The 288,358-nt window shown below is 38.9% G+C and overlaps 14 protein-coding genes across 25 annotated transcripts; 7 read left to right on the forward strand and 7 right to left on the reverse strand.

Annotated features, from left to right (window-relative positions):
* Nucleotides 1-3,154: 3,154 nt before the first annotated feature.
* lpar2a (lysophosphatidic acid receptor 2a) lies at nucleotides 3,155-12,677 on the reverse strand. Its single transcript, XM_081366708.1, has 3 exons — nucleotides 12,334-12,677; nucleotides 10,951-11,882; nucleotides 3,155-3,973 (listed from the first exon to the last, which is right to left on the reverse strand). Exons 2-3 carry the CDS (start codon nucleotides 11,711-11,713, stop codon nucleotides 3,642-3,644), a joined length of 1,095 nt encoding a protein of 364 aa, XP_081222834.1. The 5' UTR covers nucleotides 11,714-11,882; nucleotides 12,334-12,677; the 3' UTR covers nucleotides 3,155-3,641.
* Nucleotides 12,678-14,000: 1,323 nt separating this feature from the next.
* Nucleotides 14,001-19,327, reverse strand: LOC308688496 (epoxide hydrolase 4). Its single transcript, XM_081361597.1, has 7 exons — nucleotides 18,966-19,327; nucleotides 18,502-18,587; nucleotides 16,756-16,913; nucleotides 16,542-16,670; nucleotides 16,346-16,449; nucleotides 15,170-15,318; nucleotides 14,001-15,077 (listed from the first exon to the last, which is right to left on the reverse strand). Exons 1-7 carry the CDS (start codon nucleotides 19,206-19,208, stop codon nucleotides 14,840-14,842), a joined length of 1,107 nt encoding a protein of 368 aa, XP_081217723.1. The 5' UTR covers nucleotides 19,209-19,327; the 3' UTR covers nucleotides 14,001-14,839.
* Nucleotides 19,328-20,918: 1,591 nt separating this feature from the next.
* brd4 (bromodomain containing 4) lies at nucleotides 20,919-76,484 on the forward strand. Of its 2 annotated transcripts, XM_081370734.1 has the most exons (20): nucleotides 20,919-21,098; nucleotides 34,270-34,415; nucleotides 62,778-63,147; nucleotides 63,626-63,763; nucleotides 63,855-63,990; nucleotides 64,401-64,774; nucleotides 64,871-65,236; nucleotides 65,326-65,454; nucleotides 66,326-66,547; nucleotides 66,719-66,939; nucleotides 67,051-67,430; nucleotides 68,265-68,375; nucleotides 68,487-68,873; nucleotides 69,860-70,567; nucleotides 71,587-71,681; nucleotides 71,780-71,936; nucleotides 72,263-72,399; nucleotides 72,502-72,707; nucleotides 72,790-73,048; nucleotides 74,079-76,484. In XM_081370734.1, the coding sequence occupies exons 3-20, from the start codon at nucleotides 62,908-62,910 to the stop codon at nucleotides 74,145-74,147; spliced, it is 4,335 nt and encodes a 1,444-aa protein (XP_081226860.1). In that variant the 5' UTR covers nucleotides 20,919-21,098; nucleotides 34,270-34,415; nucleotides 62,778-62,907; the 3' UTR covers nucleotides 74,148-76,484. The 2 variants fall into 2 exon arrangements, with proteins under 2 accessions (XP_081226860.1, XP_081226859.1); XM_081370733.1 differs by lacking the exons at nucleotides 20,919-21,098; nucleotides 34,270-34,415 and adding an exon at nucleotides 46,015-46,782.
* A 1,765-nt stretch (nucleotides 76,485-78,249) lies between these two features.
* Nucleotides 78,250-80,860, forward strand: pet100 (PET100 cytochrome c oxidase chaperone). Its single transcript, XM_081378835.1, has 4 exons — nucleotides 78,250-78,478; nucleotides 78,717-78,803; nucleotides 79,025-79,057; nucleotides 80,445-80,860. Exons 1-4 carry the CDS (start codon nucleotides 78,452-78,454, stop codon nucleotides 80,532-80,534), a joined length of 237 nt encoding a protein of 78 aa, XP_081234961.1. The 5' UTR covers nucleotides 78,250-78,451; the 3' UTR covers nucleotides 80,535-80,860.
* Nucleotides 80,861-84,411: 3,551 nt separating this feature from the next.
* Nucleotides 84,412-97,543, forward strand: stxbp2 (syntaxin binding protein 2). 2 transcript variants are annotated; one of them, XM_081378850.1, is made up of 19 exons: nucleotides 84,412-84,498; nucleotides 85,392-85,441; nucleotides 85,546-85,627; nucleotides 85,871-85,947; nucleotides 86,086-86,161; nucleotides 86,275-86,378; nucleotides 87,086-87,240; nucleotides 87,319-87,403; nucleotides 89,513-89,643; nucleotides 89,752-89,859; nucleotides 89,935-89,992; nucleotides 91,250-91,315; nucleotides 91,418-91,498; nucleotides 92,811-92,952; nucleotides 93,046-93,152; nucleotides 94,541-94,639; nucleotides 94,722-94,810; nucleotides 95,690-95,850; nucleotides 96,112-97,543. In XM_081378850.1, the coding sequence occupies exons 1-19, from the start codon at nucleotides 84,462-84,464 to the stop codon at nucleotides 96,183-96,185; spliced, it is 1,782 nt and encodes a 593-aa protein (XP_081234976.1). In that variant the 5' UTR covers nucleotides 84,412-84,461; the 3' UTR covers nucleotides 96,186-97,543. The 2 variants fall into 2 exon arrangements, with proteins under 2 accessions (XP_081234976.1, XP_081234975.1); XM_081378849.1 differs by having other exon boundaries at nucleotides 95,693-95,850.
* A 24-nt stretch (nucleotides 97,544-97,567) lies between these two features.
* On the forward strand, nucleotides 97,568-109,923 carry LOC308692664 (uncharacterized protein). Its single transcript, XM_081368883.1, has 11 exons — nucleotides 97,568-98,089; nucleotides 98,247-98,370; nucleotides 100,520-100,695; nucleotides 101,202-101,378; nucleotides 101,475-101,595; nucleotides 101,712-101,872; nucleotides 102,750-102,902; nucleotides 104,798-104,939; nucleotides 105,034-105,335; nucleotides 105,445-105,483; nucleotides 109,142-109,923. Exons 1-11 carry the CDS (start codon nucleotides 98,084-98,086, stop codon nucleotides 109,547-109,549), a joined length of 1,809 nt encoding a protein of 602 aa, XP_081225009.1. The 5' UTR covers nucleotides 97,568-98,083; the 3' UTR covers nucleotides 109,550-109,923.
* Nucleotides 109,924-110,635: 712 nt separating this feature from the next.
* xab2 (XPA binding protein 2) lies at nucleotides 110,636-120,679 on the forward strand. The gene is made up of 19 exons (XM_081363996.1): nucleotides 110,636-110,810; nucleotides 111,183-111,331; nucleotides 111,429-111,552; nucleotides 111,669-111,866; nucleotides 112,033-112,167; nucleotides 113,396-113,560; nucleotides 113,860-114,004; nucleotides 114,086-114,237; nucleotides 115,144-115,263; nucleotides 115,340-115,471; nucleotides 116,528-116,659; nucleotides 116,743-116,856; nucleotides 117,013-117,175; nucleotides 117,333-117,523; nucleotides 117,608-117,730; nucleotides 117,820-117,991; nucleotides 119,313-119,439; nucleotides 119,589-119,701; nucleotides 119,827-120,679. Exons 1-19 carry the CDS (start codon nucleotides 110,769-110,771, stop codon nucleotides 119,886-119,888), a joined length of 2,559 nt encoding a protein of 852 aa, XP_081220122.1. The 5' UTR covers nucleotides 110,636-110,768; the 3' UTR covers nucleotides 119,889-120,679.
* A 332-nt stretch (nucleotides 120,680-121,011) lies between these two features.
* Nucleotides 121,012-162,370, forward strand: camsap3 (calmodulin regulated spectrin-associated protein family, member 3). Of its 2 annotated transcripts, none has more exons than XM_081387649.1 (17): nucleotides 121,012-121,553; nucleotides 141,271-141,536; nucleotides 150,738-150,878; nucleotides 151,602-151,688; nucleotides 152,836-152,974; nucleotides 153,056-153,195; nucleotides 154,122-154,215; nucleotides 154,341-154,386; nucleotides 154,623-154,687; nucleotides 154,867-154,939; nucleotides 155,027-157,070; nucleotides 157,159-157,283; nucleotides 158,010-158,293; nucleotides 158,383-158,476; nucleotides 158,563-158,675; nucleotides 159,834-159,952; nucleotides 160,104-162,370. In XM_081387649.1, the coding sequence occupies exons 1-17, from the start codon at nucleotides 121,421-121,423 to the stop codon at nucleotides 160,404-160,406; spliced, it is 4,266 nt and encodes a 1,421-aa protein (XP_081243775.1). In that variant the 5' UTR covers nucleotides 121,012-121,420; the 3' UTR covers nucleotides 160,407-162,370. The 2 variants fall into 2 exon arrangements, with proteins under 2 accessions (XP_081243775.1, XP_081243776.1); XM_081387650.1 differs by having other exon boundaries at nucleotides 158,013-158,293.
* A 1,902-nt stretch (nucleotides 162,371-164,272) lies between these two features.
* nr5a5 (nuclear receptor subfamily 5, group A, member 5) lies at nucleotides 164,273-170,109 on the reverse strand. The gene is made up of 7 exons (XM_081375371.1): nucleotides 169,884-170,109; nucleotides 169,194-169,309; nucleotides 168,953-169,094; nucleotides 166,579-167,330; nucleotides 165,499-165,618; nucleotides 165,074-165,221; nucleotides 164,273-164,995 (listed from the first exon to the last, which is right to left on the reverse strand). Exons 1-7 carry the CDS (start codon nucleotides 169,975-169,977, stop codon nucleotides 164,748-164,750), a joined length of 1,620 nt encoding a protein of 539 aa, XP_081231497.1. The 5' UTR covers nucleotides 169,978-170,109; the 3' UTR covers nucleotides 164,273-164,747.
* On the forward strand, nucleotides 165,408-190,258 carry LOC308696629 (retinol dehydrogenase 8). 9 transcript variants are annotated; one of them, XM_081375497.1, is made up of 9 exons: nucleotides 165,408-165,632; nucleotides 170,485-170,534; nucleotides 184,076-184,190; nucleotides 185,234-185,357; nucleotides 185,675-185,848; nucleotides 188,517-188,696; nucleotides 188,801-188,894; nucleotides 189,424-189,607; nucleotides 189,692-190,003. In XM_081375497.1, exons 4-9 carry the CDS (start codon nucleotides 185,261-185,263, stop codon nucleotides 189,905-189,907), a joined length of 945 nt encoding a protein of 314 aa, XP_081231623.1. In that variant the 5' UTR covers nucleotides 165,408-165,632; nucleotides 170,485-170,534; nucleotides 184,076-184,190; nucleotides 185,234-185,260; the 3' UTR covers nucleotides 189,908-190,003. The 9 variants fall into 9 exon arrangements, with proteins under 9 accessions (XP_081231623.1, XP_081231622.1, XP_081231626.1 ...); XM_081375496.1 differs by having other exon boundaries at nucleotides 165,411-165,632; nucleotides 184,018-184,190; XM_081375500.1 differs by having other exon boundaries at nucleotides 165,411-165,632; nucleotides 184,018-184,190; nucleotides 185,675-185,836.
* soul5 (heme-binding protein soul5) lies at nucleotides 171,611-175,187 on the reverse strand. Its single transcript, XM_081363632.1, has 8 exons — nucleotides 174,698-175,187; nucleotides 174,545-174,604; nucleotides 174,362-174,443; nucleotides 174,116-174,236; nucleotides 172,405-172,544; nucleotides 172,161-172,324; nucleotides 171,952-172,056; nucleotides 171,611-171,854 (listed from the first exon to the last, which is right to left on the reverse strand). Coding segments are annotated over exons 1-7 (648 nt in total). The 5' UTR covers nucleotides 174,700-175,187; the 3' UTR covers nucleotides 171,611-171,854; nucleotides 171,952-171,977.
* shfl (shiftless antiviral inhibitor of ribosomal frameshifting) lies at nucleotides 174,897-182,968 on the reverse strand. The gene is made up of 11 exons (XM_081363618.1): nucleotides 182,831-182,968; nucleotides 182,439-182,580; nucleotides 182,220-182,269; nucleotides 180,921-180,959; nucleotides 180,736-180,789; nucleotides 180,588-180,638; nucleotides 180,310-180,465; nucleotides 180,048-180,151; nucleotides 179,738-179,895; nucleotides 177,061-178,598; nucleotides 174,897-175,266 (listed from the first exon to the last, which is right to left on the reverse strand). The coding sequence occupies exons 1-10, from the start codon at nucleotides 182,855-182,857 to the stop codon at nucleotides 178,387-178,389; spliced, it is 993 nt and encodes a 330-aa protein (XP_081219744.1). The 5' UTR covers nucleotides 182,858-182,968; the 3' UTR covers nucleotides 174,897-175,266; nucleotides 177,061-178,386.
* Nucleotides 190,259-192,165: 1,907 nt separating the features above from the next.
* notch3 (notch receptor 3) lies at nucleotides 192,166-221,476 on the reverse strand. Its single transcript, XM_081371544.1, has 33 exons — nucleotides 221,157-221,476; nucleotides 219,560-219,626; nucleotides 209,232-209,374; nucleotides 208,809-209,144; nucleotides 208,075-208,197; nucleotides 207,753-207,986; nucleotides 207,509-207,664; nucleotides 207,210-207,395; nucleotides 206,138-206,251; nucleotides 204,803-204,916; nucleotides 203,298-203,531; nucleotides 203,099-203,209; nucleotides 202,593-202,785; nucleotides 202,356-202,501; nucleotides 201,887-202,120; nucleotides 201,646-201,798; nucleotides 201,313-201,541; nucleotides 201,023-201,224; nucleotides 200,696-200,852; nucleotides 200,420-200,604; nucleotides 200,154-200,286; nucleotides 199,411-199,665; nucleotides 199,220-199,332; nucleotides 198,564-199,093; nucleotides 198,157-198,483; nucleotides 197,742-197,890; nucleotides 197,429-197,645; nucleotides 197,244-197,334; nucleotides 196,967-197,135; nucleotides 196,538-196,842; nucleotides 196,301-196,448; nucleotides 196,110-196,207; nucleotides 192,166-196,026 (listed from the first exon to the last, which is right to left on the reverse strand). Exons 1-33 carry the CDS (start codon nucleotides 221,215-221,217, stop codon nucleotides 194,536-194,538), a joined length of 7,404 nt encoding a protein of 2,467 aa, XP_081227670.1. The 5' UTR covers nucleotides 221,218-221,476; the 3' UTR covers nucleotides 192,166-194,535.
* Nucleotides 221,477-271,822: 50,346 nt separating this feature from the next.
* rdh8a (retinol dehydrogenase 8a) lies at nucleotides 271,823-282,658 on the reverse strand. Its single transcript, XM_081370752.1, has 6 exons — nucleotides 282,380-282,658; nucleotides 278,178-278,339; nucleotides 276,787-276,966; nucleotides 276,489-276,582; nucleotides 272,726-272,909; nucleotides 271,823-272,582 (listed from the first exon to the last, which is right to left on the reverse strand). The coding sequence occupies exons 1-6, from the start codon at nucleotides 282,489-282,491 to the stop codon at nucleotides 272,355-272,357; spliced, it is 960 nt and encodes a 319-aa protein (XP_081226878.1). The 5' UTR covers nucleotides 282,492-282,658; the 3' UTR covers nucleotides 271,823-272,354.
* Between the last annotated feature and the right edge of the window lie 5,700 nt (nucleotides 282,659-288,358).

A 288,358-nucleotide genomic window follows, 5' to 3' on the forward strand; every position in this document is an offset into this window, starting at 1 on the left:
GTGCAATTGAAAGCACCTGTTCCTTGGTAAAGCATGCTGTCTTTTTTTCTTTCTTTTTTTTGTTGTTGTTGCCTACAATTTCACTAAACAAAGGAACTCTGTTTTTTGTTTTAATTTTGTTTGTTTTTTGTAATCAGTTAACATAGCCAAGCAACAAGGGCTTTTCTCCATTCAAATTTAACCAAAAATAAGCACTGGATGTGTTGTGATTTGAAACAGATGGACTAAAAGCTAGTAGAGGAACATCAAATGAATTTCTATTTACTTTTTCCAGACAAGACAGACAAGTTGTTTTTGTATCCCCGGGATTTGTTGGGGTTTTTTTTCTCCCCCCCCCCCCCCCCCCCCCCCCCCCCACCTACCTTTAGTCACGGAAGCACCAGGGCGTTTTGATAAATGAATGGAAATTCTATATATTACACAAAGGACTTAATAACATTGAAATGTAAATTGGGGTTTTGTTTATATGTACACATGGAAAAACAAACTCTGAGGAGCTTTTCAAGCTATTATTCAGATCATTGTGTCCTCTATAGATTACTGTTAGTTAAACATTTCACGAGGATATCTCCAACTAATGCTATTACTACACCAAATTTCTTTGTTTTCTTTTCTATCAGTCATCTATGGATGTCACTGTACAGATTGTGGAATGTTTCAGTGTATTTTCTCTTTTTGTATGCTTTTAATTTTTCTTGTTTTTTTTTTTTTTTATCGCTGGGGGTTTTGGATTCGCTCATGAGCAAGAGTAATATTTGTTAGTCTTTGTAATATTCATTTTAGCGTTTCAGTTACATTTCATTTGGATCGGGAGTCTGGAGTTATTTTCTTTTTTTGTGTGTGGTTTTGTCAGAGCTGGTTGCATTTGTTTGAGGTGCTATGAAAATTCCCTCACACTACTTTCAGACAACTACGAAACTGACAGAATAAGATGTTTTATTGGAGTACATGCATAAGCTATGTAACAGAATAACGAGTTTTAACACTACATATCTGGTAGATCTGGCTGTTGACATTCCTAAATGTCTTTTTTCCCCCTAAAGCGCAACCCATAACCTGTTTTAGTTGAGTTCAGTATCAGTTCACTGAACCGACAAACTGTTTGGATTGCCAATTTTGGGATTATGATCTGAGGTGGATTCCACAGCACCAAATCAAATGCCATCAGTGTTTTTTTTTTTCTCCTCTATTTTTATCATTATTTTACTAGAATTGTAGTACACTCTTCCTTCTGTATTTACCATTCTCTCCCTCCTCTCTACCTCTCCTCTCTCCATTTCACTTGTATATAAACCCCACCATTTTCAGACTTGGTAGTCTGTATAAACTCCTTTTATACCTCAACTTTAGAACTGTTCTAGTGAGAGAGAAAAAAAGAAATATGAGAAAATTGTAGTGTTCCTTATTAGAAAAACAAAAACTAATAAAATAATCTAGTGTGCTTTTGAGCCTGTAGTTTTTCCTTGTTGCTGTTCATTAAGGGTCTATTTGCATGTTACGATCGGTAAAATGATCTCGTTACGGCGGTTATGAATGAGTCTGCCATTTTCCAGCGTGCCAGCCGGTTTTCTCGCCGCCATGTCTGAATATTTATACGACACGAGGACAATAATATGAGGATCACAATAAATCAGACCTTTTCTCCTCATTTCAAATTGATTATGTGCTCTGTAAATGGGGAAATGAAACAAAGCCTACATTCTGCATAAAGTAAAATTAGAAACACTGCTAAACAAAACGGCATGAAATCAAGGTCATTGTTTTATTTGGCGGCCTTCTATATCAAAGCATCAGCGAGTCAGTAATTCATGGTCATTAGAACCGCGGTTTACTATCAATTACATTTTACGTTTCGTCTTGAAAAACATGTGCTGGTCTGTGCAAAAGTCACTTCCAAATGTGGTTGCTATTAAGATTGTTGTCGAAAGGTTGCTTGGTTTCTACACATTTGCATAATGCTTGCCTACTGGCTGCTTTGGCTCATCCACAAAGAACAGTTGGGTAAGTGATTTTGCAATGTCGACGAGACGCTCGCTGCATCTGAAATTGAAGACTTCCCTACACCAAAAGAGTAGTATTGGTGCGTTCAAGTCGCCCTGGGAAGTTTGCTTTTACGAGTTGGGAAGTCGTGTTTATGACGGCTGGTGCGTTGAAGTCTCTTTCATCGTAGCAATTGTGGCCGTGTATGTACCTTCTCTTAATACTACATAAAAATACAGCAAGGTTTTTAAACTGTACTTCTTGAAAATGAAGAACAGCAAATGTGCTTCAGGTGTGTTTTGCTTTTTTTTAATGAATTCATAAAGCCACTGTAAACTTTCTCATTATGTTATTTATTTCAATGCTATTATTATTATTTTGTGCAGGGAATTAGCTTATTTTATTGTAAATAAAAAAGCCTTAATCACTGCAAAATAGCTATAAATATTGTGGTCCGCCACGTTTCTGACGCCCCAACTCATAAACGGGGCTAAAAGAAAATTCCGAGCTTCTCACTCGTATTTACGACTTTGTGTTGGGATTCATGTGCGCTCAACTCGTAAATACGATCTTTTCAACATGACTTGCTTGAACACACCACATGTCCGATCCTTCGGAGGTCAGACCGAGCGACAGAGGACTGTTCTTGTCGCCTAGCAACTGTGACGGCTGCCGTTGACGAGCGGTTATAAACTGTCAGAAAACAATAGGGGGTTCACAAACTGTCTAAATATGTTCACCATGGTCCATTACTGTATATTATAAAGAGTATAAAATATATTCACATCTTAGTAAGATATGTCAACATTTGAACCGCCTTAAAGTTTTTTTTTTTAGTTCTTTTTTAAAACATTTGTATCATATTTGAGTAAGCTGAAACCCAATGCTTATTTTTTAAAAGTGTAATTCAGCAAGTTCTCAGAAAAAAACATCCTGTCATCACTGGTGCGTAATGAATTCTGGGGTAGGAAAGGCTGCGAAGGATCCATCTGTTGTTTCCTTCTTTGCATGATGAAAAACATTGTATGGACTTCCAATACCGTTGACCATAGATATAGCTGCTCATGAAGCCAATCACACGCTATAAGTGGTTGACCAATCACAACGGACTGGGCCGACCAACCAATCAGAGCAGACTGGGCTTTTCGGAAAGGCGGATTTAAAGAGACAGGATCTAAAAACAGCGTTTCAGGCAGAGGGAGAAAAGAGGTGCTGCAGCAATGTAGAGTATGAGAAAACTTTTTTTTTTTTTTTACTATTTCATGTAAATGTGAATTACGAACTTGTTAATGAGCATAATAAGGGCACTTTAAAATGAAAGTCTGATTTGTTAGAAACAATAATTGCACCACGCTGTCAGTTTTAGATCTGGTATTTTTCCTGATCCGTCAGATCTCATTCCCAACAAAACAAAATGGTCCGAAAAGGGCCTTTTATGAATATTAATGCTTCTGCTTTGGGAAAAGAAAAACTTCCTGTGGGCAGCAGAGCAACTAACTGACACAAAAGACCACTAATACATCTATTGTCAAAGAGAGACAAAAACACGCACCAAAACAAGCTTATCAAAAATGAAGTATTATTTACTCTTTGTACACGCTGTGATCATTTCACTAAGCAAATACAAAGTCATTTATTTACAAAGAGAAATTATTTTTCTATCATTTCAATAGGCTTTGTTCAGAAATGGGCTCTAAACTGGTGGAGTTATAGTTGTTTTTCTCAGGGGGAGCCCCTGTTTTCACAGACTCAAAGCGGATGCCAGAAGGCCCCTCATGCTGGCGCATTCTTCTCCAAGGGAAGCAGAGAATGCGTTTGTAAGTGTTCCTCATGTCCTCGTCCCGAAACGAGTAGATGATAGGGTTCACCAAAGAGTTACACTCAGCCAGAACCAGGCAGTACTTCTCATATTTAAGAACCTCACATTTACTGCAACTGAGACCATCCAGTAAGAGAATCACTAGACCCGGCGTCCAACAGATCACAAAGGCTCCTGTAGAGAGAGAGAGAGAGAGAGAGAGAGAGAGAGAGAAAGTGTTGATGCACTGGTAGTTAGGTGATAACCACTGCAGCATGCAAACGAAGTCTTGCATTATCTGGTGAAACGCTGTTTCATGTAAAAAAATATTAAACTACTGAACAGTTGTTTAAAAATGTTATAATATTTAATAATAATGCTGTTTTACTATCAAATAACTACAGCCTTGGTGAGCAGCAAAAAGAGACTTCTTTCAAAAACATACACACACACACCTCTATATATCTATATCTATATACACATACACACACACCTCTATATATCTATATCTATATACACATACACACACACACCTCTATATATCTATATCTATATATACACATACACACGTTTACAGTATATACATACACACACACATATAATTTATGCAGCAAAATGTTACAAAATTATGTAGTTATGAACATTAACCAAGATCAATAAATGCTGTAAAAGTTCGTTGTTAGTTTATACAACTGATGCATTAAATAATGTTAACAAATAACTCTTATTGTAACAAGAGTAGTAACATATTTTCCTTTACACTTTGAATGTGCACTGTAAAAAAATATAACCAACTTATTATCCCCAAACAAAAAGATGCATTGTGGTAATTTTAGTCTGAAGGTAAAATAAAAAATAAAAAAATTCACTTAACATATTAAATTGTGTTCAGCCAATCCATCAAGTATAAGTGAAAAATATGTGTTTGCCGAACAAGCGTTGAAAAAAAAAATATATATATATATATACCTGAGAGAAACCGTTGGTGGATTCAAATGTATACATATATGCGCGTGAGAGTGAGGAGTCGAAGCTCATGCTGAAGGACGACGACAGAACATCATTTCCAGACAGATTTTTCATCATTTAAGTTATGGTGAGTACTGAACTCTGTATTTTAGGGGTGTGTGGTTGATTATGATTTCACTTTTTTAACTTTAGTTGGTGTGTAATGTTGCTGTTTGAGCATAAACAATATCTGCAAAGTCACAACGCTCAAAGTTCAAAGCAAAGGGGGATATTTGCTTTTAAAGAAATTGCTTTTTAAGGACAACAAACACATTCCTCCAGGGTTAGTGACATCACCAACCCTAGAATTTACATAAACCCGCCCCCTGAACACGATTTATAGATTATCAAGACAGAATATGCTAATCAATGACTAGAAGATACACATAAGCAACATAAATTCACCAACTAACCATTCAGAAATGTCCTGTTGCTTCTACATGTTGTCACTTCTTCTTGAGTCTCGCCATCATTGTCTGAATCCATTTGAACATAAAAGGCTAAAAGTTTTAGAAATTTTCAGTGCATGTGTGTGTGAGTGCAAGCTCTTGAAGCTCCGCCCCCTGTGCCGGGAGCAGCAGCTCATTTGCTTTTAAAAGGGACAGACACAAAAACGGTGCGTTTTTGCTCACCCTCAAAAAGTGACAATTTGAACATGCTATTTAAAAATATCTGTGGGGTATTTTGAGCTAAAGCTTCACATACACACTCTGGGGACATCAGAGACTTATTTTACATCTTGTCATTATACCACCCCTTTAAGTCTTGTGTATGTTAATTTGAGTGCAGGCCTCAATTTCAACATAAACCTGAAAAACATGGGTATACATTACCGCGCCCGATAAGCATTCGGTAAACGAATTAGAACGATTCTCTGAATGTTTTACTTTAGGACACAGTATATTTTACATACCATAACATTGTATTTAGCAGAATTACAGTGAATTCACGCCTTTGCTGGTTTCATGATAGCATTTTATAGCCTAATTTAGCCCATACTAATCTCTCAGTTACTATTTATTTAACTAAATCATTTTATCAAACTTTATTACGATTACATTAAATGTATGAGACACTAGGTAGCCTATACCTTTCTGTTATAACTTTTTTTTTTCCTCAATGTAACCCAGCATTGTTAGGTCTGACTCACCAGGTATCAGTGAAGAAAACTGAACCACTACGACATTAAGTGAGTATTTAACAAGAATTGTTATTGCATATTTGTTCATTCAGCCATGAAACCGCTAAAACATGTGACAGAACAAACCATTTTTGTTATTAATACAGAACTATAAACCAAAATTTTCAAAATATTTTTAATTTATTGAATAAATGTTGTTATGTCAGGCCAAATACAATAAGAATATCAATACAAATAAAAGTGGTGTTTGGGTTAATGCTAATGTTACTTCAAAACCTAGTATTATGTAAGGGATAATCCACGGCTAGGTAATAGAGGCTTCGTAGAGGCAACCACCATCCGCTTCGCGTCGGGTGGTTCTTCGCCTCTACGTCGTGCATTAAAATCCTTTAATGCATGGCTAGCCGTGGATTATCCCGCTTATACCTTGGTTATTTGCCAAGTTAAAAATAAGTTAAAGCTGTAACTGATGTTTACAGTGTAATTTTTTTAACAGACGTGTAAAAATTACGGTTATTTCTTAAGTTAAGGCTCGTCAGTTCTTGCACTCCGTCCGCTTTAAATAAAGTAGAGCCATCAGATTGCTTTTATTTGAATGAATTCACATTTATTTAAATTCATTATTAAAAGAGAGAGACAGAGAACTGAAGGAGAAGGAACAGAGAGAGAGAGAGATGCGTGCGCGAGTTAACGTTAGCCTACCTGTGTGCGTCGATCTCTTATTTAAAGTCTAGCAGCTACTGCAGTCCCCTCGTTGCTTAAGCATATAGCTAACTTAATGATTCTTTAATTGGATTTATTACAATTATTTATGAATGACAGGCAACACTGATACAAATTAAACGATATTCAAAAATCATCCATTTAGCCTACCTAAACGTTTTCATATGCGTCTCTCACTCTGCTTGCAAGTGTATCTGTGTTACTATGGTTAACAATGTAGCGGATTAATTTCGAACTGTAATCAAACTGACTGGAACTACCTGTGCATTAAACGGTTTTACTGCACACCTTCCAGCCAATCAGAATCGAGTATTTAAACAGCCCATGGTATAATTGATGATATTACATTGACATTATTAATCAATTGACTAATTTAATGAATTTAGAGTTAGCAACTTTGTCAGTGTATGAATTTCATGGATGTCACTTTGTTGTAAAAAGGACAGCAGTAAATCTTAGACTCATTCAGTTGCTCAAATGAACTTGTGAAATATTTCATTTCATAACCTTATCGTCCATCTTTGCCAACCATATTGTTATATTCTGTAGGTCAGTGGATAAATACATAATTAACTGATGACGTGTAACCAGATCTAGTGGTAAGTTTTGATTTTAAGTACTTGTCCCTCATATACCTTTTATTTTATTTATTTGTTTGCTGTAATCCAATAATGCATCCACCTTATTATCAATGCAGAAGTAAGCTATTTTACGTTAATATGCAAGACTTCCAATTCATTTGCTGCCCAGTGTTACAGCTAGGATCCGCCACTAGACATCCTCATGAATTCAAAATTAATTAAGATGTTTTAAGGTTAAAAATATTGCTGCGTGTGATTTAAAGACATACATTTATCAAATTTGGCAGAGTTATGTAAAATAACTTCTGTTCTGTCACTTGTCGTCAGCTATTTGATGCAAAAAGGCTTTGTCATTTATTTATTTTGCAAGTTTCCATCACCTGACCAAGACATCCTTTTCAAGCACTACAGAACTTGCCATTGGTCAGTTAATGCAACTTCTTTTCCCTGTTTACACGCAGAATGTGTTTGTATTTTCAAAAGAATTGGGGCTTTAAAAACACATCTGTGGGGGGTACATCCAAACTGGCATTAAGGAGAATGCCACATTTTCTTGTGACAACTGTGATTTTAAGGACATCTGCTCTCAATCAACATTTCTTCACCATTTAAGAGGACATCATGAGTTCCAAGTACCTCCTCACAGGAATTTTAATACTAAAATTCAGATGAAATTACACTAAACACTGAGTGAAGAAACCCTGAAGTACTTCCCGTTTTTCCTTTTTTTTTTTTTTTTTTCTCCAGTCTTTCAAATATTTGTTAAAGTTTTAGATGTTAAGGCTAAACTGTTAAGATGCAGTTTCATGAGTACCTCTTGTGAGAATGCAAAAATTCAAGTGAAGTTACACTGAACATTTGAAGTAACCCTCTCCAGTTACTCGCATTTTATGGTGTTTTTGATGTTTTTGCACTTTAGCAAATATTTTTAGATGTTTAAACTGTTAAGCTGCAGTTTCATGAACTCAAGTACCTAAATACTAAAATGTAAGTGACATTTCTCTGAACACTGGGTGAAGATTTTGTTAATGTAAGGTAGCCTGGAAATCCAGACCTAAATCTGAAAGATTAATGGTCTGGCATCGACTAATGAAAATCGGCCAGCTCGAGGGGCGGCACCAAGCATGCATTTAAAAATCTCCCTGCACGCAAAGGATAACACTACGACCAATCACAACAATAAGCCTCGTACGCTTAGCTACCAGCGGAGCTAACTGGTAGATTATACTCTTACCGTCAAGGGCGGTTCTAGAGGTGGGGCCACAGGGGCCCTGGCCCCTGCTGAAATCTAATTGGCCCCTGATAGGCGTGGGGGAAAAAATCGATTCTTAGATGCATCGCGATGCGGACGATTCTGAATTGATTCACAAATGTCAAAAATCGATTTTCTAAAAAATACTTTTTTTTTTCCTAATAACGTAATATTGACGGAATGCATAAGGCGGAACTCTAAAGCGGACGTGCAGTGCGCGGACTATCTGTGGCGCGCACATAACAGACGCATGATGGCTGAGCGCCAAATTCGAACGGCACCCTCTTCATTACAAGCTAACGTATAGAAAATTGGCAATTTCATTGTGACCCATTTAGTATTTTTTGTATGAGAGCTGCTTTCTGTATTTAGTTTTCACATCAATATGCTGTAAACCGATCTGTTATACGTACGTTATACTGCCCTGCAACATGTGCAATGGCAGTCACAAAAAGTTACATTTTGACTGTGCTCTCTGCAGATGTTCATTCACTTTTTTTGTATAAGCTGTTTTTGATTGTGGTATACAGCAAACATTTCAAGTCATAACTCTTTATTATTTAGTTGTGAATAAGAGCGGCTGTGTATGTTACTAATTATTCAGAATATGCGTGAGTCCACAAGCATTATGTTTGTATGAGAGCTGATGGTACATCATTCTATATTTTTGAACGAAAACTGTTTGTGAATTTGCTCCAGCAAAATGTTTTTTTGTCTGAAGGATTATATTGCTCATTGGAAATAACAAGAGGATGTTGGTTAGAATAGAAGTCTATTATTATTAAATGCTAGAGATTCAGAATATGCTGAAGTTTGTATTCATTTACTACAAGTATGCTGCTAGTACAGGCACACATTTATTTTCCTGTTGGTTCTTTGCAATGTTGGGACATATGCTGGCAAATGTAACCTTACAGTTGACTTGCCAAATCACTTCCATTTGTTTTATTAATAAAATTAATATAGGAAGTATTGGAAGTAAGTTCGTTATGGGTCATCATAAATACTTAGCTTTAAAAGTACCAAGTAGTAAAAAAAAAAAAAAAATCGTTAATAATCAATAATCGTTACCCTCTGAATCGTAATCGAATCGAATCGTGAGGTGCCTAGAGTTTCCCACCCCTCCGTTCCATCAATCGTCGACGAGAAGAGCAACCGGAGAATTCTTCACAACGATCACAGATGCAATTCCACCCCCAAACAATTAACAATAATTTACTGTTTATAAGCGACATGACATGACGACATGATTATGAAACTTAAAAGGTGGAATTCAGAAAGAAGTGCATTGTGTCCTTTATGCACAGTATAAGTAAATTAAAAAAAAAATCATTAAGAACTTTACTGGCTCATAATTTTTTATAAGAGCGTTTGAAAAAGGAATGACTGCCGAAATGTATTTGCACCGTACTGAATAAATTATTTTGTGTGCTTGAATGGACCCTGTACTTGGCCCCTGAATGTGACGTGGCCCGTTACAGAAAAATCCTAGCAAAACAACTGGTGTTCATCCATAGCCATCTTGCAATGTTTACTAATTTGATGATAATGATGTAATACATATTTTTTTTTATTTTGGGGCAATGGGGAATAAACAACACAGTAAAGTTGCTTTACTAATAAAAATTTACCAGTATATATTTTTAGTTAGGCTAACGTATTAGGCTATTTCTCGTTGAGCAAATGTTATCAGACTATTGCAACAATTGATAAAATTAAATTTACAGAATTTCACTTGGGCCAATTGAAAAATGTAGAAAATTTTGAGTTGGGTAGGTTAGAAATGTTTTACAGTGTGAGCTCATGTCATACACTTCTTAAGAAAAATATTGAACAAAATGTTAATATTTATTAAGTGATTAGTGTTTTCTTTACAAATATCATTAATTATATTATTATAATTAATGATGTTTTACAACCTGAACTAATCTTTCCTTGTCAAAGTTCAATTATTTCATATTTTAAGAGATTTATTATAGACCATTTTCCCTGCATCATATAGTTTTTTTATATAACTTCAACTTCAACGACTCCCATTTCAAGATACTCTTTAGAATATTTTATACATATTTAATTATTCTTCAGAATAAATGTGTAAATCATTCACTACTATAATATATAATGTATAAATTGCATTTGATTTTATGGACACTTCCTCACAATAACACCATGTGCTCACACCACTTCAGTTAAATCCACAAGCAGAAGTCTCAGCCTACAGCCTCAGGGGCAACTTAAATAACTGATTCCTGTTCGAGGTACTCAAACAAGCGAGTGCTTGACAAGCAAATCTGTGCCAAACCGGTTTGGTTAACTTGTTTTGGGGTTGACAGACTTGTTTACCCTAAAACAAGTTAACAGTACTTCTCCATACAGTTAGAGATACAAAAAAAGGTTTCAGAAGAGTTTCACTCAGACGGAGTAATCTCCCAAACGCCCGAAGTCTACATAAGAGTCAAGGCCTTACCCAGAATCATGGACATGGTCTTCATGAGGCTGATAACGGTCTGATTGTGCGTGGGCTGATCCGTGTGAGGAGACATCAGTCGATTCCGGCGGCGGACGTAGATGAAGATGCGTGTGTAGACGGCCACCATGATGAAGAAGGCCAGGAGGTTGAGGACGGCCCAGAACACCAGGAAGCTGCGGGAATATAGTGGCGCTACCGTTGAGCAGGTTGACAGGTCACAAACGCAGTTCCAGCCCATGGTGGGCACCAGACCCATGATGACCGCCACCAACCAGATAAAAACTATCAGCATCACCACACGCCACTTGGTCATGGTGCTGTGCAGCTGCATGGTGAAGATGGTCTGGTGACGCTCCACTGCCACGGCCAGAAGGTTGACGACAGAGGCGGTCAGGCTCATGTTGATCAAAGCCCCACGGACGAACCACTCTTTGATGGTCAATTTGATGGTCCACGGCCCCGTGTGGAACACAAGGTAGAGATACGAGACGCCGGCGAAGAGGTCAGCGGCAGCCATGTTCCCAAGTAAGTAATAAATGGGAAAGTGGAACTGTCGATTGATGATTATGGCCGCTACGACCAACATATTTGCCAGAATGATAAAGATGCAGATCGGGAGCCCGAGGCCGACCACCACATAGTCATGCGCGCGCCACTCAGCGCTGATGTTCTTGCCAGTCTTGTTGTAGAAATAGTACACTGAATTGTCATTCACTGAATTGTACTGGCAGGTATCATTTAATGACATTATTAGAGACATTCATTCATGTAAATCCCTTGAGCTGTTCAGTTGTTGCCAGTTTGGCCAGTTCTCCCTGATGCTGTAGTCCTAATGATGCGATTGGCCACCATTTGAAATTTTCCTTTTACATATCAAAAGTGTGCCAATGTTGCTGCTTACAAGGCGTGTCTTTTATTGTTTTCCAACCCTAAAACACAGGAAGCATGAGGACAGCAACGTTATTTGTCCGTACAAGTCCAAGACAAGTGAAAAAGTTAATCTTTAACGAGGCAATAGCGGAAATGATAACTATTCTTCATTGGACACGCAACGCGCACACATTGCTTTTAACAAATTTACACATTAAAAATTAACCGCAAAGTAAACGGGAGAGTGACGTTTTGCACCAATACAATCCCAACTCCTCACTGTATTACTCAACATCAGTTTTAGAGGTAGCATTAAGAGAACGGGAAATAAAACTAGTTTCGGGTATTGAAATGTTTAAGTGAAACCTGGAGGCAACTAATCTACTGCAGAAACACGCGGAATTTATTGGCCCCTGCAGTGTTACACACTGTACAGTTTGGCTCGGTTGTCACTCAGTACAAAAACAACAGCTACTTTCTTCTAAAACAACACTAGAGAAACACACTTACCGTTGCCAGAGTGTCAGAGCAAACAAAGAAAAGACACATAACCGCAGCTGTGTCGATGTTCTGGCACTCGCCGTCGGAAACGCTCATCTGGCGGAGGAGCTCGATAAGAAATCTTGATGTTCGAGTGAAGATCCGCAGATCACACCTCCCTCAAACCTGATTTGACGGAATCGCCGCCCGAAGATCCAATGAACACGAGACGATTGTTCAAAACCTTCGACGACAGGTTTAGAAAATAAATATTGGAATTGGATTCATTTCCCAGAATCTGGCACACAGGGCGTATGGCAAGCCGTTTGTATAATTATTCCATAATCCAATAATGGCTTATCACTAGATCCCATGTCAGTTCCATTAGATAGTAGCCTACTTATTTAGTTACTCATAATAACTATTCCAATTATTAGGCTACACCTTAAGAAAAATGTGCTTTTTATTACTCCCACAGTAAATGATTGTTGAAAAAATATTGATGTTTTCACTGAACATTGAAGGTGAAAATAAATCATAAAAGTGGCTTGTTTGTTTGTTTAAAACACTTATAAATGTATGAGGTGGCAATGTGCGCCTTTCACCCCACATACAGGGGTAAGACTAAGGCGCAAAGTATTTACACAAACACTTAAGCTAAAATATGTTTTTAATCATGTCTAAGTTAATACTTGTTCAAAACAATTACTTTAGCGAAGTTTGTACTATTTTCTGTTTATTTTGATAAATAAAATAATTCATTTTTGTTCAATATACTGATACTAAAATACGTTCATTTGAAAAGAAAAGAAACAAACACAATTATTTTAAAAAGTTAAGATTCTGAAAGCAATCTTAAGGAGATCCCATAAGTTAATACAGATTTTACCATGTATGTCAACAAATGGGAAAGTCATTCAGCTGTTATTATCATGTTAATTATTGTGCCTTTTCGCCCCAACAGCAGGGGCGCTTTTTACACCAAATACCATACTTATACATATTCTTGAAAAACTGTTGATTTAATAAGCTTGAACCAAATTGAAAATCATCAAGATATTTGTCTCAAAATATATATTTAATCATTTTAGCGATTTTCATTTGCTACTTAAACCTACAACATAAAAAAAAACATACAATTTTCGATCAAATTAGCACAGAATCAACTTTGCACTGCTGTCTGCGATCGCGTCAAGGATCAGCCAAATTTCTATGTGCATCATGAAAAGCGTCTAGTGGTTTAGAGGAAGATAAAATCAAAGGCGCCCTTTACCCCGGTGCGCCTCTAGTCCCGCTGTACCCTACAAATTGACTAGTCACTGGACAGTATTACATATTTACTAGGCACTAAAATGTTAGTTATATTTTAATTAAAATATAAAGTAGACATTCTGACATATGACACGTAAAATGGCAATTAAAAAAAAATGTTACTAGCAACAACATGGAAAGATGGTGTCTCCAAATAAAAAGTTACTAGCACAAATAGGATCATCAATTGGAATATGTAGTCATAAGTGAATAGTCTTGCTACCAGTAAAAACTGAATGTTACTTAACTTATAACTATTTGGATAGTGACTCCTTGAATAGATAGGCTACTTTTATACTGTTATATAGCTTGCCACATGAGGTGAGCACATAACGAAAGTCACAGAGAAATTGATTTTAAAATGATGACTGTGACTAGGACTTGTTAAAGAGTTCACAACAAAATAAATTTATTTAGAATTATTTTCTACACTAAACACAACAGAAAGCGAAATAACATAAAAAGATAAATTTATCAGAATGATCTGCTCAGACGGTCTGGCTCCAAATCATCATAAAACCATCATATAAGTACCATAAAAGTATTTCAAAATTAGTCTGTATGACACATGCACTATATATTCAACGTCTTCCAAAGCAATATTTTATGTGTGAAACAGACTTAAAGTTTATTTCATTTATTGATTAAAATAAATGTTAGCAATGACAGACTAAAATGGCCTTGAAAGAATGTTAATTGCAGTGTGCAACAAAGGTTTTTGTTTTTAACTGTGACGTATCATAATCATATGTTCAGTATGTATGTACCATCCTCAAGAATTTGGGTTTTTCTCTATGAGAATATGTTTATTGTTAATTCAACACATTGACAGTGAACATGCCGTCCAATACTCACAGGAATACTAAGCCATGCATAGAACAAGCATTTCAGGCATTTTGATGTGGTTATAAAGTATTTAGTCACACTAAATTTAAATTGGTTAAAATTTTTGATAACTATGTTGGATTTTCAGTTAAACAGCTCGCAGGAAAGACGCTATAGCAAAGTTGAAATTCTTGAAATCCTTATTTGTCCAAGTGTCTTGAACTGAAGATCTCATGCAATATTATATACAAGGAACCAATATGTAAAAGCTGAACTTAAACTTAAAACTTTGCATAGTTTCAAATATTTACTGAGATAACAAATTGTACAACATACATTTTCTCTGAAATCTGAAACCTTGAAATAATATTCTTCATTGCGCCAAGTGAAACAAAGGCAATCAATGATTGTGTTTTATGATGTCTTTATCCAGAACAAAGTCCCATATGAGTTTGTTGACTATCTCAGGTTGATCCTGCTGAACCCAGTGACTGCATTCCGGTATAGTGTGAATGACGACGGGACCCCTTACGTAAGGCCTCGTTCCACCGGACATGCCCTCCACCAGTATATTGTCTGCCTCACCCCAAATTAGCATGCAGGACACACCAACATCCTGATGCTTGTACAGAGTGTTACTGTAGAAAGAGAGGTACACAGTAACCACTTTAAGCAATGTACTGCAGTTTAGGCCCATGATATAGAAATGGGAGTTTGATGTGTTTTAAACCTGAGGAGAGAGCGGAAGTAGTTCAGAGGGGCTGTGAGCCCTCCAGGCTGGGACAGCCGGTACAGGTAACCCTCCAGCTGGGACTCAGTCAGTCTTCTGGCTTTATTCTTGATGCCCACGTTCGTGCCACAAAATAGACCTCGAACCAGCTATGCACATGACCAGTGTTGGAGAAAGTTACTTTTAAAAGTAATGCATTATATTGCGTTGCTCCCGTAAAAAGTAACTAATTGTAACAGTTACTTTTTATGGAAAGTAATGTGTTACAGTACTTTCGCATTACATTTTCTCACATGGGCTGGGTTTGCTTGTTCATTTTTATTTATAAAAGCAAATGTAAAGGCCCAAAAGTTACCAAAAGTTTAAAAAAAAGCCTCAGGCTGAAGGAAATAAAAATGTAGGCCTGTACAGTAGAGGGCGGAGCTCAAACAAACCTTTCAGCTGTGCTGCCATTGTGAGTCACAGAAGAAAGTTCAACACTCATACTTCAGCAATAAAAACAAACAGATGAAACCCAAATGTCATGTAAATCTGAAGTCGTTTTAGCTTATTCGTATGGTTGAACTGGATCATCGAAGGTCAGCAGCAAAGACTTGGTTAATAAAGTGAGATTAAATACATTAAGTATATTTGCATTATTTAACATCTTTAACATAATAGTAATATTCTGACTTTTCATTCATTTTGAGGGATACTGAATCTGTTTTTGTGCGAGTGAGATGAGTAAATGCTCACATTTAGTCTAGAACTATAAGCATCATGTTCAAACACAGCGCACACAACGCCTCTGCACTTATGATTTCTCTCAACACTGTCACTCAATAATGGGAAAACAAAGTAACTTGCGTTACTTATGTGAAAATGTAACAGATATTTAGTTGAAAATTCAAAAGCAATGCGTTACTTTACTGGTTACTTGACAAAAGTAATCTGATGATTATGTAACTCGCATTACTTATATTGAGTTACCCGCAACACTGCTCATGACAGAAACGAGCTGGAACTAAATGAGACTGAGGACAGTTAGTGACCTAGAACTGGTATTTAGTGTTTCCTGTTACAGTAAAAAAAGTTTAAGTGTCTAGACATAAAATAAGCAGAAACTATTAACCAGTAACCACAGTGTCAAACAGTTTGGGCATTAAGATTAAAACGTTAAAAGTGTTCACACACTACCTTAAAATCTTCAAGCGACAAAACAAATTCAGGCAGCAGAGGTAACTGAAAGAAACATGCATGTCCTGACCGCAACAGCTGAGAGGGTCTTCTCAAAACTGCATCTGGGTTTTACAGAAATGTGCCCACATTTCAGTTTCAGTCCAGAATCAGACCAGCGTTTAGAAACACTAGTGAAACGATCTGGCACTCTTACCCAGCCACGAGGCAGGGTGAGGGGCGTTCATGACGATGAGAAGTTGCACCATGTCGGGCCGCTCCAGTGCAAAATGCCATGCCAGCATCCCACCCCAGTCATGGCCCACCAATATACAACTCGTGTGACCTGTGAGTAAACACATCTCGTTCCAGTGCATTTAGTGTCTAAGGCAGTTTATTTCTCACACTGTGATTTTAGTCAGCAGGCCTACCCAATTCATCGATGGTGTCTCTGATGTCATATAAGAGTGTCTCCAGTGAGTATTCCTCCAGCCGGACGGGTGCGTCCGAATCTCCACAGCCACGCAGATCTAGCGCCACCGTGTGGTAATGACTGCTGAATTCATGTAATTGGTAACGCCAGGAGTACCTGCAGATCATACCGATACCTTAGAACACACAAACTCTGACTTTACAGTGGTGGTCAAAAGAAACTATTTCTGTTTTTAATGTTTTTGAAAGAAGTCTCTTATGCGCATTAAGCCTGCATTTATTTGAACAGTAAAACTGTCATATTGTGAAATATAATAACAAGTAAAAATAGTGGTTTTCTATTTTTAATATACTTTAAAGTATAATTTATTCCTGTGATCAATTACTCCAGTCATTACTCCAGTCTTCAGTGTCACATGATCCTTCAGAAATCACTCTAAGATGATCTGATTTATTAGCAATGTTGGAAACAGTTGTGCTGCTTAATATATATTTTTTATAACCTGTGATATTTCTTTCAGGATTCTTTGATGAATAAAAAGTTGAAAAAGAACAGCATTTATATATAATAGAAATATTTTGTAACAATTTACACTACCGTTCAAATGTTTGGGGTCAGTCATTTTTTCTTTTTTTCTTTTTTTTGTTGTTGAAAGAAATTAGTACTTTTATTCAGCAAGGATGTGTGAAATTGATAAAAAGTGGTAATAAAGATTTGTAGAAAAAATCTATTTTGAATAAATGTTGTTCTTTATAACTTTTCATTAATCTATGAATCCTGAAAAAAAGTTTTACAGGTTCCCAAAAAAAATATTAAGCAGCACAACTGTTTCCAACATTGATAACAAATCAGATCATATTAGAATGATTTCTGAAGGATCATGTGACACTGAAGACTGGAGTAATGATGCTGAAAACACAGCTTTATTCACAGGAATAAATTACATTTTAAAGTATATTAAAATAGAAAACCATTATTTTAAACTCTAATAATATTTCACAATATTACTGTTTTTTTTTATAAATAAATGAAGGCTTGAGCACATGTGACTTCTTTCAAAAATATTAAAAATATGAATGTTTCCAAACTTTTGACCGGTACTGTAAATGCTAAATGTGCTTTATGAGTAAATATTATTGTTGTTGATATTTAATAATATACAAATATATTGATGAATCAGAAAAAAAAATTTCTTGCTTAATATGTTTTATCATCAATCATTTATATAATTTGAAATGTATGTTTAATGCTTTTCTTTTATTAATCTTTAAAGCTGGTTGACTTAGGGTGAACTTTTACACCTCAGAGTGTGAAATCATGAAAACTAGATATGTTTGTGTCTTGTGTGTCTCCTTCGATGCAATATACTATGAAAAGAAGAACTTAGCTCTGTTCCGATAAGCAACTATATAAAAGGGAGATCAATTTCTGTACAGGTCAGTCTACCTTGGACTCTTAGGCTAAGAATATTATACTCAGAGTGTTTTAATTATATTTTACTTAGAAATATTAGAAGTGATTTTAACTGTTCATTTTATGTTTCTTTTATTAAACTTTTAATTATGGATGAATTAATTTGACTTTTCATTTATTATTTGATTGTCTGGTGTTAAGATATAAAATTTGACTTAATCATCTGACTGGATCTCCTCCCTGCATCAAATATGATATAATAAAAGAATAAAGGGCAGCATATGTCAAATTTGAAATAAGCAGACAGAGAAAATGAAGCAAAGGAAGTCACCAGTTCTCTGGGAATCCATGAAGAAACAGCATTAGAGGCTTTCTGTGGTCTCCTTTAGTTACATAATGGAACCTCAAGCCTGAGCTCTGAAACGTGAAGAATGAAGTCACAAAACAGAGTCATATTATTTGATAGTAAAGAAAGAAAGAAAGACCTAGCCATTATTTTCAATAACTAGCAATCCTAGATCAATATCAAATTTGGTGAAAGATATATATATAATATTCCATTTGACATTGACTGTAATATCACAGGGCTAGTGTGTCCCCCATTAAAACAAAGGAATGTGAAATCTATTGTGAACGCCGTGTTCTATTTTTAAACACAGGTGGCGCAAGAACACAAGATATGGGCAATCGTTCATTCACCTTTCATTAACGACCTCGTACAGATTACGTTGTTTAATGTTTTTAAAGACATCAGATTAATTCTTGTTCATATTTGTTCATTATAAATCCTCTCACCCTGCCCTTCAGATATGCATGGTGGCCAAGTGCAGGGTCTTGGAGGCAGTCTGGGGGTTTCTTTCGGATGGTCCATTGAAAAGTTCTATATGGATCCCTAAATCCAGTCCAGGCAATTCGGATCAAAACCAAACAGGCAGTGATTCCAGCGGTGCCATACACAACAATATAATATACCAAAGAGAGAATCCATAAACTTATCCGAGTTGGTAGTAAAAGCAAGTGCATCAAAGAATGACTCATGATGATTATAGCCTAGCTAGTAATTTTAATAATCAGAGACATATGTCAAAGCACAGGCTCGGTGTAGCAACTGTCCCTCTTCTTTGGTTCAGCTTTTAAAATACACCCCATGTGACTGTGTGGAAACAACTGTCGCTGAGCTATTTTTGTACCACAAATAAATTGTCTGGGAGCTTGGCTTGATTCACAGTGCGTGAACCGGAAGTTACGACCGACTATACTTCAGTATTATGATGTATCTTCCCCGTGAAAATGAATATAATGAGCATATAGAGACCGTTGCTTGTTCCCCCCCCCCGCTGGGAATTGACTGAAAAGTTCTAAAAGTTCCATTCCGTTCCATTCAGCTTCTGTCAGTGATCGCTGCAGACTTGACTGACAGCTGGAGGAACGTTCTACACGAGCCATCGAACCGACGTCATCAGCGAAGGAAGGCCCGTCTAGAGGGGAAGTACCCCACATTTTCAGATTTTGTTCAAAGATTACAAATGTGTGTGTGTGTGTGTGTGTGTGTGTGTGTGTGTGTGTGTGAATCAACTTCACCACAAGACTATAGTAATGTGCATCAACGAAGTAAAAGTGACATTTAAACGTAAATTCATTGCAATTAAAGTGCCGGCTTTAATTGCAAGACATTATATTATAAATGTAGCCTTCATTAACCAACATAATGACGGCACATACTTTTGTACCAATAGCCTAATTGTTGGCTATTAAAACATAAGCTCAACTTCTCCTTATAGAAATGATCGTAGTAGGTGTTATTTTCTATAATAGTTAATCTATAAATATACTTCATATTATAATTACCTTAATATAATTACTACCACAGAATAAACTCTGACAGTGCAAACAACCCTAAACGAACTTTTCTTCACTGAGTATTAAAAAAGTATTCTTATTTGTTCTCTTTCTCTGGCTCGTGGTGTGTTCACTTGTGATTGAAGTCTCAGTGCCTTTTACTTATTCCATTGTGGAATAAGATATATATATATATATATATATATATATATATATATATATATATATATATATATATATATATATATATATATATATATATATATATATATATATATATATATGTATATGTTATAAACGCTATAATGTTCTTGCTTGCTCCGCACGTTCAATTAATGCACGTCCTTAAAGTGACAGCTCACCCAAAAATGGAAAATTCTGTCATTATTTTCGCACCCTCAAGTTTTTCGAAACCTGTATGAATTTATTTCTTCAGTTGAACACAAAATAAGATATTTTGAAGAATAAGAATTTTGGGTAAGCAAAATATGACGGTAGACATTGACCTGGAAAAATACGATGGAAGTCAATGGGGTCCATCAACTGTTTGTGTTCAACAAACAAAAGAAAGACATTCATACAGGTTTCGAAAAAATTGAGGGTGCGAAAATAATGACAGAATTTTAATTTTTGGGTGAACTGTCACTTTAAATGGGTTTTCTATGTTATGAACCATTATAGGGGTGGCCAAAATTACAATTTAAATTTCACAATTTCTTCATTTTTACAGGTAAAGCTTCATATTTTTAATAGGTCAGACCTCCTTCACACCTTGGATTTTGAGACTTTATTTCATGAAATGAATAATATAGAGCGGATGTGTTCTTCATTTAAATATCTCAGCATATATTATATTGTTATTGTTACTTCAGAGAGTGTTTAAATGACACCGATCAAAGGGCAAACGGAAGAGATCAGAGTCGAGACGGGTTTTAGGTGATCTTCCACACGTGTGACAGACAGGAGCGCTCGCTGTCCTCCCACGTCCTGTGCGTCCTCCGCGCGCATGACGTCACCGACGTCTCGATCTGTTTGTTCTGGATTGTGGGAGAGAAAGAGCCCGCGCGCCCTCACAACAAAATAAAGAAGGTAAATAAACAAGCAGCCTTTACACTTATGCAAAGCGATTATTTCTTATTAACGGTCCCGGCATGTGCTGCGTCGTTTCGTGTAACGGTCAAGCGCGCTAATCAGCGCTGAAATGATTGTCTGGTGCGCGCGCGGTGAAAGCGGCCTGTGTGTCGCCGAGTGCTAACGCTAGCTGCTAGGAAAGACAAACTGATTCATGACAACGGGTCAGTCTGGATATCATTTTGCTCTTGGGCTCGTTGCGTTTGTGTTTTATTGCTGAATTACGACACCTACATCGCGTGTGCGTCAAAGAAAGCGAGTAATGCAGGGCCCTGAGGTTGTTTATTAGCATTAGGCCGTTTGCTGGTTAAAGCTAGCACAGCATCGCATCCCTGCTCTGCTCTGCGCAGCTTCGCACAAATCTCACGTTTCCCTGTGCGGGAATGCTTGTGGATTTGACGTAGAATTGTACGAGAATGTGCGTACATTAACGCACGGTCAGATTAATTAACTCGGGTTCATTTGATCTGCGCTCGTTTCGAGCGTCTGACATTGACAGATGTGTAATAATGTGGACCGTGGTTGTTTCACGCTTTTGGTCTGGGGTGAGAGTGTGTGTTTTGATCGTGCACACACACACACACACACACACACACACATTGAGATACGTGCACGACGCCGGACGAGTCCGTGTCACACACCGCTAGCATTGATAGCGGGTCGGAGGAAATATGTGGCTTATTTTCATGCTCTTAAGGCCTATTACAGTGCCTCGACCTCATTGAACCCTCCTAGTAAATGTTTTAATTCGACATGAACTCGTTTAACGTTAATATAACGGCATGGCCTTGGTGTTTAGCGACTTTGCGTGTTAAGGACTCATCCGAGCTGCCCGCAGTCGCCATTTTGTATTGCTTCTCCGTGTAACGGAGAAACACACAACCTTTATGTTTACATGAAAATGTGAGAGAGTCAATAGGCATATTTAAATTCTATCTTTCCGTGGTTAGTAGCATTATTATTCTTTTTATTAAAGTGTGTTTTGTTCAAAACGGCGTCAGTTTCGATAGAGCTCTTGTCATGTCAGTAACGCTATTAGCCGCGCAGCGCTTTCGGTTTGCGCTCTGAGTCAGTGAGTGAGTCTAAAGATCTTGTTGCCGAAATATCAGACAAACGATTATTGCGCGGTTTAGATATTCGGAATATTAAATGTAGCCAGTAAACACTTTGTTATACACGTAAACTTGTGTGAGGAGCATATATTTGTGGTGTGTTTGTTATCTGACATTATAGCTCTGTGATTGACAGCTGCTGGGTGACTGACAGGTTTCCTTGCGTGATTTGCTTATTAAAGGGACAATGAAATCAAAAATGACTTTTTTTATGGAATATTCCAAATAAAAATAATTGATCCGTGCATATCGATATACATATTTTTTATGTACCCTGGTAATCTATAATCGAAATAACTTGCAACGATATATTTTCTCTGATGACTTTGTTTACTGGCACTAGGCAAGCTGTCACTCACACAAGATCACAGCAATAGCAAACCAGAATGATCCAATCAATTCCTGGGGCCGGTTTCACAAAGCTATTTTAGACCGGTCTATAGTGTTAGACAAGTCTAAAATGTGCTCATAGACTAGTCTAATGCAAGTTAGACTGTTTCACAAAAATAAAGACTGACTTAATTTAGACCAAAAAAAAATCAGACACCTTACCCCCAGGCTAACTTAGGTCTAAGACTCTGTTACCTTGGCAACCAGCAGTAACAATCAGTTACATTACAAACAGCCAAAAGACAAGGGAAAATGACTCATAATTTAAACATTTCTTCTTGTTACTACATTCTCCGCTAAATTTCCAAAGTAAAATGTCCTTGTAACTGTTATATTCCTCCATCAAACACATATTTTCCGCTGGGGTAAACTGCACTGAGCAGTTGAATGTGCTTACTCGATCCGCCATGTTTTTTGTTTTGAAAAGTGTCTTATTTTACCCAGAATGCATTGCAGTGTAGTCCTACTTAAGATAGTCAGAGTCTTAAGCGCTTTGTGCAACCAGAGCCGGATTAACGCAAAGGCAAACTAGGCACGTGCCTAGGGCCCGATTGGCGGGATGGGGCCCAGACAGAGGGACAAAAAAAAAAAAAATAATATAATGTAAAAATATCCTATCTACAATTTATTTCAATATTTATTAATTAACTAAAAATAGTGACGATGTTTATCTTCACCATAGACTGTTACATTACTGCAGTTAAACCAATTAATGTGTCCGTTACAAAGCGGGTGCCGGCTTCTGAAAGTATGTGTAACGAACGCATCCATCAGGTGCTGCGAGGCAAAAGCCTAAGCACACAAAGAAGCACAGCTCAAAATGCAGGTGTGTGAGTTGTCGTCATCTATTTTGGAGTGATTGCAATGTATTCTAAATATAAACTTGTCCTGTAGATCAGCGTCATTTCTGTAAAAATCATTCACCGCTTTATTACGAGTTTAAAAGAGCGCGAGCGTCATTAACGTGCCCAGACGCGACGCTTTGAATTTGCGCGTACAATGAATGAATAACATCGCGTCGGGAGCTGACTAGTAAAAAAGCTACAAAATTAAAAGACAAGGCGTCTGTATTCTAAGTTAAAAAGCCAACACACTACAACATTTTTAAATGTTTCAAATAAAGGATCTCATGGGTCTATCTTCTAAATTCTGCTGATGATTAGATTATACCCTGACATTACGCCAATAATATCAGTTTATACATTTTCTTCTGCTCAGTAGCGATCGTGTCTTTCTCTTCCACTTGATTTGTGTATAGCATATTTAAAGTAGCAATGCGATATAAAAGCACTTATGCTCATTTACTGAAGTGGGATTCTGGAACTGTGAATAAATTGAATAAAACAGCAAAATAACAACAACAACAATAACATCTTCATTAAACAAAAAAGAGATTACCTTAGATAAAGTTTGATTAATATGTACATACAGTAGGCTACCGGTAAAAGTCTGGACCCATTACTATTTTTAATGTTTTTTGAAAGAAGTTTATTATAATGCTCTACAAGCCTGCATTTATTTGATCAAAAATACAGAAAAAAAACAGGAATATTCAGCAAGGATGTGTTAAATATATAAAAAATGATAGTGAAGACTTTTTTAAAACAACTTTTTAATAATCAAAAATCCTGAAAAAAAGTATCACAGATTATAAAATAAATATTAAGCACCCTTTCTAACATTTGATAATAAATCAGAATGATCACTTGACACTAAATTCAGCTTTGCATCACAGAAATATAAAGTATAGTAAAATAGAAAACCATTATTTAAAATTTTAATAATATTTCACTATATTATTTTTCTGTATTTTTGATCAAATAAATCCAGGCTTGATGAGCATAAGAGACTTCTTTCAAAAACATTAAAAATAGTAATGTGTCCAAACTTATGTACTGTGTAAGTAAAAATATACTGCTTTTAAAATTAAATGTTGTATAAATAAAAAGGTTAGGAATCATATTTGTTTCAAGTGTTTTTTTTATTGGGGGTGGGGGGCCTCCAACATGAATTTTGCCTAGGGCCTCCTAATGTCTAGAACCGGCTCTGTGTGCAACGGTCTGATTTAGATGTCTATCTGAAGTCTGACTATCTACTATATCTAAGCCATAGTCAAAGTCTATCTTTGTGAAACCGGCCCCTGATGGGCAATATCAAGTACTGCTTTTTTTAAAGTTTGTTCAGGGAGCCGTTTCACTCGGATATGCGTCACAGACAGTGGGGAAGAAAATACTATTGCAACTTCAATTTCATGCTGATTTAAAGTGATTTGTGTGTGTGTGTGTGTTTGGAAGTAATTCTTGTCACTTAGCAATTTTGCTCACTGGCCTTAATTTATGTTCAGACTGCAGGCAAAGTGGCTCAAATAGGCCTGTCATGATAACTTATACAATAACATGTGTAACACGATATATTGTCTCAGAAATAGTAAAAACATTTTTTTAAAAATAATTATTTAGATACTGGTAATGCTGTCAAAAAATAAATATCCTAAATTAAATGTGTAGGAAAAAACAATTCAGTTCTCTTTCGCATCTTTTTGCACTTGAATATTTAGCCTAAACTGGCAAGGCGTAAAAACATGTGCAAATGATAAACTTTCGTAATGGTACAGCACTGGCCGGATCGGGCGAGTGACCGCTCCATCAGGTGTCCCGACTCCCGAGCGTAGTTCATACGGCCAGGGCCGTCGGGCAGTCCTTACTGTCGAGTCCTGCATCCCATGCCATTTCTCCATCATGTATGTTTCTTTCTCACACTAACGTTGTCAATGAAGTTTAGGCTAGTATTGCGTTTTTTGCAATCATTTTGCTGTGGGAAATGATGCAGAATTGCAAAAATGTGACTTTTCCACTGTAATCACTAATCATGAAAAGGAGGGACTATTTAAGTAATTTAAGTACTACTTAAATATCTACTTATCTCAAACTCAGCTCCTTGAAGGGCCATTGTCCTGCAGAGTTTAGCTCCAACTCACCTCTAGTAATCTTGAAGACCTTGATTAGCTGGATCAGGTGTGTGTTTATTAGGGTTGGAGCTTGGCCTGTTACAATTACTTCTTTTTGTTGGGTGATTATATTATATTGTTCCTGAAATAATTGCGCTAAACTGTATTGTCATTTTAAGACCACTTTATGCCTCTTAGGCTAATATATAATCATAATAAAACAACAATGCAAGTGGGTCTACACACGTTCAAATGACAATAAAAAAAAAAAATATTACGAATATTTAAATACTGGAATCAGTATCAAAAATAAAATATCCTTCTTGCGCATGTTTACATAGAAAAACAATGGGAAAACGCGTTCTCTATGAAGCTGTGAAAGATCTCCATTTCGCGCTGTCAGGTTCATATTTGCTCCGGAACAGTGGATTGCTGCTTTTAAAAACTGAGTGCATTTAGGCTTTTACTTCCAAACTGTCTGTAGATGTCAGAAAAACACAGTAATTTTTCAAATGACACCGCCTTTTCACCTGTCAACGTCCTCTCTGTGTAATATGAAGGAGCGGCCTGAGCCCTGCTTTCGCCTCCAACACGGAGAGCTGATAAGATGACAGAGGCAGCGCGGTCGACAAAATGTTGGTGACGTTCATTTTTATGTAAACAATGGGCAATATATTGCCAATTTGCGTCACCAAAAATGAGCGAGGTCCACAGAATCGGGCATCAAGTTAAATAACACACAAACAAACTCTCCATTTAAATATTCAAAACATCGAGGGGAAAATGACAAGTGAAAGCAGCTTTGCAGTGTTATGGATTGCTTTTTGTGATCAGCCAAATGTGAGACCTCCTATGAATGAACAGTGTCTACCAGCCCCCTGACAAACCCCCCTATCGTGAACCTCTTTCGCACTGGATATTTCTAGGAACTAGCCGCCAGGGTGGTTCCCCGAGAACTAAATGTTCCCCGAGGGCCATTTTTCCGGTTGCATTCGCACCGCAGGAATTCTGATGTGACATAAGCCGCGCTTGTTATGACTTATATTTTGACGCCGCTGTGCTCCCATTCTCTGTCTTCATTAGTTTACGGTCTGTTTAACAGTCCTGTCCAAAACTTTATTAGAACTGTTATGCCAAGAAAGTAGACAGTATATGAGAAAGCATTAGCGTTTGCCTTGTGGTTGATGTACAGTGTCGCTAGCTGAGCAGAAATACATAAGTGCTTCGTTTGGATTTTCTCCTCATTGTAAAGGTTGAGAGGTCCATCTATCAGTTTTCCATGTTCGTAGAGTTAGTTTGTGGTAGGGCTGCACAATATATCGAAATTGTCGCAATATCGCGATATGCATATCGCAACAGCTTGCAGTAACTGGGGTCATGAATAAAAGACAGAGAAAATCACTCACAATTCATATAGTGAAAACTAAGCAGTGTTATATTTTTACATTTGATTATTCAGTTTCTGTTGTTAAATAAACTCTAATGTAGGCCTTCCTGAATCCCCCAAACCCTGTGGTTTACACTAGGGTTGTGCCGATAGACGATAGTATCGCGTATCGACGATAGTCATAGTTATCGCTGATGGCAGATGCCTTTGACGATATCAATACGATAATTGGCTCGTTTTCTATGTATTAAATTATTATTATTATAAAGCTAGTATTGTTATTAAATTGATATTAGGAACTGCAATTCACTTGACTTGCCTAAATTCAGAGCGACATCACCGACATGCGCGTATGAGGACTCCTCTAAGAAATGGTTGTAAAACAGACTAAAAAACTACATCCCACATCAAACTTTAATTGCAAGGTGATCCATTCACAAATTGTCTAGAGTGCTTGTTTTAACAGACGCATCATTCCCTAGTTTGTGGAGTAAATGTATAGGCTATAATCTGTGTGTTTACAGAGCTTTTTAAATATGGCGGGTGCAGGTGTTTTGCGTGCGTTCGGCCAATCAGCGTATACTAACATCACTGGTAGTTCCTATAGTGCTGGTTTAGACCCTACTCTGAAGTTGGAGCTAGATTAGTACCCCCAAAAGGCGTTGCTAGGAATAAAATCCTTCTCATTTCCTGCGGTGCGAACACGCCATTAGTTTTAGGAACTATGAAAAGGTTCCTCCGGTGCTAAAGCCCCTATAGACTGACTTTCTTTCCCTCTGCATGGCATCCGCTGTGAACATGCAACACATCCGTATAGAGAACGTCTCATTTCTTAGGAGAGTTTAGTGATGTAATGGGTTTAATTGACTGACTTTAGTACAACTAACACACAGGGATGGTAACCTCTGTACCTTTCATACTCATAAGCCCTATTCGGATGGGATTAACTTTACAAGGGTAGATGGAGTAATGTAATTTTACCACAGGATGTTTGTAATATCAATGGCAAATTCGCACGGGATAAGAGATCTCAGCAAAACTAGCAGAAGTGGGAGGGGTAACTCGATTTGCGCATCGCCGTCACCCCCATGTTGTCATGTGCGTATTATGTTGCTTCCTGATATCACGTGCGCAAACACACCGATGTATTAAGTGACTTCTTATTGGATTGTGTTGGTAATAGGCAATTACCTAACGCTAAAAGATGTTTCATGCCTCTAACAAGTGCTTTCGATCTTGATCTGAATTGTATGTGGAAAACACTTGAGTTTTGCAACAGACTCGTCCCAGCGTCTAGAGCGCAACTGAATGCTTTTTCAAGCGTCTCCATACTTGAAAAAACGCGGAAAACTACTTTTAAACACAAAATGACTAAATATTTACGTACAGCGGGTCTATTCGCACGGGATTAGTATCACCTGAGGTAATTTTGGCCAGACCTTTTTACTGAAGGTAAAAGTCGCCGTAATCTTTACTGACATTGTCCGTAATTATTACTGAGATGGCACATTCGGACGGAACTAAAACCACAGAGAAGCTCTGGTAATGATTACTTTACCCCACCTCTCCATGTTAAACTAGTCTCATCCGAATAGGGCCATAGGCTGTGTGACTGTACGTCGCCCTCAGGCAGCATAAAGTGCACAGAGATAGCAGGACAGAGGTCAGGCTAGGGGAGAAAGACAAACAGCATTAGATGTGTATTAATGTACAGATGACTGTAGGCCAGTGTTTTCTGCTTGGTTGTAACTTTACAGTGATCTTGTAGAGTGTATTTGAGTGCTCTTGTTGGCTGGAACTCCTCTGTGTGTGTGTGTGCAGGTCTGGTTGTTTTCCCTCCTTGCAGTTTTTGTTGCCATAGCAACTCCATCATTGGCCTCATTTAGGATGTGACCTCTGCTCTGAATGAGGGGTGCAGGAGTGAATGGATGGGAGAAGAGAAACAGAAATTTCCTTGTATCTTTCTTTCTTTCTTTCTTTGCATTGTACATCAGAAATGCCAAGTTATCCCGTATTTGATGATGGTTACAAATCTGTGTGTGGGAGGTTGTGGTTGTAAGTGTTTTTTTAGTGTCACTGAGATACTATTACAGTTTTTGTTTTATTTCTAATATTTATTTATTTTTTTGGTAATTGTGTGTTTGTCATTTTTACCAGTTATTGATTTTTTTTTTTTAAATCTAGTTTTTGTTAGTGCTAAGCATATTGGAAAACAACGATACGTATTCTGATATAAATGTTCAGGAATTTTCACCAGATGACAATCTATATTTGGAAAGAATGAATTTTTCTAGTGTGGGGGGGTGATTTTCTTGAGGAGTGCATCTGCATGGAAAAGAACAAAGCTGAAACATTACTTTTTTTACTCTGAAGACGTTTTAAACAGCAAAATCCTTTTAGGGTTGAATTATTTAGGAAAAGCTCCACTGATAAAAATATTTCTTTAAGTTATAAATAAAACAATGATAATTGGAGAGTGCCGTATAAGAAAATACTATAGGCCTATCAGTCTTTAGGGATGCACTGATGTGAAAATAATTAGATATAAGTAGGCCTGTCGCGATAGTCGATAAGTCGATTAATCGCACGATAAAAAAAAACGAGCTCGATAATTTTTCCGGCCGCGATAATTCCATTTGCATGCTTGTTTGTTTTCCTCGTCTCTCTCTCTCTACCAAAGAGACTGGATGACCACTCTCGCTCGGTTCTTTAGCGTATAGGAGGAGTGAACCCTCTTGTTGTCAGTTGCATGGTCTTTGTGTGAGAAGGCGGCGCCGCGGCGCTCAGTCACATGGTCTTTGTATGGGAAAGCGCCGGCGGGAGTGTTTGCGGCTACTGCCGGGAGAGAGAGAAGACGCTAGTTGTGAGTTGCGACAGCGAGCCCGATCACATGAAAATGCGTATCTATACCACGAATGTTATTTCTCGTGCCATTTATACGCCAAAAATAGTTTTTGCGTGCATATGATACGCTCTTTATGGCGTGTAATACGCACGCACTCCTCACCCCTAATCCTAACCAAGTATTTTCAGTGCGTAGCATGCCTTCCCGACAGTACACAATCACTTGACAAAGTAACAGGAGGACAAAGTAACAGGAGTAACAGTGCAAAATTGTGCGATATGGCTTGTTGAGGCTTTTTTTTATTTGTTTACAAAGGTCCTAACTGTCAGTTTTGCCTGTTATGGAATGTATCACTATTTAATAATGTCTAAAGCCTAATGTTTAATATTTTTTGAAGTGCAATTTTGTTTCATTTTATTTATTAACAGACATTTATTTTGTTAACAGACACTAAGAGTCCATTGCTTTCATTGTTTTTGGTTGTTTTGTTCATTTTTTGGGATATTTAAAATGTTTTCCGTTTTCAATGTTTAATATTCTTTAGAAATAAAAGTTTATAGATCGTTGAAAAGGTGTACCTGCATTATTATGCCATTATAATTATATGAAATGAAAATGGTCTCAGAACGACAATATTATCGTTTATCGCGATAATTTCTTGGACAATTTATCGTCCAGCAAAATTTGTTATCGTGACAGGCCTAGATATAAGATACTTAACAAAACCTATATGAGATTAATCAGATATTTCTATAGCATTGATATAATATTACAACTTACATCTGCGCAAAAGGATGCGAATGCACAAGTGATCTTGAACTAGGCCTAAGTTATGTGCTAGTCAGAATGTGTAACTCCTGGTGTGGATGTGCTCTTCCTGTAACAACGCGCTGAAACACTGCAACTAAACCCAAAGAATTCACAATTTTTTTTACAGTACTATTCTCTTTACAATGTTATGTAATATTACAGTCCCAATCATAGTTATTAACGTTGTGCATTACTTTATGAGCCGCATGCACTGAGGATGATCACTGGTAAACTGAAGTGCTTTGCTACAGCGTTAATTTACTTAACCTAATGCAATTCTATATGACACATCAGACATATAAATAAATATTTATATATATATATATATATATATATAATATTAGGGATGGGTATATTTAAAATATATTGCATTCGAATATTCAGGCTCATAAAAATCGAATTTTCAGGCTCATAAAAATCGAATATTCGTTTATTTAAATGACGTTTAATGAAAAATGCGTTATTTTTTAAGTTCATTTTTTTTTTTTTAGTTTTTGTCACCATTTTTGAACAAGCTTACGATTAGGCAATATAGCCTACACAACAAGCTTACAATAAGTTTTCTTTTAGTTGAAAACATTAAACAGTTGGCCTATGTGTAAACAAAAAATAAAAAGAACAAAAGCATTTAAGCTCAAGCAGCGCGAACGGAAAAAAACGCCTAATAAAGCAGACTGTGCTAGTTATCGTACAGAACGTACACATACACTCGAATCAGCGTATGATTATCGTGTTTATATTGTTTCATGTGTATGTTGAGAAAAACAATAATATCCACATGCAGGGGCGCTGCCAGACAGTTTTACGTGCTGACAGACGTTTCAGAGACACAAAGATAACGGTGTTCTAAGTTTCTAACAGCACTTTTGCGTTTTCCGTTTTTACAAAACAAAATACTGCAAATGCACAAACAAACTTGACTGTGCTCATGATGGTGTAACTCCTTTGTGGATGCGCTCTTCCCGTAAAAACATGCTAAAATACGGGAGCCAAAGAACTCACAACATTCTTTTACAGTTGTTCTCATTATAATTTTATGTAGCCTATATGACAGATTTGTGGTGCACATGTTGCACATAACTGTATTTTCCTTTTCAACGTGATTCCAATCATATTTCAAGCAATTTAAAACAATTATGGCGAACAGTGGCATCTGAACTGTCTCAGCTGAAGGAAATAATCCATTATTTATCAGCTTTAATATATCAACCACATTTTTGTATTGGGTCGATAACATTAAATTGAACATACAGTATCTCACAAAAGTGAGTACAACCCTCACATTTTAGCAAACATTTTATATATCTTCACAATCACAATATATCTTGGGACAATACTATAGAAATGAAACTTGGATATATTTTAGAGTAGTCAATGTGCTGCTTGTACAGCAGTATGTATTTACTGTCCTCTGAAAATAACTCAACATACAGCCATTATTGTCAAAATAGCTGGCATCAAATTTGTGTATCTTGTATTAGAGCAGTTAAAATTCGTGCTTTGAGTACAATTCTCTCATACTGATCACTGGATGTTCAACATGGCACCTCATGGCAAAGAACTCTCTAAGGATTTGAGAATTAGAATTGTTGCTCTCCACAAAGATAGCCTAGGCTATAAGAAGATCGGTAACACGCTGAAACTGAGTTACAGTGCAGGCCAGGGTCATACAGAGGTTTTCCAAGATGGGTTCCACTCGGTGCTGTGCGTCAGGTGCAGAAGCTGGCTTCAGAAAACAGATGCATGTGTGCTGCCAGCATTGCTTTAGAGGTTGCAGAAGCGGAAGGTCAGCTTTTCAGTGCTCAGACCATATGCCACACACTGCAACAAGTCGGTTTGCATGGCCGTCGTCCCAGTAGGAAGCCTCTTCTGAAGCTGGCTCACAAGACAGCCCGCAAACAATTTGCTGAAAACAACCTGTCCAAGAGCATGAATTACTGGAACCAAGTCCTGTGGTCTGCTGAGACTAAGATAAACTTGTTTGGCTCAAATGGTGTCCAGCATGTGTGGCGACGCCCTGGTGAGGAGTACCAAGAACACTGTGTCTTGCCTACAGTCAAGCATGCTGGTGGTTGCATCATGGTTTGAGGTACTGCATGAGTGCTGCTGGTACTGGGGAGCTGCGCTGCATTGAGGGAAACATGGATTCCAACATGTACTGTGACATTCTGAAGCAGAACATGATGCCCTCCCTTCAGAAACTGGGCCAAACGTTATGCCGATAACGACCCCAAACACACCGCCAAGATGACGACTGCCTTGCTGAGGAAGCTGAAGGTGATGGAGTGGCCAAGTATTTCTCCAGACCTTAACCCTATTGAGCAACTGTGGTGATCCTCAAGCGGAAGGTGGAGAACCGCCATGAGTCTAACATTCATCAGCTCCGAGATGTCATTATGGAGGAGTAGAAGAGGGTCCCAGCAACAACCTGTGCAGCTCTGGTGAACTCCATGCCAGGAGGATTAAGGCAGTGCTAGATAACAATGGTGCTCACACAAAATATTGACACTTTGGACACAGTTTTGACATGTCCACTTAGGGTGAACTCACTTTTATTGCCAGCTATTTTGACAATAATAGCTGTATGTTGAGTTATTTTCAGAGGACGGTAAATCTATACTGCTATACAAGTAGCACATTGACTACTCTAAAATATATCCAAGTTTCATTTCTATAGTATTGTCCCTTGAGAAGATGTACTAAAATGTTTGCTGAAATGTGAGGGGTGTACTCACTTCCATGAGATACTGTATATCGGCCGATACCAATATGGTGACTGATATATTGTGCATCCCTATTTTTTTGTTGTTGTTTTGATGTTTTAAGTGCCGTGGAGATGGCATGATTTGGTTAAAGTCTCTAAGAAAAATTGCGTATTTAAATTGAATCTCATCTAGTTCACCACTGCTACAGCCACACATGTTCAGACGGACTCCTTTGGCCATTGCGTTTCCACCTTAAGTGTTGCACTTTCAAAATGACTTCTCAAGGTAAAATAGTCCAATTTTTAAGAATTTATCTTCAATCTGTTCCGTTCCAGTCATTTGAACACAAGAACGCTGTTAGAAGAACGCCCCGTAATGTGTATAGGGGGTCAGGTGAACCCAAAATCATCCTAATAATACAGGCCTTATGCTTAAAAGGGTTTAAAAAATAAATAATTTACTCCCCATTTTGAAAAATGTTTTTGCAATGAAAGTCACTGTTTTTTTGTACCCCACTGACTTTCATTGCATGTACAAAAACAAAACGTTCTTCAAAATATCTCCTTTTGTGTTTCATTTGAAAAAAGAACTGCATGAGAACGAAGACAAACCATCCCTTTTAAGACCAATTAGTTGAGTAGGCATTCAGGTGACCCACCAACTAGTACATTTTTGAAAAGCTAGTTTTGCACACCCCCTTGTGATGTGTACGCAACATCTTTGAATGTATCAGAGCAAAAGGTGCCTTTCGTAATGAGTGATTTAAATTTAATTTCTAAAAGGCATCAGGGAAGCTGCAGCCCGTTTGATCGTGCGTACCAGTGAATGAGAGTTTGAGGTGCAGAAAGAGTGCTTTGTGAGTGTGCTGCTGTTAAATGTGTGAAGACTTCAAACAAGTCACTCATCTGTCTGTCTCTCTCTGTTTATCTACAGTAGTGGCCCTCGTACCGTGTGATCAGCGTAGCCTGCGTCTGAGCTGGTGACTTCTCTGGACCGCGTGAAGGCAGCTCTTCTGCTGAGTGCTCTTGGAGAAGATGCGTGCGCACAGATAAGAGACTCTTCACACGAGAGACAAAAATGTGAGTCAATAACCTGACAGCTTCTTCCATTCAGTCTCGTCATAATTCCTGCCGGGTAATAAAAGCTTAATCTCTAAATAACGTCTGCCAAATAGGCTAACGGCTTTATAAGATGTGGGGTTTGTGTACGTTAGATCATGATCATGTCTCTGTAGTCTGAATGCTTTTATTACATTTTCACAGCAAACATATTTACTTTGAGAGGCAGTCCTTCAAAACATGGTGATTTGGTGTCTCACAGGGTTAAAGGGGTGGTTGATTATGATTTCATTTTTTTAACTTTAGTTAGTGTGTAATGTTGCTGTTTGAGCATAAACAACATCTGCAAAGTTACGACGCTCAAAGTTCAAAGCAAAGGGAGAAATTTTCTTTTAAAGAAATTAAGGACTACAACAAATGGCTGGTAGGGACTACACAAGCTTCCTCCTGGGTTAGTGACATCACCAACCCTAAAATTGACATAAACCCCACCCCCGGGAACTCATTTATAGATTATCATTATAGAATATGCTAATCAATGACTAGAAGATAGTTAACTCCACATCAGCAACATAAACTCATCAACTAACCATTCAGAAATGCTCTGTTGCGTTCTACATGTTGTCACTTCTTGAGTCTCTCTATCTTTGTCTGACTCCGATTTGAACATAAAATGCTAAAAGTTTTTGAACTTTTCAGTGCATGTCCGTTAAAAGGTAAAAGGACACAAGCTGTTGTAGCTCCGCCCTCTGTACGGGGAGCAGCAGCTCATTTGCATTTAAAGGAACAGACACAAAAACGGTGTGTTTTTGCTCACCCTCAAAAAGTGACAATTTTAACATGCTATATGAAAATATCTGTGGGCTCTTTTGAGCTAAAACTTCACACATACACTCTGGGGACATCAAAGACTTATGTTACATCATTATACCACCCCTTTAACACCATGCCACAACAAAAATGTAATGTATTAAAACAGTGGCAGTAATATAAAGTAAAATGCACAAGAAATAATACAAAATAAAACTATACATAAATTATTGTATTATATTTTACGTTGTTATATTTTGTGCATGCATTTATTTGGCTGTCATCACATCAAATTTTGTTTGTGACTGCTACTGAATCAACATTCAAGTCATTTCTGCCGAAAGGTGAAGATCCAACTCTATGTATGTTCTGCAATTTCCCCCTGTCTATATTTTATTGGACTGTCCTGCTTTTGAAGTAAGACAACATTTTTTTTTTTAGTAAGCTCACTTTAGTCAGATTTTACCAGAAAGTTTTTTATTTTAAAACACTTAAGCAAAACATGGTCAGGTCAAAGTGTCTGAATCATTTTTGGTCCCAAATTTTTATAGGTTTTACTGGTAGTCCACTGTATGAATAATTTTTGGGTATAATATGTCAGAGTTTACTTTATTTTATCCTGACTTACATAAATTAATTATAGTGTCCTGCACCCACTAGTTAAAAAAATATAAGAAATGATAACTGGTGTCTGAATAATTTGGGGTATATAATAATTATTAATTTATTTTTGGTATTTATGTAAGTCTTGTATGTGTTGAAGCTGTTGACGTACCAAACTACGGGAAGTTCTACATCCCCACTGTATTTTTAGAACAATACATTTTCTTATATAAAATCAAGGAACTTTTCCTAAAACTTTCGTGTTCCTGGCTGTCTCGCTCCTGCCCCGCTGCGCATCTTTCTGAGGAATCCCAACTTTAGAAACAAGTAGCAGAAGTTTATTTTTAACCGTGCCCCTGATCTTTTCAGACTGATCTTAATCATTTGTGTTGCGCAGCATGGATCTTTTTTGATGAGTCTTCTTACAATTACTTTAAAAATAGGCTATTTTAGAAGTTTAAAACTGTACTTTAAATGACAGTGAATTTGCAGGTTGGAGAAAATGCTCATCACTGACAGTTTAAATCTTAAGGATCAGAGAGAGGGTGCAAAATGCTTGTAAAAATCGGAAAAAAATACTTGGAAGAAAGGAAGAATAATGAATTTTAAAAGCTACAGCGTGTTAGGACCAACATTTAAATATCAATCTTTAAAACATCACAATTTGTGCTCGTCAGACTCTTAATTTAGGACGGTAGAGAATAAATCTCTTTGTCAGTGTCTCAGTGTATAATATGGATCAGTGGTATGTTTGTTTAATGCACAGCAGCTCTTCAGTTTCAGGACCTTTACTGCTGAACTGTTTCCATCTTTGCTAAAAATCCTTTGATCCCCCTCTTGTTTGGGAGGCTTTAGTCTGTTTGCTTTATGTATCCTCAGTTAACTAAAGTGCACTTTTAGATTGTATAGCAAATAAAAACGGTGTAGTTCCCAGTACAATATAGTAATCATGCTTGAACGGACGCTCGTTCTGTTGTTATCTTAGGCTAATGATCTCTAGGTTAATGCCCAGTGAAAGTGCATCGAAAAACTATTGCATCTGTTGTGTGAACGTTGATGTAATGGGAGCTTGTGCTCTGGATGTGCGTGTCATAAAACATACACTACCTTTCAAAAGTTTGAGGTCAGGAAGATAAAAAATAAATAAAAAAATAATATATATATATATATATATATATATATATATATATATATATGAACTGATACTTTTCAGCAAGGATGTGTTAAATTGATCAAATGGCATTAACAACATTTATAATGATCATGTGACACTGAAGATTGGAGTAATGATGCTGAAAATAAATTACATTTTAAAGTTAAAATACAATACAAAACCCTTTTTGACTGGTAGTGTATTTCAAATCATAAATAAAATCTTACAGTAGTGCGGTCAGAAATGGTTTAAGATAAAATCACACTAAAACAGTCTTTTTCAGGCTGCTCAAGTTAAGTGCTTTAGTGTAAACAAAAAAGGAAATTGGCCATTTAAAGGAAGGCGGGACTTTTATGTTGAGTGTTATGATTGATCTTATTCATAAATGTACAAAACTGCTCCAGGCAGCAAACATTTTCAGCTAGTCTTTAGGCCCGTGTGCATGAGTGTTTGTATCTGTGTCAGAAAATAGTTGACTTGTTTCTGCTTGTGCCCTTTTGAAGAAGATCTGTGTCCTCCAGAGGACATGTGTGCTGCTGTGAGCGTGTACGAGTTGCGACGGGTGTGTGCAGCGCAGCGGCTGTTTGACAGGAGACAGAGAAGGGTCAAGGTGTCTGTTGCCGCTCTTGTGTGCCAGTGTATGGCTACTGTGTCAGCGCAGGGCACACCGCCGCAAACGACAGATGTCTCTTGTGTGCCACAGGAGGCTTACGTTAGGAGCAGATGGGGAAGAGAGGAGAGCTCTTTTTGAGCGTTTCACTCAATGGGCCACATGAAAGCCTTTCATTGTCTTGTTTTTTGGGTATCCTGTACTTGCCTCTTTTCTTCATGAGCTCACTCTCAACTGCTTTACCGTTTATACTCCTCCCTGATGCAGACACACACACACACACACACACACACACACACACACACACACACACACACACACACACACACACACATGCAGGCAGAGCAGATTACTTGTCCCTGTTCTCTCCAGCCAGGTCCCTGTTGGCTTGGGCTTCTCAAACGTTCTGATGATTAATGGGCTCAGAAATCTGAAGGCGCTCTCTGCTGCCGCCACCGTCTTCTCATCCATTCCTCCCATCCCCCTTGTTCTCCTCACTCCCCTACCCTCCCCAATCCCATCTATGTTTGAATGCAGGAATACACACACACACACACAGAAACAGCCACCAAATGCTGGTAAAGGGTCGTCCCAGCCTCTCAGAGTTGTGCTTTGTCACTCGGGCAGCTGCTGTATTGTCTCAGGCGGTGTTGGGGAAGGCACGTGCTCTGGGTGGAGGGATTGCCGCTGGTTGGCCAGGCTGTGGCTGCAGAGGGTTTTCTGACAGAATGTGAAATTGGAGGACGTCTCTTCCTCCCCCCAGCAATATACACAGCCTAAAGACATGGAAAACCTACAGATTTACCATACTCACACACACCCCCCCACACACTTAAAGGAGTGGTTGAGTCATGGGATGGGGCAATAAAAGTGAGTGCAGATGGTCGGGCTGGATAGGTTTACCTGGAATGTGAGCAATTAAGGTCAAAGGTTAGGGTTCCTGTCCCCTCTGGTGGGTCAGGAAGCACTGTGTGTGTGTGTGTGTGTGTGTGTGTGTGTGTGTGTGTGTGTGTGCGCAGGTTTTGCTATACTTGAGGGCCAAATGTCCTCCCTAATTGAGAGAGATACCTTGATAATCAGTTTGTGAAGACGTTTTGTCTCTTCACTAGTTAAAAATGTTCAGAAATCAGCCAAATCTTATTGATGTAGACTACAGGTATTTGTGACGGTTAACTTTTAGGGGTTGGTTCGGTAATTTAAATAGAGATCTCTTCTCCCACAATTCTGAATAGACAACTACAAAACGATGTCATTTACTAGAGATTTTGACAAAATGTTAATTGCTGTGGTCTATTTACATTTTTTTTAAATTAGGATTCTTTTTTAAAATTTGGGTTTGATGAATGATTCAATGACTCATTCATAGAGACTTAACTTGTTTCATTGCTGGATAAATCAGCAATTTTTGAACAAATCTTTTTGAATGAATGAATGATTCAATGAAAAATAAAAATGTATTCACTTGTCGCCACCTACTGGTGTAATGTAATTTAATACAAACTTTAATTTAATTATGAAGTTACTTTCAAAAGGTGATTTACTCTATTTTGGACACTACCTTTGGCATTAGTGTTTAAATCTAAACTGCAAGTTTTTATCCCAGTACTTCTGTGATAATTTGAATGATTGTTAAACAGAAATAATTCACACCTTCTTTCTCTGGGTCAGTGGCAGCGTCAACGACAAAGCAGATCTTAATGTTCGCTGTAATCATACTTGTCAAATGTTTAATAGACGACCAGATCGTTGTTTAGGAATAAGATTGTGTGGGTGTTCGAATCGAGATCGCAATCTTTTAACAATTCAGCGTGCAGCTCTAAAATGTTCAGCATGTTTCAGAGTTAAGAGCAACACTGTGTTTATTTACACGTGAGCAGCTGATTATCCACCAATGTTTGCAGCGTCTGAGAGCGGCTTGGTTCACTTAAACACTGTCTCTGCATCTGTTCTGAGTTTAGGTCAATTTAACGTTCCCAATTTGGGAACGCAACATGCGCCAACCATCTTCCCATGCTTGTAATAAGTGCTTATAAACCGGCTGCTGTTAATTTGATTAGTTTTCTGTCATCATCTAAGTTTGATGGTTTAACATTAAAAAATTGAAGAAATTAAGACAACCATAAATATATTTGTTTTAAAATTGTAGTTTTAAGTTAAAATAAAATTATATTATTTTTCTCATTTATTTTACAGAGAAATATTACAAATATTGAGAGTAATACCTTATTTTGTTTGTCATTTTTATATTTTTAGTATTAATATTATGAATTATTATAATAATAATAATAATAATAATTATTATTATTATTCTCGATTTATTTTACACTGAATTACAAATATTAAGAGTAATGTCTTATTTTATTCTTTTATTTTATTCAGTATTATAATTAGTAGCATAGGATGACGACATTTTAATACACAAGTTAGGATTTAAACCCCTTAACTGCATGTATGAATAATGTTTGCTTTAGCAAGCACTGGCAATTAGCCTTTAGAAGACTAATATGGCATAATTGTTAAACATAATGTTGAGCTGTGCTCATTTCGTGTGAGTTTGAGCTCGACTTTCGCCCTCTGTACCGCAACTGCGAATGAAAGTATCAAACAACGTAAAAGTCAAGTGACTCTTTTTTTTGTCTTCGCAGAAGGCGAGTTTTGGTTTAGAAAGAAGCTTACACAGGATTGTCCCCGCTACATCGTTAACCAGTTCATCGACATTGCTGTTGTGACTTTATCTGTTTAGAGATCTGTCACTTTCACAACACCCAACACAACACCCCACTTTTATTCTCACTGGCATTCAATACGTGATAATTGCTTGTTAGCTTCTAATGTAAATCCATCTCCCTTTTGGGTTAGAATGATTGTTTACAAGTGTCCTTTAATGAGACAGAATCAAATCTACATGGACCTTAGAGTAGACACTGGGTTTAATGTGACATGAATTAATGCGAGGCTTTGAGGGATAGAAGTACAGCCTGTTCATGGGGTCCTTTTTTGGGGGGCCTCTGGAATCTCTTAATAGATTTGGGAACAATTTGCATGCATAAATGTTAGTAAAAAAAGTATGTAGGTAAATATTGCTCTTATGTATTCTTGCGACATATAAATGCATTTTTAATTACTCCAATTACATTTACTTAAAGCATTTTCAATCATCTTGGGTACAAGGTTTGAAATATTGAAATTTTCCTCTGGACTCAGATAAGCCTAAAAATAATTTTTGGCGAATACATACATTTTAAAATGTATGTTTTGATCAAAAAAAGGCTTATAAATATTGACAAATGTCGATCTATAAACATTGGTTGTAAATGATCAGCTGCTGACTTGAGAGTATTCAGCTTCGACAGTCACTGTCATTTCATTTCATTTTTTTTTCCCTCTGTGACCTTCTACCAGTTACAGGAGCTCACAAACCTCCACTCTTCCGTTCCACTGTTTTTCTCTCTCTCTACCAGTATTTTCCCCTCCACCGTGTGTGTTTGACAGTGTGTGACTGTAACCACTGTGTAACTGGGTGGTCCTGAACTGAAAGTGAGGTAAAGGTGGCAGAGAGGGGAGAAGGTGGGTGGAAGGAAATTAGCCTGAGTCATGATGATGATGATGATGATGATGAGGTGTGTGTCTGTGTGTGTGTGTGTGTGTGTGTGTGGACAGATGGTGGGATGATGCCATCAGGGGAGGAGACAGTTGATGTAGTCTTTAGGGGAATGAGAGGCTGTCCCACTCTGTCACACAAACATTGTGTTGTTCTGTGCCTAAAGGAATAGTTCAAGCAAAAATGAAAATGGTCATATTTACTCGCGCTCCTGTCATTTCAAACTCCTAATTTTCCATACAGTGGAAGTAACTCCATAGCATCGTACACTAATTTAAAAAAAAATAATTTCCAAGTCAACTTGTTTATTTGAATTAATGAATGTAAACTTGTAATGTTTTCTTGATATAGGCTACCTCAAAGGATGTGGGTTTATTGAAAAAGGTGTTTTGCTCTAGTTAGCATTAAAACAAGGTTATGAAATAAAGCTATAACTGCAGGCTTGAAGTTTTGTTCTAACTTTTAATAGAAACCTGCAGCAAAAACCCCTTTTTACGGAGTTTTTATATGGAAATGGGAATATGAACAATGTCAAACACCACAACCATACTTCTTAACTATAAAATTAATTAAAACAGTATAAAAAAAGCTTGAAGTACTCAAGGCAAAGAGAAGGCCAAACTGGTAAAAAACTGCAGATTACAGGTCTGAAGCATTTTTGAAAACCTCTTCCTCCAACAAAATAGCAAAATTTGTGACATTAGGCAGTGTGGGACGTCATTATCTTCAGTTACAATAAGAATCCACGCTTTCATTCCTGTCTGTCTGTCATCAAGTGTCCTAAAGAAACAAAGAATAAATAAATATCACCTTACATCAACCCATAGATTTTTTGTTTTTTAAGGAATAGATTGATCTTTTTTTTCATTAGATGCATGAATAAGACATTCTAAACATTATTTGTAACATGCCTCCCATCCAATAAATTGCAGTAAGCTTTGTTACTTTTTGATATGAAACGAGCTGATTTGAAATTCTGTCACTTATCATGAATTCCAAGCAATATAGTTCTGGCGCTCTTTAATGTGGCACGACACACACATGAACTGATCATCTCTTCCTCTTTACTACTAGTTATAGCACATTCGTGTTCATATACAGTACAAAGTAGGGGTGGGCGATATCTCTATTTAAAATATATCAAGATAACTTTTAAACACGATATGGATTTTGACATCATATATATCGATATATTGTTTATATTTATAAAAATGTTGTTATTTCAAATGTAGGCGTGTTGCTCGTGGCAAGCGCGCTCATAATATAAGAGACGCCGGCGCGACCACAACATTGCCCAACATCAAATGGCAAACGTAATGCAAGCGGAACGAAACTGCTCGTTATTGTGTGGTTGAGGGACCGTTTATCAGTTTGGACCAAAGCAGCGCGAGCCGATCGTGATCATGCGACACTGTTACTACACGGCGCTAATAAGAGATCCAGTAAAGAAAGCATTTGAATTCGCCACAGAAGTAATAACATCACTGCGAGATCTAGAGAGAAACATTCACATTTCTCCGTTATTAACAGATCAAACAGCTCTGACGTGGAAACCAGGAGAAACATTGTGCCATGAATGAACTATAGTGTCCACAGATCAGCAACCATGGATTTACTGTAGTAACACTTACTGCAACCATGGAGGTTTGGCAGGAATAGTGGCTATAATGCCTTCAAGTAACATTACGTAGGTTTTATTTTGACATTATGAATACAATTGCCTCAAATGTTAGTCTGAACTAAAATAAACCTTTATTTATAACTACTACAATATCACATTAAATTTTTTCCAAGGAGCTGTTTTGTTTTATATGCTCCTAGAGTCAATTATAGCTTCAGAATTGCTCAAAGTAAAAAAAATATCATACTTGATGATGTTAGTTTTAATTATAAAAAAAAAAGAATCAAAAAATATATTGTTTAAAAATGTTGCAGAAGCACTTGTTCCTATGTGAACTGCCTACCTCTTTACACTTCAATAAAAAAGACTTTGTGGTATTTGGCATATTTGTTTTTGCAGTAGTTTTTGGGGGGTTCTTTTTCCTGTAAAGATATCGAGATATATATCGTATATCGAGATATAGCAAAATATATCGAGATATATTTTTTGCTCCATATCGCCCAGCCCTAGTACAAAGTACTGAAATTGATCATTTATTATCATGTAATCATGTTTCAACCATGTAAAGACATGTAGAAAACAGTTTGAGAACAACTTCCCATTTGAAAGACCTAAAGATTTTAAGAATGCAATCATACATTTGTTTCTTTACTGTTTTTATGATTTAATTTGATAATTTATAATCATTAGTCACTTGTGTAGTTGACATTTGATTTATCATTTATCCATATTATTATTATTATTATTATTCATTGTTTTATATTTTATATTACTTATTTTACTTATTTCCTTGCTCTTGCAATGCTTATCGTTTAATCTTGTGATTGTGTGGTTTGCAAGAATGTTTGTCTTCACGAGTTGGAGATAAAATAATGTCCCCGTTTCAAGGTTTTTAACGTCACAGGGCGATGTTTTGAAGCAGTAATTTTCCATTGTTTCTCACTTCTTCTGCTCTTCCTTGGCACTCGCAGTCAAACTCTTAGGCTGATAGAAGACTTATATCTTCTGGCAGGGATTCGGCACCCCTTGGTTGAATCTAATATATTTAATATTTCTGACATGGGGATCCATCCGATCTAACATTTTGGCACAATCTAACACATTTTTACTAAATCAGTTTTGAATTGATAACCAAAAATAAATAAATAAATTCGCTGTCATGAAGATTTGCATCCCTTTTAGTCACTCATGGTTATGTGGCAAGATGTTGTCAAGGCTTTCAGCAGAAGAATTAATAAATCATACTCACCAGACATGTTTTAAGCAGTGAAGATAAATCTTCATGGCGAAACAAGGGAAGATATTTTAGGACTGTCTGCTTTCTGAGATTCCCAGTATTTAAGACAAGAGTGGAAAGAAAAGACATGATAAATGGACTTGAAATGTAGTGTTCTTTTGTATTGTGTAGTGATGTGGTAAGTTGTTCTTCCTAAAAACAGTCTAGTCAGCCCGTGTACACTTGAGGAATATACTGCCTTCAGCTTCCTGCAAATAAAAATGCCAAAGGGCTCTGATACCTCTATATTTTAGAGGTAACTTTGCCTCATGATTGTGATTGACAGTTTACCTGCTTATAAAGCTTAAGAAGATCTTCCGTCAATTGTCAAAAAAAAAATGCTATTCTTGCTCTAGAATTTGAGTTGGTGTGCTGATGAAGTTGCTGAATATTTTCAAGCTTTTTTTAGGGGCTTTCGCACTGGGTAGTTCTAGGAACTTGGTTATAGGAACTAGCCACTAGAATAGTTCCCCGAGAACTAATTCCCCCAACGCTGCAGACAACAGGCAAATTCCATTATCGCTGTTTTCCATGTTTGTGGAGTAAATGTTTACACATTTTAAGAATGTTAGGTGCCGGTGTTTGACATGCGTGTGGCAAATCAATGTACACTTACATCTCTGGTATTTCCTATAGTGCTGGTTTAGACCCTAATCTGAAGTAGGATCTAATTTAGTTCCCCCAAAAGGAGTTCCTAGAACTAAGATCGTTCCTAGTTCCTGCAGTGCGAACACACCAAAAATACTTTTAAAAGCGTATTAGTAAATGTTGAAATTTACATGACATCAGATTAATAAATGCTGTGGAAGTATTGTTCATTCTTAGTTCATGAAGTTAACTAATGTGAACGGATGAAACCTTATTGTAAAGTGTTATCTACAAAAGCTTTGTGTGGTAAATAGACCTGAATTAAATTGCAACTTTCTGAAAATCTTCTCAAATGTCATATGCACTTGCACATGTTCAAACATCAATGTTTAACTTCAGTGAGATCAACAGCTTTTAGTTCTCACGGGTCTCTTGTTTGAATATGCAAACCAGTTGCAAGGAATGACAAATGAGAGTTGTGAAAAAAGGGAAAGATTTTTAGTGAATATTGACTTCAGTCTTTTACTTTCACAAATCTACAGCATTGCTTCAGGCGACTTCTAATATAGCACATGAGTCATATGAATGAATTATGATGCTTTACTATGTTCCATGGAGTACATCGTCATTCAGACATGAGGACAAACATGTTTAGAAACACACAAGGAACAGCGATGACACGGTTTTCATTTTGGGTGAAACTAAACCTTTAAAAAGCCATCATGGCTGAAACCGGTCGGCTCCAGACTCGACACCAAGAACCCAGATGCGAAATAAACGCTCATAATATTCACACCAAACTTGAGGTGTCTGTATCAGAGTTTGAGAATCATGCACCAGTACAGGAAAGTGACAACGTTACCTCAGAGAACACATGAAAAATCCTCCCCTCAGTTTGACACTACCAGAATCAACATCCTCTCGCATTAAGCGAGTGGTGTCCAAGGAGTATTTTCGTGTGTTTTATGGAGGTGTATCCCTGTGTTGTCCTCTAATTCATCCTCCCCTGGGTCCACTCACTCACCGTTTCCATCTACTCCTTGTAAACCCTCCCATCTGAGCTTCAGCGTCTCGGGCATCCGTGTAGTTTGGCACGGAGGACAGTTTCTGTGCGCCGGTTGGACCGCCCCAGTGTGGCTTGTTTTTTGTGCCGGTGCAGTCTAGACGTGTGAATGTGTGTGGCGTGTGGAGAGGCAGCAGATAAGACGGCCCTCGGTGTAGTGGGGGAGGCACGCAGTGGAGATCGTCTGAAAAGAATGAGTGGGGGAGGGCGAAATGGAGGGAGGAAGGGGGTGGGGAGCTAAAGGTGTGTGTGTGTGTGTGTGTGTGCTGAGGAGAGAGAAAGAGGCAGGAAGAGAGAGAGAGAGAGCGCGAGAGAGAGAGGGAGGGTGGAGAGTGCTCAAGCTATTGATGGTGAAAGAAGGGAGGGGTTAGAGAATGAGCAAGCGCCTGAGAGAGCCGAGGGAGGGGTGTGTGGGTAGAGCCTCTTCTCAATGAGGAAGCACCAGAGCCATTTTCACTGTTGAGTAAGAGCACGCTGTTCTCGGCGAACGAGTGAGAGAAAGAAAGTGCGCATTCTGGGTTTTACTTCGCTCGCTCTCGCTCTCCCCCGCTTTCTGGCGCCCCGCTGGAGGTGGTTTGTGTGAGAGGCCTCGGGTGAACACACAATGGGGCGAAGTGCCTGTGGCAACTGGGCCGTTGTGCTGCTGACGGGGGGAGGGTGTCGAGAGCCGACCGGCGCACAGAGCTAACAGATCCAGCCGGCCTCAGGCCTCTGCGCCTCTCTATCACACACACTTGCCCGCCCGCGAGACTGCGATCAGAGGCTTCTCAGGAACCCCGAAACCTTTCTCTCAGGACTATGGTGGACTAACTATGGATTAACATGTATTTGGCGCAGTGGATTTTGGGACACATACGTCAGAACTGGAGATTTGAGAGCGAGAGGTTACTGTGTTTTGGGATCGAGTGACGAACTTTTCTTGCCTTTAGTTCCCTTTCTGTTTTGCTTTTGATTCCACATAAATGGATTACAAAATGCATTCCAAGTCCAATGATTTGCTGGATTTTCAGACGCTGGATGCCCTTTTGGAAAAAATTGCACATTGCTCTGTCCCTGTTAAAAGGTAAAACTGATCAGCTTTTTGTGATTTTGGCTTTTCTGAACATTACACAACTAATCACCAGCGGTGTTTGCTTGTGCAGTATCTCTTTTTGTTGCTTTCTAGCTTGTTGTTTACTCCTGATGAAGTTAATATTCATAGACTTTAAGTTTTTGTTGTAGTCTTTTGGTTTGTATTACTCGTTTTTGCATTATTTTATAGTCGTCACTTTGTCGGGTCAGTAATATTTTTTAATATTGTCCTTCACTGGGAGTTTTCCCCAGAATGGCCTCAAAATAGTGTTTTAAAGGGTGGCATTGTTGGTAAGAAAGCTAAAAGCCCCGAACAGGCAGCCTCCCGGAGGGACGGAGGGGGTGTGTGAGTAAGCAGGGGGAGGGGGTGGGTTTTTCAGAGGAAGAAGGGGGTGGTGTATTTGTTGTGGCAGAAGGAGAGGGTTCACCCGACTATGATTTAGCAATTTTAGTCAGTATTCATCTCAGACTCACTGCAACTAAGCATATTTAAACGATTATTTATTTATTTATATTAATATACGACATTATTTGGTTCACTGCAGATATTTCAAATCTTTTTTTAGACACTGAAACACATCTGGGAGAGAAAAGTTTGTAGATGTTTCCTAATGCTGAAAATATCTGTTTTTAGTTGGCAACCTTCAAATGCTTCACAAGGTCTGCATTTAATAGAGGGCCACTTTTTTCTTAGGAAGTTTGTCCTTGTTTTTTTTTATATCTATTTCTGTGCTGGTCTTAGAACGGACCGATTAAGTAACATCCTAACATCGTTTGCTTATTTAACCAGACAATATTCCTCAGGTGTCCTTGGTAAAGCAACTCAACTCGCTTTGTATCTTTTTTAAATGGATGTTCTAGCTCGGTTTTGCTGTACTAATGTTGCATTTTAGTAAATGAAAGCGACTAAACACTCCCATGAAACTGTACCTACTGAATATTCTGAATATTCTTCTACTAAACCTCTTAGCATAACAAACGGCCTTGAGACTTGTGAAGGTGTCACATGCGAGCTGGACATTCCCACCCTGAAGTTTGAGTCGTGAGAGGCATGTGGAACAGTTGCATTGGGGGAAAAAAGTTCTCCAGTCACATTGCGCACATGCCTAGCGTGTGCTGCGCTGCCAGTTCGCTCCTGGCTCCGTTCTCCAATAGACATTTGTTAGACCCTGTTCGGAGTCGTTTTAGGTCACTGATCAAAGCGCTAGAACAAACAAGACACGGCACAGCAAATGTTCAAGTAAGGAAAAAAACACCTCTGTTTTGTTTGTCAGAGGTGCCCATGCTGATGTTTGCACAGATTAGTTCCCTCCATGGCGAGAGCAGTTTGTAACACACAAACACAACAAGTTAGACGGTTGTTGTACTTTCTCCTGGCAGTTGAGGCTGCTATGAAGCCTGAGATGTAGGGAAGAACAGCTCCCAGGAGTGCTGGCGAGACAAAAGTGTGAAAGAAGAGAGGGGAGATGGATGAGGGAGGTGGGACTATTGGCCTGAGCAACTGACTCTGTACAGTTTCATTTATTATTTATGCAAATGCTTTCAAGCAAACAAACCTGCTGCCCCTGTCCTGTACCTAGAACTCCACTGGGAGCCTGGAGCTTTCTGTCCTGAGAAACTCCCAGTAAGCATTAATGATTAATTGTTTACTTTCGTTAGGGATGCAGTCATTTTGTTTGCCGTCGGTTTTTACACCCTCCCTTTGATGCGTCACGCTTGGGCTTGGCCTGCCCGTCGAACCAGATTTCCTGGTGAGTGCGCTCAGGTTCACAGTAACCAGAGCTACTTCCTCCCTCACACACATTCCATAGTGGTATGTAATGATCTGTGTCCAGTTCAGAGGTCAACTTTTATTCCACAGGGTGTTTGGGGCAGGAAGTTTAACGGCCCAGGACAGACACTGCTGCAGTTTTTTCGGCATGTTTGACTTGAAGCGACGCTGCACAGGCCGTGTGTATGACGGTGAAAGTGCAGCGAGTGCGATTCGAAAGCATATGAAAGCCGTCTTGTCATCGGACTTGTTGTGGATTTTAACCAAGCCTGCGCTGGAAACATTTTCACAAAAGTTTCATGTGAACAAGTTCAGGCTTTTGATAATGGTGGACTTAACAGACCAGCCACTTCTTTCTGGAGGTTGGTAGTAGATAGCTATACCATTTACTATTCTGAATGGTGGTTTCAAAAGCCATTGAACACAAAGTTTGCATAAACATAAGTTAAACTTATGCGATGATAGCTAGACTCTTGACGCTTCTCATTTAGAATAGCAATTAAGGGGTCAAGGATGTCAAGGCTAATGGAATAAAGTTCAATAACATCAAATTATTTTGTTTAATATTATAATATTTGATGATGATTTTGTTTATTTATAATAATTTTGACACTATCAGACAATTTAAGAACAACTGAAACCACAAAAAACGTGTCAAGTTGAAATTTTCTGCATGGAAATTTTCTCTTCAATGTATTTCATCATAAAGAGTATGAAAATGTTCAATTATAGCTCAAGCTGTGAGGTTTCACTTATACACAGCTGGATAAAGGTTGTGTGGAAACCCTTAAGATGGTTTAGGCTTGTTTTATGGAGATGGCTATCCTGCATGCTGTCGCTAATTTAGAATACTCCAAAGTCATTAACATCAAAACGAGGTTAAGAACAAATTCATGTGCGTACACACGTGTTGTGTACTAGGTGAACATTTTTCGTGAAGTTCTCCTGTGCGTTTAAGTATGAATAATTCACACTATTATTAGTGAAGGATATTAGTACATTTCTTTCCTTCACCTCTGGGCTCTCTCGTTCCTCCCCATAAACCTAAATTTAACATCCAAACCAGCTAGATTACTGCAAATTCACTTTGTATGCACCTCCAAAAGAATGAGGATGTGAAGAGTCAGTGGTTAAATTTACCACAGCGAGACAACAGCAGTATAAACCTTTTTTTATGTTCATTTTACTGACGATTGCTTCTCAAATCTTGGCGAGGTCAACATTTGCAAAATGCTTATCCATTAAAGATGGGACAGTAACCACGTTATTTGGACCAACTTGCTCCTGAGTCACAACCTGCAAGTATGATTAATTAGTGATGTATGTATTTTTTTTTACCGGATGTTCAAAATACGTAGCTTTGTGTCTTATATTGTGTAGGTGTCCGGCTAACTCCCGTTATTACTGTCTTACTGAAATAGTTCTGCTAATCAGCTGTAGGCCACTATTACCTAAAACTGTCAATTAATGCAGTTTGTCTGTCGTTCTTACTACTTTGAGTCAAGATAAAGTATGGAGCAAGGTTTGTTTTACAAACTTTGTTTCATCAGTGATTCACGTTAGTGCTGGGCTAACGTTTGCACTGTTATCGATGCAGTTCCCGCATGTTCACTGCAATAAATTAAAAATGTTCACATCGGTGGACATACTCTTGTTAATGCTGATGGTGAGGATTTACAGTTGCAACATCTAGGCTATTAATAAACCTAGTGTATTACTGAGAAACGTCCTGCTCAAGTCGTCCTTGTGATGGAGGTTCGGGTTGAACAATTAGGTCTTGCAATATTTCGGACTTGTGCTCAATTTGATATGGTAAAATCGACACCATCGTTACTCTTTACAAGTGTGTACAATTGGTGAAGACTGAAGCTGAAGCTAAAGTTCAGTTATGGCAATGGGCGTTTCGTTTTCGACACGCTGTAAGCAGTAGACCATTCACAACAGACTGGGCCATCTGACCAATCAGAGCAGAGCAGGCTCACTGAAAGGAGGCCTTTGAACCTTGATGCATGTAAACCTGTTGTAGGAGACGTCCAAAACTAAATTATGAACCTTTAAAATGGCACAGTAGGGGCACTTTCAAACTTTCAAACCCAAGTCAGACTACACGTTGCTTTCCGGCCAATTATCGCTTGCTGTCTTTAACAGTGTGTGATATCGTTGAGAAGGTGGAAGTATCGACTGACAGCTGTTGTGAGTGTAAACAAACAATGGCTACTGATGCGGTGTGTTTTGCACTGCATGCCTTGTCGTCAGAAAAGCCCCCAAAAGAAAGAACCTGACAGTGGGACATGTTCCTAGATTGCACGAAGAGGACCGCATGGAATCCTCCAAAGAGAACTCGAGGTAAAATATTGTTCATTTTTAGCCAGTAGCAAAAATAGATGTACTCAATGGGTTTCTGAAGCGCCTCCGCTATCTTTTGCCAGCATTCATCTTTTTTTCACTCTGTCGTGGTTGTCCCTCGAGGAAACATCATGAAGGCAGAAGTACTGCCATAGCTCCACGAATCTTCAGTGCACCAATACTAATTGTCTCTTTCGTTTTGGCATGTTTGAAAGCTGTGAACGGAAGAGCTTCTGTGCTCCCATTGGTTAATGTCACAGATGTGACACAACCCGTTGTGGAAGACCGAAAAAAATTAAACATGCTATTCTTTCTGTCTTGATTGTCAGTTGTCGTCCACTATGACACACTATACTACATAAAACAATCGTTTCTTGCATCCCGATGGCCATTTTGACATTTTAATTTGATAAATTGTGCATCTGTAATGAAATTTGTTTAGCTGTTAAGTGATTTAAAAGGCATTTGTAAGACTTGCATTTCCCTTTTCAACATTGTATTCAGACAGGTCTAATCACAATGCTAATGCCGTCACATTACAATCTTCATCCTCCTTGTGTCTCGTGAGGCTGTTCAGTTACAAGCTTTTCTTATAGCTTGATTATTATTATTTTTTTTTCATGGTAATATTAACAATTTAAGGGATTTGCCCAACTGTCAAAATGCTAAATAAAAAACGTTGAAATTAAGTCCATATTTCACTCTATTGAAATGCTAAAATGGATTTAAATGCATTGCATTGGTTATCCACCACATATGAGGTGTGGACCAAAAATAAAGCTTTTAAAAGCTTTCAAATTAAGATATTCTGCCAGCCATATTTCATGTAACCACAACATTTTAAGTGACCTGCCACATCTTAGTGACCTTACCGACAAGGTGACAGTGTCCTGTGGTCAGTGGCACTACCTTTTATTCATACGTCTGGACTCTACCTGCAGGGGGTTTTGATATAGGCTACTAGTTTACAGGAATTGTGTAGTTGTACTTTTTAACTTTTAATTGTGTAATGGTTCACTTACATCTACAAATGCTACTCCAATTGACTCTTAAGTGGTCAGAAGAGCTGGACTCTTTACTACTACTCCGATTTTGACCAACATTTTCCCAGATACTGTATTGCTCATTGCAGTTTACGACCAAGATTTGTTCCTGGTCTTAGTTCTCAGAATATGACTCATGGTCATTGTCTATTATGATAGCAAGTTTTCTTGGGTTATCAGTAGATCTGCGTTTCATTAAAGATCATTGTGACGTTTAATCCTGTCTGAATCAAACACGTCTGTTTCTATCATACAACTGGTGTATAGCAACTTGCTTTTTACACAATGCTTCTCAATTAAAGCTGAAGTCCTCAATCAGCTTGACAACCAGTGACATACATTTGGACCTGTGATGTGTAACATTTACTATTTTTATTTTTAGATTTTTGTTTTTTAAATTCCTCAGTACATGTTAAAACTGAAATGCACACATACTAGTATTTTCCATCAGCTGTGTCCGTACAGTTTGACAGTCGCTTGCTTTCTATTCCTGATGCTCCTTATGTATGCTGTATGTTAACACATCCCTCAAGCTCCACGATAAGTACCATAAAAATGTTGTCAGGTGAAGCATTAGAACTCAAGGTATGCGTTTTACACTGTGCAGTGCATAATGAGCGAGTAAACCGTGAACTTCTGCACTCACTGTTCTGATTGGCTGTGATTGTAACATTGCACTGCGTTTCCGTGTTTAGTGTTCAGGAATCTTGTTGTGTCCGACCTGGTTAGAACACTTTGTAATGAATGTAATTAAGGATGCAGCAATTACGTGAACTAGCATTGCGTCAAAGTTTCAGTTTATGCCACAGTTCATTGTTCTGTCACAGATGTCTGTTGTGTTCATCACCTAGTCTGTATAAACTAGATTTAAGCAGTCTAAGATGAGTTTTTGTTGTTGTGTGTGTGTGTGTGTGTGTGTGTGTGTGTGTGTGTGTGTGTGTGTGTGTGTGTGCGCACATAATGTGAGACAAATTAAGTTTTTTAATCCATTAATGTAATAATGTTTATTTCAATATCATTAGAAAGTCAACAATTATGATTTTAGATTTAGTTTAGTTTTATAGTTTCACTTTATATTATAATCAATGTCAATGTAATTTACCAAAATTTTCGAAAATATTCACAGGGTTTTTAGGTTTTTGGAAAGTTCGGTTCTTCTTTGGCTGCCACCTGAAAATGAGTCTGATTGTTCATGCCACTCACAGTGATGTTTGTCGCTTGACTTTGGTGTATCTGTTCAATACTACAACAAAATAAGTTTAAGCTAGTACTTTTAATTAGGGCTGGGCGATATGGAGCAAAAAATATATCTCGATATATTTTGCTATATCTCGATATACGATATATATCTCGATATCTTTACAGGAAAAATAACCCCCCGAAAACTACTGCAAAAACAAATATGCCAAATACCACAAAGTCTTTTTTTATTGAAGTGCAAATAGGTAGGCAGTTCATGTAGGAACAAAGTGCTTCTGCGACATTTAAAAAAAAAAAAAAATCCCTGTATACAAAAATAATAATTTAACTGTAAAATAAAGGAAGAAATAATACATATTGCACTATTTTTAATAAACCTGTATAGAAATATCATTACTAATTTTGGCAAAAAAAAAAAAAAAAATGCCACATATCCCCCCAAAACTGCACAACTGTAGAGTAAAACATTAATTTAAAAAAAAGTGATAAAAATGCATCTAAAAATTGACATGATTGTTACAAAATCACACTGTCTGGGGCCTCTGGGGAACTCAGAACAACTGCTAGCATAAAGTTTAAGGTAAAAATAACTGCCATTAAATTACAGTATCTTACTACTATGCACTTAGATAAACTGTTCATTCATTACATCACTTTACCTCTGTCTTTATCCACCTTTATCCTCTTCTCTTCTTTTTGACACTGTATATAGCAGAATAGGTAACTTAGGCTAATGCTAATTTATAATGTGTCATGTAAATTCGGCCATCCGTCACAATCAGGAAACTTTCACCGTGTCTAGACCTGGCGCGAGCTGCCAGGCCCGTTTCTACAGGGGAGCATGTTAAGTGTGAGTGTTTTAAGCGCCCTCAAACAAAAGCAATGCGGCGAGAGGCGACGCTACACAAAAAATTACCAACAACAACTGATCGCGCGCGCGCTGTTTCTGACGCACTTCAAGCACTCGCTGGGCGGGGAAAGATTGATGTGCCTGACCGAACTCGGGGGACTTGGTTGAATGAGACAACACGCGAGGGGAGGGGGAACAAAAGCAAGGAGGCGGAGGAGGGCGAGGGCGAGCGCGAGCACAACACAGAGAAGGCAAACAAGCAAATTGGCGAAATCAGAATTAAATATAAACAATATATCGATATATACGATATGTCAAAATCCATATCGAGTTTAAAAAATATCTCGATATATCGTAAATATCGAGATATCGCCCACCCCTACTTTTAATGACTTTGTGTAATATTAGATAATGGTTTAATCTATGTTTGGAATTGTGTGGAATTGCATTTGAGAGATCCTGATTGTTTTACCCAGATTTGCAAATTCAGTTTTGCTTGGTAAAAACATGTTTTCTTTTACTTTCGTGAAATTTTCTTGTGAAATACATCACATCAACACAACACAAAAACGTTAGAAGACTTAGACCCACATCTGTTTTTTCTTTTTGTCTGTTTCAGTGAAGAATTTTAGAAAAATAATCTTGCTATTGATGTCAAAAGTCACAATATATAACTCGTAATTGTTTCAGCACTATAGAGTAGAGAAATTAGGTAATCAAGATGACAAAACACGAGTGTAACAAAAGAGACTGAAACTAGCACTACTGAGGGGACTTTACACAAGAGGAAGTTTTCCCTTGTTTATTAATATGGGAAAATTCAGAGCCTGACTTGAATGTGTCTAGTTTTTTCATCAACACTTTACACAGACAGAGTTGTCAATTGATGATAACCAAATAGTCTGTTGACTGTTATTCTAAACCTCTTTTAATTAAAAGAGTTAATTTAAAATCTGCTCTGAACAGCTGGATAACAACTCTTGAGTTGTTAACGAAGCAACTTGTTTATGGAAAAAAATCCCCATTGTGTTTGAATGAATTATTTGGCTGTTGAACTTTATAAGCGTATTGAATGAGGTTACGGCACCACACAGATTTGCCGGTTATTGGCCATCTGTGTGCGTGTTCATGCTACACCAGCTGGACTAAACTCATGGCGGGGTCATGTAGTGCTTCCAGCTCCAGTCTGTCACTTAAGTGTGATCTCTTCCTGTATTTCTGATGTGTTTTCCAAACATCCCGTGTGTGTGTGTGTGATCACTCCACTTTCACTGCTGTCACAACAGCTCATTTGCATGTTGCTGGTACAAGACAGTTGGCGTGTGTTTTGTCTCACATTGGCTTGTGAATTTCTGATGTGTTTGTTCAGTTTGGGAGCTCTTCCGTGTCAAACCATTTGACGTGGTGAATTACTAGGTGAATTCAAGAGGCCTCTTGGGCTTTAAAGGAAAGTTCTGGGCAAATACTAGTTGAGCTCTATCAACATGCATGACATCATTTTGGAAGCGTCTACCACATTTAATTGCAGTAATGTGCGGAAACCCAGTGTTTGACATGGTGATAATCTCTGTACTGTAAACACACTGGTGCAAACAGCCTATGCTTTTTGAAGAAAGAGATTTTAGCAACTGTAGGCACTAGGGCTGTGTATTGGCAAGAATCTGACGATGCGTATCACGATACATGGGCCACGATTCAGTATTTTGCAATATATTTCGATACTGTGCATAAGGCGATATATTGGGATTTTTTTTAAAGTAGGACTATAATTTTAGAAAAAGTAATATTAAAAAAAAAGACATGATGTGCATAAAAGTCAAAGAAGTTTACTTTAGGTAAACAATTCAGTACACAGAAAATCAAACTGCCAGTTTGGGTGGTTCACATGTTCTTAGGTCAGCAACACACTGCTGCATGAGGTTTTCTCTGTCTTTGCACACCAGAAACGTGTCTGACGCGGCGCTGCTGCTGCTAGGTGACATGATAAGCCTCATTGGTGATATATTTGACATATGGGGAGAGTTGTGGAAGGCTTATACTTCATGTTAAACATAAATATATAGCAGCAAAGACAACGTCGGCAGTGTTGACGGCAAAATAGTCTATTGAATATTTCGTTCTGTATTGACAGGACAATATATTTTTTTAATTACATTTATATTTGCATTTAGGTTAAAACCTAGAGACTTTCAAACATCAAAATGACATTTATTAATATGTATTCGTGTCAAAATGGCATATAAACATCTTTTCCTATTCTATTTTACCTGGAAACGCTTCCAACACGCTTGCGTGTCGCGTGAAAAATAGGCGTTGGTTCTATTTCTAGCATGCACGCGTTTTCCGCGCGGCTCAAGCCGCACGTGTCACACAGGCAAGCTCTAACCTGTTAACATGGGAGCCAAAATAAAAACGGACACGCCACGCAGCCAGTGTGTCGCCGGCCTTAGTGAGCAAATTTTTATATGCTCAAGTAGGCCATAATAAAAGAAAATACATATAGCCCCTGTCACAATACATAACACATTATGTGCAATCAAATTCGTGGTATTGCCAGAGTACTTGATTTTCCCCAGACACAATTTACAAACTTCATGGTTCCTGTCGATATCGGTAGTGCCCTTTATTCTGGAACATAGCTACATTTGTTAGCATCTTGCAAAAAGTTAGACACTGTTAGGCGAGGACACTAGTGGTGCATCTCAGCATAGCCATCTAGTGGTAGGGGTTTAAACACAACATAAACGTGAACCACTGTCTTACCATGAATATTTTTGCACATAAACTAAAAAAAAAAAAGAATCGATATTGCGTTTTTGAAAATTGATAGTTTTGCAAAATAAAATATCGCGATTCTCAAGTGTATCTTTTTTTTTTTCTTACATCCCTAGTAGGCACATTAACGACTACCATTGACAGTTGTGTGCATCAAAGATATACAAAGTGAAGCTAAATACTGTTTTTTTTTTTTTTTTTTTATGCATCTGTTTGTAATCAAACAGAAATGGCATATATATATATTAATTAGGGCTGGGTTAAAAATGATCAATTTCTCGTTTTTAATCGATTCTCATTTTGAAGAACCGGTATCTTTCAGCCTATGCTACTTTCAGTTGATGAATATACAAAACTTTGTAGCGCACCCCCCATCTAATATATCTCAATAAGCTACTTCTGATAGGAAAATGTCTCTGCTTTCAAATTCTGTACAGTTTATTATGAAATTCAAACAGTAAATACCATTTTGGCGCTGTTTAATGTGGTGTAACAGATCGTGCAGCTCCTTTAGTTCAAGCGAGGCGGCACCACGGAGCACACATGAACTGATCATCTCTTCTGCTTTACTAGTTACAACATGAAATAAACATGAATGAACATCAGAAGTTATGTTGAAAGATACAGTACAATTTACTCGGAATCCGTATCATGTCTCATGTCATCGCTCACTGTTTAGCCGTGGAAATGTCAGAAAAAGCTTGTAAACAATGTTACATTTAATACCTCAGAAAAGTCAGCAAGAAAAATTAGCTCTTGAGAAGACCATTTTGCTAAATATGGGCTATGCATTATAGCATAATTCATATAGTTACTTAACCCGTTCTTCAATATTTAATGTATGAATAAATCCAACGTTTTTATGACAGTCGCCATTTTAAATGTTTATACTGTACCTGATAGGCCCCAATTAATCCATATCAAATCGTAAATCTAATTGAATCGTAAGCTTGTGAATCAAATCGTAAACTTTGTCAATGCCCAGCCCTAATATTAATGCATTTGCAATCCAAGTGCAATATCGTGCTGTATTGACTTGGAAAAGTGTTAAAATACTGCTTTGAAAGCATTTCTAGAAGCCGTAAACATTTATAGATGTTAACATTAGATTATTAAAATAATCACTTACTGGTTGAAGTCATATAATCTGTTGTCATGTCCATGTTTAGTTACTCTGGTACCACTTTTACCAGAACAAGGATACCAGAAGTGGATTTTAATACCTTTTTGAATGCGAAGCTTCATTGGTTTCCATTATTTATCCTGACAGACTGAGGGACTGGTCAAAATCATTGTCTGTGGAAATGGACAGCATGCTACAGAACGCACTGGAGTTGTTGAACTTGAAATATTCAAACACTACAGTTCAAAAGTTTAGGGATACGTTTTTTTTAATGATTTTGAAAAGTCTCTTATGCTCACCAAGTCTGAATTTATTTGATTACAAATACAACAAAAACAGTAATATTGTGAAATATTACAATTTAAAATTTTCAAAAAAAAAAGTGTATGCTGATTTGCTGCTCAATTTTATTTTTTTATCAGTGTTGAAAACAGTTGCGCTGCTTCATTTGTGATTTTTTTTTACATTTTTTCACTTAATTTTTTCAGGATTCTTGAAATAGAAAGTTAAAAGAACAGCATTTATTTCATAAATCTTTTCTAATGTTATAAATGTCTACTGTCACTTTTCATTTTAATGCATCCTTACTGAATAAAGGTATTCAGTTCTTAAAAAAAAAAAAAAAACCTTACTGACATCGAACTTGTGACCGATAGTGTAATTAGCTCAGCTTTGTGTGACATGTCTTCATCTGTATGAGTTCTAACTGGATTTTTAGGGAGGCTCTGAAAATGTTTCCCTGCAGCGGCTTATGAGTGAGCATTTACTGGTAACAGACAGTTTGGCATTCTTTCCTGAGTAGTCACGCTGGCAGATCGTCAGCTCCCTCTTTCTGAGTCTGAGCTCTAGGGTTGATATAGTGGTCATGTGATCTCAACTGTTTCTCTCGTCACTATGTGAGTCATCAAGAATGCGGTTAGTCAGACATAAACAAGTGCTTTGTGTGTATACAGATACTTTTAGACTCGGAAAAGAATCGAAATGTATGGCAACCTGACTATGTCGTGTCCGAGGACCTGCAGGACATTTCAGCTCAGCCCCAGCCCACCCCGTTTTGGTTGCATTTCCTCCATAGTTCGGGGTATTTTTAGCTGTGTGTGTGTGTGTGTGTGTGCTCATGGCCTTGGGCTGAAGATTAGTCTCATGCTTTTTTGTGTACTGACTTGGACATGATGTCCCCCATTACGGAGCTGAAAGGAACAGTGAAGTGAACTCAGAGCTGAACTCCCACGTCCTGAGCCCTCCAGAGACCCGCACCAGGAAGGGGAGTGGATGCTGGTGAACCCGCAGACCCTCGCAGCTGCTACAGGCACTGCCAGATGTAAAATAAATATATTTACCCTCAAGCACTCGCACTTGAAGAACACTTTCTCTCACACATCCTGTTCTGGAGTTATACAGTCACAGACTGTTGCCCAATCCCGGGGATCTTCACTGCAAATAGGACTATTAGCATCTAGTAAACGATTAGTCTCGTGGCGTGCTTCACGCTGACTGTCCTTCACGAGTTTTGACAGCTCTACTTTAGAGAATAGACCCAGTGTCCACAAAATGGACCATTCTGACATTGAGTTAGGCCATTCATGTGGTGCGTGCAAATTTGTGAGGCTTTAAAGAGGTGTGTGGAGGGGGGGGTATATGAATGTTTATCTGAAGGGAACTGAAAAAATTTCTTCACGCAATTTATTGCACTTCATACTCCAAACATCATTTACAAATTTCTATGAATTAATTTCGATGAATCATTCCAAACAACAATGTTAGTGGTTTAATTTTTTCCATCACTCAAAAATCTTCATTTAAGTCCCTGTTTGACAGGAGTTAAAGTTTTAGTGCATGTAGGCATATGGGTGGGTGTGTGTGTGAGAGAGAGAGAGAGAAATTGCTTGTTTTTGGCTTTTGTGAGATGCTGCTTTTCATTTAATGTTTTTATCCCAGACATCATTCTTTCTTTTTCATTAGTTTGTGAGTTCCCTGGGAATTGAACCCATGATCTTGTCTACTAGGAGTTTTTCTCTGCCACACCACTGAGAAATTAAGCCCATTTCATACTCCGTTAATGGTGTGTGCTTCAGGAAACACCAGCATGATGAATTTTGTATAAATATTTTTTAAGCCGTTCTTGTGTAAACTGTTGCATGGAGTTTGGTGCGGCAGTTTATATGAGGATGGTTTTATGAAACACTTACCGGTTTTTTGTTTTGCTCAGGTTTCACGATTGAGAGCCGATGAATGGCATAATATCATGATTTAATGTTCTAACAAAAACTAAAGACGACATGAAATGAAGTGTCTCAACTTGAGAGAACACTTGGCAGCTGCTGTGCTGTAAAATCATTACAACACTGTTGTTTTTATTACAGCCAAAGCTTTCGACATTTAATGACAGAACACAAGTCTACTACCTTTTTATTGTCGACCTGCAGCGGTTAATACCCCTAATCTGACCGCAGAAAAGTACACTGGAGGGCACTTTAAGACTGGATCCCTTTTGCTTCATCCTGTTGTAGTAAATTCTGAATATTTTTGCTATGTCTCAGTCATTTTGAATGATTCAGGAATGGAAGTCACCGTGGACTCATCCCGACTGAATACATTCTGGTGTATCATGTTTTATGAAGACTTGACAGGAGACAGAGCAACTGTGCCAACGAGTCACTACAACTCTTGTGTGACTGATACATGCTGCAGGGGAATAGCAGTCTGTCCGCACACTTCATCAGATGTCATAACACGTTCCTCTGATCCCGTTTTCTCATTTCTTTAAGCACGGAGACATCCAGTTTTGCTCTGAGTGTTCCCATTCTGATTATTTACGGCTGTCTAAACCTGAAGCCTTTTTCAGTTGACTCACCCGAGTCATGCTTTCAGTAGTAGTGCTGCAGTTGTGATGTTTATAGGTTCCTCTTGAAAGCCGTGAGCCTGTAGAGAGATTAAATCTAAGGCTCTTGAGAGCAGCATGAGGTCACGTGAGGTTTCATTAGCAGGAAGTGTAGTTGTGGGGATTGCCAGATTACAGAGGCAGTGGTTGGGAGTGTGATTACTAGAGAGGCAAAGACATTTAGGCGCTCTTTTGGTATCAATTACCAGGCTGACCTTTAACACGCTTCAATCGAAAAACAACTGGCTGAGGAGCAAGAATTGATTGTGGAGGTGCGGGATGGTCTGTGGGAATGAATACGGTTTGTCTGCTGAGCTCGACATGAGCTGTCCTCTGCCACATTACTCTGAAGCTTCATCTGGTCGTGGGGTCACCTGGGCACGTCGTGTTGATGAGCTCACACATTGCTCTTCATCTCTCTCTTTCCCCTACTCAAACACAATTATCTGATCATCTTACATAAGCAAAACACTAGTCATTGCCTAGCCCAGGGGTGCCCAATCCTGCTCCTGCCGATCGACTGTCCTGCACAGTTCATCTCCAACCCTAATCAAACTGAACTGTGCAGGACAGTCGATCGGCAGGAGCAGGATTGGGCACCCCTGGCCTAGCCCATAGTACGCTGTATGGTGTGTTGTTTAATTTTTTAATTTAAAGCATAATTTTAGTAAAGAAAGTCATCATCTCATGCAAATTTGCAAGCTGTAAGGTTTTAAATTGTAAAGCAAGATGTGATTTTCTTTGTAAATTTCAGTAGTTGATACCAGTGCCGACTTTTGCTGTCATCACTACAGATTTTCAAAACAAAACTGCTGTTGAAAATATAGACTTAATTTATTAATATTCAAAGTAACCAGTTACTAATATAATTATTAATGTAATAATTTCACTAAGAAATTGAATAAGAAGAAAGAAAGAAATATTTTAAACAAACACAGTAGATGTTTTTAGGTATCAGAAGAATTAAGTATTCAGGTTTAAACGTTAAAGTCAGCATGAAATTAACATTCTAAATGCATGTTATCGATCTTTTTGTGAACGTCTCGTCCATGTGTTTATTTTTGTTTTTGATCTCGACATTTTCAATCAAATTCATAGCTCAGTCTTTCTGTGAAATGACACTACTCTCTGGTGACGTATGGCGAAGTTCTGCAATCATTTCCTCCACTTAACCTCTGCCCCTTTCTTACAATCGACTGCAAGCTCACATTCAGATCTGCCTCCATCCAGTCAATAACCCATGCAAAGAAGCAAGTCCTCAACCTATGTTTTTTCTTTCTCTCCAATAATCCATTTCACTAGGATACACGTGACAATTTGGAAGAGTAGACTACTTCTGTTTTATTGTGACTTTAATAAACTGGATAAAAATGCCGGTAATTAAGTGTAAAAAATCCATAACAGTGCAAACAAAGCAAAACTCAAAACATTGACATGTGCCTAAATAAGGCTGTCATCACTTTGTGTATTCTTCATTTATGCCAATTGAAAAGCTTGATGATGAAAGTTGTATGTGACTTATTCAAGCTCCTATTGGTTTCATGCTGCTAAAAGCATTACTGAAAGGCTAAAATAAATTATTTCATTGTACAGATTATATAGACTAGTCTATAAGACTCACTGGTCAACTAAAAGGTGACATGTTTCTGTTATTCCTGCAGATTACTGTAAATTTTATAATATTATACACTAATACCTGTGCCACGTTTGGCTAGAAAGCACCTACTTGAAGCAGTCGGGTCCTTCTTTAAAACTCAGTACGAGTCCTTTGGAAGATGTTAATGATTCAGATCACATCAGGGGATAATTCGAGAATCCACAGGCAATTACTTAAGCAAACATGAACCATTTGAATAATGCTGTTGGGGGGGGCAGAGAGGATGTGTGCGGATAGTTAAGTATAATTGAGATGATAGTGTTGATTACAGTGATGGATCTGATGCAGATGGCATAGATGTAAATCAAAGAGCTAATGACTATGATTTGCTTCCTTCACAGAGAGTCCAGCGAGGAGTGCAATGGAATTAGCGGTGCTCTCCCTGTGGAGCCCGCGCCTGGCTCGAGACTGAACGAGTGGTGTCCTGCCCCACCCCCTCCTGTCCCTCTGCCCCCGCTCCACCCCATCATTATGGGAGACGGCCTGGACGCAGTGCAGATGTCGGGGAGCAGCAGCAGTCAGGGGCAGCCCTCGTCCCAGGCCCCTTCCCTCTTAAACCCCAATCCCCCAGAAATCGCCAACCCTACTCGGCCCAAGCGTCAGACCAACCAGCTGCAGTACCTGCTTAAGGTGGTGCTGAAGTCTCTTTGGAAGCATCAGTTCGCTTGGCCTTTCCACTCTCCTGTTGACGCCATTAAGCTAAATCTGCCTGTGAGTGATATACATCCATTTACAGTCCTGTCATGTGTGTGATGAGCAGGTCCTGTCAGACAGTGTAGTTGCACTGATGTTTACTGCAATTCTTTTGCCACTGAAATGGTGCCAGTTGTCATGCTGGAACAGGTCCTCTGTCTGATGATGTGCGATTTATTCTGTGTACTGCCCTGCATTTCCACTCAGCATGTTGCTACATAACCTTCTCACAAATAAAACGCATCAATTTACATCAAGTAGTTATAATCAAGCTATTGTGGGTTTTAGGATTGTCGGGCTACAGTCTTAACCCTGTAATTCTTGACATGAAATAATTGTCAGAAAATGCGTTAAGTACATTTACACGCATTTTAAAAGTTCGAATTCAAATGGACCACTGTCAAAAATGTTGCTTGCTGTTATTATAACATCATAAGGCCATTATGTTATGAATTGTGATGAGTCATGCTGACTTTTTGTAACCACCTCTCCCTAGGACTATTACAAGATAATCAAAAATCCTATGGACATGGGAACAATCAAGAAACGCCTAGAGAACAGTTTCTACGTCAATGCCCAAGAATGTATTCAAGACTTCAACACCATGTTTACTAACTGCTACATTTACAATAAGGTACTGGTTCACATCTCTGCTGCCATCATTCACAGTGGACTGAAGTGGTGTGATTGGGCATGTGGTTAATGGTATGTGTCGCCCCCTGCAGCCTGGGGATGACATAGTCTTAATGGCAGAAGCGCTGGAGAAGGTGTTCCTCACCAAGATTTCAGAGATGCCCCAGCAGGAGATCGAGATGTCGACCTCATCCGGCAAGGGTCGTGGCCGGGGCAGGAGGGATCCAGGTATAAATCTCATACTCTCTCTTACTTGATGGCCACTCACACTGCTGCCCTTTTACGTGTCCTACTTGACTGCTGTATCGGCCAGAAGATCATCTGGGCTTCACTGTCTTAATGTCTCTGCATCTTTGCATTAACTTTGTATCTCTGATGGTGTACATCACCTCAAATCTCCAGCCTTTATTTGAATGATGTTGCTTTGTTGCTATGAACTGCTGTCAGTGCCCTTTTATTCTGAATGGTGTAGCATCAGATTTTGATAACTACAGATCTCAGATTATCAGATGACAAAACTGCAGTGTGCACTTAGAATAAACAATGTTGTTGTCAGCTGGTGTGTACACTAATATAGTTATCGTTATCTGTGTAAACGGGCCTTAATTCTTTTGTATTCTCTTTCTCTACATTATTAGACATAAACCTGAAGATTGGGCCTGTCCTTGAGTCTTCGCCCACAATCCCTCAAACACGTGGCCTTTCCGGTCTTGCCCCTGGGCCACAAACGAGAGGACCACCACTGGGTCCGCCTACTTTACCTCCCCAAACTGCCATGCAAGCCTTGCCCTCTCGAGTGCCCCCTTCGCTCCCTTCACTACCTTCACTCCCTTCACTCCCTACCCTCGCGCCTCAATTAGGGCCACCTTTTTCTTTGGGCCCCACTGACTGCAACCCACCGGCCCCCATCTTGACGGCTGTGCCTCCTCCCACTCAAACTGCCCTGCCGCCCGTGCACATGCAGCAGAGCACTGCTCCTATTCTACAAAGCCCCATCCCAATGCCTCCCAAAGTAAGTTGGCCCATAACATTCAACCATAGTCAATCTTTGTTTTTAAGTTGCGTCTTTCTCTCCTCACTCGCTTAAATAAAACTTTTTCATCTGCAGCAGAGAAAAAGTCAGAAAAGGAAAGCAGACACCACGACACCTACGGCAAATGACCAGCTGAGCGAGTCTTCGCCCGCCGAGTCAAAGTCAGGGAAGACTCTGCCACGCCGGGATAGTACACGACCAAGCAAACTACCCAAAAAGGAGGCACCAGACTCCCAGCACCATGGGACAGTTGCCACTGGGACCCACAGCCCTAAGCAACAAGAACAGTTACGCTACTGCTTGGGCATCGTAAAGGACATGTACGCTAAGAAGCATGCAGCATACGCTTGGCCCTTCTACAAGCCAGTGGATGTGGATGCTTTAGGGCTGCACGATTACCATGACATCATTAAACATCCCATGGACCTCAGCACTATTAAGGTGAAAATGCAGTTGCTGGATCTAAATCGAAGGATGAGCCTTGTTTGCTCTCCATGCTTATTTGTTCAGTTTTCTCTTTGGTTGTGCAGGACAAGTTGGAAACCAGACAGTACAGAGATGCTCAGGAGTTTGCAGCAGATGTACGGTTAATGTTCTCCAACTGCTACAAGTACAACCCTCCAGACCATGAAGTGGTGGCTATGGCACGCAAACTGCAGGTACGTGGACACCTGCAAAAGACTGGGCTTGCATGACGCGTAATTTTTTTAGTCAGACGTCTAGTCTGCTAGTCACTGTGTACTTTATGTAAGTGACTCGCAATAGACCATGCCAAAGTCATCATTACACTGCGAAGGTGGCACGGGAGCTGAATCTGACATGGCATGTTTATTTACACACTGTTTAATGCTGCTCAAAGGTAATGTAAATAGCCCTCATTTATAAATTATAAAACAAAAACAGGAGCTCATTAAAGGGTAGGGCTATATTAGGACAAAAAGCATTGTCAAATTATTGCTCTTGGTATTTTAATAATGATTATTTATGTCAATTTAAGAAAATAAAATGTTTGTGTTTGCTGAAACGGCACGTCATATACTGGCTACACAAAAAAAAAACAAGCTAAGGACTATTAATGAATTAGTTTATTGCTTATCATGCATTTGAAATTCAAGACTTCACATTGGTTATTTTTGTAGCATGAAAGACAAAATGGTTATTCAAACTCAAAATAAACTAAATACAGAAAGCAAGCCAAGAACGTTCCCCATCACTGAAGCAGTCCAGCACTTTAGTCTAGCGCGAGTAATGCTCAACTTTGCAAAATAATGCATAAAAACAAATGCAACGTGAGCAAATTTATTCTAAATGTAATGACACAATCAACACTTTTCACACACTTTCACATTTCACTTTAATCGGAGCAGTCGTAATAGATTTTGTTTAATGGTGTAGGTTAATTTCCCAATTGACAGTGAAGTGTGAAAGCGGTTTAGAAATGTTCCACTTATAGGAAAATTGTTAGAATGTCATTGCTGAACTCTGAAAGAAGGATGAAAATAGTATTCAAAAGGTTCTCTCTTTCTGTAGGATGTGTTTGAGATGCGTTTTGCTAAAATGCCCGATGAGCCAGAGGAAATGCTGGCACCCGCTCCTGCGCCAGTGCTCCACCCGGCTCCTGTAAAGACACAGCCGCCCATGGGCCCTGCCTCGTCCTCAGACACCTCCAGTGATTCCTCATCGGAATCCGACTCCTCCACGGATGACTCTGAAGAAGAGAGAGCCCAGAGGTTAGCAGAGCTTCAGGAGCAGGTGAGTTAGATCTTCTTTACGACTTGGCTTTTGCCAGCACGTCCCTGAAGACCTGGCCAAGAGATCGGTCACGATAGATGTTGTGGATGTGTAAAAAGATGTGTATCATAGATGTGATGCTTTCTACTAAGAGACTGTAATCTCCCAATTTCTTGTTTCTTTGTTGCTCAGCTGAAAGCGGTTCATGAGCAGCTGGCTGCCTTGTCCCAGCCTCCGGCCAGCAAACCAAAGAAGAAAGAGAAGGAAAAGAAGGAGAAGAAGAAAGACAAGCACAAAAGAAAAGCAGCAGTCATGCCTGCACTGGAGGAGATCCTGGAGCCGCCTCCTGCCCTCAAGGTTCAAGGAAAGCCTAAGAACAAGGATCCTCTTCCTAAGAAGTCCAAGAAGCTGAGGTAGGCTGAGACATTTGATTATGCAAACCCATTTCCTTAGAATTTTGCGGTCAACCCTGTAACCGTGTAGTCATGGAAAATGAGATGTTCTTGTCGTCTTATGCTCTATAGCAAGAAGGAGGGAGGTGGTAAGGGCAGTCGCTCCATGGCTCCCCCAGGCGCCGCCCCACCAATCCTGCAGCCTGTGGTGGGCCTGGATACTGAGGAGGATCTGGGTCTGACTGGTGGAGCTGCAATGGCAGGCATGGCTGCTGGAGAGAAGTGTAAGCCCATGTCCTATGAAGAGAAGAGACAACTGAGTCTGGATATTAACAAGCTCCCTGGAGACAAGCTGGGCCGTGTGGTCCACATCATCCAGTCCCGTGAGCCCTCGCTCAAGAACTCCAATCCAGACGAGATTGAGATCGACTTTGAGACGTTGAAGCCTTCTACGCTGCGGGAGCTGGAGAGATACGTGTCATCTTGTCTTCGCAAGAAGAAGAAGCCTGTCGGTGAGTGATCAAGAGCATCGCTTTCTTTAACACTGAGGCCCTGTTAATACCCATTAATATCGGCCTCTCATGTCAACCACAAGTACACAGTTGGATCATATGATTGGCTGTACCTACCTAGAAAAAACTCTTGTTTGGCCTAATTGCATTTTGCATGAGTAAGTGGCCCTAGAACAGGGGTTTCCAATCCTGCTCTTTAGTTTGAGCTCACACTCAAACAACTCGACTGAGGTGTTTGAGTAAAGGCTTTTCAAAACGATTGAACAATTAATGCGATTATATGGGTGCATGTAAACGTAGCTTGTGTTTTGCAATTACTCAAAACTATCTTCTTGAGAGCTTGATCTGAATGAAATCTCGATCAGATTGGAAGGGCTGGTGTAATAATCTGATCAGTAGGAACAAATTAAGCATGTAAACGCTTGAATCCGAATCTGATTAAAAAAATAACTTGTGCAGTGCCATGATTTTATGTGTTTACATATAATCTTACGAATATGCACGTTTATTTACATCTCACGTCTTGTGAGCTGGTCAGTGGAGGAGACTGAATAGTTAATAAATATTTGTCAAAAGAGTTCAGAATACATATAATGCACATGTAAACGAATATGTAAATCAGGGTTCATACAAACTGAACTTTCAGAATCTGAAATCATGGTTTCAATCTGAATTATGAAAATTAGTGAATGCAAACATAGTGTGTTTCACACACAACACATCCTTTTTACACTTGGTATTAATGTCCATCACAGGTGATGCAACATGGACAGCATTAAATACAACTGTCTACAAATTCGAATTGGTTGTTATTTATTGTTTAACATCCTTTAGTTCCAGAGAAGACCATGGAGGCAATGAGTGTTGCAAAGACAAAAGGCTCATCATCCGAGTCGGGCAGCAGCAGTGAGTCCAGCTCCTCAGAAAGTGAAGACTCAGAGACAGGTGAGCCCTGCAGCTTGATAACGTCTGACCAACTGATTTTCTAATGCTTTTTCCATATTAAATGATCCAAGAAGCTACATTGCATAAAGAATCTCCTCTTCACAAACTCAGGGGTGGCGTCTAAGCCGAAGAAGAGAGGGAGGGGTGAAGGAAAGAAGGCTCATCACCAGGCGGTGTCTCTGGGCATGCATCAGCCGCAGGTTCCCCATCAACCCCTGACCTCTGCGCTGCAGCCCAGCGCTCAGCTGAAACCACAACAGCATCCCTCTCCCGCCGCTTACATGCCTCCTCCCGTCACGGCTCTGGAGCCCTCGCAGCTCCTGGAAAACCCCTTTGACCCTCTGGCCCACTTTGGCCAGCCCATCATGCACCTTCCCCACCACGCCAATGACTCGTCCTCCCCTGCGCCGCCTCACCTCAACGCTCACCCTCCAGGAGGCCAAGTGTCACCTGAGACGCACCCGTTCCTGAACCAGCACCCCATCCTCCCATCCCCAGGTGAGTGGAAACTACCGTTTATTACATCAAGTTATTGTCCTAACCTGGTTTGATGTAGCGTATTTTTTTCCAAATGTACCAGGTCAAAATTGCATTGTTGAGAGAAAAGAAAACTGATAAGTTGCATCTGTGTGTAGAAGTGTGGTGGAAATTCAACTATAAGATTAAAGTTAAGCCCACTCAATAGTAAAATTATCAAACCAAATTTATTTCTGAAAATCGAAATTCAGGGTAGTCTTTCTTAAACCAAAACATACCTTAGAGAGCTACAAAGTGAGCTCCAAGCAAACCAGTCAAATCATACATATTTATTTTTTTAGCAAATAAAGACTTTCAGAAATGGTTTGATAAACAAAAGAGCAGATTATCATAAGGCCTCCTACTTCTTTTTATCTTATAAGTACGATTTCCGGCGTCGACATCCCATAATATGCATGCCCACCTGACCTTTGTGAATAACATCTTATCTGACTTCCTAAACTCTCCCCGGCATAACTGACCTTGACAGCAGAAAGAATCATTATTCCCAAATCTCTTCTCACAGCATTTGTAGATTAACTTGTACGGCATAACCTCCGTTGGGCAGCGACATGCTTGAAACCTTCGATCCGTCCTCTAACGTTCTTCAACAGTTAATACTCTTTTTAAACCATTACTCCTTTACTACTCCCTCTGTCAGAAACAATATATCTTTAAAAAAAACAATAACGTTAGAAAATCTGTTTTCAAGTCCATCTGTTCTATGGAAATCATTTCAAGCAGTTGTACTATTGGTTAGACACCTATTGCCAGGCTACCATGTCACGTTGTCAAACTGCCCACATCTCATTGGTTCAAAATGGTGCTCTGCAGGCTGCATGTTAAACGTTCTGATTAGCTACATTCTTCTTTTAATACAGCATTTTGTTTTATTTGTAAGTATTATAAAAAAAATTGCCGGTGATCTATATTGACCCCTTCCTTTTTCTATATTCATTGGTTTACAGCCCTGCACAACGCAATGCCCCAGCAGCCTTCACGACCCAGTAATAGGGCAGCCCCACTACCTCCTAAACCTCCTCAACAAAGCACGCCCCAGCAGCAGCAGCAGCAACCGCAGCAGACCCTGCCCCAGCAGCTCCAGCCCCAGCAACCCCCTCCGCCCCAGCACCACCTCCCTCCTCACCTCCTGCACCCTCCACAGCAACTGCGCCAGCGGCCGCTCTCCCCTCCCACACTCACTCCCCAGGGCCTGCTCTCCTCCCAGCCCCCACAGATGCTGCTAGAGGACGACGAGGAGCCCGTCCCCTCCATGCCCTTACCCATGTACCTGCAGCACCTGCAGCCGAACCGCCTGCAGCAGCAGCAGCCGCAGCCGCCGACGTCACTAATGCAGTCTCTGCAGAGCAGGTCGCAGCAGCCGGGCCAGCCGTCTCTGCTGCAGTCGGTGCAGGTTCAATCTCAGCTGGGACCCCCGCCACAGCTCCCCGTTCAGACTCAAGCCCAGCCCTCCCCGCAGCTCTCGCAGCACCAGGCCAGACACATGCAGCACTCGCAGCAGCTGAGCTTCTCTCAAGGCCCAGTGCAGACCACGCAAACGCAGTCTAGTCAACACAAGGTCTCCATGCCCTCCTCGAAAGCACAGCAGATCATCCAGCAACAGCCACAGCAGCATCACTCTCCACGTCAACACAAGTCCGACCCCTATAACTCAGGTAAAACAGCAGCATTACAAACAATAGCTGTTAAATAAAAAAAATTGTTATAATTTTCGCAAATTTTTTTAATGGTGCAACTCTTCCAGCAACTATTTACCATATTGTTCAGAATATAAGACCTTTTTTCTTTTCTTAGAAATACATTTGAAAAACCGGGTTCTTCTTATATTCAGGGTCTAGAGTTCTAGACTTTTACATGTCAATAATACACCCGCAACAATAGGTGGCGGCAAATACGTGTAAAACGAGTGTGCCAAGAAATACGATGTCAGAGTGTAATGTTAGAAGATCGCGAGCGCAAAAAGACAGCCTTAAAAATACAAGCCGTCAAAGAAAAGCTTACCGTCTAAGATCCGCGTGACTGTCATGTTTACGTGCCTCGCTGACGGGACAAAACTTACCCTGTACATGATTTTAAAACGTAAGACGGGACCCAGATTTCAAACCTACAATACGATTTCACTTCTACTGTTAATGAAATTTTGGTAGGCTACATGGTTTTCACTATGAGATGGATAGCCTAATTGTTATATAATTCAGATGGGCTACAGGTTATTTTATACAGGTTATTTACAGGTTATGGTATGCCAAAGTGTTATTTTTTAAATGTGATCGTTGGTACTTTTTACCAGTATTTGGCATACTTGCAATACAAAAATTAAAATATGCAGTATGATTTTTTTTTTTTTTTTTGAAAATGTATTTTCTTCTTCCAAAAGGTGCATCTTGAAAAGAGGGAGGGGGGGTCGTCTTATAATTAGGGTCGTCTTATATTCGGAACAATACCGTATTTGTTTATTATTGTCTATTAAACTGATGATTATCAGTTTGTGGTGTTTTTTGTTTGTTTGTTTTTTAAAGTTGAATTTGCCCAAACATACTAATTTAAAAAAGCTGCATAGTATAAACACTATATATAAAAGCTTCCCTGACACATCTCCAAAGTCCAGACAGGTCGTTTGTTATATGTATTGGACACCATTGCAAGTGTTTTAATTGTGTCTATATTTTAACAGCACACATGCGAGATAACCCCTCTCCGCTCATGATGCATTCCCCTCAAATCCCTCAGTATGCTTTAGTCCACCAGTCCCCTCCTCAGGCCAAAAAGGTCAGTACCATTTCCATGTTCTTTTTGCATGATGAATAGTTTGTGGTTTTCTAGATGTGTGTTCGGTTTGGTGTAACTGAAGCTTTGGTTTGCTACAGGAACCGCAGCGAGGTCCTTCAGCTTTGGCTGGCATTAAAGAAGAGAAGCTGCCCCCGTCACCTGTGATGCGTGGTGAGCCCTTCAGTCCAGCCTTGAGACCAGAGCCTCACAAACACCCTGAGAGCAAACCTACAATGCAAGGTCACAGCCAACAGAGTGAGTTTCAAAGCATGCAATTGTATGTGCTGATATTCAAAATTGCATCAATCTTGCATGTTATATTGCTTTTATTTTATAAACAATTATTATGTAGTTTTTTTTTTTTACATTTAATAAAATAGTTTAGAAGCATTTCACAAACAGAAAGCTGGTCTAGAACAGATTATGTAAAGGAGTTGTGCCAAAAAAAAACCGCTCTGCACCCCATGCAACTACGCACTGCTCACATGTTCCACAAACCGTGAATACTAAATATTACTCTTGGTTCCGCTCTGTCAATCAAATAAAAGGAGCATAACTAACTGTTTATCAACTCGTTTTAGGAGCAGATATGAAATCACATGAAAGTTCCCGTCCTGTCATCCGCTCCTCTGAGCAAAGCGGTCCACCTCCTTCCATGCAGGACAAAGAGAAATTCAAACAGGAGCCCAAAACACCTGTGGCACCTAAAAAGGTACAGGTGGGTGGAAGGGACAACTTTGTTTTACTTTTCCATGAATACAACCGTTAACATTTCTAGAATGTTATGTTGTTTACACGCCTCGTATCGTTTTGTGCCCAGGATGTGAAACTAAAGAACATGGGTTCCTGGGCGAGCCTGGCACAGAAATCCACCTCCACTCCCTCGTCTGCTCTGAGGTCCTCCAGCGACAGCTTCGAACAGTTTCGACGTGCGGCCCGAGAGAAGGAAGAGCGAGAGAAGGCCCTGAAAGCCCAGGCTGAGCAAGCCGAGAAAGACCGTCAGCGCAGAGAACAAGAGAAACTTCGGTAAGAGAGCTGAACTTTTCTGTTTTAATCAAAGGTCACCTTTAGCAGTTTCAAGACATTTTCTTGGTCTTGCTCTCTGAAGGGGACGTGATGAGGAGGACTCCATTGAGACGTCTCGAAGGCCCCAGGAGGAGCCCCGCAGGCGGCCGGAGCAGCAGCAGGTTCAGGCACCACCGCAGCAGCACCAAACTCAAACTCAGCCCCAAGCCCAGAACCCGGCCCAGCCGCCCTCGGCCCCGCAACCTTCCCAAGCCCCGCCCCACTCGCCCGCCGCCTCCCAGAGTGCACTTGACAGAGAGCTCGCACGTCGCCGGGAGCAGGAGAGGAGGAGGAGAGAGGCGGTGAGTTACAGCTGCAGCTAGGGCTGTCCTGATTCCTCGATTAAAGTCGAGGACTCGATTTTAAAAAAAAATCATCGATTGCAATTTTCCCGTGTCGAGTAACCGGCAAAATACCGGAAATGGCCTGTTCCACAGATGAGAATCCGTGAACTGCATTATTACACCGTTTTCTAAGGCTACACGATATATTAAAACTATTTAAAATGTGCTGTTGTGAAATCACAAAGGCTGCGATTCAGAGAAGCACAACACTTTCATTATTTACATGCGTGCAGATTACGTGTTAAAAGTATTAAAGATTAAGTGAACATTTGAATTAAATGTTGTTTGCCCAGTATTAAACAAGGATTTGATCATGCCGTAGTGTAACAGCAACTATCACCAGGCCGTTGGCGCCTCCGCAGGCATTATAATACGTAATGTACATTAGTTGTTTTTATTAGTTTACATGGTGTATTTTAACAGTGTTGTTTGATAAAACCCATATGATTGCTTGCTTTGATACTTTATTTGAGCCAATTATTATTGCTTGTTATTATAAATTTGTATTTTAAGTCATTTTAAAGACTTTTGTTGACTTGGATCTATTTTTAATACCACAATTTTTTTATATACGATTAATCGATGGAATAATTGGTAGAATACTCGATTACTAAAATAATCGACAGCTGCAGCCACTACCATTCAAAACTTTAGGATCTGTAAGATGTTTTAAAAGAAGTCCCAAACCAGTAATATTGTGACACATTATAGTGATTTTAAAGAATTGTTTTCTATTTGAATATATTTCAAAATGTCAAAGCTGAATTTTCAGCATCATTACTAACCCCAAACATTTGAGTGGTACTGTCACTCAGTATAGCACTGGGCAGTTGAACTCGAGCAACAAACGTGTGTCTTTACAGTAACTCTTGAATCACTTTTCCATAAAAATGTGGATATAATTTGAGATTCAAAATGTTATTATTGAATAAATTTGCTACATGTGCCAGTGTTTAATTTATTTATGTTTTTTTCTCCACGTCTACAGATGGCAGCTACTATTGACATGAATTTCCAAAGCGATTTGATGGCTATCTTTGAGGAGAACTTGTTCTGAAGTGCGAGAGGAAGAGATAAACTGCGAAAACAGAAGCTCATGGATTCCTCTAGAATGAACTCAAAAAAGCAGTAAGGGAAAAAGACCCCATCTGACCACAAGAAACACTGAAGAGGCTGAACTAGCGATGGATAAGCTGAGGCCCAGAGAGAGAGAGGGAGGGAGGCTGTAGCTCTCCTTTTGCCTTAGCAGAAAGAGGGACCCTCACACTGGGACGGCTCCGCCTCTCCGGCATTCCTCCTGGATTTGCCATTGTGACCATGGCGGGAAAGAGAGGACTTGTTGTGTGACTCTTTAATTCAGAATATGGGAGCAATGGACAATGCGATCGCCGGAGGAATATTTGAACGACAACAATAACATGTACTGATTCTCTAGTCACGGCATCCATCGACTGCCAGACGTCTGTGGGGGAATAGAAAACGTCTTTGTTTCCCGTTTGATTTGGTTTCCTTCCCATCGTTTCGTTTTCGCTATATCCTCCCCCCTCCTCCCCTTTTTCGCGAAAACACGCAGGCAAATGGCAGGATGGGATCTGGGGCACTTAGATGATCTTCCTCGGGAGAGGAAGTACAGCTCGCCTTACACCTCTGACAACACAAACAATATTCACCAGGGGCTGTGACAAATGACTAAACATGGTGTGTTTCACACTGTTATCATGTGCAGATTTTTCATTATGTAGGATCTACTGTAAAAAGGTATTTTCTTAATTACTGTTTTTGGTTGATTGGTTGGTTGTATTTTTGTTTATCTTCTCCTTTTTTTTTTCTTCTTCTTTTTTTTTTTTCGTTGTTGTTTTTCTTTTTTTAAATATTTTTTAACTCTCTTACCAACACCTTTACCCTCTGATGTCTATGCCAAACACCCATATCCTTTTATGCTGATAGCCGAGACCCGAAACGCTTCACTTAACATGTCTTTCTAAATATATAAATATATTTTCTTGTTCTCCCCACTCGTCATTAAAAGTTTTAGGTAGCCTTGTAGAAAATAAACCCTAATATATGCATTATTCTGAAAAGTGTTAATTGAGGACAGAATCATGGAAGATATACTTTCATTGCTCATGGTTTTCATGTTAGCCTGGTGGGGAGTCTCGCCACGGGCCGGACGGGGCGTTGACCCATGCGGGGCGGTTTCTGAGTATCGTTTAGTTTGGAGTATAATTTAAAGAATACTATTTTAAGTGTATTATACATACAGAAGGAAAAACATGCGACTCTGTGCAACTGGTGGAAGCGCCACGCGGACACCAGGCCAACGCGACGGAGCTCTCAGCTGGTTACTGCATGACTCCTCTTTTTCTGTTCACAGATCATTTTATTACAGCGGCACAGAGAGAACTCCGTATGCTGTGCTAGATATAATTGCGAAAAGTTTGAAAGAAAAAAAAAGTTAAAAAAAAAAGCAAACCGTTCTGATTTATCATTGTTCTTGTTCGATTATAGTGGATATGTGTTCTAATTCTGTTATTTGACTCGGCGAGGGGGGCGGGGGGGGCACAATTCGAGACCTTGGCAGGTCCTCTGAGTTTTCTCTTATAGTGTTTTCTCCAGTGCCTGTATTGTATTGCGATTCTAGTTGGCATATATTACGTTCTGGGAGGGGCGAGGGAGGGGGCGCGGTTGGACCGGGGAGGGGAAAATTGGGGATTTAGGTGCGAGAGCTTGTGTTTAAAAGACAAAAAAGGAACGTAAACATTTTATATTTTACCCATTTACAATATTCAGGTTTAAATCTAGTTTTAGCTGGACTTCTTAAGTATACACCGAACAACTAGTTTTCATTTTCTCGAAACTGCTAAGAGGACATGTCCCATCGTCATCGTGTGAGTGTGTGTGTGTCTGGATGTTTGGATGTGTACGTGATGTGGCTGGGGAGGGTGTTCTTACCCTGAGGTTTAAATCGCAACACTTCATTTAAACTATATTGCTTTGCAAACTTGTTTTTTTTTTCTTCCTCATGAAGTCCACTTATATAAATATCTATTTTTTTCTTTTTCTTTGGTTAATTTGGTCTGTACAAGTTAAAAGAAGAGCAACACTTCATTCCTTCAAGCCTTTAAATGTATTTTCTTTTCCATGGTAACAGTTGGACATTATGTGCCATAGTTTCGGATTCTCCGGAGAATGTGCTGACCTGCAGCTCAGCAGAGAGTTTGCTTTATTCAGGTATTTTGTTATTTTCTTTTTTTTTTTTGTTCTCTTTTTTTTTTTTTTTTTTTTTTTTGGTTTGTTTAACATTTTCCTCGATTACTGTTTGGTATGTGCGTGGGCTATCGAGGTCAATGGTTCAATCTGTTATGATCATGAAATAAACTCATCTCTTTTATAGAAAATTAAAATTAAACAAAAATGAGTCTGTCTCCTTTTTTTTATAATTCATCACAGTTCAGTTCTACACATTATGCATATGCTATGTTTTCCATTGTGTTGCTGCCTATCAGTTTTCACTCTTCAGCTCGAGTTGAGAAGTTGACTTTGTTTGAATGAAAATGGTGCAAAGAAACCTGTGTCTTCAGATGCAACATTTGTTGTCCTGCTCAGCATCTTATTAAAGCACACAAGAAAATGCAGGGTCATATTTCACCCCTAAAATCAAATAAGGGACATTAAAGGGATAGTTCCTTTGGTGTTCAAAGTCATCATTTCTTTACTGTTTTCAAATGGTTATTATTATTTTTTTTTTATAATAATAATTTGAGATCATGGATCACGATGTTACAGGCCGTAACATATTTTCTGTCTTATATAGGTGAAAATCATGATTTCTTGTTAGTCTAATTAGTCGAGTGTATTTTTTCCATCATTTATCATTGTGTAATCAAAATATTATATTTAACTTTAATATGAACTTTTTGTGGGGGTAATATTTCTTTTATTCTATCTATAAAAGCCCTAAATAGTCATTTTCCCAATTCTACAACGTTAAATTGTTTAAAATAACATTTAACTTAGAAAAAAAATGTCCATAAATCTTGTCAATTTTGTTACTGTACTATACTTAGCCTTTAAATTGGTGTAATTCTCTCCCACAGCTATGTGAGATACAGGTAATTACGTCACTTGACCTCACTAATAAGATCTGAAGCAGTGAAAGGTACGTATTTAAAGTATTTTAATCTAAAAAGTTCTTACACCAACTGTCAAAACTGTTACCACAATATCAAAAGGAAAACAGAATTTATCACTGATCACACAGTGGGTTGTTAAAGTATTTTAATCATGATTTCATTAGTGCCATGAGCTCTTGTCATTTATGCTAGCAAGTGGAGTTTTTAACTAAAGATTAAAATGGTCAATTCTGTTACAGTCAAACTCTGTTTCCAGGCTAACAATGTTGACAATATGTGACATAAACAATTCTATGAAGAAATCTGGGGTTTGTTTTGTTTTGTTTTTTCATTTAAAGTAAAAAAGAAAAAAGGAAGTAAATTGTGTTTGGCAAGCACTGAATTATTAAAATATAATGTTTTCTATAAGATTACTGGAAAGAATTTCTGTAAGTGAACAGTTTTTTTGAACGTTTTGAAATGCAAAATGTAACTCCAATTATACAATCTCTCAACTGTCTGGTTACCAACATTCTTCAAAATATCTTCTTTTGTGGTCAACAGAAGAAAGAAACTGGTACAGGTTTGGAACAGCATGGAAATGACAACATTTTCATTTTTGAGTGAACTGTCCCTAAGATTTCAATACAGCAGATTTAATGTACTTTTCACCCTTTGATTTGGGGTGAAATATGACCCGGACATTTCTTGGCAGTTTCTGTGATTCACCCAAAAAAAAAAATTTAATTCTGTCATTTACTCACTTTCTTTACAACATGAGAATACACTTGCTTTGCAAAAATAATAATAATAATAATAATTATATAAAATTAAAGTGGATGATGTCTGAAAAACGTGTCATTCTCCCTAAAATTATCAACTTAGGCTATGCCCACATTAGAAAGGCATACAGCTTTGAAATAACATGAGGGTGAGTAAATGATGACATAATTTTTAGACGAACTAACCATTTAATTGTCTTCAAATGTCTTAAGATGTGGTTGAACAGAGGCGAATATTGGTCTTACAGTTTGATATCGTGTATCTGATGTAAAGTTACTGCATGCTTACATCATCATGTTGATGTACCAGCTTCCGGTCAACGATTGCACGCTGTTTCATAAGCCTCAAGCTGGCTTACGTAAGAATGAAACTAGCTAGCTGTGACTGCGCGTGTTTAGAGCGGACTTTTATTTTGGCATTTTAAAAACAGGAAGTGCCTGCATGCGTGACTGTCAAGCTGTAGGACATGGGGGTTAAAATAGAGGTTTTTAGGGTGAGTTTGATTACGTTTAGACTTGTTAGCACCCCGGTCTGTCTATATAAACATAGAGACACAAACTAAACCAACTTTGGGGAGATACATAATAAAATAATAAAAAAAACGTGCAGACGCTTTAAGCGTCCCACTTTGCTAAACACTGTATTGCTCCTCACTGCCTGTCTATGTGAATAACCGATAAAAAAGTGAATGTATATAATAATATGCTGTGTTTATTTATTTATTTACACAGATGATGGTGTATCTGTCGTTTCCAGTGGCGATGTTTTGGATATCAAACCAAGCCGAGTATTTCGAGGAATACATCGTGAAGCGAAAGGTTTATAATTGCCCTAATAGTATTATTCGTTTAATACGTAAATATCGTATAATACAATATCAGCATTTGTTTAAAGTTATGACGATACTTACATTGGGGATCTCTCTTTGTTTTAAAATTATATTCTGGTTTCACTAGGGAGTTTCTCTTGTGTGTGTTATTTAGCATTTCCTATATGCAGTTGCTGTTGTATGATCACAATATATCATCACATTTTTCAGAGGGAGATTTTCCCACCTGATGAGAAAATGCATGTAAGTATTTCCTCTTTAATTTGATGCACATAACAGATATTTGGGTAGATAATAGATATTATATATATTTTATACACACACACACACATATGCACACTGCCTGGCCAAAAAAAAAAAGTTGCTGTTTGGATTTAAATAGGAAAATGCTTGAGAGTCTATGACTGAATCATTATTGCAGTGATTATTATGTTTCTATCATGTTATATGTTTGGCATCAGTTCGTCTAACCCTAATTGATGACGTGTGTAGCTTTTCGTTTCAACCATGTAGGAAGACACATCACAACATTTATTTATATCAAGAGGTGCATACATTTTTGGTGAAGATCTTGTATTGTCAATGCAAGAGTCCAGCACTCTGTAAAGTCTCCTCCAGCACATCCCAAAGACTTTCAGTGAATTTAAGGTCTGAACTCAGAGGTGCCGATTCATGGGTGAAAATGATTCTTCAAGCTCCTCCCAACCATTCCAATTATATACTCTTAAAGGGTTAGTTCACCCAAAAATGAAAATTCTGTCAGTAATTACTCACCCTCATGTTGTTCCAACCATGTAAGTCTTTCGTTCATCTTCGGAACACAAATTAAGATATTTTTGATGAAATCTGACAGAATTTTGACTCCTCCATAGGCTTCCAGTGTGACCGAAACTCACCGGCCCAGAATAGTTATTAAAACATCGTTAAAATAGTCCAAGTAACTACAGTGGCACTACATTAAGTTTATCATGCGACGAGAATACTTTTTGTGCGCAAAAACAAACAAAAATAACGACTTTATTCCACTTTTCATTTCCTTCTCTCTGGGCCTCGTAGTGTTTTTGCGCTGCGCGTCTGTGTTGCACGTCATCACGCAACACACACATGACCGGCGTCGGCCAATAGTGAGCCTACGTGGTGACGTGTAACACAGACGCGCTACGCAAAAACACTACGCGAACCAACTAGACATCCGGAGAGAAGGAAATGAATAGTGGAATAAAGTCGTTATTTTTGTTTGTTTTTGCGCACAAAAAGTAATCTCGTCGCTTGATATACTTAAGATTGAGCCACTGGAGTCACTTGGACTATATTAACGATCTCTTTAATAACTTTTCTGGGCCAGCAAGTTTCGGTCACACTGGAAGCCTATGGAGGAGTGAAACATGGCTCAGATTTCATCAAAAATATCTTAATTTGTGTTCCGAAGATGAACGAAGGTCTTACGCGGTTGGAACAACATGAGGGTGAGTAATTACTGACAGAATTTTAATTTTTGGGTGAACTAACCCTTTAAGCATTTGCCTATTTAAATCCAAACATGGCCGGGAAGTGAATATAATATATATGAGAAGCGAGATGCGATGCCACATGCTCTCTTTTACTTGTGCCGTTTCTCATTCTGGAACAGAGGCAAGAACTGGAGGATTTCAAACAGCGCATGAGAAACCGGAAAGAGCAGAAGATGCTGAAACAGATGGCCATGGAGTCTGAGGAATGACTATAAAACAACATCACATGCTACTGTGTCATATCACAACCTTGAGATCAAGCCTTCATGTGTGACATGGAAAAAACACTGTAATGCTTCTCTCAAAGTGTCAGACCACATAGTTAAATCTTTGTTTCTGGACATAAATTAATAAACGGGTGGGAAAATGTATATATTTTTTGTAAATATATGTCTTTAAACAGTTACAATTGAGTGGTTGGACTTCAGTGTGTGTGTAACTACTTTCTTAGTGAATAAATAAGAACACTGCTTTTTGTTTTTGCTGTTGATTTGTTTTTCCAATTTGAAAATAAAAAAAATAATTTCTTTTTTAATCTTGTCTGCTGTCATAATTCTTTATTCATTTTTAATTCTATTATACGTTTGGTCATAATATATTTTCATGTTGTAAAAGAGTATTATTTAAACTACATAACAGATGTTTGCTTAATGGAATAATTTAGGTTCAATGCAAGTTCATCTCAGTCGACAGCATTTGTGGCATAATGCTGATTACCAGAAAAAAAATTATTCAGACTCGTGTTTTCCTTGTATGTTAAAAAAAGCAAAAATGTATGTTTTTGAGATTCTTACAATGGGAGCGAATAGATACGAAACTACTATATGTATCAAATGATTTAGATCCATTCTTATGTTAAAACAAGTATTTAAGATGTAAAACTGTTTAAAGCATAATTTCTAAAGTCATTTTAGTGTTTTTGGCGTTAATGCATTGTCATGCCAATGAAGTTGTAAAACTAGATAGGCCTATTACACAGAAACTGTTAGCAAGCGAGTTTGGTTCACACTAAAATCATAATACATATAGGCCCGGTTTCACAGACAGGGCTTAGATTAAGCCAAGGTTTAGTTCAGTTAGGACATTTAAGTAGCTTTTATAAACGTGCCTTAGAATAAAACATTAGGCTACTGGTGTTCACCTTGAGACAAAACAATGACACAGACATATTTGAAGACATGCCAATGCAAGTTGCTTTCAGTTAGAACAGCTCAAACGTTTAATTTTGGTCTGGGACTAGCTCAAGCCTTGTCTGTGAAACCGGGGATAGTGTACTCTTTGTCTTGTTGCTTTACTAGTATTGAAACATTAAAATAGAGCATTATCTATTTAGATTTTTACCGCTAGGCTTCTGTTTCATGTAGGATCTGGAAACACGGTGCAACGCTGCCTCCTGGAGGAATATAATTACATTGACAACAAATTAGACAACAAATATCTAAAGGTCAGTTGCTGTTCATTCAATTAGTTCTGATAAACGAGGTCTCGATGTTCTTTCCCCAAGGAGAAATGTCTCTCTCTCTGAGAAAGTACATCAAGCGCATTGTTTAGCCTAGTCTAAACAAAACGTTCATGCACAACCAGTATCAATACATGATGAAAATAAATCAACCGATAAATAGTTTGAATAGTTTATAAACTGTTCAAAATTGCTCCCAAATTCCTTTTCACAAAGGCACAGATGTCAGACTTGTACCATTACAGTCCTATGTTGATCAGCATTACGTGCCTGATGTGCCTAACGGTCACGGAGAAAGAAAATGCTCAACTTCTGGGTCATGTTTTCTTGAATTTAAATCTTCACATTGTGTTTTAGAGTAGGCTATCTTTAACCAGTAGGCTACTCCCGGCAGGCAGATCAACAAAATATGTAGCATTTATCACGGAGAAATTAGCCTCAAATTAGTCATCTGGATTAGAAAACAAAACTTGATTAATAAAGCAATAACCTCACTCACAATGCACTTCGGCTTTAAACTTGCCAGTTACTTCAATTGTAAACAAACTATCAAGATTGAATACTAAGGACTTATGCAATCAGACAGATATTATTTTCCCAGCCAAAAATGAATATAAAGGCCATAAAACAATAATAATAATAATAATAAAAATCCTGTATATCAACCCATATTTGTGTGTTGGTGCAGGAGCAACAGATAATGTTATGTCGCACTAAATGCACATCGCACTAAATGCTGATTTTTTTCAGAGCTCATAGGCAAAGTGAGGTGTATCCTGTTAGGCTAATTGGATTCTGCGTTGAGAAAAAGTGGAATTGGTAATATAATTATTAAGGGCCTAGCAAATGACATTGTTTGTACAAAACTTTTTTGTGTTTTGGGGAAATCCTGTCAAACAGAGTTGTGCGTGAAAACTAACAGCGAACCTAAAGGCTATGCTTTCGTCTATTACACAACAGTCGAGGCTGCAGAATTAGAAATTCCATGCTATATGTATGCTGTTAAATAAACATCTAGTGTCTGTATGCCATTTTAAGCAATACAAGTGTAACGGAGGCCAGATAGTGAGAGCTGTGCAGGTAAACCTCACTCCCCTGATCTCAAGAGACGCACTAGCGACTGACGCTACAGACTGCGGTCTTTAACGTCCTTGTTAGCGCACCCACCTCTTATGTCGGAGATGCATCCCGCTTGGAGTGGGGAGAGTAGGGGTTACATTGGTGCCGTGACCCAGATGGGAGTGAGGTTTAGGGGGGTGAGTGTTACAGAGGCCAGATAGTAAGAGCTCTGCAGATAAACTTCAGTCTCTAACCACCAATCTCTCATCTCTCTCTAATCTCTCAGTTTCTCCTCCTAATCTCCTCCATATCGCTCTAAAATATAGAATTCTGTGCAGAAATCAAAATGGGTTGATATGTTTTCTGGCCTGTGCCAACTCGCACATTAGACCTGCTTAGCTTCAGTCTCTATTCATAATATAGGGGGCAGGACACTAGATTCTAGAGAGCATTTGATTGGACAGAAAATCTGATGAGAAGCTGAAGTGCAGAGTGGTAGTGATGGGGACGAGACCGCCTATGCCGAGTACGAGTTATGACCGAGTCTTTGAAGGGCTGAGTCCGAGTCGAGACCGAGTCCGTTGGTTTTCAAATTCAGTCGAGTCCGAGTCAAGACCGAGTCTTTGAGGAAGCAAGTCCGAGTCGAGACCGAGTCTTGAGGAGTCGAGACCAAGACCATAAAAACATGTCAGTTTTCATATTCATGATAATATCACCCCAGTTAATAATCAACAGTTAGGCCTACAGACTAAGCTAGATTGGGAATTGTTTACTTTAGAGGAGCAGTCTTAACGTCTTAATATGGACTATGCTTTTACTACCATTAAAAAAATCCCTACCACATGCATCATCTTCTGCCTATTTTTCTAAACTGCTTCAACAGTGCTGCTCTGTCATCAACATGTTAAGCCCACCCTGACTTTTTTAATCATAGTTAGGACATGCAGAGCAAATTAAAATTTTCTAGTGGTATGTATTCTAGTTGACTAGTGATGGGGACGAGACCGCCTATGCCGAGTCCGAGTCAAGACCGAGTCTTTGAAGGGTCGAGTCCGAATCAAGACCGAGTCTTTGAAGGAACAAGTCCGAGAAAGCAGAAATCGGTCTCGAGACCGGACTACTACATCACTACAGAGTGGTCATCAAAATCGTTGAGCCATATTGATGGAAGTGAGAGACTGTAAGTTTTGAACGCTTATCTTCTAAATGTGAATTTTGTCATTGTTTTGGAGCACACTAGCTTATTGATAACAGTAAGGCTAACATATTCATAAAGAAAAAGAAAAAAATACATTTTGATTTCATGAGGACTTTAAACGTAACTTTTCCCAACACTGACTGTGTTTATGCAACTACTAGCCCCAGTATAAAACGAGATGGAGCCTAGTTTATGTTAAAGTTGCTTAGTTTATGTTATGTTGCTGTTGCTTTTAGTTTTTAATTCGTTTAAAAGAAACCATAGTTTCTATAAATATTGGTCAAGTCATCGTAACAAGAAGAAATTAATCTTCGAGGACTTTTATTTTGAATTGTATCTTCCGGGTGTTCTCGTCCATCAGGGTGTGGGAGAGTCTGCCTTCACAGCCCTGCTGGAGTCTGTCAACAGGGAAGTGTCAAGATGGCCCCGAGTGGACTAAAAGCGCTCGCAAACGAGAGTAAGTTTGATTTAATCTCACAATACGGCCTTTAAAACATCTACTGACATTATATATAATAAGTAAGTGCTTAAATATTCATATATTGCCCTGTCATGTGATATGTAATCATAGCAACAGGTGTACAGTGAGCGCTCAGTACGTCATAATGGACCAAACTTCCGTATGAAGTTTTTACAGAAACTTGAACTTTCATTTAGTACAAATTCAGGAAAGTTTAATGACTTTACCCAACACGTTTACTCCTCGGAAATGTCATTTATGTTAATGGAGGGGATAATAAACTTGTTTGTGCTGCACGATTTAGAAAGCTATTGTGGTCTTGTGATCAACATCACGCCGGACATTATAAAAAACACTGCAGGAAATGTAAATTTTTCATTTAACTCTTGAGAAAATGCACAACACCCTACACAGTATTAATATATTACTATTGCATTTCACCAGAGTTATGTTTTATTTACATTTATCTTACGCCATGTTTCCTTCTTGCCATATTTGACAAAATAACACTTACTATATTTGGATAAGAAACAAGTCTGCATTTTTTGCAGGCTCCTCTGTATGAAATAATAAACACATTTCTGAATGTATTTATATTTACTCACTTACACAAAATAAACTTGTATTAACCAGGCAGGTAATTTAAAAACCAAATCTTAAAGGGATAGTTCACCCAAAATTTCAGTTTTTAATAACTCACCCTCACGTCGTTCCGAACCCGTAAGAACACAAATTAAGGACCGTCAGTTATTTATTTCTTATTTCTGGTAGTCCAGAAAGACATTTAACCTGCTTCAGCAAACGAAAATCATTGTAAATGCCATAAATATCCTGATTTTCCATATATCTGTCCTGTATTAAACTCTATACATGATTGTATTTGTCTGTAGAAATCCTCAGTGGCGTCATCAAGAGTGTGAAGAAAGATGGAGAATGGAAGGTAATAATATTAGTGTAATATTAGTACAGTAGACTGAAGTTATGTAATTGTTAATCTGTTTGCAAATGACTTTGACTCTGTGTATCTTTGTTGTGTTCATTTAGGTTCTTATTGTGGATCACATCAGTATGCGGATTCTGTCCTCTTGCTGTAAGATGTCTGACATCATGGCGGAGGGCGTTACAAGTGAGTGTATCTAATTTATTTACGCTAATTATTTTCTTTCACAAATCAGTTCACTGTTTCACTATGAAACACTTTCCAGTGTGTCACCAGTGTCAGATACTAAAGTGTGAATGATGATTTTTTATTAGCATGTTTTTATTGCATAATGTGTGTCTGTTACACTTCACTGGTTATCCTATGAAGCACTCGGTGCAATCTTGACCTAAGAACACAAGATGTGAGCTTTCCTGATTTTCTTCACAGTTGTAGAGGACATTAACAAGCGGAGGGAGCCGATCCCCAGTCTGGAGGCCATTTACCTCATCTCCCCTGTGCCAAAGGTGAGCCATCTTTACTATCACACACCGTACAGTGGAAGTGTTAATATGTTGCCTAGTGTTGTTAACCTTTCTTTGATCATTTTTGTCAACACTCAAGGTCTTAAGCATGTTGAAATGATCTCATATTTGTTCTTCCAGTCAATTCAATCTCTAATCGGTGATTTTCAAAGAGACAGCCTTACATACAAAGCAGCACACATCTTCTTTACAGACAGTAAGGCTATTCATTTCACTATTCGCTTTGCTTCAGCTCGAATACAGTCTGTTTTGGTTGCCTACTCTTGTGTGATCTGGATTTGTGTATTAATTGTGTTGTAAATTGTACAGCTTGTCCTGATGGGCTTTTTGCTGAGATCGGGAGGTCGAAGGTTGCCAAGGTCATCAAAACCCTGAAGGAAATCAATGTGGCTTTCATACCGTACGAGTCTCAGGTGCGTGTCAGAATAACAAACACATACACTAACACTACCATACAAAAAATGATTCTAATATGCTGATTTGCATTTTCTTGTTATTATCAGTGTTGAAAACTGCTTAATAGATTTGTGGAAATGTGATGCAATTTTTCCATTATTCTTTGATTAATAGACATTTTAAAAGAATGCCATTTATTTGAAATAGAAATTTTGTAACATTTATAAATGTTCTTCCAAAGCATGCTTTTTTTCTTACCCTGATTCCCTATGGCCTATTATAGGTGTTTATATTTTAGACCTTACTGGAAGGTTTTTGTGGGAAACTGCGTTCATCTGCACAGCCGAAGCACAACCAAAACAATGTTTGGTAACACTTTAATTTAAGGGGACGTAGTTACACGTTACTACATGTACTTGCTATAGTAATAACAGTAAATGATGCATAATTACAAGTAATTAACCCTAAACCTAACCTTTACTGTAACTCTATGGTAAGTACATGTAGTTAATACTTATTTGAGTAAGTACAATGTAACTACGTCACCTTAAAATAAAGTGTTTTTACGCAGAATGCATGCAGTTTTGTTTTTTAACCGCTAGAGGGATAAACGTTGCGTGGTGTGTCTTTTATGCATCCTTGCTAAATAAAAGGATTAATTTCTTGTTTTAAAAAATAAGTAAAATTCTTACTGAGCCCAAACTTTTGAATGGTTTTGTTGCAGGTGTTTTCTCTGGACAACCCTAGTTCCTTCCACACTTTCTACAGCCCAACTCAGACGAATCTAGATGACAGGACCAGGATGATGGAGGCCATGGCCGAGCAGATCGCCACACTCTGTGACACACTGAAGGAATACCCTGCCATTCGCTACCGCCAGTACGTGTCAAGACTTTGTTTTCTGGTGTAACATGATTGGTTTGAAGTGTAAGTGTAAACCAACTCTATTTCTCTAAGGGGCCCAAAGGAGAATTTCACCCTGGCTGAGATGGTGATGGACCGTCTGAATGCACATAAAGCAGACAATCCCAGCATGGGAGAGGTGAGATGTTGGCATATATATATATATATATATATATATATATATATATATATATATATATATATATATATATATATATATATATATATATATATATATAATATATTATAAACGCCTTCTAATATTATAAACGCCTTCTAATATGTTGTCACACAAATACTTTCTTCCGTTTCTTCAATTCAAAGTGACATTTCCTGATTGTTGTATCATTTCTTACTCTGCTTTCTGGACTATTTTCTCTTCTCTCTGTTTATTTTCTTCCTGTTCTCCAATGCCAGCTGGTATTTTCTCGAGGTTCAGGTGGGTGTCAATGCAAGTCTTGCTTTTGCTATCTCCTTGTTTTCTGTTACATCTGTGTTCTTGTCGTATTTTTTTTCTTTTTTTTTCTTCTAACCCTTCATCTGTTTTCTCTCTGATCCTGCATTTCATTTGATGAAATTTCACATTATTATTAAATTCAATTCCATTCACCAGTGCTTGTTCCAAAGCAGCTTTACAGACAATAGAAAGATAAAGTAGAGAAAAGGTGAAAAAAAATGTCCCTTAAGTTAAAATCCTCCAGTGAACAAGCCAAAGGTGAACTCCCTAGGATGTTGTTTAAATAGATGAGGAAGGAACCAAGACTCCCCTGGCTGACAACACCAGATATTGCGTAAATTGAAACATTTCCAATTTGTTACTGAACAGATTTTTTTAGGTATTGCAACATATTCCCCCAGTTTCTTGAAACTTGCACTGATATATATTAAAAATGTCAAGATTGCCATTGTTTTGTCTCAAGATAAACACCAGTTATGTTTTTTTTCTAAGGCATGTTTCTTAAATAATATTTTATAATAATAATATAGTAATATAATAATAATAATAATAATAATAATATTATAATTTTTGAGGCATGTATATTACTTACATATCCTAATTGAACTAAGGCCTAATCCTGGCTTAATCTAAGCTCTGTTTGTGAAACCAGGCCTGTGTGTTTTAAATTGCAATTTAACAACTTAAACTTATCACCCAACCTTTTTTGATGTAAAAACGCTGTTGATAAATATACAAGGAATAAACAACTAAGTAATAAATTTGTTACATGATTTTAACACATTTCTAATAAAAATTTGTTAACACATTTTTAATGAAATCCAACAGAATCTGACCATGGCGGATAAGTTTATTTTGGAGCCTGATTATACTGTACCATTCAAAAGCTTGGAGTCAGTAAGATTTTTTATTATTTAAAGAAAGAAATTGATAGTTTTATTCATCAAGGATTTATTAAATTAATCAAAAGTGACAGTAAATAAATGTATAATGAATGTTATAAAAATTTTCTGTTTCCAATAAATGCAATAAATCCAATAAATTTCCAATAAAAAAATCTTTCTAATAATCAAAGAATTCTATCACGATTTCCACAGAAATAATGAGCAGCTCAACTGTTTTCAGCATTGATAATAATAATAATAAATGTTTCTTGAGCATCAAATCATCATTTTAGAATGATTTCTGAAGGATAATGTGACACTGAACTGGAGGTTTTCAGTTTTGACATCACAGGAATAAATTACATTTTAGAAAGTATTTAAATAGAAAACAGTTATTTTACATTGTAATAATATTTCACAATATTACTGTTGATCAAATAATGCTTACTCGTAATAACTCGTTTTCTTGATATACTGCGAGTACCATGTTTTACCATACCTAACATCGATCTAGCTCACTGCAGTGTGTAACAAAATGTTTCATATAGTGGCCGCATAGTAGCGAACACACAGAGTAGCATTATAACATAACTTTCAACACACTCAAATGTATCTAAACTGTTACCCCACATATATGACTGGAAGAAGTGGAAGAGGTCGTCTGCGGCATAATAATTCCTCCACTGCTCTTGAGCCGAAATCATGGCGTCATCAAGCTACGCTTTTGCTTTGAATAGGCGACCTCCAGCGACAAAAAATGACATAGTGTGCCTTTAAGCAGATGTCTGATTAAGTCTGACCTTGGAACCTGTCTAATATACTGATACACAACCCTGGTTTGGATGTTCTTTAAATGCTCACTGTAAGGAAGTGCAGTTTAACAGCCTGTGTGTTGTTTGACTGACAGGGCACAGATAAAGCTCGCTCCCAGCTGCTTATAGTGGACCGTGGATATGATCCCATCTCTCCAATCCTGCATGAGCTCACCTTTCAGGCCATGGCTTACGATCTGCTGGACATCGAGCAAGACATTTACAAGTGTGTGATTGTCTACCGGTTCCCAATATAACTTTTGAGCAGTTAATCTGACCAGCGATGTATGAAATGATTACTGTTAGTCAGTGAACTGTGGCATGTTGCTGGCAGGTATCAGACGGCAGGGATCGGCGAGGCTCGAGAGAAGGAAGTGCTGCTGGACGAGGACGACGAGTTGTGGGTGCAGCTGCGGCACATGCACATAGCAGACGTCACCAAGTAAGAGCAGATCAACCACTACCTTTCCTGCTTGTCTGATGGGCTTTTGTGCTCACACCTTCTGCTTTGTTTCAGGAAAGTGACGGAGCTGCTGCGCACCTTCTGTGAGAGCAAGAGGATGAACACAGACAAGGTAAACACACATTCTTTGTCCACCAGTGATGACGCCACACCGCACTTGATCCAACGTGTTAGTGTTATCTAGAAGTTCAGATGTATTTGCATTGACAATTAAACTTCTTATGATGGTTTAAAGTAATAAAATATGGCAACACTTCACACAATAAGGTTCTGTTGGTTAACATTAGTAAATGCATTATGAATAACACAATAACTAACACTTATTACATATCTTGGTTAAAGGTGCAATAGGTGATTCTCTACAGAAATATTTTTTGTTATGCAGGTTGAAAGCAATCACAATGTTAAGCAACCTGACTCTCTGTGGTGTTTTTTATATGCTTTAAGTCAAATCATGTGCAAATTCATCAGTCAACACCATTGCTGAGTATTTTCTCCTTAAAACTGCTGTGAAAAAAGACAGTCTCAAAAACCCGGTTTGATCCCGCCCCTGTTTCCTACCATCACAAACACGTAACCAATCCTGAACTTTTCTCCACTGACTTTCTATGATGTTCAAAGCGTTTCTAAGGATGCATATTTTTAAAGACGGCTGTCAGACTCTGAGATGGTGAACAGGAACATGGGTTGTGTAACATTAGCAACACATTATTAGCTGTTTGGTAACGTAGTCAAGCAAAAGGCTAATCATATCAATTACCGTTATGTGTCCGACATTGTGGAGAGCGATACATAAAACACATTATCATTCTGATACATCGACTTGAGTACGAGCCTGTATAATTTCCTCTTCCTCTTCTTATACTTCTTCAACATATATGGCTGAATTAAACCAGTATTTCCACTTGCCATTGTGCAGCGCTTATTACAGTAAAGTTGAGCGAGTGGATCAGGTAATCTGAGCTGGTGTGAGTGAGTGGATGTGTGGGCGAATTTGCATATTCATGAGACTGCGTATACTAAATGAAGCAAGGGTGTAGAGTTACATTCAAGCTATTTTAAGTCATGTAGGAAAAAACATTTAAATATGTCATTTTGGTGATCAAAGATGAATCTTTAAGGAATCTTTAATGAATCTTGAATCTATTATTGACTACAGGGGGACTTTAATATTTGAAGTAAACGACAAGTGCGCATTCAATACAATTAATCGTACTTCTTTTTCACGAGGGTGGTTAACAAACCACATTTTCTAAATAGCAACATTTTTTGAAATCTTGATGAAAAAGAACAAACATATTGACTTTTAACAAACGCTCTCTTTTGTACCTGATTCATGCTAAAGTGTCATTGTTACGTCTTCCCTCAGGCCAACATCAAAGATCTATCTCAGATGCTGAAGAAGATGCCACAGTACCAGAAAGAACTAAGCCTGGTACGACTTCTCTCTCACACATAACACAGCTTCCCTTTTCCCCCTGACGCTTGTATATTAGTCACGATGACTTTAACGTGTTGTTGTTTGTGATGTCGACAGTACTCCACTCATCTGAACCTCGCTGATGCCTGCATGAAGAAGTTCAAGAACACATTAGACAAGCTCTGTGCGGTGGAGCAGGTCAGTGCCGTCTGCTTTTGTCAGATTCCATCACTGTATTTAGCAGTTTTATTTCATTTTATAGTTTAATATCTAATGTTAGTGAAATGTTTTGTGTAGTATATCTTGTGAGGCTACATTTAACCATATGTTCTGATGAAATGCAGTTTATACTGTTTATGTTTATGTTGATTTCAGAGGGTCTGTTACTATCTTTCACTACTATTTCTAAGCTTCTTATTGTCAATTTATGCAACAGCTTGTGCACTGAACTTTGATCTGTTGCAATCAAATAATGTACAGGAAGCCATCTCCCCGTTTTATGTATAGCAGATGGGCGATTTTTCCTAAGTGCACCGTTCTGTGTGTGGAGGTATTATAAGCAGCTGGTTAATGTCTGGACATGACTGCAGCATATGCCGTTCTTTATGTGCCGTGTTTATATCACTTGGTGCCTTCTGATGGATAATCTCAACTTCCTCTTGTTTTGATGAACTCGCAACTTATATTATTTTATGTAATTGTTATGTACATATCTAGCTCAACATCTGGGGGTGAAGTCCTGGATATTTTAGCAAAATTTTGTAGATAAATAAGCACAAAAATGACAAACAAAAAATGTTCTCACAAGTGTGGATTTGTTTTACCGCGGCAGTAAAATATTAAATGCATAATCTCGCTTCCTTGTTTTCTTTAAATTAACACCGTGAACATCTTATTCTGCTGTTTTATTACTAAAAAGCATTGGAAATAGTTAGTTTCTCTCATTTGTATGATTTTTATGATTCAAAGATGTTTAAATGAGTTTAACAAGCAAATGGGGCCATCAAAACATTCAATATTTTCACTTTAAATGCGCTTCCATTGCTTTCAGAAGTAATGCAACAAACTGTAAACATACACGACTATTCAAAAGTTTAGGGTCAGTAAGATTTTTTTTGAAGAAGAAACTCATAATTTTATTCAGCAAGGATGCGTTACATTGATCAAAAGTGACAGTTAAGACGCATACAATGTTAAAAAATGTTTCTGATTCAAATAAATGTTGTTCCTTTGAAAAAGCAGCAGAACTGTTTTCAACATTGATAATAATAAGAAATGTTTATGATCATATTAGAATGATTTCTCAAGGATCATGTGACTGGAGTAAGGATGCTGAAAATTCAGCTCTGCATTACAGGAATAAATTACATTTGAAAATATAGTCAAATAAAAAACGCTTATTTTAAATTATAAAAATATTTCACAATTATCATTCAATGTCTGTAAAAAAAAAATATTTACATTTCAGTCTTTCCTGTTCTCAGAAGTGTTTTTGTGTTTCCCTCCTCAGGACTTGGCCATGGGTTCAGATGCTGAGGGGGAACCGCTCAAAGATGCCATGAAGAGTATCGTCCCCGTTCTGCTCAACACCGAGATCGAACCCTACGACAAAATCCGCATCATACTGCTTTACATTTTCCATAAGAAGAAGGGTATGAACACTCGCATTTGCGTATAACTTTATTGAAAGCTGACAGCTTAAGCTCTGAATGAATTAAGCAGAAGTGACTCATCCTTACACACAGGCATTGGTGAAGAGAACCTCACAAAACTAATCCAGCACGCAAACGTGCAGAAGGACAGTCACATTATCACCAACCTGCAGCTCCTGGGCTGCCCCATCATCGCTGGGGTAAGATGAGACGCTCTAATGTTTGAAAACAGGCCCATGTGCAATGTGTTGTGCTGAATTTATGGGGAAATCTGCAAAATGGATTTAACTGTGATAAAATGTTTAAAGCGGAGTCAGACACTGATCACAAAGTAGAAATGGCTGTTAAGAGGCAGTCACCTTGTTAGATTTGTTTACTTTTAATGTGCACTAACTTGACCAGACTGAAAAAGTAAGATTTAGGATACCATTGCTTCTTTGAAATGTTATTGTAACTAATACTTTTGTTAAGAAACTTGTACTTTTATTCAGTAAGGATGAGAATCACGATTTTTTTGTTTCAAATAGAGATCTCGATTCTCCCATGATTCCGAACAGACAAATAAACAAAATAACATGTCATTTACTAAAAGTTCTCAAGTCAAGTCAAAATTTATTTCTATAGCACATTTAAAAGTTGCACCAAAGTGCTGTGCAATAAAACATTGAGCATATAAAAAGAAACCATAAAAAAGAAACCATGGAGCATACAAAATATAAACAATTGAAACAAAATACCAAAAAAACAACAACTTTAATCTAATCTAAAGTCAAAAGTTCTGACAGAATGTTAATTGCTGCAGTCTATTTTAAAAATGTTTAATTAACTTTAACAATAAAAAAAAAAAAATCTGTTTGAATGAATGATTCAATTACTCACTCGTAAACACTTGTTTCATTACTGGGCGAATCAGAATTTTTGAAAGAATCTCTTGATTGAATGATTCATTGACAAATACATTTTTAGAAGTGACTTGTCGCCACCTACTGGTGTAACGATGGAATTGATACAATCGTTATTTTGAAACGGCTCTCTGGCTCAGCTGCAGCGCAAACACAAATTTGAATGTTCCGGTGTGGTTTTGTCAAAGGTTTAATAGACACAGGTGAATCATTGAGGAATAAGAACTTGGATTTTTGAATCGAGATCGCCATCTTATTACGATTAATCGTGCAACTCAAAAAAAATACTGAAAAATGCTTCACGGTTTCCATAAAAATGTTAAGCGGCACAACTGTATGCAACATTAATAACAATAAGAAATGTTTCTTGAGCATCAAATCATCATATTAGAATGATTCTGAAGGATCATGTGACACTGGAGACTGGAGTAATGATGCTGAAAATCCAGATTTGATCACAGGAATAAGTTACATTTCACAGTATTCAATTAGAAAACAGTTATTTTAAATAATAATATTTCACAATTATCATTCATGTCTGTAAAATGCTGATGTTTCATTCATTTAAATTTCAGTCTTTCCTTGTTCAGGAACATAGGAGCTGTACTGATTTTCTTCATAGGAAACAGCTGCTGAAGATCAGTAAGATAACACATTACCAAACTGTTCTCTGTCATGTCTTTTAGGGCACTAATTCTGGAAAGACTATGCCCGACAGGAAAGAACGCACAGAATCCACGTATCAGCTCTCCCGGTGGACGCCCATCCTGAAAGATGTGATGGAGGTCAGGAAACGCTGTGTCCGTAAGATTTTTATAATCGTATAGGAATGTAATGGTTCTTATTTAAATTCGGCTTGCTCTGCAGAACATCATTGATGACAAGTGTGACAGGAAGCTGTGGCCGTTCCTGTCTGATCCCGCCCCCATCACCACCACCACATCAACTACAGTCAGGTACCAGCACTTCTCACAGCCAATAGATAAGTTGCACACTTGTGGTGCGGGTCAGGAATCAATAGGCACGGGCTGGTCCAATACCCAAACTAACGTGGTTCCCACTGATAGGCAACTGCTTTCAAACGGTCCCGTGCTTATTTGTGTTCACGCTCTGCAGTGAACGTCAAAGGTTTCCAATTACAACGCGATTTGCAGCGACTGAAGTGATTGACAGTTTCAGCCATTAAGGGAGTGCTCTTTGCTCGCTTTATGTATATAATCTATTTGCAATTTTAATAAAAGTTTTATCTTTCATGCTGCTAAGAGGATCAACGGCCACGTATACTGCGGTTTCAGGAGAGATGACCGCATTTAAATGCAGAGTGAATCCGCTGAAATGCCCCTGATATTATATGACAGTGAAGGCTCATATTTGCTTAAATGTTCTATTCATTTATAGAGACCTCTAAGTGTCTGTATAGCCGTATAGTGGGATTTGAAAAAACTGCATAATTGTGCACATTTCAAAATCCTGTATGGACAGATTGTTCATGTGTTGTAGGCAAAAGTTTTGTATTGTTCATTCATACCATGTTGGCCTGCGTGTCTATTTTCTGGGATTAAATTAGCTTTGCTGGTTAAACGACATGGGTATGCGATCAATCATTTTTTTAAGCAATCAATCAGTCATTTAAACGAGTAATCGTGAAAGGCCTATCTTGTAACGAATGTCACTTCAGTTCTACTGTCTGAGTATGAGACGAAACAACATAATGCAAGCACTGTGAAAGGTTTTGCCACAAACTCAAATCCTCCATGCTGATATTGCGAGACATCTATCTCCTCGACTTCAGATATCGTCGTGTGGTCTGACATTTCTCTTGAACCCTACTCCAGCAGCGCACGGTTTGGACACTGGCACAAGAACAAGTCTGCCACAGAGTACCGCAGCGGCCCTCGCCTCATCATCTTTGTGATTGGCGGCGTGACCCATTCTGAGATGCGCTGTGCTTATGAAGTGACCCGGGCCACCGAGGGCAAGTGGGAGGTTCTGATTGGTAAGAGGAGATGACTTCTGCATATGACCGAGGACTTCAACCCTCCTCCTCTAGACCCACTGTCCTGCAAATTTTATATCCAACCTGAATTTCACACCATTGTCATGTGATCCAGAAGAGTCTGATTCACTGGTTCGAGTGTGTTTGATGAGGGGTTGGAGCTAAACTCTCTGGGACAGTGGGTCTCCAAGAGCAGAGTTGAAGATAGCATTAATTGTCTTCAGTGTTGTTTAAAATGCCTAATTTGGTTTTCTTCTGCAGGATCATCTCACATTGTCACTCCAACCAGCTTTCTGAATGACCTGAAGGATTTGGACAAGCCTGCAGCCGTTTAGCAGTACATCCCTGAAGAGATTCATCCCACTGAACTCCTGTGAAACCAGATACTCTGAAGTTAGGATTCTCTCAAATGACCAGTGAAAAGACCTTTAGATCTAGCTTACTGATTGTTTGCTTTTAAAGTAGTCATTTTAATTACCCAAGCTAAACTGGTGGTATATGTATGTGTGTGTATATATTCATGCTGTTGATGACTGATGCTTAATTTAAAAGAAAAATTATATATATATGAGACGATGATATATGTGAAATTGTTTGAGAACCTGTTGCCGGAGGCTTAAAAATGTGCGGATATATGGATTAAATCTTGCCTTACACCCTTTGAATATCAGTCGTATCAAGTTCTGATGTGATTTGAAGACTTCTTTGGACCAAATGATCACCCTGGATTCTGAGACGCACTGTACCACCTGCCTTTACTTACTGTCTTACAGCAGAATTTGCCAGATAAGCCTGCTTATGATACAGTTGTCCATTTCTGTTTTCCAGTCAGGTTTTGTGATATTTTCTGAAGGCATGAAATGTTTTATCTCAGTATAGGTGTCATTTTGATTTTCATGCTCTGAACTTGTGCACTTTTTTCTTTTACTGTTACGTTATCACATATCGGTGGATGTGGTTCACTGGCTCTTAGTGTCTGTTGTCTATTTGTTAACAATTCTAAATAAATTTTGCTTATACCTCATTCCAGAAAGAGATGTTTGAGCAGTGTTGGGGTAACGCATAACAAGTAACTCAAATAGATTACTGCATTACTTTTAAATTTACAACGAAATATCGCAGTTACTTTTTCAAAAAAGTAACATAAGTTACTTTGTTTTCCCATTTATTGACTGAGCTGTCCTGTCCCCATGTTGAGAGAAATCAGTGCAGAGGTGTTGTGTGGGCTGTGTGTGAACATGATGATTATTGTAGATCTAGATTAATGTGAGCATTTACTCATCTCACTCGCACAAAAACAGATTCAGTATTCCTCAAAATGAACGAAAACAGTGAAATGCAAACTCAGAATATTACACAAACATGCAATAGTTAAATAACACAAACAGACTATGTATTTAATCTCACTTTTTTTAACCAATGTCTTTGATGCTGACGTTCAATGATCTGATTCAACCACACCAATAAGCGAAAATGACTTCAGATTTACATCACATTTGAGTTTCTTTATTTCTTTTATTGCTGAAGTAAGAGTGTTGAACTTTCTTTTACTGCGTCCTATTCTTCTACAATCCAGAATTTGATAGCATGGTAAAAATAAAAATAAGATGCAAACAGCTAATAGTTTGACTTCCTGGAGATGCAATGTGTATTTTCATTGAAAGTTAAGTAGGCCTACTTTATTTCACTGACCAAAAAAAAAAAAAAAAAGACTTTTGGGGGGGGGGGGGGGTAGTTTCACATTCTATATTTGTACAGTTGTTTAAACCTACTGTCTGCGGGTTTTTAGAAATCCATTATTCATTTCCGTAGAGTTAACCTAAACCTAAACCAACCTAAACACAGACTGATGGTGTCAGGAGTATCTCTGTTGATACTGATACTGATGTCACTGCTCCAATAATTGTCTCCCATGATAAAAGATCATCGCTGCATGATAGAGAGGATTAACTGTTTTTATCTGGGATTAAAGACTGCCCCCGTCTAGGTTTCCTAATGGGTGTGGGTTTATATTCAAAGCTTAAGACCCTCTAAAAGCACTCCATCCATCCGTCCTGGTAGAGCTTTACTTCAGTCTGGAGAGAGAAGCGTGCTCGCAAGTTTGTACACAAGTACTAGATTGCACTATGACTGAAATTTTAATACTTGTTCTAAAGAAGATTTTGATATTTGTATCTTAATAATTAGAATATACACATGAAGATTGTAGGAGATAACATCTGTGGCGGACAACATGGAGGTATTTCATATATTTGTTTACATTTCTAAACTTTTTACCCTAAACTTTTCTGCTATATTTGATTATTACTTCATTGATATGAATCATTATTAACAGTGTATGTTTACTAAAACCTGTTAAGAATGTTCAAATTGATTGAAATTTTCGGTTTTCGCAGCAAGTTTCAGGGAAAGAGGATCAGTTGTTTTCCCTCGTTAGTAACGCTCAGCGTGGAAGATTAGATGAACAGCGCTGCACATTGGGTCCAACAAAACCTCAACAACTTCATGCCAACAGCCCAGGTCAGATGTCTTTGTAATTTTGCTAATGGTAATAGGCATCACCCTATTTACACAGTTGATTAATCACAGCACATTAAGACAAATGCTTTTGTATTTCCAGTTTTCTAAAATGCTGTCAAATCGATTAATCGCGATTAATCAATTCTAACATTTGTTTATATCATATGTGTGTGTGTGTGCGTGTGTGTGTGTGTGTGTGTGTATGTATATATATTTACACACACACACACACACACACACACACACACACACACACACACACACACACACACACATGTATACACACACACACACACACACACACACACACACACACACACACACACACACACACACACACATAAACAAAAACTTTCATGTTAGATGTAATTAATCGCGATTAAGCGATTTGACAGCACTAGATGCAAATAAGGCAATTTTGAATAAATATGAACTAATTCACATACATTTCCATATCAGAAATATGAACTTTGGATAAACCCAGGTTCAAATGTCTTTTTGTTGACATATTAGAGTCATTGGTTTTTACAGAGGGGATTATGATATCTCTTTTTTACAGAGCCTCTTACAGAGCCCTTAAAGGGACATGGTGGAGGGAAAATTATGGGATTGGGGGAAAAAGATTTCAATGCTTTTGCTTTCTCTCGCAAAACTTTTGCGTTCCACCGAGAAACTTTGTGTCCGTTCACAAAAAAAATTGTTGCGAGAGAACGGAAACGTTTGCAAACAAATGCAATTATCTTTTCAGAGAGAACGCAAAGGTTTTGCATGCGAACGGAAGGTTTCTCGTGGAACACAAAGTTTCTCGGGGGAACAAACATTTTGTGATCGAATGCAAATAACATTAAGAGAAAATGCAAAAGTTTATGAGTGAGCGGAAAAGTTTGTGAACAAACGCAAATATTTTTGCAAGAGAATGGAAAAGTTTGCGAGTGAATCGAAAAGTTTGCGAACAAACGCAAATATCTTTGCGAGAGAAAGCAAAAGTTTGTGTGAACGGAAAAGTTTGCAAACAAATACAAATATCTTTACGAGAGAATGTAAAAGTTTGCAAGCAAGCACAAATATGTTTCAGAGAGAAAGCAAAGGTTTTGCGAGCGAATGCAAAGTTTCTCGGGGGGAATGTAAAAGTTTGCGAGCGAACGCAAATATCTTTGGGAGAGAATGCAAAAGTTTGCAAGTGAATGGAAAAGTTTGCGAACGAATGCGAATACCTTTGCGAGTGAGCGAAAAAATTTACGAATGAACGCAAATATCATTGCGAGAGAATGCAAAAGTTTTCAATGAGCGCAAAAGTTTAGGAACGAACGCAAATATCTTTGGGAGAGAATGCAAAAGTTTGCGAACGAATGCGAATACCTTTGCGAGTGAGCGAAAAAGTTTACGAATGAACGCAAATATCTTTGCGAGAGAATGCAAAAGTTTTCAATGAGCGCAAAAGTTTAGGAACGAACGCAAATATCTTTGCGAGTGAATGCAAATACCTTTGCGAGTGAGCGCAAAGTTTACGAACTAATGCAAATATCTTTGCGAGAGAATGCAAAAGTTTGCAAGTGAGCGGAAAAGTTTGCGAACAAATGCAAATATCTTTGCGAGCGAATACAAAAATTTGCGAGCGAATGGAAAGTTTCTCGGCGAAACGCAAAACATTCATGAGAGAACGCAAAAGCATTGACAAATAATTTTTCATCACGTCTAATATTTGTTTCCTTCACCATGTCCCTTTAGGTTCTCCATAGAACTGAACCACTGCCAGCGATAAATTAATCAGAAAGTATTTGTCCAAACTCACAACAGGTTTTGCCCAAAAGTTTGCGAATGGATGCAAATATCTTTGCGAGCGAACGCAAAATTTCTCAGGGGAACGCAAAAGTTTTGTGAGAGAATGCAAAAGCTTTGAAAAAATGTTTCCCTCCCATCCCATATTTCCACCACGTGTCCCCGGGCTCTGTATTGACAGTAATAAAACTTAAAATTTTGGTGTATGTAAGTGCTGCTGAAGTGCAGGTATCTGACTGTTGTGGAAGCAAAAATAGCCCAAAATACTCAAAATTGACCAGTGCACGAAAAAGCACAGGTTTTGTATGTAGTGTCCTGCCTTAAAAGTAACATTTACATGTTCATGTTTCTTTGGGCGACACTGCGGCAGATGGCGATGACTTTTTACAGTTCCTGGTCAAGAGTCAGAGCCAACGATTAGATGACCAAAGAGTGACGCTTAGTTCATTGCCAGGGATGGAGGCATTCACCATCAGAGATCCGAAAGACGGAAATGTACTGAAGACAAACTTTGATCAGTTTTGCAACATGGTCAGCAGAGCTCATGTGAGTTTTCCAGTGAACTTTGGAGGACATTTTGTAAAACAAAGTTTATTGGAGCATGTTTTACAAGAAAATACTGTTTTAGTCTTTCTATTTCAAAATGTCACATTTAATTCCCTGTGTTACTTGCCATTTCATTGTAATTATTTGTGAAATTTACTAGCAATTTCTGAATTATTTGTATGTATATTTGAAATTTAGTAGCATTTTATTTTACAGCCCTGTTCTGCATATACATACTATGTACTTATTGTAGTACATAACAACTACTTACTTAACAAGTACTAACCCTGAATCTACCCATAAACCAAACCTTAACCCATGTAGTTATATTACCCAGTAATTTTTAAGTATGCTGTAAGTACACATGTTGTAAAATTAAGTGCAACCGAAAATTGTTTCCTAGCCTTTTTTTTCAAGTAAATCCTGTAATTTATTTTTGATTGTATATACAGGAAAGAATTGAAAAGAATGTTTTTTATCTTCAAATTTCTTAACCTGCAATGTAGAGTTTCAGGAAACAGACCCATCCAAAAAACACCCTGACCCCTGAGGCCCCGGACTCTGTGAGAAGAGTGAGCTACAGTCCTCAACCTCCTGCCGATTCAGACACTTATAACACGCTCAGAACCAGATCAGCCTCATTCAACCCCACATCAGACAAGGACAGAATGGAAAGTTTTCAAGTGAGTTTGAATGCATATATTTACAGTGGCCTTCTCTCAAAACTTCCTACTTACTTAAAGTACAAAAGCCTGTTATTCTTGTTCTTAATTCATCAGGATGAGCAGGACCAGCTGTTGAGTCTAGTTAGTCAGACACAACGTGGACGTATGGATGAACAGCGCTGCTCCATTAACCCCTTATCGCCTTCACCCAGACATATGGAAAACAGCCAGTCAGGTTAGTCTGTAATAATAAAGTTTTATCAAGTTAATAATTCAACAAATGCATTAAAAAGCAAACCAATCAGAGAAGGTTCTTTACTAAGTGCATGTTTGTATACACCCTCTAAACAGATCAAGATGTAGAGAATTTTTTTAATCTCATTTCTAACACCCAAAATCGACGGTTCGATGACCAGCGGGTGACGCTAAAGCCGTTGCCAGGAAAACAAGCACCTCCTGGGATGACAGCTCAGGAATCAGATCAGCTCTTCAACATGGTCTCCAGAATACAGGTGTGTAATGCTTCCGACATTTCAAACGGTTATACAATACGGTTCCAAAGTCCGAAAGAAATTAATGCTTTTATTCAGCAGGCATGCATTAATTGATCAAAAGTGTCAGTAAAGACATTTATAATGTTACAAAAGATTTCTATTTCAATAAATGTTGTTCTTTTGAACTTTCTATTCATCAAAGAATCCTGAAAAGAAGTATTATGGTTTTCACAAAAATATAAAGCAGCACAACATTGATAATCAGAAATGTTTCTTGAGCATCAAATCACTATATCAGAATAATTTCTGAAGGATCATGTGACACTGAAGACTGGAGTAATGATGCTGAAAATACAGAATATTTCAAATTTCAAATATTTTTTCAAATAGAAAACCGTTATTTTGTTCCTGTATATTTGATCAAATAAATGTAGCCTTGGTGAGCAGAAGAAACTTTTTTCAGAAACATTAAAAAATCTTACCGACCCAAACCTTTTGAAAGGTAGTCCATGTTAATGTCATTATTTATGCAGCTTAATTTCAATACATACTCCTACATGCATACATACATACATATTTATTTAATTATGTGGAGAAAGTTTTAAAAAGTTATAGTATATTTTCTTATTTTATTTGCATTAAAAATCATGGAAAATGTGATGAAACGACCCCTTTGAGATACATTTGTGAGACTATGCACAGCTCTAATAAGGGCAAGAGCTCAAATATTGGCCAGCAAAAAAGGGCTTATTTTAAGATCTTAATCAACATTTACTAACGCTCTCCTGTTTCCATAACTGGTACGTGCACAGAAATAGAAACCTGGACAGAATATCATTAATTTAAAAGCACTCCCTGATAACAAGGCACGCTTGTATTATGTTCTCTTTGGCAGGGCTCTCGGATGGATGATCAGTCCTGCTCTGCTCCCAAAATCCAGCTGGGGTCTCCTGCCCCCCCAAGGAAGACTTTTTCCCAACCTGTATCCCCGAGTAACCCTCCATCTGAATCAACCAGGAGATCAGGATCATTCAGTCCTTCCTCTGAGGTGTTTTATATATATATATATAGAGGCCTATATTTAATAATATTTATTTTTCTGTATATTTCAAATGTTATATGTTTTATATATTTCATATTTTATATATTTTGTTGTCGTTAGTAGCATAAAAAAGTTTACTTGCCTTAACTTAATGACTTAACGTTGTGCGTTTAAACGACAACGATGTACTAAAAACGGTAATGTTTTTCCTTTTGGTTTTTGAAAAGTTTTGCATACAGACGACAACATTGTCAAAACGATCCCCGTTCACATGAATCCACGGAAAGGACTATAAATGCTGTATTATTCATGCCAGGCCAGTAGTTGGCGATGTCACTTTGTAAAGAAACACTACTCGCCTATAGACTGAACACGTGATACGCATGCACATGATGTCACCGTTTTCACAAACTCGTGCTTTTGTAGTTTATACAGAGACAATGGTGTCATTTTCAAAAACTTGCACTTTGAAACCCGTTTTCAGAGGTTTGCATTTTCAGGCCCCCAAAACACCGCTGTCGTGTAAATAAACGGCCAAAATGCATGAAAAGTTTTCACTTTTTAGTTGAAAACGGTGTCGTGTAAACGGCCCCTTTGTGTGAACATTGCAAAAGTGTAGCAAACCTTAGGGGCCGTTTACACGACACCGTTTCCAACTAAAAACTGAAAACTTTTCATGCATTTTGGTCGTTCATTTACATGACAACGGCATTTTGAGGGCCTGAAAATGCAAACTTTTAAAAACTATACCGTTATCGTCTCTGTGTACACTACAAAAATGTGAATTTGTGAAAACAGTGACATCATGTGCATGCGTATCACGTGTTCAGTCTATAGGCGTGTAGTGTTTCTTTACAAAGTGACATCGCCAACTACTGGCCTGGCATGAATAATACAGCGTTTTAATCGTTTTTGTAGATCCGTGTGAACGGGGATCGTTTTGACAATATCTGTACGTTTGTACACAAAGTAAATACGTTTCCATTTTTAGTACACTGTTGTCATGTAAACGTACCCTTATATACAATATATTTTGACTCTGTGGTCATTTTTTTATTTTTTTAACACGCAGTTAACGCAGAATAAATTTAATCAAAGAACAAAGGTAACAGAGAAAATTACTCACTGCTCGTGACTAAATTTTTTTATAGCTTTAATAAGGATTAATCTATATTTAATTTATAATTTATGCAGTGACTGTTTGATAACTTTATTCAATTCCTCGTTAGACAGGTAGGAAGGACATAGGTAAACATTTATTATGGGTTTATGTGAAAATTCTTTTAAGTTCACCTAAGTTAAAAGTTGTTATATTTTTGAAGTCTAATAAATGTTAAAAAAAAGAAGAAGATAGATTTCAATTACCACTGTAATGTTAAAAGGCTATAATTAAAGTTTAAAACTGGGGGTAAAAGTCATTTTCATTGAGACATTAGTTGCTGTATTAGTATCAGTGATATAAGTGACAAATATTTTAAATATACTGCCTTTATGTTGTTTATACATTAATTTGGAGATTAACTGTGAAATTATTACATTATAAAATATATATATTTTTAAAAACGTCTAAAAACTTAAATGTTTTTAAATGTGATTAATCGTAATTAATCACAGAAAAAATGTGTGATTAATCGAGTTACATTTTTTAATCGATTGACTGCACTAATATATATATATATATATATATATATATATATATATATATATATATATATATATATATATATATATATATATATATATATATATATATAATGTTGTGGGTTCAAAATAATTCTGTGGTATGCTGTCAGTTACTATAGTTTTTCTTAGGATAGTAAAATATGTCTGGTAAAGGTAGAATGCCCCTGAAAATCATAAATTCACATTGATTCATATAGTGTTTTCTTTCTCTGAATCAGGTACAGAATTGTATTGATCAGGACCAGTTTTTTTCCCTGGTGCATCATTCACAGCATCGGCGAATGGACGACCAGCGGTGCTCATTTGATCCATTTAGAAAACCTTCCCCCTCTCCAAATAGCCCGAACGCTAATCCCACAGGTAACTGAAGTCTGCTCGGATAATGATGATTATTAATGACCGAATCAATGCAATTCAGACTTTTCACACTGTACTTCTGGCTTGTTGCATACAGCGGAAGATTCTGAGGACCTTTTCAATCTACTGGCCAACTTTCAAAGAGGACGACTGGATGATCAACGTGTGACACTTGGCGCATTGCCAATAGAGACAAAGAGAGAGACAATTAAAGCAGCCCCCCAAATCATGCTGACCCCCGCGTCACCTGCTGCACCAAAGAAAGCTAGTCCCAGTCCGTCCTCTCCCTCTCTGACCGTCTGTGACTCAGACACACCTGGCAGGCCTCCCCCCAGATCGCCCTCATTTTACCCAGCGTCAGATAGAGAGGGATTACCGTATGATGACATGTCTGCACAGGTGAGGGACTTTTTTTTTTTTGTGTGTGTGTACTGCATCTATTTTTGACTTTGAGTCCTGAAAATTGAGCTGAAGTGGTTGATATTAATAGCACATTCTTGTTTTACAGATATCATTTCAAATTTCCATGCGCTTCCCTCCACATCAGGTACGTGCGGTAAATGACCACGAAACGTGTTTGTCAGAATGAAAGAATATTAAGTGAAAAGTTCTCATTAAAAGTGTGAAACAAGGGAATGTCTGCAAATTACACAGTCAGCATAAAATAAAAATCTACAGTATATTCTAAATGCATTAATTGATCTCATTGTGAACGATTCCTCGATGTAAGTTTATTTTTTATAGTTCATAATGTTTAATCAAAATGTCATAAGTCAATCTTCTGGTGAAATCGACAGACTTCTCTCTGGTGATGTATGCAGGACTTATCCAATTATTTAAAGGTGCTCTAAGCGATGCGGGAGTCGTAACTTCTTGTTGACATTCGAATTGTTGTCAAACAAAACGGAGGCTAGCTAGACCCTCCCTCCTCCTCATCCTGTCTCCTCCCTCCTCCCTCCAAAGTAGTCACAAACAAAGTTAAGTTTTACTGATACTTCATTCAATGTCGCCAAGTTAGATAAAGGGTTTATATATTGCAGAACAGAATGCAGAAAAAGAGAAACATTATCTTAAAATCATTTCGCCACCTGAGGTTATAAATAGCTCCCATACAAGGACGCAATAATAATAGCAAGATAACGTTAGCTTCGCGTTTCCCAGTGAGCATAAACAACGGCGGCGTCGTAAACAAATTTAGTCAAAGTTGTCAATAGCCTATAAATGAACATTTAAATTCATAACAAACAGTGGATGAAAACAATCATTCACACAAATTGTCGCCCTACTGTTCATTTACAATAGAGATTGATCGCTAGCTGCTAGAAACATAACGTTATATGTTGTATTCACCAGAGTTAACGCTGACTGCATAGTTCTAGCTAATTACATCCTGGTGTTGGTTTGGCGAACATGAACGTCAGTTTTAGAAAGAAATATGGATTTAACTGTTCTGCAGAGCAACTGAATGTCGGATTGGAAGCCCTTCTGCCGGCGGAGTTCTCGCCACCTTTAAAAGTTTTTTCAGATGTAAATTCGGTATTTCGTGCGTTCCTTATCCTTGTCCCTCTTCTTTGCAATTTGTTCATCGGAACGTCGTCTCTTTGGTCGTGTGTCGGCCATAATTCAAACTTCCCTCTTCATGCTTCTCTCTCCTCCACACACCCCCTTCACGTGCACACGCACTAACCCCCCAAACCCCACCCTCAAATACTTCTTACCAGTGATTGGCTGGAGCACTGTTTGTTGTGTTTCGTGGTGCGGGTGAGCCCAGTTTTGTTTTTGTTGCCGTTTGTGGAGCCTGTGGTGTCCAGAGAGACCGCGTTTTTTTACAGTGTGTTCAGGGGACAGGCAGCTAGCGGATAGTGAGGAGATGTTTGCTGTATGTGACAAAAAATATTTTGGCCTAAAAAACGCGTGGCATCGCTTAGAGCACCTTTAATCCGCTTAAACCCCGCCTCTTTTAACGCCCACATCTCAAAATTCAATCAACAATAGAACCAAGTCCCGCCTTACATCTTATTATTTTTCGATAATCCTAAATAAATTTCACTCAAATGTATGTCGCAACATGGAAGACAAATCTGTCTCTACTTATGTTTCATCACAACTTTAATTCCTAATACGATATGTAAAATGAAAACTCTGTCAGTATTTAGTAGCCTATAACCTTTATGTAGTTATAAACCCACAGCCATAAAAGCACTATAAAAGTAGTCCATACAATACAACCCTTCTGAAGTCATATGATAGATTTGTGTGAGGAACAGACCGAAATATGTCACAATGCGTCAGCTGTTTTTTGTCAGTATTATGACAGTGGGACCCAAAACTTTCAAGCTCCAAAAAAGGAAACAGAAAAAAGAAAATCATCTGAGTTTTGAATAACATGATGGGGAGGAATTTTCCTTTTTGGGTGAACTATCCTGATGAGTTCAACTAACTTAATGATCTGGTTGCAACATTGTGCCTTAATTAAAGGGATAGTTTAGCCACAATTAAAAATTCTGTCATTATTTACTCTCCCTCAAGTTGTTCCGAACCTGTATGAGTTTCTTTCTTCTGTTGAACACAAAAGAAGTTATTTTGAAGAATGTTTGGAACCAAACAGTTGATGAGTCCCATTGACTTCCATAGCATGGGAAAAACAAGTCAAATGGTGCCCAACAACTGTTTGGTTACTGTATATCTTATTTACTGTTTATCTTGGTTACAAAATATCTTCCTTTGTGTTCAGGAGAAGAAAGATATTCATTCAGGTTTAGAACAACTTGAGGGTGAGTACAGCTCACTATAAATAATGCATTAATATCGACATAAATTTGGGTCTGTTCTTCAAACAAAGCTATCATTTGGCATCAGAAGACAATATGATATAGAGCAATATAGCACAAGAAATGACTATAGACCACTTTTATGAGGCTTTTTTTGTAATGTTCATCTATAAATATCACCATAGTGATATTAGTGATAAATATCACCATCACTGTATTAACTGCTGTTGTATGGAAAAGACTTTTTATATAAAATAAAATAGCTTTCTATAGGCCACTGTAATAGGTGGAGTCTTCATGGTAACATTATTTGCCAAAAGTGCTGTTCATTTCGTTAAGCAAAACTTAAAGTCCCACTATGGTGAAAATCAAGGTTTTAATGTTGTTTATAGTGGTGTTTTTAATATGCTTTAAGACAAACAATGTGTAAATTCATAAGTCAACACCATTGCTAAGTATTTATTCAATCTAAATATTATTTGTGAGAGCCGGGTTACAAAAACAAGTGTCTCACCATTAAAAGCCATGTCCCAAGCACACAATATAATGATCTATTATTCTATGTTAATTTTATGTAGCCTAAAAGATTTGTGCAGCTGTTGCACTTAACCGTATTTTCCTTTTTGAAGTGATTGCAATCATATTTCAAGCAATTCAAAGCCATCATGTTGAACAGTGCGCATCTGAAGTGTCTCAGCTGAAGCAAGAAATCCATTATTTATCGGCTTTAAGATATTAGCCAAATTTTCTCATCGGGCTGATAACGATAACATTAAAGCTGCAGTGAACCAAAGACAGTCTCAAACATGCGGTTTGAAATCGCTGGTGTTTCTGACGTCACAAACTACCTTGTAACCAATCAGGTCAATGTGTGATCCTCGAGTGGATCTCTGAGCTGGTGTGAGTGAGTGGAGGCGGGGCTAATTTACATATTCAAAGAACCGCATATACTAAATCAAGCAAAGGTGTAGAGTTACATTCAAGCTATTTTAAGGCATAAAGATTTTTTTTTTTAAGGAAAAAACTTTTAAATATGTCATTTTGGTGATGAAAGATGAGTTTTAAGGGATAAAATGATTGACTACAGGGTAAGTACACTTAAGTAAAACTTAGTGCACCTTCAAGGAAGTGCTAGACATGAGCTGATCTTGTAGCTCAAAGTAAACTTAGGACTTAGAAATATTGTTTTCCATGTTCTATGGTACTTATTCATGACTGAACATTAATGTCTAAATGCAGGGGTTCTCAACTCTGGCCCTCGAGGTCCACTTTTCTGCAGAGTTTTGCTCCAACCCTGATCAAGCTCACCTGCCTACAACTTTCTAGTAATCCTGAAAACACCCCGTTTAGCATTTTAAAGTCGTGTTTGATTAGGCCTGGAAGTCCAAAGTTGAGAACCCCTAGGTCTAAAGTCTATTTTTGTGTCTCCTTCAGACTCATGGAGTAAACAATCAGCCGTGTACATTCCCTGAAGTCTTCCTCACAGTCGGACAACCAGGGGAGACTATAGTGCTTCCTCTCAGCGCTAGGCCTGGCAGACCAATCTCTCTCAATGTGAACCCACCCAGAAACCATCGCTCCAGGTCTCCATCCCCTCGCCGGTCTCCTGCCAAACAGAAACACTCGAGACCCTCGACTCCACACCCAGGGGACACGGCCAGTCCAATCTGCCCACATGAGGACTACTTCTCGCTCATCCAAAGAGTCCACAGCGCTCAGCTGCAGCAGATTAATGGACCCAGCAGAGAAGAGCCCAGCAAAGAGGCTAAGAAGGAGAAGGGAAAGAGCAGTGGAAAGAAAGAGAAAAAAGAGGGAAACAAAGAAAAAGAAAAGAGAAAATAAGACGCTTGTTTAATGTACGTGTTTCACATCATCTGGATGAATGGCAGAGTTACAAATAAGCGAAACATGTTTTTATTTGTGTGTCTGTATTAAGTGAAGGTGTAAATGTGCCGTATTCAGATAAATCTGCTGTGATGGATGATTAAATATGCTTGAGCTGCTTCTGTTGTGTTTGACATAAATAAATATACATTTGTGTGTTGCTTTATACCTGTTTTTCAAATTACATACCGTTACTACCAGCATTTGTGTATACACTTTAGTATACTTCTAACTTATTACGGAAATTATATGTTTTAAATAATTTACTTAAACGCTTTTCTGTACACTTAATTCTATGTTAACTTCAATGAAATAAAAATGTATTATAGTTTAAATTGATGTTAAATGCAATCAGCTGAACTTAAGTGAAGTGTTTTTTGGCATAGACTACTTTGGAAGGACTTAAGTACATCTTATATGTAAATTGATAATTACTTCTATGGTCTTATGAAATATGTTTGAAGTGCATTGCCGAATGTACAGACAAGCATTTTTGATCAACTAAAATATAGTTTAATGGCATTTCAATTGAAACTTGTCACATATTTAAATATATTTGTAATTACATAAAAGTACATTTTAAATACATTAACTTTAAATGTGATTTCAAACAAACACACTCCAGTTAAAATTATAATCAAGTGCTTTACATGTGCTTTAGTATGTTAGTCAGCACATCAAAATTGTCATGCACTTAATATTTCTCTAATATTATAAATCTGCAAGCAAGTAAAGATTCGAATTGCACAGCACACATTTTTCTCAAGGGTGAAAATCCTCATCGACTCTACTACTACACTGATGATAATAGCCTATAAATGAGTGGTTTACCACAACTGTAATAAAAAAAAAATATATTTCTAAACTCCAAATTTAGCGCACTGCAGAATAATGGAAAAGACTTTGAAGATTCAATTATTTTAACAAGGTTATTCAGGGTACTGAAGCCTCTCGTCCATTGACTTCCATTCAAAAACGCACTAAGGCTCCCCCTAGAGGAGAAGCCCCGACACAACCTGCCTGTCCAGCGCACTGTCCACCTCAGCCAATAGGAAGCGACTTCACGCGGAAAGGGCGGGGCGTTTGTATTCAACGATCTCAGCACGTTGGGAAAGTGTTTGTTTTGTCAAGAATTTCACAGAGTTTTTAGCACTATTAGACGGATTTTCTCTTACTAATGAAAATGCCGACTCTTAACGGAAAGGCAGACGTTATATTCGTAAGTATTTGAGTGTCTTAAATCAGTTTCGTGACATTTAACCGAGCCTGTTCTCAGCTAGCTGTGATTAGCTTGCTAACTACGAGAGTATAAGATAATAACTTTATGCCAAAATAAAGTTTGAAGATTTTTATTAGAAACAGCTGTGATTTGTTACCTGTCAAACATCAACTGGAGTGTTGTTGACGTCATATTTAACGTCATATTTAATAACAGGATCAGTAGTTAGCATATATGTTTGGTATTGTTTAGATTAGAACTATTATGATTATGATACAAATGTTTCTTGTTCCCTTATATAACTTGTAACCATTACTCAAACTTGATCTTTTTGAGCATCTGTGTTTCATAAAGCTCTTGTGTATTTTGCAGGAAGATGATGATTTGCCTTATGAAGAAGAAATCATCAGGAATCCATATTCAGTAAAGTGTTGGATGCGTTATATTGAGCACAAGCAAAATGCTCAGAAATCAGTGCTCAATATGATCTATGAAAGAGCTTTGAAAGAGCTGCCTGGCAGGTATGTACGTGTCATCTTGTTCTCTCTTACAATCAACCTGTGTGCTTGATACACATAAATGATGTTTGTTTCTTTTCTTATGTTTTTTTTCTGTCAGTTACAAGTTGTGGTACAACTACCTGAGAGAGAGGCGGAAACAGGTGAAAGGCAAGTGTGTCACAGATCCAACATACGAGGAGGTGAACAACTGTCATGAGAGAGCACTTGTGTTTATGCACAAGGTAAAGTTGACATTTCATGCATTTTCATGTTTATTTGGCGGCAGCACTGTGTGACACAGTTACTTGTGTGATTTGATGGTTGCACATTCATTTTCTTTTGTTCTCTGTCTCCTCAGATGCCGAGGATATGGATCGACTACTGTCAGTTCATGGTGTCTCAATGCAAAATTACACGGAGCAGACGGACGTTCGATCGGGCGTTACGAGCGCTGCCCGTTACCCAGCATCCTCGCATCTGGCCCTTGTATCTTCGCTTTGGCCGTAACTTGCCTCTCCCAGAAACAGCTATTCGTGTTTTCCGTCGTTACCTAAAGGTAAGGGACGGACGTTATGCTGAATACCAAATACACACTTGATTGTCTGTATAAGTTGACATTTCAAGTCTTGTGCTTCGAGGTGCTGTAAGATTTCTTTCTGCTTGCTGTGTTGCCTTGTTTAAGAGATGTCCATAGACTTGCTTTTCCTCTGTCCTGTCTGTAGTTGTCTCCTGAGAATGCAGAGGAATACATTGATTACCTGCGTTCAGTTGGACGTCTGGATGAAGCTGCACTCCGACTGGCAGCTGTGGTCAATGATGAAAACTTTGTTTCTAAAGAGGGAAAGTCCAATTATCAGGTCAGCAAATGACATGTTTTACATTTTGAGTTTGTCCACCTAAACATGTGCGGTGTAGATAAACTACTGTTGTTCAAAAATTTAAATAACTGTTTTCTATTTGAATATAAAACAAATTGAATATAAATGTATTCCTGTCATGGTAAAGCTGAATTTTCAGCATCATTACTCCAGTCTTCAGTGTCACATGATCCTTCAGAAATCATTCTAATATGATGATTTGATGCAGAAACATTTGTTATTATTATCAAAGATGAAGACGGTCAAGCTGCTTTATATTTTTTTAATCGTGATTCTTTTTTCTTTTTTTTAGCATTCTTAGTTGAATAGAAAGTTCAAAAGAACAACATTTATTTGAAATGGAAATATTTTGTAACATTATTAATGTCTTTATTGTCGATTTAATGCATCATTAATCAATGCGATCAATTTAATGCATCCTTGCTGAATAAAGCTATTAATTAAAAACATATTATTAACCCCAAACCGTATTTTATTAGACTGTCCTGGGTTTAATACAAGTAGAATGCTCTTTTATGAAGTTATTTCACTTAAGGATTATTTAGTTAGATTATGCCTGAGAAGTTTTTTTTTATTATATGTTAATTTAAAATAAATAAATAAATAAATATATATATATATATATATATATATATATATATATATATATATATATATATATATATATAGTTTGTTGTGTTTGTTTGCTTGGTTTTACTGTATTTATATGATATTTGTATTTTTGTAATTTAATTTTTGCCATGAAAATAGCCTTAGATGCTGACATGGCATTAAATAAAACTATCTTATGTAACCCCAAACTTTTGAACATTAATGTATTTGACAAAGATTAATTTTAATAATGGTTCCTTACTAAATTATGTATGATGAAATCTGAAATTGGTCACCATTTGATTAGATTATTTTGGCATGATTCATGCTGGAAGACAAAAATGCTGAAGACACAAATGTAGGTTGTGGATCTGAATTTGGTGGCTTAAAATAGGTAAAAAATTAACATTTAATATACTGGTCATTATTATAGGAATTTTAATTATTAAAGTTCCTAATCAATACATTCAATTTTCAGTCTCAGATATGCATTTTGATGCATCAAAAACATTTGCATCTATCTTTATGTCCATATTAATTCAGGTTTGTGAATTATGCACCATGCAAATTCTCCATATTTTTACATGAAAAATAAAACCTTGAAATTCAATTACAGCTTTGGCACGAGCTCTGTGACCTCATCTCACAAAACCCGGACAAGGTGACCTCACTAAACGTGGGAGCGATTATCCGAGGAGGTCTCACTCGCTTTACTGACCAGCTTGGCAGACTCTGGTGTTCTCTGGCGGATTACTACATCCGCAGTGGACACTTTGAGAAGGTAAATCTGTGAAATCTGAGGGCTTGTTTACAAGACACCGTTTCCAATTAAAAACTGAAAACTTTTTATGCATTTTGGCCGTTCGTTTACACGTCGACGTATAATACATTTTACATGATCTGTGTGAACAGGGATCATTTCGACCACCTTGTTCTCTGTAGGCGAAACACACAAAGGAGAAACTTTCCTGTTTTTAGTACATCGTTGTCTTGTAAACGTACTCTTAGACTCCTGAATATACTAACTCTGTTCACACACAGGTTGGCACCATTAACTCTCTTGTTTTTGTTTTTTTCAAGGCTCGAGATGTATACGAGGAAGCCATCCTAACCGTAGTCACTGTGCGAGACTTCACCCAGGTTTTCGACAGCTATGCGCAGTTTGAAGAGAGTATGATCGCTGCCAAGATGGAGACCACGTCTGAACTGGGACAAGACGAAGATGGTGAGAGATTCTTCTTACAGACCTTTGCAGCAAATAAGCCTTGATGTTGGTCTTACATAAATGCTGATTTCCCCATTGTAGAAGACATCGACTTGGAGTTGCGATTGGCCCGTTTTGAGTTGCTGATAACTCGACGGCCGCTCTTATTAAACAGTGTGCTGCTCCGTCAGAACCCTCACAACGTTCACGAGTGGCACAAGAGAGTCAAACTCTACGACGGCCAACCTCGACAGGTCGGAAACATCATTTACGTTTTAAGGACAAATCAAGTGAAAAATGAACCTGGGGTTAATTAACACATGGTTACCGAGTCGACCGTTCCCTGCGATGCGTTTTCATGAAAATCGAATGTAAAGAGTTTTATCTTTAAAAACAGATTAGCTCATAACAGTAGTATATTGGGCACAGAGTAAGTAAAAATAAATCGCTAGTTAATACCACTAACAAGGCTCAAAATAGCCTCACACTAACACGGTAACATAATGAGGGTCCTTACATACAAACCGAAGCATTGAGAACTTTGTAAGTGTACAGACAGTTTAATAAGAAGATACTTTATAAAGACAGTACATTACGTGTTTACAGGCAGGAGCCATCTTGGAAAACAGTCTCGACTAATAGAGCCACGAACGCCGTGCTACGTTAGATTTCACAAACGTAATTCCTATCGACCAGCTATCCTATCGACGGCGTTCGTGGCTCGATTAGTCGAGACTGTTTTCCAAGATGGCTCCTGCCTGTAAACACGTAATGTACTGTCTTTAAAAAGTATCTTCTTATTAAACTGTCTGTACACTTACAAAGTTCTCAATGCTTCGGTTTGTATGTAAGGACCCTCATTATGTTACCGTGTTAGTGTGAGGCTATTTTGAGCCTTGTTAGTGGTATTAACTAGCGATTTATTTTTACTTACTCTGTGCCCAATATACTACTGTTATGAGCTAATCTGTTTTTAAAGATAAAACTCTTTACATTCGATTTTCATGAAAACGCATCGCAGGGAACGATCGACTCGGTAACCATGTGTTAATTAACCCCAGGTTCATTTTTCACTTGATTTGTCCTTTAAATCAGTCGATATGTGTCTCGATGTAACTGTCGTGCGTGATTTACACATCCTATGTTGCTTTGTCCTGTAGATCATCAACACATACACAGAGGCTGTGCAAACAGTAGATCCCGTGAAAGCCACAGGAAAGCCTCACAATCTCTGGGTGTCCTTCGCCAGATTCTATGAGGATAACGAACAGCTAGATGATGTAAGAAACTTCCCATCGATAATTACTTGGCACACTACTGTAAACTGATGGCTAACTATTTGACTTGAACTTCAAGGCTCGGACTATCTTCGAGAAGGCCACAAAGGTCAACTACAAACAGGTGGATGATCTTGCTGCAGTGTGGTGCGAGTATGGAGAGATGGAGCTGAGACATGAGAACTATGACCAGGCTTTGCGTATACTAAGGGTAAGGGACCGTGTCACACATTACCACTAGAGCTTTAGTGCAGCGGTTCCCAACCATATTTCCACTGGTACTTCTGGTGTAATGATGACAAAGCTGTAAAACCTGTTATTATAACATAAACTAGGAGTGTCATTAGATTCAAATAATGAACTAAAATTGATTTCATGATTCTAGAAGTTTCAAAAACGCTATGTTCCTCAATAAAGGCAAGATTTCTTGAGGGGGAAAATTAAAGTAGAAAATTGACATCACCCTTTATTCAAAATTATTACAAATTTGTTAGCATATTGCGTAGTTGTGCTTGGAGTCATTTGTTGCATTTGTAGTAATGCAGTGAGACGTGTTAGATTCTGCCAACATCATTTTTGGCCAGGCTATGAAGGTAAAAGAATAGCAAAACTCGAGGGCATGTAGATGTGAATTTGACAACTTGTACAATAAATGTTCATACACTTTAATACCAATTTACACTCACAGCTCCAATGTGAATACCTGTAAAATACGAAGAAATCTGAATTTGAATGATGAGATATGCGTCTCAAACCTGTATTCTGAATTTGAAGTTGCAGGCAAGTAGTCACAAATGTGTTTAAAATGCCATTCACAGAAAAACAATGACGGATACAAACTTTTAGTACATATTTGCTCTTATTCTTACATTCTCATTCGCAGTACAACCTCAATCAGGCACTTGCAACTTGTCCAATCTGTCAAGATTTATTAAATATGAATTCAACCCGTATCTGTAGTTGTGCTAATTTTGTCTGATGAATACCTTAACCAAGTTTAGTGTTATGTCCTTCCCTCATATTTAAACCATTTAAAAAATATAACACATTTTCCTCATATTTTGATAATTTAATTGGAAAATTGACCACTATGTATATATCGATTTTTAACGGCTTTCAGCATTGCTATTATTAATTATTTTATATTATAATATTTGAAGTCATTTTGCAGCCCATTTTCTTAGCAATAAGTGATAAAGTTGGAGATCAGTGCGAATTTGTATGTCATCAAACTTTTTCCAGATGTTGACAATCTTTTTCTTCTCAGAAAGCAACAGCGATTCCCTCAAGAAAAGCAGAGTATTTTGACGCATCAGAACCGGTGCAGAATCGAGTATATAAATCCCTGAAAGTTTGGTCCATGCTTGCAGATTTGGAGGAGAGTCTTGGCACATTCCAGGTATGCGACTACATTTAACAAGCTAGATTTAGCAGTAAGACTCTTGCAATGTTGTGTGTTAATGGAACTGTTGCTTTTGTCAGTCCACAAAGGCGGTGTATGATCGAATCATTGACCTCCGCATCGCCACACCTCAGATCATCATTAACTATGCCATGTTTCTTGAAGAACACAACTACTTTGAAGAAAGCTTCAAGGTAATGGAATTGAATCAGTCTGTCACATGGACATGACCTTCTGTTTAATTCATTATTCTTTTGGGAATTTATATATTTTTGCTTTAACAAACATGTTTATTTATTCATCAAATCATATTTGTTTATAAATAAATCTGGATTTCATTTTGATCGTAGGCATATGAGCGTGGCATTGCCCTCTTTAGGTGGCCTAATGTCCATGACATCTGGAACACGTACCTCACTAAGTTCATCGACCGATATGGAGGCAAGAAGCTGGAGAGAGCACGAGATCTGTTTGAGCAAGCGCTGGATAGGTGTCCTCCTAAATATGCCAAAAGTAATAATACAGAAAACACAAAATTATATGATTAACTGCATTCATTTAAAATGTTTATCATAAAATCTAGAATCCATTTGATCAGCTCTAACCGTTGGAAATACATAGCCAACTCTGTTAGATATAAAATCCTGATTTAATTTGTGTTGTTTAACAGCGATCTACCTGCTGTACGCTAAGCTGGAAGAGGAGTACGGTTTGGCGCGACATGCCATGGCTGTGTATGAGAGAGCCACTTCGGCTGTAGAGCCACAGGAACGCCATCAGATGTTCAACATCTACATCAAACGCGCAGCAGAGATTTATGGAGTCACTCACACAAGAGCCATCTATCAGAAAGCCATTGAGGTGAAACACTCGAAACCACCACGAAAATATATCAGGATTTATAACATGTTTTGTGCTGTAATGAGTTAACTTGGTCTGGTGCAGGTCCTGCCAGATGAACACGCCAGAGACATGTGCCTGCGCTTCGCTGACATGGAGAGCAAACTTGGAGAGATTGACAGAGCGAGAGCCATCTACTCTTACTGCTCTCAGATCTGTGATCCCAGGGTAAATCTTACCTCACCGTTCCACATTGCTTTGGTCATGTTGTCTGTGATGCTGGATTTTGAAAGCCTCCCGTACCATTTCTTGAACAGTTGACCGCTCATTTCTGGCAAAGCTGGAAGGAGTTTGAGATTCGCCACGGTAACGAGGACACCATCCGTGAGATGCTGCGGATCAAGCGCAGTGTGCAGGCCACATACAATACACAAGTCAACTTCATGTCCTCTCAGATGCTCAAGGCAACCACTAATGCTACTGGAACAGGCAAGTTTCATTCATCATAACATGAGAAATCAAATTGAGATTTTGACGTGTTAGAGGTAGCATTAAAACAGTTTCATAGCTTAACGTCGTCCTTGTGTAGAAAAAAAGCATTTGTGGAATCAAGCTTCAAAAAATGGTTTGTTTGGGTATAGTGGGATCTGTGACGTCACATAGGAAAATAGATTTGCATATGACTGCCTCTAGAGCAAGATGTCGACGAATCATTGTACACCATCACACAATTAGCCCCGCCTACTGGTGTTCAGTCGGTTAACACTTGTCAAAATCAAATAAAACCCATTATAATCACTGACGCTGTCTACACCGGATACCGCATCCACCTTAGTGTTTAACATAAGAGCAGACGTGGCCATTTTTAGCTTAAATAATGCTTCATCATTGAATTTCACAACACTTGCTCTTCTGCAATAGAGAGTGGGCGTTGATACTGTTTCCAATGCAATGACGTTATAATCATAACAGTGGCTGTTTACTGACAAGCCTTAAAGGATCCGCCCCTTAAAAACATGTCAATTCAGACAGAGGGTCAGAATGAGGGTTGAAAATAATCATTTTCTGCATATATATATATTTGGGTTTTTTTTGTGCAAAAACCTTTTTTTAGGGTATATGAACCTCAAGGAACATATTAAAATGAAAAATACATGTTAGACCCCTTTAAAGCCAACAGGAAATCAAAATGTATTGTTTTTAATATGTTCTTTAGGCTTGAACATTAGTCAAAGTTGATTTGGGCTGCTGTTGTTTCATGTTCACTTTGCAGGAAAAATGTGTCTTGAAAGTTGATTCTTCCACACTAATAACTGGATTGTTAACTAAATTTGAAAACAAATAAAAATTGGTTTTGTTGATTGAATTAAGGCTGAAATAAAATGAAATATAAATATTAAACAAAACTTAAAAAAAAAAAACTATTTAAGTTGAAGTGCTCAAGCTTATAACTATATGTTTAGTTGAAGTTTTAAAAATTAAAACTGAAAAGTAAATTAAAGCTACTATTTATATATATATGACATGGAAAACAATTACTAAAACTTTCAAATGAAATATGTATATATATATAACAATTAAAGCTATATAAAGCTTAATAAATACTATAATAGAATATATATTATACTAAAATAACTTGAGAATGGTGCAGAATCTGTTATTTTCTAGAATGACAATCTATATTTGCATGTGAAATTTATGTGGTAAGCAAATGGGTGTTGGAGTAATCCACAAACTGTGGTTATGTAACAGCATATTATCATTATCCAGTGTGTGGGTATTGGGTAAACGTTTGTGCTGTGTGTTTCAGTGTCAGATCTTGCTCCGGGGCAGAGCGGAGTGGATGACATGAGGCTGCTGGAGCAGAAGGCTCAGCAACTGGCTGTGGAGGCCGAACAGGACAAACCCAAACCTAAAGACAAGATCCTTTTCGTCAGGTGTGTACTGCTGTGCCCTAGTCTGAGGCGGGCCACACAAACCAATCAGAGCACAAGCCCGGCTCAATGGCTTATTTAAACGATTCTGCCCTCTTTGGCAATGAAGTTTCTATTGTGCTGTTTACATCACTTGACATTTGTTTGTACAGAAGTGACACCTCTCGCAGTGAACTCGCCGAACTGGCCAAACAAGCTAATCCTGATGAGATTGACATTGATGATGATGATGATGATGATGATGCAGAGGATGGGGAACCGGATGGTTAGTTCAGATGAGACATGATTGTTTTGTTTTTTTCCTAGATACTCGAACACTTCATCAGCATTTTGAGTTTGAGTGTTCTGTCTTTGAACAGTTGCTGATCATTTGCATGTGTGTCATTTCAGAAGTCCAGTTGGAGCAGAAGTCTGTCCCTACTGCTGTCTTCGGGGGACTAAAGGAGGACTAATTTTGTTGCAGTTCAGTAACCAAGAAACAGTGAAAATTATTAGCAACATGAATTATGTAAATGGTTTGCTACACTTTAGCAATACCAATTCAGACCACATGGTGTCACTCTTTGCAGCATTTGTATGCTTTCATTTTTTTTTCATGATGACATTGGGTAGATAAAATGTCAAAGCGCTAGAATTGCATTGTTTTCCCTCTGTCTATGTACATTAAAAGATCAATCCCCATGCATGACATCTACAAATTATTTGTTATCAGATTGCAATACTGCAAAGTCTCAGAAGGCTCTGCCCATCGTTGCACAGACACATGGGTGGAGCAGTTGAATCTGAATGCTGTGGTTTCACTAATATGTCAGTTTGGCACATCTGGTTATTGATCACTTTGTCTCTAAACTTTCTTTTTGTTCAAGTTTCTTATTCTGTTTGTAATGGGATGTACATTTATTCTTTTAAAGATGTTCGAGGCTGTTTATATCAATAAGCATAATTGTATTTGTTCATGAGCAGTACACATTAAGTGCTGGATCTACTACAAAGAAAAATGGAAAACCAAAGAATGAGAAAAAAACAAATTCCCTGTTCCTCCATAATTAGATTAAAATAGTTCTGTGAGTTAATCTTCTTACAAAGTTCCAGCAGTGGTCTCTCTAACATCATGTGACCTGGACCTTCAGTGAATTCTGTCCTGAGTTAGTGTTGTTCACAGATGTACTTCTGAACGATTCTCTGTGAAAGTGCTTACATTGTTTTGGTGATTTAAGAGGGTTTGATAAAGTCTGCACTAGTTTACGACATGCTGTGGCCTAAATACAGGTTTATCGAAGTATGCCATTTTATTAAATATCGTGCTCGCTGGTGTGAAGCAAAATTACAGGCCATAAGTTAACTTTGCAACAAAATAGGTCTTGAAATAAGAAACAATGAAACTCTTGCTGTTAACACTGCACTCAGTTTAGCTTTGTAATGCCGTGCCAATTATATGTACAACGCCGTTCATAATGACTAATATTTCCTCTTCGCACTCTTCTGGGCAAGTTCTACCTGTCCTGCACCTGTTTCCATGAGTTAAAGCGCCTTCCGACCTGCTGCTTGAGTTCACAAGCTTAGTCCCGCCCCCTCAGCGCTGTCTCGCGCACTCTTGACACCTGATTGGACGCCCGGCAGGATGATTGACAGGAGTATGGAGTACCTGGAAATCAGTCCGGAGCGTATCAGCTAGAGCGATGTGGACTCTGAAGCGGGGTCGAAAATAGTGAAACATCCCCTGGAATATCACTGAATTTCTCGCTCCGATAGACTGAAACAGCCATATACACCCACCAGCTACACTGGATGTATTAAAAGAAGACCTAAAGAGGAATAAATTGTGAATTACTTTATTATTATTTTTCGCCGGAACGCTAAGTTACCAGAATCATCGGCCGTGCTGTGGTCGCGTGAAAGAAAAGGATGAGCGTTTGATTTTTGTTTCATTCCTCACCGCATCGCCTTCCTCTGTTTTTCCCGGCCCGTCTGTTTTGGACCTGCTATGGTGGACTCGAATGCAATGAGGAAGACTTTTGTGGTCCCGGACATAAAGCCGTTGGATCAGTATGACTCGAGCAGAGCCAGAATCTGCGCCAGTGTCGGGTGGCTGCTGGCGAAATCCTACGGCAATGCAGGTATGAAGTGGCCGTGTGTCAAACCCTAGTGTGCTACCTTTCTAGAGTGCTATTTCTTCTTCCGAGTCAGCTGAACATGTGTAGGCAGCACGAGAGCCCCAAAACTGCGCAAAAACGCCAAAAGCCAGTCTAGCTGCTGCTATGTCTTTGAGACGCAGCCCATTGAGGCTGACACATTTTTGTTTCCTTCTTGAATCTTCTGTTCCCTCTCACCTGTCTGTTTTGAGAGCAGCGTTTGCTCATTGTTCAGTGACTGCGGAGGAAAGCATGTGTGAAGGTGAACGGTGTGTAAACTCAGCGTTTTTCACAACACAAAGACCATATGAGAGGTGGAAAGCTGTTGGTTGTGGCCCAGCAATGTCTTACTATACGATACGCGTTCAGTCTGGCTCTCTTAATCAATAATAGTCTGCAAAAATGTCTAAAAGTGTGCTTTCTTCCACCCATTGGGCACCGAGAACATGAATAATCTCATGGGATGTTTATAATACTAACAGTAACTACAATAAAAAATTGTATCAAATAAAGGAGTGAATTCAGGTTGATGGGGTCCCTTTTTGCCATTGAGATGACTGGGAACAAGTGTCCCAATCATCCTGAATTCACCCCTAAGTAAAATACATATATAAAAACTAACTATGCCTTAATATGAGACGGGATAAAATTTGCCCGTGATCGTTTTCCATGAGGACTTTAATCGCACGTGCTTAATCCTTTCAGCAGACATGGTGTTGTCTGGGAATTATGATGTTATGATGTGAAGAAATGTAGTAGTTTTGACCTGAATATGAATATGTTATCATGTGAGCGCGTGCTCTGAACGCACCCTATGTGTCATATTCGCCCACTATCACGAACCCCTTTGTTAATACACCCACAGAGATGATGGAGGTCTTGAGCAGACGGCTGATAATTACACTGAAGTGCTCGGTATGAGTAATTTTTAACTTAAGAAATAATAAAAAAGGAAACTGTATAAACTGATCGATGCTTGGATAGGTGGCTTGATGACGTCAATCAGTGACAGCAGTGTCCTGCAGTGACATCATTTTATCTATCTATCTATCTATCTATCTATCTATCTATCTATCTATCTATCTATCTATCTATCTATCTATCTATCTATCTATCTATCTATCTATCTATCTATCTATCTCATCTATGTATCTCATCTATCTATCCCATCTCTCTCTCTCTCTCTCTCTCTCTCTCTCTCTCTCTCTCTCTCTCTCTCAAAAGGCTGGGTAGGTGATTTGTTCCCGAATTAATATTTATTTTTTTGTTATGCTGGTTAAAAGTCTCTTCCCATCCTGATAGCAATCACTAAGTTAAATGGTCTAAATGTATTTGTATATAATCTGTAGAAGGCGTGGGACCATAAAATGTTCGTCCTGTGAGTGTATGTATTTCCACACCTCCGTGCACCTGCTCGCACATACATCACTTTCCATCAGCACGTTTCATGCTATGAGTTAGACAGACGTCAGTCAAGAGCACCACGACCGAAACAGCAGCCGTCTTTTACAGTTCCTCCTGAACCAAAACAACCGGCTTATGCTGCGTTCACGCCATAACCTCTTGGAAGAGATGGCAACCCGTGACATTAAACTCAGTATCAGATAATGTCAGCTGTATCAAGGCGAATGTGCTTTGAGGTAGTTTAACTCAATCTTTCGTCTTGTGACGCTTTGCAGACTTTGTTGTGTGTGTTCATGTGTTTTGAAGGAGGCGTGGCTTTAGAGACGCTCTGAAGGGAGGGTGGGATCTTATGCTTTCAAAGCTAGCTCGCTATTGCTAGCCGCTCTGAAAATTGCCTACCCTACCTTTAAGGCAAGACCACCATACTTCCCTAGTTGGCCAATCACAGTACATTAAGACATACTGTGTATTACAGGTTTTCTGAGATGTTATGTTTAAAATGCAGTTAAATATGCAACTCATTTGCATGAATTCCCTGTACAGAAGTCTGAACATTTAGATAAAGCCAGGTTCAATTTTCTTGTTTCATTTTGATGGCATGTTAGAAAGGATTTTACTGAAGGGGATTTTGGATATCCCTTTATATCACTCCATAAGTCAGGGACAAACTCCTCTTTAAAAACCTTCAGAATAACTGTAAAGTCTAGTGTGTAAGTGTAACCGAAGTGGAGATTTCTGGTTCATTTATGGAGAAACAACTCAGTTTGAGACGGTTTAAAGTGTAGGCTAATAATTAAATTAACACTTAAATGTGTATTTTTGGATGTTTTCTTTATACTAGTCTGAATGAAGATGTGGAAGTAAAATAGCCCAAAATCTTAAAATTGACCAGTGCATGAATAACAACAACAATAGTTTTACCTGTAGCTTCTTGCCTTAAAAGAAATGGTATGCAGTTTCACTTTATATATTCATATAAAGGAAGATTCGTCCATGTAATTTGTCAACTTAATTTATTTCCCTCTGTAACCATGCACCAATGCAGCCTTACATAATCTGTTGCTGTTTTCCCCTGTTGCGCTTGTACAGTGACATCAATATTGGTTATCGGGTTTAAAAAAAGGCCTAGATGATGCATAACTCTTTTTGTTTCTAGGCCTTTTTTCAGTGTGTAACCTCTATGTTCCTCATAGGCAGAAGAGGATGGTCTCTCTGGCAGATCCTGGCCTGAGAATTGAAACGCACAAGATTTGTTTTTCTTTTTGGGTGCTGCGGACGGGGTAGTGTGAGTGTGTTTGTGGATTGTTTTTAAAAGCCTTATTGTGTCCACCTAATGAACCACCGTTAATTCAGATTGTAAGTCTGCATTCCTGTACTTGCTTTAGTACTTGCTCATTTTTAGAAAGACATAGATTTAATGGTTCACCTTACTCATAACATTTAACTCTGAAACGGGTGGATAATTAGAAGATAATTAAAGATGTTTTGTGTTGGCATGAGTAATGTAATATGCAATCTGCAGTCTGTCATTTTCAACTACAAACTGGTTTCGATGGAGTTTCAATTGTGTGACCTCTGTGTTATTTAGGTTCTTCTATCTAGAGCATTACATTTATGGCATCAGGGAAGTCAAAAATAACATAAAATACCATAAATAACCTTACATAAGCTATAGAGCTATGCTGTTTTGTTTCTGATAAGATATTTCTGCTCAAGATTTCATTGCTTAGTTAAAGCTGCAGTCCGTAGTTTTTTCCTCTTTGTCGCCATCTCTGTTCGGAATCTGCAATTGCAGTTATTTAAGGAATTATCAACTTTATGTGGGTTGTGCCTTGGCACGGCACTGCGCCGATGAATCCATTGTTTTGAGGTGTGTGTGCCGGTGTGGATACTGTCATTCGCAATCACAGATTCTACTTTTTGGAAGTATGACCAACATAATAATTTTCACTGGAAAAGCGGCATGATAACATCAACATAAAGCTCTGCAGCAGTTGGGTTCCAGGAGTAAAAATCCCATTATTTTTCTACATAGGGAGACTTATTTTTTTAATGATAACTTCTAAACCTTTAAAGACAGACCAGCTGTGAGCCACGAGGCTGTTAATCAATGTTATATGCTTTTGTTGAAGATATCAGCCTGCATTAATTTAACTTATCTTTTTTGAAATATTTGTGTTTGACAGTGGTATTCCTGGGGGCGTATTACAGAAACTTTCTATCTTAAGTCGTAAGTTAAGATCTGACAAGTTAATTTAGGATTTTTCACAAATTTGTATTACAGAAGCAAATCTTAAGTTGATTTAGGATTCTTATCCTATCTTACAAAATCTCATCTTATCTGTAGATAGGAAATCTTAAACCCCTCCATCGAGTTCGGTAATCAACTCTCAGGTCTGTTACCATTTACCAAGCAACCTACGACGCACAAACAGCTGCTGTTTGAAGTAAAACAGAAAAACTCTAGAGATTAGAATGAAGAAATAAAATAAGTGGTTGTAACGAAGGTATGTTGTTGTGGGAAGGAGGAGGCGGGAACTGGCGAGCATTTAACAACTTTAATAGTCATAAAATAAATAAACACAAAACGAAAGTAAAGGCAACAGCCCTTCACAGCCAACTGCCGCACACACATAAACTAAACAACACATTAAATAACATTTAGTCCAGGCCTGATCCTCTCTCGTCACTCCTCCTTTTATGGTTCCGCTCCTCCGTGACCGGTGCAGGAACACTTATGTCCACAGGTGGCGCTCATCAGTAATCACGCCACTGGCCTCGCGCCGTTTTCTCATGGCCCTCGACCACGATGGTGGTGCTTTTCATTAGCCTAAATGAAGTTTTGATAAGCTTGGTAGAAAAGGCAAAGCCCAATCCTTTTATTTCATAGGAGTCTGTAGTTTTGTCGTCAAAGTGCATCATTTGGGTGTTCACAAAGTCATTCCACCATCAAACATTGCTGTTCTTCATCTTGTATCATTATTAAATGTGACGCCATTCTCAGACAGGGCTATTGTTATGAGATTTTTATAGTTGGCTTTCAAATACTTTTGAAGTTAGGACACCATTGGGGTTGTCCTAAAGTTAAGACTGTTTTTAGGATTTTTTTGTGGAGTTAGGATGCTTCTGTAATACCCTTTTCCTATCCGTAGTTAAGATAAGATGATGCACTTAAGAAATGTCATTCTGTAATAGCGTTTGTCCTAAATGAGGTCCTAACTGAAATTGCCATGGTTACCAAACAGATAAGATAGGATTCTAAAGTTAGGATCTTTCTGTAATGCGCCTTCAAAAACTACTGGTGAAAAACTACGTTACCAACAATTCTGCAAACAAATCTCCAACAATTAGAGAATCAAAACAAACAAATCGTCTAAAAGATTTCTTTAGAGGCCACCCACTGCCATGAAGCACTGCACATGACGTGATAGTCAGTCTCTTCTGCGCTCTTAAGGGCCGTACACACCGGGACGAATATCGGCGCGCGTTATTCGCCAGCGTTTTTCAACGCGTTTTTTGTGTTCACACCCAAGCGATTTTCGCTGACGATGAGCCGAGTGAACATGCAAATTCATTCCCTGACATTAGATGGCGCTTAATGTAAAACAGAAATACCCCGGTACACAAGGTGGCTCTGCGCAACTTTACGCTTCTGACACTCGCTTGTCACTCAAAAGAAGAGAGCAAGTATTTACGCGCTTGTCAAAATCATACCAGCAGCTCTACATTCATCTTGCCTTGCATCTTCCTCGTCTTATTTTTTCCCGGCAGTGTAGACGCTACTTGGCGTATATCTTCTTCACCATTACGTATGTGTGCTCGGCAAGACCGTTTTGTGCTTGAGCGCCCCCAAGTTGTGTTTTACTGTAACTTTAGAAGCTCCAGACACGTGAGCAAAAGCGCAAATCTCATTGGTCGCGGCGCGTCAAACCAAAAAAATGAACCTGAGGCGTTTTTTAAAAAATTACGCTTTTACGCGTGCCGTTTTTTGCGTCAGTGTGCACACTCACATTGGCGCCCTTTGTTTAGTCACGAGGCGTTAAACGTCGGTGAATATCGCGTGCGAAATTTGTCCCGGTGTGAACAGGCCTTTAGACTGCATAAATATTTGTTTGTAAATTTTGCAATAAATGTAAAATATATAGTTTCTATATTAAATATTCATCTTTTAAATCATTAGTATTGTATTTATTCCATTGATTTTGGTTTCATTGTCATTCGCAGTGCCTAATGGGATTGTAGTTCTTTGCCTCATTAAAGCTGTTAAAGGGATAGTTCACCCAAAAATGAAAATTCTGTCATTAATTAGTCACCCTCAAGTCGTTCCAAACCCGTAAGACCTTCAGAACACAGAGAAATATCTTTTTGATGAAATCTGAGAGCTTTCTGTCCCTCCATTGACAGTCTACACAACTACCACTTTCAAGCCCTAGAAAGGTAGTAAAGACGTCATAAAAGTGACTCCAGTGGTTTAACCTCAATTTTATGAAGCAACTTGAGTGCTTTGTTTACAAAAAATTACCACTGTATTTTCAAAATATTAATCTCCAAACTCAGTCGTGTTCGTTTGTCTTTTTGTACAATTTTCAAATACTTTTTTGCTTCAAATCAAAGTTTGTATTGTTGTGATTCACCTCATAGCTGGTTCGTTCGGCTGATGGCTTATAACGCTTTAGCAATGACTTTTTTCAAATCCTTATGGGAAACACGAATGGGAAAAGACAGTGAGACAGCTCTCTAGTTTTTGAGCATGGCTAATGTTTCAGTCACAATATGATCACAATTATTTAAATGCAATATAGAAATGCCTTAAACTCATACATTAAAGGGGACCTATTATACCCCTTACAAGTTGTAATACAAGTCTCTGGTGTCCCCAGAATGTGTCTGAAGTTTCAGATCAAAATGCCCCACAGATCATTTTATTATAGCTTGTCAAGTTTGACCCTATTTGGGTGTGAGCAAAAACATGCTGTTTTTGTGTGTGCCCCTTTAAATGCAAATGAGCTGCTGCTCTCTGCCCCCTTTCCAGAAGAGGGCGGAGCCTTTACAGCTCATGCTTTGGATACTCTGGCAACAACAAAACTGGAGAATGTCACGCAGCCAAAATGTCTTAGAATGCAACTGGATGTTTCTGATTGGTTAGTTGATAAATTTAAGTTGATTCTACTCATTAACTAACATGTACCGTCATGTTAATCAAAAAGGCTTTCAGAAACAATGTTTGTGCAAATCCAGCATTGAACTGACCCTCGTTTGTAAAGCAGTCTGGCATAAAATGACTTGCGCAAATGTATAACTCTTCAACGACTTTCTTCAGCTCATTTCCTTCATAAATTAAAGATGCCGGGAATCTGTGGAGACTCTAATGTTTGTTGGTACATCCAATAACAGAATATTTGTAATGTTGTTTGGCGTAGAGAATGTATATCTCCAGCCACTACAGCGAGGAAACAGAAATGGTGGACCACTGCGGCTCACTCAGGGCGGGATCTACGCTGCTAATAGGGAAAATCGTAACCGCTTGTTTGGAGAGACTGTTTATGATTTATAGAGATTATAAAAAAGGGAGTGGCTGTATCTGTTACCAATATAGGCTGGTTGTTTACATACACTGTGGACACACATCTGTGTTCAAACACAGATGAATTTTGCATAATAGGTCCTCTTTAAAACCTCCAGGTTTTCTCACAAAATGTCCCAAAATGATTAACTGCCACACATGGTTAGGATCTTTCCTGAGTGTGAGAAACTGAAATCTCCCTAATTCACCTGGTTGATGTATAATTACTAGGTTGTGAGCTCTAGTGTGTGGCTCCAGTGTTTGTCTTCACTCCCTGCATCAATAGCAGACCTGCACGACCACACCCGCTGGTCAAAGTCACACACAGCAGAGCCAGAGAGAAATCAGACCTGATTAAAGAGGCTTGGCTGCAGCAGAGCAGCGATGGCTGGATTTCAGCGTTGAGACATGACTCTGTGTGTGTGTGTGTGTGTGTGTGTGTGTGTGTGTGTGTGTGTGTGTGTGTGTGTGTGTGCACGACCTCAGACCTCTGATCCAGCGCTGCACTCGTTTTCCTGCTTGAACCCGATGACATCATCACTCTCACTGCGAGTCTGTGATGTAGCCCTCGTATTCATATCAGAGCCCTGGTCCTGCGCTGAGCTGTATCTCTGCAGTGAACCCATGCTTTTAAGGCACGCTGTGCTGCTAATTGCTACCTGTGTTATCAGCAAGGTTTTTTTTTTTTTTGTTTAATGTGTTTTTTGGCCAAAGCTTCACTCTGGATGAACTCGGCTCAATAAAGATCTACCCTTGGAGTGCTGTCCTAGATGCAAGAGCTTTGAGTTCAAGTACAGCCTGAATGCAGATGATTGAGCCAGCCAAGGCAAGCATGACTGCTATTGTTTTGTTGCATGTGTTTGTGCTGAGGACGTAAATGATCCCTCAAATCACGCAGCTTGTTAAAGGGAGAGTGCGTTGCTTTTCTAAAGGCTGGAATCACTACACAACTTTTCAAATCTGAACAGATTTTAAGGTGGCTTTCACATCGGCTTCCCCACATCGGTCTCCCCACAGCGCTGGTCTGGTTTCACACTCAACTTGATTCTATCGAACCCTGGTGCATCATAAAAATGCACGGCGTATGATAGAAAACAGAACGCAGGTGAATATACTGTGTTTTTAAAATTAATGTTACAATTAACTGTACAAAATTTGTGTATTGTATTCCAGCCTTTAGTATTTATAGGATTTCTGCTATAAGCATCAAGCATGATATTGGAGGTAAAACATTGGCCATACTGTCAAAATGAAGAGGATCTTGCGCATTTTTTAATCCACATATAACATGATTCCAATATATTTAAATCCCTCTAAAAAGAGTAAAGAACTCAATACTTGAAATGTATTTGCTGCGTATCCATAAAAAGATTACATGCAGAGATATTCTTTTAACATTTCATGTGCAAAAAATTAGGGATGCACCGATCCGATACTCAGTATCGGTATCGGCTCCGATACTGCCATTTTTGGCGGATCGGGTATCGGTCAGACAAGGCCGATCCAAATCCGTTATTGTGCGTATACTATTCAGTGTTATTGTTAAGCCCCACAAAAGGCACAGACACAAACATTATAAAGCACCATAAGTTTGCTTGCACAATATTATAAGTGTTCTGAAGCCATTATATAGTATAATGTGAGATATAAATTAATATTTAAGTCGTTAAATTCAAGCTCACGTAAACGTTTCCCTCAGCTGCGTCTGTCAATCATTCTTCATTCAGCATTCAAAACAGCGCGTCGCGTTCGGTCACGACAGTTAACACGATGAAACTCTCTCCAAGATGATTCAATGTTACTATTATTATACTTGATCTGTAGATAAAGGTCTATGGTTTCGCATAAAACAACTTTATCTTGCTGGACCTTATTGTTGTACCTTAATCATGTTACTTTGAACCGGGTGTCTGTTAGATCACAACACTGCAGTAAAGTCAGAGCACTATTTGTTCTTCACGCGCACAGTTACTGAAATTTAAAACTGTTAAAAGAAAATGCTGAATAGACTATTGCATAGATAGATACTGTATAATACACTACGCATCAATATGTATTTTCTTTGTGCTTTAAACTTTTCAATGCGGACTCGACGCGCTGCGCGCTGTGACTCATGTTGCTTCAAGCGCGTCATTCTGCGCTCAGGATGCGCATAAGCGCTTTGTGCCGCACTGTATTGGAGCCTTTCATATCATAATAGCCACTACAGTGACGAAATGAAATATTATTAATTGGCGCCGTTCTTGTTCTGTCCTATTCCTATCTATCATATTTTGCTACCTCATTAAACAGCTGTGCTATACATTTAAAAATGTCTAAATTTTATAGTAGCCTAGGCTATATATATATATATATATATAAGTAATTGCTATTTTGGATTTTTATCTTGTTTTTCATAAATGTATTTTACAACAATACAAAGAGCAATGTGTAAAGTTTTACCAGATTTAGTGTTACACTTATTGTCTCTAATTCGTTCCCCACTAAACTTTTTTTTTTTTTTTCACAAAATGTTCAGATTTTATACAATTATTGTGCACTCGTGATTTTTCTAGATTAAATTTTTCTGGTGAATTATCCTCTAACCTAGTTTATAAAAGCATTTGTCAGATTATGATCATATTTTTTTTGTTGTTTTTCTTTTTTTCAGTTCTTATTATCAGTTCAACACAGAGTTATAGAAATTCTACTTGATTAAAAAAAAAAACTGCGCTGGTATCGGTATGGATCGGTATCGGCCGATACTCAGAATTTTTGGTATCGGATCGGATCGATTCTGAAAAAATGGTATCGTTGCATCCCTACAAAAAATATTTCAAGTGCTCAGTGCATTTAATTTTTTGATTTAGTAGTGTAGATAGATTTTTTATTTTTTTTAATAACTATGTGAACTGATGGTACAAATGAATTTTCCTGCTATTGGTATCAACTGCTAAAATCTACTTATGTAAACTATTCAGAACACTTTAGCAACCATATATCAGTGCCCATATCAACCATCCTAGCATACTGGTAGTCAGTTTCACATGGCTACTCATATTGTCTACAGACAATGTAAAAATCGACTTTCATTCTGTGAGCCTGGATGAATTTGGTGGCAGTCCTTGGAGCTCTGTCCTAGTTGTAAGAGATTTCAGTTCAAGTATAGCTTGAACACAAATGATAAAATAATCTGATACTGGCTTCAAGCAAGGCTGTTAGGGTAAGCGAAGCGTACATTGATACTGGTACATCTAGCCCCTTAAAAAGGTTTTATGCACATCAGCAAGGAAGAATGATACAGTTTCACTGATAACGTGTTCTTCATCCTCAAATGTTTAAGGATGGCCAGTGTTGTTATGACCCAGTAGGCTCGTTCCTCTAATGGTCTTGTGAGTGTTTTGCCTGTATTAGTCATGCTGGAATCATCAGTGTGTCACTGCGGTGACTCAACAGGTGATGTGGCGCAGAGCGACTGTGGCCTTTTTATCATGTTGTCTAGGTAATCACTCAATGAACACGCCCTTACATTCTGAAGTCATGAAAGCTAAGGTTATAATGAGACTCCAGTGTCGTCGTCTTGTCGTTTTCTCAGTGAAGGCTAGACACAAAGTGGCCACTTGCATTTTCTTTTTGGTTTGCTGACTCAGCTTGCTGTGCTGGTGTTTGTTAGAGATACGAAGAACGCTTTGTTTGTGGGCATACCTATGTACATATGCTGGTCAAACATTACCACAGCCTTCAAGTTAATTAGGGAAGATTTGGAAAAGAAAGCCTTTTGTTCAGAAACATTAACTTAAAAGAGAGCTTGTCTGGTAAAAGATTATCCACAGAAAAATTCACCCCTTTAACATCATTCATGTTTGTGAGACCAAACATTGCTAAAAATAAATTCATTTATTTTATCAAAAATACAGTAAAATTGTGCAACATTTTTACAGTTTAAAATGGGTGTTTTCTATTTCGCTATACTTCAAAATATAATTTATTCCTGTGATGTTAAAAGCTGAATTTTCAGCATTTCTCCAGTCTTCAGTGTCACATGATCCTTCAGAAATCAGTCTAATATGACGATTTTTGTGGGAACTGAACTGATGATAATTTCTTGCTGAGAAGTATTAATTTTCTTTTCTTTAAAAAAACCTTTCTAACTCCAGACTTGTTAACAGTAATGTAGTGCACATACATATAAGTACACGTTTCAGTCCAGCTTATCCTTTTGTGAAATGTAAAGAATGTAGATTCCACAGTAATATGTTAATCTAAAAAGACTTCTGTGAATTTTAGGGTAAGTATTGTTTGTGTGTGTGTACAGGTTTGGCTGTTGAGGGCCAAATGTCCTCACTTAAATGAAATATTATGACAACCGACTAGGTTATTGCTTAATATCAGTGTATCTGAATTGTTTTTATCAAGCACATACTAACATTTTGTTGATGAAGTGGTCTCGTCATATTAAATGGATTATTCCTAACCCGAGAGGCCAGTAGACCAGAGCATGATGGTCATAAAAGGTCTGTGTGGTCCTCTGATTGTGCCCGCTGGCCTTTAATTAAAAAAAAAAAGGACTTTAATGCTCAATGTTCCCATGACAACCCTCTTCAAATCTGAGGTTGACCCTTCTCTGTAGTGTAAAGAAGCTTATTAGAAACTTGAAACAGTGGTCTTATGATAGAGATCATAAAGGTGTAATGCTCTTTTGTTGGCTTTAGCTGTCCGTGTTTGGAGACGTACTGAGATGTGACAGTCGTGTAAAGCTCAGCTGACCCGTCAAGTCGCGTCACGGCATGAACTGTGGGTGTGGAGACGCTACATCCTATTTGCTGATGTCTCTCTCTGCAGACTTCTATGTAAAATGTCTGTTTGCTTTTGGAGTCCTGCTCAGCTGACTTAAAGGGATAGTTCACCCAAAAATGAAAATTCTGTCAGTAATTACTCACCCTCATGTTGTTCCAACCCCGTAAGACCTTCGTTCATCTTCGGAACACAAATTAAGATATTTTTGATGAAATCTGAGAGCTGGATCACTCCTCCATAGGCTTCTATGGCATTATAACTTGCTGGCCCAGAAAAGTTATTAAAGACATCGTTAATATAGTCCAAGTGACTCCAGTGGCTCAATCTTAAGTTTATAAAGCGACGAGAATACTTTTTGTGCGCAAAAACAAACAAAAATAACGACTTTATTCCACTTTTCATTTCCTTCTCTCTGGGCCTCGAGTCTTTTCACATAGTGTTTAAGCGTAGCGCGTCTGTGTTTCACGTCACCACGTAGGCTCACTATTGGGCGACTCTGGTCATGTGTGATACGTGGTGACGTGCAACACAGACACGCTACGTATTCTCGTCGCTTTATAAACTTAAGATTGAGCCACTGGAGTCACTTGGACAATATTAACAATGTCTTTAATAACTTTTCTGGGCCAGCAAGTTATAATGCCATAGAAGCCTATGGAGGAGTGAGACAGCACTCAGATTTCATCAAAAATATCTTAATTTGTGTTCAGAAGATGAACGAAGGTCTTACGGGGTTGGAACAACATGAGGGTGAGTAATTACTGACAGAATTTTCATTTTTGGGTGAACTAACCCTTTAAGTCAAACTATTTTAATGAGCGATCGTCTCCTTTCGTTTATTGATTCCACGCTTCTGTCCACTGCCACCATTGAGCCAGACCTCCTGAATCTCTTGACCTTTCACCTCTTCATTGACTTAATTTGGTGTGCGTGTGTGTGTGTGTGTGTGACAGAGAGAGAGAGACAGCAAAAGCACATCAGATAGAGTGTACGTCGAGGAAGAATAGGCTGATATGGGTAATGTTTACACATTTAGAGCTGATGTTTGCTGTCATAATAGTGTCTAGGACATTGGTGGTGGTTGTCATCTGACCTCTCTTTCCTTGCTGATTCCCTTTCTTCCACTTGTGATGTTCCTTATCTAAACCATAGCCTCATTTACATGAACACCTTTTGTATCCAAACAGTGTAGACATGAACGCTAAATAAAGCTTCAAGCGCAGTACTTTCAGTTTCAGTTCTCAATCCCATCAAGAGTTTACAGATCCTAACGAACAGATTAGAAGAGGTTTATACAATCCGAATGAAATTTAAATTGGCTTTGGTCAATTCATTCCGATTGACGTGATTACATGGGACTTTTTTTTTATTCCGACTGTCCTACTAGTCCGATTGCTAAAGGGCCCATGTAAATGCAGCTAGTGTGCTTTACTAACTGAACTGAACTAAGTTTTGCTTGGCCATTCATTCAAAATAGTGTTGCTTTTTCCAGTTAGAAGCTTTTACATGTTAGGATTTTTTTACTGACCAAGTTTGTCCACATTGAATGTGAAAATGCTGCATGACAGAACACCATTACAGCCAGACAGAACATATAACAAATAAGTTTGTCTGTACTATAGTGGTATTTTTGACCAATGAGATTTCACTGCGCGGAACTAGCTTGCATGATGCAGCAAAAATGAAACGATCACCAAAACATCTTGACACTGAACATGAGTCACAGCCCATGTCAGGTCGTGCCTTGTTTTGACACAGAGGAATGGTGTGGTGAAACAAAACACATTTTTACACTTTGGGGACAGTAAGATTTTTCATCAAATGTTTCTTGAGCAGCAAATCAGCATATTAGAATTATTTCTGAAGGATCATGTGACACTGAAGACTAGAGTAATGATGCTGAAAATGTGAAGATGCTGCTTTACCATCACAGGGATATATTACATCTTAATATAGATTTAAAATAATTAAATATAGATAAATCTAGAAATATATATTTTAAATAAATGCAGCCTTGGTGAGCATAGTAGATGACTTTTAAAATCATTCAAAAATCTTACCGACCCCTAACTTTTGAACGGTAATGTACATCATATTTAAGTTAATTTGGGATGGTTTTGATTTAACCAGTTCAGAAAAATACTATTGAGCTAACTGCTTTTTAGGACTACTTTAAATCGTGAGTAGCTTGTAATTTGATGAGCTACAGTTCCAAACTAGCTTCCCCAGCACTGCTGTCTGTCTGTGTGTGTGTGTGTGTGTGTGTATCCAGCGCTTGTCCCATTAAATTCTGTCCTAGTTTAGCGTCGCCCTCTCTGTTTTCAGGTATTGCTCTCCCATCTTTTCTCTGAAGGTGCAGTACAGACCAGTCATTCATTGACTGCCAGTCCTACAGGGAAATGAAGCCTCTATCAGCCACCCTTATCTCGCATCACTGCGGCTTTTGCATCCTGCTTTGCATTCTGGGTTTGAGTTTTATGTGTCACCCAGTCGGTGGGCAATGTATTGCTGCCCCCTTTATTTGACAAATTCTCATTCTCATTTATTTATTTATTTTTGGCTTAGTTGGTTGTAGTGCTGGGCGGTTTACCGGTTCATACCGAATACCGGTGTTTATTTTTGTTACGATATGAATTTTTAATAAACCGCAATACCGGTGTATGTCGCTTTAATCGGAACGCGGCGCTGCGCGACACAGTCTCACCCCTCATTTACAACACACGTCTGCGGCGCATTACGGCTGCGACAAGGTTTTATTCCGTCCTCCACGCGGTGCATCAAAATAGACTAGGCGCCTATATTTAGCGAAGCGGCGCGGAGAGCCGCTTCTGGGAAGCTTCGATCTGAAACACAAGCATTGACTAGAATGGGCACGAGACGTGTGGGGGTGAGAGTCTTTTTTTCTCGCGGCGCGCGTGTTTTTATACTGTATTAACGTATCTGAAGTGAACTGACGGTCTTTAGAAAAGTTTCTTTGGTATTACGATTGAATCTTTCTTTATCTTTCCTGATAAAGCAGTGTTTATGAGCGTTGCTGCTTTGTGTACAGCCGTTACCGGGGAAACCACTGTTTCTGCCGCTCCTAAAGCGCGTCCTGCTGACACCTCTTTGTAAACAGCCTTGCAAACCTGTATTATTAATATTAGTGTGGATTTTTTCTATAATATTCACTCATGACAATAAAATAGGGCATTATAAGTAAATCTACTGCAGTATTTCCTCTCTCACTCAGTAGAAAATGTGGTTAACACCCATCATGCTTGAAAAAAAAAAAACCGGTAAAAACCGTGAAACCGGTATAATTTAGAAAAAAACCGTGATGTTGATTTTTGGTCAAACCGCCCAGCACTAGTTGGTTGCCGATGTCACATTGCATAATGTTATCTGTTAGTTAGTTTAGAGACTGTTTACACACCCACTTTTCATGATCCAATCAATTAGTTTTGGATAAAATGAAGTACTTCTTTATTTTTTCTCATCCCCATTGAATCCAGAGCTTGGTATGTTTAAAAAAAATTTTTTTGTTATGTTTATGGCGGACCTCGAGGGTCTGGGGCATTCCCCATGAATATTTTATAAGTATATAAATAAATATTGTACAGTAGGGGTGTGTGATTATATCGTCTATGATAATATCATGATTATTGTTTTAACGATGTGCAATCTGACATTGAGTATGTCTCCCTTCACAAAAACACATCTAGAGTGCACGCATTCTCTACGTGATGTAGTCTAGTAGGTTATTAGACTAGTGATCTGACAGCACACGCAGAGATTGAGTTCCCTGCATCGCTTTACTGTGAATTGAGCCATTCTCAAAAACTCGGAAAGTGCCGCTTCACGATCTGCTTTCATGCCGCACTTCTCTTTGAAAAAAACAGCAGCAGCAGACTATAAACTTAATTAAACTGTAGCCTCTTACTATTTCATAAGTGCACAAAGCCATATCGCAATTTGGATTTTAGTTTGATTGATACTTTACCAAAGCAATGTCACAAAACACAACAACTTTATCATGAGGTGTATTTTCGGTTCATTATGAAACTGTGGCGAGACAGATTATAGTTAGTGGGGAACTATATAAATATTATCGCAATTGAAATTAACTACTTTCTTTTTTTAATATATTTTAAATGTAATTTATTCCTGTGATCAAAGCTGAATTTTCAGCATCATTACTCCAGTCTTCAGTGTCACATGATCCTTCAGAAATCAGTCTAATATGATGATTTGATGCTCAAGAAACATATCTGATTATTATCAATGAAAACAGTTGTACAACATTTTTTTCAGAATTCTCTGAATAGAGAGAAGAAAAAAATAAAATAAAAATACTGACAACACAGGTTTGAATAGTAGTGTACTCCCATAATAGAAGTAAAATGTTTCATGTTGACTTCAAGAACACAATGAATTGGTGTTCCTGCTGGCATGAAGCTCTGTTTACAATTACATGATTCATAGTGTAACTGTGTATTGAGAGTGATCGGCATCTTCAGGATGGGTGGGATTTACTGATCGTACGCATTGATTGCAATATAAGGTCAAATCCAAACTTTATGTACACGGGTATCGCCTATTTTAGCTGCTCCTATCATAGGGTTTCTGTCCTCTAATGTGTCCTGGAACTGGTCCCACGACTTCTGGCTGCTGGTTAAACATGGATGTGGTGGAGAGGTGCCATTCTTATTGTGGATTCACGATTGGCCCTGAATGCGGCAGAACCAGTTCACAGTGGGCGTGTGAGGTGTACATTTCAAGTTTGCGTTTCTCAAGGTTTTGTGTGTGTTTAGTCTCACACCAGCCCAGGAGCTGTCTCCCTTTTCTGTCCTTTCACAGGTGTTGACATTTAAATTCAAACTCTCTGCTTGACAAAGCATGAGTGTGTAAAATAATCATTTATTGTTTGTAGCACGTATGTGGATCGTTGTTCTCCAGTCGACGTGCTTCGGATTACACCGCACTTGGTCTGTCTGTAGAGCCCTGAAATATTTTTTTCCCAAATTCCATTTGAATTTTTTCCATAAACTTCTGTATTTGGTTGTATGGTTAAATACAATTTTAGTAAAAAAAAAGAAAAAAAAAAAGCATGTCTAATAATTTGAAATCTAATGTACAACACTTTATTGAAAGTATATATAAAAAAAGACATTTAGAGCCCTTCATAATCCATTTTTAATTTCCTTTTTTTATAAGAAATGTTGCGTTTTCCATTTTAATTAAATTTTAAGCCCCATTCTTACAGATCATTAACTAAAAAAAGTTGGTTTAGGGTTTAGTTACCCTTTAATCAAAAACATCAAACATAAAAAAATTCATGAAAAATATAATTTACAACAATTTTATTAAGAGTAAAAAAATCTATCTTTGTTTGTTTTGTTTTTTAAATTAAATTCTGTGTTTTCTGTTTACATTTTTCTGAATTCCGTTTTAATGGTTTAATAACATTAATAATCAAAAGCAGTTTTTATCAGTTGAATTCATTAGACTTTAACAATTCAATAATTTATAAATTTTTACAATAATAGGGCCCTATGAAATGTTTTGTGCTGGTTTTTTTTAAATACTTTTTATGGGTTTATGATGTAATTATTGTAATACGAGTTTATTATCAAAAACGGTGGTAATCAAATCAAGGCATGGGACACTAATCTAATTAATCTTTTAAAATGTAATCAAATGAAAATTTAATTACAATTCCTTTAATTTGTTTGCCAACAAAGTGCTGGTTTACTGTTAAAATTAAAAGATAGAAGAAAAATAGTGTGATCTTTAAAAAATAAATAGTTTATGATCATTATTATTATTATTATTATTATTATTATTATTATTATTATTACAATAGTAATATATTTGTGCCACATCACTGAAATCATTGGGCCGTATGTCTGTGTGTTTGTGTGAGGGAAAAGAGAGCCAGACAGGTCGGATGTCTCCTATTGTACGGCACATCAAACGCTCTGCAGACGATACACACCTGCCTCTTATTGGCTCCACAGACCTCAGCCCTGAACTGAGCTTTTGAAGCCATCCCGGTATGTGTGGCTTTCTAAAACTGGGCTCTGTGTGCCTGTGTGTGTGTGCGCTCAGCTGTGGTGCACCCTGGGGAAAGTGATGTCACTGTTGCCCATAGAGCCGATTATTGGAGAGGCAGCGAGTGGAAGCAAACGACCAATTAGCAGAATTGGGACCAGGAGTGTCTTCACCATCACATCTACTGCTTCAACTCCTGAGTGTCTGTAGGTTTCTGGCGACATGCGTGTTCGCGTGTGTGTGCGGTTTGTTGAACTCTTGCTCTGCTCACTCGATCAGATGATTTGGGCTGTAGGGCATTTCCTCATCACTACACTTAACGTGTTTTCTTCTGTTAGATTTATCTTTCTCTTATATTTTCCCAGGTTGTTCTAATGTTGTTAATGAGTGTTTATGTACAGTACGCTGCCGTTCAAACGTTTGGATCAATAAGATTTGAATACTATTCTTTGAACTTTATATTTTTTCAAAGAATCCATTACAAACATGCGTTGCTGTTTCCAACATTGATGATTCCTGAGTATCAAATCAGCATATGAATCTGATTTCTGAAGAATCATGTGACACTGAAGACTGGAGTAATGATGCTGAAAATTCAGCTTTGAACACAGGAATAAATTACATTTTAAATATATTTAAATAGAAAACAATAATGTTACTGATCAATTTTACTGATTTTACTTTATTTTTGATCAAATAAATCTAGTCTGATGTGCATAAGATCTCACTTATATCTTGCTGACCCCATACATAGGCTACAATAAAATGCTGACAGCTATTCAGTTCATCATAAAATCACTTCATTATAAAAGCACAAAAGTCATGTTTAGACTCATTATACTATTTAAAAGCCCCCAGGTCATGTAAATGCCTTAAACGCTGCTAAAGTTGCATGCAAAGGTATACCATGATAGTAGCTGAAAATTTACATCTGTTGATGAGGCTTGCCATCAGGACACAATCTATTTTTTGGGCTTATTATTAAGCATAAAGTTTGCACATGTAAATTCTCTGGTCTGTTGTTTTATTTTTTCATGACACTCAGATCTACTGTATCTAATCACATTAATAGGGCTGATTGCTACATACACTCCCGGTTGACCTACTTTATTTGCCAAAGTGTGCAGCATGTGACAAGGGCACACCGTCCTGTATACTCTATCCCACAATTTTACATTTTCATTCTCAATAAATGGGATCAGGACAAAATTTGAATTTTTTTTTTTTTAAAGATAAAACCAGTAAAACTTTTATCATACTTTTTTTTTTTTTTTTTTTTTTTTTTTTAAAAGCACAATTAAAGAATCTCTTACAGAGTTATGTATATATTTTTGTGTATTGTAAGGTTACATTTTTATTTATTTATTATTGTTTGTAATTTTTAATGTGGAATCTGCCGTGAAATAGTCTGTGAAGCTGATACAATAAATGACAGATAGTTGCAAAATAACTTGAAGCAAAACAATTATCAACAATAATCATGTTTTGATAATATTTTTTTTGTTAAAGTCCCTAGAAAAGTTACATTTGATTCCATGGTGAAAACTAGATGCCTTTCGCAGATGTAGAACACTTACAAGTACAAACTCAAGTGCTTTATCGCTTTATTATTGGCTAATTATAAAAATTTATTGTTTTGTTATTTTAGTAAGCAAATTTAAATGTCATTCTTCCACTTTAAGATATGGTCTTTGACATGTAAACTTGAGGTGCTGCGCAGTGATGGAAACAAGTAGCTCGGCAAACGTTCCTTTGTGAAATAACATGGCACATGTGAGCGCTATACTCACCAATCAGCACTTCTATGATAGAGTTTAACATGGTTTGTTGCATATTGTACCACATAGGCTACTGTTTTAATAAATTGTATACAGAATTATGTAGTATGCACTCTGAACACGTCCTGTTTCTCTCTCTTGCTTGCAGAGAATGTTCCAGTGGAGCTGCGAGAGCCGTTCTACTGTGATCAGTATGAGCAGGAACACCTGAAGCCTCCCGTCACACGCCTGCTGCTGTCCCCTGAGCTCTACTGTCGCGCTTACGGCCTACTGCTGGGGGGAAGCCCTGGGGCCGAGGGGCCCCCCAAAGACATTCCAGCGCTCCTACAGGTCCTGGCCAGGAAGGGCTTGGCACCCAAAGACCAGAATGCCCCTGTGACGGAGGCCGAGCTCCAACAGAAGCCCATCAAAATGGTAAGACGTATGAGCGGAGTCAGCACATTCCTGTCTGAATTATGTGCAGAGCTGAGTTTCATTAAACAGACATGTGGAGTTGATACTGTAGCTTTTGTATCTCAAAACCCAGAACTGACTTGCTGTCTGCTGTCGAATCGAATTTCAGCCTCAAGTGCTCTCATGTGCACCACATTAATATCCTTCCGCTTATGAACCACATGGGAGACTCAACTATCAATCACGATTGATTCTGATGGTAGCTAAGGTAAAGAGTTCATAGGCCAGTCACATTTATGCAGTGTTTTAGACAGTACAGATTGTTTCTAACAGGAAAATAACAGTGTCAGTTTAGTTCAATGTTGATTCAATTCAGTTCAATAACTGTCAATGTTGCAAAGTTACATCAATTATGAAATGAGTTCAGTTCAGCCATAAGCAGCTGTAAGCGATAAGGCCATAAGGCGAAAGTATCATCATTAGTTCAATGTTGATTTAGTTCAATAAGTGTCCTTATCCAGCTCCATTTGTCCAATTTTGTTCTCTTCTGATAGTGTCAGCGCAGTTAAATCAATAATATTACTAAATATAAATTTTATTTTAAATCCTGATTCTCTAAACACTATTCGTAGTGCACTTACGTATTGAATGAAATGGATTTTAACTATTTATTAAAGGGCCTTTACAACCTGGTCACTGCATGTTTTTTTCCTGATCGGACAGCTACCCAATTTGTTAAAACTGTTCCATTTACACTTGACCATATGAATGTATCTCTCCGAAATTAAAGGTCCCGTTGCATGCGATTCCATGTTTCAAACTTTAGTTAGTGTGTAATGTTGCTGTTAGAGCATAAATAATATCTGTAAAATTATAAAGCTCAAAGTTCAATGCCAAGCGAGATATTTTATTTAACAGAAGTTGACTACAAAAAACGGCTCGATTGGACTACACCCCTCTACATCCTGCTTTAGTGATGTCACCAGAACCGTTTCTTGACTAACCTCCGCCCACAGGAATGCTCCCTCAACTCTACTGGCAACTTGCGCACTTCTTATAACTTAGCCTACTGTGTTTACTCAGCTCTTACGGTGATTTTCTGAAGTAAAACTGACGCTTCATCTTTTGTGTGATGGACAATAAACTTTATTAAACTCATCAGTATATGTTTGATCATCATTCAGACAGCAGACTTGTAGGCTATTAATAAATAATGGATACATAGCCTACAAGCAGATGACAAATACGTTATAATAACTTAATTAAACTACTAAACCATACCTGTTTCATCTCTATACAGCACTCTGACTCTGTAGGCATTATTGTCCGACTCGAAATGAACGCCGTTACTGAGAGTTTCTGATATTATCATCATTCCGTGAGATGAATTTTTCCTGACAGTCTGAGCGCGAGCTCATGAAGCTCCGCCCCCTGTGTCGTCCAGCAGCAGCTCATTTGCATTTAAAGGGGACACACTGAAACGGCTCGTTTTTCTGAGCCCCAAAAAATGTCAATTTAAACATGCTGTAAAAAATGATCTGTTGGGTATTTTGAGCTCAAACTTCACATACACACTCTGGGGACATCAGAGACTTATTTTACATCTTGTGAAAAGGGGCATAGAACGGGACCTTTAATATAAATCTGATCTTCAATTTGCACGCTATATACAAATCTAACAGAGTTCACGTCAACAAAAGCAACAGATATGTGCTACATTTCATTTATCATCTGCTAATTTCAGGATTAAAGACTGCAAAAGGAGACAGAGTGGCATTAGCACTGGTAAGGTAATTTAGTAATTAGAAATTTAGAAATCACATGTGTGTATTAGATCAGTGTATTAAAGTGAAAGCAGCGTAATATACTGTGCCTACTGCTATATATGCTGTTAATATGGAAAACCAGAAAATCACTCACTGCTCTTGAGTGAATAACTTTAGTAGCTTTAATAAGAATACATTTCTTTCTTGAATGCTGCTGTTAAATGCTCTGGCGAGGAGATAAACATGGCAGACTGTGTACAGCTCACTCAGGGCGGGTCTATACTAATAGGGCGGAGTCTGTCAGCAGTTGTGGGCGGGGCCTGTACAATGTGACACATATGCTAGAATCTGCAAAAGGCTTGTTCTGAGACACTGATTCCGATTTATGGGGATTAATAAAAGAGCAGTGGGTGGATTGGTGGTTTACATGCACTGCCGACACACATTTGTTCAAACACCATGGAAAGGTGAATTTTTCATAATAGGTCACCTTTAATGTACTGAAATTGGAGGTACCAAATTCAATAATAAGATTTTAACTGATGACCCATGGTGTTGTACTGCATCCTCGCGTGTAATCCTAGAATCTTAGATTCCATTTACACCTGGTCACCATAAATGTGTTTTTGCAAAACGGATATAAGTCCGATCTTCAATTCCCGCGCTATATAGAGATTTAATGGAGTGCACGTCACCGAAAGCAACAGATATGAGCTGCATTTTATTGATCATCAGCTAAAATTTGAAAATCAAAGAGCGCAATAAGATAGAGCGGCAACAGCCCTGGTAAGATCATTTTGTTTCTTTACTTTTAATGATGATGATTGTGTGTTAAGCGTCTGTGACTTACTTTCACTTTGATTTGCGATAGTTTGTGCGTTGGCTTGATGATCAGATGCTCATTTGCTCATCTGCGGCGATGCGTGTTGCAGTAGCGTCGTCATATCTGGCTATAACATGACATATAGTCTATAACAAGCTCTCACATGTTTATTTTTTAGCATTTTTGGGAGAAATAAAATTTACATATGTGGTTTCAACAACCAGATGCATTTACACTTGTCCAGTTTCGTCAGGAATGCGGCCCAGACCTCCTCCTGAAGTGAAAGTTGGAACGATTTGATTCAAATCCATCTCGAATGCCTTTCGGAGGGCATTTACACCTGGTAACATCATGATCGGATAGCTATCCGATCGCAGAAAGCCCATGAAGTGGCAAGGTGTAAACAGCCCCTTAGAAGGCCATATTAAGAATCTAAGATATGCTTTGTATCAGGAGCTGCCTATGATGGCAAAAAATGTTTTCTAGGTAGGAACCTCAGTAGGTTTTGAGACACGGCGTAAGCATCTGTGATTTATTGAGCATGGGTGACTCATTACAGTCCACCAGTTCAGATCAATGGGAAATCAATGCTGATTTGGCCTGCAAAAAGTCACAACCAATTCACCTTCTTGGATCAGGACACAGGGGGATGGTTTCATTGCAGCACTGGGGGATGTTTTCTGGAGGTGAAGCGGCTTCTGGGGAGGGGCGACTCCTGTTTATGCTTGATTTCTAGGGATTATAACATCTCCCCCTCTCCTGCAATTCCACTGAGTGGATCCAGCTGTAAGGGACAGGACAGTTATTGAAAGACCGCATGCTAACCCCAGGCTCACTGGACTGGGGTGGGCGGCGAGACACAAAGGAGGGGCTGACAAATAATGGCAGGGTCGAGGGATCAGGCCTTAAAACAATAGACAAAAGACAGCAGACCCTGTACTGATGTAGCACTTTCCTCCCTGTCAGAGTCAGAGAGGGTCCCTCTCACAGCTGGACAGGCTTTAATGGACATCAATGGAGTGTTTGATTCTCCTTGAGCTTTTAACATTTAACTGTAGAGTTCTTCTTACCAAGATTTAACCAAAACAAACTAGGTGAGAGACGTCAGTGTTGTTGTCAAATATAAATGTCATGATTAGTGATTGCAGGGTACTACAAATTTTTTCAAATAGTTTCAATAAGTTGTGAGAATTTTGGGCTACTATTTTGTCACAATTGCAATCATTATTATTATTATTATTATTATTATTATTATTATTAAATTTATTTTTTTTGTCCCACAAATTGCTGGTAGATGCATTGATTATTATGACAATGTTCATATTGAAGACTTTGCAAGAGCTTAGAAAGCCTGCATCTTTTGGCAAATTTAGCAAGAGAGACCCTGATTACAGCCCTACAAGTCATACAACTTCATTTTGTTTTGTACCATTCTCCGCAGTGACCCAATTCTTGCTTTCTCTCGCCCCCGTTATACCCATTTTCAATTCTGTGTATTTGTTCCAGCCTCAGTTCTCCAACAGAGCCATCTCTGAGTGCTGACTCTGCTGAGAGAGCCTGACATCGTGTGGTGCTGGAGGCAGGTGATCGTTCAGCGCTCCGCTGCTTCTGTCTGGGGCTCCCGGCTGCGGGTGTCCTGCTGGTGTCATGATGCGCTCGCTGAGCGCTGCCGATGCTCTGGGCTCATCTGGTGCTGTCTGGCTGCTTGTGGTGCGCTTCCCAGGCCTGGCTGTGGGGGCGGCTGGCTGGATGCTGTAGCAGCGTGATGAAAGTGGGTCATGATGTTGTATTAGGATTGAGGCGCAGCAGTGTGAGTGAGCCAAGCCCAGTAAATGGCTTTGGAGCAGCTAAAGTCTGTTTTAGCAATGACTGTATCAAAATTCAACATATCAGCATACTTCCTGCATAGAAAGTAGTGATAAATAAAGCTTGATGCTCATATGCTAATGTTGCATTCTATAGGACATGGGTAAAGCCACACTTGCATGGTATTAAATTATTTTTTTTGGACATGCACCTTGTGAACACAATGGTATTTGTATATGGTAGTTGTTCTGGTCTCTTGTATAAATTAAAGTCCAATGGTGTTGGCATCTTTGCGTAATTGATGAACTTTGCAACAATGAATCAACTTTGAACTAAACTGAGCTGAATAATCACACTATTGTCTTCTGTAGAGCTGCTTTAATGCTGAAATTGACATCATTTCAAAATTGATGAATATTGCAAAACTTATTTTCCTGTTTATTTATGTGAAGCTTCTTTGACAATCTGTATTTTATGAAGCACTATACAACTAAATGTGACTTGACTTGATGCAAAAGCAGTTTTTTTGTAGGGTCCCCACTCTATGTGGAACAGGGAAGACATAATCTCTTTCGAATGAAGGAACATCTGGAGACACATTGCTCTGACCTCCTGGTTAGCTGTTCACCTCTCTGCAGGTTTGACATTTTCCGCTCGGATGCGGTGCAGAGCCCAGCCCCCATAGAGGATAAAGATCTGTGAAGATTAGTGATAATCTGTGATCCAGACTCGCCGTCATCATCCAGCTGAATATTAACAAACAGACATGTCACCTCTCAGTTATGTTGAACTGAATTAAGAGGTGACATTTTTATTATTTTTTTATTTAATCTTATTGAATTACTTTTTATTTTAAATTATTTAATTTTCTTTTATATTTATCTTTTTTTTTCCTTTTACAAGGAAACAAGGAGCCCCACACATTGCTCACAGATGCATTGATTATAATCTGCAAGGCTGTTTTTCTGTTGTTACCCACATGCTCCATATGTGTAGATCCAGGAAAGCCTCAGGTTGCTGCTGCTGCTGCTGTTTTGTTTTGTTTGAAGTTTTCGAGGGGAAATCATGTAATAAATGCTGGAGTTTATGTAACCTGAACTGATCAGGGGAATTTGGAAGTCAGATTATTGCCATCTACTTCCTGACGTTCCTGTACAGCTGTGAGACTCAAGGAACTGCAGTAATTCAGTGTTTTAGCAATGCTTTGTGTTCTACTCCTCATCTTGTTTTATACATTTATAAATGTTTTCAGTATACAGCGCGTGTTTACATAGAGAATGAGTTTACACCATCCAAGGCTGCCAGGTCTCCCTGTAAATCCCCCCTGCTGTGCCCCTGGCTCTTTTATCCTGCAGTTTGTGGGACACCGAGGGCCGGGGGTTAGAATAAGAGTCCATTTTCCCCCACAGTTACAATAACCACAGTGAACTTTGTTTTGCTTTTGTCCTTCCAGTGGAGTATTTTGGCAGTTGTCACAGGACTGCCCCGGTTTGTGGTGACAGCAGAATGTCATTAAGAGTAGCTGGTGTGTTACCTCAGGATTTCCAGCCTCAGGGCTCGAAGCTGTGGTGAGGTGCATTATGGGTCACACTGGTTGTTATGGTGATTTGGCAGGCTGGTCTTGCTCTGTCTTCCAATGTTGGGCCCGCTCCCCTCTCATTAGGGAAACTTGTGATTCGGCTTTGCGAGTCCTGGAGTGTCGGGACGGGAAATCCAAGCCCCCCCTCCCATCTCCTCTCGCTTTCATTCCTCTCTTTTGTCGTGAACTGCTCTCCACTCCCTCCTCGGTATAATTACTATACCGCATAACAGAGCAGAGCTTGTGACCTCTGCAGTACGGTCTGTAGTTTCTTACTGATCTAACAGAAACTGCATTAAATCTTTCTGTTTTTTCACTTATTTTGGGCAGAATTCTGTGGAATGTTTTTAACATTGTAATAGGGCTGTGGTGCACTCTGATTTCCAGCTATAAGAATTGTAAAATTAGCCAAAATATGCAATAAATGTATGCACTACTGCTCAAAAGTTTGAGGTTAGTGAGGTTTTTTTAATGTTTTTAAAAGAAGTCGCAACAAGGCTGTGTTTATTTAATCAAAAATATTATATTATGAAATTATTATTGTTAATATGTTTATTATTATTATTATTATTATTACTGTTAATATTTATATTACTATTACGAAAAAATTCTTATTAATGTTGAAATATATTTTTATGGAAACTGCAATTTATTTTTTGACGAATAGGTTATTTTGATGAATAGAAAGTTCAAAAGAACAGCATTTATTTGAAATTGAAATATTTTGTAACATTATAAATGTCTTACTGTCATTATTTTTTAACAATTTATACTTTTCCCAGACTTTTAAAACTGCAGTGTAAATATAATTTTTTTCCCCTTTTTGTTTAAGTTTCTTTCCCTGTTGCTTCCATCTTACCAAACAGCGTGTAACAGCTGCCCATGAGCTTTTGTTGTGTCCTCGGCCACACTGTTGCTGATTTATGTGTTTCACAATGATCTTTGGCACTTTTATCGCCACTGAAAATGACACTTCCGTTATCGTCCTGATTCAGTGTGCACCAGAACATGTGTTCTTAAACCGGCCCAGAGATCGACTGAAGCCCTCCCACTGTGGCTTATCCTCAAACATGGGCCCCCTGGCTGAGCCAGTCACTGGAAGCCGAGGTATAAATGCCCTCCGACAGGGCTGCTCCTCCCTCAACACTGCAGAGGTCAGCACTTCAGTTCACGCTCGGAAACACACCACCGTTTGTCACTGTACTGGACAGGATAAACGCGTTCATGGGTGGTTGCGAAGGATGAAATCTGCCTGTATTGCGTGTAAGGGGAAGACACTGGTCGGGACAGATTAGCATTAGCCGTGTATGGTAGAGAGGTGGCCCGCATCAGGGAATGTGTTCCTCTGACCTCTGACTGTTTGAGAGTTAATGATTATAGCAGACTAAGCGTGGCCAATACGGAAAAAAGCCAGTGAAGATATTCAGGTGAGGGCATTTACTGTATGTTCACGAAACCGCAATGGATAACACAACTGTCGAAGGCAACTTGCATTCTGTTGATTTTTGTCCAAGTCTTTTGTTTTCAAATGGGACTCTGAAAACGTCTGGCGTTGCTCCAGATGATAGTGAATGATTCGGTTTGGCCTTGTTTGTCTCAATAAACTAAGAGGAAATCTGTTAGTTTTGTCCTTGAAAAAATGTCCCGTCTTTACTGTAAAAACTCACCCTCTGGCTAATTTTGACTATGGAAAGAGTGTTCTCTCATATTGATTCAAATGTCCACTAGTCTTAACAGAATCGTCCTAGTGACATTGTGTGCCCACTGTGACGCTATATGGATGAATGTCACAGTCCTATTTTTATCCAAAAACAAATAAATTGTATGATTATAATATGTAGACTTACTGTCTATCTGTCTGTCTATCTGTCAAAATGAAGCTTTAGGACATTACGTTTTTTACTGTAGTGTGAAGAAAAACTACTGTAATTTTTTGTTTATTAAATTCAGCATAAATGTAATTATTCATACTTTGTATTATTATAATGCAAAATATGACTCTGTCTAATTTTGTGCAATTCACCTGTACATTTCGTATTGACCAGACTGGCACTCTTAGTGGTTTGGGCCGTGGGTAGTAAACGTCCCCTGGTTGAAGTGCAGAAGAGTGGTTAATGGCTTAACCTTCTTATCGCAGCTAAGGTGCTCTCCCTGACTGAGCTGATAATGTGGTTGGGTTGTTTTTAATGGGCTTGGGCGCGAGCGGCCTCACTGTAATGGGCTGGGAGGATGAAGAACAGCACTCATCATCTTTGTCCGCTGTAGGTTATCCTTTCTTTTACAGCGTCTGGGATGATGTTGTTATCGGACTCTGTCAGTGTAAGGAAGATGGGTTTGTGAGACGATACCAAAATATTAGTAGATGATATCAGTAACAGTGTCACGATTATTGATAGAAATTTCAATGTCCCCGGAAATGATATATAATGCGATGTGATAAATCACCAACATGGCCAGTTTAACCAAGAACAGACAAACAGGCATTCTTCATTGAGCATGTGCACAAATTCACTCAAATTCTTCATTTAGCATTTGCAAGCAGCCGCCTACTAGTCAGACATCACTCTGATCATTTTTTTTTGGTGTAATTACAAATGACTTGGTAAAACTTAGTACCAAAGTACCAGCATTGTTGAAAAGTTCCCTTTGCACCCTCACATTGCGAAACCAACACACACACACACACACACTGCAACATAAATGTGGAATGCCGGAGTTTGAATTTGCAATCCCTATCGAGCTGTTCTGCAGAACTGCCCTGTCTCCTTGAGTCTGTCATACATGAGTCACACTGCAATATATCAACGAGAGAGGGCGAGAAGAGGAGGGAGGGGAACAATACGGCTGCAACACTTAAGAGAAAAGAAACAACAGGAAGTCAGTCCTGAATATTGATCCTTTTCTTGCTGCTTACTTGCACAGTGCTTCAACATTGCGTTATGCAGCAACACACAATGCACATGCATATAAATCATGGCACGTTATTTTCTTTTGCTCCGAGTCATTCACTTGGTGTACTGTATCTCTCTCCTGAGTGTCACCCACACTTGTGAAGTAACAAACAATCATCTTATCTCTTCAATAGAGACTCTGGTGCTGCACCATTAGTAAAGGCCTTGCTTTCGTAGGCTGTTCTGAATGTTACTAGATTGCACTATTACATTAAGCGCATTAGACCAGTGTTCATAATGACAGCTGTGTTTTCTCCGTGTTCTAACACTCCTGTTTGTTTCCTCTGATTCGTTCAGAGTGCCCACTTGGAGTTGATAGATGCCTTAATGGCAGTGGGTGCCATGGAGACGGTGAGCACAGTCTTGGCGAGTGGCGGATCAGAGCTGCTGGGTGCAGATGCGACCTGGGACAGAGCCCTGCTTTACTGGGTGAACGCGGTGAGTCTTGGAAAGAACCACAGCCACACAATTTCTTGTAGCTCAAACAACTCTCATAAACCCACAGAAGCCCATAGACTAATCTGAAAACTGTCTTTCACAACGTTTAAAAGAATAGTAAAAACAAAAAGGTGTACCATCATCACTTACTCACTCACACTCATGTTTTTCCAAACCTCTATGACTGACTTGTGTGGACCACAAAATAGGCTTACCATAATATGCAATATTCCAAATTTCTATATCCGTGAATAACACTCTAAGTCTCTAAGAAATAAATCTCACACTAAGCGATCGCATTGATTCAGAAAACTTGGAATATAGTCATATGAATTACCTTTATAATACTTTTATAGTGCTTTTTTTGTTGTCTTTTTGGAGATTAAGATCTTCATCTCCATTCACTTTAATTGTGTGGAAAAGCACCTTGAATATTCTGTTCTATAGAGGAAAGAAAGTCAAACAGGTTTGGAGCAACATGCAGAATTTTCATTTTGGAGTGAACTATACCTGTAACATTTAAACTTGATTGTTTGCATACATGCTAACCCATAATACAGTACACAATATTATTGGTCCTAAAATAGAGCACCTTGTGGAACACCTTCACAAAAGACTCTGTGGGTGTGGTCTTCAGAAAGTAAAGTCACATGGACTACCTTGATGTTTACTTTTGATTTCATTTCATTGTCATAAGATGTTTTTTGTTTTTCTTTTGTGTAGCTGAACCAAAAATTGAAGGAACAAACAGAAGGTACACAAAATGACACCTCTCAGCCTAGTACCGAACCACAGCCTGTTCAGCCTTCGGTAAGAAACGCTCATAAACAAACATTCAGACTTGCTCACAAAAAGCTCAAAGGCCACATGTGTACAACAACTTGACCCCTACACCTCTACAAAACAGTCACTCATTTCCTTAGCAGCACTGTCTTTTTCCTCAAGGTCTACTTTGCTGTCAAAATACCTGTCCTGTCCTCTTGCTGCTTCTCACTTCTCCTCCTGCCTCTTTCTCTTCTCATGTTCCTTCACTTCTTTCTGACAGTGTCCCACCCGCTGGTACTGGAAACTTGTTCCTGTAAGTCTCTCTCGTCTTCCATTCCACCCTACTTTCCTCCATTTTCCTGTTCTAAATCCATATAATACTGTCCTACTTCGCCCCCTGCTGACTGCAAAGGTTACGTAGATGGAATTTGATTCCTTAGACCTTTTTGGGCAATTACTTTAAATCAGGATCCCCCATATTATAACATGGACAAAAAATACGTATGATAATATTGTCAAATACTGGATGAAGCGCAAAGTCGTCAGATTATTACCAGAATTAAAAGAGTTGTATCAGTTGTCTCAACATCCTTCATCATCATTTGCATTACAAAAAATAAACCAGATATAAACATGGCATGACATGTGAATTGTAGGTTAGGATACCATAGTATTTGGTGGTTAAGTGAATATAGTGTGTCTTTGTGATATTAGTGCACTTATCTGCTAGTGTATGCTGTGTGTATCAAGTGGAAAAGGTCTTGATGTATCAGGTGTTGGCTGTTCACACAGCTGCCTCTGTTCTTTGCTTTGACCTGTTGAAGACTAAGTCTCTTGAGTATTTGCTGTCCCACTTCCCATTAACAACGTCCTTGCTGTTCGCTTTTACTACATTTAGTCTTCATGGATGGATTGTCTGCATGGATTCTTTCAGCTTTTTTCTGTTAAACATTTATTGTCTCTGATTGTATGCATTTTTCATTTAGTGTTTGTATCTTGGGTATGGACATGTTTTCATCTCTGTTTTTGCAGTTACATAAAATGGATAACAGTTTTGTAATAGGCCTAGTGTTGTTGTTTTTTTGTCTGCTGTCAATGAAAACCGAACAATTTCACAATAACAATTTTGAACAACAAGCAGCATAGCACTTTCTCCATTATTGCAGTTCAACTATATTTTTATCTTGTTCAGATCCGGTACAGGAAGGACAGGATGCAGTCTAAGCTTAAACCTTGTTTTCCTGTGGTGAATGAAGTGAAGGATCTCTCAAACGGATGTGCCATTGCTGCTGTTATTCACCATTACTGTCCTGGTCTACTGAGATTAGAGGGTACGGTCACATCTCAAATCTGCGTCTGTCACTGAATAGATGAGTAAGAAATTTATTTCAGTTCCTTCCTTGTCTTTTCAGATGTATGTATGAAGGACTCCATGTCTGTGGCTGACAGCCTGTACAACCTACAGCTGATTCGAGAGTTCTGTGACAGCTGTTTGAAGAGCTGCTGCCCCCTAGTGTTGGAAGATTTACTCTACAGCCCAGCAAAATTAAAGGTATAAAGAAAACTAAATTAAAACATGAAGAGGAGAGGGAACCTGGATAGTGTAGTTCAGTTAGTAAAGTAAGGATAAAGTGTACTGTGCTGACTATGTTTTATAGTATGTGCTTTTAAGTATGCAGTTGGCTAGTACACCAAAAAAAAAAAAAAAAAAATGCAATGGTAAATCTGACACCTTTAGATTAGTCTTTAGACCGAGCAGTAACAATGACCAGTCCTAATGAGTGAGGTTTAAGCAGTTAAATCCACAAATGTTATTTTTCTTATTAGGTACATTAAAATAACTGCTGAAGAAACATCACCCGTGGATTCGCTAGATGGGATTTATAATGGGAAGGGATAATTAAAATAATTTAAAATACTAACAGAAATAGTGCACCGTTTAAGCACCTGTCAAGTGCAGTTACAGAGTAGGCACAACGCTGAGGAAAATCACAGAAATCTTTTATTAACACTCAAACTAAGAATACTCAGGAGATCACAGAGAAACACTGGAGAAAACAACCTCTACACTTAAACAAGACCGAACAAGGAACTGAGGGAACTAACAGCTAAATACATGGGGAGTGATCATTAACTGGAACAGAAACCGATGCAGGATTAATTAATAACCAAGGAGATTAACGAAGGAACAGAACTCAGGCCAAGCAGAACAGGGAACAGTGAAAATGAAACCAAAACACAACATGCATGTTACAGCACCTTTTACCTACGCTTTTGAACTTGTGATTTTGAAGCTCTAAAGCCACTTTATATAGGACAGAGGGTATGCGAATTGGGTTCACTCAAGAAAATTAGGTTCATTCCCCCTTTAATGTTCAAAGACAATGCAGATGGACTAGATGAGACTCTTTATGCTAATTTAAAAGTCTGCATTCCTGATGTATTTTATATACAGGTTTTTTTTTTCTCTCTCTCTAGACAAACATACTGAGCTTTCTGGCAGAGCTCTTGTATTGGTTTGAAATCTCAAAGCCAGAGTTTGTTCAGCCCTTGCAGGACACAGAGCTGACTGGTAAGTCTTGAATCTTGAATTTTTATTTTTTATTTTCCTTTTCCTATAGCTTTTAGATTTTTATTATCCCGTAACAGTCTGTTAAAAAAGGATGTGCAAGATAAAGTACTGTTCTATTCTTGTAGAAACATCAGGAAGGAACAATAATGGCAACAGTGATTCCGGCAACAGGTATAACAACGTTTTTTTGTTTTGTTTTGTTTTTTGCCGTTTTGTTGTATAAAAGCCATGTTTATAATTTGACATCATAAACTGTCAGAGTTGTTTTTAAGAATACCCAAAATTATACCCGATCCGGTTTTATAATGATCTGAATCGTTAATGTTTTTAAAAATGATCACCTAAATGAACCTTTATTAAATCAAAGCTGAAACTTAACAGCAGGTTATTTGTCCTTTATGTGCCAGTGGTTCCCCCTCTATCTTCAAAAAGCCTTTTCTGCCCATCTCTTCCTCTGTGACTGCAGCAACAGGTGAGGAAAACACACTGTCTCTGTGTCCCAGGTCATCAGCCAATATGTGTCTGTTCCATTCTTTGTGTTGTATACGTGTACACGCTGTGTTTATTCTTGTTCGGCAATCACATGGTCTGTGTTTGCATGTTGTATGTGTCACATGGTCATGTGTGTGTTTGTGTTGTCTCTATGATCAGGATCTCTGACTCAGTCTACCTCAATGTCTCATGTAGAGGCAGCAGGACGAACATGGAATAAGAAACCTCTTAGGTAAGGTTCCTCAATGTCGTTTTATGCATTTTACTTTTCTTAATACTTTCTGAAGGCATTCATCTTTTTTTCATGACTGCTCTTCAGCCGTCCACTCTCCTCTGCGGTGTCCTTCAGTATCCCTTTTGGTCTAGACAGTGATGTTGACATTGTGATGGGGAACCCTGTTATAACCCGATCTGTCAGCTCAGACAATCTCAACCCTACTGGTCAATCCATGACACGTGTCCCCTACACACCTCCAGAGGACCTCAGCCACTTCCTAAGTAAGCCCTCTGGGCCCAATGGCCCTCAAAGAGCTTCCTGGGCCACTCGGACTCGTCCTATGCTGGCAGAGGAGAACGGCATTGATGAGAGTGAGACAGGAGAGCTACCAACAATTGAAGAGGCACTGCAGATCATCCACAATGAAGAGAAGATGGAACCTCGTCTTCACCCTGACGGGGCACCCGATGGTTTCTTCCTGCATTCACCAGATGATCCAGCAAATGCTAGACGCAATGGCAGCCCAGTGACTCTCAGCTCTTCAGCCCCATCCCGCTCAGGAATGCTCTACCATCGATCCTCAGGAGTCCCACCAGAGACCAGTCGCACCAGACACCCCTCAGAAGGATCCAGAGATGACGACTCCGTGTTAAGAGATGGAAGCGTCGATTCGGATGCCTCTGAAGATCTTCCAAAAACCCATTCCACCCCTGCCACACCCGCTTCGGGCCCTCGCATAACTCGATCGCGCGGTGAAGAGACACCGGATAGTGGCGTGAAGATGACCAATTTTGCTGAACGGAAGAAGAAAATGGTTCCAGAGCAGGTACGAACCAATGAGCCACAACCCTCACAAATGACTACATGGGCCAAGAAATCAGAGGAGAGTCCCAGTAAGAGTCCTGCTCTCAGCACTGAAATGTCAGAGCTGGGGGCGAGGCTGGAGGAGAAACGGAAGGCCATTGAAGCTCAGAAGAAGCGTATAGAAGCCATCTTTGCCAAACACCGGCAGCGGCTGGGAAAAAGTGCCTTCCTACAGTTAAAGAAGGAGCAGGAGGATGGGGATGGCGAGGAAGGACGTCAAGGGGAGGCTGGCACCTCCTCCATAGAAGATGACCTCAGCCGTTTGGCACTGGAGGAGAAACTGGCACACTTGGAGAGTGAGGAGGAGCAACAGGAGGAACAGTTGAAAAAGAGGTCCTCAGTAGAAGAAGAGGGAAATATCAAGCCCACTGTCCAACAGGACAATCCAATAGAGAAAGACAAATCTGGAGTAGGAATTCCTGGAGGAAAAGGCACGGCCCCACTGGGTGATTACAACAACGCTGTCTCTAAACTAAGCGCTGCTCTCAATTCTCTCCAAAGTGATATGCAGCGCCTCTCGGAGCAGCAGAACCAGCTGATGAAGAAGAAAGCAGCTCCTAACAACCAAGCTTGGGTTATCCCACCCAGCTCCAAACCCTCAACAACTGCACCTTCTCGTTTGTCAAGGGAGTCCAATCGTGACTTGCCCTCTACCTCCTCCTCTCCTTCCCCATCTCGCAAGATTTCGAGTCACACTGCTCCGCCAAAATCACCTGCATCCCAACGTAGGGCACAGTCTGCACCTCCGAAGAGCCCCAAAATGCCTCACCACCCTAGATCTGCAGAGCTCAAAACGCCAGTTTCCACACGATTCATAACTCCCCCTCAAAGTGTGGAAAACATTCCTCACTTAAAAAGAGTGTCTCCATGGCAATACAGGGATCAGAACTCGTCCACTTTCAGCATAGGTACACCCAGTCAGAGTGAGTCCCGCTCCGCTTCATCCCTGTCCAGACCAGAGGACAACTTCTCAGACACCGGTTCCAGTGAGGACCATACAATCTTCAGTATGGATCTAGAGGGTGGATTGTCACAGGTTCTGTCCCAAAAGGAGCGTCGGGGTGTGGGCAGCAGCTCAGGAGCTCCTTCCGAGTGCTCTTTTGAGAGTGACGTTCCTGCAGAGGCTTTCAACGGCAAGCGCAGTAGCCTTATCGAGATCTCACTGTCCTCTCTCAAAGCATTAGAGGGTGAAGAAGCAGATCCGAGCCAGGATATCTTCTCGGACTCAATGAGTGACCAAACAGAGCCAGAAATGAGGGGTGGAGTTGGATTCTTCTTTAAGGTTAGGGGAGAATCAAATGTAAACTTTGTTTAGATGTTTAGCCTAAAAGGTGTAGCATTTATTTAACTATCTAAAATGGTCTCTGTAGCAGGATGAAGCTCGACCTGAGGATGAGATGGAGAAGAGGAGAGCTGCATTACTTGAGAAACAACAAAAGAGAGCAGAGGAGATAAAGAAACGAAGACAGGAGCAAGAAAGAGAGAGGGAGGCAAGGTGAGGCTTAAAAACAAAGCTTTGAAAAGTGACCGCGATTTGTGGTATAAATTAAACCACAAATCATTACACTTATTGAGGAGGTGTATGCTTTTACTTTCTAAGAGATTAGCTTTGTTGGGTGATAAAACCATATATTTAAAGGAGGGGTCTGGGCCATATGTGGAGACAATGCCAAGCTGAAACAAACACCTTAAGAAAATCCTTAGTTATAACAGTGTTATAACCTTAGTTATAATGGCATAAAGAGTATTTTTTGCAACTGGAAGCAGCATATCATAGAGACTCGGGGTGCTTTCTTTTTACTTTGGTTAGTAATTTCCTAGCAACAACCAAGAATAACCTACCGCATTAGCAGCGGATGGAAAATCACTCAGAGTACCTTAGCAACTGCATAGAAATTTCCTGGCCACCACCCACTAAGTTTTGTTTGGGCAACAAAATAACAATTATGCATTCCATCTCAAACAAGCACACTTAATGGCCCAGTTTCACAGACAAGGCTTAGACTAAGCCAGGATTAGGCCTTAGTTCAATTAGGGCATTTAAGTAGCTTTTATAAACATGCCTTTGGAAAAAAATATTACTGGTGTGCATCATGAGACAAAACAGCGGCACTGACATATTTTAATTATGAGATTTAAGCCTTCTCTGTGAAACCGGGGAATATGTGCTAATCCCTTTGCAACATTGTACCTTTATCAGTGCTGTCTTCATATGTAACAGCAGGCCTTCTTCGGAGCATGAGCAAGGTAGAGGAGAGGAGAGACCTAAAACTCCTTCTACCCCTCCGCCTCCCCGCACCCCTCCGCCAGATGGCACTCCTCAGCGGCGTGGAGACTTTACCCGCCAGGAATATGAACGGCGGCATCAGCTGAAAATAATGGAGGATCTGGATAAAGTCCTCCGTCAGAAACCCACTACTGTCAGAGGTGTCAAGAAGCAGAGGCCCAAAACGGTGTTCAGAGACGACTCTGATCTCTCCCGCAGCCCTGCTAAAGGGTTTATGGGCAAGTTATTGGTCATCTGGAAACTTATTTCCTTTCCATTTGATATTGTAGTAAAGCCAATGTCATGTATCAACTATTTTCTCTTTCAGGTTCTAGATTAAATAAAGTTTACTCCCATTCAACAATGAATCTGTCCTCTATGGCTAATGACAGTGGGACGCTTACTGTCAGAAAATCTCCAAGGTAAATCTGATCTGTATGTTTTCTGTTGAGAAAACACCTGCTCCTCCTTTGTGACTTCACCTCTGAACATATATTCCTTTCCATAGTCGTTCTCATTCACCATCCAGACTGCTATCTCCAGGCCGTTTTGCTGCACAGAATGGGGACTGGGAAAATGCATCTACTATATCGTCTCCAGCCTCCATTCCAGAATACACTGGTAAACTGTAAAAATGATATGATTTGCAGTATTATTAGTGGTGCTTCTAAGGCCGTTGCTCTTTCTCATACTTGGAGTTAGGTATTTGAAGAACCTCAAGAATTAATTTTAGTGAGCTACCTGTGGCACACAGTTTGAAGATAAATGATACCTCAAATCCTGCAATAGGCCTATGTCACAAAAAAATTGAAGACCGGAAGTACGTCTTTTAGTAGGGATACGGCTCTTCCGGTTAGCTTTTTACAATGGCGGAGTCTGATAGATACCGCTGGACCAAATCTCTCCGCAACCTGCCTAGGTACGGTCAAAAACTGACCAACGACTGGGCTGATTATCCCCCAGTTATTCCAGGGAAACCGGGTTGGTATAGTATTGGCTTTAAGTCTATTCCGACCACTTTCCAAGGCGTAGATGCTCTCCTTTTCAAAATGCAAACTGCAAACGAAAGTGCTGCCCCGGAGAATATTAAAAGGAGTCCCCTCATCCCTCCTTATTAACCTAAACCAAGACTTGCGGAGTGTTTCGTCCTTCGGGAAAGCGTGAAAGCTGAGGTATGGCTGTCTACGTCCTGATGCAGAACAACCCGGTACGCTACAACAACAGCTGCTGGTGTAGCCTGCCATTGTTGTTATAGCTCTAGCCGTTCACCAGTTAGGTAAACGTTTCTATGGTCACAGCGAGTTGGACCAATCAGCAGATGTTGCTGCTAGGCTTAGGATTGTGGGTAGTGTAGTTTTTTTTTCATAAGATTGCGGATAAAACATGTTTTTCTTAAAACAAGGTTGATTTCATACGAACTTCTAGCTTCTACAGGAGCAAAAACCTTTGTTTCACAATCTCATAGCTCGTGGTCAGTCTACCTCGGATGGTTTAGACATTATGGCTGATAATCTAAATCCTTATCGAGAAATACTGTTGACCATAAGTTCTGAATCCCTACTCCGCGTTCCGGAAGCAGGAAGTGTGACATAGGCCTATATTGTGGTCTGCAAGTTTTGCATGGGCAAGCACCATTCACAGAAAATTAAGCTATTTTGAGTTTTACGGTTATTTAGATTAGGTCATGTGATTGAGAACTTGCTTTCTCTTGTTAAAGCATCAGTTTGTCAGGATCACAAATCAAGCATTTGTATCTTAGCAATGAAAATTCTGTTTCAGGACCTAAACTCTACAAGGAGCCAAGCTTCAAGTCCAATAAGTTCATCATCCATAATGCCATCTCACGCTGTTGTTTGGCAGGAAAGGTCAACGAACCACAGAAAAACAAGATTGTAGAGGTGAATAACCTATCAGTCAACATCTTTAGTTCACTCTGGGCTCTCATGACTCGTTGTGGACAGCCAACACATATTTGCATGGTGCATTTGAATGCATGATGTAATGGTCTCACCATCTGTTAATTTGTGTTTTTTTTCTTGTCTGTAAAAGGAATTAGAGAAAAGCTCTGCAAACCATTTTCTCATCCTCTTTCGGGATGCTAGCTGTCAGTTCCGAGCGGTTTATACCATGAACCCTGAGACGGAGGAGATGGTTCGGCTTACAGGTATTGGCCCACGGATAATCGGTCCCAATATGGTGGAGTCGATCTACAAGTACAGCTCTGACCGCAAGCAGTTCACGGCCCTCCCGTCCAAGACCATGTCCATGAGTGTGGATGCCTTCACCATTCCAGGCCACCTATGGGAGCGCAAGCGCCCAGGAACCCCAAAGAAGCTCGGGACCCCAAAATAAAGCCTGCTGGAAATGCAGCTATACCTGAGCTGGCCATGTAACCCTGGGTTTCTGTCCCGACTCCGGCAGTGCAGAGAGGCGCATTGGAGTGCATGCCAGAAAAAAAGAGTTGGATAACAAAAAAGAGGCCCAAAATCCTAAAATAAAGTGCCCTCAGAGGTGTATAGCTGGTGACTGTGTAACTACAGGTCAAGTTACAAATCAGAAATCTCCATTGCCATTTTCTTCGGGTAACTCAAGTGAACTCAAAAGTCTTATTTCGAAGAAAGGGGCCTGATTGATTTTCTAAGATTGTAGGAAAATTATTCTTGGCATTTTAATGTTAAAACGTTAGATGAATCTTCCAGTCTCATCATTCAAGTAAAATGAATGTCCCCCACAATAGAGAGGAAAAAGATCCTCAGAAACATAACTGTCCTCCAGCTCCTACCCTTCTTTACTCAATGAACTAGATCCTTTGGTGTGTAAAAGGATTCCCCAGATGAAATCGGATCTTTGCTCTTTGATGAATGCAGGGCACAAACCAACACAAGCCTTCTTATCGTCTGTTTTGTCGTCATCAGCCTCTCAGTTTTATGGGACTGAATGTAGAACTGTATTACAAAGGGGCACAGCCACTCACCTTTACGTCACATCATAAAAAGTCCCATGCTGCTGTCTGTTTCGAGTCTGTCTTGCTCTCTAATAAAATCTGCCTTGTCCTTTCGCCTTCCTGAAGTCAGCCGTAGACACCTGGATGTTTGTTTTCTTACTGCTTCGAACCTTATCTAACTGGATTACTCAAGCTTTAGGAACTCAGGAGAGCATGTTAAAGACTCAAAAATCTTTCCTTCCCATTTGCTTTAATTAAGAACGAATGAAAAAGCAAAAAGATGCCAGAATGTGCTGTTGATTTCCATTAATGAGACTTTTTACTCTGTTTAGCTGTAACTGGAAAAATAATGTAAGTAAAAGATCAAGGCTGGTTTAATATACTGTATATTTGAATGCTGATTCTTTCATTTTTGACAATGATTTGTATATTGTGGAGATTTGTAAGCAATGAATAAGCTACCCTGCTGCTTCCCTACTAGAGCTGGATGTGTTGGTGTGAATGAGTGTGTGAGCGGGACGGGGATAGAAAGAGACAGATGGCGAGAAACAATAAACACAAATCTGATGTCAACTCTCACTTATGTACCCAGAGCTGAGTGATCAAGTGCTATTGTTTGGCTGACATGTAGCAGCAAATAGTGATATACCGCTCGTGAACACCAACAGATAGTGATATAAAACAAACACTAACAAAAGTGATAAAAGGCAGAAAAGCAGCCCAGGTGTCTGCAGCTTTAAACGGTTACGTTGTTTCTATGAATATGATTGTCTCCAAACTGTCTAACTTGGCCTTATTTGTTTCATGAACGGCTTGAGTTGTCTTTTTGTATGAAAGGGGCATTTAGTCTGTTTCTCTTCATCAAAGCACTAACTGATTCAATCAGGCCACTCTCTCCTGTCTTTGGAGAATCAGATGAAGTACTTTACAGATTTGCCGTAAAGATGTACATATTTTTGTAAAGAGCAAAAAAAAAATCATTTTTGAAACGGTTGATTTACATGTTTCTGTGTCAAATGAATGGGAGATGTGTATTTGTGTGTAGGTTGCATGTGTTTGACTGTTGGGAGAAACATGATGGTTAATGTAACTGGATTCTGTGCAATTCTGTAGAATGTTAGGTCACCTAAGGTGTATTTATTGGGTAAGGATGAGCTAGAGTTTTCTGTTTAGTTTCAGATTTTATTATTTATGTTCTGGCAAATGTGGTGATTCACTTGTTCATTTCAGAAAGCACATTGATGTTTTGTTTTTTCCTTTTACTGTTTCCATGTTCATGTTAGTAGATTTTGTTTTTCTCCCAAATGCTTTGATTATGGATCGGTCCCAAGTGACAGGATTAGAAAAATAAAATCATTTTTAAGTACTCTCAATTATTTCTCATCATCACTGAATTTACTTTAGTTCTATCAATTATATACAGTTGTAATCAAAATAATTCAACCCCATCGCAAAATTTTGACTTTCAGCTGTTTCCAATGAACAAATCAAACAAAAGTAATTGAAATGGCTCAACACAACAAATGCAAAATGCAACTTTTAATGCGGTCTCAAAATTATTCAACCCCTTCATGGCAAGCATCTTTAGTAGTTGGTAGAACACCCATTTGCAGTTATGGCCTGCTGCAAACGAGATGTATAAAAGACCGCCGCTTCTGGCTGGCATCTTAGCCCGTTCCTCATGAGCAATGGCCTCCAGTTCAGTAATATTGTTGGGTCTGTGTGCTGCAACCGCTGCCTTCAAATCCCACCAGAGATTTTCTATGTGGTTCAAGTCAGATGACTGTGATGGCCACTGTAGAATCTTCCAGTACTTCTTCTGAAACCAAGCCTTGGTGGAATTTGAGGTATGCTTGGTATTACTGTCCTGTTGGAAGGTCCAATGACACCCAAGCTTCAGCTTCCTCACTGACGGCATGACGTTTTCTCCTAGGATTTCCTGATACTTCAATGAATCCATTTTGTCTTCCACACGCTGCATGTTTCCAGTGCCAGAGGATGCAAAGCAGCCCCAGAGCATAACGGAACCCCACAATGCTTAACTGTAGACAGAGTGTTCTTTTGAGCATATGCTTCATTCTTCCTCCAGACATGCCGTTGATCCATAGGGCCGAAAAGTTCCAGTGTTGTTTAATCACTCCACAGAACAGAATCCAGAATCACCTCTGTGGCTTTTATTTATATGACTTTTCTTTTGCATTTATGTCAGTAGTGGTGTACATCTTGGAGTTCTGGCATGCGTTTAGTACACGCATTACGCCTGTCGCCATCAAGTCTTGCTGCAGGTCTTTTGCAGTCACTCGAGGGTTTTTCTGATCTTGCCTTATCAGAAATCTGGTTGCAGCCGTTGATAGCTTCTTTATAGCTTCAGGTAGCGTAATCTCTGTTTCTTTAACTTTGAACTTGCGAACTATGCTTCCAACAGTGTCTCTAGGGACATTTAGTGCCTTCGCTATCTTTTTGTATCCTGTTCCTTGTTTGAAGGTGAAGATGATATCTTCTCTTAAATTTTTGGACCATTCTTTTGACTTTTTAACATATTTCTAACATGCAGTCAAACGTGACACTCAAAAAACCTCACCAGTTCAGATATTTCATCTGTTCTAGCTCAAGCACACCTGGTACTACTAATGAAGCCCTTGATTAGTTGCATCAGCTTTGCTTGAGACAACACCTGTTTTGCAGATTAGTGCTGTTTTGAGGGAGTATATTCAGGGGGGTTGAATTTGATTTTGATTTTGAGACCGCAGAAGTTATTAAAAGTTGCATTTTCAGTTGAATTTGGGGAAACCACTTGAACTATTTGTTGTGTTGAGCTATTTCAATGATTTGTTCATTGCCAACAGCTGAAAGTCTACATTTTGTCAATAAACCCGATTTGCAACGGGAGTTGAATAATTTTGATTACAACTGTACATTGTATCAGCTTTTGTTGCCATTTTTTTATATTAATTTTATTTTTTACTTTTAAATTTAGAATGAAATTTAGAATTGCAGTCTATATCCATGATTTCTTGCACAGTTCACACTGTTCCCATTCAAAAAGTGCATCTTTGAAAATGTGGGAGAAGGTTACAAACAGTCCCCGTCATATTTCACCACTACATAAAAAGTAAAAGGAAAAAAGAACGATTGCAATTTTCAGTATTCTTGTTAATTGCTCAATTCTTATTAAAGTAATTCAGCATTCTTAATTGTCATGAAAAATGTTAGTTTTCTATAGGCAGAAATATATATATATATATATTTTTTTTTTTTTTTTTTTTTTTTTTTTAGTAGAATATGACCCGGACATGTTCTTGATGGGCTTTATGAGCTTCATCCTTCTATAGCTACATTGTAGAAACAGGACACATGATATCAGACCATACAGACTTTAATTTGAAACTCAATCTTGTAAACAATTAGGAGAATTTAACACAATATATGATGAGCCTCTGTGTCTCTATAGAGAAGTTAGACAGTCATGGTTTTATATTTATAAGTGGCAGTGTTTGAACGCTGGCAAACTTTTTTTTTTTTTTTTTTTAATGGAAGTGATCCATAACTGTAAAGTGAGTTGTTAAGAGTATGCATCTTGTACACCCATAATACCTGAAGCTATTTATTGTTCCTGTTGTTAGATATGTAGCGCCAGCCAGAGATGAAATAAACCAGCATCTGCACTTGTTCAAAGCTCAAAATGATTAGACACCACAGGTCAAATTTATGAAAGCATGTCCACTAACAAGCTTTGTTTTCATTGTGTCTTATGTGTGCTTGGCATGAAGCATTTCAGTCAGCAGGGAGTTGCAGGGCAGATCTCCCAGCAGGTGGCGCTGATACAGATATTCCTCGACCTGCAGGCTGATGCTGCGCACCTCTGGCAGCCGGAGCAGCAGCTGTCCAAACTTGTCCGAGTGACCTGGGTGGGTTTGCATAGTGTGGTCCATTAACGCCCTGTTTACACGCTCTTGAGTTTGTTCTACCTGCCTTCGATCCAGTACTGATTTAACATCTGCAAAACACATGACCCTTACAACTGGTCCAACAGGAATGGTTTAGATTAAACATTTGGGAATGAAAAGAAACCCACCTGGATTGAAGAGAACCAGATATTTGAGACACACAAACTCCTCTCTGTCCAGCTGCAGTGACCTAAGCTTGGAGACAAGGTCCTGGGCTCTGGATACTAAACTACTGAGAGTTACTCCAGCCTGACTGAGGATGGTCGATACCTCAATCTGGTACATTAAAAACAAGTTGAAAGACTCCTAAACAGTCAATAAACTGGGTAACTATGGTGTAGTCGTGTTTCCCAACCCTGTTCATGTAGGCATACTAACAGTACACATTTAACAAATCTTCCTAATTCATATCACCTGATTCAACTAATCAGTATGTTAGAAGAGACTCCAAGGCCTGAAATAGTCAGATAAGAGAGACATCCAAAATGTGAACTGTTGGTGTGCTTCCAGTATCAGGGTTGAGAAACACTGGTACTGTAAAAGGTGTTCTTACCTGTTGTCCAGTAATCAGACAGATGCTGCCATCTCTTCCATAAGCCACCTGCCTGCATAAGTGATCCAGGATAAGAAGCTCACTCCAGCAGCTTTGCAGTAGTCCCATTTGATCCTCCACCTGCAAGAGATCAGGTACTCTAGTTATGCAGCAGTAGCCATATGTAAACAACTGGCGGACATTGCCTTGTGAAAGAGTTACAAAGGTTAACTCCATCCATTCTGAAAATACAAGCATGTACGTTGTTCTGGACCCCAGTCCCAAGCATGGGATTCTAATAGACAATTTTCACCAGCAAGTTTTGCTGGTGGACAGCAGGGCCATGCTGCTCCACTAGTTAGACCAGCATCTGACCAGCACTAACCATCTTAAACCAGGTTGGAGCAGTGACTAAGATTTTTACCAAGTTGGACAAGTTTCTTTTCTTTGGCCCTGTTTACATCTGGTATTAAGATGCGTTTTGGTCAATCGGATCACAAGTAGATGAGGCAGACACATTCCCGTTGATACCGGTCTCTTTTGTCCACTTTCAACCACTTCTGTCCTGATTTCTTCGAGAGGAGGGTCTATGGGTGATCTTTTGATCTAATGGACGAAATAAGCGCGGAGAAGACTGAAAAACATACGGAGAACATCAGCTTTCGTTTCTGCTCTGACATCCACAAGACGCCACCAAACACTGTGAGTGTGTTAGAAATCAGGAATGGTGAGAGAACATTGTGCTTATGTTTTTCGTCTTTAAACCAAACTCGGGTCTTCAGCCGACAAAGTTTAAATCCCGTCTGGCTGGTGCACATCCCATAATGTTTACGCGTTAGGTCAATAGGCATAGAGTAGGTGGTCTTTTGTGGCTGTTCATGAGTGTTTAGACTACGAAAGTAATCCGGTCAAATGTGTTTTTGACTACCTCTGGAAGTGTTCGAAAGTGGACAAGCTCAAAACGTTTTAGACCCAGTTTACACCTGTTACCTGTTACTTGTGATCTGATCGAAAACGCATCTTAATACCAGGTGTAAAGAGGGCCTTTAAAAAGTTTATGTTCAAGGAAAAGTGTGTGTGATCATATACAAACTCTTCTACCTTAAGCTCCTTGAACAGTGTGCTGTTTCTTGCCCACTCCACCAGTCCAAACAAAGTCTGGTCAGCCATTTTGCACATGATGCTGAAGGTGTTGAGACGGTCATGTTTTCCTCGGCAGGCTTGTTCTCTTTGGAGGCTTGCTAACACCCGCATGCAGAGCTGCTTCTCATCTGGCTCGGCTTGCAGGAGCTGATTTAGGAAGCAAGAACTAGGGGTTGGGGTTGTAGTAGGCGTCAAGCTCTGTGCTGGAGTTGGGGTCGAACTTGGAGTTGAGGTTGGTGTGAGTGTCGCAGTGGGTGTAGGTGCAAGTGTTGAGAGAACTGTTGAAGAGATTGGATCAGGGGGCGTCACAGAAGCAGGACTGTAGATGAATGGGAGCTCTCTTTTCTCAGGAGGGTATGCATGGAAGCCTGTATAGCACATTGTGTGAAAAGGTATGGATGGATCAGACAGAGTCCGGTCTCTGGGCATGGTGCAGTCCAACAGCATGGGGAACTCGGACTGGCTCATACTGGGATGAAAGGACTGAGGTGGGTGGTAATGATCAGAGCCGAGAGAAGTAGGGGAGGGGTTGAGGACATGAAAATCATGAGACACAGATGGTACCAATGCTTGTGGTCCCTCGATTTTGATCCTGTAGGGGGCAATGTTTGCCTGGTGATTGGTCCCTCTTTGCTGTTTCAGTTGCCTGTCCCGTCGGTATAGAGGTCCAAACTTGTTTCGCCCACCTCTCATTCTGTCCACACGTACAGCTGAGACAAGTGATTTCACATATAAATAAATCATCATGATTTTCACAGCTACTCGCATCATAAATTCTCAGAGTAGTTGCTGTGTCTCATTACGAAGGCTGTGCCCTCCAGAGGTCGCATTTGTCGACTGTGTACGTCATTGAGGATGTCTAATTTTTATTTCTTACTTTAGGATGTTATGGTTACTTTTCTGAAATGACATATGTAGGGACAAATTCAACCTCTGAAGGGCACACCCTTTGAAATGAGACACAGTAAATGTTTCCCATCCCTGTTTCTGAAGGCACACTGAGGGTATGTTTACACACGACAACGATGCAGTGGCGGCAAGTGGATTTTAAAAATTTTAGCAGTTGGATTTTTTAACTGCTTTGAGATGGCTTTTTTGTTAGCTTATAGACAGAATATTTATAGAAAATGACACATACATCGAGACAATATAAATTTAAGTTAACTCACGTAGGCCTGGCCTATCACTTGAAGCAAAAATCCATCCTTCTGTCTTTTTAAATGTCCGTGTTAAAAGAGCACGTTCGGCCGTTTAGTGAAGCTGACTGCTGTAGCCTATATCCAACGTAGGCATGGGGTCTTCCTTCATTTTTAATTTGTAGCTGTTGTTTGAATGTTAGTTTAGTAAATTTGTTTGCGATCAAATATTCAATATCTCTACTCTCCATAGTTACATCAACAAAATTTTGGGTAGGCTGTGCCTCCCCTGACAAGCCGCCACTGCAACTATGTATGTACTACAAACGGAAAAGTTTTCCCATTGTGTTTTTCGCGTACAGACGACAACGTTGTCAAAACAATCTCCGTTTACATGGATCTACGAAGACGACTAAACATGCTGTAGTATTCATGCCAGGCCAGTAGTTGGCGATATCACTGTGTAAAGAAACACTACGCGCCTGTAGACTGAACATGTAATTTGCATGCGCATGACGTTACTGTTTTCACAAATTTGCGCTTTTGTACGGAGACGATAATGGTATCGCTTTCAAAAACGTGCACTTTGAAACCTGTTTTCAGGCCCCCAAAACACCATTGACGTGTAAATGAACTGCCAAAACACACGTTTTCAGTTGAAAATAGTGTCATGTAAACGCCCCCTAACAGTACACTTTTTCCAACTCATCCTAATCAAACACACTTGATTCAACTCCTCAGCTAATTAGTAGACTCCAAAACCAGAAATGAATGGGTCAGATAAGAGAGACATCCAAACTGTGTACTGTTGTTGTGCCTCCGGGAAGAGGGTAGGGAAAAACTTGCTCTATTGATGAAACTGACACTTAAAATAAAATGTAAAGAAATATTGACATTACATAAAGATACTGACCTATTAAAGTTACATAAACTTTTTTTTTTTTTTTGGCTTGTGTGCACATTACATTTTCACTTTTACTGGGTCATCAAAATTGCAATTGCAGTGATTTATGGTTTTACAGATAAGTGGAATCAGGATCAGAGCTGTCTTTGATAGCTAGCCATGAATATCTTTCCATATCTCAGAGACAATAACTGCATTTTCCTTTACGCATCTAAGGACTTTGTTGAAAGAAATCAGTTGTATACAGAACTTAAAGATCATGCACTATCATTGTGCGGTTTTGCAGCCGTACCTTCCTTCTTCATGCCAACAGCTAGACATTTCTGAAAGCGGCAGGAAGGACACCGTTTCCTCTGTGCCGGGTCCATGGGGCAGCTCTGTGCCTCTGCACACGTATACCGCTTGTTGTTCTGTACAGAGCGCTTAAAAAAGCCCTGGAGAGAATGTTTGTCTTTACTACTTAAGAATGATAAGGGTGTGGAGGTTATGATCTGAAAGCTGCATACTTGTCTCAGTCTTGCTGTAGCACTTACCTTACAGCTCTCGCAAGTGAGTAGACCATAGTGATATCCTGACACCCTGTCACCACACACAGGACAGCCCTCTTCTTGAGTTGCCCTATTGTCTGGGTCTGGCTTTAACTCCTGAACTATAGGATATCACATTAATTGTGAATGCCAATGGAAGTGGCACTTCCACTTAAAACAAACGTAAGTCTTACTTGTCTCCTTCTGGAAACAGCAACTGGAAATCAAGTGGCCTACCATAAGATGATTGTCTACGAGTGGGGTGTAAGGTTGAACAGCTTTATGACCGGTCTATCTGATAAATCTGTTAGGCAGTCTATTATATCTCAAACAGGCCTAGTCTGTTATCACGCGATTGATTAAACGCTGAGATATAGGGCTTACAAAATCCTTATACTTTGATATTTTCAGCAGTCAAAAGAAATAAACTGACTTCTGAAAAGTACTTTATTTAGATTTGATTAAGAAATGATCCATTGAATGAAAGCATTACAATTCTTTACTGAATGATACTTCAATATGCGTACTAAACATGACTAAACTGTACAACCTGATCAAATCATATGTCATGATTTTCTATACCTAAACATTCGGATAGATTTAAAAGGAGTTAGTCAGTGACTTTAAATGTTTACTACACCCATTTAAGCAATTGCTAAAACCATTAAAGTGTCTCCGATCCGAAGCTCTACTTACATGTTGACGGTCCCTCTTGTGACGCAAGGTCCTGTGTGTAATCGGCAGAGTGGAGGGCCGTGGGGTGATCCAGGGGATAGTTTGAGATGTTCATGGTCCATAGGAGAGGGGCGGCATGGGTCACCGTAAGCAGTCATTCATAACTGTACGGGCCTCCGGGACAGGGAGGAAAGCAGGCACAGACACGGGCTGTCTCAGAGATGGTGCTGTGTAAAGGCCCTCGATCGGACTTTGCTCCATGTTGAGGGTAATAAACCGGAGTCTGTCACACCTTCCCAATAAGCCAGACCTCATTCACGCTGGAGGGTGCATGAGCATTACAGGAGCAGCGAATGTGGAGGGACACGCTCATCATAAGAAAATAAACACAAGCAGACCTGATGCTAAAATACTATGGCCATCGATTCATGAAATAAGATTTTTTATAATTTGTTTATCAGACCAGTGCAACTACAGAACCCATGTGATTCCCGAGTGTTTTGTCAACTGAAAGGCTTTACAGTCCTCTTCCATATTTCTATTCAGTGGGGATGGATGTATTTAGATTAGATTACTCTAATGCTTACATTTTTTTAACTAATGTATCTCTTCTTGTTTAAAGATATTCCATCACCTTTGGAATCAAGGAGCCTAATATGACGAAGAGAGCTGGTAAGTTCAGTGATGTGGGTCTGATGTCTAAAGGCTATATAAAACAATTCAAGGGTAACGAAGACAAATGCTGTCAAATTAAACGAGGTATTGTCTCGACTGTTAATGAAACCAAAAATTTGTGCAACGGCAAATGCCATTCTTTTTAATGCAAATAGCTGGTTTGTTCCACATATTTCACCATTATTTATCATAATATCTGCAGCATACACACTGTGAAAAATGATATGACAAATAAGTTACATTGCTTTATCTCATCACAATTTTTCATAACTTTTTTAAAAGTTATACAAGATTCAACTCATTTTTTTGTAAAGTCCGTTTAATGTAATTTAAGTTGAAATGACTTACATTTTTAAGTATAATCAACTTGGAAGTTTAAGTGGCTCCGTTTTTTTATAGTGCAGTAGCATATTTACATTTGCCTTGAAAATGGAATCTTTTTGCTTATTTTATTGAGAAAAAATACTCATTTAAAACTTAAAATGTGGAAAAACTATCATTACTAAGGATCAAAGCAAGCTGCTTGGTTATTTGTTTTTTTCTTTCTGTTTGGGAAATTGTGAATCATATATAAATATGATGCAAACATGTCACTAGGTGGCACTATAATACACAATTTTTTAGTTTTTTTATAAAACTTTGAGATCTTTAAAATCAATTGAGCACTTTTTTGATGTCTGAGAAAATAGGAAATCTAGAAATGCCTGTATCAAATAATGATGTATGTCCAAAAACTAGCATACATATTAGAACTATGCTTTATAGTTTTATTATATAATATATTTAAGCAAATTGGGACTGACCCCAGGACAATGCAACCAGCATTTGAATTTCATGGTCACTTGATAAAACAATTGGTGCAGCAGTAAATGTTTCTGGCTCCACAGCCTATAGGGTTTGCATTTTTTCTGTGCAAAATTTAGTTTTTTAGTTGTTTTTTTTTACCACTGGACATCAACTGTCTGCATCCACAGCATCTAGTCTGTCAAATTGAGCAATTGTGGCCATTTTTCAACCTGCACTTGCTATACATTAATATACAATATCCATTAATTCCAATAATACAATCCACAAGATGTTTACAATGATATTTTTATTTTATTTTTTAAAACATATAAAATGCTTATAGAAAAAATACCATTCTTTCGAGTTGCATTTTGACATTTTCTTACGCAAATGGCATCATTTTTTTTACTGTTCTCCATCTAAAATATGTGTTTATGGTACAAAACCCTACAGTACAAAGAACTTATATAAAAAAATGAAGGTGGTTTAACTTGTTAGGACTGTACTCATGAGTAATACAGATCTGTTGCTCTGAAACAGAGATTGCAAATAAATATATGGTTAGACATTAAACAGTCCTAGAAATGATTATTAATGGTAAGGCTTTTTATTTAGATGAGTTATTTACCTTGTTAGAGAGGAGCCTCAGAGAAGTTATTCACTCTTAGGACACACAGGCTCACCCTTAGGAATAAACCAGACTTCATTGTGTCTGTTCATAATCTTCATTGGGCTGCAAAACACACACACATACAGACACAAGAATAAACATCAGAAATGAAGACATTACAGAATGTAATTGGCAGAATGGAGGTATCATTTGGAAGCCAAGCGCACCTGTTAAAGCCGACATTATAATAATACTGCGTCTCATATGTAGCCTGTACATTGTCCAGAGATGTCTTTAGACTCTGTGCCTGCAATTTGGACACGACTGACATCATCCAGCCCCCGTAGCTTCTGACGTACACTTTCATATCCGGAGTGTCTGTGAAGTATATCTGCAAATAAATTGAATTCAAGATCATTAATAAAGGGGCTGGGGATCCTTTCAGTCCATTAGAATATCCCAGAGACTCACAGATGGATCAGTAGGCCTGGGTGGGTTGGCCTGGTAGTCGGAGGGCAGGAGGAAGCTGAGAACATAGACTGATGACTGCCACATGCTCGCACTCGCATTGACTTTAATGATGACTGGTGCAGTCATGTCAATCTTAGCACCTAGAAAATGAGGCATATTATTTGATTATACGGGCAAATCTCACAAAACTTGTCAAGAACTCACCCTAGCCATAAAACCCCTAAAATCGAAATGAATGCACAAAATTATGCACATCTACCGCCTCCAATTTGCATTATCATAATGCAAATAAACAAACAAAAACACTGTTAAAAAAAAAAATCAAAAAGTTATGACGTTTTTACAACTCATCAAAATAAATGAAGTAATTTTCAACTTTATAAGTTATAGATTAAACTCCTTTTTTAAAAAACAGTTTAATGTAATTTAAGTTGAAATGACTTAAATTTTTAAGTATAACCAACTTGGATGTTTAAGGCAGCATCTTTTTTAGGCCTACAGGGTAAATAAAAATAAAATGATTTCCATTTATATAATGTGAAAAAGTAATGCTATATTGTAATGGTAGCTATTTGTAGGCTACATCACTGTATTTGTAGTAGTTTAATTTACGTGTATTTACACAAAACACACTTACAGTAATGAGAAATATAATTTAATATAATGGGAATTAAAATGTCTGTAAGCATTATAGTCATGTTTTTATACAAAATATCAGTGTGTTGAAATCCCTGACCCGCTGTGTTTCACTAAACGTCGGAGAGAATTATATAGGTACGCTAACGCTATAGTAGCGTTGTGTTATTTAGTGATTCGAAGAGAGCAAGTTAGAGATAACGGGAGAATTATGCTGCCGTCACCTGCTATCTGTGGCAAAAAAAAAAAAAGTAAAGTAGGAAACTGAATGCATATTAAAGGGATAGTTCACTCAAAAATGTTGTTCCAACATTTGTTCCACGTTTCTTTCTCCTGTTGAACACAAAAGAAGATATTTTGAAGAATGTCGGTAATCAGACAGTTGATGGATCCATTGACTTCCATTGTATTTTTTTCCTGCCATGGAAGTCAATGGATCCATCAACTGTCTGGTTACAAACTCATACAGGTTTGGAACAACTTGAGGGTCAATAAGTAATTATTATTTCATTTTTGGGTGAACTATCCCTTTAATTAAAGCGATACTCCCTCCCCAAAAAAATATACTCCACCCTGAAAATTCATTCATCATTTACTCAACCTTAGTCCCAGGTGTACATATATGGCTATATTTCTTCAGATGAACCAAAGTGAACACAAATTATAGCTGACCTGAAGATATGGTTTACAGTTTTATTTATTTTTTTTTGTTTAAAATATTACATTTATTTATTTATTTATTTATTTATTTATTTATTTATTTATTTATTTTTGCACACACAACGTTTTACTTCAGATTCATCAATCCGGATAATATTGATTCCTGTCTGTTTTTTTTAAAGTGACAACCTTGGGGTCCCATACACTTGCATTATATGGACTCACATATATTGATTACTTTTCTAAAACCCTTTCTTTGTGTTCATCTGAAGAAAGAAAGTCACATACATCTGGGAAGGCATGATGGTAAATGAGGGAATTTTCATCTTTTTGGTCCCTACAATATAGTGATGTCAGGTTTTAAAGACATTTGCTCCCCCACGACGTATATAAAATCTGACCAGCACAAACTCACCAGCCTCATTTTCTCCGGTGATGTATTTAAAAAGTTTCCTGAACGCTTTTGGAATCGCAATATCCATGAAATAGGATTCAGCTTCAGCGGTCACCCACTTAACAGCACCATAGTGACGCACCTGTAGGAGAAGATTACTTCATCTCATTACCATGACCCGGTTGATGCGTTTGAGCTTGCCATTTCATTTCTAGCCATATACTCAATCTCTTCATGCTCTAATTGTCATTCTATCTTGTATCTCACCTCGTAGTCCTTTCCGGCACAAACCAAGTCATACAGCAAGCACTCTTTCGTCTCAGTGCAGAAACTATCACTAGTGGATTCACTGCGACGTGGAAACAAAATACATTAAATATATGACACTATAGTGCACATACAGTAGTGTTTTTGGTGTAGACTGCAAAAGGGATTAAACATGAATCTCACCCAACTCTTGCATCTACAGTCAATGCAAAGAGCAGCACGGTCACCCCTGTCAGGCAAATCCTTTAAACATTCAAAAACAGACAGAATTAGGTTTCATTTAGGGTACTCTAGTAGTCAGACAATAAGTTAAGCTGTGTAAGTGTCAGTACTTACATGTTTTCGAGTCTTGTAACTTCAGGCTGTGAAGAGAGGAAGCATGTGCACGTGAGCCTGCAGGCTCTTATTTATACATGTAATGTTATGAAATCTGTTCCCTCCTACAGGACACACCCCGACCCTGCAGTGATATAAGCATGTTAAGTAAGAGAGTATCATCCACTAGGGACAGTATTTCATCTTTTTTTTCTTTTTTCTATCCTTGTTGTGGTTGAAAGTTCTTTTGAATTGATTACATGATATTTAGAATATTTAGAAATGTCACGTTTTCAGTTTATCCATACAGTACTGTAGATTGATTGACGTACTTTCACATACATCTGATGACGTTGGTCGCATTTATATGTAATGGATAATTTGTGATTATGTACTCAGAAAACAGTTTTTTTTGTTTGTTTGTTTAGGGAATAGATGAAATAAGCAAACATAACCTTTGACCGCAGACTGACCACAGCTCTGTTCATGATTTTGAAAGTCATCCAGATGTTTAAGTAGGGTAAATGTCAATATTGCTTAACTTCTTGGAGTAGAAGAGGAATATTTTTTTTTCAGGTGACAAACTGCAACTTTATATGGGGGGCCGTTTGTAAAGCGGCTCACGCTGAAAATAACAGCAACATTTTGTCACATTTAGCTTCAAACAATGTTTAAAAAACTGGTATGAATTTTTGACGGTCACTTTTTACCACATTTACAACAATATTTGTAAACTTAGAGATATTTTAAATAGTTAAATCTAAATATTAAATGTTACACCTAAATGTTAAATGTTAAATCTAAATGCTAAATCTAAATCTTAAATCTAAATCTAAATGTTAAATATAAATATAAATCTAAATGTTAAATCTAAATATTAAATCTAAATCTAAATGTTAAATCTAAATGTTAAATGTTAAATCTAAATCTAAATGTTAAATCTAAATGTTAAATGTTAAATCTAAATCTAAATGTTAAATCTAAATATTAAATCTAAATCTAAATGTTAAATCTAAATGTTAAATCTAAATCTAAATGTTAAATCTAAATGTTAAATCTAAATCTAAATCTAAATGTTGAATCTAAATCTAAATGTTAAATCTAAATGTTAAATCTAAATCTAAATGTTGAATCTAAATCTAAGATGGTTTTTATTCGTTATTTGACACTATAAACCATGCTATAAACACACACTGACCACCTCAAGCTTTTATTTTGGCACTTCCGGCATTTTGAATTCGCATATTAGTTAAATATTTAGTTTCACCCAAAACATTTAGATTCAACATTTAGATTTAGATTCAACATTTAGATTTAGATTTAACATTTAGATTTAACATTTAGATTTAGATTTAACATTTAGATTCAACATTTAGATTTAGATTTAACATTTAGATTTAACATTTAGATTTAGATTTAACATTTAGATTTAACATTTAGATTTAACATTTAGATTTAACATTTAGATTTAGATTTAACATTTAGATTCAACATTTAGATTTAGATTTAACATTTAGATTTAACATTTAGATTTAGATTTAACATTTAGATTTAACATTTAGATTTAGATTTAACATTTAGATTTAACATTTAGATTTAACATTTAGATTTAACATTTAGATTTAGATTTAACATTTAGATTCAACATTTAGATTTAGATTTAACATTTAGATTTAACATTTAGATTTAGATTTAACATTTAGATTTAGGTTTAACATTTAGATTCAACATTTAGATTTAGATTTAACATTTAGATTTAGATTTAATATTTAGATTTAACATTTAGATTTGACATTTAGATTTAGATTTAACATTTAGATTTAACATTTAGATTTAGATTTAACATTTAGATTCAACATTTAGATTTAGATTTAACATTTAGATTTAACATTTAGATTTAGATTTAACATTTAGATTTAACATTTAGATTTAACATTTAGATTTAACATTTAGATTTAACATTTAGATTTAGATTTAACATTTAGATTCAACATTTAGATTTAGATTTAACATTTAGATTTAACATTTAGATTTAGATTTAACATTTAGATTTAGGTTTAACATTTAGATTCAACATTTAGATTTAGATTTAACATTTAGATTTAGATTTAATATTTAGATTTAACATTTAGATTTGACATTTAGATTTAGATTTAACATTTAGATTTAGCATTTAGATTTAATATTTAACATTTAGGTGTAACATTTAATATTTAGATTTAACTATTTAAAATATCTCTAAGTTGACAAATATTGTTGTAAATGTGGTAAAAAGTGACCGTCAAAAATTCATACCAGTTTTTTAAACATTGTTTGAAGTTAAATGTGACAAAATGTTGCTGTTATTTTCAGCGTGAGCCGCTTTACAAACGGCGCCCCATAACTTTATGCCTTTAATAAATGCTTGTTAGCCCATATAGACAGTTCTATAAATGCAAATATATTTGCTTTAATGTCTCTTTAAGGACATCACATTTCATGTGCTTGATGTTATAACTTGGCCAAGTAACTATAGTGTACACAAAACTTTAGACCTTGTTTGATGGTCACATAGAGATCTCTAGGGAAAAAAGTTCAGTGTGCATTCAAAGGTTTAGCTGTTAGGAAACTATTGTTTGCCTCCTGTTGTTTAGTCTTGATGCTATCGGATATCTTTTGTTTAGGGTTTATTATGGCTTTGGGTGTAGCTGGGTGTCTTGTTTCATGAATTGTTCAGGTCATCATACAGTTCATTCCACATCTGTTATGGTTATTTGCCAATGTAATCATGCAAAGACAACATTATCCAAAGTTAAGATGTAATACTAAAGACAAAACTATTCTCATTCTAGATATTTTTATTTTATTTTGACACATTAATGGTTTAAACACATTAACCCCCAAAAATGAGTTTGCCATGAAACGCTTATGTATAACAGCTTGTTTCATAAGGCTTACATAACAGCAAACCTGTTTTATTAATCACGAGCGGACTGCTTTTTTCTTTGAATGCCTCTCTTTTGATAGTTGTGTGAAGAGTGTAATCTCTGAAAAAACAGGTTTTGAGAGAATTGTAGACTTAGGAAAAACAAATGGAAATTGACTATTGGATAGCTGGAATACTCTGTTCTTTGGTGTCATATCATGTAATTTTAAGATTATTCTCAGGTGTGGCTTATGAATCCTTTGATATGAACCTAACAATGGCAGAACCAAACGATCACTAGTCATGTGAGAGGGAAATATACTGATTTAAACATGGTGGAAGTCAAAGGAGAAGTTGTAATTAGTGAATGAGTGACGTTAAAGCACAAAATCTGGATTTGTCTGTTCAAATCAGCTATGCGATAAACATTATATCAGTGCTGTTGAATGCTTGATTCCTATTGGTCATTCCAACTGTTGTTTGTTGATTACGGTTAGGGTTAGTTTCATCTGTATGGCTGAGAGAACCTAATGCTCACACTCTCTCTCTCTCTCACACACACAGCTTCATGTTTTGGCAAAATTACTACCTTAAGTTCCATAATTTAACAGTCCATCGTCAATCATTCCTTATTTTGATTGTTTTACCTGAATTGTTTGGTGTGTGTTCATACAGCCTGCATTGCATGACATATGTCAATATTCAGGCTGCTTACACCTTTGAGTGAATCATTTGAAAGAGCATGTTTCGTTCAAAGCAACAAGCGAAGCGACGTCAGTCCTTTACACTGATTTCCGCTGCTGTCTCAGCTGCTGCTGTCAGAGTCTTCGTCAGACTCTTCCTCAATGTCATCTAGAATGAGCTGGTCGATGCTTTCTATCAGACTGCCCTGACTCAGACAGGTGTTGACAGTGGATCCGCTGCTGATGTGAGCGGGGCTGGGGAACACCACGCGTGGCTTTCTGTTCTTCTGTCTGCTGTGCGGGTGAACGCATTCGGTACCAGGCACATGGGGCTCTAGATAGGACAAACATGTAGCTGGTCATACACATGCAGTTCTGCTTAAAAAAAACCTTAATATTTAAAATCAACATGAAATGGCATTCAAAACCCATTTCACTTCCATAACGAGGTCTAAAAGTCTGATAACTTTAATGTAAACCTGTAAATAAATATTTTTTTTAGGATTCAGAACCATTTTAAACTAAGAAATATTATAATATGAAATAGATTAGATTCTATTTCACAAATATTGTGGCCACCAATAGTATTTCGTTCCCATGTTTTTGTAAATCGTGGCTCGGTTGTACTAATTTTGATTTAACTAAATCAAGGGAACAAATTATTAGAATGTGGTAATGAGTTACTACAACGAGAGAACAAGTCAATAAAACGAGGGAATGATTTCTTAATTAATGGCCACAATATATATACTTTTTCCGCCTGCATGCCATGTGTGTATATTTGTGATGTTCATCATGTGAGTTCTTTGTACAGAAGAAAATAAGTTCTTGCTTTCATTGAAGCTCAAGGGTTATTCTCAAATCATGCTGGAGAACATGATCATCATGTTTGACACAAACTTGTGAAGTTCAACAAGTTCAAACTTGTGACGGTCTTCATTGGCTGCCCACGAACAGCGTCTACTTTGCCCCGCTCCCTCAAACCCTGTGGTTGTAGCTGAGGTCTGGAAGAGTTTGGTTCGTGTTGTCGAGAAGACACTGACTGTTTTCTGTGCTGCCAAAACAAATACACTTTGCTGCACTTCCAAAGGATGAGGACTCGAATTGATAAGGTTAAACCGACTCCATCGTTACTGTTCGTATCACTGTGTATCAAGTGCTGAGGAAGATATGCAGCTGAAATTCAGATATGCTAATGAATCACAACAGACTGGGCCGTCTGACCAATCAGAGCAGAGGAAGCTCTCGGAAAGGAGTGGTTTAGAGAGACTGAATTCGAGCAGCTTCAGACACTCTGAGAAAAGAGGTGATGTGCCATGTACATTGAGAAAAATAAAGTGTTTTTTTGACCTAGGATGCATGTAAACTTATTGAAGCAGACCTTCAAAACAAAATTAGGAATATTTAAAATAGCATAAAAGGGACACTGTGCAAGACCTCTAGTGATCATTGTGTCAAACAGCATCTTATTACCCATTCGATTATAACAGTCTTCAGCAAGGCAGCTGTGCTGATTTCTTTGTCTAGGCCCAGGTATCATGCCCCTCCTCCTTGGTGGAAGAATCTTAGAGGGGAAAATGGCTGAGCGACAGCCGTAACAAGGGGAACGTCCGTCCATCCGACCAAAACCCCTAACAGAAACATTAAATGTTAATACAATACTGATCATGCAGGGAAAAAAAAGCATCGTCACGTTTAAAATCGATGTTTAAAACTGAAAAAAAAACCACACACACACACACACTTACTCAACATTATACTATACATAAAGTTAAAGTCTTACTTGAAGGCCCGAGCGCAGTTTGGACAGTTAAACTCTGCTATACCCCACATTTTGTCGGCTGGGACAGGGTCATACTTCTTCTTGCATCGATGACAGCGCGACACCTATAACAAGCCAAGTGCACACCGATAAATGCTAAACATTTTCAATTTTTATTCCAATTTAGTTTAGACCATGACATGTCTGAGCTGTGACTGGGAACAGCTGAGGCTGATTTAACTAAATGTGATTTGAGCTTTTAAGATGCGTTCAGACGTCATACCCTTTTCCTCTGAGGCACACGTCGCCACCAGTCCCTGTCACATGACTCGCAGGCAAACTGATGTAAGACAGAAGGGATCTGGTTTGCTTGCGCCAGGTCAAACATTCGTTTGTTCTCTTCTGTTAATGGCAGAACCCTTAGACGTTCCCCAAGCTCCTGCAAGCATGTCTGTGCATGTTAGTTCACACTGCTTAAGGTACACCAAAACTTTTTTTAGTATTCAATTTGGTTTAATTCGTACAATTTATTATTTAAGTAAACAATGCACAGAAACTAACCGTTATATCCTTATCATCATCATCGGGTTTTTCCTTTTCCTTTCCCTGAGCCTAAAGTGGAACAGGAGTGATGCGGTAAGACTACAGTGTAACATGATGTTTCATTTGTCCTGTAAATCCACATCCAAATAGGGAAACGCCTTCTTACTTGTGCTGATGGTCTTGCACCAGAGGATCCAGATGACTTGGCAGGTTTTTCTTTCTATAAATTTTTGATCATCACATCTTGACTATCACCATTATACGATTAAAAACTGTAAGCAGCCATTTTCAGAAATCATGTAACACAACATTGAGATTGTTTACAGGGCGTTCAGAGATGGTTGGGATTACCTTTTGTTTTTCATCAGCTTTGAGTTTCATAATCACATTCTATATGAGAGCAGAAAATGTGTTAATGAGTAACAGGATTATAAAGGTAACAGTAACCCCAGTAAGTATATGAACACTTAAAGGTAGGGTAGGCAATTTTCGGAGAGGCTAGCAATAGCGAGTTAGCTTTGAAAGCAAGATCCAACTCTCCCTTCAGAGCGTCTCCAAAGCCACGCCTTCTTCAAAACACATGAACACACACTACCTCATGTCTCAAAGCGCGTAACATTTCAATAATAATGAACATAAAGAGCTCTGACCTGTACCACCTGACTGCTGAAGATTCATTTCGTCGTTGATAGTGTTGCCATTGAAACGCATAAATTTGAGTCACAAACCGCTCCTCCGAGTATAACGTCACGGGTTTCCAAATTACAGTAGTTATGGCATGAACGCAGCATAAGCTGGTTGTTTTGGTTCAGGAGGAACTGTAAGGCCGTGTATCCACCAAAGCGTTTTTAGCCAGCTGAAAACACTGGGCGCTCTGCTGAAAACGCCTAGCTGTGGGCGCTTGAGAGCATTTTGGCAGTGCAGCATTTTTTTCAGTTGAGACACTTTGCTTGTTATGATACGGAATATCCGCGAAAGTGTTACTAGTATCTCAATTCACACATATTTTGTTTCTGTGTTGATTCTATATTAAAATGTCGATCCAATGTAAACTAGGCGATTTCCTAGGCAGATATTGACTTATATATTAAGGACTATATTAGGGGGAAGCACAGGCGAAGCACTGCTACTTGGGCGTGATATCTCTGCGCCCAAGTAGCAGTGCTTCGCCTGTGCTTCCCCCTAATATAGTCCCAAGTCAATATCTGCCTAGGAAATCGCCTAGTGTTAATCTGCATCGCTATTTGTACCTGTTGTGAATATGCAGGCCACAAGAAGTAATTAGGTGGGTTTTTTATTATTTTTTATATCACTTTTACTCAGGACATGCTAGCTGGCAACAAAGGATTCCATTCATTATGCTAAGCTAAGCTAGCGCCGACCCTGTCAATCTAAAACAATGCATGCACTGAGACAAAAATGCATTTGCCCACCTATCTAAATGTAGGAAAGAAGGTGAATAAGCCCTATTTCAAAAAACGGTGGAGTGTTCCTTTAAGTCACATTTAAAATGAATGAATTTCTTTGCATTACAAAAACAATCACATTCATGTATTTTAAGCAATGTCCAAATACTTTTTTGCTTCAAAATACACCTACAAACTCTTTCCATAAATTTCCATAATGTTCCTAATGTCATATGCAACATACCTTAGCTACAGGGTCATTATTCAAAGCTGACTTGTCTTCCTCGTCCAGCTCTACACATAAAAATGCATGAAATAAATGAGGTGTGGAGTCGACACAAACTTAAAACACAGAACTAGACTATTGCATGAATAGAACTTTCATAAAGGTAGAGTGAGTGCGGGCAAATGCAGTGAGACACTTATGAGACATGGTTCTCAAGAGAAAAGGTTTGCACTTTACCCCTGTCATTATCTGCCATTAGGGCGACACACATTGCAACCATACGATGGTTGTTCCCATAGCGTCGCATGAGTAATACAGCCTTGTCAATTTCAACAAGACCATGAAACTTCTCCCTCAGTCGCCTCGTACTTTTTTCCAACTGCATAAGGAGAGAAAACGTATGGAATTACTTCTTTATTTGAGTCAGTTGCCCTATTAATACAAAGGCGATTTTATGCAGGAAAAACATGAAAACGTTTTATATTAAACGTAATAACCTATATTGTATGCAATATGCACAGTGATTAAGGAAGTTGCACTGCACCGTACTTCCTTTAATAGCATTATGTATTGTCTCAAATAAAATAGCATACGCTTTGCCTTTATTGTCAGAATAATGAATACTATACCTCTACTTCTTCACGCATTTGACTCATCTCGTTCAGTGTTCGGTTTTCGAATCAATAACAGCGCTAGACCTCTTTTAGTGTTGCACCGTTTCCCTCAGCGCTTTCAGTCTGTTAGGTAGTCTGATCACTTTCGGTTTGGTCAGAAATACCACAACACGACCACTAGAGGCCGCCACAGTACAGCTGTAAACCGAGCACAAATAAGAGCACTTTGACTGGCAAAGTGTAATACTGAATACAGAACCTTATACTAGTACTCGTACTACTTTTACCTTATCTTTCTATGGCAAAAACAGTAAGAGTAGTATGCTATTAGCTTGCGGTTCTGAATTCAGCGCAAGATTTTGATTCAAAGACAACATCCTCAGAGTCCTATATCATGCCTGTTTAGTAGCCTAATCGTGGCAGATTCATTAAAGACATAGTACATTTTTAAATCTTAAGTCAGGTAATTTCAGTAATACAGCCACTGGGTTACTAAAAAGAATCATTCTGATTTGCTTAACGATTCACTAAATACATTAGCCTAGCTGCATCCCAATTCAGAGGCTACATTATTCAGATGGATCCTTCGCTGCCTTGCCTACCCCAGAATTCATTGCATGCCAGAGATCTTCAATGCTCTAATTAAACTCTACTAATAAGCAAAAACGACTTTAGATAAACATCATTTTTTCATCATTTAAAAAAAACAACAACTTTATTTCTACTACATTATTGCATAATTTAAACTTTTGTTTCCTATATTATTGTTATTTCTATTGTAAGTCCTATGTCTGCACTATCATGTTTCTTCTGCACTGGAAGCTCCTGTCACCACATACTTGACAGGACAGCTGAAAGGTTTGCTTGAGCTGCGCCCTCTACTGTACAGGAGTAACTTTGCATTTCCTTCAGCCTGAGGCTTATTCATTTCACTTTTGGTGTGAGTGGGCTATTACATTCACATTTATTATTATTAAGAACAAAAACGCAAACCCAGCCCATGTAAAAAAAAAAAAAATGTATGCAAAAGTATGGATTACTTTAACATAAAAAGTAACAAACTAACGCAATTAGTTACTTTTTTAGGCAGTTTGTATCGTATTACTTTTAAAATGAACTTCCCGCAACACTGAATATTATTGGTGTTATTATTATTATTATTATGTTGCTGTACAGTCAATGAGTTCTGCTTCAAATCCCAGGGTTCTCTGAACACAAACGCGATCTCTGCAAAATGACTGATCACAGACTCTCAAGCAGAACTCACGCGCTCCGGGTGAAAGGAGAGTTTGTGGATGAGAAGAGTCGGACTGTCAGCAGGACACAGGTCTCTTACTGTACATACTGCAAACAACGCTCGGTTTAGTTGCATTCAGTAAGTACACGTCCCAGAACACAAACAGGTTTAGTCTGAATCTTGTGTAGCTCATGTTTCTCATGTTTTGTTTTTCACGCACTGCAAATAACTGTCACGGTCATTTCTGAATGCTTCATATTAAAACGTGACGAGTTTTATAAAACACATAACTTGTCGTGCGGTTTTAGATGTGAAATCGCATCACAGCGCTAGTGCATTGTAAATGACCAGTTAAAACGAGCGCATGAGACGCGCGCGCTCCAAGTGCTGAGAAAATCCGATTAAGATTAAATCTGTAGAGCAGAAACCCTTCAGCGTGCTCTACAGTTAGTAAGCATATGTGACACTTGGCTATATTTTACAGTTACAGTGTTACTCACTTAAACTAAGCGTTGCATCATTTTGTGGAGTTGCTTGTAGGGTAAGTTTTTTTTAATTATTATTAAATTTATCTATTTTTACTTTGGTCATTTCATCTGAATAACAACATTTGTGAGATTTAGTCACCTGAAAGAGTTTTTAGGTTAATTGATCTAATTTTGTGTCTCTGGAAAATAGTGATTTATGACATTGCATTGTTGAATTGGCCCATCAAAGTTTTTGTCTATTTGTTAATGAGGGATTTGTGGACACTTAAAGAAAACTTACAAGTATACTTGCAGTATAAAACTACTAAACTAGTTTACTGAGAGAACACTTCAAAGTGTACTTTCATAAAAAAAAAAAAAAAATGCACTACAAGTATTAAAATGATAAACTACTAATATACTTATAAATTCGCATGTAATATACAGATGAAGTGCAAATGAGAAACTTAGTTTACTACCGTTACACTTATAGTACACTTAAACGTATACTTTCATGCACTAAAAAGTGGGCCAGTTTAGTCCAAAGCCTTATTGAAATAGTACACTTACAAGTTTACTACTTCTAGTACATTGATAATAGTATACATACTACATAAAGTATACTTAAACATAACTTAAGTATACTTCATAAAATTAACTTCGATTATACTTATTTTTCGTAAAGGAAGTTTATTGCATTTATTATGATTTTAGACTAGAGATCAGCGTTGAGAGAAAGGAATGGGGACACGGAGAGTTTTGGTGACAGGATGCTCCTCTGGAATTGGTTTGGCGGTGGCTGTCCGTCTCGCAAAAGATAAGTTAAGGCGCTTCAAAGGTAAGAAGACTGCATATGAATGTTAAATATACCCCCTAAAATGTTAATATGTCTAAGACTTATTATGATGCCAGTGCATCAGGAAGGAGAATTATAAATATAAATATTTGAATCAAAGTTTCATAAAATGACATATTTGTACGTATAAACCCTCTGTCAGTCGCTAGTGCGCCTCTTGAGGCCAGTGGTTTACTCGCACAGCTCTTTACTAGCTGACCTCCGTTACATATGTACTGTACATTAACTAATGATCAGATAAGTGTTCTGTTATGTAATAATGTCTCTTAAAGTGCTACTATTGATTCTGCTTGAATTAGTTGTGGCCACCATGAGGGACCTGGATAAGAGAGAAGCTCTGGAGACAGCAGCCGGAAAGACACTGAACAGATCCCTGGAGATCCGACAGCTGGATGCCACCTGTGAGGACTCCATCAGAGAGTGTGTCAACGGCTTGTCAGATCGACGAGTGGATGTGTTAGGTGAAATCCACAGTTTCCTTTTCAACAAATATTTCTGAGCAATGCAGCTTTATAAACAGTAGCTCAGTGTCTTTTGACTTGACTGTAAGTATATGGTCTTTTCCGTTTACATGATGTAAGATTTACAACAAAAATAGTTGATCTCCTCATAGCTTATTTTAAAACTAATATTTTATGAATTATACCATAACATCAGGAATATTCCTCTTTGATTTGAGTCACATGTATCACTTGTATCAGCAAGGGTCCTATGATGATTTTGACAGTTTATGTGATAATTTTTTTAACTTGCCAAAGCCTATTTTTTTGGGGGTGTAACAATACCCTCATGTCACGATACGATACTATCGCGAGCCAAAATAAAGAAGAGGGTTATATTATAATTATTACTTCTAAGACATATGGGAACAAGTTAACAAAGAATGTTCTGAAATACAGAAAAAAATATAATACAGAATTATGTTAGACACATTTACTTTGCTCTCGGTCACCGACTATAATGGACATTTGGCATTATCAGGACTCACAAATGCATTATTATACAGTATATTCAACATTAAATATAGTAGTTTAATATAGCACTGTTACTGAAATGTCATATTTCTTATTTTTTCCAGTTCTAAACGTAAAGTGATCAAAAATGACTATTCCCAAACTAAAATTTAAATTCTCTCTTCATTTACTCACCCACGTCATTTACGCCTCCATTTAAACGTCCGTGTTTACTACAGTATCCATCCATCCATCCATCCATCTTCTTCTGCTTATCCGGGGCCGGGTCGCGGGGGCAGCCCTGCCGGAGTCCAACATGCACCGGGAACAAGTCTGACTTACTGCCGGCAATGCGAACCAAGCTCCTGCTCCGGTCGTACAGGGACCGTATAGCCCTTAGCAAAGGGCCCCGAACCCCATACTCCCAGAGCACCCTCCACAGGACGCCGCGAGGGACACGGTCGAATGCCTTCTCCAAATCCACAAAGCACATGTGGATTGGTTGGGCAAACTCCCATGAACCCTCCAGCACCCTGTAGAGGGTATAGAGCTGGTCCAGTGTTCCACGACCGGGATGAAAACCGCACTGTTCCTCCTGAATCCGAGGTTCTACTGTCGGCCGTATTCTCCTCTCCAGTACCTTGGAATAGACTTTCCCGGGGAGGCTGAGAAGTGTGATCCCCATATAGTTGGAGCACACCCTCCGGTCCCCCTTCTTAAAAAGAGGGACCACCACCCCGGTCTGCCAGTCCAAAGGTACTGTCCCCGACCGCCACGCGATGTTGCAAGACAGCCCCACAACATCCAGAGACTTGAGGTACTCGGTGCCTTGCCACCGAGGAGTTTCTTGACTACCTTGGTGACTTCAGCTTGGGTGATGGACGAGTCCACTTCCCAGCCCTCAGCCTCTGCTTCCTCAATGGAAGACGTGTCGGTGGGATTGAGGAGATCCTCGAAGTATTCCTTCTTCTGTCCGATGACATCCCCAGTTGAGGTCAACTGTAAACAGCGTTGGTAGGGCACTGCTTCCCTCTCCTGAGGCGCCGGACGGTTTGCCAGAATCTCTTCAAGGCCGACCGGTAGTCCTTCTCCATGGCCTCACCGAACTCCTCCCAAGCCGATTTTTTGCCTCAACAACCACCTGGGCTGCAGTCCGCTTGGCCTGCCGGTACCCGTCAGCTGCCTCAAGAGTCCCACAAGCCAGCCAGGCCCGATAGGACTCCTTCTTCAGCTTTACGGCATCCCTTACTTCCGGTGTCCACCACCGGGTTCGGGGATTGCCGCCTTGACAGGCACCGGAGACCTTGCGGCCACAGCTCCGAGTGGCCGCGTCGACAATGGAGGTGGAGAACGTGGTCCACTCAGACTCAGTATCTCCAGACTCCCTCGGGATCCGGTCGAAGCTCTGCCGGAGGTGGAAGTTGAAGCTCTATCTGACTCAATATTACTACAATATGTGCATTGTAAATTTCTCAGGTTTCATAAAAAAATCTTCATATGTGTTTGAAAGATGATCGAAAATCTTATAGGTTTGAAACAACATGAGGGTGAGTGCATGATGACAGGTTTTACAATTTATTACATATTTATTACCCAAAGGTGAACTATAATTTATAAACTAAGTACAGTAAGCTGAGTCTTGGATAAAACTATTGCGAATCATATCGTTTACATCATGATACGTATTTTTAAATATTGCGATATCTTGATATAACAATGTATCATTACACCCCTGCTATGTTTACTAGATTTGTTGCTGACTAATCATAATCCCAGACTTTAACATCTCTAAAATAATTTAATAAAATTACAGTAAAACTCTGTTCTGTCTATTTTTTCACACACACACACGTGTGGTGTACCTACTGAACCTTTGTTTTAAAGGGAAATTCTGTCATCGTTTACGCATCCTCATGTCGTTCCAAACCTAAATGATTTATTTTTCTTCTGCAGATGATGTTTTGAAGAATGTTGGTAACCAAAGAGTTTTGATTTCTATTGACTTCCATCCAAAAAATATCTTCTTTTATGTTCCACAGGTTTGAAATGACACAAGGGTGAGTAAATGATGACAGATTTCTTTTTCTTTTCTTTTGGCTGAACTATCCCTTTAAACTACACACTGCAAAATGCTTTGAACAATCTTCCACATCCTGCTTGACTGAGACTCAACCGCTCTGTTTTGTAGTGAATAATGCCGGTGTGGGCATGATAGGTCCTTTGGAGTGCCAGAGTGTAAGTGCTATGCAGGAACTCTTCAACACTAACTTCTTTGGCCTGGTAAGACTGGTGAAGGAATTGCTGCCTGATATGAAGCGACATCAGAGTGGACACATCGTAGTGATGAGCAGCGTCCTGGGAATCCAAGGTAATACCACATATCTCAGTTATTATAAGCAGTACACGTTAAATGCACATGTTTTACCTTTACGGTACCCTGTTATTTTCAAAGTGCTCTTTTTTTTTTTTCAGGACTACTTTTCAATGATGTATATGCTGCTTCCAAATTTGCTGTTGAAGGGTTTTGTGAGAGTCTTGCTATGCAAGCTATGAAGTTCAATGTCAAGTGAGTACACAGATATAGTGTTGAGTTAACTAGACAAAATCAGAGAAAAAAAAAACACATTATTTGTGGATAATATTTGTCAAGAAAATATGGGGAAAAAAATGGTTAAGTTTATCACACTAGTGTGCTTTAATATTTAACCAGGAAGCTTGTTTTGAAATGCTTTTATATTGTAAAAAATGGAACAGATTTTGTACAACTTACACACTTTTGGTGTTCCCGGTCAAAAATGACCGGACTACAAAAAGTAGCTTATAAATCTCACGCCATGCTATATTATCACCAAATATTGGATTCAAACTTGTTTTCTTTCAATTAAGACAGGTTTCGTATTTATTTTTGAAACTGCTTGACATTTTCGGGCAAAAGAAATCCTCTCTGGGTCAAAATGACCCGAACACAACAGTTAAAACAATCACAGCATACCGGGAATGCATTGTAGGGTTAAATACACTACACATGGTTACTTCATTTTTATAGATGTAAAAACATTCATCCATTGTAAGTGTCTTATATCCAACTCCCACAGGATGACTTTAGTGGAGCCAGGCCCAGTTATAACTGAGTTTGAGAAGAAAGTGTATGAGGAGGCAGAGAAGATGGATTTGTCAGAGGCTGATGAAGAGACAGCTCAAATCTTCCGTCAGATCTACCTGCCATACTCACGCAGGGTTTTTTATGCGATCGGGCAGACACCTAAGGAGGTGGCAGAGGTGAGAGTGTGGATGGGCTGTTCTTTTAGTAGTTGAGGTTCCCTGTTATAAATGAGTGACATGAAAATGTTTCATTGCTTACAGCAAACTTTCCAACTGATTGTGTCCAAGAATCCTCCATTTCGTCATCAGACCAACCGTCTGTACATGCCACTGACTGCCATGAAGCACGCTGACCCCACAGGGCGACTACCCATAGACGCATTCTGTAAAATGATCTTCCAGCATGACCGCATGTTCAATGCTAGTCTGTGTATTATGCGCTTCCTACACAGGAGAATGGGTCAAGGTGTTGCCTAAAAATCCCTGAGGAGAGAGGGAGAGATGATTCTGATCCACTTAACTATTGTAGCATTTTAGTGACCGTTTCACGACCCAAATAAATGGCCGGTTCTGATTTTTTTGCTCAATCATGCAAAATCATAAAATGCAACAAGCCATAGTTAGCATGGCAATAATTTTGAGACTGTGATTGGTCGCCACTTGATGTCCACTGTAAAATCTGGATCTTGCAGCGTTGTTCTAACTTTAACCTCAAGACAACAGTAATAACAATGATCAAACACATAATGAGTTGTTAGAGAATGCTGTGTATAACAGTTTAAGAGTCACTCTCCTGGTTTCACAGACAGGTTTAAGCTAGTCCCAGACTAAAATGCATGTTTGAGCTGTTTTAACTGAAAGCAACTTGCACTGAGATATCTTAAAACATGTCAGTGCCATTGTTTTGTCTCGAAATGCACACCAGTAATGCTTTTTCTAAAGCACATTAATAAAAGCTACTTAAATGTGCTAATTGAACTAATGCTTAATCATGGCTCAATCTAAGCCCTGAAACCGGGCCTATATTTTCAAATGTTTTCAGTAGCTAATGAAATAAAATATGAAAAACGTTAATCAATGAATGTTGTTAAAGAGATTGAAAGTATTTAAATGTATTGGAAAAGGCTTCTCCTGTGCAGGGTATAGAGGGCAGATATTGTGATATTTGGGTTCAACAAACCCAATGATTCAACACAGCAGCACTGCTGGAGCTCTTTTGGGATTCAATTCATATGGCACATATATAAATCAGTGCTGTAGTTGCTTAGCAATACATAAAAAAAGTCCAACTAAATTGTAAAAAACAAACAACTGCAGCTTTTAAAAAAATGAATGCTTTTGTTCTTGTTCTTGAGAAGTCACCACCTTTGAATGCAGGTTATTTATGTGGCTAAATTAATCTCAGTTATTGAGTAGATTAGGTCCATTATGTGGTTGACTAGCAACGGAGAACAACACTTGCAAACACCTGAATATCACTGAATATCACGGTCGGTGTCAGATTTTGTCTGCGTCCAAAATTGCATACTCTCTTGAGTAGGTACTTATTTTGAATAAATAGTTACTCCACGACCACTAAAAAGTAGGTTCTATATAGGTTGGATGTAATCTGGACACACTACATTCGTCATGTTGTCATTATCATGTGAACTACGAGCGTCAGTTTAGTCGCGTCACCTCCATTCATAAATCCTCTCTCGTGGCCTCATGGGATAGTAAAGTGTTCATCGTATGCATGCTTCAGAATCTCGCTGGAAGTAGTAGGTCATCCGGGTAGTTTTTGCTACTCTTTTATGAAAACTGTGAATTCGGACATACTTCTTTTGACACATAAGTTACTGTTTTTCGCCTACTATATACTGCCCTTCAAAGCAAAAAGGCAGTAACTACGCAGAGTGCAGAACTGAGAAAAATGACTTTTAAAGTTATCCTGTCATCCAGCCTAAGTAGTTGTAGGTAGATTATTGGACATGTGGCTGTGTGTTTTGTTACTTTATATTAGCTTATTCTTTGTACATATCAATCCTCATATTTCATTTGATATTTTACCCCTTATTTGCAGTTAGGCTACTGTATTCTTGCTTTGTATTAGCCTACTTACCAAAAATGTGGCACCATACCAAGGAAAAAGGCAGTAACTACAGATTCTCCAAAAACTATTACCATTTTTCTCCAAAACGACACACATTTGAGATAAGATGTTTTGTCACATAACAAAGGATGCCTTGAATGTCATGAAAATGATAATAACTCATTTTTGACCAAAAATGCAGTTACTGCCTTTTTGTTTTGTAGGGCAGTATAGTAGGGAAGTGTGTGATTTCGGATGCAGCCAGTGTCTATTTTCATTATAAGCATCGTGAAGTAGATGATTTGGGTTGATATTTGACAAAAAGTGTCCCACATTGGGAGGACAATGTACAGCAAAGTAGTTGATTATCACAAAGTAAATGACTGTTATTGTTAAAAGTCTTGTATCCTTCTTTCCCTCGGAGGAGTTTGTTGCGATAATGACCGATTGACTGTAGCCTACGTTATCTTCTCTCTTATTCCAAACTTTACCCTTTTTTAAATACACTTCTTTAACTCTGGAGGAAATTGGTAGCTATACATACATCTGCATGTTTCAAGTTGGACCCGCAGCTCATGGCTGTATTTTTAAGCGATCTAAAACCTACTGGATTTAGTATGCATGGAAATGTGAATGAGGTGAGAGAAAGAATAAGACATTAGTGGAATGTAGTTTCTACTGCTTTATTAGAAGTAACATATTTTACAACTTTGTAGAAAGAAACTGTGAAAAGCTGTTTATATACAATGATTTTAAACTACTTTTAAACAAGTATAGGAAATTAATAATGACGATAGAAAATATCTATGGCTGTTCTAGTTATGCAAGACCAATATAGTCACATCCTCACCTTAATAATGCTAATAAAAAAGTACATTTACTTTTTGTTCTTTTTTAGTACATAATCATTTTAGAAACATAAGACTTCTCATAAACAAGTAGACCTAAAAAAAAAGGTGAAACATATTTACAGGTACTGGAATTTCAAAAATATCTGGAGAAGTGAAAGGTTATGAACAAAAGGAAGACTTATGCTTGATAAGCTAAGCTTAGTAGTACTTATGTAGAAGAACAAAGAGGTCCAGAATGTGCTCCAAAACCACCTCAAGTCTTGAAATGTGGTACATTGCTGTGCACATTATTTGTGCCAGATATTTGTCAAACCCATATGTTATGTATACATAACACAGTTTAGTGAAATGGACACGTTTCTGTTGGTAATAGCAAGACAAATTGGAAAACACCTGTCAGTGTCGCCAAATGCAGATCTTGCAGTTGGGAATGTTATTGGGGATGAACATACGAACATGTTGCCGAAAGCCAGGGGCATCACTACATAGTAGCGTTTCCCGTCTCACGCCTTCTGACCAGACACGACAGATGTCATCGTCTAGGCTCATGGGGTGGGAACTGCTAAAGATGCAGACAACACTGCATGCTATATAACACCTCCCTGAGGAGTGACAGAGCACTAGCAGACCATTAGCAACCCCGTTAGCCCTGTACCCAACACACAACACATGCTCACAACACAAACCAAAAGGAGCTCGAATATGATTAGACCACATGAAAATGCTGGACCTGAGGGATCAAATTACATTAAAATAAATCAACCACACTGCCTTGGCTTCGTAAGGCCCCAGAGGAAGACTTTCTAGTGGTCAAATGTCAGCTGCAGCTGTTCAGGACTGAAACGAATTACTCGTGAGGGACCAGGAACACGATGAGATCAGTTCCGCAGCGGTCAGCGGCACCACGAGCGCCGGCTGGTGGGTTCCGATCAGGAATGTTCGCGGAAAGGAAGTTGAGTGTCACCGAAGAAGTGACGCAGAGCAGCAGCCTAAAAACACAGCTTAATACATCAGTGTTCCACAGTTAGCTGTGGTTCCAAAATTGTGGTTATAAAAAGAATAAAGCAAAATAAAACAAATTTACACAAGGCAAGACTATAAGGCAGTGACTGGCAGGGATTCTGAGAGGGAGCTGGTAGAGCATTGGCCAGCTCAGGCCTTTATAAGTCGGTGAGGTCACTGAAGAAACTATGTTCAGTAAAATCATTTCCACTGACACAACACAACACTGAAAACACTCTAAACACTGGCCTGTTTTCGGGAGGCGCTTTTATGCACTGTCGCTATAAATGCTGAACTAGGATTTCAGGGTTTTCTTACCATCTCTCTCTCAAGATTTTCCCCTTGAAGTGCTTCACAGATGCCCCTCTACATTCATACAAATACTTTTACAACATGTATAAAACCATTTTAAATCAGAATATTTCACTTGTGTTGGTCTCTATATACCTCTGTTTTCATGTGCCAATCTGTTTCTGACTGCTAGACTAAATAAATATCACTAAACTTTGTCAAACTTCTAATCTCATTGTATGTGTGTGTCACTCAAAAGCCCGGTTTATAAATTGTGAATGTATCAATTGCTGTTGATAAAACCAGGGGCGGAACAGGCGAGCTAAGCAATCATGAGCTGCTCCTCTTGTAACAGTAGCAACATGGAACCTGAGACCTCCTCACGAGTCCCATGTAAAACATTGGAAGTAGTAAGGCATTTGTTATGGGGGTCACTAAAAACAACAGAGACAGAAAGAGGGCCGAAACACCCACAAGGCAGTTTGGAAAACATAAGACAATAAATAAAAAGAAAGGAATTTCCTTCAACATTTCACTTTTCTCTCAATCTATTTTTTTTATAAAGTTTGTTAGTTTCAGGAGTGTCCCCAAGTCTTTGAAATGAAAGACGTGGTATTCTTCATATACTTTTTTTTTATAATTAAAAACAAGTCCATCTGTGACAGAACGTCTTACTTCATTAAATTGTCTTCTTTTTAAGACAACACATTTCCCTTTAACTTTCTTTCTGCAGACACCAGCAGACGGTCTTCTTGACGCAAAGCAGTCAATCCTAATCCAATTAAAATCTTGGAAACGGGCTGACAGGTAAGTAAAAAAACAAGCCCTAGAGTGACGCTTGTCAACTCTACTCTCTCAAAGTCACAAACATTTAAGGTAGGTTGAGCTGTTCAAGCAAACACCTGCATCTTCCCATTGGACTCCTGGACATGGGAAATCTGGGTTTGAGCAGAAGCCGTGACGGCCGGGCTCGGGGTGGAGTCAGACCAATCAGACACACAGTGAGGGGAAGGGCTAGACCAGGCCTCTGGAGACTCTGGAGAAGGGGTCAGGTAAGGATGTTCACTGGGCACATGCAAGTAATGCTTGGGCGTCGCATCCATGGCAGAGGTGTAGCTGTGCTGGGAGGGCGGAGTGGGGTAATCCTCCGGGCCTGCGGTGCTGCCGCTCCCCTGTGCCGGGGGTGCCTGAGTCGAGATAGCCTGTGCTTGTGAGGCCTGAGGGGATGCTGTGGCCTGCGGAGGCTGAGCCTGCGGCTGCTGTGACTGGTAGAAAGCTGGAGGAGGCTGTGCCTGCTGTGGTGTCGGGGGAGTGGAGGAGCCCATGCGGGTGAGGTTGGGGTTGGTGAGGGCGTGGCTGTGAAGTTGCTGCGGTTGCTGCTCTGCAATGGGCGTCAGTTTGACCGGGCTAATAGAGGGCGTGTTGGAGACGGGTGTTGGCTGCAGTATGGGCTGCTGGGCATTACGGAAAACCTGCTGCTGGTGCAAGAGCATGCTGGTTTGCTGCAGGGTTGGTGTCTGAGGGTGCATGCCTGTTTGGCTACTTGCTGGATGCACCATGTTGACCATGGGCTGACTGCACTGAGAAGATGGAGTCATGCGGCTGTGCCAGTCAAACGGGACGCTTACTGGACTTACCATGCCCATGTTGAGGCTCATCTGGCCGGCATTCAGCACGTAGTTGTGGGGGCCTTGGTTGATGCTGCCTCCTTGCATGGCCACACGCCCCTGCATCGAGAGCCCTCCGTCACCCAGGTCGCTCAGCTGTGCCAGGGAGACCGCAAAAGGGCTGGTGCCATCCAGGATACTGCTGTGCACCATGGGAGTGGAAGGAACAGACATGGAGGAGTGGAAAAGACCAGGAGTGGGCATGGCGGCCGGTGAGGTTGGATTGGTGATGTAGCCGGCATTGTTGGCGCCTCCGCGCGGCGAATCCAGCGAGTCGACGGGGGAAAGCGTGACAGAGCTCTCCAGCAAAGCACTCTGCATGTCTAGCGTCAGCCGTTTGTTGCGGCTTTTGGCTGAATCTTTCAGACTGGCAGCGTGCTGCCCAACCATGCCTTTAGCCCCTGGGCGACGGTTCTTCTTACCCTGAGGGGTGCTTTTCAGCCCTTGAAGGAAGTTGCTGGGAGGGCACATGAGTGGTGAGAGCGTATGGCTACCAGACAGGTGGTGACCTGCCCCTGCATGGCCCTGCGGACTTCTCACAGTGTTATATTCATCCAGCAGCTGTACGATGTCGTGGTGCATGCGCTCCTGGGCAATATCTCGAGGGAGCCTGTCCATGTGATCTGTTATCTCCCTGTTGGCAAAGTGAGCCAACAACATCTTCACTGCCTCACAGCTTCCTTCCCTGGCAGCCAAGAATAGTGGAGTCTCCTCCTGAAGATCATAAATAGATTCAAAAATTAAAAACATGGCTGAGATAAAGCCTTCAAAACCCTCAAAAGTATATAATTGCATACCTTGAGGTCCTGCATATCTTTATTGGCACCGTTCTTCAACAAGGCAACTGTAGCCTCAACATTATTGACTGCTGCTGCCCAGTGCAAAGCTGACTTTCCTGTGGAGAGAAAAAAACATAATATGCAACCATCAGAAACAATGAAACTTCACGTCTGAAGCATAAATATGTTTCTTTTTCTTTTGTGCCTACCTATTTCATCAACAGCATTGACATCAGCATGGCAGGTGATCAACTCTTCCACCATGCCCTCTACTGCCAGACGGGCTGCAAGGATCAGAGCAGTGGACCCATCATACATGCGTGAGTCTAGGTCTGTGGCGCGGTTCCTGATCAGAATCTGAAGATGCAAGAATATGGGATACATTAGCACTGATTTTGTTTCAATAGTCCATGTTTAAACATGTATTTGTTCATAGGTGACTTTACCTGGAAAACCCCCTGAGCATCAGCTGCTACAGCTGCATGCAGAGGTGAGCGGCCATTGTTATCCTGTGCATTTGCATCAGCCCCAGCATCCAAGAGTCTTTTAGCTGCGTCGGCTCGGGCGTAGCGTGCAGCCAGGTGCAGAGCAGTCTCTCCAGTGCGGTCGGTCTGAGCTGCAAGCGATGCTCCTTGGTAAATGAGATCGGATATGATGTTGGCTGAGGATTCTTCTGAGTCATCATCTTCAGTCACTTCGGGCTCCAGCCCACCTCCACAGAAGGATGCCAGCATCAGGGGTGTGAAGCCATCTATATGAAATAATAGTATGCAAATGTTTTGAATCAATTTGTAATTCTTGTACCTGAAGTTAATCTATGCAGGGCACTGGACCCAAACATGGACTAAGAAAGTAGACAGTCAAACATATCATACCAGGGCCTCGGACATTGACGTCCATGCAGTCGCTGTCAAACTCTCCCTGCGGAGGTGTGAGAGCCATGGAAGGTGGCATACGGATATCTGCCGCTGCCAAGTGATGCTGTGTCCACTGTCTGCTGTCAACTGCATCCTCACCATCTGACAGAATGCTTGGCTCTTCCACCTGCTCATAAAAAAGAGGATATTATTAAGGCTGTTCATTCACATATATAACTGTTTCACTGATGCATACACATATACATCGAAAGAAGAGTGATAAATGGTCAATCACCTTAAGTCTTTTAGCCTCAGGGCAGTCTGTGTCTATCCACTGGTCACTGTGATCAGCCAGTAGAGACTCTTCCACTGTTTTTGGCATGTGTCTGCAAAGAGTCATACATGCTAATTAGTGCCTATGAAAGGGATATTTTGATGATGCATACTGACAATAGCTTTGATACTGCATGAACGACTCACTTCATGCCCAGGGAATCTTGGCCCACAGGTTCTCTGCGGTTCTTGTTACTGCTCGTTTCCTTCTTGAGGAAGAAGCCCTCAGGGAACCAGAGTGTGCTGTGCTCACGTTTGCGGCGGGCAATCAACATGCCCACCATCAAGATTACCAACAAGAACAGAGAAGCCACCCCTACTAGCAGTAGCTTAATCCATTCAATCTTATCGTCTATTACAACACCTGAAAGAGAATTGGTAAATTATCATAAAATTGTCAGCTGGACCAATGAGGCCTATGCAAGGCGGCAGTTAAGTTGGTGTAAGTGTGGATACTTACTGCGTACTTCTTTGAGGGGGTATGGGAAATCCAACATCTCACGAGCCTTCAGAGCACCCAGATATTCAGCAGCGTTGTTAGCATTGCGGAAGCAGTCATCCGAGCCCTGGGAGCATAGCCTGTTGTCTATCTCCAAGTATACAATGGACCTTCAGAGGAGCCAAAGAGGTACACTCACATTAGCAAAACGTTTGCAAAATTTTGCAGGCAAAGAAGGTCCATTGCCAATAAAAAAGGTCACTTCCAAAATAAGCAGCTTTATTACTGGTCAACACAGCAAAAAACTTCAAAGTTAAAAGAATTCAAAATTCATGATCTCGTGGGGTCCTATTGCGGTGACTACAATTTGCCTGCAGAATTTCGCCGTACAAAGGTAAATGAAATGAAACCGTTTACTATAGTAACCACAACTTACCCAATGACCTCCTGCTGAGGATGAAGCTCTCGTTTAATGCGTGTCTCATGGCCTGTAAAGGGTCGGATCATGTATTCTCCGTTCTGATCAAGGCGGAAACGCAATGTGGTGTGGAGGATTGCACTTAGTTTCTGCAGGAAAGCAGTTTGTGTCCGTAGCAGCTCCTCTGGAGGCAGCAGGACTACAATAACCAGCACATCTTCCGCAAGATCTTCTGGAATCTTCCCTGCACAATCCAGTCCATCCCAGCCACACTCTTTTGTATTGCAGCCTTGATCACAGAGCCCATCTGCGTAATGGTTGGTACAGTATGTCTCATAGAAGGGGCTGAATGAAGAGAGACCGTATTAGAGAAAGACCATCATAAATGGTCCAATGAATCATGATGAAAATAGTACAGGACTTACTTGCAGACTTTCTCTTTGTTCTTGCAGTCAAAGTTATCATACAGGCACTCTGCATTGTTGCAGAACTCATCACACTGGCTGTTGTTGAAGAGCCGCCAGCAGCGAGGGTCTGTGCAGCGTGCCCAAGGCTTCACAGCAAGAGAGCAGTCACCTCCATCCCAGTGGCAGGCGAACGAATTACATCCTTTGTCACACACACCGTCATTGGCCTTGCCGTGACAATCAGCAATAGGGCACTGAGGAGTAAGAGGTGCCAGAAGCCTGGCTTCCTGTTCGCATCGTTTGCCCGACCAGCCGTTGATGCACTGGCATTGGAAAAAAGGGAAGCTGATTTCCTCTGTACACAAGCCTCCATTGCGGCAGGGCTTGGAGAAGCAGCCCTCACTGCTGCGGTGCCGACACTGTGGCCCGCCAAATCCCTGAATACAGGTGCAACGTGCACCTCGTGAGGTAGGAGCACAGCTGCCACCGTTGTAGCAAAGCAGCTCTTTGCAGTTCATGCTCCTCTCACAGTTAGCACCTGCATATCCCTGAGAAAGAGACAACGAGGAGATAAGTAGTTGCTTTTGAATTTGAATACAGTACAGTTAAGATGGAAACACAAGATCATAATGCTATAGTTGATACATTATATCATATAAGGCCTGGATACTCACAGGCTGACAGATGCAAGCGTATTCCAGCGGTGAGCTGCTGGACAAAGAGCACACTCCTCCGTTCATACAGGGCTGAGACTCGCACACACTGAATCTATTCTGACACCCTCGTCCTGAAGACAAAATTAAGTTAGACACAATCTTACATAATACCTCACAGACACATTTTTCAGTTTTCAGACATCCCTCACCTGTGAAGCCTGGCTTGCACACACACTGGTAATCATTGGGCAACTGTATGCAGTCCAAGCTGTTGGAGGGGTTGCAGGGATTGGAATGGCACTCGTTGATGTCTCCCTCACAGTGTTCTCCAGTGAAGCCTGGAGGGCAGTTGCATCTGTACCCTCCAACCCTGTCCACACATGTGCCGTTATTTTGACACTTGGGTATCCCTCGGGGCCATGAGGGAATTGCGCAGTCATCCTCATTTATCTCACAGAGGACCCCTAAGAAAATGTCATAATGAAAACATTAGAGTGACAATATTCCAACCTATATGTAACCTTTGTACACTACCATTTAAAAGTTTGTGGACAGCAAGATTTTTTCTTTAAAAAAAAGAGAAAAGAAAAGAATACTGTTTTTAATACAGCTTTCAACATTGATAATAATTACTTGATCAGAAAATTCTTAAGGATCATGTGATACTGAAGACTGGAGTAAAGATGCTGAAAATTCAGCTTAGATTACAGGAATAAATTACGCTCTTAAATATTAAAACAGAAAAGTTATTTTACATTGTAATAACAATATTACTGATTTACTGTATTTTTGATGGAATACATGCAGAGACTTCTTTCAAAAACATAAAAAAAATCTTACCGACCTCAAACTTTTGATGGTAGTTTATATTTAGATTTTCGCTCTTAAGGCTAAAAGACTCTCATTGATTCTGGTATATTTGTCACCATAGTTTTATAATTTTTTAACTTACCTAGAGTTCCTGGAGGGCAGGAGCAGATGTAATGTCCCACCAGGTCAATGCAGGTTCCTCCATTTTGACATGGGTGAGACTGACACTCATTGACCTCTCTCTCGCAATTGCTCCCCTCATAACCAGGCATACACTGGAGTAAAAACAGGTCAGTTCAACATCTTTTCTGAAATATCTTCAGTTCTTCATATTCTGTAGTTAATTAGGCCTTGTACTAGTATGAATGATAGTATATGCTATTTTGTACCAGTGGTAAGATGACTTACATCACAGGTGAATCCTCCCATGTAGCTCCTGCAGGTGGCGCCATTGAGGCAAGGTTTGTCCTCACAGTGGTCAAACTGGGACTCACAGTAACTGCCTGTGTAGTCTGCGGGACATTTGCAGTAGTGTGCGTTGCCAGTATTGACACAGTGTCCACCATAGAGGCAAAGCTCATCTGTCTGGAGACCTGTGCAAGAGAGAGCGTGTGGACCGTTAACAAGGAGAAGATCATAGTGAATTTGAATCCATAAAAAAAATTCCCATCTATTTCTATGTACCTCTCTGTCTGGCTGCAATTTCACAGGACACTCCTGGGATGTCACAATAACGACCTGACCAGGCACCCAAACAGTCACACGTGAAGGAGGCATCTTTCTGTCTGCAGCGACCACCATTCTTGCAAGGGTTAGAAGGCCTACACCAATCAACTGGATACTAAAAGAGAGATAAAAAATTTCATTTTAATCTGTAATTTATTTTCATTGGTTCCATTCTATCCTTGATTTTATTTCTTTGTTATTTGTTTTATTCTAATGTTTATTATTTTATGTAATATAGAAAATTTGTAAGCATGTTGAGGTTATAGCATTATGTTGGACTAATACCTGGCAACGGGGGCCAGTGTAACCTTTCGGACATGAGCAGCGATATGACTCCAGGGCATCTTGACAAACTCCTCCATTAAGGCACGGTTGAGAGTTACACTCGTTCACCTCGTATTGGCAGTAATCTCCAGTGAATCCTGAGCGGCAAGTGCATTTGAAGCTGTTGATCCCATCTGTGCAGGTTCCTCCATTAAAACAGGAGCTAAAACAAAAGGGGACATGATTTGTTTATGAGATACTATTGGCTACAGCGTTTCTTAAATAAGCTATGAGCGTCTTCATGGTCTCACCTTTCAGTGCAGTCTGCTATGTTGGTCTCACAGAAAAGGCCTGTGAAACCTGGTTTGCAGGTACATGTGTAGCTGTTGACGTAGTCGGTGCAAGTGCCTCCGTTCTTGCAGGGGCCGCTCTGACACTCATTCACCTCGGCAGCACAGCGTGCCCCGGTGAAGCCTGGCAGACAGCTGCAACGGTATGAGTACACTCCATCTGTACAGGATCCTCCATTCAGACAGGGGTCTGACAAAATTTGAGAACACCATTAGACCACGCCAAAGAATGGCCTGACTGCTTTATTTGCAAGATCTGCAATAAAAACCTAGTTTATGTTCCATTTGACTCACTTGGTGAACAGTCATTGATATCAGTTTCACAGTTGGGACCAGAGTAGCCAGCAGGGCAGGAGCACACGTAGCCACCCAAAGTATTTGTACAAGACCCGCGGTTCTTACATGGGTTATAGGTGCATTCATTTATGTCATTGTTACACAAATGACCTGTGGTGTGAAGGACACTCAGAGTTAAGACATGCTTCAGGAAACTCAATTCTTATAGACTTGAATCAGAATGCGTTTAGAAACTTACCCTGCCACCCAGGTTGGCAGTTACACTGGTAGCCCAGGTAGTCGGGTGTGTTCACACAGGAAGCATGGTTGGCACAAGGGTTGGGAGAGCAAGGTGTAAGCAGTTCTGCACAGGTGGGACCACTATAAGGTGGCTCACAGAGACAGGTGAAACTGGCGACTCCATCCACACAGGTGCCTTGATTTAGACATGGGCTGGAGGCACACTCGTTGATGTTCACCTGACATAAGTTACCTGAGGATGGGAGTGAAAGACAGCTGTCAGAATGTAGCCATTGGCAAAAGCAGTTCAATTCTTAAGAACTGGAATTCCCTTATTAGCGAAACATTACACCCTTTTCAGCAGTTGAGTTTGAAAATAAAATATGAGAGGACAGTCTGTTCTTCCTGGTACAACAATGTGTAATAAAATCTCTTTTTGTTGTTATTATTGTAATACACATACTGAGCTAATGTAACGTATATCTCACCTCTAAAACCCTGCCGACACTTGCAGGTGAAACCATTGAGCTGGTCGAAACAGGTGCCTGCATTCTGGCAGGGGCTAGGTAAACAATCGTTTCGGTCTAGGTCACAGTTCTTACCCACCCATCCAGGCTCACAGTCACACCGATAGCTGCAGGAGCAATACAAACAAGAGTCACAGTCAAAGCAAGTCCCCATTTATTTACTTCCTGCTGGTTTTAAAGTTTGTAATGGAGCTGTACCCATTAGGGTCATCCCTGCAGGTCCCGTGCAAACATGGGCTGCTGGCACACTCATCCACTTGTGAATAGCAGAATGGGTCGTGGAAACCTTCAGGGCACTGGCAGTGGAAGCCGTTCTCATCATCTACGCAGGTCCCTCCGTTGCGACAAGGGTTCGACTGGCACTCATCAATCTCGTCTTTACATTGAGATCCTGAAAGGGATGGAAGTTTATAATGAGGTTTCAGTAACACTTTATTTTACAGTGTCCTTGTTACATATTTTACATGTACTTACTATAGTAACATCAGTAAATTATACATAATTACAAGCAACTAACCCTAACCGTGTAGTGAGCTTGTTGTTCATTAATATTACTCAGTACTTAACTGTAATTATACAGCAACAAGGACAGCGTAGAATAAAGTTTAACTGAGGTTTCTCTTCTGTATCTCTCTTAATTTGCAAATTCAACGGCGTGTTTATAATGTATAAGAAAAGTGGGGGAAGATCTCTCCCTGTCTCACCGGTAAAGCCAGGTTTGCAGACACATTCATAGCGGTTTATGCCATCTTTGCAGATTCCGTAGTCACATGGGTTGCTAGCACAGTCGTCAAAGTTGATTTCACAGTTGGTACCTGTGTGGGAAGCCAAAATCTTCTTTAACATGAAACAGAAAACTGAATGTAGCTAATACAGTTGAATTAGTAATACGTCATCCCTCACCTGAGGTGCCATGTTGACACTGGCAGATATACTTGTTGACTCGGTCCACACATTTGCCGCCATTCTGGCATGGGTTGCTGTGGCACTCGTTGAGCTGGTTCTCGCAGCGGTAGCCAGTGTAGCCAGGATCACAATTACAAGTGTAACTGGCAATGCCATCTATGCAAGTGCCATGGTGGCACGGGTCGGGCTTGCAGTTATCGATGTTGCTCTCACACAGCCTTCCCTCAAATCCTGAGGACAAAGAGGAGACGTGTAGGAGTGAATAAGAAGAGAATGGTGATTTTTCTGTAAGCCCAACATCTCAAGGGCTGAGTGAGGTTGTGAGGACGGAGAAGTATCAGATTTATATGGTCACCGATGCTCTACAGGTTCCTGCATTTGTGGTTTGTGTCTGTCAAGAACAATTTCCCCTCTGCGGACCATTACTGCACAAGCTAGGTAAGACGAAATAGCATTGTCTTCGTTCATAGTATTTCCATAGTCCTACTGTCCACTCATAACCACTGTAGCTCACAAACTCTGCATGAATGATTCAATGCCCTTTATTTGTGTTTTTGTCTGGGGTGTAAATACTTCCTTGGTTTCCTTGTACTCTTTATCCTTCTTATCCAGCACCCCCTTGACTGCCCCCCTGCTTTTTTGGTCTGAAAATGTCTCTCCTCTTTCCCCAGACTCGATACGTTTTTTCTCTCTTTTCTGTCTGCTACCTCCGTTTCCTTCTTTCTCTCTCTCTTGTGAAAGGTTCTACAGTTTGGAGTCTCTGTTCCCGTGGTTTCCATGCCGACAGGCTGTCAAGGCAGCAGCCTTGTGAGGAGCAGGGCAGGGCTGGGCTGCGGTAGTGAGAGAGAAAGTGAGAGAGCCCTTCACAGGCCTCACAGACCTGCTTTTGTCCCCTCGAGTAGCAGGACAATACCCTGCGTCCCAGCTAACGGGACAGCTCAGCAGAGGGGAACTGGAGCACGGCGAATACCAAACAGCAGGCTGTTTCAGACAATACACAAACTCCATGTCTGTGCTTTCTAAAAGCCAAGAGACACATGCAGTATGTACTGTATCTTTAGCCCAAAACATTCACATACAAGCTCATGCGAATTTGATGGACAAACTAAAACCAGAAAACGGCCATTCCTACAGACACAACTATGTGAAGTAAATTGCTGGGACCTTTGGTTGTGCCATACGTCACTGTGTGGGTATGCATTGTGGGTTACAGATGAACAGATGTCTGGGTGATGACCGAGCATAACCCTCAACGTCAGCAGCTGCTGGCCTTGGTGACCCTGTGACATTGGGGTCTGCAGGGCAGAGGAGGGGGATTTAAAGCTTTTCGTCAGTATGCCCAGCATACCAATATGAAGTAAAGCATTTGACCCTGAGACTACAAGCAGGTGTATGGATGAAGTCAGCGATGATGATTTTGACTTTGAACCCTGAAGGGATCCACAAAACTCTTGCACAGCAGGCACACACAATCATACACACATATTCATTTAGCAGCTTACCTTCAGCACAGCGACATTCATACCCATTGGGCCGGTCAATGCACTTGGCTCCATTTTGGCAGGGAGTGCTGGCGCACTCATCAATGTCGATCTGACACATGGTGCCAGTAAACCCTGGGACAGGCAAACATAGAGGTTAGAGGTCAGTCTGAGTCAGCAGAGGTGAGTTCCACACACTGACTGGGTCATTAGGTTCAGCTTTGGGGGCAGTAGAGCTCGGTCTAGTTATAGATCTCTGCACCTTGGCTTATTCAAGCTTATTGAGTTTTCAATGGAGGTTCACTTAAAGTTTTGGACGAATCTCTGTTTGAATTTATGATGTCAGTGGTTTGTATTATCAATAACATATGCACTGTGGTTTGACACTCTTCAAGACCATTGATAACCAGAATTTAAAACATTTGACTTAATACTGGAGCCTTAGAATATGTCCAGATTCTGCATTCTCTGAATCCATCCAACTGTCACAATCTGGAAATGGACTGTGTTGAAATGTTTTTCTTATCAATCATATTCTTGAGTTGATCTGTGCATTATAGCCTTAGTATGTGAAAAAAAATAATAATCGAGAACTATGTTGGAATATTAACTGTCTCTTTATATACATTTTTTGGAAGATATTAATCAAGTTTCTTTACATTTTTGCAGTGATTAAAATTTGTTATATGGAAGATATGCATTTGTGAGAGGGCAGTGGGATTTAAACAATGACTGATATCCCTTGTCTGGGAAAACGTTCTAGTAAGTACGAAAAAAATGGCTGGGGCCCCATGAGAAATGTTCATTTCTGCATCTTTAGAGGGTGTTGTGTTGATTAACAGTGTTATGATGGGATCTATGTTGATGCCTAGGGCAGAAGGTTAGAAGGGGGAGATGCTAGAATTGTTTTCTTCAAGGCCAGTGGCCCTCCCCCTTTCCTTGCACAAACGCTACCGGCTCAATAGCTAAATGGGGGGTGCGGGGTTGTCTGCCCCAGATGTAAATTGCGGACATGGAAAAGAATCTCATTAGCAGAGCTGCTGTTCCCCCCACCACCTCTATGTAGAGAGAGACGGGTGAGACTGCTGTCCCTTCTCTATGAACAAGTTGGGAAGAGGAGGAGGGGAGGTGCTTGTGTATAGGGGCCACAATGGTGTCTTTGTTTGGCCACGCAGTTGCATAGCGCTAAAGACTGCACTCTAATGAGTAATTACGCAAAAACTCTATCAGGCTAGGGGGCAAAGCTAGGTTTAACCTGATATTACATGAATTGAGATTGTATATTAAGTGACCACACAAGTGAATTTTGCATACATACTGTTGAGCTGGTGATGCTGGGAAAATGACGTTTCATACCTGGCTGACAGGTGCAGGTGAAGCCATTAACCATGTCTCGGCAGATGCCGTCGTTTACACAAGGGTTGCTCTCGCATTCATCAACGTCCACCTCGCAGTACTTCCCCTGATAGCCTGGTAGAGAGAAATCAGAGTGAAACACAGTTCTAACCCTCAATGCATTGAAGACAAATCTCGGACCGCAGTTTCTCACAACACAGGGGCCCACAGACACACTGAGATGTTCTGCTACACTGCACCCTACAGCAAGTTCATGTCTCTGAGGAAATGGAGAATTGCTTCGTCTATGCAAACTGAGGCCCCTGCTTTGACTAGAAGCACCACACCCTACTGTCCGCAGGATGCCCTGTGGTCATCTCTCCATTGAGAACACACATGTTCTATAATCAGCAGAGTGCCGCTCTTGTGTGTCGCCCCATTCAGGTGAAACAGAGTGTGGGCTGGGGCCAGAGCATTGACGGCGGCATGGAATCAGAAAGAATTGGCCCCTCCACGTGAGCCAGGGCCAAGTTGGCGATGATCAGGAGGGTGGGGAAGAAGAGGTGTCTGTGGAAATGAAAGGGGTACGAGCAGAAGTGGGGGGAGGGGATGAGAGTGCTGGGAAAAAGTTTGCTCTCTCTCTATGTGCGTAGGGCGAAGAACGGAGCACAGAGGGGCCCCATTGTTCCACTCCATTCCCACCACTCAAGATCTCATTATAATTCACTGCACACTCCTCCCCCTCTCTCCCAGATTGCCCAATACACCCCGCTCCCAGCGCCGATTTGTATGGTTCCCCAAAAAACCTAAAGATGCATGTAGTGCAGGATACAAGTTTTACTGAACGTGTGTGCTGAAGACACAAAGCCAAAACACTGATCTGTGGTTTCTGTGACTTACCCATGTGGACAGAGTTTTTCTATTTCAATTAAATTACCCCTGCCCAAATGACCACAACGTTATTACATAACAAACCCTCCTCTTCTGAACTTTGTATGTTTTCCAAAGTAGGTCTATATAGTCATATAGTCCACATTGATCTGAAGCAGATTTAACATCTCTGTGTAAGCTAAGGTCAAGTGTACTGACATACCAGGCATACAGATGCATGTGAACTCGCCGATGCGGTCCAGGCAGGTGGCGTCGTTTTGGCAGGGCATGGACAGACACTCATTGATATCAATCTCACAGCGAGGGCCGGTGTAGCCACGTCCACACTGGCACTGGAACGAACCCTCCGTGTTCACACACTTCCCAAAATGCTCGCAGGGGTTGGCACCTGGCACAAGAGAGAAACAGTTAACATTTACTCTTTACTGAGAGAGACAAAGATGAGGGAAAGACAGAAAGAATCAACGAGAGAGGGAGCCATTCACAATGTTGTACATTTACCAATTGAACACTCATCCATGTCTTGGTTGCAGGCTCCACCAACAAAGCCAGCAGGGCAGGTGCAGATGGCGCGGCCGTTCAGAGGGTTAGTGTCACACACGGCCCCCTCATTACAGGGGTTGCTGACACAAGCATCATCCAGATGACAGAGCAGACCTGTAGGGCCAGCAGAATGTCACTAATTGGACTCTGAGGATAACGAACAAGACCAAAAAATAAGGCGGGATGATAAAGACAGTCATACCAGTTTTGCCCACCGGGCACTCGCAGAAAAAGGAGGCCACACGGTCATGACATGTGGCGCCGTTGAAACAGACAGCTGTGGCACAGTCATCAATGTTCTCACTGCAGTCGTCCCCCGTCCAGCCATTGACGCATACACAGGTGTGCCCTCCAATGGTGTTGAAGCATGTACCGCCATTGTGACAAGCATTGGGCTGCATGAGACACTCGTTGACATCCTCAGCACAATACTGGCCTAAGGACAGAATGACAAATGCCAAGTTATTTTAAGTTATTTTAACTTAAAAATGTATAGTAAACATGGGAAAAAAGTGTACATTTACCTGTCCACTCAGGCAGACACTGACAATTATATGTGTTGACACCATCTACACAGATCCCACCATTCATGCACTTGTGTCCAGGGCAGTCATCCACGTTCTCCTCGCAGTTGTGTCCCCTGAAGCCTGGGTGGAGAAATGAAATATGACACAGGAAGCAGGGGGGTAAATGTGGGAATAATAATGTCTGATCTTTTCCTCACTTCCCTAACACACCTAATAATTTTCACTTACTCCTGCTCCACAACCATTGATAAATTGATGAACAGAGTAAAGAGAGCAGTAAAAAGGTCCAGTGGGTGCTGAGTGTTTACATATTCTCTCGGTGGTTCCCACAGAGGCAAAGCCAGGACCTGACGGAGATCTGCTCTAAAGGGCCATACTCCCTGTCGTGTTTGCTTGTTTTATAATCTCTCACGGTTTCAATGACTTCCTCTCTGGTGAGAGACATTTCCTGCTTGCTCCCCAGAGGGGAGCAGAAAGGCAATAAAGTAAATTCCTGCCCAGCAGCCCACGCGCTTTCCGTCTTCCATGTTTGACTGTTCTGCTCACTCTCTTTCTCTTCTGTATCTTTCTCTCACTCAGTCTGAGCTATTTATAGCAAGCATGAGGTATCACTGCCTGGAAAGTTCAGATGCTTCGGGAAACCCCGATTCCAAGGGTTGGGCATGAGTATGGGAACTTGATAAAGGGTGTGTGTCTACATGAATGCATGCATGCTTTCTGTCTGTTTGTACCTGGCAAGCAAGCACATTCGTAGGTGTGGTCACCGGTCTGATGGCAGGTGCCCCCGTTGAGACACTGTGAAGGGGCGCAGGGCTGGGTGGGCACCTCGCATGTGCGCCCACTGTACCCAGCAAGGCAGTTGCAACGGAATGAGCCATGGGTGTTCATGCAGATTCCACCATTAAGGCATTTTCCGGGTTTGCGGCACTCATCAATGTCATTGCGACAGTTTTTTCCCTGATACCCAGGTGGGCACGAGCAGTTGTAGTGATTGTTCCAATTAGTACAACGGGCACCATTGGCACAGGGATTTGTGGCACATGCATCAATCAGGGAACAATCCTGACCTGCAGACACAAGAAGAGTCATTCACAAACAGCCCTATATTTCCCACAAACTGTACTATGATGACATGAAGACACCCTCAAGCTTACCTCTGAAACCTCGCTGGCACACACAAGTGTACTGTGGGATTCCATTAGCAACCTGGCTCTTGCAAGCGGCTCCGTTTAGACAAGGCGAGCGATGACAGGGGTCCAGATGCTGACAGAGTAAACCAATATAACCAGGTTGGCATCTGTTGAGGGGCACAAATTTAGAAAATGAGCACCTGAGTGTAAAAGCATTTCAGTGGGACCTCAGAAACTTTTATCAACAGGCCAGGTCCAGTATCTCTCCAAACTCATGCACAGAAAACATAAATAGAAAATATACTAAGCTTAGTATAAAACAAGGTTAGGGAGCAGGTGATAATCCACACACACACACACACACACACACACACACACACACACACACTGGTATTATTATTCTTGTATAAGGACTTTTGGTCCCCACAACGTAGGGTTTACCAGGACCAAACACACACACACAGAGAAAAACACTAAATTTTATGCTATCCCCCAGATGTTGCATATATGTCTGACTTGACTGTAACAGCAGAGCACACTTTGCACATTCTTTGGTATTCCAATACAGAAAGCATGCTATTCTCCATGCCAGTTTGCATTCCAGGATTATTACTGATTTTCCAATTTCTTCGCTGCATTCAATAGTAAAACACGGCTGTCAATAGTAAAACACAGAACTATCTGTGTTCACCCATGAGACCTTGCACTGTATTCCATGTGTTACCTCACAATGGCGACCACTCAAAAGACAGGAGACAACAAAACATAGATGATATGTTGGTAAAGCCACTTTGTGGCAGTTGAATACAGTTCTTTCCGCTCTAATTCTATGCTTTTCAGTACAGGAAGGTTATCTTGATGGACGATTGAGTGGGACCTGAAACTGAACAGGTAAGATAAAATAAACAACTTTTTCCTAAAAAAAGCCGTCTCTATCATGGGCTCTGGGGCCTTTGGTAAGCTAGGCATGAGAAGCCAGTGTGTATTGGGTAACCCTACACCCACACAGGGAGCCCCACCACAGGATGAACTCCCACATCAAAAAGACCGTTTGAAGCTGATGACAAGCACTGGGATGGTCTGTTCTCTCTGTGTCCCCCCTCAGGCCCTCTCTCTCTTTCCACTGTAAAACAACCCCTGGGCAGAGACAACAATGGCTTTTCCTCCTCTTTCTGTTATAGGATGACCACTTTTTACACTGAGCTATCTGTCCCTTTGTTGTTTTTCTTCTTTTGTGGCTGGCGTCTCCTCCCCCACACAAATTCGAAGCAGTTTCTTTCTGACCTTGGAGAGGGGCTTTAAAAAAGCGTTTGGCATATAGGGGGTGCTGTTTTAGACTTCTGCAGGACCACAGAGGGAGCCTGCTAGCTGTTCATGATCTATACTTTCCATTCAACCATTTCATCAAAATTAGAGATAATTCAAACTCTGGTGAACTGTTTTTCTACCCAGCAAGACAATAGAGGATGACGCCACAGTGTTCTGCTGTTTGGAAGACACACCTACAAAAATGTTTCATATGGGAGTAATAAAATATTCTGGAACTGGAACCAAAAAACATACATAAGGGAGCCAAGATTAAGTTGCTGGCATCAAGAATCCCAAGTCTTCTGATTAACGAGACTTACATCTGATACTGAAGAGGACATGTTATGTTAAGGTTAAAATTCACTGCTTGATGGAATAGAAGAAGAGGAAAATGTAAAACTCTCTTCACTTGCTCAGTTCATTGGTGAAGTCTGCATATTAATAACAGTACTGTTGACTTAACAACACAAGAGTGTATTTGCCGGCCATGGTTGGTTGTTTTTATCATAAAGTCTGAGAATGTGAAGTAAAGAGGCCAACTGGACCAAACTTAGGGGTGACATATCAAAAACAAAATGAATCATGCCTGTTACAATTTTTTCCAATACAGCTGGCTACATGAAATGCCGTAAGTTAACACTGCGTGTCTATGGGGAGTTTTATCTCAACTCTAAAGGCAAAGCAAGTAGGAAACAGATCAGCAATAAGTAAGAAACAATTCTTCATGAATACCCAGGGCTACTCCTCCATCTCCTGAAGCCCCCAATGCGGCACACTGATTTTCCCTATGAACCCTTCACATGCTGGGAGGTCAAATGTCAGAGGTCAGCAGTCTGATTGTGATGATAATGTCAGGCAGTGTAGTGGGGGTAGGTTGGGGGTGTCTGGTAGGGAAAGAATGTTTTTTGGAGGGTGGGATGGGGGAAAGAGTCCGGTACGGAGAGTCATGTCCTGTCATATTTCCTGTAATCCCTCGTCTCCTGCTCTGAAAACACTCACACTCTTTCTGAATCCCAGATCCCTGTTGCTGTGGCAACCTCACAGACGACCGAGCAAGCCTGACACCCCACCAATCACCCCCTACCCTTCATCCCCATGGCTATTTGTCATGGCTTGGCTGGGTTTATTTAGAGGCAAATTAACTATGTCTGGATTCTTTGGGGTAAAAAAAAAAATGAAATGGGGAGTTGCGGCACAAAAAGAGTTTTGAGGAGAACCGCATCAAGGTTCAACTAGCATGCAGTCTGACACTCAAGCCCTTATAAAAATGGCCATTCTGCACGATAGGCCTTTGAAGAATGCAGACAGCCTACTTTACAACCTGTTGTTTGCCTGTCTTTGGCTCTAGGAAGCAGTTTACATCGAGTGCATGTGTACATGAGCAGTAAGGAATTTGTGATAAAGGCCAAACTGGATAGATTCTGTGGTACATCTAACGGAGCAATTTTTACATGTATCTTTTGTTACAAAAAAAAAAAAAAGGTCAGCAAATGGTTAAACAAAAGAGAAACTTTTTGGACCAATCACAATGGGCAGGATGACCGAGGAACTGCTTGTGGGATTTCAAAGAGTTACTGGACTATGAGGAATTGTGGATGTGTTGACAAGAGCTATTTCCAAACACAAAGAGAGGGAGCCTCTGGCCTTACAAAACATGATAACATGCATGTGTGTGTGAGTTTTGGAATGCATTCCCTCTATGTGTTTGTATCCGTGCTGGAGTTTCATACTTATTGCATTGTGAAAACCTTCGTGAAAGTGTGTGAGAATGTGTAGATATTGGTCAAGTAGCAGCAGGGGGAGGTTAGGATATTTGTCCTCACACGGTGTTCTGCAGCCAAAACACACATTCTTTTGTCTAGGCCTTGGCTGTGCCTATCATTCGTCCAAAAACATACAGCCAAGAGTCCTATCAGAGCTTTCAGAGTGAAAAAAAAATAACTCATTGTAAAGGGCATTCAATCTGGCAGGAACTCCACTGTGAGCGAGAATTTTCTAAAAAGAAGATTTTGGACAATTTTGAGTGTTGTACGGATGGAAATTGGTAGTTTTTGATTTAAGATAGGATGTTACTCAGCATGACCATTGATTTAGAATGTACCAAGAGTAGACCCCTGGCCCCTAAGGAATAGAGTAGACATGGGTGAGATAGGAAGAGGGCAGAAACAGTAATCCTCCAATGTCACAACACCACTGATGGCTCACGCCAGCTGCAAATAGCACCAAACAACTGTTCACATCTGTCAGCACTGCTTTGGCTTTCCGCTTCTCTCTGCTTCTTTAAAGGATTACACCCAAAACAATGGCACTATTCGGTCTGTGAATCTCCAAACAGATGTGCACAAACACACACACACATGAACGCAGGCTGTTAGATCACATGCACAAGCATAGCAGCATCTTCCCTGATAATGCTGGAAGTTGGAAGGTTAATGAAGCAGTTGGACAGGTTAACAATTAAGCCAAGACTCTTAACTGAGAGAAAGACTAGATAAAACAACTAAGTGCACTGATGCAGTCAAACGCCACCACAAATACCTCACATGCACACTCAAACACGTTGTGTGACTTACGAACAATTTCCTCTCCTAGGATGCTGAGAAACCACAAGACATATCAGACTGAGAAAACAATGAAAAGGCCTTCATTTATGTATACATATAGTAAAGGTGTACCTATGGACCATATCAAAAGAATCACATGGGACCTAACAGCATTTTGTAACTTGCATGTAGTACACAGGGGCTTTTTGGATGCTGCCGGAATGATTTATGTGTGTGAAGCTCGGCATCTCTGCTCACTTTTGAAACTCAATGCCGTTTTTCCTGAACTCAGAGGTCATTGTGGCAGTGTCACCTGACACTATTCTCTTTAGCACAATACCATACAATCATCTAGCAGTCTAAGGTCATAGCACCTGTGGAAGAGAAGCACAAACACACCACGTCTCTCTGAAAGTGCTTCATCTGGTCAGTCATGGTCCAGGAGGCACCAAGCATGAGAGAGTTCCCAACAGAATTTCAATCTCCCGGGTACTTGAAGCCATCCTTCCCATTCTGAGGTGAAAGACAATAACCATGCACTTCTCACGGCCAACTCTTTCCTTAGTAGGAAGTCAGTTGCGTGTAGGTCACCTGCTATCAATGTCACTGAAACTAAACCCGGTTTTGTTTGCTGTGAAAACTGATGAAGCAACTTTCAGGGTATCAAAATTCCAAAAGTCCCCTGAAAAATGTCTGTGGCGGGGTTTGGCATATAGCTGCTCAATTCCTTTGTAAAGAGCCCATACCGACACCACACTGCCAACTAGAGCCTGTTCCCCCTCCCCCAACTGCCCCCTCCCAGTTCCCCATCTTCTCAAAGAGGAACCAAAGTGGGGGTAGGGGAGCATTTTGTGGGCCAAATAAAAGAGCTAAAGTAGTCAGAACCCTATTGTTTAGGGACGGGGGAGCGGTGGCCCAAACAGCCAGGCTTTCAGGCCTGTGCTCAAACGAACCAACAGGCCTCTGCTGTAGCCTGGCAACAGTAACCCATGGCTGAGGAGAGAGCTGAAAGGGTGGGGGTTTGTGAGGGCAGAACTTTCACAGGAACTGAACCTTCCATATAAGCTTTCTATTATCGCTGAAAGTAGAGAATTTCAAAAATTGGAATCAAAATTGTGCCTACAGCACTTGAAAGGGCTTTTTAGAATATGGTTGTAGGCCGGTTTTCATGTGGATCATTTTCATGTGGATTTTAACAAATAAAAAAACTTTCCAACAAAAAAACACCTGTCAACCTGTGGAAATATGTAGATTGGTAGATGTAGAGAGAGATGACCCATTGTCCTGCTGCGTTGCATTGGCCACATAATTATTCATCTGTGAGATTATTAACAATAAACTGACTGGAAGTGGACTAAAACAATAATATGGTCATTCAAGACTCATGGCTAAAGCCTTAACACAGATCTTATCAAACTATAAGTTCACACAAACTCTAGGGCAAAATATTTTCATCAGATCAGATGTAACGCTTTTGAAAAACATTTGGTGTATAGAAATTTATGTCAATGCTCACAAAAAAAAAACAACAACCAGAATTTCTGGTATTGCTAACAAGCCAACCACAACCGCATTGCATGCACCCCAGACTCGAGGTCTTCCAAAGCATTCTTTGCTGTACTTCACCACAAAACCCCACCCCAGCACCTAAACCGATCCAGATCTCTTGGAACTCAAAGAGAAGCAGACTTTTCTTACTGATTCTGCAGATCTAAAGACAATTCGAGAATCTGAGAAAACTAGAAATGGAAGACGTTTTGCATTCCACAACCGCAAAGCTAAAACTCCAAAATTACTTTTAGCTATAACCTGGTGTGTCCTGTAGTATGCATTAAGCAAATAGGAATTTTACAATCTCCCATTTTGTGCATTAAGTACATCATATAAAAATGCTTCCAACCACTCTAATCTATCTCATAAATCACAAAATATGCAGATAGTTGGGATGAAAACTCCCAGTTCATCTCTACATCATATTTAGAAACACTTTGGAAAGCTTTAATGTGGCTGTGATCAGAAAACAGCTTCAGAGTGTCTGATAAGAGTGGAAGAGAACACTCAGGTAGAGGCCAAAGAATGCCTCTTATCTCCAACTCTGTCACCCGTAAACTTCTCAGATCCTTGGTCTTATCTTCCACATCATCAATAAACACACAAACAAACTACAACTTTCCTTCTTAGATTATCAGTTATGCCTACTCCTGCAGTACATTATGTGAATGTATGATCGTATCAGATTGAATTAATTTAAAGTGATTAGCAAATGTTTGAATCCAGGATTCAAGGGTGGTTAAAGTAGATTGTCTCTCTGGACCCCAGTAGTTGATATCATATCTGGAGGGTAAAATAAGGAGTTAGAAAAAGAGAGAACAAGAGCACATCATAAGCTCTCCTTAGCTGTCTTGATAGACAGGATGTGAGTAAAGTAGAGGGGTCAGGAGTCAGCACTTCCTGTGACAGGGCCTGGGAACAAGGACTCCCTGCTTGCGGCATCAAACCATATAGACCTTCGTCACTTCATTCACCCTACAGTCAAACTCAATTACACTCCAACCCCATCAAATCAGTAGGGTTCTCTTCTCAATCTGCTTACTTTCAAGTGGATGTCTCAATCTATTCCGCAAACAGACATTACCTTACACATAATTTTGACAGTTTTGCTCAAAACATCCTTTATCCTGGATCCTGAATAGACTAGAGGTAACGACAGCAATGAATGCAGTGGCGGCAGAGCAGGAATCTTACAAAGCATTCCACACTAATCCACTATATATTAAGGCAAAGTAACTTTATCTCTTAAGTGCCAAACTCAATATAAACAAACAGTGTTCCAGCCTTTACGATATAAACATAACTATCGGTATACACGGTTCTTTAAGTAAATCAGCTGAGGCCTTGGATATCAACTTGTAGTTGTTAATTATTCCTTTTTGTAAAAATTGTGCAAAATTTTAGCAGAGCCTGCTTCATGTCTAACTATCTTTATATATCATGTCTTAAGAGGCAGAGAGCTTCCATGGGTCAGTAAAATGCAACACTCACAATTTATAGACTCACTCTGCTACTGGGGTCAAGGCGACACCATCAATAACGGACAGAGCCCCACTGTAACCGCATCCTTTTTGAGCAAATGAGTGGGAAAATGCAAACACTGATGTCTCTTTTCTCTGCTCTGTGGCTCACACACTTTCATCTCCACTGTTTGTTCTCATAGAGTGACAGTGGCCTGGGCTTGCAGAGGCTGCAGAGACAATGGAGAACCTCCACATCACTTCGCTGCGTGTGTGTGAGCATGTGTTAGGAGGCCCGTGGGCCGCCGGCTCCTCTCCTCCATAGGCCCGTCTGTCTCGGCATGGGGCGGCAGGCCGCTCAATGGCAGCACCTGGCCCTTCGCTCCCCCTTTGTAAGGGTCTGACTTCACTGGATTACCATCACAACATCCACCAGCTGTCCCTCCACACCCAAGCACAACCCCCTCTCTCCAACACACATCCCCACCCCGCCTTATTCTTCCAGCTGGACCCTCTCTGAATGACACACTCACAATCTGCCTAATTATCTCTTTGCTTCAGTCGAGACTATCCCACACCGTGGTTGCACTTGCTTGCATGCTCTCCACACTGGGGGGATGAGATTAGAGGCACAACGACACTTTAACAGAGCTTCCTGACTCTTCACCTTGAGTGACATTCCTGGACTCTTCACAACAAGTGCGCTGTCGTTCCATGCCTTGCATTTCCTATAGAAAATGGATTCAAAGAGCGACGGACCATAGCAGGGCCAGAATTTAATCACCGGATCCACAGACCAGTATCCCCTTATACTCCAAACTTTATTCTTGTTGTCACCACCATCGAGTCAGTTTGGCAACTACATAAACAAATTTTACAGGGATTATATGATATGCTTTACATACCTGTGCCACAATAAAAGCACAAAACAGCTCCCCTTAATATTCCAGATGTTAACCCTGTGTTAGCTCATAAAAGTAGCCAAAGAAGCATTGGACTGTGGCCCATTGTAAAGAAGCACTCATTGGAGAGAGTTAGAGAAGGATTACTCCTGTAATCTGTCATGGACTGCACCAGCCACTGAAGCTCTCAGCGCAGGGGACCATGAAATGACACAGGATACAAACAAGTACTAGGGCTCAGTATATGCCTCAACCAGACACTGGTTAAACAACAGTCAACATAATTGAGCTGGTAACAATTACAGTCCTAAGGGGCATATTCGCATAATATTACAGTCACCAGAGAGCTCTCACAACAAGGATACTACACTAAATAGGACAATTAACTTCCTCCAGGCACACAAGCTCTCGTGGTAAGGAAGGAAAACATCATGGGGAGGAACAGGTGGAAGATTTGTTGCCAAGGTTTTTCTCAGAGACCAGATTTCAACACAGCTTGGTGTTCTTGTGTAATTCTGCGGTCCCAACCAGTACTCCTTACTACGTCTAGTTCAACCTTTGCCTCTGTTTGCAAAAGGTGCCATTATCCACTGTTTTCTCTGTTGTTCTCTTACTCTCATATGCCCTTTCTTCTCTAGTCCTCCTCCTTCTACTCTCTCTGGTCTCTCCAGCGGTGCTGGGTTACAGGTTGGTATCTGGAGGAAAAAAGGTCCCTTTCTGTTGTTTTGGATCTCTGATTTCATCAGGATCTCCAGGGAGGGGGTTGGAGTGGGTCTACTGTCCCCATAGCTTAAGGACTGGTCGGACCACTCTCTTGTGGCTGGCCATTCCAGATGGTTGTATTACTGTGCTGTGTGGCATGACATTTACTGTCCTCTTTAAAAAATTTTTTTTTTTTTTAATTCCTTTTTACTTGAAAAATACCACCTGGTGACACAGGCGCAATAGATTGTGAGTGAACTGCTCTTCACACACACTTAAACTCTTAAAAAACAAGACAAAAGATAAAATGTGTTATAACATAAATGCTATCAACAAAATGTCTAATTTAAAACAAAAACTTTGTAGATGGGTAGAGCAAGAATGACAACAGAACAAAGCACTAACTTCATTACACATTTACTAACAGGCTGTGTTCATAACTTAGCCTGAGGTGTGCTGGGTAATGATTAATACTGTGACACTGACACAAAAGGCATTTTAGTGCCGCCTTGCCATATTTATCTAACTCCAGAGTTTTATGAGAATTATAAATACACACCAAGTTTCAAGAAACAAATGAATGGCTAAAGGCTTCAGTTTACCTCAACAATCATCAATCAGTTAGGACATAACTCCCAGTTTCCACACCCATAACCAACCACCCTTTGGTGTGAGTTTGCATTCAAATTTCAGGTTTAAAGTACAATGAGGCTTCATCCAGTATACCTGGCCAGTGAGCAGGCAATAACTACTTGCCTGGGGGTGTGAGATTCTTTGGTTAATGGTGGAGTGATTGAAGTAGGTTGATAATTCCTTAAGGGCACACAACAAGAGCACCTTACAGATATTTAAATAACCAAATTATTCTTATAAAAAAAACCTGACACTTACAAGCTACATGAATTATAAAAGGTTTGTCTTAGAGGGAACACTAATAGTGCAGTGGGGGCAGTTTTACTTGGTTGTGTTATATTTGTTTTAAGGAAAGGTAAAGGAGTGAACAAATACCATTAAGTAATAAACATGACTGCAGAAGATAATGCAATGTTTCATTTTCAGATAAAGAATGACCCCCTCCCCCCCTCTTTCTTACAACCAATGATTTGTAGAGATACACATACAAAACAAAATTATTGATTTTAGTTTAACACCCTTTTGATTTGGCTGTCACATAAAACCAATGAGAGTGGTTCCCACGTACCAGTGCCTCCTGGAAAAAAAAAAACACTAATCACCATGAATGGAAGCTAGAGTGCACAGACACAGTTTTCCAAATCAGGCGGGAAACATAAAACAACAGCCCCAGGCTTTCATGTGATAACAATCACTTTGTATTAGCATAAACAATGAAGACAGCCTGTGAGAAGGAACGCTACGTATTTTGGAAAACTACTTGGCATGAGCAAAAAAAGCTTCCATAGATTCACTATCAGAAGTTCACTCATATATTTTATGTGACTGATATCTCGTGGACAGGTGTAGAGGGCATTTATTGTTAGCAAAAAATTATAGTCCAATTTGAGTTAACTATGAGTCATAGAATCTGGTGAATTATTTTCCTTAATAAAACTCATAGGACACTTTTCAAAACAGACCTCCTACATGTACAAGACAATACAACATTGCTCTGTGTTTTGCTACACTCCAGTTCCCTTTTCGACACTGTGCAAAAGTGATTGAAACTATGCAAAACTGATAACCAAGGCTGAATAACAGCGATATGTCATCCAGTACCACCTGTTTAGAACAGTCAACACACACCACTGTGAATGTTATGCATTTATCAAACAATTTTTAGTTTTAACTAAACATCAGACAATAGTGTATCGAACAGAATTGTATTTGCAATATAAAAATAATATAAAAATTTGCAACTGTAAGCTTACAAGCATCTTGAATCGATACATATTCCTCCATTTTCGCACGGCCTGTGTGTATCCACGCAGCGCAATCCTGTGGAAAGAGAGGGCACAATGAGGCAGAGACTACTTCAAATTCAACGATAAAAGCAAAGAATAATCAACAACCCTGAAATATGACATATTACATCTCATTTATTTCAATGAAACACATACAACAAGCATATTAGCCTACAGATGGTCACTCATAGCTGTCGGTTTATTTAACCTACTCTTTGGTAAATAATATACATTGAGTCTTATCTATTAGAGTGCCGTGAGATAACATTCAGATTCTTTCACACAGACTCCCGCTTTGTTCGAATCGAATGACAATAGAATTCAGCACGTGAACTCTTCTCAAATACGAAAAACGATAGGAGGCGTATGATTTCCGATAATGTTATAATACTTCGTTAAAGCAGCAGTAGCCTACTTTTGTCGATAAATTAGCTATGAAGATGCATCCTGTTATCTTCGAAAGGCTGCCGAAAGACAAGGGCATGCATCTGTTGATGTATTCTTTTTCATTCCAGAATATAGGTTTGTATTTTATTTTATTTTATGTGTATCTACTTTAAGTATATCGACTGAACTCACAAGAAGAACAAGAGAAAATGGTATTCCGTCTCAAGCAAACAATAGTAGCCTATTTCATAATTTTATGGTAAGAAACTGGATAAAACAAATCTCGGATTTAAAAATAAAATAAAAATTTGTTTCGCTCATTACCACCTCTATGAAAAAACAAAACAAAGATAATTTGCTAATTGTTATTTGTAAAGATTGTAAAAAAAAAAAAAAAAAAAAAGCATAAAAGCTTCAAGTAGACCTCCCAAAACTCATCATGTACAAGCATATTTCCATTCATCAAGTCTTTTTGACCAAATCAGTAACGTAAAATATAAAATTCAGATATAATCTAGTGCAGTGATTTAACAGTATACCTTGATGACAATCTCAATTACTATGCACGTTGATAGGTCGCTTATCACCAGTGCAGCGAAGCGGACATTCAATGTTATTTTCTCACGGTTCAGCTATTCAGACAAGGACAAAATGCATACAGACCCAACTAACGCAATGCCCTCTAAACTTACTTATGTTATGTAGAAGAACTAAACTTGTAAAAGTTACACGACAACAAGCAATTTAGCAAATGCAACATTCACCACCAACAAAGAGAATTCCTCGTGAGGTCTGAACTCTTTAAATCCCATCATCATTGAATACTCGTGCATAATGTTCTGCAATGGTCTTCACAACAATACTCGGCGCATACTAAAAAGTGCAAAGGTTTATTGCAAAAACTTATTGTTTTGCATTGAAATTTATACCGAACCAGTGATGGACTGAAACAAAAACGTTTATGAGAGCTATCAATTATGGCACATCCTGCATCAAACATCTGTGAGCAAAGCAGCAAATGATTCTGAACCTCATAAATTAAAATTAATAAATCGAAGACAACAGGTCGGGATGTTTTAAGTTCTTTCGTTGATTCTAATGTAACAGGTTATGCGTCCACACATGTCCTAAAACACTACCCTTACAAAAAAAGGGAGAAAAGAATCAGTCATCCTACCTTCGCTATTTTGCACCAGATATAAAATTGACAGAAATATCCAAAGACTGTAATTCCCCATTTCTGTGGAAACTCGATCCTACTCCTTTTTTGAAATGTTAGCAATAATACATCCTTTAAAAAATGACACGGGGATTGAAGTTCCAAGGAATCACATTAAGATGAAGCAGCGTCATAAAGTTAACTTGAGTGAATTTCATAGAAATTGAGCGTTTTCGATATAGTCCAATTCCGTATTTCCCTCTGCAGCTCGGACTCGGCTGCTGTGTGTCTCGAAACACCTCCAGGAACTTTTGAAAAAGTTTCTCCACTTCACTCACTTCGAATCGGAGTCCACCGTCAGCCTTTGTATCACTCCGCCCCCATCTCAAGCCTTCGCTCACTCAAGTGTGTTGTTCGCCCTTCCGCCGGAATGAATAGAGCGGGTTCGTCAAACTTAAAGGCTTCGAAATGAATCCGAATCCGTCTTCCCTCCGAAAAATAAGTATGTAGAAGTTTAAAACTTAAACGAGGTTTAAAAGAAACGTTTGTTCTTGGTATATCACACAAAACCACAGGTTAACTAATTAAATTATCAAATGTAAGGTACATTGAAGACCGTTTTGATGCTAGTAAACGTTGAGGAGGGGCAAAACAGTGAATCATATTAAGTTTAGGTATGTATATATATAATTTTAAAATAATGCATTTAACTAAACAGAATTTAGCGAGTGTATATGGGCAGACATCAATTAAACCTGAGGTGAATTAGATGTTTGCTTGTTTGCTTGGCTTATGAGTCTAGGCTATACTAGGCTAACACGATTTCATTCATTATCAGTAATCACAATCAGCCTAAACTGCCAAGTATAATGTTTATTGTAGGGAATATACTGAAACACTTTAAGAAACAGAAATAACAATTAAATAAACGGTATCATTAAGAGATTTACTTAAACCTGGCAACCATGCTAATGAGAGCTAATCAGACTCACAGCTAAGCAAAGCAACATGTCTGAGTCTAGAATAAAACCAACCAAGTTGTACACTAGGATTATGAAACAAAAATGATGCAAACATTTTTAAAAATGTTTTATTTAGTTCTGGAGATTTGGTAATCTGCCTATTTGATTTACAATAGCAGACGTCTCCCATATAGGGCAACATGTGTTTGTGTGTTTACTCTAGATTTTGGGCTAAAGAATATGAATTGTATGTGTTAGATGGAAATGAGAGCAGACGTTTCCCTCCCTCATTTCTCGCAAAGCAGCATGGATGTTCAGTGAAGCTTCTTCAGTAAGAAGCCCTGCCCTGGTGTACTCATTTTCTGCAACATATAGAGACTCAGTTGTTCTGTGGCACATAGCAGAGCTGGTTGCTTATAGAGACAATGGCAGTCATTTGAATGAGAAAAGGGGTACTGCATTATGACACAGTTTCTCTCTGCAGGGGGTGCAGGAGGGGGGAGGTGGCAAAACACTAACATTTAGGGATGTGGTTTGTCCCCCATCTATCATTGAATAAATTAGTGCAAGCAATGTGTATGGAATCTAACAAACTCGCAACAAAAGTTTGTTAGAAAGAATGACATCCTTTTGGGTTATGCAGAAAGTTTGCTTGGCCTATCTAGAACGGCAAAATTCAATCCAGAGATTCATACAAAGATTGTTTTCCTGAATCCTCCAGCTAAGACATTTAGCCTAAAATCATTACATGTATTTTATTTCACAGTTGTGGTAATTATTACGTTATGTCTGAATAGTTCAGCACCATATCAGTTACTGGCCTATATTAGAGATTTTTTTTATTTATCAGTGTTGGTTGATATTGGATACAGCTGTGCATGCCAAGCGTATTTCTCCTAATTTTACATTTGGAATAATAATTATAGCAAATTTACTTTTGCTATAATCTCAGGCTCACTTAAAGTAAATCTTTAAAAAACACCTATAATTTAATATTAAATGTGACCTTTTTTCAAATCTCAAAATTAATATGCATTTTTTCATATTGCACATCACACAATGTTGAATCATGTACATTTTCAGTGTATTATTTTTAATTGGATTTTTAATTAATCATAACATTTAAAAAAGTAATTATCGGTTTATTACTGTCAGCCAGAATTTTTATATTGGTGGCCCTGTATTGGAAATGGCCAAGAAATAGGCTGTCTTACATTTATGGCTATGCTATATATCATATTTAATACAATTTGTCTTCAAACAGAGAAATGGGATTCTTTAATTGCATCATTTCACTAAAAACCATAACTTCAGCACCCGCTCTTATTTGTTGTGGTTTAATACAAGTTAATTTAGTTAATTCAAGTTGGTTTTCATCACTTTTCACTCTACTATTTTGAATCAAAGACTCTCCTAGAGTATTTATATTCCTTTGAGTGTGCACTTCAGATTATCAGGGCTCTCTTCTGGTTTTGCTAGATAATCGGAGAATGTTAAGCAACAGTTGTCTGATGTAGCGTCCTCTTCTTTGAGATGTCATTTTGAATATTTGGAGTACAAACAGGAGACATTCTCACCCGCCGTGTTTTGGGACGCTGTTTTGTTTATTGTTTTGTTGTGTGCGAGGTTAATTCATGCACACGCTGTAGTGAAGGGGAGGCAATATTTTTTGTCTGTCTGTCACACTGTGGTTACGGCTGGCAGATGACTTGGCAAAGATCCGTATAAATGGCTCTGTTGTTACAGTGCTCTGATGACAAAGAGAGAGAGGAGAATCTGAGTTCGTTTCAGTTCAAATATGAGAGAAAAAACATGATGATTAATGGCTTTCTAGAGCAGTGAAAATTTGTTTTTTAAGGAACCGGTTGAAGCGCATTATACCGTTAAATTTCAAAGCATTGTGTTAGCTGTCTTATCAGATGACAATCTTTAGTCTCATTAACCTTGGCATGAAATGTTTCATATGTGCACCTCAGGCAATTAAAATGTGGCCACGTTAAGATTACATTTAAACATGAGTTTTTTTTTTTAGAAGAGCATTTTGTATTTAATGTTTTGAGAATTTAATGTTATATGACACTACAGTTTATTTGTTGATTTATGTCAGCAGTGTGTGAAACTGCAGAGGTGTGTATGTTTTTAGAAACTAAAGTGAAAATGAAGGGAAAGAAAGGTGATGAGATTCTCGCAGAGCTCCGAGGGGTTCCAACATCAGACAAACAACAAGGTGACGGACACTGGGATTTACTGCCCCGTTTACTGCTGGTGAAGGTAAAACATGGTCTCATGCTTGCTTTCAGCACCTGGGAAATGTAGAGGTCGTTTGCCTAGTTTCTGATTATTTAAACATGCCATTGATGTGGTATTTCCAAACGAGTAATTCCATGTTAATGGCAGTCATTTGCCCAGCTGTACAGACTCTTGACTAACTATATTGATGTGCATCAAACATCACCACATATTTGAGTACTATTGTGACGTAATGCTTTGTAATCCAGTCTGCTTTTTTTGTTCTTTTACTGTTTTTTGTTCTTTGTGTGGGTTGAATGGTACTGTGTGTTTGCCTTTTTCTAAATGAAAGTGGGATGGTGAATCTGCTTTTTGAAGGTGGACCACCCTGTGGGAAGTCAAACGTCCCTGTTCCTCTCTCTTCACCCACTTAACCCCCCCACCCCAGACATCCCAGTGGAGATTGCTGACGATTACTGCACACTGATACAGATAAGTCTAAAAAATAATTGGCGGAAGGGATTGAAAACTGTAAAACTGCATTTGAATTTATCAAAGAGGGGAGGATACCAGTGTAGCAGAATGGCTTTCATCATTAATATCAAAACTCACCAATCCTGTTTAACGATTTGGTAGGTTAGAACTGGCTATTGAAAATCTAGTATTAGGAAGGCCTAGATTTTTTTTGTGAAGTTTCTGCACCACAAACAGGTAGTCCCACCCCAAACTCATGCCATTGATGAAGCTTGCAATGCTTTGTCAGGCTTCTTTAACAAATACATCAGTGTTTTGAAAGTGAGTTTTTACACGTGGTGGTAATAAACATATGAATTGCTTTCTTAAATCTGTTTTGGACATTAATGTCCTCAGTGAACTTTTAGTTTTCAAGAGGGTGGAGCTTCAAGAGCTCTTGGCAATCACCGGCTGTTACAACAAAACAGGACAATCTCCCTTCAAAAATAAAACTAATGCACTGTGTCCTCAGGGCTCAGCTGTTGGGAGTAAATGAAGACTTATGTTCACTCTTACGTCCAACAACAAAACACCTGAGTTGCTTACGAGACATTCTTGTCACTACAGCTGCTCCAGCCTGGAGAAAATGGCGGACAGTGTACAGCTTGCTACGGGTGGGTCTATGCTAATATGGCAGAGTCCTTCAGCATTCGTGGACAAAGAGACGTTACTTTGCCCAAAAAAAAAGGAATAGGTGGATTTTATCATTATAGGGTGGTTGTGCACATGCACTGCAGGCACACAATAGTCCCCTTAAAGCTTGCATAGTATAAAAAAAAGTATTTCAACATGGCTACTTCAACTTTAAAATGTTTTATTATATAGCATTGCAAGTAGATTTGGGTATTTGAGATCAGTAATATGAAAATCTCAATGCAAATGTTTTTATATATATATATAATTTTAACTAGTATGCAATGTGACTTCAGTGTTAGTCATATGTTTGTATAACATGTATGAAACAAGTGCTTGAATATTTGCGTTGCAAAGCTGTTTGTGGCATCAGGTTTTTAGTGACTTCTACAAAGTATACTTAGCCCTGAGTGATAAAAGACTGCGTGAACTGTGACTGTTTAAATGTTACCTACCCTTTTAGCGAGAGGAGAACTAGTTGTGCTAGCATACTACTTGGCCTTTAAGTGCTAGCAAGCTGTGAGTCCTGAAAAGACAATAATGATTTTACCACCCCAGTTCGGTGTGATTTATGTGGGAAAACTCCACTGAGCGCCTGCAGAGAGTGTGGAGAGGATTTAGAGCCCCCACCACAAAACTCGTCATGGCCAATCAGCAATGGAGACCCCTACTAAGAAACGTCATGGCCAATCAGAGAGTTACTTTTGTGATCACTGTCTTTATCATCTTGCCTTGCACTCGCTCCATGATCAAAGTTCGGTGATTGTTTTGAGTATTGCATTGTTCAGTGACTGATTTGAGTATTGTTCATAGACATTTCGTTTTAGTCATCTCTGTTTGTATTTTCTTGGCTTATGAGAAGCCGTAGTAAAGGTTTGGATTTGTCCATTTATAGTCATACCAGTGATGTTATCATTTTCTGCCCGTAATCGTCTCCTGGTCTTTCCTACATAGTCAGATTTTCTCACACCTACATTCTGCCCTCTGTTTGTTCCTTGCTTGATAAGAAATGAATCTTGTAGTTCTGGTGCGTTGGAAAGTTAGGGTCATCTCCCAGTTACACCTCTGCATTTCCCAAGCAGATATATGAAATCTCAAAAGTCAAAAATACAAAACATTTTTGTTATCCCTGATTCTGAGATAGCCACAGACCGCAGACCCCATAGCATTATGTTTTGAACAGCCTTTTTTGTGTTTCCCTCCCAAAATAAACATATAGATCAAGTAAAAAATCCATTACACATGCATTGCATGAAGAGTAGAGCAATTCGCTGTTCTATTTCAGGCTCAAAGGTTTGGGAAATAAATCAGTTTTTATTATGACCTAAAACACAGCTTGGTGAGCAGTCTCCTCAGTTTGACCTCTCCTACCACATTCCCCCACTTTCCCCTGTCTCATTTCTCTCTCTCTCACTCATATTCACACACACAAACATGCATTACACAAAGAGCTTGTTATCCTGTGCAAATAAGTGAACGATAGATCACTGCTGGCATTGGGAGACAAGGTGTTTGATTTTCACACCAGCTCGCTAAATTATTATTAAGTTGTGTGAAACTATGCTGTGTTACAGTGTCTGTAGATGTGTGGGAGCGAAGGAATGTTTGTGTTTAGGGATCAAGGGTTCATTTATTTTTTGGCGCATTTCGCACTCAATCTCATGTTCTGTTTTTTCTCCTGCTTGATTGTGCTGCATCAAGGCAGAAGTGATTTGTGTCCAGTTGGTGGGTTTAATTGCTGGTCTCAGGGGTCCAAACCCAGAAAGTCTAAGCCATGAGAAAGTACAACTCTGTCCCAATCTCCAGTGCAAACTGCCCGGTCCCTTTTAACAAGTCATCAGCCCATCAGAATCTGTTCACAGTGTCTTTTACTGACGTCTGTGTTTGTGTGCAGGAACTAGTTGAGTGTGCAAAAGCTGGCTGCTCAGTGTCAGGAACTATATTTCAGATGAGGGCTGGACGAGAGCCAGCTGGTGGAATTCTGAATGCCATTGCTGTGTTTTCGTGTGAAATAAGTGCTTAAGTCAGTTGTGGACAGCTGCAGGACAGTGCCCCCTCTCCGTCTGCCTCCTCCCTAGGGCTGTAAATCTGACTCGAGGACAGGAGGTACTGGCGACTTGTTGAAAAGGGCTCCTAAGAGGGTCCTGAAGTTTAGTGCTCGGGGTCAGGGGCTGTGTTAAAGGCCCTGGAGCTGAAGCTCAAATGCCGATACACTGATAACCCATCGCATGCCTGAGTCTACACTGTTGCTCGTCTTTCTGCTCTTCCCTCCAGAGGTGGTGTTACTAAACCACACCTACAAGTGCTCAGGGCCACTGGGGTTGCACTGCGGTGCTTGGGTTGATCTCTGCAGTGGCGTCTGTGCATGGAGTCTGGTGGAATGTCTGGTCATTTAGTCAGTCGTCACAAAGGAGGCCGCATTTGACTAATCTGACAAATAATCACTAAACAAATAAGTGATGGAATGTCTCGTTCCCTTGGCACTGGTTAAAAGGTCTTTGAAGGATGTTAAGAGTGGCATATGTTCAACCTAAAATGTCAGAAAGAGACATATTGAGAAAAATGACCGAATTACAACTTCAATTGATCCTGCATTTGCCTCTGAAAAAAAGAGAAGAAAAAGAGTTTGAGGCAACCCTAGGCCTCTGTTAGACTCCGTCCCTCCCGAGTCAATTGTTCCTCAAGCCTGGTGTCAACCCTGCGCCATCAATCACCCTCTTTCAGAGGAGGGGAGACAGGCTAGGGACACGCCCCTCAGGACAGGGGGGTGGTAGTTCTCATGCCCTCCCCGCCTCGCACAGCCCCACATCCTCACAGTCGCTACTCCGACAGCTGGTCTGGTCATTAGAGGTAGGCCGGGACCTGTGGGCCCCCGAACAGCAACGACAGCTGCCAGCCCACTGTCCCCCGGCACCCACACGCACTCACTCGCCCCCGCTCCAGACTATGATATGTATTATATCTCTAATCTATTGTCATTCTTTTTTGGCTTCTTTAGGGTGGCCAGGGCTTATGTACTTAACTCACTTAAGTCACTTACATATGCCTCTTTTGTATAGCAAAATCTGTTTTTGTGTTTGCATTTTCACATTTGGTAGTAGTCAACCAGCTTATTAAGTGCAAAGGTTAGCTGTCATCATTGCAGAATGATTGCTGTATATAATTGTAATTTGTGTTAAAATACCGAATGCTAATTTAAAACTATCTAGATCTCAGACTTAAAGATCTTTTTTTTGCTCTGAGCAAAAATGAAAAAGTACAATTCAACAGAAGCCCATTTTCACCTATTTTCATATCTCGCAATTGCACCTTTATTTCACGCAGTTATTCTATTTCTAATTTTAATCTTAATCTCACAATTTTTACTTCCATAAATTTGTGACCACCTTAATTAGCATCTGTGCTTCATAAATCTCCTTCAGCAGGTTATCGCAGATAAAAGTGATTTAGGTTGTTGACACGCCTATCTGTCTGTTATTTTCGCTTTTTCTGTTTACAACATGCATCTCTTTTCACTTTAATCCACCTGCATTAGTTTAATCATAGCCTTTGTATGATTGCCCACAAAAGGCAATGGAAAGGTAATTGAAAACAAAATCTCAGCATGAGTGTCAAATGTAACTCCATTATGATTATATGTTAAAAATGGGAATGTGAGGCAAACAAGAAGGAAAGTGTCAAAGAGTTCATGCACAGATTGATAATCTTAAAATGACTGAGTGGTTCAGTGTGTTTACGTGTGTATCTTTGTGCGTGTAAGTGACGAAGGAAAAGAGAAAAGAAAAGTGGTAGTTGAGATTACGCCACACTCCCTCAGGCTCTTGTTACTCATGCACTACTGGCAGATCTCTGGTTCCCACGCCTCCTCTCAGAGGTGAGTGAAACTACACCCTCAACCTCACCTGTACGTGCCTGCCTCAGCACAGCCCTTTAACTTCAGCCAAACCATGATCTGTTTTTTTTCCTAGAAACGTAAAGAAGACAGAGAAGGCGACAAATTGGCATGAATACAGCAATAATATCAGCCAGAAGATCACAATGGCAGAGCTCTCTTACAAAAAAGGTGTGTAATTATAACAAACATGGCATTCACTGGAAGACCTCCCCAGCAGAGATATTTCAGTTAAGTCTGATATAAACAGACCTGGCAAAGAGGTGTAATTTTCATATGCAGTTACTTATTTCTTTGATGTGTGTACTTGTTGCACTATTTTTCTTGTTATGTGGGTACTGACAGTAATTGCAAAAACACACTGCACCTTGCTGCTAATACCAGCCCTGATCATAAAATGAATCACCTTCTTTGTTGTTTAAATCTGCATTGTAGTTATCAGCTTATAGTTTTAAAAGTTACCACACTCATCCTCCTCTTCATCACCACTGAGCATAGACTACATTAGATATTCACTCCAGGATGTTATCACACACTGTGGTGCAGCTGCTGTTTCACTTCAACTGAGTGGAAGCTCCTGACTGACTGGCCACTTGGCCGGCTTTACTGAGCCCAAGACGGGATTAATTCCAGAAAGAGAGAGAAGAAAAAAAGGAAATGCAGAGGGTGGCAAGCAGTTTATTCACGGATTCCATTGGCCCTTTAGCTTTAAATCATATTCAACTGACCCAGGCCTATTGTTGAGGAAGGAAACTGCCTAAGCAGTTTTGAGAGCTGAAGAATGGAATAGCGTGTAACAGGAGTGGAGTGCTGGCAGTAATGAAATAGCTTGCATACCTTATGCTTTAAGGATAACCGTCTTTAACAGAAGAATATTGTGGAGGATCTTTCACTCAGATCCACCAATACGCCACTCTTGCCAAAACAAGCCATACGGGGCTTACTCATCGAGATATAGTTAACACAGAGAAGCATAGTTGCCTTAGCCTTGTTTGTCCCCCCCTATTTCTGGCAATGTTAAGACTCGCCTTTGGATCTATGTGTCTTTATATAACCAAAAATGTATAATGGGAAGTATGAGACATATAGGCTTATTGCAATCCATTTCTCCATATTTGGGATCTGCGGGTCAAGTGTGTGATCGAAGTTTGCTAGCTTTTTTTTCTTTTCTCCAGCAGCAGGAGGGATGAAGGAGCAGACATTCCACGTTGGCCCGAGGGCAGGGTGGGGGAGGCTCTAAGACCACTTTTATTAAAATATATTGAAGGAAAACAAGAAGTTGCACTGTTGGAGGGATGAAAAATCAGCATGACAGACTTCTCTCTAGAGGCTTAAGTGTATAGTCATAAACCTAACATCCTCCCTCTCTTTTGTTCTCAGTGTTGATCTCTTCAACTCCCTACTTGTACAGCTTCACTGATTTAGTTAATACTTTAAAAGTCCAGTAATTGTAGTCCAAGGATCTCCAATCTGATTTACTCTTTCACTGTCAAGCGCACTGTTTTAAGTCCTTACTCTTTCAACCCTTCATTTCCTTACTCATTATGTTCTTTTCTCCATGAATACAATAGCCCACTGCCTCAGGTGAGGGTTATTGCGTTGGGTGTGGTTCACAGTTCACAACTAAGGAATCACATTCCACTGACCATCTACAATACCCAATCACTGATATCCTGGTCCTCCTCTTTGTCAGGGTGATTAAATAACCCTGCCTCTGGCCGCCCTGACCTTCATGACCTGGTCTGTGTGCTCCGTAGACACTAATTAGAGACCTGATAATGCAAGAGAAAGCAGCTTTTCACCATAGCTCTCAGATCTCCGTTCAACCAACTCGACAAAACCAAAACAAATGAACATTTCTGACAGGGCATCAGTCCATGCACTTTAGATTTCAGTCAGACTAAATAATTTGTATTTGTTTTTAAATGTTATGTAAATGCTCCCATCTGACTCAGATCAGTTCATTTATTTGTAAAATTGAACTAACAGACCTAGAAAAAACAATAGTAGGTTGCCTTTGTCCAGCTTGTCAACATGATAGTCAATCTAGTGTGCTTTTGTCCGAATTAAATATTATCAGTCTGGTTTTTGTGAAATTAGGCTAACAGACATGGATATTGTGATTGTAGTCCGTCTTCATACACCATGAATTAATAAGGTGACAGTTGGCCTCGGCACTGTGCATTTGCTCCAGAAAACAGAGGTAATGTGCAACATGTACAGGGTGGGCCATTTATATGGATATACCGTAATAACATGGGAATGGTTGGTGATATTAAAGTCCTGTTTGTGGCACATTAGTATATGTGAGGGGGCAAACTCCTCAAGATGGGTGGTGACCATAACATATGTGCCACAAACAGGACTTTAATATCACCAACCATTCCCATGTTATTACAGTGTATCCATATAAATGGCCCACCCTGTATTTAAACTTTGCACACCTCCATTTTGTTCAAAATCTAAATGCCTTTTTTTGGAACACAAAAAAATATGTTGTTTTGAAGATTATATCAGTTTTTTGTCCGTTAAAATAAAAGCTTTTGTATTCCATGGGCGAGTGAAAGTCATACAGGTTTTGGAATGACACAAGGGTGAGTAAATGGATGAGTAATTGTCATTTTTGGGTGAACTATCTCTTTAATACTTATCATTTTAAGATTAGAAAAGTAGTTTTGCTCAGTGTGGGTGCATCATGAGAAGGAATGTTGCCCACTGAAGGGAATCTCTACCATCCACAGTACTGTTTGATTTGTCAGAGCTCAAAAAGTGCCCTGAAGTGGGAAAGCAATGGGGCGATCCTGGCATTCCAGGACTCTGTCGTGTCGTCTCCTGGTCTCTAATTTGGGAGCAGCTGTCAGGCTCTGCAAGACCTCAGCCATCAAAGCCCAGCTAAAAGGGGCGGGGAGAAGGCGCAGAGGTCAGGCCCACAGAAAAGCCAACTCTCCAGCACTCTTCCAGTCTCTGGCAGCTCATGCCAAGTACACAACACCTGCACCAGGTTAAGCATAGTGGAGATTACAGGGTGACTGTAAAGTTGTTGCAGGCCATAATACAGTGGCAGTAAAAACAGATGGCCACTAGTAGGAGAAAAACTCTCCTATTGAGAATAAAAGTCTTGCTGTCCCTTCAGACTGAGATTTTTTTTGTGAAGGTGTCCTCTCAGAATTTAAGAGTTTTTCCTGAAAGACTCCATTTACTCCCAATGTTGGATTCTTTCCAATTCAGTGCTTGAAATCATAATAGGCAAAACGAAGTGCCAAATATTGTGTTGTTTTGAAAAGCATGTATGTATGTAAGAAATGTTCTATTGCAGTGGTTCCCAAACCTGTCCTGGAATACCCCCAACACTACATGTTTTCTTTGTCTCCCTAATCAAACACATCTGATTCAACTCATCAGCTCAATTAACCCATGTGATAATGAGCTGATGAGTTGAATCAGGTGTGTTTGATTAGGGAGACAAAGAAAACGTGCAGTGTTGGGGGTACTCCAGGACAGGTTTGGGAACCACTGTTCTATTGTCACCATGAAATTAAAACATTTCAGTAACCTCAAACTGCACAGCCAATGAACGCTGTAATAGTGAACCCTATACATGATTGTAGGTACCCATGAGAGTGCAGTTTCTCACACTCTGGTGGGCTTGTTGAGACACACATACCCTTGAGGATTCCAGATGTGGTCTGGTTTTAGTTGCATGAAAACCGTTAATTACACCATTAAGTCTTCTACGGGCCGTAATTATTGGGAATCGTACTGTGTTCCAGGTCAGGTGCTTAGTGATTGATTTATCTCTCCCTGTCTGCTCTCTCACTCCTCCTCTCACATGCCCTCTACAGGTCATGTTTGCGTAACTGTAGTGACAGTTAAACCTTGTTTTCCACTCTTTTTTTCTGGAAACCACAAAAGTGGTTTTTGAACGTGATGCTTTTGTCAGAGCTTTATAGTTTCAGATTGCAAGCATTGTGAAATTTACCAAAAAATAGGATCAAGACCAGCAGTGCTGTTTTCTTGTGGTGCTGTTTCAACATACGGTACCAATTCAGCTCCTTCCTTATTACCATTGGACAAAGAGAGGAAGAAGTAGTAAATTCCATATCCCAAAAATAAGATCAACCCTGGGGCTCAGGCAGAAAAATAAGCTGTACCAGTGGGACTCAGGGCCCAAGGGGATGTGGTGGTGGTGGGTGAGGGACTGCTAATCAAAGATAAGGGGTCATCTGTATCCTTTAACATATTTGGGAAACCCCACCCACTGTTTGCAGGTTCAGTAGTTTTGGGCCATTATAGGTCCACTTTGGTGAGGTGCCTTCTTAACACACATATACACACTTAGGCCGTGTGTCCACCAAAGCTTTGTTCCGTTATTATGCTTGTTGTTCTCCACCGTGATTGGACGGTTGGGTAAAAAGTGACAGTGATGAGCGCTTCGTTTTAACCAAAGTTGAACATTCTTCAACTCTTGGCGACCTGAAAAAAACGCAGAGCGCTCAGCGCTTCAGCGTAAAAAAAAAAAGAAAAAAAACACAATCCTGATAGTGACTGTGAATTAAAACCTGCTTGATTGTTGTTGACCTCAAACACAGATTAAAAACTTTTTTTCTCTGACAGGTTTTTTTTTTTTGGTTATAATATATTGTACCCTATTCCAGGAAAGTGGAAATAAGCCATTCTGTTTTTTAACCCTCCCCAACCACCTAACATAGAGAGATCACTTGTTTTTCCTGGGTTATTATTTCATTTCAACACTGACGAACCTGGCCCAAAGTTCAGTCAGGTTCTCCTCCAGTATGTGGAACCATTGGCGTGTTAGCCTATATGTAAACATGTGATATTGTGTGTGTGTATTTATTTGATTATATTTGTCTGTTACTGTTTGTGTTTTGGATCATGTGTGTCCTTAATAAAGCTTTGATGATTAATAGTATCAGTTCCCATTCCTCATTTTATTATCATTAAATATTCTGTTTTATTTGGAAATATGACTTTTACGGAAGTAAAATGGGTTAAAAACACCATTCCATGTTGCCTTCAAAGCCTTTTTTTTTTCCCTGTGGATGGTCCTTCTCTATGGGTGATCATGGCTGGGTTGTCTGCTAATAGTACTTTCAGTTTAAACACAGCTGGAGGGCAGGAGAAGATCTTTGTGGAAACACTCTGCATCTGTGGTTGTTCACTTTGAACACCAACCTCACACTGCTTTTGCCACAAGTATGCATTGTGACTTTGGCATTCTTTGAAATCAAGAATAAATAAATGTAGGGATTTCATGTAATAATAATAATAATAATACAAAAGTTTTAAAAGATTTAAAACTTCATTTGTTCCTGAACTTTTTAGTGGTCAGAGGCATTCAACTTAAATGACTGAAGGCTTTCCCCCCCTAAGCTGATTAAGCATATGTATTTATTCATTTTTTTTAGTTTAGAGGCTATAGAGACGACAGCTGGAGAACTAAAGGTCAATCACAGGTTAAGACATGAATTTGCCCTGGTGCCTTACGTGTTTTGAGAAGTTGATGGTAAGGTTGTTTTGATGTGTTGTACATAGTAAATGACTTAAAGAAGAATCATTAGTGTTCTTCTTTCTTCTTCTTCTTGTTCTGCTTTTGAGTCTATGGCAACCCATTAGAACAGCTTGCGGGAAAGTTATAGAATGTGGCACACAGATAGTCTCAACATTAACTATAGCAATTTTGGAGTCTCTAACTCAATTGCTCTAGCGCCAATGACTTTTGAACAGTAAGGGCTTTTTCATTTCTCAGGCTCAAGACAATTCAATTGGTACGTATTACATCATTTTCCGCCATGAAAATTTTACCGCCATTTTGAATTTTCCAAAAAACAATCTTTTCCGAACTCCACAAAAGAAGATATATTATTTCTGTGCATACATTGAAAGTCCATATAGGGTCCAAAACAACACTGAACACCACAGACTTTCATCCCATGGACAAAAACATTTTTATTTACTTTTAATTTTTCATTGAAGTGCTTGTAGTAATTGAGGATGTGAGAAAGTTCAGTCATATTTGGAATATTATAAAACTGTTCTTCAAGTAGTCATAACTTTACATTGATCTCTTTGTTTTTTACTTAATCTTCCATCTCTTTAATCGGGCCTCTTGCTTCCATCTCTGATGGGTTGTCCTCTTCATACAGAGGACTGTTTACAGTGCTAACAGCTTTTTTTAAGAGGCACAGCACTTATGTCAAGAGCTTCTGATGACACAAACACATGGGTTGTGTGGACACGTATGAGTTTCGATGCTTGAATAACAGCCTGGCACCTACAACATGCTGCAACAATACATCTTCTGTTCCATGACTCAAAATCCCAAACTTAGAAAATCCTCCTCCCAGTCTTTTCATGAGTCTGCCAATACCAGATTTCTGTATTTAACTTCCAATGTTTTTCTGTCATGCAGACTTTGCTCGGATGCAGTTTGAGCACTGTACCGTGGTCTCGAAAAATTAGTAGCAGGATGAGGTTGAAAGAGGAGCAGATGTCAGGCTCCGTGTTTATTTGCGTTTCAGGAGGGGGGTGTTAGTGTGGGAAAGCTCCTCTCCACGGTTGGGATCAATGTGGGAGAGATAAGCTCATGATGTGGCCTTGGTCAAGCATGGATGAAAACTGTTTTGGTGTGTGAACTTCCTCCCATGTTGTAATTTCAACAGTCTCAGCAAGGTCACTATATGAGAAATGTTTTTTTCCTCTCCCCGTGTGCCTGGGATGCTCTCTCTGTACATACTACACCACAAGCCTTTGGGAATTTAACAGGGTCCTGATCTAAATGTTCCCAGTAGGTCTGGGGGTTTAGCGTGGGAATTGAGAGCAGAGATGAGAGGATGTGGGATAGTTTCCTCTGTCACTGATGAACACAAGGCATATAGCAAGGCTGAGATTTAGAAAATGCCTGAGAGGCATCCATAGTAGGTGAGATATTAAATCAAAATGACAGAACAGTCGGATTTGTAATCTCTTGCGACACCCCTATGTTTTCTAAATCCTTGATGCACATTGCCTGATAAGAGCTTGTGCTTTTGTGAGAAAAGCAAACTGACTCTACCTGATCCTGTCAGCATCTTCTCATGTTGACTATGTTTTTTTCCACACTATTTTCCTTTAACAAACTCCTCTGTTACAGTACTTGTCAAAAATACAGTAAAACCGTTATTTTTCTTCTTCTTATTATTATTATTATTAATCAATGTTGAAAACAGTTTTTGCTGCAACATTTTTGGGGAAACAAATAATACTATTTAAACATTTGTGGCAAGATAAAAAAAAGAGACATTAATATTTTTATTCATCAAGGACACATTCAATTGGTCAAAAGATGACAGTAAAGACATTTATAATATTACAAAACATTTATATTTAATAAATGCTTTAATAAATGTAATAAATAAATTTTATAAATGCTGTTCATTGAACTTTCTATTCAAGGAATCCTGAAAAAAAAAAAAAAAACATTTCCACAAAAATGTCAAGCAGCACAACTTTTAATATTGATAAATAATAAAATAATAATAAATGTAACCTGAGCATCAAATCATCATATTAGAATGATTTCTGAAGGATCATGTGACACTGAAGACTGGAGTAATGATGATGAAAAATCAGCTTTGATCACAGGAATAAATTAAATTTTAAATATATTTAAATAGAAAACAGTTATTTTAAATTGTAAAATTATTTTTCAATATTACTGTTTTTACTATATTTTTGATTCAATAAATGCAGCCTCGGTGATCATAAGAGGCTTCTTTAAAAAAAAATATATATATAATGTTTCCAAACTGTTGACAGGTACTGTATGTTGTAAAATCTGTCATTTAAGGAAGAGAAATGTCTTCAAAGCTGCTCAAGTTCTTCTCAGTGGCCCACAGCGTAACGCATAAAGTGTAAAGTGCTAGCCTTTGGGAATTCAACTCTCTCAGTTCCTCACATTTGGTAGCTGACAGCCCGGGCATATATCACTTATAAAAATATTAGTCTTGTTTCTGTACTGAGGCAAGCAAGCACAAGCGTGAAGCTATTTTTTTTCTTGATTCATTATACAGTTTGCAGATAGAACCCAAGGCAGATTGTGGGTCATTTAAATCAGGCTGTGTGATATTTGACTAAGACTTTGTTCTTGATTGACAGATGCTTTAAACCACCAATGATCTGAAGTCCTCATTTACCTATACAATAGAAATGGCAATACATAAACCCAAGAAAGGCCTTGTCCTGATATCAGCAATGTTTTGCCTGGAAAAGGTATAAGAGCAAAAAGAGATCATGGACTGCTTATACTTCATGTGAAGGCTAAATATTAAGAGTTTTATGTTGCATACACAGTAGCATAGATTTTCAGGCTAAATTGCGATCTTCATTTGAACAAACCTAATAATGATTCTTAAAAACTTCACTCTGTGTATGTACACATGTAAACTGTTTGAGTTCCTCTTAAGATTGTATATTGTATATGAAGTATATTTACACATTCATTTACTCACAGCTGCTGTAGTAATGCTGGCATTTGTTTTTCATTCTCCATCATACTGTTATTGAGTGACACAATGCAATTAGCTGTTTGTTTATTGCAAGAGCCTGATGCATGGTGCTTACAGTGCTGAGGGCTATAACTGAAGTGTTGGGTTTATAATTGTGTATTGTATATGTAATTGTTGTACTACAAAAAAACTGCTATTTAAGGTTTCAAGCTGGTATTTTTAGTTGTTGATTATTACATCTATAAAAAAACCCTGTTGTTCATTTTTTAAAATTCATATTTTCACAATGTACCAAGGACCATTATCTATAAGAGAGAATTTATTTCATATGTAGTGAAAAATAGACATTATTATTAAAATAAACCAAAATTAAATTGGATCCAATCAAATCTAAATATGATTGGAATCAAGAGCTTATGAATTAGATGAATAGGTGCTCCTATTGATTAAACAAGTCTGAAGGACTGCAACCCAGAAATTCACTAATATTCATTGTAAAGGTATTCACAAATCAATCACACTAAGTGATCTAGAGCCATTTTTTGCCCTATGATGAAAGAAGTCTTCAGGCGGCAACATTTGCACAGCGCCCAGCATGAGAAACGTGGTTTTCTCACGGCGCCCATGTCACTCCGAGGTAAACATTGAGCACTCATTCAGAGAGATATATAAAAATCCAAAAAGCCTCATCTGAGAAAGGAACTGAAAAGATTGGAGAGGGGTGGACTAAAAAGAAGAAACTGCTCCAATGTGGCATGTAACTGTAAACAGAACTGTGGGCAGAGTTCTTTGGTGCACCCTGTGTGGTCTCCATTTCCTTCTCAGCAGTGCAGCTCTACTGCGAGCTTGTGTGAGGAAAGGGGAGAGGTCCAATAAACAGGGCTTTTTGATGCAGGCACAACCCTCTGCCAAATCCTCCTTTTGTCTTGGCACAGACAGCACAGCCATCTCGCAGTCTCTTCTGAATCCATTCCTCTTAGCTGTTGTATGGCGGCTTTTTCAAGCCCTGCTGCGCACAACCTGCAGAACAGAGACAGAGAAGAGAGCTTTCTTTATCCATATATCTTTCAGTCTACTTTATGTGTGTGTGTGTGATATTCTCAACCATATTTTGAAGACACATTTTTACCCTGAATTGTGTTAAAACTGACAAAACCGCCTTTTTGGCAACATCTGGGGACTCCTCATCTGTAAATAGCATATAGTATTTATAATATCTTTGGAATGTCCCCATGTAGACAGCCAAGTAAATGTGTGTGTTTGTGTGTGTGCACTTACATGTTTTCTTTGTCTTGTGCTGAAACATTGCACAAGCATCCACCCATTATGAGGATTGAGTCCAACCAAAGCACATGATGCCTATCTATCTCTAGCCCAGTTGTTTCACAATGTTTCCTAAACCTGGTTTTAACAGGTCTGTAAAACAAATCAAAGTTGACCAAGCATTCCTCTTCAGTTGAAATGATTGTAAATATAAAATTAGGATAAGAAAATCTCTGTTAAGTAAAGCAGTGTTCCATGAAGACATTTTTACTTGAAAGCTCCTTCTTGCAAAATTTGATTTATAGCTACAATTACATGTAATAAATTTTCTTTTCGTATTTTATCTCAGTTTCTGAGGGCCAAGGATATTGAAAGGAGTTTTACAAGTTCTGTTCCACTTGTTGACCATCTCCATCTTATATGAGCTATGGTTTGGCTCAGGCTCTTGGTAAATCAGACCAACTGGCTCAGGTGCAAGTGCACAATATATCTTTTTGCTCTCACTGAAAGAAAAAGTACATGCTTCCCATTATTAACTGTTTAAAAACTTGCCATACTATAGTCATATCAGAGCAGACACTGAATATCTCTAGTTACTACACCTGTCCCATGTGGTCGCAATGAACTTCTTTGCACCAAGCTGGAATGGCTCTCTGAGAATAGGATTTAAAAGCAGAGATTTTCTTTAGTTTTTGTTCTCTCCCACTTGGCAGAAAGGGGGTTGGAGTGCTTCCAGTTGTCAAGGGAACTGTGATTATCACCATCAAATGCCATTTTGTTGAGTTGTTATTTCAAGTTAAGCCTAGTCCCCCTGGTTCTCTCTGTTTCTCCTAATTTGTGGAGCTAGCTTGAGGAAACTCTAAACTGAGCTTGGGATCAGATGCACTCCGCTTGCCTATTTCCCACAGTTGGGAGAAGGCGGCACAGGCCAGATATTTGACACTAATCATTCATTAATAGCGTAATGCAGCTCCTGGCCAAACCAATGAGACTGCGCCTGTGACAGCTGCTGGTATGTCTAAGCGAGAAATTCCAAGATACACAAAAACACTGAGACAAAGAATAGAGTCTATTGTGAAGCCTCTTTTCTTTTTCAGAGCCTGCATTTCGTTCCATGTGATAGTTTCAAGATGGGGAGAGAAATATGGGAAGCCTACCAGTATGATAAAACAATCAAAATCAAATTCATGGAGACAGACAGGGGAAGAGGAATGGAAGAGTTGCTCTTTCCTGCAGAGTGGGAAAGAATGAGATGATGAAGGCATGACCTTTAGAATCATCATCTTCCAGCAGAGATTGATTTAAGACATTGTTGTGTGTTTTGTATTTAGGATTTAAATTGACATCAGGTTTTAATGTACATAAAGGAACTTTTTGTAAAGGGAGACTTACTCCCTGGGGTTTATTTTTAGAGAGATTTTACGAGGAACCTAAGTAAATTCTCAATATGAATGTTCAGTTATAAATGTTTGATTATACAGAAATTTCTAACCGTAAAAAAGTATTTTTAATCAAATACACTCACTTCAGAAACAGTCGTAACGTATTCACTGATCCCTGCAAAATAAAATCAAGAAAATATGGAAAAGAAGAATAATCTAATCTAATCTAATAATAATTTGTTACATTTATATAGCGCTTTTCTCAGCACTCATAGTGCTTTACGTGGAAGGGGGAATCTCCTCAACCACCATCAATGTGCATCGGTTATGCTCCCTAATATCTGCATTGGTTCAAGCATGTTATTGTTGGCGATTCATATCAAGAATACTTGAAAATATCAATGCGCCCGCGAGAGCTCAAGATTTTGCCTTTGATCTGCTCATCAAGCAAGATTTGGCAACAATCTGGGGTTTTCAACCAAAACCAAGCAAAACCTTACAGAGACAGATCCAGGGTTAAGAGATGTGCTATCTAGCCACCTGTTCAAGCTTTGGATCCATCGTATGCTGTTTTGGAACAATCCTAACATAAGCAGCATATGCACAATGCAGCTCTTCTATGATCTCACACTAGAAATAACAATGAACCACCATTTTGAGTTCTGATAGGACTTTGTGTTATTGGAGAGTTCAGAGCACAGCAGTTATTTAATCGTCGACTGAACCCAAGATCTTTTGTGGTTAAATCATGTCTGGCCTGTGACGTACTAATCTCAGAGGTTTATGACACTGTGGAGGATTTTTGCCAACATAGTCTTCTAAAAAAGTGTCAGGCATTTCAAGGTTCTGTTATGACTGACAACAACTTGGATTACTTTAACATTAGAAAAAACATGCACAGCCGTTAAGATATGGCTGCTATAACATTTTTTTTTTCTCGAACAGCCTCTCTCATTAATAGCTTTCATAAACATCTGGGGTTAAAAGTCAACTCTAAGGCACGCTAGATTTTTTTCCATGGTTAGTGAATGGAAAAAATGCATGGCCTTTGGCACCTCTTCCCTCTTCACTCCAGCCTCTTGAGATAGGGATGTAATAAGGCCTGATTTGACTTGAGGGTTGGGGGCTTGCATGGACTGTGAAAATCCATTTATAAAAAGATTGGTTCAAATAAGCAGTGGAAAAGAGAGCAGCACTTTCCCACAGTTTTACAGAAAGCCAGCATGACCAGTCCTGAGGCCTGTGCACTGCAATCCCCCTGCGGACACACTGTGAAAGCACTCGAGCATGGAACCATTGCCTGCTCCATTTACCCTGACTGAGAGTAAGTGTGTGTGTTTTAGGAGGGGGACTTCTGCTCCCATCTGAAAGCGAGAAGGATCGTTGTACATGCATGCTTTACATATTAATTTTAGCAACAATGTTTTGTGTAGTAATCATAGCTTCACTAAGAATGACCATACGAGTGGCAGAAGATCTTTTTAAGGGATTCCACTCCCAGGATGGAAAAGAACAAAGAACATGCGTAAAGTGCAAAGCTGCTGCTACACTCCCGCCACCTGTTGCTGACCAGAACATGCGGGAAAATGAACTTGGCCTGAAACGCAGGGATCACTTACAACTAAAAGCCTCCCTGAAATCTCTCAAACTCTCGGCCGTGCCTCTTAGCGAGATCTTCTGTCGGTGCACGTTTCCCCCCACTCTTTTAGCCGTTTTTTGTACGGCTATCTGATATCAGCTACAGTGCGCCATTTGTCTTTTACGCTAACATTGTTCTTTTAAGTTTTCCTTCTCCCTCTTTGTGACTGACATGTGGGAATTGTGTTTTTGAAGAGGACTTATTGTAGATTAAAATACACATTCAACATTGACCCACAGCAATTTACCACACTGTGTGCAAAGCATGAACAGCATCAGGCCTCGTTCAGATGGTAGATCACATTTCAAAAGTGCCCTGAAGGGCATGTCTCATTCTGCATACACCTGTAGCTTTCATGTTTTACCCACCACAATCTCTTTCTTAGTGGCTCAACTTCTCATTTAGACATCTCAAATACTCAAATGCACATTTAGTTGAGCAACAGATATTCTCAAGACAAATCACTTCTTTGCTGGAGAGCACAAAGCAATGGGTTCATCGAGCATTCTTGTCCAACTTCAATAACAAAATGCAAAACAGTCCTCATGGGCAGCATGTTGGCACGCATTATTTAATCAGTTCTGGGCAGCTGTTCTGCAGCATGACGTCTATCCAGTTTCCATTCAGCATGCAAGAGCTATGGGAACTACAGTGGGCTACAATCTGTACCCATCCACTTTCTGTACAGCAAAGGCGAACATGTTACTCGTTTCTTTAACTGTAGACTTTGGTTGTGCTCCAGGACTATCTCTGTAGTCATGTTTTTCAATTGCCTCATTACAGATTTGCTGTGTGCGGTGTGGCCTGCTGGTTCAGTTTCCTGCAGTTTAGTGTGTGAGCTTGTTTCTTTACACTGACATGTTGCATCAATCTAGTGCCTATAAGCAATCATATCTTTCTACAAACCATGTTTCCTGACTTTCTCCCTCTATGCGGGAAAAACCCTCAGATGGAATTTTTTTCCTCCTTTCAAATCTTCTCTGCTTCCCACAGACGCCCCCAGCTTGATGACTTTGACTTCCCACATTTAAGGATGGCTAAAAAAGGCATCTTCAAATTGCAAACAGAAGTTACTTTAACCCCCCTTTCTCGTTTACGAGGCTGATGGGGCTCTAAACACTGGGAACTGGTACTCTCATAGGCTTAAATAGGCCTCCTTAGAGTGTGAGAAATCATGTAATTGTAACTTCACCTCTAATAACAGTAAAATATTAATCAGGAAGCCAGAAATGGGAATAGTGTCTGAGATTCTCAAAGCAAAAACAAACAATTGTGACAGCTAAAGAGCGAGTTTTCCAGTGGAGGAGAATTGTGGCCCATGTCAATGCAGGGGTCAGAGGCAGCCTCCCACAGGACCTCACAGAAGGATTAAGTTAGCCTGTTTAATGAGATCACTTCCTGTGGAACATTAAGCAGTGGTGAGAACGCCACCAGCAATATGGAGCAGCACAGGAGGCTGTCAAGGGGATGTGAACTTCCCACACTCATTACCTATACCATTTTTAAATAAAGCAATACATCTATAAGATAAAATGTTGTTTTATTTGAAGAATTTGTTCACCCAAAAATGAAAATTCTGTCATCATTTACTCATATTGTTGCAAACTTTCATTAATCTTCGAAACACAAATGAAGATATTTTAATATAAGAGATTTATGTCCCTCCATTCACAGTTCACGCAACTACCACTGCTTCAAAAAGTTCATTAAGAAATCGTAAAATTGATTCTATATGAATTGAACGGTTAAATAAAAAATTTCTAAAGAGACTTGATCGCTTTATATAATGAACAGATTTAACTTAAGCTTCTACTCACATATAAACATTCCTCAACGCAAACATCAGTTGTGGTAAATGGAAGCTCAAGCATGTTCGCTTGACGTGCGAGAACCAATGAGGTTCATTCTCGTGTGTCACACAGCACTTTTGAGCTTCAGCAAGAACCAATGAGGTTCATTCTCGTGTTACACAACACAATTGAGCTTCCACAAGGACCAATAAGGTTCATTCTCATGTGTTATGCAACGCAATTGAGCTTCCACAAGGACCAGTGAGGTTCATTCTCGTGTTACGCAGCACGTTTGAGCTTCAGCAAGAACCAATGAGATTCATTCTCGTGTTACGCAGCACGTTTGAGCTTCAGTAAGAACCAATGAGGTTCATTTTCGTGTTACGCAACACAATTGAGCTTCCACAAGGACAAGTGAGGTTCATTCTCGTGTTACACAACACAATTGAGCTTCCACAAGGACCAATAAGGTCCATTCTCATGTGTTATGCAACGCAATTGAGGTTCCACAAGGACCAGTGAGGTTCATTCTCGTGTTACACAGCACGTTTGAGCTTCAGTAAGAACCAATGAGGTTTGTTCTCGCACGTCAAGCAAGCACAGTTGATCTTCTGTTTACGCTCGCTGATCAATGTTTATATGTGAATAAAAGCCTAAATTAAAACTGTTCATCACATAAAGTGATTTTGTCTCATGATTTTGTCTTTGTCTCCATTTGCACTAAAACGCTCAATTCACATGGATTAGTTTTACGATCTCTTTATGAACTTTTTGAAGTGACAAATTGGTAGTTGCGTAGCTGTCAATGGAGGGACAGAAATCTTTCAAATATCTTTTAAAAATGTACACATTTTGCTTTTTTGCTTTTAAAAATGTGTATTTCGAAAGTCTTACATGTTTGTAACAACATCAGGTTGAGTTATTTAATGACAATTTTTTCATTTTTGGCTGAACTAACCCTTTAAGGAATTGCATTAATCCCATCCATCCATCCATCCATCCGTCCGTCCGTCCGTCATTCCGTCATTCAAACTTTGCTTTTCTAGTTAAAAAGTAGTTATATAATGTTTAACACATTTTAATTATTCCTTACTTTCAAATTTTAATTACAATTCTGCATCCTGCTTGCTACCACAATTAAAATTCAGGAATTGAAATATAGTTTAGAAAGGAATCCTCTAATCAATTCCTGATAGATTTGAAAAACCCTGATTTGTTAAAAGCTGGTGTTACGCAACCAAATCATTTTGAAGTGAAAATAGAAGTTTTGCAGAAGTTTGCTGATACAGCTGATTATTACAGTTCAAAGGTTTGTGTTCGAAATTGTGGCTTGTTCTGATTTGATGGCTAATAGACAACAAATGGTAAATGTGTCCCATCATGTCTGCCTCTCATCTGAGCTGTCCAGGCGGCTCTTGGAACCTGATCTCTGTGAGACACTCATAACAGATTGTCACTCACAGTCTCAGCCCAGCTCTTGTAAAGCGCAACAACCTGCCTCAGTTATAATCACACTTTCACACAAGTCATGGAGGCCCTTTCAGAGTAATAGGGGAAAGATGTTTGAAAGCATAAAGTTTAAACTGTTATCTGCTCACCTGTATTGAGAACCCACATTAGCCAGGGCACATTAGTGAGGGCATCGTCTGTTATTGAATTTTTATTCAAGTAACTAACTCTAACCCAACAGACAGGTGCAGCTGAATGACAACAATGCTGTTTTTGAAATCTCTGTCACTGCTCTTTTTCAGATTACCAAATCTGGATTACCAGTGCACCAAATGGGGTTCTATCATGATGTTGACTGCTAGCTACAGTATGTCAAGAACAACAGGTAGAAGAGTCAATGTGGGGTCACTTTAAGGGTTTTATTTGAAGAGAAAGAAAACATTTTTCCTCCCATCACCACGCCTTTAAAGCTGATTTATACTTCTGCGTCGAATCTACGCTGTAGCTACGTCATAGGCTGTGTGTAGCGGCCATAGCCTATGGAGTGACTGGCCGAGGAAGTCCACAGATATGTCCATCTGTACAACACATCTTTGTCGGATTACAGATGTTTAAAATCTTCTCCACAACAAGCTGCTTCTTCTTCGGGTTTTGCCTTGAAACTGTGGGTTACACAAACAACATGCCCGTGGACACTGCCTACTAGCATGTGTAGTATGTGTAGTATGTGTAGTATGCTAGTATGTGTAATTGCACGTCGACGCAGACAACAACGCAGAAGTATAAATGAAAGCTGATGTGAAGCCTACGCCGTAGGTCTGACACAGAAGTATAAATCAGCCTTCAGAGTTTCTGTAGCCCGTTATGTGACCCACAGCAAAAACAAACAAATATACATGCAATAAGGAATGCAATTGTTAGAAACTACTTTCCAACTCTAATGATTGTGCCAATGTAGTTTATATACAGTGATTAAAACGCACTTAAAATTAAATATATTATTTTTGTTTGACATTGACAGCTGGTTTTTGGGATTATTTTATGGTGCCAGTATCTTTTTTTTACTTTACTGAATGTCTTAAGGTAACCTAATGTCTACATCTACTTTATTAATTGAATAAAATATAGATGTGTGTAGGCATGTGCCGGTATTCGGTAATGCGATAAATCGCGGTAATGAATATGCACGATATTGTTATCGTGGGCACTTCAAAATACCGTGAAAAATAATAGATCAGAATTTATATTTATAGAACGCGTATTAGCTTATTTTCCATCAACCGCTTAAACAAACACTGCATGCTGCGCGAAACATGTGCGCACTCTGATGTAAACAATCCCCACATGTATTAGCATTGTGTGCATGCGGCGCAGTGCGCACTCTAGTCTAATGTAAACAATCCTCACAAGGAGAAGCGGCATGGCGGAAGGAGGAACGCTGCCGACGATTTATCCCCCTTCTAAAAGCAGGGCTGTCAATACGCATTCAGCGTGAGACTCACGCAATTTACACTTTTCAAATGCTCTCGCGCCACATGCAGTTTCTCACGCAAAGAAAAATCGCGGAGCAAAGAGGACACGGAGACCGACAGACTAGACAGAGCAGGTTATTATGGTTTGAAAACAATTCTCAGCTCTCATGTTCTGTCCATTTTATTACGAAATTCAGACAATAAATACTGTTTTGGTGCTTGTAAATGTGACTTGACAGATCACTGTAGTGCCTCAGTTCAAGTAAACCGATCATCTGTTACTTTTTATTTAAAGATACAGTAGGCTACAACTTACCGAAAGATATGCCTCATACATAATATCGATCATTCAGCGTTTTTCAACCACGGAAAGAGGTCAATAAAACTGCAGGTGAACAATTATGTCACAGAACGTTACATTTACCTCAGGAAAGCCATTTAATGACCAACACGTTAGTTGACTAGAAAAAAATAGCTATAGAGAGGAGTATTTTGCTAAATATGTGCACTATATTACATTTGTATTATATTTTTACTTGTGTCATAATTGTTATTATAATGAAAACCAAATTATATTTAATTTAATTAGTTAATTTTTAACCTTTAATAATACCAGCTGACAGGGCTGTATGTTTACAGCATTATGTGAGATATATTTTTTCTTGAGAAAAATTATCGTCTATCTAATGTAGCCTACCTAATATTTATCCAAAAAGTCAATACTGAATCAAGATTGAAATCAAATCCCAAGAATTGAAAGCGTGAAAATTTTGTAAAATTCTATTTAGTTACCAAATGTTTTGACAATCACTATTGTAAAGCAAGTAGTTTTTTTTCTACATCCCCCCCACCAATTCATCCATTTCTCTTGAGCAATTAAAATATCGTGATAATACCGTATACCGTGGTAAAAGCTCAATCAATTAATCGCAGCATGAAAAGTTGATACCGGCACATGCCTAGATGTGTGTATATATTACATTATATAAATGTATATTTTCACCAGTTTTAAAGTTTTGTCAAAGTTTTGTTCCTGAAATCCACCCTACTGCTTTGATCAGGATAATCCAGATTGTTTTGGACCAAAGGTATCCTAATTTTACTAAAAAAGTTTTGAACAACACAAACTGATTATCTGATCCAGATCAAAACCAAGTCTGGATTTTGATATAGCAAAAATAATAAAAAATAAATTCATGTTGGTTTTTACTATTTTGCAAGTGACTGAGCACTACATCAAAACTAATTTCTCCTTTTTTTTAAATGTAGCCTTACAAGGTAAAATATAAAATGACACCATTTAGGCCAAATTAGGGGTGGGGGGGATGAAATCCAATCTTTATTTCATTATTTTTGTCTTTGTTATAAAAAAAGATGCACATTAGAAATGAAATAGTAGCAGGTTTTTTTAGGCTGCTGTCACTTTAAGACCGAATGCATGGATCTAATATACAGACGAACATCCGGTTTTCTCCCAACTGTTTCCATTCACTTAAGACATAACCGACTGTGTTTATGTTAACCTTGTGTATATTGGACAGTTTAAGCGCAATAAGATGCAAAAGACAATTTAGTTTAGTGCTCACGCAGTTTGACAGGCTTTTAGTGTTTGCGCGCATTAAAAAGCACATGTCATAACAGTGTGCGAATAAAATGTTTAAACGGCAAAGCTTTAATACACGTGCAAATAATACATTTTCGTGATTGTGAATAACTGCAATGTCATGTGAGCGTAAACCTGACTCTGCGTTAACTTGTGATGTGAATGTACGTCGAGTTGTACAGTATGTTGGGACAGAGGCGTCAGAACTGCAACTGATAGAATGCACTGTAGCACGATGCTACAATATTTCCTCAAAACCAGATCGTGGAGACATTTTAATCGTTCATGATCAAAAATCCTGATATCGCACATCCCTAATCTAATTCTAATTTCAGAATTAACAACCCATTTTCAAGATTTGATCTAATCCAATAGATAAAATCTAGATTACTTTTGAACAACTGGGCCCTGCTGAAGATTAATATGTTTTGGTGTTTGTTGAAGAGTTTGAGTAAGGGGAGAAAAGATCAGAATTATGGTTATATATGGAGCTGTAGGATTATAATTAGGGTTGGGAACAGAGAACTGGTTCTTATTCAGAATGACTCTTATAAGAGCCGGTTATTTTTACTAAATGAAAAATATACAGCACTACCAGTTTAGTCCAAACCCATTATGAATCACAGCGATTACTGAACTAATTTGACTCACGCACTGAACTGCAAGTTAGCACATTTGTCAAGTTCGAGTGCAACAGGAACTGTTTTGTTGTAAGGAAGGGGTGCCCAATCCTGCTCCTGCCGATCGACTGTCCTGCACAGTTCATCTCCAACCCTAATCAAACACACCTGAAGCAACCAATTAAGGTATTCAGGATCACTTGAAAATTAAAGGCAGGTGTGTTTGATTAGGGTTGGAGAACTGTGCAGGACAGTCGATCGGCAGGAGCAGGATTGGGCACCCCTGTTGTAAGGCTTGTGACACTTAAATTAATGCTGTTGCCTGGTTGTTCTTAATACAACATGAGTTTACTTGTAATATACAGTGGGGAGAACAAGTATTTGATACACTGCCGATTTTGCAGGTTTTCCAACTTACAAAGCATGTAGAAGTCTGTAATTTTTATCATAGGTACTCTTCAACTGTGAGTGACGGAATCTAAAACAAAAATCCAGAAAATCACATTGTACGATTTTTTAAGTAATTAATTTGCATATTATTGCATGACATAAGTATTTGATACATCAGAAAAGCAGAACTTAAGATTTGGTACAGAAACCTTTGTTTGCAATTACGTTTCCTGTAGTTCTTGACCAGGTTTGCACACACTGCAGCAGGGGTTTTGGCCCACTCCTCCATACAGACCTTCTCCAGATCCTTCAGGTTTCAGGGCTGTCGCTGGGCAATACGGACTTTCAGCTCCCTCTAAAGATTTTCTATTGGGTTCAGGTCTGGAGACTGGCTAGGCCACTCCAGGACTTTGAAATGCTTCTTACAGAGCCACTCCTTAGTTGCCCTGGCTCTGTGTTTCGGGTTGTTGTCATGCTGGAAGACCCAGCCACGACCCATCTTCAATGCTCTTTCTGAGGGAAGGAGGTTGTTGGCCAAGATGTCGCGATACATGGCCCCATCCATCCTCTCCTCAATACGGCGCATTCGTCCTGTCTCCTTTGCAGAAAAGCATCCCCAAAGAATGATGTTTCCACCTCTATGCTTCACGGTTGGGATGGTGTTCTTGGGGTTGTACTCATCCTTCTTCTTCCTCCAAACACGGCGAGTGGAGTTTAGACCAAAAAGCTCTATTTCTGTCTCATCAGACCACATGACCTTCTCCCATTCCTCCTCTGGATCATCCAGATGGTCATTGGCAAACTTCAGACGGGCCTGGACATGCGCTGGCTTGAGCAGGGGGACCTTGCATGCGCTGCAGGATTTCAATCCATGACGGCATAGTGTGTTACTAATGGTTTTCTTTGAGACTGTGGTCCCAACTCTCTTCAGGTCATTGATCAGGTCCTGCCGTGTAGTTCTGGGCTGATCCCTCACCTTCCTCATGATCATTGATGCCCCACGAGGTGAGATCTTGCATGGTGCCCCAGACCGAGGGAGATTGACCGTCATCTTGAACTTCTTCCATTTTCTAATAATTGCGCCAACAATTGTCGCCTTCTCATCAAGCTGCTTGCCTATTGTCCTGTAGCCCATCCCAGTCTTATGCAGGTCTACAATTTTATCCCTGATGTCCTTACACAGCTCTCTGGTCTTGGCCATTGTGGAGAGGTTAGAGTCTGTTTGATTGAGTGTGTGGACAGGTGTCTTTTACACAGGTAACGAGTTCAAACAGGTGCCGTTAATGAGTGGAAAACAGGAGGGCTTCTTAAAGAAAAACTAACAGGTCTGAGAGAGCCAGAATTCTTACTGGTTGGTAGGTGATCAAATACTTATGTCATGCAATAAAATGCAAATTAATTATTTAAAAATCATACAATGTGATTTTCTGGATTGTTGTTTTAGATTCCATCTCTCACAATTGAAGAGTACCTATGATAAAAATTACAGACTTCTACATGCTTTGTAAGTAGGAAAACCTGCAAAATCGGCAGTGTATCAAATACTTGTTCTCCCCACTGTATATGATTAGATGAAAATTAACAAATGAATTTTTACCATTTAAAAAAAATGCTTATATAGTTTGGGCCAATTATCAGATTGCATTTATGCTGTGTTAAAACATTTTTTTAAGAATTATATATTTAAATTTTATGTCTGATTTGTTACATGTAATTTACTTGGTTCAAGTGTGTAGGAAAGGATATTTCCTCTTTCTCTTCTCGACTGTAATCTGAGCTTTAGAAAAAACATTGACAATACTTTGACGTGAGAGGTTTTTGTTTGAAGGGCTGAGTCATGTTCAATATACTCATTTGTTTCAGAATACTGGAAATGACAGCATAGATGTGTGCTGGTGCTTCCTGGACGTTTTGTCTCTTTATGATTTATGTAATGATCTCTATTGAGCAAGCAAATAAAGGCTGTCTTCAACTTGTCCAATTAAATTAAAATACATTGGGTAGTTGTGGTAACTGACACAGAACAATGTACCAAAAGAGAGAGAAGTCAATGCTCAGACCGCATTCTGCTGAAGATTCCTCATCTAAAACGGAAACTGACAATCTGTTAAGACAGTTGTACAGACTCCACACCGACCCTGTGAGACTTTTGTGAGTAAAATGCATTAGAATCCTATTCCAAAAAAAGTACTTATTACAGAAATAATATAGGCTACTTCAAAGAATATACTTAATGCAAACTTAAAATGGTTTCCGACACTAAATTGCAATTAAATGAAAATGTATTATGGTTTAAATTATATTAAATGCAGATAGCTGAACGTTAGAGTACTTTTTTGACCCACTTAAGTAGGATTTAAATACATCTTTATATGTAATTTCAGAATTACTTCTGTTGTCTTTGAAATATAAAGTGCACTGACAAGCATTTTATGGTAAAAATAAAAAAAAAATGTTCTTGGGGTCTCTTAAAGGAATAGTCCACCCAAAAATTTAAATTCTTTCATTAATTACTCACCCTCATGTCAAACCCTTAGGACTTTTCGTTTATTTTTGGAGCACAAATGAAGATATTTTTTATGAAATCTGAGAGCTTTCTGTCCCTCCATTGACAGTCTACGCAATTACCACTTTCAAGCCCAAGAAAGGTAACAAAGACATCATTAAAGTAATCCATGTGACGCCAGTGGTTTAACCCCAATTATTATGAAGCGACGATGCTTTGTTTGCGACAACGCCTGCTTTCGCGTCAACATAACACCAATGTATCGTTGTGCTCTCATGAACATTCGTTGGAGATTTGCGTTGGATTAAATTTAACAGTGTTAAAATTTCTAAATAAAATGGCAAATTACTTGCATACATTCTCTTTTTTGAGGAGCAAGTCCAAAATTTCTGGTTTTAATTCATTTTGAGAGAATATTTGGGGGATGATATGTCATAATCTTACATTAGAACTATTTAACAGTAAATAAAAGTAAATGGAACACCATTGTTCTGAATATTATAATTAATTTGGGGAATCATGTGAGTCAAGTCAAATTCCTGTCACGAGTGTCACGGTGGTGTAACCACCATTAAAGGAGTAATTTTGTTAATATTGTGTAAGAAGACCATGTGACAGGAAATTATGTCACAGAGACAGACCCCCGGTGAAACTAACTGCTGCATGCAAATGTTATTAACTCTCTTTAAAATGTGAGATAATTTGACAATTTTAGGGTATGGTCAGTTGCTGCGTAACACGAGAATGAACCTCATTGGTTATTGCTGAAGCACAAACGTGCACCGTAACACAAGAATGAACCTCACTGGTTTTTATAGGAGCTCAAACAGGCTACGTAACACGAGAATGAACCTCATTTCATTTCATTTTTGGCTGAACTAACCCTTTAATACTTAAGGGGGCTCTGGGACCCTCCCAGCCCCCCTTCAGTTTGAACACTGGTCCCAAGTGCTCTCTTTCTCTCGGTTTCTTTCAGAGTTATCTCCCACACAGTATTGCTTCCCATCTCTTCTCTTTAAGTGATTGACGTTGTTTATCACATTTTGACCAACATGCAGCAACATGACATTCTGCTTGTTTAGGCATATGTGAGTAGTTATCAGATTCAAACACACCTTGAGGGAGTGGGTGCGAGGGTGCGTCAGTGGGCTCTGTCTGGAGCGCCTTTCTCTCCAAGCTTTGAGCTAATAGATGTCTCAGTCATGCAAGTTTGTCTCGCATCCTCCCTCTTCGGCCTACCAGCCAAGAACAACTCTGCTTGTCCTTCTCAGGGGTTGCATTAGACGTTACCAAACTGAAGAAAAATAAACTAACTAACCCTTAAATTGTAGTGTGTGCGTGGGAGACTTCATAGCTCTTAAAATAGCTTTGTGTAAGGTTTGAGGAATGAATTGGAAATCTGGATTGTTTCACCATAAAAGGTCCTGTCACCAGACACCCTCCTCCAATGTCACTACACCCACAGTTAGAGCCACTTCACTGCATGTTCTCCCTGCTCTCCCAAGTCCAGTGTTTCTCTATCCTTCTCCTGACTACATTTCCAGTTTTTCCTGTCTGGCACACCTGACTGAACTTTCAGTTCATTAGCAGAGTGATCCATGACATGGGCTGCGTCCGAAAAACTAAGCAGCTGACTTGTTGCCTCATTGCTTCATCAGGCAACGACTTTGCAGGCAGCGTTTGAGAATGAAGGTATCTCACGAAACTGATTTCGGACTTCTGAAGACTAATTCAAAATTTTCCTGGATATTTTGCTTTATTTTCAGATTCAATCATCGGCTCGTTCTTATGTACTAGACTAGAGCACGTTCGCACATGCGAACAGTGCTCTACTTCAATAACAGTGCTTTAAATCTCTTGACAAACTGGAAGACGTAAATGGCATTTGTATATAATCGAAATAAAAGATAAAGATTGTACTGAATGTCAGCTTGCTTATTTTGCTCAAGATAAAGATTCATTAAATCTACTTGTCATGTAAACAAGAAACTATGCTTGTAACCACAGCTCGAGACCTGTCGTTCCAACCACACAACTTTGTGATGCTGTTTGCGAATGTTCGTTGGAACTATGGTTTTAGGAAACACCAACTGCTTGATATTGCAAACTGGTATTTCTTACCATATTATTTTAATGTATTGTCTTAATTATTAACACACTGTTTTTTTTGCGCAAATAGTTTCATCGTGTACTGTACTTACCTGTTGCGGCTATTGAATTAGAAGTCTTCACAGAAAATAGCTTACTTCTGCATTGCAAAATAAGGTGGATATGGTAGCATTGTGGCACATAGCCTGTCAAACACCCAGACTGACACGCGCCATGTTGAAGGTTTGCACCGTTCGATCGTGTGCTGTTTTGATTGAGAACCTGGTGGCAAGCACACTCCCAGACATTGGAAAACTCACTTAACCTGATTAGTGTTTGTCAAACCTCCAGATTGTGGAACTGATTACAAAAACATACATGTTTAGTAGGCTACCGTGTCTGCCCGCAGATACAAAGCAAACAAAATGATTGCATGCTTCGGAAACAAATCTGCTTCTCACATTCTCTTCACAGCTTCTGGCACTTACCATGAATTATGGTACACTTTGGTGTCCCATTACATTTTGTTTTCAGAGCGGTAGAGGCACAATCCCATGTTTTTGTTGTGAGTATTGAACTATTCAATAGATCGAACAAACTTGTATCTGACATAAACTTAAATGTTGATTTTGGCCTGTATCCAACCAATTAAATTCATGACTTTGGCATTAATATTCAGTTAAATTCAGTAAAACTATTTTTATTTATTTATTAACTAAGTTTAATTACCAAAAACATTTAATGTTTACGGTCCCACAACACTCTTACTGCATGACCTTCCTTCTAAAACAAATTCATGAAATGACATGTCCATGTAATCCTTAAGTGGTGAAGGTAAACAAATTGGTAAAGGTAATCTTCTTACCTTTAAAGTTAAAAAGATTAACTTCTTGCACATAAAAGAGGGATTCAAACTTGAAATTGAAGCTTACTATTTAAAGAGGCAATTCACTCAAAAATTACAGTTCTGTCATAATTTACTCACTCTCATGTTGTTTTAAACCTTTAATGACTTACTATATTTTACCCTTATATACTTCCTACATACTGTGAAACGCAAAATATAATATTTTGGAGATTCGTTTTAATATTTTTTTTAATATATTTTCATGTCATGTTTAATTTCATTTTCGTTTTTGTCCATAGAATGGAACCCAACTTTTTTCTAAATCTTCTTTCATACAATGTCTTACAATGTTGAGTAAATGATGACAGAATATTAATTTTTGAGCGAACTGTCCCATTTATATATAGTAAAGATTAATAATCTTTTATTTTTAAGAAAATTAATAATCAAGGTGGAGATGGGGTAGTGGAGGCATGTCGGAAGTATTGTCACTGGAGTGAGGTGAGCAGCGGCTTATACAGTATGTGCTTTTGTTGAATTTAACAGGGATAGATGAACAAGCTTCTCCCTAGCTTCAGTTTTTAACTTGATAAAATGTATCATTCTTAAAAATGTGACAGGTGAAATGTATTGCCATAAACGAAAGCACTCATATTAGGGTTTTAAAATGTATTTTGACATGTTCCAAGGTTTGGTAACGAGGCTGCAAAAATCACAAACCACATAAAATTAAAAGTTTGGGGTCGGTAAATGTTTTAAAAGAAGTATTTTATGCTCACAAAGGATGCATATATTTGATCAAAATACAGTAAAACAGTAACATTTTGAAATATTCTTACAATTTAAAGTAACTTTTTTCTATTCGAACATATTTTAAAACACTTGTGACACAACAGTTGTGATGCTCAATATTTTTGTGCAAACCGTGAGATACTTTTCTTTGATGATTCTTTGTTGAATAGAAAATTCAAAAGAAAAGCATTTATTTGAAATATAACAACTCTAAGGAAAGTCTTCACTGTCTTTACTTTTGATTTAATGCATCCTTGCTGAATAAAATAATTAATTTCATGAAAGAAATCTTACCAACCCCAAACTTTTGAACTGTAGCGTAAATGTAAAATAAAAAAGCACATATTTGGTCATTTAGTTTGACCTCCTGACCTTTTTTTTTTTGACAAATGTATCTATATTTTACCCTACTTGTGGAAAGTGCCTCCTATTTCACACTCTCCGTGATTAAAAGCAAAACCTTAAGACTCCCTCTTTCCTAGCAGGCCCAGTTCCTCTTTCAGACAGGATTCTGGGCCATTCCTAATGACTCACTGAAGAAGGCTTTACATCATGGGCCCCAGCACTGTTAGCCGGCTGTTTAATTGCTTCTCTTGTGTGCCACTGCCAAGTTGGATCCCTACAGTGTGAAAAAAGACCCCAGAACAGCATCAGTCCCAAATGCTTGCTTGACTGTTCTTAGCCAGTTGGGCTAATCCTGTGTTCTTGGCTTACGGGACCTTTGGAGGTTTAAAAGTGCTGGCATGTAGTGAGATCTGTCAGTCTGCAGGACTATAGGAGAGCTGTGGTTAATTCGTTTGAGAGGAACAGACCGCTGCAGAGGGAGGACGGCCTTTTGTGACTGTTTTATAGTTGAGTATCGTTGGCTGTGTGTGTGCGGGAGGTTGTTTTAAAGTTGTGACCGTGAGTCATTGAGAAGGGGAAGAAGCCGTGCGGTCGATTGTAATTACAAACTCATATCTAACAGTTTCATGTGAGCGTGTGGTTGTATCGTGTGTGATATATGATTTTAGACGCTATGCTTGTACTTGTTGGTTTGTGTGTGTGTGTGTGTGCTGTCCTGTAGTTTTTTTGGCTTCATCCATATCCCACAACCCTGGGAGAGTCTACCTCTCTCTCCAAGATTACTCAACTGTGCCAGAGCATGTCAAAGCATAAACTGCTACACTAATAGCCCATGGATGAGCGAGAGCTCTGAAGTATTATTGAGCAAGCAGACTTGACTATTTCACAACCGAGGCTGAGCCTTTGTGTGTGTGTGTTTATCTGTGTGAACATTCAGGTTTCGTTGTTGTCACCATGCTCTCCAAACATCCTGAAAAGTGATGAGTGTGTTAAGCAGCTCAGTGTGTGCACGGACTTGTACATGTCATGTGCTTGCGTTGTGATTAAAGGTGGCGGCAAAGTGATGGAGGACGGATGACGGATAACGGTGAGGCCCGGCCAGTTTTTCTGGTTCCCTGTTTGGGACTCAGGCAGTCAAGCGATGGCTTGCCCTCTCCGCTCCTCCCAGAGCCTGGGAACGAGCTCACCGCTGTGCCTCTGCCTCTCCACTCACACTTGGGAGCTTTTCCCATCCATTTCATGTTTGTTATTTTCCTGTGTGGACTTGTGTGTTGCAGAGAAAGAAAAGGGGGAAAAAAGGGTGCAGGAAGGGAGAGGGGGGGAGGTAGTAAAAAAGATGAAGTGCTCTTATATTTCCTAAACAATATTCTGAGAAAAGGCAAAAGTATGCTGCTTTTTTAACAGAAGCATATTTGTCTCTTCTGTGGTAAAGGGAACTGGCATAAATGATTTGTTTAATGTCACTGGAACAAACTCTGACATTGTGCTTTTGCTTTACATGCCTTGCCAGGACATGCATCGCTTGAGATTTTGTTTTGTCACTGTCCTTAGGGCAGTTCATCATGTTTTGATTTACATTTTCAGGGAAAAGTTCAGCCATAATGAAAGTTCCGCCATCATTTACTCGCCCTCATGTTGTTCCAAACCCGTATATGACGGTCTTTGTTCAGTGAAACACAAAAGGAGACATTCTGGGTGAATGTTCTGGTACTTGCAGTTACAATTCATAGGAACCGGAGATTAAGCTTTGAAATAAAGAAAAACATTCCTACCAGATCAGTTCATATGAGTCTTTGTGCTTGTATAATCTAATTATTTTGAGTTTAATACCTTTATCTTTTTAGTTTGTTGAGCTGTATGCTTTTACAAATAAATAAATAGGACAGACAGACAATAAATAAATAAATCTGAATTCATTATTTACAGAAAATGTTTTATCTTAATAGCTTTATCTTTTCAATTTGTTGAGCTGTGCTTTTACAAATAAATAAAATAGACAGACAGACAGACAGACAGACAGATAGATAGATAGATAGATAGATAGATAGATAGATAGATAGATAGATAGATAGATAGATAGATAGACAGACAGACAGACAGACAGACAGACAGATAGACAGACAGATAGATACAGTGCTATGCATAAGTTTAGACACCCATGCTAAAGTTGACTAAAAAGAGGAATAAAAAAATCATCTTTTGGAAATTTAACTTAATGCCTTAATTAATTTTTTTTTTGGAAAATACAACCTTTAAGGACACCAATTTTCTTTGTGAATGAATAATGTGTCGTAAATAAATAAATGTTCTTCCTTAAAATACAGGGTGCATAAGTTTGGACACCCCTATGTTAAATTCCCATAGAGGCAGGCAGATTATTATTTTTAAAGGCCAGTTACTTCATGGATCCAGGATACTATGCATCCTGATAAAGTTCCCTTGGCCTTTGGAATTAAAATAGCCCCACATCATCACATAGCCTTCACCATACCTAGAGATTGGCATGGAGTACTTTCCATAAGATCATCTTTAAATGCAAATCAAACTAGCTATTAGGCTAACTGAAATAAAACCATGCCATTTTTTTAATTAAGGCATTAAGTTCAATTTCCAAAAGATGATTTTTTATTCCTCTTTTTAGTCAACTTTAGCATGGGTGTCTAAACTTATGCATAGCACTGTAGATAGATAGATAGATAGATAGATAGATAGATAGATAGATAGATAGATAGATAGATAGATAGATAGATAGATAGATAGATAGATAGATAGATAGATAGATAGATAGATAGATAGATAGATAGATAGATAGATAGATAGATAGATTTGTTTGTAGACTTGATGAAGATTACTCATCAGGTGACAACTCTTATTCCAGTTAGCAGATGGGTGCGTCTCGGCAGGCAGATTTGTCATTCAGAGGTGTGATACCAAGTTAGAAAGGATCTGTTGTCCACATTGTGATATTCCTCGCATGGGGAACCAAAGGAGAGCTGAGTGCCTCACCGTGTGTGTGCTGCCCCGAGGGCTCAGTCTGAGTCTGGAGGTACAGTATATGTGTTGTGTCAGCAGTGGGTTTTGTATGTTTGAGAAAGTGGGCATGGGTCGGAGAGAGTGTGGCCTGACCCATGACCCCCCCAGATTATCCCTTAGCCTCAGGAGCCGAGAAATACAGGGCCTTCTTGCCAGTCCTCCCCACGCCCCTCACAAAGTCACATTCCGAGGGACACTTTTCCCACCAAATCCCAAACACACAACTCTATTCTTTCCTGGCAGAAGACCAGGAAAAGTGGGTGTTCACATGAGAGGGATTCTGCTTTCTGCTGATGGTACTGGTGACCCCACATGTGAGGGCACAACCCAGTTCATCCAGCCAGGCCCACGGCCAGGGAACACACTGGCTTCTGTCACACATCGACCAACCAGCTATCATCGTATGTGCTGGTCACACACATTCCTCTAGGCCCGTAACTAACAGTTATTAAGATAATCTCTCACTTATTTCTTTGATGAAATGATCAATCAGATATTTAAGTTGCCATTAAGTGTTTACACCATGAGGTCCATAAGCTCCCAGTTACCTCACTGAGGCTTGCATTACAGACATATATCAACCTGTTGTTCTTTTTAAGCATTTACTGTTTTGTACACTTTTTCCATGTAGTTATGTGTTTGTGCCACCGCAATGGATCACCAAATTCCCTTTAAAGCCTCTAAATTATCAACATGATCTAAACTTTGCTAAAAACCCTGTATGTGACCCTGGATCACAAAACCAGTCACATGTCGCACGGTATATTTGTGGTAATAGCCAACACATTATATGGGTCAAAATGATACATTTTCCTTTTATGCCAAAAATCATTAGGACATTAAGTAAAGATCATGTTCCATGAAGATATTTTTGTAAATTTCCTACCGTAAATATATAAAACCTTTCTTTTTTTTGAGTGAATGCAGCACAGTCGATAACATAAATGGACAACTTTAAAGGGGATTTTCTCAATGTTTCAATTTTTTTCAACCCTCAGATTCCAGATTTTCAAATATTTGTATCTCGGACAAATATTGTCCTAACAAACAATTCATCAATGGAAAGCTTATTTATTCAGCTTTCATGTGATGTATAAATCTCAATTTCAAAAAATTGACCCATGTGACTGGTTTTGTGGTCCAAGGTCACATATTGTACACAACCTAATACATGCCTTCTGTCGTCTGATTGACAGTCTATCCTTTTTTTTTAGCAAGTAAAAGGCCTTTTAGTTTGATTCTGTATCAAATATGACTAAGGTTTTGAGGAACGTTTATTTATCTCAATCATCACTGTATTGTATTGCATTATATTTATAAGCATTTTATGTAGTCTGCTGTACTGTTAAAAAGATCCCATTAACTTACATTACAAGCTGTCCGAATTTCATCTTACTTTTTGCTTATAAATATCATCAACTGAACCAAATTGCATATTTTTTGCCAGCTTTTGGGCCTCTGAATAATTTTTTTCCTCTCTCTTGAAGTATGAGCTCCATATTCTCGTATAATAAATTGGCTAAAAACCTAATGTATCAAATATGATGAAAACAATTTCTCTCGCTAAAGGTTCAAAAAAATGTTGAATTCATTTTATTTAAAGATTTTTCTGACTATTATTTCATATGTCAGGCTTTACAGGGTTAATTCCTCTTCAACAATGACTTAATGTCTTTCCTTAAAGTCTTTTTTTCCAGTTAAAATATACCCTGTGTCTTTAAAACAAAATCAAATTACTTGAGAGTTGTAATATTACATTTTAAGTCAATTTTTCATGTCTATGTTTAGGCCGTCATTTAGACGTCAGACAAAGTTACTTGTTATGAATTTCAGATTCACTTTTTTTGCAGTATACGCTTTTCAGTTTAAGTATCAACTTGACAATGCCTGTCACACAGTAAGTGTTGAGATTGAAAATGACTGTGGTTAGCATGACATTGCATAGCATATTTATTGTGAAATTTCTGCTTTTTGATTGCTAGATTTGGATTTCTTGGCAAATGTGAGCAAAGTTTGTGAGACACGTCACAGTGTGGTATTTTTCCTCAGAAGCAGGAAACCGTTTGCCAGTCTCTAAACCAGTCTAGCACAAACAAGATATTAAAGATATCTTATTTGTGATGTTTCCAGTGGGAACAAACCCACAAACAAATTCTGGACAAATGCAGTATGTCTACGAGAATCCCTTATTGTCATTCATGTATTTTGAAGAGAGATGTTTTTGTTTTTGCAGGTTTTTGAGAGATAAGACTTAGTTTTAGCAGTGGCAGATGTTTGGTTTTTCTGTTGTTCTTCAACAAAAGCAGACAATGACCTCCACAGCCAAACTTCTCTGGTCACAGCCGAACAGCTGTAAGAGTTCCTGATCCTCCATGCATGGCAAAATAAAGGGCATAGACAGCAGTATGGATCTCTGACAGAACCTCTTACATTGCCCTTAGTCCACAGAGAAGAAGACAAAATGGAAGGAAATATAAAAAATGTGATGGCAAGGAGAGAGAAAACTGGATAGTGAAAAAAGGATGGAAATTTAGAGAGAGGTAATGAAGAAAGATTTAAATGTGGGTGTGTGTGAATGCGTCTGAAAGTGAGGAACAGCTGCCAAATAACAGAGGCATGTTTGCGTTCTGATTGGTCCGGGCCAAACTGAGACGGAGAGTTCTTGGAAACAATCGACAAAGAGAGAATGAGAAATGATGGAGCTGCGGAATCTAAATGGAGCTTTCCTCTGTATTTCTATGTGAAGAAAATATTTTAGGGAAAACTTAGCTAAAATATTTGTTGTTCTGTCTGTTTTTACATGTTTGTGGGGAATATTGGAATGTGCTTCTGCATCCAGTCACACAAAGTGATGCACTCAAACTAAATAAGCAATGATGAGAGATAAATGGCCTCTGTACAGTCAGCTGGCAGAGAGATGAGCGGTTCCCACCCTAACCAGCCCTGAAAGAGAGTCAGTGAGTGAGTGTGGAAGTAAGTGAGAGAGGTTTTGAGCTCAGAATCTTGGCACCGTTTCACGTAGGCTCTGGACATCTGCCCATGTAGCCACGGAAAATGTCAAAGACACACCTAAGAGAATTAATGCACTCCAGAATACTCTTCATCAGTGGCATTCTTGTTTCCCATAAAAATATCTAAACATCCTTAAAACAAGATACATTTACTTAAAGAAACACGCCACCTTTTGGGATTTTAGCTTATTCACCGTTTCTCCCTCAGAGTTAGATAAGGCCATACATACCCGTTTCATCTTTTCATCATCTTCGCTTTCTGATAATATAGTTCCCAGTATATACGGTTAGAAGATGGCTGTGTCTTATGTGACCTTGTTATTTGTCCACGCTGTGACTATACAAATCACAACATGTAAATAGGAAAATGTTGGTGTTATTTTGTCACATATAGGGAGCTGTGTGCTAGCTGGAGCCGTTTACCTCCAGTCTTTGTGCTAAGCTAGGCTAGCGGTGGGTGCGTCAGACAGAGTTACGGCACGCACGGAGATGAGAAGGGTATGTATGGACTTATCTAACTCTGGGGGATACGGTGAATAAGCTAAAGTCCCAAAAAGTCAGCGTGTTGCGGGAAGTTACTTTTAAAAGTAATGCGTTACAATATTGGGCCACTCCCTAAAAAAGTAACTAATTGCATACCTTAGTTACTTTTAATGAAAAGTAATGCGTTACGTTACTTTTGAGTTAATTTTCCTCATCTGGGTTGGGCTTGCTTGTTTGTTTGTTTTTAATAACAATAAAAAAAGTTATATTTTTGGCAAATGTAAAGGCCCTTTCACACCAAAAGTGAAGTGAATAAGCTTCAGGCTGAAGGAAATGCAAAATCAGGCCTGTACAGTAGAGGGCGCAGCTCAAACAAACCTTTCAGCTGTGCTGCCATTCGGGATCACAGAAGAAAGTTCAACACACATACTTCAGAAATAAAAACCAAAAAAATTAAACAAATGTGATGTTTATCTTAAGTCATTTTTGCTTATTAGTATGGTTGAATTGGATCATCGAATGTGAGCAGAAAATACATTGGGTAATAAAGTGAGATTGAATACATAAAGTATATTTGTGTTATGTATCATTAATTATTGCAGGTATGCGTATTATTTTGAGTTTGCATTACACTGTTTTCATTCATTTTGAGGAATACTGAATCTGCTTTTTGTGCAAGTAAAGTCATGCTCACATTTAGGCGCTATTTACCCAACACTGTTTTCAACTAAAAACCTTTATAAAAAGCTTACCTTTTATAAAGTGCAAACACATTTTGTTATCGTCTCTGTGTAAACTACAAAAATGCAAATTTGTGACAACCGTGACGTCATGTGGATTACATGTTCAGTCTATAGGCGCGTAGTGTTTCTTTACAAAGTGACATCGCCAACTACTGGCCTGGCATGAATAATACAGTGTTTTAGTAGTTTTTGTGATTCAGTGTGAACTGGGATTGTTTTGGCAACGTTGTCGTCTAAACGTGCCGTCAATACGAATTCTTTTAAAAATGTTTTTAGTACATCGTTGTCTTGTAAATGTACCCTTAGTCTAGAACTACAATGCATAATTTATTATATTTTTTTGTTATTATCAATGATGAAAACTGTTGTGCTGCTTTAGATTTCTGTGATTATTTTCAGGATTCTTTGATAAAGTTTGAACGAATATATTTATTTGAAAAATAAATATTTTAGATATTTACAAGTACAGAATTATGTAACACTCCTAGCTTTGAATCTTACAACCCCCCTGAACATCTTTATTTTTGTATGACTTCTGAATTTGACATGCAGGGTCTCGTTTCTAAACTTTACTCCAGAGTTCCTCCTACGCAATATTTAAAGATGTCTTAGGAAAAAGATTTGGGTATAGATATTTCTTGAAGATTCCTGGACTGAGGCCCTTCGGGTATTAGGTCTTGCTCCATCAGCTCTAATTTTCAACTGATTCAATACAAAGTTGTGCATAGATTGCACTACTCTCGTACCAAATTACATTCTATATATATCGCTCTGTGTCGCCTTTGTGAATAAACTAGAGTACATTGGATCATTTATTCTGGTTCTGCCCATAAATATGTAAATTCTGGTCTGAGGTATTTTGTTTCTACTCAAAGGTACTTAAGACTGATTTTCCACATTACCCCCTTGTTGAAATATTAGGCTGGGCCCCTTCTTTGGAGACTTGTAGCCTCAAGCAATTCCAGACGATACAATTTGAGATGACAGTAGCAAAGAAGGTCATTTTGTTGATGTGGAACAAAGAGTTTGCACCTACATTTGAGTTGTGGCTTACAGAGTTTAAGTTGTGTTACATTTGGAAAAGATCAAATATGAAATTGCTGGTAAACCGAAAAGATTCTTACAGATTTGGAAGTCCTTTTTTGAGTTTCTGGAAGGTGATCATTGAATTTAACATTCTGGACATATGACTTAAGAGGTGTGGTACTGTAGACTATGGTATCTCGCAGGGTGCAATAATTCAGTCTTTATCTCCATAATTGGGTAATCATTAGTATTGGCATTTTATTTTTGTATTTTATTTTTAATGTATGTATATGTTTGTATGTGTACTGTATGTTTACATGTGTCTGTATGTATTTGTACATATGCATATATAGGCATTTATTATTATTTTTTGTTTGTTTATTATTTTTCATTTATTTATTTATTTATTACTGATTTGCTGGCATGGGGTGGAGGGTTGTATCTAAAAAAAAAAAAAAAAAAAAAAAAAAAAATTATATAATATATATATATATATATATATATATATATATATATATATATATATATAAAAGAAAAAAAATATTTGTTCTAACATTTATAAATTATATTTTGATCAATTTGATACATTCTTGCTCAGTATTACATTTTTATAAAAAAATTTTTTAAAAACAATAAAATTATCTTGTTTTAAAGATGTTGAAATACTGTAAATATAGATAAAATGATTTATTCTCGCTGAATATTTGTGATTGAGTGTTTTCCATCACAAATGGACTGTGATAAGAGGGCTGAACTGTGAATCCAGTGTCAAGCCAGACCAAACAAGGAATTCTGGGAAAGCTGCAAAGTTGCTGATCGTGTGAAGAAGAAAAAAAAAACCTGACTTGTTTAAACGAGAACAAGAAAATTACAGAAGTAAAAACAAGCAAATCCTGGGTTGTGTTTTTCACATATTTACCAAAAAACTGAAAGATACCTAAAAACCTAAAAGAGATGTGAGATGTAAGGGTGCTTTTATGACATTTGTAAAGGGAGGATGAAAAAAAAAAAAGATTCCCAGAGTAGAGGGTGGAGTTGACGAACAAGAAACTGTTATTCAAAAATGGGTAGTTGGAGATGAAGGAATGTGTCCTGGCTGGGGAGGAGAGATATTTGCAGGTAAATAAAAGACAGGATAGAGTGGGAAAGGAAAGAGAGAGGATGATTGGCAGAGCCTGTGGTTTGGCTGTCCAGGAGCAATCCGCCAGGAATCGTGGGAGCAGGAGGAGTGCAAATAATTACCTGGAATAGGAAAGACAGGAGTGAGAGATAAAAGCGAGTGAAAACACTCTTTCCGCCTGTTACCTGCATACACAGCTGAGCCCAGTGGATTAGTGCAGTCTCGTTTTTTGACACCACTCTCCTCCTTTTCCTTTCATCCTCTGATTGGCAGTAAAAGTACCAGCCAAAGGGGCTTACGGGGGGCTCAGTTTTTGTGTCCGCAATAAAATCAGAGATATCGAATGTCGTCCCAGCTGGGTGGCAGCGGTTTGCTTGTATTCGTCACCCAAGCCTGGCACAATCATGGCAATCAAAATGAGGTCTGACGAGGTTAATAGCGGAACAGGAGATTGAGTCCTTTAATCAGACTTTCAGAGTCATTTGAACCCCTAAAAGTTTTTCAGCCCTCTTTTTAAGTTCATGGAAATCCCTGGAGAGGGAGCCGGGAAAGCGAACAACTGCAGCGTAGTAATGACATTAAACTTTTTGTTTTTATAACACACTTGCTCGACGTGACCTTTCGTAGCAGTAGATGAGATCTGTAGAGTGATCGCACAGAAGGATCCAACAGTGAGCTCTGAAAACATGTTTGTTTATTTCATGTTGATTTCTGTGTTCTTTAGCAGGCATGCAGAGAGAGAGACAAGAGATAGCCCTGGGTGCTTTACTGCCCTGTGTTTACACTGGCAGCTTTTGACAGGCTGTGCTCCAGCCAGAGGAAACTCTGTAATGTATGCCAGGTGTTCTGCTTCCCTCAAAATAACCATTTTCTTAATCAAAAAAATCATTTTCTTAATCAGCATTTAAGCAAAATATCTAAACATTCTAAAACAAGGTAGATAAAAGGACATGGTATATTAAGTCTTGTTTTTAATTAATTTATTTTTTTACCCTGTTGGCAAATAGTTTAGCTTTTTTTAAGCATAAAACCTCATATTTTTGTATTATTTCTCTAGGCCAATTCACACCGCTCAAACAAACGCCAACAAACGTGTTTTTTGGGTTTTGTTGGATTGGTGTGTTGCCCCTGTCAGCAAATGTTGGTCAGTGTTTGTTTTCACCCGACTTAACATATTCAATCAGTGTTTGTTTGTGTCTGTTGGGGCAGTGTGAACATGAGTTGTTTTTCATAAAATTCTAAGTCCAACAGCCAACTTGTTTGTTGGTGTTTGTTGCCGTTTGTCTGTGCGGTGTGAATTGGCCTTCTGACAAGACTTGAAGGGATAGTTCACCCAAAAATTAATATTCTGTCATCATTTACTCACCCTCATATTGTGCCAGACCGGTTTGACTTTCTTTCATCTGTGAAAAATATATTTTTGGATAATACAGTTGAAACATTCTTCAAAATTTCATGTTCTGTAGAGGAAAGAAAGTCATGCAGGTTTGGAACAACATGAGAGTGAGTAAATTATGACAAAATATTTATTTGAGTGAAATATTGTTTAAAGAAGACAACTTTGAGTAAGACAATTATTAGTTGTATTATTTTATTTTACTTTTGTGTGTGTGTACCCACTGTAAAATATTTCCACCCATTTAAAGTACAATCAACTTAATTGTACAAGTCATTTCAACTTAAATAATATTAAAAATCAAGTTGAATCTTGTATAACTTATAAAAAATGTGCAATTGCTTAACTTTAATAAATTGAAGCATAAAAAAACATAAATTGTCACGACTTACTGATCATATCTTTTTTTTTCTTTTTTCTTTTTTTTTACAGTACTTAACCATATTTTGGGGACAAATTTGTACTAAGTGAGCTAAACCTGACAGAAACTCACAAAACCTCCTTATGGGGACGTCCTCATTTGTAAAGTAAATAGTACTGTTTTTTTATTATAATATAAGTGCAGAAAGTTTTAGGTTAGGGCTAGGTTATTGTATTTATAACTCGATCCGTATAAAAACAATAGAAGTCTATGCAATGTCCCCATTTAGTTAGCTAAGTAGACGTGTGTGTGTGTGGTCCTGGTAAACCCAATGTATGGGGACAAGATGTTGCCAAAAAGATGGCAAAACGAGAAATCTTTTTTTTTTTGTCCCCATGAGGAAAACAGCTTATAAAATACTAAATGATGTTTTTTGAAAATGTACAAATGTATAAAGTTTTCTGTGATTCTTGTGTTTAGGATTATGGTTAGTGTGATGTTATAGAATATACAGTTTGTACAGTATAAAAATCATTATGTCTATGGACCCCACAAGAAAAGTCCTTGTGGGGACATATTTTTGGTCCCCATTAGGAAAACAGCTGATAAATCATACCAAGTAAATCTTTTTGGAAATCTAAAAATGCGGAAAGTTTTCTGTGATGGGTAGGTTTAACGCTTCATTGCCTTTCATATTTTGTATGAAGAACTCCTATCCAACTCTAGCCTACTTTACGGTGTGTATGACTGAATAAAATGCAAAATAGAGGCAGACACATTACAATAGCAAATAAGCGACAGTTAGAATAGCACTATGAAATGAAAACATGAGCAACTGATTATTTATCTGTATGTAACGGACGTAGGCCAGTAAGAGCTGGGCATGTAAACCTCACTCTCCTGATCTCAAGAGGCGTGCTAGTGCACCCATCTCCCATGCCAGAGACCCCGGTTCGAATCCCACTTTGAGTGGGTCGAGTAGAACCCGTTACATTTGGTGCCGTGGCCCGGATGGGAGTGAGGTTTAGAGAGGTGAGTGTAATGGACGTAGGCCAGTATGAGCTGTGGGTGTAAACCTCACTCCCCTGATCTCAAGAGGTGTGCTAGCGCACCCACCTCCCACACCGGAGACCCCAGTTCGAATCCCGCTTGGAGTGGGTAGAGTAGGACCGGTTACATTTGGTGCCGTGACCCGGATGGGAGTGAGGTTTAGGGGGCGTAATGGACCTAGGTCTAGGCTGTGGGTGTAAACCTCACTCCCTGGCCTCAAGAGGTGCACTAGTGGGTCAAGTAGGACCGGTTACCTGTAGGCATATGGGCACAGGCCATACCACCACCTATTGGCTTGAATATCTCCAGCAGAACTTTTAAAGAGAAGCTCTTGTCTGTTTGAGAATGATGAGAGCATCCACATACATATGTACGACTGCTGCTCATGCAGAGCTTCTGAGGCCCGGGTCTTACAGTCGACCAACTGATGATCTGTAATGTCCTGCCTCTGCACTGCAGGCTGAGGTTGTTTCAGACTGAAGGGCTGAACCAGAGATGACCCAGGCTGTGGACAGACCAGATGTTGCAGGAATGTGTCAGACAACCAGCATGCCAAAGATAATGCTGGAAGCCTTGCTGTTCCAACTCTTGAACGTGTACGTCTCATAGAGCCAATTTACGTCTGCTCGGCAACAAGTTGCTTTTATTTTGTGCATGTGAAAGTTGCAGCAGGACGACAAATGTTCCCATAATTCAGTCAAAACCTATGAAAGACAATACTGCAGCTGATTATGTCATAACTGTTTTGAGAGACCACAATGGCCTGATAAGAATAATGGTCTTGTTTAATGAGATTTGTAACTCCTGCAATCTCTCAATTAGTAAAGAGGTCCTCTATTGAATGCAGGGATCCTCAAACCTCGTTTCCCAAATCAGACGCATCTCAACTCCACACCACTCCCCAACCCCCTGCGCGCCGTGGCCCACATCCCGTCCAAAGATTCGGGACACACAGCGGCCCCTTCCTCCCCCTCTGGACTGCCTTCCATTTCCCTTTTGATTGTGATTGACAGATTCTTTGTCCCATTGTACTGAGCTGTCGCCTCTGATGAAGACACACACACACACACACACACACACACACACACACACACACACACACACACACACACACACACACACACACACACACAAACACACACATGCATAGGAAAACAGGATCTTGCTCGCGCACCTTGGCCTTGTTGCGCCGGACTGAAAGGTCTGTCATCGCCAAGACGTGAACGCAGTTGTGCTATCTGTGCTGGGTAAGTTTCCAGTGGTTTAGGAACCAAGGACATGGTTGCGCAATGCCTGACGCAGGCCGGAGGAACCTCGCGCAGTCCGTCTGCAAGCTGCGCCGTGCTGAGGTGGTGTGGCTGAGCGGGACAGCTGGTGGGGGAGGCGAAAGGGATGCTCAATGTTGTCTGAAGTGGTTGTCATTAACACAGCTCCTCAGGGATGGGAACCAGGTCACATTCTCTCACTCCGCACAAAGCAGTGTGTGTGTGAGAGGGCTGGGGGTGCCGAGGGAGGGTGGCGGACGGGGACTAGGCCATGACCTCTTTATATCCATCAACATATCATTGGCCGGGTGTGCGCTGTCCAATCTGCAATGTGTCGGAATGTACTTATGTGTTCGATTTGCCCCTCTTGCTTTTGCATTCTCTCTGCTCGCTGTCACAGTCTTTATATCTCCTGCATCTTTTGCTCTCACTTTGTCTCTTTCACTTTTTCCCATTTTGTGTTGGCCTTCCTTGCATAGTGACTAAGACAAATACCTTGGCTATGTAACTAAAACAGCGCACAGGGCTGGAGGGTGTCCGGTACTCTGTGTAAACATAAATAAAACATTTTCAGTACAGGTAACATGTGCTCAGGGTTATACACACAGTGTCAGGGATTTTAACAGCCTAATATTTGATCCTCAATACACACTAGTTGCATCCGAAATCGCATGATCTCCGAGTAGGTGCTTCTTTTGAATAAGTACTTACTTGGATATATTAAAAAAGTAGGTTATATATAGTATGAATGTATTCTGCACATACTACATTTGTCATGTTGTCATTGTCATGTGACCTACCAACAGTTGCTTCTCTTCACTGCCATTCACAAATGGGATAGTAAAGTGTCTTTAGAGTGGTGCAGGTATGACGTCACGTTATGGGCCAGTGGACAGTTCGCATCACATTGGTTCCCTCGGAATCCCCTTTTGGATTATGCAGAAAGCAAGCTCTGTGAAAGACTGATACTTACACATTTTGTCCATTAAGATAAATATCACAGATGTAACAGATATAACACAACTTTTATGAATTTTGAAGCCTAAATGAAAAAGCTAAAGGTAGGCTATAATCAAACTACACCACGGTCCCACAAATTCAGCGTCACCATCAAATTTAAAAGAGCACAATTATATGCATAAAGATGCTGTAAAAGCGGACTGAGTTTACCTGTTCGGCGTGATGAAGTTTAATCTCCCTGACAGCCTCTGTAGTCCCATTAAGCCACTTTTTCAAGACACGTAACAGCTTCAAAATTCATGAGTGGGGTAATACTGATGTATTTTATGTAGTAGAATAAAACGTAAAATGTCTTGAACTTGTGTTCACCACAGACCTTATTTAACCAAAATCCTATTAAAAAAAAAACATTGACTTCGGGACGATGAAACCAGAAGTGCTAAAATGCTAACTCACTTCCGTGTTTTTGGCCTACAAAGTGATGTCATACCTGCACCACTCTATTGGATGCGCACTTCTGAATCCCGCCGGAAGTTGATGGTCATCCAAGTACTTTTTCCTCTACTGTTTTATGAATACTGTGAATTCAGACATAATGTTTTTTGCCAACTTCATAGTAGTTTCTCAATCGGAAGGCTGCATCCTAGTAAGGCTGCATATCTAGACTGCCACGTCATCGACGCCGTCCCATTTTGAAGGATCCTTGGAATGCGGCCTTCGTTTCTCGTCCTCCATTTGTCGTCTTTCGTAGGATGCATCAAATGTAAACGAATCAATCACCCACAATTCTTTACACACATTCCAATTCAATCACTTTATATTCAGTTAATATAAATATATTTAATATAAAGTTTTTATAATAAAGTAAATTTAATAGTATTTTTGTACTTGCGGGGGCAGAAAACCTAATTACAAAGACATGCGCACTTACTAGACTGTCTCATTCTAGCTTTCGGTGCTGAGAGGAAGTCTAGCATAGGAGCCTTAGATGGATTGGACTAGAAACGACACAGATCTAACTAGGATACAGCTTCCCAATTGAAAAGCACCCATAGTAATGACAGCACAGATCTCAGACTATTCCTCTGTGTGCTATTTCTTTACTCTGCTAATGTACTCTGTCGCCCTCTGCTGGTAAAATGAAATGCCTGGCAAGTCTGTCCTTGGCTAATGTTAAGTATCCTGAGGCCACAACAGCAATGTGGTTAAGGCAGTTCCACTCTGTTGAGTGGTGTATTAAGTGTTTAGGTTTTTCTTAATTAAAGGGGCAGACTTAAGGTAAATGAATCTGGCACGAGAAAAGAAAAGACGACAATTGAAAACTACACTTTAATACGCTTCCAGCCTTGAGCGAAACGATCACATTACATCGTTATTTAGGTTCAAAATCAGCACATCTTTAAATAAAGCTTTAAGACCACCTAAATGTTCAAGTTAATTCAAATAATAAACATAGACTTAGCTTATAAAAGGAGAGAAATAGATTTTAAACAGATAAGACATCAAAGACATTTCCATGTACGTCATTAGTACAAATAAAGGCAGCTATGTGATTATTTTTCACTTGATTGTGAACATGGTCTGTTCATTTTTACAGACTAAAATGCTTCGTAATTCACAATCATGGAATAGCATAACCTACTTACTCCTTTAAAACATCTGTTGCTAGCATTAATACAACAATACATGTGCATGTTTTGAAAATCCAAATCTGCCTTTTTTTATAATGTGTTTTAATGTGGAATACTCCTTTGAGGTATTGTATTCTCCTGCTTGTTGCATTGAGTCGTGTCCTATTCTGCTGTAAACTGAGGGAAGTGTGAGTGTGTGCGTCTCACTGCTGCCCTCTTCAGTCAGGAGAAATGGTGCGTCTGCGCAGACAGTTGCATGTCAGGCATTTGAGGATGCTCATGGTAATGTGCATAAGCGAGCCAAAGTTAAAGAGCAGGTTGTAAAAGGTGTGCACTGAAAGTCCTCCGGTCTCATCCGCGTATTTCATGGCCACAATGGGCGTGTAGAGGTTGTTGGTCAGATTCCGGAATCGAGGTCGGCTGGATTCAATCACTTTCTTGGTGCACTGGAACAGAAAATGACAAAAATGCATGGAGAATTAAAAGAATGCAAAGCTTTAATGGGCAGCGTGAGCAAATTGGAGCTAATCGTTTTCAATGCAATGAATTCATAGGGTTAATATGTGTGCAGTCAAACGGTGGCACATACTTTAGCGATGTCATCAGGCCTTTGTCCCAATGCCTCAAAGATATCGATGGATGATGGAATGTACACATCCTTGAAGTATCTGACAGTGTCTGCGTCTGCTCCAGGATATTCCATCTTGGCCACTTCTTGCATCATCTTGGTTTCAAACTCTGTATGCACTGGGCCTGGTTCGATCATAGACAGTCTGGGAGTACAGAGGGAATGTTACAGTACATTACAACTGAAGCACTCCAAGTAAACTCCAAGTTTACTCCAAGTCTGATGAGTACAACAGTTGTTTTAGTGCCATGTTAATTTTTTTTAATAAATTTTCTAGAATAAAGTTTTGTGCATAAAGTACCCCGCTGACCAAGACAATATTCCCATGCCTCTACATATAGGCTGAGATATTTCCAGTACTTCTGCTGTAATTATGAAAAAGCTGCTTATTATGACAAAGCTGCTTGATTTAAAACTTTTTTTAATAACAGAAACTGTAAGCATAGATATATTAAATTAATTAACTCCAACACTTTTTGTGATTCAACACTTTTTGTGTGTTCTTGGTTGAGAACGGCATTATTCTAACTTTAATGCTAAAGAGTTACCCTCAAAATGTTATGATTTCATTCTCAATTATTATTATTATTATTATTATTTTTGCTAGGGAAACAAATCCGATTTCATCTTGGATCTGAATTTGATATTTCACTGATATTTTCATTGTTTTGGTTTTAAACCAAAGTCCCTTTAAAGCTCCAAGAGGTCCTGTCTCTATATTTCCTTTGCAGCGGAGGTCTGCACAATACTTTTTTGAAAGCTGTAGTGATTTGTAAAAGAAAAAAATCCTAAACACTCAAAATCCTGAACACTGAGAATCCAGGACCCCAAGAGCCAAAGCAGTAATCTCTTTTACTAATATCATTTTTACCAATACTTACCAAAAAAAGTACATATTTCTCCCAACTTGATATGAATATAAAAAGGTTAGATCAGGTGTTTTATCAGGCTATTAATCTTTTAATTATTTCATTTTTTTTTTTTTTTTTTTTTACATTTAGACACCTATGTGTATGGCAAGTTTACATGTTAGTTTATCTCTTAAGAACAGTGTGGGCCATTTTGACATTTTGCTTCAACTAATAAACTACTAAAAACAATGTGCATAATCTATAATCAAAACTCCCATCATTAGCACACAAAGTTAACTAGTAATTTCAAAGTTTTTTGTCTTCCTTTGCCATCTCTAAATAATTTTCCAAATTATAACAGTGTTTATTATTAAAATGCTTTTAATATGCTTTTTAATAATGATAAATGTATGGGGAAAACAAACAAACAAAACGTCTAAAGGCACCACGCGTTATCTTGTCACAAACCTGGTTTAGTCAAACGGTCTGAGGCATCTGTATGACAGATAAGAAAAAAATTATTTTCTGCATTCTCGTTTTCTGCAGCGTTTTAGCAAAATAAGATATTTTTCTGCTCATGGTGTTTCTGCTACTGTTGTTAAAATAACCATGTCATCTGCAGCTCTTAAAGTTGCGCTTTACGTCTTTAGCGGGAGAGAGATGTAACGCGCATGGAGCGGAAAGGACTTGAATGAAGCTTGCTTGGCTCCAGATAAAAATATTAGAAGATGAAGCGTGAAAAATTGGTCCCGTTTTATATTAAGTGGCTTTAAGCACTATGTACTTACATTGAAATTAATAATTTGAGACAATGGACTTATTGTGTACATACATGTTTTTACATTATACTCGTTTAAAAAATACATGCATGTACTTACAGCTGTAATTAGTTAATGTAATTACATTTGTAATTACACTGTTGAATCTTCCCTTACACCTTAACCCACCCTTAAACCGACCCATACTACCACACCTGTCCCTAGCCTTAGCCGTATCACACCTCAATAGCAGCAAAAGTGTTTTACAATACAACATGAACACAATAAGTACATTGTACTTATTTGTCGATGTAAGTACATAGTACTTAAAGCCACTTAATATAAAGTGGGACCCTTTAAATTGTAGAAACGGTAAAATGGCGCAATTATGTCTCTTGGCATGGAACCAAGCCGGGGTCCGCAACCGAACTGTGGTTCGCCATTTGAATACCACTGCTTTACAGGGAGCTTAACTTGCATGACTGAAATAGCTTCCCGAGAGGCGTTTCAAAGATGGCCGCGGAGTGAAATGACTTGCCTTAAAGGGATAGTTCAGCCAAAATGAAAATTTGCTGGTAATTTAATCACCCTCAGGCCAAAATGTAGGTGACTTTTTTCTTTTTAGCTGAAAACGTGGTCCTTGGTAATTCATTTCGGTTTCAGCTAAAAATCCTCTTTACATTTCTACTGAAAAAAAAAATACACCAACATCTTGGATGGCCTGAGGGTGAGTAAATTACCAGCAAATTTTCATTTTGGCTGAACTATCCCTTTAAGGCAAGTCATTTCACTTGGCAGCCATCTTTGAAACATCTCTCGGGAAGCTAATTTAGTCACGCAAGTGCAGCTCCCATCTCTTTGAATGGGGAAACACCAAATTCTCTTAAGCTGTCCACCAAATTTAAGATTAAATTTCATATTTGAAATAACCAATGCAATGTCAACTGTGTCATACATTTTGTTTCTAAACACTCAAATCTGAGTGGCTGAGGCCAAGTTGGTCAGATCACAACCCAATTCACATAAGCCCAATTCACATAACACTGACAGACGGCAACGGACACTTCATCGGGTTTTGTCGGATCAGTGTGCTGTTGGCGTCTGTCGAACAAGCCGAATCGGATTTAGAAAATCTGAAAAGTGACGAGCTGTAATCTGGTGACTGTCAGCTTTGACCTGCTTCTGTCGGTGGAGTGTAATTTTGGCCTATAAGCGCCCATCTCAGAACACTGACTTTTGCAACTGGAGCTTCTGACTTTTTCCAATTGGCAATTGGCTCTGTTATTTAGAAGGCGGGACTTATTCCGCCATATTGCGCGTTGCACTTTCTCCCATTCATAGTAATATGAGTGCATTGCCTTTGCATATCTAAAATATTTTGTTTTCTTCACGTTTTTAATGCAGAAAATTCAGACTTAAAGGACAAGTTCGGTATTTTACACTTAAAGCTCTGTTTACAGATCATTTCTGATGATAATAGAACGGTTAAGATTAAAATTTGGACACATGCTGCTGTCCCGAGAATTTTAGGTTTATTTCGCTTTCCCCAAAACCTCTAGAATGGGTGTATAGGTGCACTGGAACAATCCTTCATAAAACGCATTAAACTTTCGATTACAAAGACCTGAAACTCACCGAGTGGTCAGGGGTGTTCACTGATATGCTCACACAAAAATCGCTGCAAAAGATGCTTTCCAACAGGTTTTATCGTAGTTTTTGTCCAACTCCAAAGATGGGTGTGAGATGTTTGGAAAAATAGATCCACAGTTTTACAACGAATGGTAAAACACCTGTTGGAAAGCATCTTTTGCAGCGATTTTTGTGTGAGCATATCAGTGAACACCCCTGACCACTCGGTGAGTTTCACGTCTTTGTAAACGAAAGTTTAATGCGTTTTATGAAGGATTGTTCCAGTGCACCTATACACCCATTCTAGAGGTTTTGGGGAAAGCGAAAGAAACCTAAAATTCTCGGGACAGCAGCATGTGTCCAAATTTTAATCTTAACCGTTCTATTTCATAAGAAATGATCTGTAAACAGGGCTTTAAGTGTAAAATACTGAACTTACCCTTTAATGTCAATAGGCCCTCAACCATAAGACTTCAAATCACTTACTTGACATTAAACTTCAGCAGCTGCACAGCCATACTCTCACAGAAGCCCTCTATGGCGAACTTAGAGGCCGTGTAGACATCATTGAAAACCACACCTGCAGATGAGTCCAATAGAGATACATTCAGTGATAATGTCATTGGTCTGCTACCCTCCTAATGTGGCTCAAACCATGTGTGGTATTTCTTTCCGTCATAATGCAATCTACAGCTGAGTGCATAACTCTGAATGGCTCTATTGTTGATCTGACTGTCAAGCATTCAGCTGTGTGACACAGAAGGTTTCAGTGTGTCCGTCTTACCCTGCAGGCCCATTACGCTGCTCATGACGATAATGTGGCCGTCTCGCCTCTTCTTCATGTCTGGCATGACCTCTTTTATCATGCGCACCGTTCCGAAGAAGTTGGTCTCAAACACTTTCTTCATCTCATCCATACTGATGCTCTCCACAGGTCCCAGCAAACCCACTCCTGCATTATTAACTGGGAAATCAGACAGGAAACATGTGTGGTTATGGACTTGACTGGTCCCTGAGGCACTAGGCAGGTATTGATCTATTGTGAGCAGCACTTATTCAACACGTGCTTATTATAGTTTCTAGCAAACTCATGTCTCTGGTCATTGTAGTACTTAATCTGTTCAGATTGTGTAACGCCAATCCAAGCCTAAACCAAATCCTATTAAACTAAGTCTGGACTACTAAGTCTGTACAGTCAAATAGGATTTGGTGCATGTGTATGGGTTTTTTTTAGTAGTCATGTGATCCGTTTATACAACAGGTGTGTTGTCAAGAATAGCAATAGGTAAAAAAAGAAGTTATATATATAGTTGCATATAATATAATGATGAAATAATGAAATAAAAGGCCACACATTCATGATATGTTTCTAAACACCAAGCACACTTTTAAAAGTGCACTTTGTAAAAAATGTCAAGTATTACTTTAAAGAACATTTTAGATCATTATGTTTTAATATTTTTTAGTCGTGCTTTAAAGAAGTACACTTATTTTGATGTGCTGAATAACATACTAAAGCACATGTAAAGTACTTGATTATAATTTTAACTGTAATGTGTTATTCAGTATTACTTTTAAAGGTGATATATTGTAATATAATTGATCATTACAAATGTGTAATTACAAATATATTTAAATACATGACATTTAAGGTTCAATAGAAATGACATTTGAAGTATATTTTAGTTTACTGCTTGCTTGTACATTCGGCAATACACTTTAACCATATAGAAGTATAAATTACAAGATGTACTAAAGTAAAAAAAAAAAAACACTCTTAAGTTCAGCTAAATGCTTATAATATATATTTAAACTATAATACACTTTCATTTATTTGCGATTAACACGTGCCCGAAAATATTACTCAAAATAACCACTCATTTTAAAAGTATGTTAAAGTGTACTTCTTTTGCACAAGGAAATGCTTGTCTTTATGGACACGTTTAGGATGTAAAAGACCACAAAGCGTGTAAAATGATTCCCTTAGCAAACAGTTTGATGTTAGCAAGCCAAGGACATATTTCCAGTAGACTTTTCACTCTTTTCACAACCTCAAATCTGATCCTGCTGCATATAACTTGCAGTTTGAACAGTCCATCTAAAAAAATAAAAATAAATCTGATTTCCCCTGCAGTGTGAACAAAGCCAATGAGGTCAAAGGCATCCTGCACTCACTGAGAATGTCGATGTGGCGGTCCTTTACACTGTCAATACACTGCCTGACCGAGTCATCACTACACACATCCAGTGCCAGCAGTGTCAGGGTCTTGCCGTACGCGTCACCCGCTGCTTCCACCAGCTGGTCCTTCTTTTTCAGGTTTCTCATAGTGGCAATAACTTCAAGACAAGTGACAGAGAACAAGCATGTCATTGACAAAGCAGTAATCACTCAAAAGTTCAAGCCTAACATCTACAAGGGGTCTCACTGAGAGGTTTTAGGAGCTTTGTTCTCAAATCAGCACAGGAGATTGCAGTTTGAATGAATTTGGTCCCTTTCATGATATATATGCTGACCCAAACAAAACACTCAGTGTAATCAGTGGTGTGTGTTGCTTAATTAAACTGTGGCTGAAAGATAAGCTGAAGAGATTAACATTTTAATGCACTTTGCACTTTGAACGCATGAGGGACGCTGACCTAAATCAAGCGCCCATCCCAGATTTAATAATAAGCTTGCTGAACATTTTTCATCTGAAATAATCAGTTTTATCTTTATGAAAACATTATCCAGTCCACTCTAATGTCAGTGATCAGCTGTGCTGGCAAGTTCTACATGAAAAGCAAAGCAATTATTATTATAATATTTTTTTTTTTTACCATCTTTCCATATTTTTGGTCGAAATGATTCACTGTTCTTCATGGGTGGAATCTTCCTAACGCTAAACCTGAACAATTTTTTGTTCAGTGCACACTGAATCCTTTTAATGCACCAACTCTCTATATTTATTTATCAAAAACTATTATAAAGAAATGCACTATTATTCAAAAGTTTGGGGTCAGTATAATGTTTTTTTTTTGTTTTTGTTTTTTATTAATACTTTTATTCAGCAAGGCTCACTGTAAAAAGTGAACAGTTGGATCAACTTTTACTTCAGTTGGTAACACCTAAAGAAATTAAGTTTTCTCAACTTAAATTATCAGATTTTTCACGATAAAACGTGATAATTTAAGTTGAGAAAACTTAATTTCTTTAGGTGTTACCAATTGAAGTAATTTTTTTAAGTTGATCCAACTATTCACTTTTTACAGTGCTGTATTTAATTGATCAAAAATGACAGTAAAGGCTTTTGTAAAGACATTGTTTAAAAAAATTATATTTCAAATAAGTGCTGTTCTTATGAACAGAATGATTTCATATTAGAATGATTTCTGAAGGATCTTGTGAATCTGATGACTGGAGTGATGATGCTAAAACATTCAGATCTGATCACAGAAATAAACGATATTTTAAATTAACACAGAAAACAGTAATTTTAAATTGTAACAATATTTCACATTACTGTTTTTACTGTATTTTTGATCAAATAAGAGATTTCTTTCAAAAACGTTTTAAAAATCTGATCGAAACTTCTAAATGGTAGTATATATTTATGTATTTTTCTAAATTGTAGTATATATATATTTTTTCTTTTCTTTAAAAAAAAATAGTTTTCAATATTTTCAGTCTCTTTTTCTCTTTTCTTTTCCAGCCCGTACTTCTCTGAACAACCGCTTTGCTGTATTCCTCATTTGTAAGTCAAATAAAAGTCTCTGCTAAATGAATACAGACAATTTTCAACTTCATCGTTTACATCATAGGCTTACTTTTCGTCTTTGACAATGATATATATTAATTTTGCTGTCTCTTTCTCTGTGGCACTAGCACATCTTCAGTACATTGAGGTTTGATTTGCTGATCAAATCCTGTCCGATTTACAGATAAGGTCAAGGAGCCTCCGTAGCTTTTTTTAAGCGTCATCCATTCAGTCTGTCAACAGACATCATCCCTGATCAGTCAAAGCCCAGCTGCTGTTGAAAAGTGCCAGTAAACATGCAGAGACCATAATGCATCTGTAGGGTGATGATGGAGAGACACAGCTGCTGGGAAATCTGCATTCCTGTCTTCTCAAACTAGATTTCACTTGTATATAAAGAATAAGCTGTACTTGATGAGAGGAGAACTTAATTCTTATGACACACAAGGCATGTGGGGCCAAACTAGGCCACAACATAAATGTGTTTACGAGAACAACAGCCTCATTGTTAAAGCTGTTGTTTTAAGACTTGAGGCCGATTAAACATTCTTGAATGAGCCACCCTCAATTATAATTGGATTTTTTTTTTGGCTTCTTTGAAGTTGGCATATATCACTGCTCCTCATTATAACCAGAACCAATTGGAAAAGGATTTTATTTTTCTTTCGGAAAAATCCACTGTTGCAATGCTCTTAGAATGAAAGTTAAAATGTAATTCATTTAAAAGATGAAAAAGAATGAAAGATGGTTTCTTCATTTCAACTTTCTTAAAAGCTTGACAACCCTTTCGTGTTGTAAAACAAGGGGTTAGTAGCAATACTGCAGGAGGTCCACCAATCTTAAAATACACTACCCGGACAAAAAAAGTCGCAGTTTGGATTTAAAAAGACAAATGTTTAAGAGACTGGATCACTATTGCAATGATTATTATGTTTCTAGCATGTTACTATATGTTTGGTATCAGTTCTTCTAACCCTAATTGATGAAGTGTGTAGCTTTTCGTTTCTTTAACAACCATGGAAAACACATCACATTTATTTCCATCAAGAGGTGCATCAATTTTTGGTCAAGATCTTGTATTGTCAATGCAAGAGTCCAGCATTCTGTAAAGTCTCCTCCAGCAAATCCCAAAGACTTCCAATGAATTTAAAGTCTAGACTCAGAGGTGCCGATTCATGTGTGAAAATGATTCTTCATGCTCCTCACAACCATTCTTTCACAATTTGATCCTGATGAATCATTGTCATCCTGGAATATGGCCATGATGTGTCTTCCTACATGGTTGTTTAAGAAATGAAAAGCTAAACGCTCCATCAATTAGGGTTGAGAAACTATAACATGATAGAAACATAATAAACACTGCAATAATGATCCAATCATTGACTCTTTAAGCATTTTGCCTCTTTAAATCCAAACAGTGACTTTTATTTTTTGTTTTGACTGGTCAGTGTATTTAAAAATGTGTTCAAATCACAAATAAATTTATATATAACTTTAACTAAATCTAAAGAAGCGAAGTTTCATTGTCTTGCCCACAAAAATGCATTAAAATGTAATATAATGACTCATCAATGTTTACAGTAAGCATCATAAATATGTAAATACATTAAAAAGATAGTTCAACCAAAAATAAAATACTATTGTCATTTACTCACCCTCATGTTGTTCCAAACCTCTATGAGTTTACAAAAGAAGATAATTATTTTGAAGAATGTCGGTAACTAAACAGTTGATGGACCCCATTGACTTCCATAGAAAATACTATGAAAGTCAATGGGGTCCATCAACTGTTTGGTTGCAACATTCTTCAAAATACCTTCTTTTTTTGTTCAGCAGAAGAAAGAAATTCACACAGGTTTGGAGAAACTTGAGGGTGAGTAAATAATGACATCCTTTTTTTTTTTAATGGAAACTATCCCTTTAATGTGCTACTATACACATGTCATTACAGGCCAGGCTTCATCTCTCAATCCACCAAGGGTCTGAAAAAGGTTGAAGACCCCCAGTGCAAACCATTTGATTGACATTAACGAGTCTCTAGATGTAGCCGAGTAGGAGATAACTAATGTCCAATGGTTTTGCCCTGCTCAGAGTGCAGATGAAGTCTTCAGAAGACCCTCGCTTTAGAGCCCTCAACTTGTCCAGGTCTCAAACTTTGTCCCTCTCCCAACACTCATTCCAGTGTGTGAACTATTGGCGCATTAGACACGGCACTAAACCAGGGCAGCGGTCTACAATTCACAGCCATAAAGAGAGCTTTGTACTGGAGAAGTCACTTGAAAGAGAACTGGCAGTCTCTTTATGATCTCCGCCTGGCAAGCGGTATCCTCGCGGAGCCGTACCCTGGAAACTGCGCTTTCACATGATAATAAAGACCCTTTGGGCTCAACTAGAGAAAAGCGAATGTAGCCTATAATCTTGCGGTTCGGATGAAGAGACAAACTAATGCGAAAATGTACAGCGCGTTATGTCATAAAAATACCCAACAGCTGCGTTTACAAAGTAAGACATAGGAGGCTATCGGCTAGAAGCGTGTAAACTTCTAATAGCCTATCTACAACTTCTGAAACACGTTTAAACGAAACCCCAAAACGTTCTATAGACGCGTGAACGCTGAATTAGAACGCAAATGAGCGCGTTTACCATGGTAACGCTTGTGTTCGTCTCTGGCCAGCAGCACGGCGATCCTCAGTCCGATCCCAGAGGAGCAGCCGGTGATCAGCACCACTTTCTGCTCGCCACCGCCACTCGCCATGGCAACTCCTGTCAGTCTCAGCTGGATCAGAGGACTTGAACAAACTTAAAGCGGATAACGCAACCCGGCGCTCATGTGAGCGGGTTATGCGGTCACATGGCAGACAGAAAATCGTTAACGCGCATCAGCGTTTACTGTACTGCTTTGAAAAACAAACAGATTAACGCAGTGAGATGCATCGCGGGCTGTGGGCGCAAAGGGGAGAGAGGTGTGTGTTTGGGGAGGGGACGGACGGGGGTATGAGGCGAGGGAAAATAAATACACTCAATCAACAATCAATTACAAGTAAACAAGTTTAACTGAGTTAATGTTAAAAGTTAGTCTGTGAGCATGGTTTTAAAATGATGATTGTACAACAAAACATATATATAAAATATATTTTAAAAAATCCTTATATAGGCCTATATTATAGCCTATAACACTTTATTTTAAGGTGACTTTAGGCTACATGTACTTACTATAGTAGTAACAGTAAATTATGTAGGCCTATAATTATTGTAACTTATGGTAACACTTTATTTTAAGGTAGCGTAGGCCTACTTACATGTTCTTACTATAGAAATAACAGTAAATTATGCATAAATACAAGTAACTAACCAAACCCTAACCATAACCGTAACTCTATAGTACATGTAGTTAATTAATATTACTCAGTACTTATAACGTCACCTTAAAATAATGTGTAACCTTATATTAGGCTATATTATATTGTATTATTATCCAGCAAACTTACATAAGGTTTGGGAAATGGGTGGAGGGATATTTTATATTCATATTTTTTTGTTTGTTATTTATGGTTATAATTAAAGTGAATGTGGTTTTGCTTTGCCATCCTCGACTTGTAAATGGTAGGCTATAATTGCTGATTGTAGCTACTCGTGATTAATCAGTTTTTGTTTGATATCGCACTCTAGTGGTCCATTTTGACGACTGTTTTGTTTTTAGTTTCATTTTAATTTGAATAATATCTAATAATGAAAATATGACCATTCTCCACGCTCATATGAGTAAAGCTGCTTAGGAATTACACTGGTCTGTACTGCCACCTGCTGGTAAAGCATCATTCAACACACGCAGCTTTAACAACTTATATGTAAAAAAAGAAATTGTTGGCCATAATTGAAGTGATGCCACAACTTAGGGACATAGTAAAAAAAAAAAAAATATATGAAATTTAGAAAAAAAGAAATGATTGAAAGTTTCCAAGATAGTTCAATGTAATCATCACGTAGGCCTACAGTACAGTGACCATGCCACCATAAATATTAAGAATTTTGCTAGGAAACTCGATTTTTAGAGAAGATAGAAAATATAAAACTTGCCACCATGATGTAAATATGCTCTACAGTAGGTGGTTGTCAATGGGTTGCTATGCTGTTGTGAATTTGTTGTGGATGGTTTCTAGGGTGTTGTGCGGCGATTGCTAGCGCCTTCTGGGTTGTTGTATACCTGTAGATGTTATCTTACTGGCTGAAGTCAAAAGAGCCCATCTGTGTCTTTGTAAAATTCTGGTCCCAGTATAGCTTATGACTCTCCTTCATTTTAAATATATTTTCATTATATAATTATATAATTTATTAATTACTCATTATATAATTATTAGAATATTGCAGTTTCTTCTATAAACCATTTTTTCCATGCACATCATCATTTCTTTTAAATTAATGTGCTCTCAAAATCTTTAATCAAAATAACTCCCCCTCCCTCTTGCAGCTCATCTCTTCTTTTCTCTTCTCTATGGCAAGGGCGGCACAAGCTGTCACTCACATGACATACACCAATAGCAAACAACAATCATCCAATCAATTCACCATGGACAAAATCAAGTCCCTTTCTACATTTTTCTTTTTCAAGAAGCTTTTTCACTCACGTCACAATAGGGAAGAACGGACTGTCACAAATTCGGTTTCGTGCTGACTTTAACTCCACACAGAAGCCATACTCTGTTGATCCTGAATATTCGGCGAGAGTGAAATCAGTCTATAACTGGAGGCTTAAGGAAATAAATCTGGTCCTCTAACATAAAGTCTTGGATGTTTTGGCAGCTCATAGGCAGTAATGATGAATAGGCTTCAGGGTAGAGCGCTCCCTTACCAGACTGTGAGGATCCTCTTGTATTATTATCCATGACATATGATGTCATCCCAAACCTTTTATATATGTATGTATACAGTACTGTGCAAAAGTCGACTTAGGCACATTAGGATTTTCACCCCAAAAAATGGCTGTAGTGTGTCAGTAGGAAATATCGGTTTACATTTCCAAACATTCAGTTTGCCATTAATTGTAATAATCCAGTGAGATTTTTGTATGCACAAGGAGTCTGATAACAGCCGGTGCTCCACACGGAGATCAGTGAAGAAACAGGAAAAACTGAGACAGAATAAATCAAGAAGAACTATGGCTACGTCTCCAAGACACTTGAAAAAACCTGCCTCCAAAGTTTGTGAGGATGCTTTCAAAAATAATTTCAAAATAGAGTTTATTTATCGATTAACTTCCATTAACATTTATTTAATACAATATTTGGTGTGACCACCCTTTTTGTCTAAACCAGCTTTTGTCCAGGTACACTTGCACATAGTTTTTCAGGTAGATTTTGGAGGTAGGTTTCTTCTTGTTATACTTAAATACTCACTAACATGCCTAAGACTTTTGTTCAGCACTGTATATTTTAAAGGGGGGCTATGTTAGAATTTGCATGTATTACAGTTTTTCTCGATTGCTTAAACACATTTCTTGAAACTATGCCTCGAATTCTCAAAACTATAAACACAAATCCATAACGTCTCACCCAGTTCTCCAAACATCCTATTTTCAGGTCAAAATGAAGCTCTACACTCAAAACCATTCACTCTTGCTGAAAAACCAAACTTTGCCCTCAGACAGGACACACAAGCCCTCAAAATCACACACACTACAACATAGTTAACACACTGGTGCAATAAATTCAAAACAACATTTCCAAAACTGGTAAGTTATGTTGCTTGTGGTTCCCCTCCTCACAAACCTTTTCACATGATGAACACAAAAGACACAACCAGTGAACACATTGGCACATTTTTATTCATACACAGAAAACACACACACACAAAAACATTTTTTTTCCTGTTTTACTCTTTTTTTTTTTTACTCTTTTTTTTTTTTACTCTCTCCACTAATTTTTTTTTATATTTACTTACAGTAAGATGTGTGTGACCAACATATGACAGTAAAAGAGCACAAACCATATTCTAATATGGAATTCGAATTGTATTGGAATGGTAAAGAGTGTTGGGACGTAACAGGAGGGCCTCCACTCAAGGATACAATATGATGGACACGTCTAAGAATGTTCCACATATGGTTGAAATACCTAGAAAGATAACATTCTGGGAGTCAAGACTATAAAGAAGAAAGGATGCTTCATTGTCACACTCTGCAGCCACACTGTGTGACTGTACGACTGCTGGCCTTTTCTTGCAAGAAAATACTCTTCATCAAAGACTATTGGAAATGTCTGTCTCTTATTCAGTGATAGAATTTTGTTTGCCACCACTCCTCCATGAAGGTTCTCGAGGCGACGGTAAAGTGACTCAAATTTGGCCTTACTCGTAGCCCAGCCTCCCTCATAGTCATAACATTGACAAAGACATGGGCAACTAGAGTGGCTTGAATTTCATCTGACACTGCTTGTCTTCTTGTCCTTGCCCTTCTTCCTCCTCATTCTTATCCCTCTTCCTTCATGTCTTTCTGGATCCATTGTTCCAAAACGCAATAAACTGATTTGGGCCCTTTTATATATCTATTGAAGGTTCTGATTGATGTGTGTTAAATTTTGACTCTTAGTGTTTCCACTTGGGTAATTGTGTGCTAACTGAGCTGAAGCTGTGCTGACTTGAGTGAACAATTGTGAATGCTAGTGCTTTCTAAATGAGAACATGGTCTAGTCAATGAGAAATGAAGGGATTTGTGTGTAGAGTTTTGCAGTGACAGTTCAACAAATCTGACTCATGTGTCAAAACAGGGAATAGTGTTTATAGTTAAGTGAAATGGGTGTGCTTTTTGATAAATGGCGTTATGGTTTTGAAATTTTAGTTCAAAAGCCTGGTTATAGTGTTTAAGCAATCGAGAAAAACTGTAATCTTTTTAATGTCAGTGTATGAGCAGCTTGTAATGAAATTTAAAAAAAAAACGGGACCTTCCCTGACTTCCTGTTGTCTATGAAAGCCTGTAGACTGATTTGTACTTCTTCTGTACTCTGTGTCATTTAAGAAAGCTTAATTCAAACTGTAGTCTCACGTAGCCAGATCTATATAGTTTATGATCTCAAATATACTTCATACCTTATCTATCACATCAGTGTAATTTTACCTGTAAAATTACCGTATAACTGTGTAATTTTAATTACCTTATCTGTCGACATGATGCTGGTGAATTGCAGTGCTCGTGCATCACTATCAGATGCTTTCTTAACTGATGTTTTCTCACTGTAATTTTTATTGTGCGTAATCTTTTTTTATTTTTATTTTAAAAGAAAGTGCGCAGCTGTATCAGATGCTTTCTTAACTGATGTTTTCTCACTGTAATTTTTATTGTGCGCAATCTTTTTTATTTTTATTTTAAAAGAAAGTGTGCAGCTACAGCACATATTTACACACAGTATCACATCGTCCAGTCTCTTGTACGTTACATGTGCACTGGTACGAGCACGAGCAATGAGTTGCTGGCTGCAGTTCACCTAATGGCCACCGGTGTCGCTGATAGCAAAGTTTCTGAATTCTACATATAGCCCCTTTAAAGGAGAATTAGACACTAGAGTTAAGTTGTTTATACCCTTATGATGACCAGTGGAGTGACCCTCTCCACTGGAGTCACATGGATGTGTTTGTGGTCAAATGTTTTTCCAAGGTAAACAAAAGATATTGATCCAGGCCATTCTTGGAAAATCACAGTCACTGTAGGAGTCTAGTCTGGTTTCATCTGTGCCTGGGGTTTACAAGTTAATATATTCTAAATGTGCTACATTGCAAATTCATCATTACAATTGTGTAATTACTAATATATTTAAATACATAACATTGAAGTTTCAATAGAAATGCCATTTTAGTTTGCCGTATGCTTGTCCGTTTATTCAGCAGTACCACATTTCAAAGACAATAGAAGTAAATATGAAATTACATATAAAGATGTACTCAAGTCACCCTTCTTAAGTCGGTGAAAAAGCACTCAAAATGATACTCTAATGCATTTTCATTTAATTGCAATAGTGCGAAAAAACAACAACGAAAAAAGTACCTTGAAACTTTACGTTAAGTTTGCACTTTTTGAAGATATTTATTTCTAATTTTATTTCTAAAAGGATGATAAAGTGTACTACTTCTTTCACAAGGGTTGTGAAGTTCGCCCATCAATGCTCGCAATAGAGCAATCCACAGTAATAACAAGTGAAAATGACACCATCTTATCCATCATAAAAAAAGGAAATGCTAAACTTTAAGCGGTAACACTTTACAATAAGGTTAATTAGTTGACATTAGTTAATGTATTTATTTACTAACATGAACTAACAATGAATCTTTGTTAATATTAACAAGCCTAACTTTTGTTTATTAAAATAAAGATTAATACATGCTGAATAAGTATTGTTCATTCTTAGTAAATGTTAACTAAGGTGGCTAACTAATGAACCTTATTGTAAAGTGTTACCCTTTAAGCTTCAAGGTTAAAGCCTTTAACACAATGATTACATGTCACAGGTATTTATAGTGAAAATGTCATTTTCAAAAGTATTTTTTTTGGCAAGGGTATTAGATGTGGGTTGAGTTGAATTTTGGACTTCACTGTGAGGTGTCAAAGTGCAGATGACAAGAACAAAGAGGGCTAAT

This window comes from Scardinius erythrophthalmus, assembly GCF_964197995.2.
Source record: "Scardinius erythrophthalmus genome assembly, chromosome: 1".
NCBI lineage: Eukaryota > Metazoa > Chordata > Actinopteri > Cypriniformes > Leuciscidae > Scardinius > Scardinius erythrophthalmus.

What these genes read in the sequence shown, in the direction of transcription:
- stxbp2 (XM_081378850.1), top strand. Translation starts at nt 84,462, where the DNA reads ATGGCCCCGAGTGGACTAAAAGCGCTCGCAAACGAGA. An exon ending in TCATCTCCCCTGTGCCAAAG is followed by an intron (nt 85,948 to 86,085) that starts GTGAGCCATCTT and finishes TTGTTCTTCCAG; the next exon opens with TCAATTCAATCTCTAATCGG. An exon ending in ACACATCTTCTTTACAGACA is followed by an intron (nt 86,162 to 86,274) that starts GTAAGGCTATTC and finishes TAAATTGTACAG; the next exon opens with CTTGTCCTGATGGGCTTTTT.
- camsap3 (XM_081387649.1), top strand. Translation starts at nt 121,421, where the DNA reads ATGGTGGACTCGAATGCAATGAGGAAGACTTTTGTGGTCCCGGACATA. An exon ending in ACAGCCCAGCAAAATTAAAG is followed by an intron (nt 153,196 to 154,121) that starts GTATAAAGAAAA and finishes CTCTCTCTCTAG; the next exon opens with ACAAACATACTGAGCTTTCT. An exon ending in TGGAATAAGAAACCTCTTAG is followed by an intron (nt 154,940 to 155,026) that starts GTAAGGTTCCTC and finishes ACTGCTCTTCAG; the next exon opens with CCGTCCACTCTCCTCTGCGG.
- LOC308688496 (XM_081361597.1), bottom strand. Translation starts at nt 19,208, where the DNA reads ATGAGTCATTCTTTGATGCACTTGCTTTTACTACCAACTCGGATAAGT. An exon ending in AGACACCATCGATGAATTGG is followed by an intron (nt 16,671 to 16,755) that starts GTAGGCCTGCTG and finishes GTTTACTCACAG; the next exon opens with GTCACACGAGTTGTATATTG. An exon ending in TGTCGCTTGAAGATTTTAAG is followed by an intron (nt 15,319 to 16,345) that starts GTAGTGTGTGAA and finishes TCATGTGCATAG; the next exon opens with CTGGTTCGAGGTCTATTTTG.
- nr5a5 (XM_081375371.1), bottom strand. Translation starts at nt 169,977, where the DNA reads ATGAACATCTCAAACTATCCCCTGGATCACCCCACGGCCCTCCACTCT. An exon ending in ACAAGAGGGACCGTCAACAT is followed by an intron (nt 169,310 to 169,883) that starts GTAAGTAGAGCT and finishes GATATCCTATAG; the next exon opens with TTCAGGAGTTAAAGCCAGAC. An exon ending in TCACTTGCGAGAGCTGTAAG is followed by an intron (nt 169,095 to 169,193) that starts GTAAGTGCTACA and finishes CATTCTCTCCAG; the next exon opens with GGCTTTTTTAAGCGCTCTGT.
- pet100 (XM_081378835.1), top strand. Translation starts at nt 78,452, where the DNA reads ATGGGGGTTAAAATAGAGGTTTTTAGG. An exon ending in TTAAAATAGAGGTTTTTAGG is followed by an intron (nt 78,479 to 78,716) that starts GTGAGTTTGATT and finishes TTATTTACACAG; the next exon opens with ATGATGGTGTATCTGTCGTT. An exon ending in CACCTGATGAGAAAATGCAT is followed by an intron (nt 79,058 to 80,444) that starts GTAAGTATTTCC and finishes ATTCTGGAACAG; the next exon opens with AGGCAAGAACTGGAGGATTT.
- rdh8a (XM_081370752.1), bottom strand. Translation starts at nt 282,491, where the DNA reads ATGGCGAGTGGCGGTGGCGAGCAGAAAGTGGTGCTGATCACCGGCTGC. An exon ending in CAGCGTAATGGGCCTGCAGG is followed by an intron (nt 276,583 to 276,786) that starts GTAAGACGGACA and finishes ACTCATCTGCAG; the next exon opens with GTGTGGTTTTCAATGATGTC. An exon ending in GGCCTGATGACATCGCTAAA is followed by an intron (nt 272,583 to 272,725) that starts GTATGTGCCACC and finishes TTTCTGTTCCAG; the next exon opens with TGCACCAAGAAAGTGATTGA.
- brd4 (XM_081370733.1), top strand. Translation starts at nt 46,682, where the DNA reads ATGGATTACAAAATGCATTCCAAGTCCAATGATTTGCTGGATTTTCAG. An exon ending in TGGACCTCAGCACTATTAAG is followed by an intron (nt 65,237 to 65,325) that starts GTGAAAATGCAG and finishes TTGGTTGTGCAG; the next exon opens with GACAAGTTGGAAACCAGACA. An exon ending in AAGAAGTCCAAGAAGCTGAG is followed by an intron (nt 66,940 to 67,050) that starts GTAGGCTGAGAC and finishes TATGCTCTATAG; the next exon opens with CAAGAAGGAGGGAGGTGGTA.
- xab2 (XM_081363996.1), top strand. Translation starts at nt 110,769, where the DNA reads ATGAAAATGCCGACTCTTAACGGAAAGGCAGACGTTATATTC. An exon ending in ATAACGAACAGCTAGATGAT is followed by an intron (nt 115,264 to 115,339) that starts GTAAGAAACTTC and finishes TTGAACTTCAAG; the next exon opens with GCTCGGACTATCTTCGAGAA. An exon ending in AGAGTCTTGGCACATTCCAG is followed by an intron (nt 116,660 to 116,742) that starts GTATGCGACTAC and finishes TGCTTTTGTCAG; the next exon opens with TCCACAAAGGCGGTGTATGA.
- LOC308692664 (XM_081368883.1), top strand. An exon ending in ACAGAATGGAAAGTTTTCAA is followed by an intron (nt 101,379 to 101,474) that starts GTGAGTTTGAAT and finishes TTAATTCATCAG; the next exon opens with GATGAGCAGGACCAGCTGTT. An exon ending in CATTCAGTCCTTCCTCTGAG is followed by an intron (nt 102,903 to 104,797) that starts GTGTTTTATATA and finishes TCTCTGAATCAG; the next exon opens with GTACAGAATTGTATTGATCA.
- notch3 (XM_081371544.1), bottom strand. Translation starts at nt 221,217, where the DNA reads ATGGGGAATTACAGTCTTTGGATATTTCTGTCAATTTTATATCTGGTG. An exon ending in GTGTCGGCAGGGTTTTAGAG is followed by an intron (nt 202,121 to 202,355) that starts GTGAGATATACG and finishes TCCCATCCTCAG; the next exon opens with GTAACTTATGTCAGGTGAAC. An exon ending in AAGATATGCAGGACCTCAAG is followed by an intron (nt 196,027 to 196,109) that starts GTATGCAATTAT and finishes TATGATCTTCAG; the next exon opens with GAGGAGACTCCACTATTCTT.
- LOC308696629 (XM_081375497.1), top strand. Translation starts at nt 185,261, where the DNA reads ATGGGGACACGGAGAGTTTTGGTGACAGGATGCTCCTCTGGAATTGGT. An exon ending in TGTGTTAGGTGAAATCCACA is followed by an intron (nt 185,849 to 188,516) that starts GTTTCCTTTTCA and finishes TCTGTTTTGTAG; the next exon opens with TGAATAATGCCGGTGTGGGC. An exon ending in GCTATGAAGTTCAATGTCAA is followed by an intron (nt 188,895 to 189,423) that starts GTGAGTACACAG and finishes CAACTCCCACAG; the next exon opens with GATGACTTTAGTGGAGCCAG.
- soul5 (XM_081363632.1), bottom strand. An exon ending in GTGCCGGAAAGGACTACGAG is followed by an intron (nt 174,237 to 174,361) that starts GTGAGATACAAG and finishes CTTCTCCTACAG; the next exon opens with GTGCGTCACTATGGTGCTGT. An exon ending in CCAGGCCTACTGATCCATCT is followed by an intron (nt 172,325 to 172,404) that starts GTGAGTCTCTGG and finishes ATTTATTTGCAG; the next exon opens with ATATACTTCACAGACACTCC.
- lpar2a (XM_081366708.1), bottom strand. Translation starts at nt 11,713, where the DNA reads ATGTCTCTAATAATGTCATTAAATGATACCTGCCAGTACAATTCAGTG. An exon ending in GACCATGTCCATGATTCTGG is followed by an intron (nt 3,974 to 10,950) that starts GTAAGGCCTTGA and finishes CTCTCTCTACAG; the next exon opens with GAGCCTTTGTGATCTGTTGG.
- shfl (XM_081363618.1), bottom strand. Translation starts at nt 182,857, where the DNA reads ATGAGTCAAATGCGTGAAGAAGTAGAG. An exon ending in ATGATGATAAGGATATAACG is followed by an intron (nt 180,466 to 180,587) that starts GTTAGTTTCTGT and finishes ACATGCTTGCAG; the next exon opens with GAGCTTGGGGAACGTCTAAG. An exon ending in AGACTGTTATAATCGAATGG is followed by an intron (nt 178,599 to 179,737) that starts GTAATAAGATGC and finishes TGTCCTATCTAG; the next exon opens with AGCCCCATGTGCCTGGTACC.